At 47.8% G+C, this 243,793-nt stretch overlaps 2 protein-coding genes and 1 long non-coding RNA gene across 4 annotated transcripts; 1 reads left to right on the forward strand and 2 right to left on the reverse strand.

Annotated features, from left to right (window-relative positions):
- Positions 1 to 39,724: 39,724 nt before the first annotated feature.
- Positions 39,725 to 52,556, reverse strand: KLHL35 (kelch like family member 35). The gene is made up of 7 exons (XM_064441541.1): positions 52,391 to 52,556; positions 48,992 to 49,882; positions 47,004 to 47,188; positions 46,312 to 46,430; positions 45,630 to 45,818; positions 44,774 to 44,962; positions 39,725 to 43,380 (listed from the first exon to the last, which is right to left on the reverse strand). Exons 2-7 carry the CDS (start codon positions 49,879 to 49,881, stop codon positions 43,192 to 43,194), a joined length of 1,761 nt encoding a protein of 586 aa, XP_064297611.1. The 5' UTR covers position 49,882; positions 52,391 to 52,556; the 3' UTR covers positions 39,725 to 43,191.
- Positions 52,557 to 57,596: 5,040 nt separating this feature from the next.
- GDPD5 (glycerophosphodiester phosphodiesterase domain containing 5) lies at positions 57,597 to 234,889 on the reverse strand. 2 transcript variants are annotated; one of them, XM_064441542.1, is made up of 16 exons: positions 234,735 to 234,889; positions 169,371 to 169,545; positions 108,396 to 108,499; positions 103,132 to 103,225; positions 102,407 to 102,466; positions 99,068 to 99,166; positions 96,765 to 96,858; positions 92,992 to 93,137; positions 82,541 to 82,623; positions 79,141 to 79,291; positions 77,219 to 77,437; positions 74,265 to 74,422; positions 72,124 to 72,271; positions 68,355 to 68,437; positions 61,658 to 61,770; positions 57,597 to 60,340 (listed from the first exon to the last, which is right to left on the reverse strand). In XM_064441542.1, exons 2-16 carry the CDS (start codon positions 169,485 to 169,487, stop codon positions 60,225 to 60,227), a joined length of 1,785 nt encoding a protein of 594 aa, XP_064297612.1. In that variant the 5' UTR covers positions 169,488 to 169,545; positions 234,735 to 234,889; the 3' UTR covers positions 57,597 to 60,224. The 2 variants fall into 2 exon arrangements, with proteins under 2 accessions (XP_064297612.1, XP_064297613.1); XM_064441543.1 differs by lacking the exon at positions 234,735 to 234,889 and adding an exon at positions 209,149 to 209,245.
- Positions 234,890 to 235,173: 284 nt separating this feature from the next.
- On the forward strand, positions 235,174 to 238,724 carry LOC135311591 (uncharacterized). The gene is made up of 2 exons (XR_010371251.1): positions 235,174 to 237,960; positions 238,060 to 238,724. It is a non-coding gene; the product is annotated as an uncharacterized LOC135311591 (long non-coding RNA).
- Positions 238,725 to 243,793: the final 5,069 nt, after the last annotated feature.

The following is a 243,793-nucleotide window of genomic DNA, read 5'->3' on the forward strand; positions in this document are numbered from 1 at the left end:
TAGAAAAGCCACTTCCCCTCATGATAGGCTATGCCTGAAATGTTCCTTCTAGACTGTTTTCCTTCAGTTTTCTCTGAAACAGCAGACATCAACCATTAAGGGTGTTATAATGGGCAGTAGGGGCAATACCTTCTCTTCCAGCATAAAAAAAATCCAGTTCTATACTTCTGGATTTGCAACCACCTGAAATGTCTCATAGCCTTTATTTTAAAAACAAAAGAAAAATAGGGCGCTAGATTTCCAGTGGGGGGAAATAACCAACCCATCTCGTGATTATTTGCATATGAATTTCCTTATATTTGGTGTAGCTACTGGAATTTGGATTGAAACGGTGTGAGAAGAAGATTCTTGTCCATACTCCCTGAATTTCAGCAGAGCCCTGCTCATCTACAACATTTGAGCATCCCACTTGCATGCTTCAGATGTTGAAGTCACTTCATGTAATGCATGGTAGAAAGAGTCTCCCAAGCTTTCTCCTGCAGTGAAATAATCTCAGATATACACGTAAAGTGAGCAACATCATTGGAGAAAAATCTGTCTCCTTATAAAGCCTGCACCGGTGCAAACATCCAACCTTGTGCGTTCGTCAATCACTTCTGTGAGGGGGTGCTCGTTACCGGCCTGGCCACAGTTTACTTGCCAATATCTACATTGAGTTGGTGTCTCCATTAGTGAATTTGAACCCTGAGGTTCTGACCTTCTCCAGCTCATTAAAATTACTCTGCATGGAAACTTAACTCCCAGATGAGACTTAAATACACTAAAACATACCGCTTTCTTTCTATCCCCTCCATGACCTACAGTCCTGTCACCTTCTGATCAGATTTCTGCTGCAGGGCACGCTGGCTGGCAGCGCAGGAAAGTGGTCATACATTCCTTCTTAAGGACAGACTGAATCTGTCCATAGGAGGACACAAAATGAAGAAGGGTCCAACATGGTTATTCTCTGAAGAAGACTCTAGACCTTCTGTGAGCCTATGTTGTCCTTGTTATTCTTTCAGTCGTTTTCCTGCCTCTCCTCTGATTCCTCTAGAGCTGGCCCTGTAAGCACTAGGGCACTAGAGAGATGACCAGTTTTATCCAATACACCAACTCCGTAACTTCCACTGTCCTTAATGGGACATCGAGGCAGTGGTGCTCCCTCGCTCAAGATGACAGCCCGTAGATGCAAGTGCAACGGCCACAATGGCAAAGCCTCGGTGCTAGAATTTTCTCCCAAGAGGGGATCCACCCTCCAAGAAGACTTGGAGCATTTCTTGTCAGTCTGGTCACCCAGAAGACCCCCAGTTCTGCAAGTCCTTATGCCCATCTGGGGTCTCTGTAGTCCATACTTCTGTGCAAATGGGTGCCACCACCAGCTGATGGGACTGAGTGGTGTCCCAGACTAACCATTAAACACAGAGCAAAAAAACAGGTCTTAGTTCCTTCATCAGATATGAATTAACACCAGTTTAGTTCCTCATCTCACCTTTCTGGGCTAGTAGCAACAAAGCTCCTCCATCCTGCCCAATATGTAGTACGAGGTGTATCTGGCAGGAGAAGATGAGTCTGTCTTTGCTTTGTGCGACAGGGCTTTATTTTTTGGAACAGTTGCATAAGGAGGAAATGCAATGTGTGGGCAACCATGCTTGTGGTTCAGCTCTCCAGTCATGCAGAAACAAAAATAGGTTAGTGGGTTTGCAGAATACAAAGATCTTGCCGTTCCCACCATGGCAATGTGTGATCAGATGATTCCTCTGTGGACAGGGTCTGTGGCCTAGGCTTTTCCACCCTTCCCAGTTATCCTCTGAACAGAGTTTAGACTTAATCCTTCTCATCCAGAAGGGCATCTCGTCTTGATCTCATGCCCCAGGAGATGGGGAAGCAACCACTTACCTCACTAAGGTCTTCTCCATTGACACTAAATATGCATAGCTTTATTATATCTTATAATAAATAGTCCCACTGAATCTCCAGGAGATTCTCTTGAGGCCAGTGCTTTCCTTTTTTGAAGAATGGCACTAGCCATTTCCCCCAGATGATCACACTAACTGCCTGCTCTTGGTGACCCAAAAAGTCTACTCAGAGCCTTTCTTCCCAAGAAATCATCTCCAGGTCTCAGGCCACAACCTTCTGCATTTTATTAGATTCTGGCTTAGCTTTTGGCTTTATTAACATACATTTTGGCTGTACAAACCCAAGTGATCCAGATTGCTCTGTGTGACTCATGATATTTTTTTGTGGTGGTTGTCTTTGTGTTGTCATAGAATCACAGAATCATTCAGGTGGAAAAGACCTCTCGGATCAAGTCCAACCCCCAACCCAACACCCCCAGGCCTCCTAAACCATGGCCCCAAGTCCCACGGCTACACGGTGGTTGAACCCCCCCAGGGACGGTGACTCCCCCACCTCCCTGGGCAGCCTGTGCCAGGGCCTGACCGCTCTGGCAGGGAAGGCATTTTCCCTCACACCCAACCTAAACCTCCCCTGACGCAGCTTGAGGCCGTTCCCTCTCGCCCTGTCACTGGTGACTTGGGAGCAGAGACCAGCCCCCCCCTCACTCCAGCCCCTCTCAGGCAGCTGCAGAGAGCAACTGGGTTGTTTGTGAGTTCAGTCAGTGATAATTTTATATCTATTTCCAGGTCACTGAGAAAAATGTTGAAGAGCATCAAGCCTTGTAGCAGTCTCTGTGGTTCTCTGCTCAGAAACTCCACAGGCAATCACAGATTTCAAACGAGCCAGGTCATCTGGCTGGTATCTACTGACTGAAACCTGTTGATTGCTTGTATCATTGATTAAGGTCTCCTGTTGTTGTTGATGACATAGAAATATCTGTTCGTTTTCATGCTGGGGAAATATAGCATCCAACATGTTTTTCTAAGAGTTTGACTCTCTCTATTTAGTGACAGCTCCAACCCACTGCTAGGATCCCTCCGTTCCCATTGCAGCACCTCTTTGTGTTCCCTTCCCCAGTCATCATGTATTTTTCTTTGCATCCTCCAGCTTCTCTTACTCATTTCCTCTCCTACATTGCCACAATGCATAACAGAAGATACACACTTTCCTTTTGCCATCGTTTTTCAGCGTTTTGAGTTATGGACATTGAGCGGAGAAGGTTTTGATCCTGGGCAGTCCTCTTCTGTGTTACAAACGAAAATTATTGAGATATCTTTTTGGGACTTGCTGAAAAGCTCCTGGATATTGTCCATGTATTCTCAGGCTGAATTTTTCCTCTTAGTTCGTCTCATCTACCTTATTCCTCTGTGCAAGGAAGAAGACCTCTCAAACAATTCACTCTTAAGCCAAAGAGGAAAAAAGGCAAATTGTTTGACATTGGAAGGATGAATGTAGTGTTCTTAATGTGCTTCAAAATATATGACTCTGAGTTTGTCAATCTCAAGATGTGGCTTGAATTTCGTTTTAGCGCTAACGTGAAGCAAGCCAAGAGTGTATCTGTACAGACAGGACTTCATTTTTGGAACACCTGATCATCTCCTGAGCTGTTTTCAGTGGACGGACCTGGGGAGAACATGGGGCCACGGGCACTACTGAAACATCAGGCAACTGAGTGGAGGCCGATCTCTTTGGAAAAACCATCCTGCCACATTTAATCATGACAAGCAAACACAGGACAAGGGGGTACCAGCTGGTGCCGTCCCCAGTGCTTTCAAGGAGCTCTGTAAAAAGTGCACAGAGAAATGCGCCTTTGCCTCAGGCAGCATTTTAAATAGGCAATGGCCCTACTCGTGCCACAAGTGCTGTTTCCATTTGGAACCATGAAACTGTTATAATAATGCTTTAAATCACAAAAAATGTTCCCTCTAGGGTCTCCCTGTCTATTCCTTAGCTATTGGGAAAGGCAATTTTGCAGCAAAAATTTATCTTCTGCAAAGGTGTGGCTTACGAATGGAAAGGCTAGCAAAAAAATAATGAAAATGGAGAAGGGCTTGAGGGTGCTGTTAGACAGAAACTGAACGTGAGCCGGCAACGTGCACTCGCAGCCCAGACCCCCACCCGTGCCCGGGGCTGCATCCCCAGCAGCGCGGGCAGCAGGGCGAGGGAGGGGGTGCTGCCCCCCTGCCCCGCTCTGTGAGACCCCCCTGCAGCGCCGCCTCCAGCTCGGGGCTCCTCAGCACGGGACAGACACGGGGCTGTTGGAGCGGGGCCAGAGGGGGCACAGAAATGCTCCGGGGGCTGGAGCCCCTCTGCTGCGAGGCCGGGCTGGGAGAGCTGGGGTTGTTCAGCCTGGGGAAGAGAAGCTGCGGGGAGACCTTATTGCGGCCCCCCAGGGCCTAAAGGGGGGCTGTAGGAAGGGTGGGGGCGACCTCTTTAGCAAGGCCTGCTGTGACAGGCCAAGGGGGGATGGCTTTAAACTAAAGGAGGGGAGATTTAGACTGGATAGAAGGGAAAAAAAATTTCTCAATGAGGGTGGTGAGACACTGGCCCAGGCTGCCCAGAGAGGTGGTCGATGCCCCATCCCTGGACACATCCCAGGTGAGGCTGGACGGGGCTCTGAGCAACCTGTTCGAGTTGAAGATGTCCCTGCTCATGGCAGGGGGTTGGACTAGATGGTCTTGAAAGTCCCCTTCCAACCCAAACCATTTTATCTCTGATTCAGTGAAAACAAGCTTTCTGCCAGGGGTCCTGGGCTGGGGGGGAAGGAATGAGGCGTTATCGGAATCGCTGCCAAGGAGCGGCACTGAGCCTGTCCCCGGTGGGTCTTTGTCAGGACACAAGGGACAGGGACATCCTCACAGTGTTTGGCTCCTGACAGCCTGTGGATCCCACCTGCCCCTGGCTTGTCCCGATGAGATGAGGCATCCCCGAGTCCCTGTGCTGGAGCAGGTCTTGATCCTTCCCTCCTCTCTACCCTGGACTCGCTGCCCTCCTCCCCAAAAACTTACCATGAACTAAAACTTTGCCCTTTTGTCCCCTCCAGTGCAGGAGACTGTCTTTAAAAGCTAGTGTTTTGGAGGCCTTATTGCTCATGAAAGTGTGGGTTGCTGATTCAGGGGCCTCCCATGTAATTCTTAAGACTGTCTCAAAAAACCAAAAGTGGGCAGGGTGAGAGGACAAATGGGAGCTGGGCACCTCATGTGACTGTAGAACTATGGGATTTAAAAAAATACTGGTTTTGCCTATAACTGGCAACAGCCTTTCTCCCTCCATTTGCCACCTCCTTATCGATCAGGCACTCTGTTTTTTCCCCTCTAAATTAGATTTGTCTCCTTCAAGGAACAAAAAATTGTGTGCTTCTGACATCTTTGGCTAAAATGTCAGCTGTCTTGCTTGATAATAATTTGCGTTCTTTTCCAAAATCTTCTGTGATCCCAGTCCCTGAGGTGGCAGCAGATTTCTGGAAATGCTGGCACAGTCTGAGCCCACCTGTGATACTTTCTGCACTTCCAGCCTTGAATCAAACCAGAAATGCAGAAGCTGGTCCCTTCCTCTGGCTTTTCTACATTTTCCACTTCCTTCCAGAATAACATTCATTTCTGCAATTCTGTTTTTCCCATATTTTTTTCTAGCTCTGAAGAAACACCAATGCCATAAATATGATTCAAAGGATGACATGGAAGCCAGAAACCCCATAACTCCATTCCTTACTCTGCCATTCATTTTGTGCCTTGTCTTGGATGTATTATTTGCTCTTTCTGCGTCGGCAGTGATATATATACAGCGGAGATAATTAATTTCTTCTCTCTATTGTGAGATGTTGTTATGAGGATTAGCCAATGTTTAAGACTGATAATTATTCTGAGTTATTCATGAGAAAAACCACAGCATCAGGCTGTGTGGAGTCTGTGACAAGATTTCATTTAAAATGGTGACAAAAAATATTGCATGCAGCTGCAGCAATTAGCCAGCGGCACCGGTCCCCACCAGGCAGCTGAGAAACAGCCCCGTTTACCCTGTTTTCTGCTCTGTGGGTGTATTTTATCCCCTCTCCCAAAGAGATACAGGCTCCCACAGGAGAAACTGAGTTTGAATTTACTTTAAGACTTGGTCCCACAACACAAAGTCTTTGGTGGTAATATTGTCCCTGTCCCTCAATGCTGCCAGTTCACAGGCCAGTCCCTGTCAACTTAAATGGATGGCCTCCATAGTCTTCTTCTCAGCTGAGAGAGGAAGGAGGGGTGACCTTCAGCCAATATTGCTGCTGGAAATTGCGCCACGTGAAACCACAGCCATGGGAGACCCAAATTTTCGCTTGGAGGCGCCTATAATTCTCCAAAGAGCTTATGAAGTGTAGGCCGTTGCATGCATGAGTCTGAGGTGCCTGAAAAACAGAACAGCTTTTTCTCATCCAGCACAGCTGGCCAATATTTTTAGCACCAGATTGTAAAGAGGTCGGTTTTCAGAAAATCACAGAATCACCAAATGGCTGAGGTGGGCAGGGACCTTTGGAGACGATCTAGTCCAAACCCACTGCTCAAAGCAGAGTCAGCTAGAGAAGGCTGATCAGGTCATTGTCCATCTGGGTGTCAAATATCTCTGCGGGTGGACACTCCAGAGCCCCTCTGAGCGACCTATTCCAGCATTCAATGCACTGGAAATGTTTTTTCTTACATTTAAATAGAATTCTGAGTATTTCAGTTGATGCCCGCTGCCTCTTGCCACCACAACCAAGAGACATGGCTAGACAAATACCTGCCCACCCTGGCCTAGGGTTGGGGCTAATCCCACCCTGAGCAGGTGCTGGGCTAAAGATGTTCAGAGGTCCTTTGTCCCCTGAGCCTGTCCTGGAGTTTGGCAGCTCCCATCCAGCCTCTCTTTAGGAAACAAGGTCTCCAAATGACACCTCAGTAAAGAGACAGGAATGAGACAGAGACGGACTGGGCAATTATTGATCAAAATTAAAGCGTAGAGCAAGCACTAGAGGCAGCCCAACCTGTCTGTGGAGCAGAACGAGCTGCTCAGCCTTTCAGCTATTGCTGCCAGAGCCAGCCAGCCAGGAGCTTTTCTGGCTGTGATGAATGGAGATGAAGATTTCACTGATTCGCAGCAGGCAGGTGATTTACTGCAGAAAGTGCCCAGCTCTTAACTCTTTCCTCCCCTCCGCTTCCCATCTGGAAGCAAGAGGTGGGCAAGGGGCTGCAGGGCTGGACTGTGGCTGGTGGGCATGTCCTCCAGAGGTGTTTTGGGGGGACAGTTTAGCCCAACTAGAGCCTGCTTTGTCCCATTTTCACCATGCCCATGATCTGCAGGCACAATTGGGCGCTGACACAAAGATGAGAAGCTACTTCTGGTCCGTGAGGTCATGGTGATGTCACACTGAGAAAAGGCAGCTTAAGGTGCAATGGAGTGAACTCCACGTTGTGTGGGAGATGAGACAGGACTGGGTAGGTTGAAAATGGCACCTTCGCACTTTCTGTCGCAACGGCTAGGGCAGGCTTTGGGGTCACACCAACTCCCACGATTCAGGAAAGGGAGCCACCCCTCATCTAAATTCCCAACTTTTCTACCCAAAACAGTTCAGAGGAAGGCCCCCAAAATTACTTCCAAAGCCAAAGCACCTTTACAGAGTCCAGAAGCCTGTGCCCATGGCCACAGAGCCTTGAAGCCTCCCAGACCTGTACTGATGGGTGCGATCAGTTCCTGGTTCGGGTTACTGAGTCCAGCAGAAATTTGAACCCAGCATTTTGGGGATGCTCCCTGTCTAGCAAAAAGTGGCTGTTCCTGGGGAGGAAAAACGTAAGATGAGCTGATCTCTTTCTCCTCTCTTGTTCCCTCAATGAAAAATTTCAGTGGGTTACATTTCTATTTTGCATAAGAATTCTTTCCATTTGGAGAGCTGCTGTTTATTATCCAAAGTCATTAAATATCGTCTGATATCACAGTATTTACAAAATGAAAAAGGAGCTATTAGATTATCCAGTCTATTCATTTATGAGTTTTATTAACCTCCAATAGAGGCATCTACTGCTCATTCCTTCAGGACAAATCTTGAGCTTGACTTTCCAAATGAGTGCATTCATCCCTGTGGCTCTAATTTTCAGGAGTCTTCGGCGCAGCAGCATTTACAAACCTCCTCTGTGCTCAAAACATGGGCGTTTGCAATAGGGTTTCTTGCAACTGATTGTGCATAGTTATTGTTGAAAGCTGGGGGCTGTTGAGGTGGGGCTGAAGCAGACGTGTCCAGGCAGTAGCTGAAGGTTGTCTACATTTGAAAAGCCCCTCTACCCATTCATCCCTCCCAGCCACTCAGGTGATACTGGAGAACAGTTAAACTCCCTAAAGGAGATGTTTCCCGTGCACAGACCCCACTGTTGCCATCTGCCAGCCCTGGTGCCTTTCTCCTTCCAGTTCACTGAACCATGTTGTTCTAATTACGGCAGAGCCGCTCTTGTATTTCAGAGCTCAGTATGGCAGAGGAGATGGAAGCTTTAGGTAGGGTGGGAGCGAAGAGACTTAAGGACCCCAGGGAGCTGCAGGAGCGTGCAGTGGGGTTTGCTCTGGGTATATTGCAACTGATCATCCATCCATCCATCCATCCATCCATCCATCCATCCATCCATCCATCCATCCATCCATCCATCCATCCATCCATCCCATCCCTCTCACGTTGTCACTGAGCTCTCTGAACGGGCCTTGTCTAGCAAGTTTAGTGCCCAATAAAGGAGATTTTCAACATCATAACTTCTCCTTCCCCAAAAGCATCTTCTCATACATGCAATAACTGTGCGAGGTTTTTGGATGAGGGAGGGACAAGGTGAGCTGATCTGGAGCAGTCTGCTAGCAGACACATGAGCTCAGCTCCACCAGGGCATAGTGCAGGTGCTTTCGTCCATGCTGTGGGCAGCAAGAGGGGTGGGAAGCGTCCAGAGCTCACAGTCATGGGGGCCAGCGGTTCAGCAAGGGCGAGCATAGAGTTACCATCACAAATAGGCACACTGACTGCAACCTAATGAGGCAATTCTCCATTACACACCCTGAAGTAGGACTACACTTCTGTCCCTGCTCTGTTGTATAATATACTAGACCAACTTCTCCCATTTGTGGCTGGATGCCGTCAAGAGTACTTCTGCTGCACTGGATTGCCTTTGTGTGCTGATGCGGCAGGCTGACATGATTGAAAAAAATAAGAATGACATTCTTCTCAACATTTCTGGGGCAGGAGATGATCCAGGTATCCCATGTACCCCAGCTATCAAGCCTACACCTTCCTGAGGCTCTGCAGACACCTCTCATGACACTTTGAGATCACAGAATCATAGACTCATAGAATCATTAGGGTTGGAAAAGACCTCAGTTTAAAGCCCTCCTCACCAAGTTTGCCAGCCTTCTGCCAAAGGTTCCCTTGCTCCTTCCAGACAGGTGGAGCCCATCCCTCCCTAGCAGCCTATGGTTGTTGAAGAACATCACGTTGTCATAAAAGCCAAAACCCTCACGTTGACACCAGCCACGTAACCAGGAGTTGATTTGTATTATATGCCTATATCTAGTGGCCCATTTTTCTCCAACAGGTAGTACAGAGGAGGAGATAACTTGGGCACCAATATTTTTCACTTGCTTTCCTGGGGCTTTATAGTCTGGCTTAGTTCTGCCCAGACTCTGGCTTGCAGCGTCATTTGTGTCCCCGTGGAAGAGTAGCAGAGGGTAGTAATCAGTGTTTTTGATGAGTTGGGGCACCCTCTCAGTGAAATCTCGGATCTTAGCTCCCAGAAGGGAGCAAACCTCTCCTGACTCCCTGTCGGGTCAGCAGATGGGCGCCTCAGTGCCTTTTAACAGAGTCACCCACTACGAGCACTCATCTCTTCTTTTTGCGGTATCTACTCTGTGCTGCTGGTACAGTTGCACCTTGTGGACCTTGCTTGTGGGTGTCTGCAGCTGCTAAAGCTTCAAATCTGTTGGTGGTGGTGATACTGGGAGGTGGGGGCTGAGGCAGAGCCCTGCCTTTGCGGGTCAGCAGGGTCCAAGGTGCCTCCAACTTCTCAGCGGTGTCTGCTACAGGAGTGTGGTTCTGAGACCACCTATCTACCTCTGCCTCAGTTCTACTAATATTACTCAGCCTTCTAACAACCTCCAGCGACTCAGCCACCCGGCGCAGATCATCGACCTGTGCACACCTTGTGCAGGTACTTACCTTCTCACCAGGCGAGGGGTTGGGGCGCACATGGCAACCTACCGCCTGTACTGAATCTGGGTGGGTGCATCAGACCTCTCTGGGGCTTTCGCACTGATAACACTGGTATTAATACTAATAATAAAAGAATCACTGGTCCTACCTCATGTCCCTAAAAAAATACCTTATAAAGGGTATATGAAAGGGCTCGGTAACAGTTAATTTTTGAGTAACATCTGGCCATCTGGTTGTTCACTTTCCCCACTGATTTCTGCAGGGCAAAACTGGCCACCCTTGTGCGAGCACCTCTGACTCCAGTTTCCAGCTTGTGGAAATGTTATTTCTCCATGACTTTTCCCGAAAAGCCTCCTGATTTCTGCATCCATACATTTTGGTTGATGGACCTTACTAAAATGGCCCAAAATATGATGTGTTTCTGCTCGACCGGTTAGCCTGGAGGTTCACTGCACATGCTCGTTTGCCACATGGATCATTACCTCTCTCGCTGGTTTCTGTGATTGTTTTTTTAATACTAATTAGCCTTTGTAAAAGCCATTTCCAGAGCAGCGTGCAGAGGTGGTCAGTAAGACTGTGTCTGTGAAGTGCAGTTTCCCTGTGGCTGGCTTGGGGCTGCAGCACAGGCACCAGCTAAAGGGATTTAAGATTAAGCAATAAACCTTCCCCTGTGCCAACATGCCACAGTTACTGCCCATGCCTCAGTTTCCCCATCAGTACAATGATGGCCCTGACACTCATTAGCAACACAGCCATGCTGTGGAAAGCAGATAATGATGGCAGAGAGTCAGGTAAATTCAAAATAATTCTAATATCTTCTGTTTAAAACAAAACAAAGCAAACCAATTTAGCCCCTTCCTGTTCATTTTAAAAAACATCTTTTAAATGGAAATGCAGCAACACCGAGTTGTTCAGGAAGAGGCAGCAGCAGGGAGAAAAGCAGACTCTGGGAAGAATCATCCATTCCCATTTTCTCAGTCTCTCTCTCCACCAATGGAGCTGACACCATCACGTCTCACCCAGCACAAGCTGCTGCCCAGAAACCCTCAGCCTTAACCTTACAGGGCTGAACCGCTCGACCTGCAGCCAGCGCCTCTCCAGACCAATGTACCCTCCCCTGGGATGTCGATGGGATGGGGAGGGAAGATGCTGAGGCCAAACCCCAGCTATAGCAGTGTCCCAGCTCCATGGAGATGCCCAGCACGCCTTATATTTAGGGTTTTGCTGTGGGTAGGTGGTGCAGGGAAGAACCATCCCAAGGGGCACACCATGGCTGGGGTGTGAGTAGGATGGACAGCTTCATCCCATTAAATACCCCCATGCTCTGGGGAGGGGATGGAGGAGAAGAAGATAGAGGAAAACCTTCTGCAAACCCGCAGACCCAGCCTTTGGGCACAGCAGGTGTCCTGCATCCTGGGCTAAAATCTCCTCCAACAGCCTATATGTCCTATGTTTAAAGATTAAGAAATGGTTTAAAGACCAATGGATTAAAGAGGCTTCCTTTCTTTACGTCTGCGGCAGGAAGATGTGAGCACCGAGCAAGGAAGGGGTGGTTGTAGGGTCAAGGTTTGTCTCACAGCCTGCTTCAAGCCCAAGTTCATCAGGGACCACGTTGCAGCCTCCTCCCTGCTGCTGCGTGTCTGTGCCGAGGTGGAGCCTCCCGCTGCAGACGGACACAGCCCCACGCTGTGATGCCAAGTGTGGGAAATAAGAATGACCATGGGCTTTGGGAAGGCACAAAGACTTTTGTACAAAGACATTTAGGGTGTTCAGCACAAGCTGCCACAGATTTGCTGGCTGCTGGAAGCTCAGCTTTGACCAGATCTTTATGGCTTCCATTGAGGGAAAAGGGCCACTTTCTACTCCAGGGGCTGCTAATGAGGATACTCAGCAAATGCAGAGGCAACCAGCACGGTTTAACTGCAGTTTTATATGTCTGTGAAATAGCCGACTTCTTTTGTAAATTTGGGAAAGTCACCTTACCCTCTGCCTCAGCTTCCCCATGTATGAAATGGGAATTTGAAGAGCTCTCACTCTCAAAAATAATACCCAGTGCTTCAGCCTCTGTGCAGACATTCAGTATTATGTCTGTGGTGAGAAGGTCTTATGGGGTGAAGTTATGCTATTAGAAAGCTAAGAGAGCAGTAAGATCCCAACATCCTGAATAATTATGGTTTGTCAGCTCTGGGATGACCAGCCCAGGGGAGAACTGTGCTTTCTCGGTGTTTGAGGCCGGGTGAGAAGAATCACAGCTAAAGTCTGCTCTTAGGACAAGATCACGTCTATGCCCAGAGATGTACAGGCAGGTCCTTTGCTCTAGGAAATGTCTTTTTACTGACAGTAGTCTTTTTACTCACAGAAATGTCTTTTTACTCCCAGTAGTAGTGTCTTTTCACTCACTTGGTTTTAAAGTTTGCTCAGGGTGAAGGGTCTGGGGCCATCATGGAGAGCCTCCACACGTCCCCAGGGCCTCTGTGAGCCAGCTGCAAGCAGAACATCTGGAATAGTTAGGAAAAACCCTTTCCCAGGACACTCAAGAGGTGCTTAGGGCCAGCACTAAGGGACGGAATGGATGTTGTGTGACCACGTGCCTGGCTCCTGTACATTTCTCAACCAATTTATAATAACAAGCTCAGAGTTAGTCATATTTGATGCATTTATTAAAATTGACCCCTTTTGGAAAAAAAAAGGTGCCTATAAATCAAAGATTCAGTCCTTGAAGATTCTGAATAAGCTGTGTTCAGGGTAGGCTGCTTCTTAGGGTATTACGGTTGTGACTCATTTTCTTTTTATTGCCATGATTCACTAGTGAATATTTGTGGTCTAATATCTGCCTGGTTTTGTGTTCAGGTTTTCTTTTTGTTTCCCTGTATCACTGATTTCAATCCGACTCCTGCTCAAAAGAAAAATCAAATCTGAAATGCTGGCAAATGTCTTCAACTCAATTAAACCCTTATTTTATATGGTGCTTCTGCTACCTCAAGAAAGGCCATATATTTTCCTGATATTAATGGGGAAATTACTCTGAGAAAGCCAAGTTCAGGTTATGTTGCATATTTCCATTAGCAAGGCTCTCTGCAGCCATGAGATTTTTCTTCTCCTTTGCTTAAAGAGAAGCTTAGGTGAAAACATTGGGATGTTCAGACCTTGACACATGCAAAATTTGGTCCTCCCTCACCCGACAATGTTTTCATTCACCCACCTAGATTCTGTGCCCCAAGAACTGTCTGTCGATCCCCTCCAAAGACGCTATGTATTTATTGCCTTTAAACCCTTAGGTGAGATTTCCAGGGCATTTAATTGTCTTTATTTTTGCTGTCAGAGTGCCAGCCTGAGCGGTTTGCCCATTTCTGAGGAAGAGGCAAGGAGAAAGTTGCAGTCTTACCATCTAACAGCTCCAATCACTGTCTCCTGAGCTGCTCTCCTCTCCCTTTCTCACATGCCAAGATTTGCAGCTAAAACCTTGCAACTAAAATCTCTGGTCTTCACAGGGAAAAGTGACCTGAATTAGCATGAAACTGGCTAAGTTTGGGGCAAAACTACAAGATTTACTTCAGACATTTTGCTCAGTGGGAAAATCTGGCCGATAAATTCTTCCAATATGTCATCTTCGAAGGATATATCCTGCTCCCCTTGCCATCCCACGTGCATGGCTCATTCCCCTCCCGACATGACAACCAAACCCCTTGGGCATTTAATTGCACTTAGAATCATCAAGGTTGGAAAAAGACCTCTCGGATCATCAAGTCCAGCCCCCAGCCCAACAATATTATGTCTCCTAAACCATGTCCTCAAGTGCCACGGCTACACGGTGGTTGAACCCCTCCCAGGGACGGTGACTCCCCCACCTCTCTGGGCAGCCTGTGCCAGGGCCTGACCCCTCTGGCAGGGAAGGCATTTTCCCTCACATCCAACCTAAACCTCCCCTGACGCAGCCTGAGGCCGTTCCCTCTCGCCCTGTCACTGGTGACTTGGGAGCAGAGACCAGCCCCCCCCTCACTCCAGCCCCTCTCAGGCAGCTGCAGAGAGCGAGAAGGGCTCCCCTCAGCCCCCCCTTCTCCAGGCTAAACCCCCCCCAGCTCCCCCAGCCGCCCCCCAGCACACTTGTGCTCCAGACCCTGCCCCAGCCCCGCTGCCCTTCTCTGGACACGCTCCAGCCCCTCCAGGCCCTTCTTGTCCCGAGGGGCCCAAACCTGAGCCCAGCATTCGAGGTGGGGCCTCCCCAGGGCCGAGCACAGGGGCCCCATCCCTGCCCGGCCCCTGCTGGCCACACCAGTGCTGACACAAGCCCGGGGGCTGGTGGCCTCCTTGGCCACCTGGGCACACTGATGACTTACTCCATCTCTCCCCTGTTGACCCTTCTCTCAGCTCCTGCCCATGACACTCAGGCTGGGTGGAAGAAGGTGCTTCATTCAAAAGGTCTTCTTGTACGAGCAGGGCATTAGAGATTTCCCAGACACTTTTCAATCTAAAGACCGTCCAAGCAATTTGAAAATACTCTGCATTTTGTATCTGCTCTTTGGCAATCAAGGAAGGAGTGTGTAGGAATGAGGGGGGAATAAGCAGAGTATTCTCCCTTGCCAGAAATAAGTCTATTGCTCTAGAAAAGCACAGTTTTACAGTGATGACTATAAAAAAATAATTAAGAAATCGATCTTAAAGATAATTGGTGCAGTTCCACATCAGCTTTGGCTACTGATGGTAGTCAGGACCAGTCCTTGATGTCTCTAGACCTCCAGCAGTGGGTTGTATTAGTGCACAATACACTTGGTTTCTGCTCTGTAAAACACCTGCTCATGGCTTTATAGCCCATTAGTAGTCCATGAACCACAGGTCAACGCTGGATCAGTGTAGCAGAGCTTGTGCTTTACCACATGAGCCACTTCTGGTCAGATCTGCTTATTTCTGGGCATAATTTCTGGGTTAATTTCTTTGCTGATGTCTCAGAACAGAGCCATAAATCACATCCCAATGCTATTAAACACAACTGACACCTTCATGAGGCCTTTTGCAAGCTGATAACTTGCAGCTCTAGTGACTGAGACGGTCATTGCTTTTATAGCCAGGATTTTTCCCTCCCTTTGAAGGCAAGTAATATTCAGCCTATGAGCTGCTTCTCCTGACACCGCAACAGAAAGCAGAGGGGAAGCCTTGACCCAGCAGAGGCTTAGTGAACACCAAGAATCTAATACCCAAACCTTTTCGGAGGAAACACATTTATTATACAACAAAGCACTGCAGGATTTGCCCACAGCAGCGGAGCACGGGTACCCAAATGTAAGCTTGACCCTCGGGCAACCCCAAGTTGGTGGGAGCTGAAGGTGACCAGCTTGTGCATCCAGCATCTTGCATGCCTCAGGCCACGGGGCAAATGAAAGGGAATGCCAACACATGCCCTGCAAATACCCAACAGCTAGAAAAGTAGGGTAAAACTGGATCATGCTGTCTGAGCTCTTCCCCAAAGAGCCTATATTTACAAGATTTTACTCTTTACAGACAGTCATGAGTGTCCGTGCCCATTCAGAGTGGAAGTTCATATAACGAGGCCTCTGTTTTGATTGTGGACCATATGGCCTTTCCATCTCCAGTCCCTAATACAAATCTGCTCAGATTGTCTCAGCTGCTCAAGTATTGGGTCATATGTGCTGGCATAACTGCCTAATTGTCCTTCTTTGTCACGGCTCTTCTGGACGGGATTGGGTCTTGTCAGCAGCAGTGAGTGAATTTATAAATCAGAGCATCTGTCAGAGGCTGGAGGGAGACGAGTGTCAGATGGGGAATGGACAGATGTTTTCTCATCCCTAAACCCACAATTGGCTGCAAAATCAAGTCACAGTTCATTCCCATTACAACATCCCAGCTCCATCTGAGCCGGGAGTATAGGGAGGCAAATAGAAAGATCTGGCCTCTAATAAATCCTGCCATTCCTCATCAGACAATTTACCTTGGTGGCTTTAGCAATTTAAGCTGCAGCTATTTTATATGTTGGGGTTTTTTTAACAAGGGATGATCCTATTTCTTGACTGTGCAGTGTTTTCTTTTTATCATCTGCACAGCTTCTCTCAAAGAGCCACTTCTTTCCTACAATTTTCCATACAGTTAATTTAAATCATAATATTTCCCTGGGAATCAGCCCTGCAGAAACACTGACTGCAGGTACAGGCATGTGCAGGTGAACCCCACACACAGTCTGACAATGGCTATAACTACCCTCTATTTACCCAAATTAAAAGGAAGCAAGTTAACAGCCCTCATCCCTAGACAGCCATCAGCTTCCAACCAGTAATTCATCTTCACCGCCTGCTCCAGAGAGAACAAAAGGGAAATAATATTAACTCTAACTCCAAAAACTCTACTGATGGTTTCTTACGAGATCTGTGAGCTTGCATGGGTATGTCTTTCTCTAAGCTTCACACAGCTGGTGATTTGCACCCCTTACTTATTGATTTTTCTCTTCTTTTACACATAGGACCACAAGAATTTAAGAAATTGTTTGGACCTCGGCATTCATAAGCTCTCTTCCAATGGATATCATTGCCAGGTGAGAGCTCTTCACTTTTATGTAGTGCAGTTTTGCTTTTAAAAAAAAATATCTCACAACATCCCATCCTTGTCTACAAGACATCTAGACATACATCATACATCTGTGTCAACATGGATGTTGAACTCCCTGCCCAGCCTTGCAGGTATGATTTTTTGCCTTCCTAGGATCACAAGTCTCTGTGGATCCTTTGCTTTATACTACAAAGACATCCCCCACTGAGGCATAATTTTTGACACAACAATTTTTAATGCACGTCAGGGCTGGTGTGCAATGGGGCAAAAAACCAGCATGCATAGAAGTGAAGCTTAGCCAAGCACATGGGGGTAATCAAGTGCTTTGGAGGGTGACGTACCTTGCTATTCATTTCTAAAGGCAGCAGGCCCAGATGAACTTCTCCTTCAGCCACCCATCGCTGTCATCCTCCCACAAAACTATTTCAGGCACCGTAATGACACTGCACAGAATCACAGAATCACAGAATCAATAACGTTCAAAAAGACCTCTAGGATCATCAAGTCCAACCATCAACCCAACTGTACCATGTCTCCTAAACCATGTCTCCAAGTGCCACATCTACATGGTTTTTGAGCACCCCAAGGGATGGTGACTCCCCCACCTCTCTGGGCAGCCTGAGAGATGGATGCAAAACCATACAGCTGCCCACAGCGACCACTCTCCCAGGAGGAGGTGGCTGGATGTTCTCCTGAGCTCCCTTCCAGCATGGGTTCCCCTCTGATCCCATGAGGGTGCTGGTCTGATGGTCACAGTAGCTCCCTGCCCAGGAGGAGCCAGCCAGCCAGCAGCAGACTCATTCAGTGCATTTAGTCCCCCCTCATCCACCCCTCCTCTCTCCAAGCCCACCATCCCTAGCAAATCACTCTTCAGCTTGCTCTTAGCAGCATCTTCAGCTCTACTGCAGCAAGATCAGCTATTGGCATGGGAAGCCAAAGCCTCTCTCACTTTTAACTCCAGTTTACTAGTAAAGAATGCACCCATACCTGAGGAGAGGTCCTTTGCTTCTCCAGAATAAATTACATAGCAACAAAAAGTATAACAGACAAATTAAAAGCAAGCAGCTTTGAAAACATGCTGTCAGCAGCCTGTTTTCCCATCTGTCAATCCATCTGTCATTCCCCAACATACCCCTGGTATCAAACAGCTGCTCACAAACATCTCTTCCTCAGCAGGATTCCCCCCATAGATGCTTCAGGATTCCTGCATGTATTTGAGGCCAATGCACTGGTCCAGCCATTTATCTGTCCCATCTCAGTAAAACTCAGCAATTTGTACCTGGAATGTGGCTTAAACATTTATGAACTTGTGGGTTAAATCAGTGTTGGAGGCCATGGCCTGTTCCCTATTTGCTCTCTAAACTCATTTCACAGATGAGATGCCTCTGCTTGTGCCCTGGTAGAATTCAAAGAGCCTGTGCAAGCTTCAAGTTAGGTTAAAAAAATGTAATGCAGGGATTCAGTGGCTGAAAAAAACCTCTGCTGGCCTCCATGTAGAGATAGTCCCGATATTGGAGACATGCCCACCATGCAAGGAGGAGGCAAAATGTTCTCCCATGAACCCTTGGAGATCCCAGCAACCAGATAGCTCTGTTCTTCCCTCCTGTAGAAAAAACAGCAGAGAGGTGGCTTGTTTTCTGCCCAGTGCTCTTGATTTGGGCAGGTGCTGGCACAAGAAAGGTCTGAGAGCTGAACTGGAAAGCCTACAGCTCTGCAGACCCTTGGTGGAGCTGAGCCACTAATAAGCCATGAGGGATGGGAACGTCATCCCTGCTGCCCCAGCGCTGGGAAACACCTTCCCCAGCCTCCCCTTTGGACTCTTCCCTCTCCTTTCATGTCCCTCTGGTTTGGTAGCCACAGGGAAGAAGCCTTTTAATCCCTTTGTCTCACCCTGCTTTTTCCCTAAACATGCCTCCAGTTTCTCTAGGCCATGTTGATGTTCTCAACCATAGCCCTGAACATGTAGCTCACCTCCTAACTACACCCCTTGCCATAATCTTCTCCCTCATTCTATATTTAACACTCCACAAAAATACATAGACAGGAGAAGGTAGGGAGCTGGAAGGAGACAGAGAGGGAGAACCACCATATAAATGAAGGGATAAAAATCATATGCACTGTGAAGTAGGTGATAATCTGGACAGCAGAAGAGGCAATGCCCTAGGAAGAGACTGATTAAAGGAAAAATAAAATAAGAGCCATCCAAGGTTAGGAGAAGGACTGTGGTAGAGACATCTGAGCTAGCTACGTGTGAGATGAAGTCACTGCACAGCCTCATGCAATGCTCACCTCACATGTGCAGCGCAGGATGGTGGCGTGTGGGGTTGCACCATCCCAGCGCCAGCCCAACGCTGCCTGGACCGCGTTAACCCACTGGCTACCAGTGGTCTTCCGAAGTGGAACAAGAAAAAACAAGCTTTTTGCATCGCAAGAGCAGGCCTGGTTTTGATGGGGTACCCGGAGTCCTAAAGCTGGGCATCCCGTATCACCATTTCTGGCCAGATAGGTACTATGGCATAAATTATCCATGAAATTATGGCTTTAGCTCGAGGGTTGGATGTGCTGCGATGCCTCAGTAGTGGGCACGCAATCAACTAGCACTATTTAGAAGATAACAAGCATTTTCTAGAAGGAATATAATCCCACCTAATTCAGAAATTGTTAAAAGGTTCTGTTGCTCAAGGAATTGAGTTCCCTACACAGTTCTCAAAAGGAAAACTAAAAAAAAAAGGGGGGGTGGGGAAGGAGGAAAAAAAATACTGTTGTCTAGGTTTCTTCCCTTTGGAGTAACCGAGGCCCAAAAGAAAGACTAGCACCAGGGTTACAGATTGCAGATAGTTTCTTCTTCAAGTTCAAAGCAATCCCTTGAAATGAGAGAAGCAGATAAGCAACCACTGCATGCCCGTACGCAAACCCCCCGTATGCACTCGGTCCTCTCTTACTGCTCACCTCAGAAGGCTGCAGCTCATGTTACCCCCCACTTCGGCCAGTGCAGGTGCAAACACTAATTTGAGTGCTACGTTTGCACCAGGAATCACCTGCTGGGTGTAAGGGCCCAATGTAAACAAATCCTCTCCCAAAAAGCTCAAAACTCAGAGAGGTGAAACAAAAAAAGCCCCAAACACTTTTCTTCTGGTTCCCAGTCTGCTCCGTACCATCCCTGACTGGTACAAACAGGTATTTGAGGAGAAGGTATCATCCCACTCCCTACCTTCCAGCCCTTTATCCCTGTTTTTATCATGGCTAGGAAATCAGCATGCACAGGGCTAATTAGAGAGCAGAGATCTTATTATGCGGCGCGCTCAGCACGGCTAGCAATGCTGATGGAGATGGATGGGTGTTGGTGGATAGGAGGAGAGCCGAGAGCACTTGTCATGAGCAGATGGCAAGGGGAGGGGAGGAAGGGGGAGAGGGGTCTCTCGGGGGAGCAAATCTAGCTCAGGAAAACATTCGTTTTACTCTCTGGCCCAGCCAACTGAATTAACGTGAAGTGCAAGCGGCCTCTCACCCATTAATGACGTGCTTTTGGAAGGAAAGAAAAGAGAGGAGTCAATCAGTCAAGGTGTAATTGAGGGATGACTGATGGAAAGGCCTAATGCAGGCGCCTTTCTGCATCGGGGTGAAATAATGCATGGACGGAGCAACTCCCTCCCTTCCTGATGGGTTGAGGAGGACACCAAAAACCCCCACTGCATCTCCAGTGAGGGTGGCAGCTCTAGGGGTTGGGGAGAGCCAGGTTGGCACATCACTGAGCAGGGAGGGCTGAGAGAGCACAGCCTCTCCCCCTCAGCATCCTCATGACAAAAAGTCACTGGTCAAACATGCTGCTGCAAATCTGGGTCCTGTATTTGCTCCAGGAATCACCTCTTGCCTGCAAGGAACCAATACGTGTTTTCTTTCGTTGCCAGCTCCATCACATCCTGCAACGGCATCTTAGTTACTGGAGGAGGGACTTGGGCATCCCCCTTGCAGTACCACAGGGGCCACAGAAATGCTCCGAGGGCTGGAGCCCCTCTGCTGCGAGGCCGGGCTGGGAGAGCTGGGGTTGTTCAGCCTGGGGAAGAGAAGGCTGCGGGGAGACCTTATTGCGGCCTCCCAGGGCTTAAAGGGGGGCTGTGGGAAGGGTGGGGGCGACCTCTTTAGCAAGGCCTGCTGTGACAGGCCAAGGGGGGATGGTTTGAAACTAAAGGAGGGGAGATTTAGACTGGATCGAAGGGAGAAATGTTTTACACTGCGGGTGGTGAGACACTGGCCCAGGTTGCCCTGAGAGGTGGTCGATGCCCCATCCCTGGACACATCCCAGGTGAGGCTGGGCGGGCTCTGAGTGACCTGGTCAAGTTGGGGATGTCCCTGCTCACTGCAGGGGGTTGGGCTGGATGAGCTTTAGAGGTCACTTCTAACTCAAACTATTCTATGATTCTATGATTCTACCAGTGGGTTTGGTGGCTGCTGAGCTTTTATATGGTTGGGGAGGTCAATCAGTGCCCAAGATTTCCAGCTTCATGCCTTTGTGAGCCAGAGCTCTGCCAGACTTGACCCATAGATGTTCAAACATGGTCTTCTGAGCTGGAGCCTGAGCCAACACACAAGGGAAAAACCATGGTAGAGCTTTGTCCCCCATCCAGAACGGATTCTTATTGCATTTTCCCCTCTGCAAGAACAAGCACCCGCTCTTCACCCAACCCAGTCACATGGTTTACTGCTTGCCCAGAGCATGCTCTGTCATCGCCATGGCTGGAAAAGAGGCCGAGGCAAAAAGCATCCCATTGTGGGAGTGGATGGGTACTCAGACACAACAGGCACAGGGACAAAGCACTCAGCCTTGCCACGGTGCAAACATGCCTGTAAATCATCATTACAAAATCCAGGAGGTTTTGGCTACCATTTAATGTTACAGAAGAAGAGAAGGAAGGGGGAGGAAAAGAGCAAAGCAAGGAGATTCATTGGACTAAGGCTCTGGACACCCTTGGGCTGGCCTAATGCTTTGCTAGTACTACCTGAAGAGATGGAGGTGATCCATGAGTTCATCTTCCTGAAGTACCTTATTTCTTACCACTGTTTCTAGAAGATGTGCTCAGACCATCTTCTCTGTTTAAGGGGTAGTGCCAGAGGATAGGATCCAGTCTGCTGTGGGTCAGAGCCCCATGGGCACTTCTGACCTCTCCTTGAACGCCAGAGGGTCAGAGAAGTATTCAAAACAAAGTGCTCATCACAGATTGCTTGATTGCCAGAGGAACAGGAAAGCACTGAGGCTGCTTTCAAGAGTGATCATGGTCTATTCAGGGCTGACCTTGTGAGCATCTATAGTGGTGCTGAGGGCTTTGGCCAAGGTGAGGTGGATGCTTTGTAGTGGAACTGGATGCTAAGCCTCAGTGCTTCTCCCAGGAGCCTATAAGCCACCCTTCTTATACCATGTACCTTTAGATAGTTGTGACCAGAAGTAAACCTGAGCTGGTTTCAGGAAGGAATCTGGACCCTTGTCAATGTTTGACCCATAACCAAACTCCAGCTCCGACTCCTTTTTTCTGTAGCACATCGATGCTGTCATTGCAGCCATGTCTGCTGCAAAGCAGGGACATGTGTCTGCTTCAAACTGTCTGCTTGAGGTCTTGAGGTCCCTGCTTGGATGCGTTCCTGTGCCCCTGCTCTGGGTGTGCCTGCTCAAGCAGGGGGTGGGACGGGGTGAGCTCCAGAGGGCCCTTCCAACCCCCACCAGTCTGGGATTCTGTGACTCTGTGAAATGCTGTACAGAGCCCAGAGCTCAGCCTGGGCAGCACAGGGCACCCACGAAGGGAAATATTCACATGCAGACCTGTTTCCAGCACCCAGTAATCTGGGTTAAAACAGCCTCCAGTATCTTGGCCCCCTCCAAAGGATCTACTCCAGGCAAGCTACCTCTGACCTAGGTTTGTTTAAAACAGGCCTCATCTGGAACAAAAATGACCCAAACACACTCTTCTCCCCAGCAGCCTCTCCCAGACTTTTGCTGCCATTACTGAGAGTACAATGGTTTGGGTTGGAAGGTACCTCTAAGGTCACCTAGTCCAACCCCCTGCCATGAGCAGGGACGTCTTCAGCTCAATCTGGTTGCTCAGAGCCCCATCGAGCCTGACCTGGAATGTGTCCAGGGATGGGGCATCGACCACCTCTCGGGGCAACCTGGGCCAGGCTTTCACCACGCTCATTGTCAAAAATGTCTTCCTTAGATCTAGTCTGAACCTACCCTCCATTAGCTTAAAACCAGTAACCCTTGTCCCAGCACAGCTGGCCCTACTAAAAAGTCTGTCCCCATCTTTCTTAAAATTAAGATAAAATGCGGCCCCCTTTAATACTGAAGGGCCACAATAGGGTCTCCCTGGAGCCTTCTTTTCTCCATGTCTCATCTGTCTCCTCGCTACATTTAAATATGTTGGACCTAAAGAATCAACCCTTCTCTTCCTTGTGTACCCAAACCCCACCGGTTGGTGTCTGCAAAGCCATATGGTCCCTGCTCCTTCCCTCTGAAAGCAGCACCCAGGTCCAGCAGGACCCAGAGCTGCAGGGCAGGGGATTGAAGAGGGGGCTGCAAAGAGAAGATGGGTAAAAACTGGTGCGTGCATGGGTCGTGCTGTGTTGTTACTGACAGCTGCTGATCCAGCCCCAGACAGCGACAGCTAAGCCAGGACTTGCCCCCGTCCCCCGTGCTGTGCAAATCCCAGCTGCAAGCGCTCTACCTGCAGATGCAATTTTAAGGACGGACAGAGCAGCAGGGAGAAGATGACAACACCCTTTCCAGGTTGAAGAAAACCTACTGGGAAGCACAGCAAGGGTGGCATGAAATACAGCCTGGCTAGAGCGACGAAGTCCAGGGACTGGTGGGTTTGAGGTGACACCCACTGGTGAGGAGCAAGACTGCAAGCAGGCTGAGGTGTCTTAGCCAGACTGCCTGGAAACAAGCGTGGGGTGGGTCTTCAGTTTGGCAAACTGTCCCTAAGAGAAAGAGAGACCAGATTTAACTAGCACGCCAAGAGAAATACCCCAAGAAGTGGATGGACATTTAGCTGCAGCCCATGGCTGCTCCAGGACTGCCTGTCCCTCCCAGCTTCAGAAATGTCCCTGCTGGTTTTGTCGTGGTTATTTTATGTACCATCAGATTGTTTAAAAGACCTAGGCATGGACAAGGGTCCTGCTACTGTCCCGTTGTGATAGGTGGTCGTATAACACCCTCCCACAGATGATGCAGAGCAGGGGTTCCTGCCCGAGAAAAGCAACGAGTAACTGATTACACACGATTTAGAAAAAAAGGTAGGGAGGGGAAGATAATGTTCCATTAAAAAAACATCAACAATATTTCCAGCAGGAACAGCTGTAATATGTGAGCCCATGGGAGATTTTACATGCATGGGAACCTCAGCATCCAAAGGTGGTTTCCCAGCTTAGGGAACAAGCTGGAATGAGGCTCCAGGGAACCCAAGCAGAGGTTAAACCCATAAGGTTACACCCTGAGGCCTGTCTGGGCTTTGCATGGTGTGTTCATAGCAGTGAGTGCGATCCTGCAGCCACCCTGCCCTGTGCCCACACATCTCTCAGAGTAAGCAGGGGTAACAGCAGCCGGGATCGGCAGAGAAAAGGGGTGTTGCTGCTCTTGGTGGGTTTGGCAAGTTAGGTAAAATTTTCTCATGCATCCCTTCATGCCTCAGGTTCCCTTCTAAGCGATAGCATGACCTGAGCAGCTGGTATCTCAGGCTGAATCACAACTTGTCCCCCACTTTTTCTTTCTCACAGAGAAGCTCCTGACCTCCTCCAAGCCAAAGATGGGCCCAACCTTTGAGTCACACAGCCAGATTTCACCTGCATCCTTGGGAAGCCATTAGTGTGCTCCCACCCAAGCCAGGCAGCAACTGCCAGTGACATAGTTTTTTTACTTGAAAAAAAAAAACCAATTTATTTGACAAAAGTGAAAGGTTAGCATTCATGGCCACTTTGACAAACCGTTCTCTTGGGCATCCTAAAGTAAAGCAGGTATCACAGCCACCTCTCCACGGTGGCCCGGGTATTATTTGTTAGGCCAGGTTTAAGCTGCAGGACATGGACCCCAAGAAGGTGAGAACAGGCTCAGCCAGTGCACGTCAGACGGGTGCATCATGCTTCGATGATGCTAAAAGTCAGCGAGCTTGGCTTAACTTATGATCCTGTGAGCCTTGGCCGGGACCTCCCCAGCTCCACTGTAGTAGTTGTAGAAGTGTAGAAAGAGACCCACCTTCCCCTTTCCAGAGCTCATTTCAACCATCCTCTCCTCTGATCCCTTCATTGTGGAAAAACAGGGAGCAACCTAAATGCCAGCCATACAGGTTGAGCTGGCAGCCCCGCACTGGAAAGGGGGTCTGAGCACCCTTGGCCCAAGGGGACACCCCAAGATGGAGAGGGGCACAGTGCTCCCTGGAAGCAAAAGTTATTTTCAGAGGTGCCTCACAACCAGAATCTATTGGCCAAGGCATGCGGAGCCTTGCATGTTACTGAGTCCCCATTTCACCCAGGAGATAGAAACCACCTTCTCCTTTCCCAGTTTATCCAAACTGGATGGATTTTGAGAAACTCTTAAGAGTTTTTGGATGGAGAAGTGTTGATCCTGCAGCAGATGGCGCTTCTGCCTAGGAAATAGGGCCGGGAATAGAGTTCTTGGTTGGCTGAGCAGGGAGTGGAGCAAGGCAGCGGCTCCCAAGCAGTCATCATCAGGAAGGGCAAGTGTACCTTGCAAATACCTCAAATTTGTGCTTGCTGGCCTCGCTTCACTACATCTTTCAAGAATCATCTTCCCAATCCTCTTTCATATCCCCTTGTTGAATTGTAAATACACCATTCACCCCCAGTACAGAATATTTGCAGCCACCACCGCAAGCAAACCAATCCACTGGTTTGGGTTGGCCCTTACACATACTTATTACAGCTGTTTATTTGGAAAAAAAAAATCCACTGAGTTATACATCTTTAGACACTTTCCTCGTGTTAAAGCTTTGTTAAAGGAGAAGGAGAGAGGAGGGGAGGGGAAGAAAGGGGAGAGAGGAAAGAGGAGAAGGAAGGAAAGCTTTCAATATAATCAGAATTCCACATTTCACTACTGTAGCTGGAAGCAGTATTTTCAGAATTTTAACCAAAATTACTTTGGATTGAATTTTCATATTGTTGTTTGTTGTTGTGGCTTCATGAACAATACAGCAAAATATGTCCACCTGCCTGAAAAACTAAACACTCCTTCATGGAGAGTTTGCACTTTTTAAGCTCTTTTATTGGTCTTGTTCAATAAAAACACAGGTCAAAATATCAAGCAACAGCAAAATCTACACGTGTTTATAAGCTTGCACACATATGCCCTCCATTTATTCCAAAGTGCACTGTGAAATATTGTACTAAGAAGCCATCAGATGGCAAGCCTATTACTTCATTTATCACAGAATCATACAATTTGGGTGGGAAGGGACCTTTAGAGGTCACCTAGTCCAACCCCCTGCCACAAGCAGGGGCACCTTCACAGAGCCCCATCCAGCCTCACCTGGGATGTGTCCAGGGATGGGGCATCGGCCACCTCTCGGGGCAACCTGGGCCAGTGTCTCACCACCCGCAGCGTAAAACATTTCTCCCTTTGATCCCGTCTGAAGCTCCCCTCCTTTAGTTTCAAACCATCCCCCCTTGGCCTGTCACAGCAGGCCTTGCTAAAGAGGTCGCCCCCACCCTTCCTACAGCCCCCCTTTAAGCCCTGGGAGGCCGCAATAAGGTCTCCCCGCAGCCTTCTCTTCCCCAGGCTGAACCACCCCAGCTCTCCCAGCCCGGCCTCGCAGCAGAGGGGCTCCAGCCCCCGGAGCATTTCTGTGCCCCCTCTGGCCCCGCTCCAACAGCCCCGTGTCTGTCCCGTGCTGAGGAGCCCCGAGCTGGAGGCGGCGCTGCAGGGGGGTCTCCCAGAGCGGGGCAGGGGGGCAGCACCCCCTCCCTCGCCCTGCTGCCCGCGCTGCTGGGGATGCAGCCCCGGGCACGGGTGGGGGTCTGGGCTGCGAGCGCACGTTGCCGGCTCGTGTCCAGCTTTTCACCCCCAGCACCCCCAGGCCCTTCTCGGCAGGGCTGCCCTCCATCCCCCATCCCCCAGCCTGTGTGGGTACCGGGGGTGGCCCCGGCCCAGGGGCAGGACCTTGCACTTGGCCTTGTTGACTGTGAACCTGACACAGGCCCACTTCTCGAGCTTTTCCACGTCCCTCTGGATGATGTCCCATCCCTCACGTGTGCCAACTGCACCGCTCAGCTGGGTGTCATCAGCAAACTTGCTGAGGGTGCACTCGATCGCACTGTCCCTATCATTGATGAAGATATTAAACAGCACTGGTCCCAGTAGGGAACCCTGAGGAACACAATTTGTCACTCATCTCCATCTGGGTGTTCAGCCATTTTCCACTACCCTCTGAATACAACCATCTGACCAAATCCTCATCCACCGAACAGACCGCCCATCAAATCCGTCTCGCTCCAGTTTAGAAAGAAGGATGGTGCAGGTGACGATGTCAAAGACCTTACAGAAGTCCACATAGATGACATCTGCAGCTCTTCCCTTGTCCTCTGAGGTAGTCCCTCCACCACAGAGGGCCACTAGGTTGGTCAGGCAGGGCTTGCCTCGGTGGACTTATCTGACTGCTAATCATTGCTTAGAAGGAGGAGAAAAAAAAAACCCAGTGGTCTCTGATGGGTGGATGTGAGTACTTCTAGGGTTTCTCCCAGGATGATTTGTACATAATAAGGATTATTTCATTATGGAAGGAGAAGAGAACAAGGTCAGTCACATAACGGCGTTAGCCACCAATGACATAAACATCTGTCTTTTCAGCAAAGGCTGAAACTGGGCTAACGCCCAGCCCTGATGGCAGATCAGGCTGGCTATGAACAGATACAGCTGGCAAATAAACTCCACCTGCCCCCCAGGTGACCCACCAAAAAAACCATTACAGTTTTCTGGCATTTTTTGCTCTTCCTTGAACACTTTTATATTATAATAGGGTTGGGTTTTTTCCTCCCTTGATTGTTGTTCTTTATGGAGTGTGAGCTTGAGAGGAGCAAGATTTATATTAAAAGAAAGGCTGTTCTCTTTTCCTGCTTGAACAGAGGTTACTGAATTTCTCTACGTGCCTTTGATCAGAAACCCAATCAAATATTTATACAGTGGGAGATCCATCTGTTCAGATGAATTCCCAGCAGGGTAGCTCCATTCCCGTCTTATTACTCACTTCGTTTTCCTCGCTCACTCCATTTTTCCTGGAATAAATTAGTTAAAGACTGACAGTGGAGGGAGTAAATATTTCTTATTCCTTCTCATCTGCACAAGTAGGAAATACACTTGTTTACTTGCATGTGCTTTTATTCAGCAGTGGTTTTGGGGACTGGTCTGCACACAAAGAGCTGTTCCCGGGCTGGGTTGGCTGTCACCTCTGACTGTACATGGCTGGGCAATGCTTAGTCCATCAATCACCTATTCTGACACTTTCCATGTGTATCAGCTGGAGGACAAATAAATTTCATGCTGAGATTCCTGTATTTCCATTTTCACCCCACTGACCTTCCTGGAAGCAGCATTTCTCTGTAATATCTATGTAATTATAGGGGTAGATACAGGATGGGCACCAAGCGTAGAGGCAGGGGGAGGATTAAACTTCCTATAGAAGACAACCCTTTCAAAGGAGAAAACAAAATGCATCTGCATTGGTGTGGAGCATGTTGAGCCAGTGTGACTAATAAGGCTAGAACAAAGGCTGAAAAATGAGAATACCACCATGGGGATCCATATGTATTTGGGGGGCATTTCAGCCCCAACTTATGCCTGCAGGTCACCCCTTGGTCCCCAGTGGATGGATGGTCTCTGTTGGGAGATTTACCCCACCTGGGTCAGGAGGGATGCTCTTCCCCTGTTTAGCAGCCTCTCCTGACAAACTCAAACAGCTGTCCCATAGGATCACAGTCAATGCAGGATGGCAGGCACCTCAGGAGGTCTCTAGTGCAACTGCCTGCTCACAGCAGGGTCAGTTCTGGGGTTTGGACTCAGCGATTTATCCTGTTGTGGCCTGAAAACATTCAAGGATGGAGTTTGCACAACCTCTCTGGGGAAACTTTTCCACCATTTCTCTTCCAAATCCACCTCCACTGAGGCAGAAACATCCTCTGGCCTCTGCCAGTGTCACAGCAGATGGGCTGAGGCCTCTTGAAAGAGCTGGTCATCCCTGGACAGACCAGTTCCTATCATAGACTCATAGAATCACAGAATGCCCTGAGCTGGGAGGGAACCACAAGGACCATCGAGCCCAGCTCCCGTCCTTGCACAGGACACCCCAAATTCACACCGTGGCTCTGAGGGCCTTGGCCAAGCGCTTCTGGAATATCGCCAGGCTGGTGCCGTGATGCCTCCCTGGGGAGCCTGTTCCAGGGCTCCACCACCCTCTGGGGGAAGAACCTTCTCCTAATGCCCAGCCTAACCCTCCCCTGGCACATCTCCCTGCCGTTCCCTCGGGCCCTGGCGTTGGGCACCAGAGAGCAGAGACCAGCCCTGCCCCTCCTCCTGCCCTCGGGAGGGAGCTGCAGAGGCCATGAGGCTGCCCTCGGCCTCCTCTGCTCCAGCTGAACAAACCCAGGGACTCCAGCCGCTCCTCGTACGGTTTCCCCTCTAAACCCTTCCCCGGCTCCGTGGCCTCCTCGGGACACTCTCCAGTAGCTTTATACCCTCCATGTCCTGCGGCGCCCAACGCTGCCCACAGCACTCGGGGTGAGGCCGCCCCAGCGCGGGGCAGGGCGGGACAATCCCCCCCTCGCCCAGCTGCGATGCAGGGCTCGGTGCCCCCCAGGGCACGGCTGGCCCTCTGGGCCGCCAGGGCACGCTGGGGGCTCGTGTTCAACCTGCCGTCGGCCAGAGCCCCCAGGCCCCTCTGGGGAGCTGCTCCCCAGCCCCTCGTGCCCCCGTCTGTCTGGGCAGCCAGGGCTGCCGCGCCCCAGGGGCAAAACCCGGCACTTGCTCTCTTAAACTTCATATGGCTGGTGATTGCCCAGCTCTCCTGCCTGTCCAGATCCCTCTGCAGGGTCTTTCTGCCCTTGAGAGTGACAACAGCTAAGGTGCTATGCTGTTCTTACAACCAGTGATAACAAAGTCAGGTTTAAGCAAGCCCGTGTGCCAGCACCTAAATAAAAGACAACCCAGGACCTGTTGTCTCTCACCAGGAGGGAGTGGGCTGAGAGCAAAACAGCCCAGCAACCAGGAAAGCAGTGAGATTGTAAGAAAACCCTATAGAAATGTCTTTCATACAATACGTTGCGTGCTGATCACATTCCCACCTGTGTCTGAGAAGGATGGCTGGGTGCTGACCAAGGCACCATCAGTGCTTCTCTAGGAGGTCACCACCACCCCAGGTTGGTGGAGGGGACATTCCTGGTGGATACAGAAATACTGCATCACCAGCTGGTATCGGAGAGTGAACAGGGACAGAGAACGAGAGGAAGAAGGCACTGAGCCTTTATCATCTGTTTTATTTCTTGCTGGCTTTGCAGCCAAAGCCGGCATCTCTCCTCTCTGATCCCCATTTAGGAAGCAAATTTGTCACCAGCCAAGGAAGCATAGTCAGAAAGGAGGGGACAAAGTCTCCCCAGTTTAGAGCTGGAAGAGCTTCTGCCCCACTGTCAAAAATCTCATCTGCAGCCAAAGCAAATTCAGCCCTGTCTTAAGCCCAGGCAAGTCCTGACACTTGGATTTATGGACATAGTTACCATTACATTAATAAGCTCTGGAGAGCATCTGCTGCCAGCTTCATTACAGATGGGTGGAAAAATGTCATTCTGAGGAATCCCCCAGCTGGACATAAATATTTAGCATGTGATCAGCTGCTCAGTATGCCCCTGACCTGAATAAATCTGTGTTGTTTCCTCTTGCCTTCAGATAAAAGACCCATAATCAGGATCACTCCCCTCACGTAATCTTTTTAAGGGGTGCAGTGGAGACGGCTGGTTTATATCTCTGTGTAGCCCCCAAATCCCTCCACCTCTGGCAGAAAAGCTGTTTAAGGCCAGATCATCTAGCCGAGGCAAATTCAGCTCATCCCTACAGGACATTACCGTAATTTATATTGCATGTAGTATAAAGGCTGGGGCTGCTCAGCCGCTCACAAGGACTAAAACAGAGCCTGCTCTTGGGGTCTTCCAGTTTGGGGCAAGCATTACATGGACCCTTGGTAAACCCAACTTTTTAGGCCTCAGGAAGAGCTATTCAGGCTCAGGTTAAACATCTTTCTAATCCAGTATTTCAAGACCAATAGAAGGTACAAGTAGATATTGGTGCTTTCACTGTATATTCCCCCAGCAGTTTGCAGCTCACGGTTTTCTTGAGCTAGAAATGATATCTTTGTGGTAATAAAACCTATTGGATTTTTCTTTCATGAACTGTCCATTTGCTTTCCTGAGCCCATGTAAATTTTTGACATCTACAAAGTCTTGTGGAAATGACTCCACAAGAATCATGACTTGAAGGGCAGTATGTACTTCAGTAATTTTTTTTAGCTTCCCACCTGGTAATTTAAATGACCTCTAGTTTGTGCATTGTGAGCATGACCAAATATTCCTTATTTACTGTCTTTCAACCACTTCTAGCATCTGTCATATTTCTCTTTAGAAGGCTAAAATGTCTTTGCCTGTCTAGCAGTGTCTTTCCCAGCTCCCCCAGCCAGCCTGTGCATGGGAGTCATGCAAAGCCTGCTTCAATTCTCTTTGGCCAAGGCATTGCAGACAACGCGCAGGATTGTAACCAGGCAAGCTTGTGTTTGCATGCAAGTAGCAGACTACAAGAGCTGAAAGAATTGAGACTGCAAAAGCCGTGGCACAGACTGTGGGAGATGTACATTGAAATCCGTGTTCTGCCACTGACTTGCTGGGCAACCCTGAGCAAACAAAGCAGAACAACAGCCCCCTGGGGCACTGGGTACCCATATCCCATCAGGTTCTGTGGGAGGCAACTATTTCCTACTCTGGAGGCATCATACTGCTCTCGTTGCATGGAAGCTGAGCAAATGCCTCTGAAAGAGGGGCATTGAGAAGTTAAAGGTGATACACATGTGGGGAAGTGCGTGTCTATTTTAGCATGTTAAATGATTGATGGGCCTGGTAGAGAGGGGTGAAGGCAACCCCAAGGGCTCACCATACTGTCCCCATCATGTACTTTCCCATGGCCTAAACATGCATCTCTATATGTGCATAAAGACAGTTTTTCCTTTCTTTCTTTTTTTTCATTTCTTTTTTTTTTTTCCTTTCTTTGTTTTTTTCTTCCTTTGTGCCACCATGAAAATAAGACCTGATTCAGAGCCATCATGCAGTTTTTCATGACAGCTTGTGCATGCCTTTCACGTCAGGGGCTAGAAGAAGGCTCAGCCCTGAGGCTGCTGTAGTCAGTGAGAGGCTTTCTTATTATCATAGAATCAGAGAATAGTTTGGGTTGGAAGGGACCTCTAAAGGTCATCCAGCCCAACCCCCTGCAGTGAGCAGGGACATCTTCAGCTCAATCAGGTCGCTCAGAGCCCCGTCCAGCCTCACCTGGGATGTGTCCAGGGATGGGGCATCGACCACCTCTCAGGGCAACCTGGGCCAGTGTCTCACCACCCGCAGCATAAAACACTTCTTCCTTCGATCCAGTCTGAATCTCCCCTCCTTTAGTTTCAAACCATCCCCCCTTGGCCTGTCACAACAGGCCTTGCTAAAGAGGTCGCCCCCACCCTTCCTACAGCCCCCCTTTACGCCCTGGGAGGCCGCAATAAGGTCTCCCCGCAGCCTTCTCTTCCCCGGGCTGAACAACCCCAGCTCTCCCAGCCCGGCCTCGCAGCAGAGGGGCTCCAGCCCCCGGAGCATTTCTGTGCCCCCTCTGGCCCCGCTCCCACAGCCCCGTGTCTGTCCCGTGCTGAGGAGCCCCGAGCTGGAGGCGGCGCTGCAGGGGGGTCTCACAGAGCGGGGCAGGGGGGCAGCACCCCCTCCCTCACCCTGCTGCCCGCGCTGCTGGGGATGCAGCCCCGGGCACGGGTGGGGGTCTGGGCTGCGAGCGCACGTTGCCGGCTCGTGTCCAGCTTTTCACCCCCAGCACCCCCAAGCCCTTCTTGGCAGGGCTGCTCTCCATCCCCCCCATCCCCCAGCTCTCCTATGTTCTGCATCAGGCCCTAACAGTTAAAAAATGGAGGGGCTTGAGTTATTCAGTATGGAGAGCTTTGATACCATCGCTAACACCTCCTGTAATAACTCCTGGAATGACTTAATTAGAGGAAAAGAGGAGGAGTGAGCATGCGTCTCCCAAAAGCATAAATCTCCTCTATTATTTGTAATTTGTTTTTGAGACAAGGTCTCTGGGAGTGTACTGCTTTGAGTGAAGGGGGAAATCTCTTGATCCTGAGAAAATTGGCTTTGTTGTGCTTATTTTTATGATTTCTTAACAGGTTCTTGGTTCAATTCAGGCTTCGTAGTTAAGAGGGTCTTAGTCACAGTCTTCCTAAAAGGAAAGAAGGGGGCGTGAAATAGTCTAGGGAAGATGTGGACTTGCTGGAAGAAATGTCTTTAGGTTGCTGGTTTTTTAACTAGATCTGAAGATGATGGCAGCCTAGTTCGCGTCAACCCAAGCCATACACTTTATGGTACACCCAGCTCATGTATTGCAGATTTCTGTTCTTCCAGGGCCAAAAGACTAGGCCCAAAGCGTACGGGCTCTGATTTTCATAGCAGCTCTAATCCACCTGAGTAACAATGTACTGAAATGATCCCGCTGATAAAGAGAAATGGTGACTAGGAGTAGGATAGGTGGCCAAATGCAGTTACACTAAACGTCAGACTTGGCGTCATCAAAGTGATCAAAATTTTACTTCCCACCCCCCCTTTACAGTTTTCCAAAGTTTCACCTCTCCAGAGCCCACTCCTTTCCTCCACCACTAGCACGGACATCCCCAGCAGGTGTAATTTCAGGATCTGACCTCTTTCAATGGCATATTATGAAACCAAATCTGGGACATCAGAGATTTGGTCACCAGCCTCAGCATGAGAAAATATGAGCTGAAAGAAGAAATCAAAAACGTGCAAATTCTGCACCATGGCTTGCAAGCCAAGATGGGCTCTTACGAGACGGTGGTGGAAGAGTTGCAGAAGTAAAGGAAGAACATCAAAGACACAGTGCAACAAAGGGAAGGAAGGCTCCAACTACTAGAGTCCAAAAATAAAACCATGAAGAGCGCCAATAAACAACTCGTCTTGCAAATCAGTGGCTGATCAGCTGGCTGCATGTGAAGACTATCAAACTGTAACAGACATGCTGAGAAACAGGAGTGAAGCTCAAAAAATCAAAAATTTTGCTCAGTGCCTCGAGGACAAATTGGAAGGTATCCAGCACCAAAACGAGGAAGGAAAGCAACAGACCTCCCAGTTACAGGAGGCATCGAGAGAGCTCGCCCCAATACGTGACAGTCAGAGGAACGATTGCCAAATTAGATTTGCTTTAGTCCCCTTTTGGGGGACTTTTCTTCGTAGTTTAAGCGTTCAGCTTAGTGCTATGTCATACATTTGTTATATAGCTACTTATTTAAAATCTGTATAATTTAGATAAAGCAATCAAAATATATTTTCAAGTAGTTGTGCTTTCAGTTACTTGTTCACCGAATTGAACAAATTCAAGCTCAGAGAATTTTTGTAGACATCAGAGAGATGATTCTTTCATTTAAAGTCTTACTTCACTCTTTTGCACTTTACCCACCTATTCCCGAAACAAAGGCTGTTGTGCTGTGCTTCTTCAGATCTCTTATAGCACAGTGAATAATTCAGTTTGATCCAACTGCAGCTTTTTCTTCAGAAACTGGTGCTATAGAGTGGAGGAAGACGACATGTTGGACTCACTGATGGAGGAACAGAGATTTGGTAGGTTAAATGACTTCGCTGAGGTCAGACAGGGAGGAGTTGGCAAAGACAAATACTGCGTCAACCTCAAGACTTCACGCAGAGTCACTCTGCTCTCCAGAAAGAAGGCAGATACGGAGTAAAATGAGCCAGTATCTATCTCCAGGGCTTAATCAAAGTGCAGCTGAAGGTATGTGATACATGTAATCTATCAAGGCTGCTAAGAGCACATGCATCTGTGGGGAGTGGCCTGAACACGACCAACTATTTTTATTCCAAGAGGATGAACCGCATCCCAGTGGGACCTTTCCAGGCTTCCTCAAAGCAAAGAGGGAAAGATGAGCTGCACAATGTGAACAAAAACCCAGCTTTTTCATTTTTTTCCAAAGATATATTATTGGACATCCTAGAGCTCTTCAGATGCCCAGATCTGCTACCCAATTTGCATTTCTCTCGTTTGACTGGCTGGGTCGATGCAGGAGCAGGTTTTGTACCACGTGCTGTTGAGGTGCTGAGCCGTGGGTTGGAATGAGAAAGAACCAAGGTGCATCAAAATATACAGCTTGTAATTTCCAAAGCAAAATGGCCATAAGCCACCTCAATCAAGTTCAGCTGTTAAGGGGACAAACGTAACTATGGCAGTTTAAAAACAGTGCAGAGATTTGAGAAATACTCGTTAAAAATATATGTACATTTTTTTTTTATTCTCATTAAGGATAAGGGCCAAGGGAAAACAGAATTTCTGCTGTCGCTTTTGGTTACACTTCATGGTAAAAGTACATTTTTAATGGATAAGTAAGACACCAAGAGGAGGTTAAACTAGGCAGATTTAAGCAGTGCAGCTTCAGAGGTGGCAAAAAGTTCATCAGGAGAAGGGATTTTTGAAATGCTGCCACCAGAGATCAAAACTAAAGGCAGTTGTGTACTTACACCAGCCCGTGCCCAGGCTCTGGTGACTGTCCCCCAGTTTTAGGTAAACAACTGGTGAATCTGAATTATCCCCCTGTCTGATATTCGCTCCTTTTATCGTCAGTAAGAAAGAAAAATGCCACCAGAAGATGATCCAGATCTCTTTATTGACTGTAGGGTTTTAACACTAGTACCTCTATTAAGTAGTTTAAGTCAGGTGGGGACACTCTTATCCTCAGCCCCCAACTCTGCTTCTTACCCGAGTTCTTGGAGAACTCACTATGGCCTTTATCTATTCCTTAGGCTGGAGAAATGCTTCAGGACACCCAACAGCTTTGCAGAGCTGGGTCTCTGTGTATCTGTTGTGCTTCCAACACCCCTCTCACTAGGGTATTTCCTTACTCCACAAGGAGAAAAACGTATTTCAACAGTGAGAGCCACATGTGGTGAGCTAGGCAGACCTAGTGAATTACTGAAGCAACCACAGTTTAGTCCTTATATACCTTTATTGGACTTTAGCACAAAGAATCACCTCCATTTTGCTCCACATTCTGGATTTTCCCCTCCTCTTCAGCCTTTGCATCCAGCTTTCGCCGCTCCTTCGAGCATCCCTGCCCTGCACAGAGGACAGAGCTGCCCGAGCAGCTTACGTGGGTGGAATAGCCTCCTCGAGTGGCTGCGGCTCCTCCATGCAGAGCAGCCTGTTTCCTGCTGCCGGTGGGGCTTGTTGCACACAGAGGCTTTCAGTATCCTTTTGGTGTCTCGGCGGTTCATTGAAAACAGGCTCTGTCACCAAAGCGGCGAGCACAAAGGCTGCTGGCCACAGCCCAGGCATGCCTCTGAATCCCCTTTCTGCAGAAATTAATGGGAACCGAAAAGGGAGACCCCGCACAGACTGTCAATGACCAGAATTCGCCAAGCCCAGGCTGGATGGGGGCCGCGCCAGCCTTCCCATGCAGAGCAGCGGGGTACCCTTGGCCAGCTTTGTGGGACAAGTACCACCTTCCTCAGGGATGTTACGCGTGGTAACCCCTGCCCACCTGTGCGGTGCAGTCCTTGGGGACAACCCCAGCTCCAACCACCCCTCCTGCAGCTAGCGGTGTTTTGAGGTAAGTTGCTCATGTCAAGGTTGCTCAGGTGCAGATTTCCAACTCTCTGGGGCTGGGTGAGTGTTGGTGCCTCGGTCTGGTGTCATCAAACTGGCTGATACAAAATGAACTTTATATCTCATTATGTCTGCAAAGGTGTGGTGGGACAATTCTTGCTCCAAGCCCAGTATCTGCTTAAGCAAGGTGTCGCCTTCATGTCATCTTCTATCATCTACGCTCCAGCTCATGTGGATTCAGTTTTGGGTGACCTCTTGGCAATACTTACACTTCATGCATCAACTGATTGCTCTGCAACAAACTACCAAGTCCCTCACCCTCCTTTCAGGGGAAGCTCCCTCTTTTCTGTTTCATTTTTCAGGTATAGTCTTAAGAATATGATCACTTCCTAGACTGCTGACACTGTTAAATCAGCACTTTTCATTCTTGTTAATCCAAGACACATGTAACCCAGGGAAAGAATACCTAGAGACCACCAAAGTTTCGGGAGGATCCAGGCTCTCAGTGTAACTCTCTGCCTTTCAATCAAATAAATATTTAGCTCAACTTGAAACGTTTAGGACTTTGAGGTCACTCGGGTTTGTCTGCTGTTTGCATGCCTAGGAATATTTTTTTTTTCTTTACTTTGCAATAGTTCTTAGTCTACCCCCCTGATATTTTATGGCCACAGGGTGAAAAACAGTATACAGACCATGAAATATCAGCTGCTGCTCAGTACTGAGTCCCACGACTTGGTAATCCTCTTCTTGCATTCAGGAACAAGCTGTCTCAGGTGAGCCATTGCACCACGTGAGATGAAGCAGCTGAGAACCAACACATGAAGCTGGGCAACCCCTGTTGTGTCTATACACAGAACCCAGCACTTGCACCCATGAAGAGCTGCCATGCATGTATGAGTCCTAAAAGCGAGGTTCAATCCTTATCACTACAAACTGGTAAACATCTCATCCACATGAAGTGGGAATTTGAAGCCAGGCACTGGGTCTGAATGACCCTGCTGGTCCTACCATTATTTGCATTTAATAGGAAATAAATCTAGTCACATCAACCTTGCAATAAATCTGACACTGTTCCCATCCGCCCCCTTCCTTCTTACAGGAATATTTAAAGCTAAAGAGACAGCCACTGAAACTGCTATTATCTCTGCCCACCAGTTCCCAGCTGGCTATTGTGACCCTTAATCTGAGTTAATCAGCACTACCTCATCCTTTCAGATGGGACTTGCATCCCTGCGCACCGCTCGCCTGCCCCACGATGCTATCATCCTCTGCCAGCTGGACAGCTAAATGCAAAGACAGCTCCAACATCTCCAGGGGCTGGAGCGGAGAGATGATGATGACGGGCAAGTGAAAGCCACATTCATGCTGAGGAGGTGTTTTTCCAGCTCTGTGTATTAAAAACAACAATTACCATATGAACAAATAAGCAGGAGTCATTAGAGACAGCACATGCACCAGGCCTGAAGTGGTGGAGCAAGAAGGAACAGGAGTAGGGAAAACAGCCCAGGCCAGGGGAATGTCATGGGGCAAGTGATATATCTCTGCAGGACAAGCCTGTATGTGACAAGGCAAAGCTAGGGAAGGAAGGTCTGGGCTCGAGGGAGGTGAAAGGACAGCATGGGGAGTGAGAGGATGAAAGAGTTTTATCACCAGTGATAGTGGCACAGGTAGATGGCAAGTCAATGGCAGCCTTAAGGGTGGGCTCTCTGGGTCTGTGGAAGTCAGCGGTGGGCTTACCCCAACCCCAGCCCATGGCAAAACAGTGGGGAGCTCTTGTCATCGCTCACGAGACAGCTTTGCCTGAATGCAGCTATCTCAGCCTTACATTACGTAGAGAGCATTGGGTGGTGAAAAGTGGGCACTCCCCAGGGTGCCCACTGCAAAGCACTGATGGCTCTCACCTCCTGCCAAAGCACAGGCTAGTGACCTCTCCATGATGCCGCAGTAGGCCAGAGCTGGAGGCAGATGGTTTCGCTCCATGCAACAGCAGGCTCAAACTTTCTGAGACAAGTGCTGTAATTACTCCTCCATTTATCACAGTTCCTGAGAGCACGATGATTTGGGTAGAACTAAAATATATCTTTCAAAAATACATCTAGTCTTGGTGTAAAGAACTTGCAGGGTAGGAGAGAAGCTTCCTCCTAAAGGAAGCCTTTTCCACCTAAAAGTTAGGTAGCTACTTCAAAGTAGTCATGAATGTCTCTCTCAAGTCCACCAAGAGTGAGAGGCAGCTCCAGCAGGCTACTCATCTTGCTCCAAGAGACACATCTAAGGTGAGGGGTTTGACTCACTCTTTAGAGGGGCCCCTTTTCCCTAGTGACCTTGGAGGAGGCTCCAGTTTCTGTCTTTGACGAGTACAACTGATGCACTTATGGGTGAAAGCTGAAGCTTATGAACCTCAGCTCAGGTATATAAATCTTCATTTAGATTTACATGGCTTGATCTTGCCACCGGTGGGTTTTGCTTGCTGGGGAACCGACGGACCCAGCAGTGTCCCTGCAGGCACTTTGGTCATCAAGACTTTGTATCAAAAGCGTCTGTGCTTTCTTTCTGCTAAATATCACCAACTGAGCACTCTGTAATCCTTATCCCACCCCTGAATAATTTTGATGGCTCTGCTCTGCTCCTTAGGATTTTCACATGCTCAGCCAAGGGGATCTGCTCCCACAGTCCCTTCTCCACTGCTACAATAGCAAGGACCCAGTGCATCCCCGCGTCATCCCTCTGCTCACACAGCCCGGAGTCACGTCGCTGCTAACAGTGTCACACTGGAAACCGTTCCAGCTGCTTCTCCACTACAGACACCGAATCTCTCTCAATGCTGCTCCACAGGACCCTTCTCTAGCTCTGGGCAGCATTTGTTTCTCGCCCAGTTGCATCACATCTCATTTGCCTTCATGAAAAAGGCATTTTACTTTTTTTTTACTAGGAAGGAAAGGCTACCGAGGAGTCCAGCTTGCTTTCCACAGCAGCCCTGTCTTCCAGGTTATTTCTAATAATTCTACTTTGTGTGTCATGGACAAACGTTATGAGTCCCTGAAGGCCTTGCTGTCTACACCATCCATGCGATTTTTTCACAAAAAGCTTTTTCTTCCCTCTGGCTCCCATCCAAAATACAAGCATACCCAAAATAACACAACTGCTGAGACAGGCAGCAGGAAAACCAAAAGGATGGGGTGGGGGTGGGGGGAAGGGATGGTTTAAGTACTGCTTGGATGTGATTAACAGTCACTGTTTTGGAGTGGAAAAAAAAAAAAAAGTGATTTATTTTGTTTTTAAAAGCTTAAATACATAAAGCTGAAACTACCACACATGCTTTGCAGGTGATCGCTACTTTCTTCTACATCTTTTGCTATACAAAGCCCCACAGCAAGTCTCTGTATTACTGTAAACACAGCAAGGAGGTGCTTTACTTGTGGTCTGAGAAAAGCCTTCTCAGAAACTGAAGAAGTTTGTAGTCGCAGCCAATTTCATGTTTTCTGTTCTTCTGCCACAGCAAAGAGGAGCAAGAATCAGCCAAGCAAATACTTTTTCATTTTCTCTGGAAATATTCTTTCCATCGTGCCAAAATATGAGTAGGTTTCTCCATCCTTCAGCTGAGCTTGAATGATCCAGGCACCTTCTCTACACTGACTTGGCCATGACCCCATATAACAGTTAAAGATATAATTCCCTGCAGGCAAAAAGCAATACCTTTGACTTCCTGCTTGCTTAGACTCAGGATTCCGGTATCCCAGAGAGAGGCTGGGACACCCCAAGGATGGTGCACCCGAAGCTCCTCTGAAGCTCCACCAACAATGTATTTTTGGAATGCCGTGAAGGAACATGCACAAATGAAATTCCTGCAGCAAAAGCACTTCGGAGTCAGGGTGAATATTTATATCTAAAAAACCCCAAGTTAAATTCTTTCTCCAACCCTCCCCTGCGTGCCCATGGCCGTTACGAAATATAAACACATTTCAGTGGAACAATGAATGTCAGGACCAAGAGGCAAATGTTTTAGTACCTATGCCATAACTTCCACCACCTATTGCAACATACCACACGTGTCAAAAGCACATGGGAAACCTGATGAGAACACCTTCTGCCCTTTTGAGTGTGCTTATTTCTACAGGAATAAGGTGTGCAGTACCGCAAGAGACTCCCAGGAAGCATTAGGAAAATCAGGAAAGACTGTGGTAAGAGTTGTAAGTGCAACTGGAAAACTTCCTCTTTATTGTCAAGGCTGTTGCTGTGTCCAAATCACTGCTCTGCCCTTTTCAAGAAGAGCAGCACAAAGGTCTGCCAGCAGCCAAGCAAGCTACGTCTGTGCTTACAGCCCTATTCTATTAGCCCTATTAGCCAAGGCAGAAATATAGCACAAGGACCACGCCTTTCATAAGGCCTGATTCCTCGTGATGCTCACCATCCTCGGTTGCCCAAAGCATGCCCTTGCAAGCTCTGGGTGCCCTTGTTCTCTCGGAACACCAGCAGTGTTTTCCAAAGAGCAGACCATATTGGACATATGGATCATGGGGTGAGGTGGAGGTACTGGGTTCACTTTGAAGGGGTGCGCATACCAAAGCGGTGAATTGCTTAAGGCACAGAAGAATAGTAAGAGAAGCAAAACTGGGGAGGAAAGATGGGCCATGATTTGTGGTCCTCAGGAAATCAGGCTATAAGAGGATAAAGGTCTCTCTGGCCCTGACGGCTATCACGGCATGGGTTGATGCGCTTAGGCTTTCTTTTGTGCCACTTGAAGTGAAGGAAAGGTGCCAGTTTCTCCTGAAATCTTCATTCCTGAGAGACCCAACTGTGAATGCAATTTGATTGTGAATAAAATTGCCTTTTACCAGCATGACTTTCCTTTTCTATCCTCATGGGAATAACCTATACCAGCATTGCATCTCCTTTATGCTTAAAAGACACACTGTACCACTTATGATCAGATTAAAACGGCCAACCCACATGCACGGGGTTTAAGATGACTTTTGAGGCTGAGAACATCTGAATAGCACACCTTGATGAACAAAATGGCTGTGATAAGCCCTGAGACCTTCCAGACGTGACTACGAGGAGCATCGGGTATGATTCATGCAATGAAACATCTTGCTCACCGCTTGGGCGATGGAAGAGCACGCATTTCCTAAAGAGAAGAGATCAGAGTGCCCCAGTTACAGCCAATCTTGGCTCTTCAGCAGGGCTTTGGGTTTTTTTGCCATGTTTTACAGGTAAGCCTGATGTCATCACAAAGAGGTGAACTCAGAGTTCACAGACGTACTAAAGAGAACTGGATAAAAACCAGCTGTGTGGGGGAAGCAGGCAACCACAAGAGGTTTAAGATGATGAAAAAGCCCTAAAAAGGGGAGTATCTGGGGTGGTGGATGAGTAATTTCCTCTACTTCAGGAAGAAGCCATCATTGAGGTGAGGAAAGGAAGGTGCAGAGAAAACAGCAGCCAGCCAGCAGCCTGCTGTAGAGGGGTGCACTCTGCAATGTACAAGTAAGGGGAGTTTTTAGGAGACCCCACTCTACATTTGGCAGCATCTAAGTCCCTAACTGAACGACATGAAACTAGAGACACTGGCACCAAAAGCTGTGGCAACGCTACCAAATCAAACGTGCTCAGGATCATTCCTAGACCTGAGACCAACCGGCTTGGAGGAACACAGTCAGCGTAATCAAACACTTGCCCTCCAAATGAGCTGCGCATTCAGGCTCCCAGGGACTCCGTATAAAATCTGTTAAATATTGAGTTTATTTTAATACTTGCTAGCATAATCCAGAGCCAAGATGTGCTAGATGTGATTCTGTGGCTACCATGCTTCGGGTCTTCATGCTTAATTCCTACACGTTACTATTCCCCTACCTCCGCTCTCTGAAGGAGGAACTCTTGGCTGCACAATCCACTTGTCCTCTGAACGACAAAGACACAGTGAGACAGCAGTCCAACCACAAAACGTGCACGAAAAGAGCCAGGACTCTGCGCTTTAGGGGAACAGACTCTCATAACGGTATATGCAGAATGGAGTCAGAGCTTGGAGTATTTAATCAGGCTTTGGGGGATTTAGTGGAGAAATTTTCCTGGGATATCAGCTTTGAAGTCTCAGTCTCAGCTCTGCACTGTAATGAGACTAGCTGTTCATGGGCATTAATGGCCATTTAGGTCACCACCGTGGTTTGACACAGGATTCTACAGAGCTAAATGCACAAATATGGGACAGCTTTAGCTAAAGATTTGGATCCTGTAACTGTAATTGTTACTGCAACAGTCTTGGGCACCAGAAAGCAGCAAATACATGTCCTTTTAGGACAGCAAGCCTCTGTTGCCGACATAACAGAAAACATTAATCTACAGCCAGGAAAACCTAAGTAAATGTCAAATTCAATAGCTCCAGAGGCTGTAAGGATACTTGAATCCTACTGTGGCGATGTCTGAGATGCAGCTTTGCACAGCCCAGCACCCTTTCATCCTCTGACCTACATCAGCGTCAAAGCCATTGGCATCATGAGGCCAGGAAAAACAACACAGAGGCTGCTCAGGGGCTGGCTGGGGCACGTCTTCATCAGTGGCTTTTATCGCCCTTCCCCACACAAAGGTGAGATGTCTGTTCACATGCTGGGTATCCACTGTCTCAAGGGGAGGCTCTGGGTGGGAGGTGGACGCAGTTGGAGCCCTGTGGTCATCTGTTCATGCGCTGCAGGATGGTCACGCAGCCGTGATAACTGGTACAGCGCTGCAGCGGCGGCTGCTGCTCCACGCTCCCTGTCACTGGGTCGAAAGTGAACGCTTTGTCCGTGCCTTCTCCATTCTCATCTCGGCCACCCAGAATGTAAATCTTCCCTCCACAAACCGTCAGGCCACAACTCTCCTGGAAAGCAGAAGGAAAGCCCAAGAGCTAAGGAACAAGCCCCCAGCTTTAGGTTCGGGGCTGAGCAAGGGGGGTGAGTCATTGCAATGGCTCAGCTCTCACCTGCCCAGCAGAAGGGAGTGAAAGTAGGGAAGATAAGTGATGTCTGGCTCTTGGGGTGCTGCAGCCTTGCTGTTTCAGTAAGAGTTTAGGCACTAAGAATCACAGAATGTCCTGAGCTGGGAGGGACCCACAAGGACCATCGAGCCCAGCTCCCGTCCTTGCACAGGACACCCCAAATTCACACCGTGGCTCTGAGGGCCTTGTCCAAGTGCTTCTGGAATATCGCCAGGCTGGTGCCGTGATGCCTCCCTGGGGAGCCTGTTCCAGGGCTCCACCACCCTCTGGGGGAAGGACCTTCTCCTAATGCCCAGCCTCACCCTCCCCTGGCACATCTCCCTGCCATTCCCTCGGGCCCTGGCGTTGGTCACCAGAGAGCAGAGACCAGCCCTGCCCCTCCTCCTGCCCTCGGGAGGGAGCTGCAGAGCGCCATGAGGCTGCCCTCGGCCTCCTCTGCTCCAGCTGAACAAACCCAGGGACTCCAGCCGCTCCTCGTACGGTTTCCCCTCTAAACCCTTCCCCAGCTCCGTGGCCTCCTCTGGACACTCTCCAGTAGCTTTATACCCTCCATGTCCTGCGGCGCCCAACGCTGCCCACAGCACTCGGGGTGAGGCTGCCCCAGCGCGGGGCAGAGCGGGACAATCTCCCCCCTCGCCCGGCTGCAATGCAGGGCTTGAAACACCTCAACCCAGTAACGGGACCGTTGCTGTTTCTGGCAGTCCCCCAGACTCACAAGCACACCAAGAGACTTGAGACCCAGACAGAACCTCCCTGTGAAAGACACTTATAAAGATGCACTGATGCGAGCATTTTAATTCGCATCGGGACGAGATGTGTCCCATCATCCCACCTTTCCTCTTCACTGTGCCACAGCTCATGTTGCAGCATGGCTTTGGAGTGCAAAAGCATGATGACTCTAAACTAAGATACAGAACAACCACCGGTCTATGTCCACAGACCAGACTAGAGCCAGTATAACCCTCACATAGTGTGGAGGACAGGTCCTCAACACCAAGAGTTTCGCTCTACAGATCCACTCCTCTGTCATTAATAGCTAGTGTAGACCCAGCCTCAGCAAAAATCTTGGGTTTGCTGTGGGAGAGGCATCCTCTAAGCAGTATGGACACTGATGGCGAGTATATATGGTTGAGTTGCTCTGCAGAGGTCATGTTCATAATGCTTAGAGCCAAACCCACGACGTATTTTGATTGCCTTCAATCTCGGCAAAGCAGAGTTGGCTCCTATTCTAGAGATAGGGCAGGATCAGAGCTTCTTTCCTAAACTTCTTCCTTACCAGAGGCCCAGGGAGGGTGGCCACTTCTTGCCAGCTGTCTTTTTTTGGATCGTAGCTGAAGATTTTACTGAGAAGCCCACCTACAACGTAAATGATGTTGTCCAAGCAGACGGCACTGATGCATCTCTGGTAAAAAGGGGTGGGAGACAACAGGGTCCACTTGTTGTCCTCTGGATCATAACACTGGACCTGGGAGGAGAAATGCAGCTATGGGAACAAGAGTTTACCACATCTCTCTGCTTGGATGAAGCTGCTATTCACTAGCAATTATAAGCGCCTGGGGACAGAAACATGGACAGGAGCTTCAACACCCAGAGCAGTGCAGTGAACAAAGAGATGAGGGGTTCTAGCATTCCCTTTTACATTCAAGTCTCCCAGACAAACTACAAGCCCCCAGGGTGGCTATCTATCCAGACAGTGCATGCTTAAGTGTTCAGAGATGGAGCTGAGAAGCCCTGATGACTCTTCCTGCAGCTCAGGAGACCAGAAGCATCATCTCTGGCTTGCAGCCGTCTCCTCCGGGCAGTTACGACCGGGCAGCTACTTATCTGAAGCGGATGCCCACAGTGCCAGAGGTTTATTCCTGTGCTCAGGGCTGACCAGGCTCCAGAGCAGAACAGGCTCTACTGAAACCATGCCTAATATGCTGCCAACTCCTGACACCTTCCCTCTCTGGTCCCTAAATCTCATTGGCTTCCATTTAAATGTATGACTTACTATAAGGGAGCCTTCACTACTCTTCAAAAAAAAAAAAAAAAAGGCACCCTCGTAGCATAAGGACAACCTCATTTCCTTTCACATTCCATGGAAACCTTCTTTTTTAGGTCTCTGCCCATTCTTGATGCCCCAGCGATACCTTGTCAGTGTTAGCGGTGTCATCCACAGCACCACCCAGCACGTAGAGCTTGTTCAGGCAGGAGACCACAGCTGCCGAGCTCACGGCTTGAGGCAGCGGGGCCAAAGTTGACCAGCTGTTGGAGAAGGTGTCGTAGCACTCCACACTGGAGAGGCGGTAAAAACCATCAAAGCCACCCACAGCGTAGATCTGCCACAAAAGGATCAAAGCGAACAGATTAGAAACTCCTGGACTCACCTTACAGGCTATGCTGTCACGTCATACATGAGGGGAGGCTAGGACTTGGCCAGAAAGACAGACATTAAGCCACAGTAAAACACTGGGGTTGGACTAGATGACCTTTAAAAGTCCCTTCCAACCCAAACCATTCTATGATTCTATGAAACACCCCACACTGTATAGCTTTCACCCCAAGACTTATCACAGCTACCTGCAGAAGTCTTGCACCATCCCATGGTAGACCTTATTGCTACAACTTCATTTGTGGCTGCTTCAGGTCACAACACACACCCAACAGAAACAATGACATCTTGGTTATGTCATAGTTTTTCACCCAGCAAAACCATCTCTAAATGACCCAGAAGACAAACACACACTGACAGTTTCTCATTGCACTGGGCAGCAGGAGAAGTGGGGGGCAGTTCTTCACGTGGCTTCTTCCAAAATCTGGGCCATTGCTTACCTTGCCCTGAAGTGTTGCCATTTTGTGCCTCCATCGGCCTTTCTGCAGACAAGCAACCTTGATCCAGACGTTCAGCTGGGAGCTCAGCACCCAAACATCATTGCTGCTGATGTGTCCTCCTGAAAAACAGAGGGATGGAGGGCTGGTGTGATCCCAAGGACAGCCCCATCACCTCACTACACCACAATATTGCGTAGTTCCTCCATGTAATGGAACGACTTACGCCAGCACACGGTTATTGGGTTATGGCCATGTAGACTCAGCTTCCCAAGGGAGATACCCTCTGCAATTCAAGGCACTTGTTACACTGCTCCATCCGTTATATAGAACTAATCTGATAAGCATTATATTTTAAGTGAGGGACAGGCAGGAGGCTCCGATGTTTTAGGAAACCCTGTCTGACAGCAGGCAACAAAACCACCTCATTCCACAGCTGAACACTTTGGACAGATGCCCAACAGGAGGGAAAAGTTTGTTAATGCTGCCATCCTCCCCCTCAAATGTGAAATTGTTCCTTGGGACAGCAAAATCCAGACTACCTAAGGATAAACTTCACCAAGAAGTGACTTTGCTCCAAAGCTGGAATGCATGTGGATGAGCCCTCGTGATTAGACCCAAGGAGTGGCTGTCCAAGCACAGATCATGCTGTTCTTTGCAACGAGGAAGGGACCATCTGGTCCAGGGTATCTCACCTGATATGTACACATCATTCTTCAGTGTGCAGGCAGCAAACTCTGACTTGGTGTAGCCAGGCACGCTGGAGAGGGCTGTCCACTGCCTGCTCTTCGGGTGGTAGAGGTCTGTGAAGGGCAGCTTCAGAAGGCCTTTCTTATCACAGCCCCCAATGACGATGATGACTTCTGCCAGTTCCATGAACCTGGACCATGAAAGGCATGGGTAAGTCCCCAGGCCAGGCTACTCCTTTCCGTCATCCCTCCCATCCTATCTAGGGCATTGGCAGCACAGTCCAATGGATAGAGCAGGTCCCCTCCTGCATCAGCTACTGATTTTTCTGGGCAAATCATTTCACCCCTGCACCTTCCCTTTTGTCTGCGCATTCAAATCAAAGGTACCTCCCAGACTGGGTGGGAAGGGGTCCAAACTGCATAGGGAAAAAAATGGGAATGACCTTTAAAAGTCCTTCGTGAGATTGCCTCCTGCCACTCACCCTCCCCCTTCCAGCCCAATCAAGGCTAATCCTCAAGGCACAGCCACGAGCGTGGAAAGCTGTTCCTGGCAGCCCGCCTGAAACAAGCTCTCTGCCTGGAGAGAGAGGTGTTTCCAGGAAATCTCTTTCTCTCTCCAGCCCTAACAGCAGCAAGCAGACGAGGCAGGCAGCAGGGGAAGGAAAATCCTGCCAGCTAGTAGGTGGCAAGAGAGGAACAGCTCTGCGTGAGGGGAGAAAAAGGTGAAAGAGGATTTGAAAGACTTTGTCCAAGCCCCAGATCTGCCATGGTTTCTGCAGGCTGAGACAACTCAAGTCCAAAGCTGTAAAAGGAGGGAGGTAAAATGTAGATGCTGGGGGGTGGGATTTACCCCCAGTGAATTTTAGCAGTTTGCATCCTTGAGGAGGTCACCACGGACCCTGTTGTTGAGCAGTTCTGGATATAACAGCCTGTTGTGGTACTCAGCACAGAGAAGATGTGCCAAACCCCCTCTTCCACCTGACAGAAACATGCCCTAAATGCCAGGCAGGGACTTCTGAGATGCACTTGGGCAACCTCTGTCCTTCTGCCCAGGATGCCCCACTGAGCGGCAAAGAAACCTGCACCTCTTGGGCTGAAGAGCAGGAGAGCGCAAGGACCTGGCCCTGCAGCCCCATGGTCATGGGTGTCCCCTGGAAAAGGATAGGGAGCCTTGCAAACCAACTCTATCTCATATGGCAACCCACCCTGGAGCAGAGGTGTCCATCAGCACTCTTACCAAGCACACCTTAAGGGACCTGTGGCACCACAAAGAAACAGCAGAGCCTGAAATCGTGGCTGGCCAAATCCAAATTTCACAGTGACAAAAAGGTGCAGATTTCCACACACACCCAACCCTAGAAATCACTTTTTCTTTGCCTCCTCCACTTTACACTGGCAGCTGCCTGGGCCAGCATATCTTTATCTTCTTGCTGTTCATCAATAAATCAACGGAAAGAAAAGAAAGAAAAGAAAAAGGGGGATGCTGAGGTAGCCGCCTGGACAGTAGCTGCTTTCTTTCACTGGACATTAATTCCTGACCCTGCGGCAATGCCCTTGAGCTAGGCACCACGCTGATGGCCAGGAGGACCGAGGCTGGTCCAGGCCTTCCTGCTAACAGACAGCTTGGAGGAGGCGAGAGAGAGACCAAAAGAGGTGAAATGAGAGGAGACCAGTGGCAGAGCTGGGAATGGAAAACAGGTCTCAGCCCAGTGCTGTATCCATTGGCAAAAGCAGATAGAAATAAAGAGCTACAAACACCCACTCCTGCCCGTAGTCTTCTTCCCCCCCCCAAAACAGTGGTACATGCATTAGTATAAATCTCACAGGAATCCTTTAAGCCAGGCAAATATTTCCAACATCTCCATTTTGGAAACAGGGATGCCAAAAGTGGAGCAATTGTGGGGGGAAGAGAAAAAACTACCCAAGAACACCAAAACTTTAAGATCCATCAACTTAGGCCATGTAGGTCTAGGGAAGAAGGTGCTGGGTTTTACCTTCTGGGCCTTGATCGCAAAGAGCTGACCTCGTTCCCGAGGATGTAGTACTTGCGGGCCTCATGCAGTAGAGGAATGCACTCCTTTGAGTCCTGGATGAGTTCATCCATTTCCACCTTCTCCAGGAAGTAGGTGGGGTCGAGCAGGGGCAGCCGCACGTGCTCAAGGAGCTCCTTCAAGGCTCCCTTCCTGGCAGGTACGTCATGCCGTACCCAGCGCATGACTGCTTCAAAGACCACTTCCTCCTTGGGGACCACCAGCTGCTCATCGGACAGATATTCAACCAGCTCCTTCACACCCATCTCTAGGAACTCTTCATGACACGACACCTCCACAAAACACTCCAGCATGAACCTCTTGCTCTTTTCTGTCAGGGACGCGATGGAGAACGAATCTGCAAACTTCATGATGCCCAAACAATTGCATGGGTGAAGCTGGTCTTCAAGGAAGGTGACGCAAGCATCTCTGAGCTTGGAGATCTGCAGCAAGTCAGACAGTTCCAAGATGCCTTCAACATTGTCCTCCTGAATGATGATGTTCCCCCCATACATATAGTCAAGAAGGAGAGACATGGTGGAAGCAGAAATCTTCTGGATATTAATGATATCCTGGTGACCTTCCTTAAGATTGCCACCAAACATGGCCCGGAAATACGTGCTGTTGGCTGACAAAGTGGCACGGTGACAGGGGAACTCTTGTCCATCAATTAATAGCACCACGTCTGTGAAGATGCCGCTCTGCCGGTAGGAGTTCAGTGTCTGAAGGATTTGCTCAGCGTGGCAGGACCCACTGCAGAGCTTCATGTGCAGCTTTTCTTTGCTTGGGTCCCGTGCCACGTTTTCCAGGCTGCTTGCCCTGAAGCTGGATTCTTCCTTCATCATCCGATGCATCCTGATAGGGAAGCAGTGAAGGAGACAAGAGAACAGTACACTATTCAGACACCTGACTGTAGCGTCCCACACCATCACGGTTTCTGCATCTTCCTCAGTGCCATGAGGAAGTGCAGCTTCCAGCCAGGCTCTGCCCCTTCCCCCGCGCACACGGCTCCTCCTCAGTAACCCACACTTCCTCCAAACCACAGCGCACTGGGATATTTCCAGTCCAACCCCCTCTCAGTAGATAAACTTCTGCCTTTAGGCGGTGTTTCTTCTAAGGCAGGTGCCTGGCCCAGCCTATGCTGTGCTAACACCTCGACACCCTTTCCTTTCTTTCTGACATCTTGCAGCTCTTACGAACTGCTTTCCTCATCCTGCCAAATGTAAGCGCTCCACGGTACAGCCCAGCCTGGAGCAATGCAGCGTTGTGACTTTTTCTATCCACCTTGTTTCCCCAGATGTCTGATTCCAGGGAAAAAAAAAAAGCAGAGATAAGGATGTGAGTCTGAGATTTGCCAAAGGTAGCTATGACACAACCTGCCCCAAAGCAGGGGAGATGTCTATATCTGACATACCTTTCTGCTAGATTTGTTCTCCAGATGATTTTAGAAACATAGAATCATAGAAAAGGTTGGAAAAGACCCTTAAGATCATCGAGTCCAACCGCTAACCCATCACTGCCAAGTCCACCACTAAACCCTATCCTCAAGCACCACGTCTACCCTTCTTTTAAATACCTCCAGCCTTTCATAAAGGACTTCATAGAGTGATTGCAATGAAGCACAGCAGTCTTCTCTCCTTCGCACTCTAACAGTTCACCATTCACACTGACAGCGTGAGCAGCAGGACCCATCCCAAGCACCCTCGTGCTCAGCCAGGAGGCTGCAAATAACTGCAGATCCAAAGGGGTGATCCCTGCTCAAGTAGAGGGGAGGCAGCCAGATCACCTATAAAGAGTAAACCCGCTCTGCCTGCAGAGGAGGGGTCTGAAAAGCACGGGAGCATCGTGGCATTGGAATAGCAACAAGAATCAACTATCTCTGACAACAGTGAGAGAATCAGAGATCCCTCACCCTCTGCCTCCACCGTCCTAGACCCACTGACAGATTTGCCATTTCCCCCGCTTCTCCCCAAAAAACCTGCCCTGGCCTGTCACTGTTGCACAGACCCAGATGCTGGGGGGAAGAGTGAGCACAGGACTGAACCTCCCAGCACTTTACCGACTGCTCTCACCAGCTGGACGTTAAATAAAAGGGGCACAGCAATGCCACCCCTGTGTTTTAGAAGCATGGCAGAGTCAGTACCGCTCCTTGAGTGGGGCTGCCAGTAAGGGCCATCAGCAGAGCACCCCTGATCACAGCTTCTACCATGGCCATGCAGGTTTTAGATTGCTTTTCTGAGGCTCTGTAACAGCAAAGAGCCCATTTAGGGGTGGCTCAGGTTCTTCTCTTAGGGGCACCCTAAGAGCAGATCTGGAACGTCTCACCGTGAGCCTCTGGCAGGAGCACAAGTCCCCACTGGGGTGGCAAGTTACCAGCCATCGGTGGCTTTATGGTGTCCACACAATCCCCTGCAGGAAGGCAGGTAGCACACACCTTGAGGACAATTGTATTGAATTTCTCATGTGTCAAAATTCCTGTCTTAGGACTAGAAAGTCCTTCGTCTCTTTTCCTACACCTGCACCTCCCGGACAGGCATCGTGTCTGACCACAGACCCCAGAGATGCTCAGATTCTCCTGCGCTCCAGAGGATGCCTCCTGGCTGCACCTGCACCAGGGTAGCTGTGTGTAGGACAACCAGATCCAGTCCTGAGGATCCTCGCCCCACCACCCCAAGAAATTGTCACCGGATCCTTTGTGCCTCCAGAATCGCCCAGCAATGGGGAAAACACCTCTGTCTGTGCCACGAGGGGAGCTGCAGAGACCTAAAGAACATGACAGCAGCATGACAAGCCCTAACTAAATATCTCAGAAATCCCGTGGGAGTGGGTGAAGGCTCTGAACACTCCGAATGCCACTGAGAGGTGCTCAGGGCTGCGTACAGGAAGGAACCGCTGTTATTCAGTTTGAAGTGATTTAAAGAAGCTACAACAAAGGCAGCTCCCTAGAGAAGCCTTTGCAAAGAGCACGGCGGACTCCACGTTTTGCTGACACACGCGGCTCCAGCCAAGGCAAACACATCTATATCCCCACATCTCTCCGGATCTGCACAGGTTTCCGAGCCATCAGGGTCACACACAGCTCTGCATGGCTCAGTGCTGGGAAGAAACAGCTCGGGCTGACCTCCTTACAAAGAGACACACACCCCCAGTTAATCCAAATGCCTTCCCCCAGCTCACATCCCTCCTGTCTACCCATTAAACAAATGATGCCGACGCCAAAGGGAGTGGGTTTGCCCTGTTGCCCTCACCCATGCACGCTCCTGCCCAGGTCACCCTCTCCATCCAAGTACCACACAGCAGAAAATGCTAGGTTTTTTTTAAATCAAGCCTCCCCAGCTACTAATTCAAGAAGTCCAATGTTACCTGGCCCACAGGTTGTGTTCTCCAGGTGGGACCTAGTGAAGACTCAACTTCCCTCTCAGAGAGCTCCCATCCACGTCAGGGCTCTGCACGGAGACAGGTCCCCTCTGCGAAGCACGCTCAGCCCTTCTCCAGCAATGCTTGGGGAAGCACAAAAGCATCCCCTTTATCCTCACTGCCAGAGAGGGGGGGGAGAGAAATCTGCTTTTGTTTCTCCTGAATGACATGCAGGAGAGCTACAGGGCATTAGCCATGCAGCTGTCAATAACAGCCAGCCAGGGAGGAGCCAGGGCCCAGGGAAAACCCATCACAGCTCAGGGAAAATATATCACGCCAGGGCAGCTTAAGAGGGCCAAGCCATCTGGAGAGCAAATTGGGGTCCAGGTGGAACGATTCATTTGATAGTCTCTGGCTCACTGGAAACCACACTAAAGCTGATAAATAAAATACGGCTCTGTGAGCAAAAAAGGTGCCTGGAGCAGGAATGGAGTGGGTCAGGGAGGAGCTGCAGTCGCCCTCATTAATGTGTGATAATTAGGTAATTAGGTCCTTGAGGATAATGAGGACAGAAGGGGAGGTTTGCCCCGTGTGGCTTTCTGCACCCTCCCCTCCAACTTGATCCCAGTTGCTGGCTGAATTTTTAAGTGCTCATAGCAGGGATCAAAGCAGCCCTGGGGAAGCGCCACGAAGTAACCCCTGCGCTGAAGATTATCAAACTCCCTAATTTGATGCAGCCAGCCCTCTCTCCATTGCCCGGCATCGCCATGAACAACTTGTACTATTTCACACTAGGCAGAAGAGAAATATTAATAATAACCAGCCCTTGCACGTTGTCATCTCAGTGAAACCGCCTTTCTGTGGGGCACCACTGCCACATTTGCTGGCTGGCTCCTTTCTGCGCCTCTCCCATCGCTGGGATGCAGGGCGCAAGCTGGCATCCTGCTTGCTCCCAGCATTTGCATATGAATCACTGGCAACCTGGAAGGGACTGTGGTTTCCCAGCCTGTGCAGTGGGCTGGGAGGGTTGGGGGATTTGCTTTTAGGACCTTCCACCCTGATAGAGTTGATGCTGCCAGGCTGCAACCGTGTCTGCACACGAATGGAGCTAGAGATGACCAGGAGCGGGTCGACAGGACAAATGGCAGCACAGCCTGATCCTGCCCTGTGGGGCACAGCAAAAAGGTCTCCAGAGTGTTGGAAACTCTCCAGCAAGGTTGCAAAGCTGTCGTCTCCTTGCAGCCATAAAGCATGGGGCTACCAACTTGTTCAAAACCAAACCCCAGCTTCAAGCAGTGTGCGCAGCCCCAGGGGTGGGGGGAACCAGCCACTAAGAGTTGTGAACACACAGAGTGACCACAGTGAGAAGGCTTTGCAGGGTGCAGCTGCCCCTGTGTCCATGCGAAGCCACCTATTGAGCAGAATTTTACAGCCAGACTGCCCTTGGCCCTGGATCTTCCTGTGTCATGTCGCTGTGCCCCCAAAGCAGCTGTCACGGTGCAAAGGCTGTGCCACAGCCCATGCTTGGGGCCTTTTTGCAAGAAACAGAAGTCATTAAATACCCCACAGAGCTGCAGGACATGGGGGTGCTTGAAAGGTTGTGTCTGCTGGAGAGCACGGGAGGAAGGATGCCTTATGCACGGGCAAGAGCTCAACCTCTCCTTTGCTCCCAGTGCCCTGGGTCTTCTCCCAGGGTAGATATAAACACTAGAAGCAGTGTTCTTATAGTGGATTAGGGCTCTAAAATCCCTTCACAGAATCCCAGACTGGTAGGGGTTGGAAGGGACCCCTGGAGCTCACCCCGTCCCACCCCCTGCTGGAGCAGGCACCCCCAGAGCAGGGGCACAGGGCCGCGTCCAGGCGGGGGGTGAATGTCTCCAGGGAAGGGACCCCACAGCCTCTCTGGGCAGCCTGTGCCCCTGCTCTGGCACCCGCACAGCAAAGGGGTTTCTCCTCATGTTCAGGGGGAACTTCCCGTGTTCCAGCTTGTGCCCGTGGCCCCTTGGCCTGGCGTTGGGCACCACTGAAAAGAGCCCGGCCCCATCCCCCTGACACCCACCCTTCAGATATTTATAAGCATTGATGAGACCCCCCTCAGCCTTCTCTTCTCCAGGCTGAACAAGCCCAGGTCTCTCAGCCTTTCCTCACAAGGGAGATGCTCCAGCCCCTGATCACCTTGGTAGCCCTTCTTCACATTAAAAACACTCAGCCCCTGGCACATGGCCCGTAGAAGCCATTAGGCACAAAGCCACAAACATTAAGAAGATGCAAAAGGAAAATACAAGTATATGGGACCAGGAACTCCAGGCATCTGCTGGGGAAAGTTCTCTGTGAACGTAGGACCAAAGCTTACTGAAGGAACAGCAGAGTACGCATGTCAGGAGGAGAAAAGAATAGAAAGCAGAATGTTGCAGCTAAGCTGAAGAGAAAGTAAGGAAAAAAGAATGGAAATACAAGAGTAAAGGTAGAAGAGACTTCTGGATAAATCAGGTAACGGAGGCCATGGTGAGACATCTTGAGGGAGATGGTCACTAGGTCTGTACCTCCCCACCACATGCCCGAGAGAAGGAAATGCAGCTGGTCCAGGACAGCTCTCTGTGCACTCCTGGCACCACCACCCATGGCTCCACCTTGCTATGGAGAGAGTCAGGACACCCCCTTTTCACCCTCAGCCACCAGCCTCCAGGAGAAGAGGCCGAAGCAGGAGATCCAGGTAGATCAGTAAGGGCTGAGAAGTAACTAGAACAGAAACAGGGTCCAGAAGGAAGAGAAGGAGAACACGAAGAGGCTTAAGAGGGGAAAAAAACCAGCCCCTAACTTGGTTTCCTATTTCACATATGGTCCATACTCACATTGAGCTTGAAACCTAGTCAGGCGCTTCAGCCAAGAGGAGGCTCCTTCCACCAGAGGTCCAGAAGAAGGGGAACCAGCCTTCAGCCTCACACCACTGCTGCTGCTCACATCATGGGTAGACTTCTCACACTGAGTTTGAACTTTGAAAGGTTCTAGCCACTGCATTAAGGAGTTAGACTTGATGATCCTTGTGGCTCCCTTCCAGCTCAGGGCATTCTATGATTCTGTAAGGCTTTAGCAGAGATAAAACAGACTCTTCTTACAGCAGGTAACTGTGTAGGCCTAGGGCATGGTCACATCAGCATCACCTCCCACACCCCAGGACTACAACTTTACCGGCAAATTTAAAGGGCTGGGGTGGTTCCCAGATACCACAAGAACCATCCCAGCTGTGCCACTAAGCTCTTATAAATACGGACAACTTTAGAGAGGAAGAAAAAGAGTTAAACAGCACAATGTTGGCTGCCCCAAGCCATTTGGGCTTAGAGCCAGCAACCAATCCTCAGCTCTTTTATTCAAATAAACAGGCACAGCCTACATGACTCTCACTTCTCTCCTTTCAACTTTTCAATATCTTTCCCTAGGGTACAGCAACGATAGCCCCCAGTTAGGGATTATTCAATATTGTAGGTATCAGGAGCTCTACTCCTTCCCCTAGGGCAATTTTGTATTGAATACTTAAATGGTATTCCCAGAGCCAGTCAGATTCATGACACAGTACTGACTACCCATCACCAACCAGAGAGATAGTGTTATATTTGCTTTAATCCCTTTCAACTATCAGTTAAATGCAGCCATTCAGGGGCTGGAGGTTACAGCTGCTTAACAAAGAACAATCCCACACTGACCCACACAAGATCCCCTTCTCACCCAAAGCACCCTCTGTCTGCAACTGGGAGCAGCTCCTGGGGTAAAGAATAAAAATTGGAGCAAGCACCAAGCAAGGCTTTCCCTTAATACACACATTTATCAAAGAACTGCTCAGTGGCTTCCCAAGCTGGATCTTGCATCCAGGCTTCTGTGTTTAATACGTGCTAATGGGCATATGAGACATTTATTCCTCTTTGAGCTTACAGTTTTTGGCCTTCACAGAACCCTGGGGCAATGACATGCATAATGCGTGTTAAAAATAAATTACTTCCCGTTTGTTTGGTTTATAACTGCTGCCTGATCAGTTCTACAGGTGCATCATTGTCCCCATGTGGCCACAAACGCTGAAAAATTATTCTACAATTACTGTTCAAGACTCAGGTCTGCAAAGTCACCTCCCTCTCCACATGACTGTTTTTCAGCTACTGTCTTCTAAAACCTGCATGGGAGAGAAACACAAAATCACAGAACAGTTTGGGACCTTTGAGAACACCTTGTCCCACTCCCTGCCTCAAATGGGGATCTTCAGCTCCATCAGGTTGCTCAGAGCCCGTCCAGCCTCACCTGGGATGTGTCCAGGGATGGGGCATCGACCACCTCTCGGGGCAGCCTGGGCCAGTGTCTCACCACCCGCAGCGTAAAACATTTCTTCCTTCTATTTAGTCTAAATCTCCCCTCCTTTAGTTTAAAACCATCCCCCCTTGGCCTGTCACAGCAGGCCTTGCTAAAGAGGTCGCCCCCACCCTTCCTACAGCCCCCCTTTAAGCCCTGGGGGGCCGCAATAAGGTCTCCCCGCAGCCTTCTCTTCCCCAGGCTGAACAACCCCAGCTCTCCCAGCCCAGCCTCGCAGCAGAGGGGCTCCAGCCCTCGGAGCATTTCTGTGCCCCCTCTGGCCCCGCTCCCACAGCCCCGTGTCTGTCCCGTGCTGAGGAGCCCCGAGCTGGAGGCGGCGCTGCAGGGGGGTCTCACAGAGCGGGGCAGGGGGGCAGCACCCCCTCCCTCGCCCCGCTGCCCGCGCTGCTGGGGATGCAGCCCCGGGCACGGGTGGGGGTCTGGGCTGCGAGCGCACGTTGCCGGCTCGTGTCCAGCTTTTCACCCCCAGCACCCCCAAGCCCTTCTCGGCAGGGCTGCCCTCCATCCCCCATCCCCCAGCCTGTGTGGGTACCGGGGTGGCCCCGGCCCAGGGGCAGGACCTTGCACTTGACCTTGTTGACTGTGAGCCTGACACGGGCCCGCTTCTTGAGCTTGTCCACGTCCCTCTGGATGGCATCTCGTCCCTCAGGTGTGCCAGCTGCACCACTCAGCTGGGTGTCATCAAGAGGAGAAGCCCCACAACTGTACCGACCTCAAGGAGGACAGATCTCCAAAACTCCTCCTGGTCAGACCTTTAGTTCCCTCATGAAGCACAAAAAAGCGGAAACACAGGGAGAAGATCAAGGCATCTCCCTTTGGCAAGTGATCCCAGAACACAAAACAACGTTACAGGATGGCAGGGGTATACCGACAGTTTATTTCACAGAGCATTGCAGAGTTTATTTTGGTCTAGCTCTATTCTCATCAAAAAAGTATCAATTCTTAAAAAAAAAAAAGGACGGTAGCAAGTATTCAGGACAATAATGGTAACAGTCAGTGCATTATGCATAAAGTTTGGGTCTTGTCATAAAAAAAAAAAGAAAAAAGTGAATTTTGAAAACAACTCTTCATTAGATTGCTTTTAACACTTCCAAGCTTTTAAGCACTTGACCTTTCAGTAAAGTCATCTCCGAGGATAAAAACAGAACATGCAGGTGATTATCAACAGATGCTGAGATTTAACACCATCTCTCACTTGGCAATGACAATCCACCAGGAATGTTTCAATACAGCACCACATTAAAAGGAGAAGCAACTTTGTTCTCAAAAGCCTTGAAATCCACCAAAATCTTGCAGTTCTGAAGAAAAAACACACCGTGTTTCACAGACTTGAGAAAGTACCGTATAGAAGGACAGTATGCGGGGAAGGTAAGAGGGAGCATGGACCAGGGTCTTATTCCACTTACATTCATAAAAAAACCCGGGTTTATGCAAAGGAATTAAAGTCTTGATTTGCACTGCTTATGAGGTACTTCTTAAAGCATCACAATTCGTATTTTCATTATCAATAGGGTTATTTTTCTTTTACATAGGTAAGTTGGCCGCTTCTGTCCTCAATTCTTACACACCAAGACCAACACTCTGGGGTTTCAAAACGCTACTGGAGTACAGCTTAAAAGTGATAGAGCCGTCCAGTGCTGCCCAAACAAGAACAAACTGCTCGAGGCTGGTTTTATCGTGGCTTATTTCTGTCCTTTTCAAGCCTGCTTTGGGTGTCGAATATGATGCACATCACCATCCCCCAGACCACCTTCTCCTCTGCAAGACGACTTCTCCCAGCCAACTCACGGGCTGGACAGCCCAGCTTGGCCATTGCCCAAAGGCTCAGCCTCAGCTCCCATTCCCTCCACGGTAAACAACTTTGATGGCCCCATCGCTTTCAAGGCAGCGCACACCAAGCTTCAAAAGAAGCCTGCACTCAATGGGGTTTCTCACGTTGCGTCGACCAAGATCCAGCAAGGAAGGGAGCAACCCAACATCAGAAGGCCACGGGGACTGAGCCAAGACCCATTCACAGCTCCGGCAGCCTTCCGGCTGGCTTCAGCTGCCTTGGGAACTGGCTCCGTGTGAACAGCAAAGTGACCCAAAAACAGGCTCCTCTCCATGAGGCCTTGAAGGTCCAGAGCAGAGGGCTGAGACCGCCCTTGGGCTGGCTGTGAGCCATTTCAGGGAGGGGGTAAAATTCTACTATCACCTACTTGGTTTCTGAGCTTTTTTTTTTTTTATTATTTCTTTTAATCTCTGGTCTAGGATTTTGGTTTAAAGCCTTTTGCATTGGAAACACGCTGATGAGAGCTCTTGCCTTCACGAGCCTGTCAGCATCTGCTGCAAGACCGTCACTCCTTTGGAGGACATGAACATGCAGCTTTAAACATTCTGCTTTTAAAGCAAGGAGGGAAGGTCTCCTTGCAGGAATAAGTTATACTCCAGGGCTACTTCACCTTCCAAACTATTTACAACTCCTTCAACCCTCCATGGGCATCTGGGGGAAGCTCACACTGCACCACCACTTCTTCCTATGTGGGTGCAAGGACAGGGAAGCAAGGAGCATCTGCAAATGCCACTTAGAGCGGCAGGCACTTTAGCCAAATCTGAGCAGTGACGGTGCCCACAGCATTGCTTTTTGCAAGCCATCCAGGCTCCCGACAGAGCCCAACTCAGGGAGAAGATAGAAAGAAAGAAAAGAGGGAAGGGGAAATAAAAAAAGAAAGCATTGCTGCTGGCAGAGGCGAATCTACAGCCAACGCTCACGATTTGCCTTCAAGACTGAGTCAGGACATTTCAAGAAGGCCATTCCCCTGTGAGCATCCAGGCTTTGGGGAAGGAGGACGGGACAGGGAGAAGGTACCCAAGTGACTGAGCCAGTGCAACCCCTTCCCTGGCTCTGACCTTCAGCAGGGAAGAGCAGTGCCACCTCCTCTCCTAGCAAAGCTTCTCTCCAAAGATCCTCCTGTTGCATTAGAACTAAAACTTCATTGCCCAGGAAAGGGGGAAAAGGGGGGACAACAGAAAAAAAACCCACAACAAACCATAACAAAAACAACACTTCACGAGAGCATCACAACATTCAGCTACGCAGTCGCTGCACCAAGAGGAAGAGGGGAGCAGGGCAAGGGGGAGAAAGGGGAGACATGTCCAATGTGTTTTTCCCAGAACACCCCAAGGGGACTCTAGGCTGTCACATCAACATTCAAATAATTTCAGCCATAATGTCAAGGATTTAATGAACACGGTATTTCCACTCATGCCCTGGAAAAAGTTACACTAAAAAAAAAATATTCAGATTTTCTACATATTTACAAAAATAAGTCGCCCAACCTCACAACCAGGGAGGTGGAGCAGCTAGCGATGGGGTATGGGAAGGGGTCTCTGCCCGACCAGCAGTTCCTCAAAGGTTCCCATCCCGCAGCAAGCAGGAGAGCACGGCTCTCGCTGCCGGAGCAAACGTGGGGGTGGCCACGTGCCGGGGTTGGGTTGGAGCCCCTCAGTTCATCCGCAGCTTGGTGTCCCGATGATCCGTGGGGGTGACCATCTCGTTGGCGTAGCCGTTCTCAGAGCAGAGAGAGAGCTCGTCCGTGGTCTCCACACCATTGTTGATCTCTGGGGAGGATAGAGAAGGGGTGGGGGGGGGGGGGATCGTCACAGGGGTGCAAGTCCCAGGAGGCCCCCATAGATGGGGAAACTGAGGCAGTGAACAGCTGTACAATTCCACCCCGTGGGAGCCATCTGATCTGGTCCTACAGGGATTTCACCCCAGGTTTAGTAACACCGCATCCATTTAAAACCAGTTCTGAACAGGATCTGCCTCCAAATAGGAGCTCACCTCTAAATTTCAGACCCTGTCAATCCTACCACCAGAGGCAAAACTGGACCCCCCTCCATCCCCCCCCATACACATGATGCTGTCACAGGCTGATTAGTCACCTGTGGGAAAAGGGTGCAAAATACCTGAATTTAATCTCTACCCAAATGGCCAATCTGGAAAAGGGGAGACCCCTATAGTCACCGGTTTCTCTGGGAAAAATGTGCAACCACCAGTGTTTTAACTGTAAACACCCACTCTAAGCAAGAATGTTTCAGAGGCACAAAACTATAATACATATCCTCTACCTCTAAGGATATTTTATGTCTAGAGCATGTTGGGGAGGCTTAATTCTGCTGTGTCCAAATCCCTCTCTGGGTTCCCTGGATTTACACCTGATTTTCACCGTCTCTTGGGGGGCAGAGTCAGGCCTGCATTTCATACAATAAGCTTTTTGAAGCAAGAGTTGTCGTTTTGCCCAGTACAATAAACCCTGATTCCCTGCTGGAGGTCTCTAGCGCCTAAATACAAAGAAAGAAAAACCATAACAAAGCTCAAGGGGAGATTATATTCACATTCAATTGTGAGTTTTCCAGCATCACGCACCAACTTTAATCTTTTAAAGCTAAATGTTTCCCTCTTTGTATGCATTTTTGAGATCTTTCTTAGAGGTGGGGTGAGATGGACACATCGCCAGCACGTTCCACCACAAATAAGGGCTGGGAGGAGCACAAGGACTGAATTCCAAGTCTACCCCAAACTCGTCACTGCTATTTGTGTTGACCTATGCCATTATTTTAATTATAGCTTTTGACACGCTATTGACAATTGAGAGCGGAGATGATGTGGGACAGTAAAAGAGAGCTGCGTGGTGTCCCTTGGGAAGTTAAATGCAGGATTTTTGAGCAAATCAGTGCTCAGACCTGCACCAGTTTGGGATGGATGAGCCATAACCATATCCCACAAGTGGTTCAGTGCAGCAAGGTCCCTCCATTCACTGTGTCCCACCAGCAGGAGAGGACATCCGTACCAAGACTACCTCCTCCATCAGCAGAGAGCAGGGTGACAGCTGAGGGGTGGAGCAAAGGGCTCTGACTGACCAGCCCCACCCATACCTGAGAAGATGAGCTTCTCCTTCATGATCTTGACGTCCCGGCTGGACCGGCGGACAGCAGCGCTGAGCATGATCTGCTCTGGGTTGTAGGTCCTGATGCTTCCTAGGCGCCACCTGCAAGACAAGAGGAGAATATCAGGGGCTGGTCTACCCGACCACGGGAGCATCCTCAATGCAAGTGGCCACCAACAATGTGGAGACCAAGTCCCAGAGACCCTCATGCCTTTACTCCCTTGCACCTACGCAACCCCACATGGTAGGGAGGATGTTCAGAGATGAGCATGTTATCTCAGAGGGGTAGAGACACACAAGCAGGTCATCTTCAACCACCTTGAGCATTCTAATTCCACTAATGTCACCAAGGACTGCAGATGCCCCAAACACACCTCTCACATTGGGTATCCGGCTGTCCAAAGGAGGTAGGGCTATTTTGACTCTTAAAGAGAGATTCTTTCCAACGGAACAAGAGACCAAGCCAAGTAGAGAAACCATAACCTTTTCCTCACTGAGTGACGTGCTCGTGCTCATGGAAGAAAAGAGCTCAAAGCCAATTTAAGGCCTCAAACCTGACACACAAAGACACCGACATGAGCTGCTCTCCAGTACTGTACAAGCAGACCCAAATGCAGGTAGCTGTCACATACGATGCCCTTAAATTTCATTTCTCCCAGTGCACTTCCCTCCACAAATGCCAGGTGTTTACTTAAATGTTTCTAATCAAACCCTCCACTTTTTAAGCCTTGATGAAACTCAGTGTTCACCAAGTTTCCACCACATGAACAATATGAGGCTGATGAGAACTTGGCTCAACTTAAAATTAGCCAGACTTTTATTCGCCTTACTGAATGCATGTAAAGAAAAATACTGATCCTAGTAATAAGCAATGGCAGCAATTTCAAGGGGGATTTTGCTTTTAAAGCTCTTTTTCCTGGAGGTATTTAAAAGACATGTAGACATAGCACTTCAGGGCATGGTTTAGGAAGCCTGGGGGTGTTGGGCTGACAGTTGGGCTTGATGATCATAGAGGTCTTTTCCAACCTTAATGATTCAGCCTAAGAGCACCCCTGTAGCAGACCCTCAGCTGAGCTGTTGGCGTTAGGAGTGAAGAGTGGACTTCTGTTGCAATAGGGGAAAACAGGCCTTGGTGGGCTCAGAGAAAGCAGCTGTACCCAAGGACTCATTGCAAAGGGATGCTGTTTAGGCCAGGCTTTCATGGCCCACACCCCACCGATTCAACCTGCCTCCTGACCACAGAGGAAGTAAATCCCATTCTCCCTGCTGGAGCCAGGGATGATATACAGCTATTTGATGGAGAAACAGCTGGGATATAGGGTGGCTTATAGGGTTTCTGATCTTCTGGCACCATCTAGTGGCTCACCCACACAAGAGAAGGTGAATTGTTTTGGGTTTTTTTTTGAACAGGTGACAACCGCCCTCTCAAATTTCTAACCCCCTACCCAACCCCAGGAGCAGAGGATTTGAGGAGCCCCACACATATCCAGCCTGGGTCCACAGCATCAGCCTGACAAAGCAACAGCCACAAAAGAAGTTCTGCAAATTTTCCAGGAAAGTCTAGCTGGTGTCGACTTAACGGTGTTTCCAACCCCTTCCCAACTCCCAGTGGGTGACACTGCACCATCAGGCTTTGACTGGGGTATGGATGGAGGTGGATTCTCTGCCACAGAGAAAAGATGGGGCGGGAGGGCAACAACACAACTCACAGACCCATGGACAAAAGCAACACAAAGGAAGCATTAAAGTATACAAGGCATTAAAGTATATTAAAAAATTAAAATTAAAAAATACTTTTCTTCTATCATCATCTAAGCTGAGCCACTCTGACCTGGAAGACCACCATTTTGCCCTCAGTGTCCCATGCAGGCAGACTCCGCCAAGGTCAATGTGGTTGCAAGCGGATCTCACAGGATAAGACCCTCCTTAAACTATAACCAGGACCAAAACATATTGCTACAACAACAAGTCTTTTCTTTGCCCACAGCATCAGGTTTTTCAGCATCGAGGCTGGGTTGCATGGCCAAAAGTCATGATGATCTCTTGCCCATAGGTCCCAGACGTCCCCATGGAGGCACGGGCTATTCTGAGGCACAGACAGACCAGCCTCAAAGGGGTGCAGGAACCAAGGGCTTTTCTCCTCCCGCCAAGAGGAATGACCACTGCTCTCTGCTCCCCATCTCGCATGGTGGCTGCAGTCAGACCCAGGGTGGTTAAATATGCACGAGGGGCCAATGACTCCTCTCACAGGGGTGCATTGCTCTGATTGAACAAGCTAGGAGAGGGCAGCCCCATTTTTCAGGGGTGCTTTGAAATACCCTCTTAGAAGAGCCACCAACATTTAATCACAACGCAACTCCAACACCCTACAAAAATACTCTCTGCTGTGATCAGTAGCCTTTGGGTCTCCAGAAACCTTGTTTAATAGAAAATAGCACCTCTCCTACCCCCTTGGACTCTGTTGTGATCAGCCACGTTTAGGACAGCAGCGTGCAAAAAGGCCAGAGAGAGAGCAGGTAGGTCTTGTTCTGGGAGGCTGGCATCAAAGCAGACCAGACGGACACGGGGTGGGAACAGACTAAAAAATACTGGGACAACAACACAGAGACAGCATACATCATGTTAGGGCCACAACCAGACCCTCGGTTTGCAGGGGAGATGCTAAATGGCAGGGAAAGGGGATGGGAGAGTGGCAGGTTGGGGAGAAGACAGGGTTGATTGGTATCGAGGTGATAAAATGGAGCGAGCAAAGAGCCAAGCCAGCCGCAACCAGAGTCCCCATCCAGCGATCGCTCTTGCCTAAAGCCTGCCCAACTCCTCCATGCCTGTCTTCTTCTTATCCACAAGCCAGGGAGCAAGGGGGAGGCAAGAAGGGGAAAAACACCCAACCCCCCAGCATGGCCCCATAGCCAGGCCCTGTTTTGGGGAGATGCTGCAAGGACATAACGCCGCAAGTCCAAGGTACGTCGTGGAGCAGGCAATACTCGCAGGTGGCCAACCCCAACCCCCAAGGCGGTGGGTGGGCAGAGTGAGGGGTAGGTAAGCACAGATAGGGAGTAGCCAAGTCCTCAGAAATACAACCCCATGTCACACAGCGGAAGGAATGGAGAAGGTAACACGTGAAGAGTTCGGTCCGAGTACGGACGCGGTGAAGGCTTTACTGCAGAAAAGCGACAGCGCTTCCCTCCAACGGGATGAGAACGACTGGTGAGAAAACAGCCAATACAAGGAGAAATCTGGGTTTCCATCTGATGGCACTTCAAATCCAGCAGGCTAATTCCCTTCCTGAGTGCAATGCAATTTATTTTTACACTGCATTTGCAGTTTCACTGTGGTGTAACTGCGGAGAGACTCCTGAAAGATACCAAGCTCCAAGTGCAGCAATTTATGAGCCAAACCTTTCCAGCTATTAGCCTTATTAATTCATTCCCAGGGCTAGAGAAGTGCCACTTCATATAATTGAACAGGTTACATGATTTTCTTTAGAACTGGCCAATTTAGAAGAGGTTGGTGTCAAAAACCTCTGGTAAATGCAGGAAGGAAGGGGGTGTTTTGCACGGGATTATTTCCATGGAGAAAGCATTACATCCACTGGGAATTTCTCAATTACACCACACCACAGGACCTCTGAATAAGGCTGTTTTAAAAGGCAGCGACTTGGGTCATTGTAACAGAAGGTCAGATTGCCTTCAAAACATCCGCAGGCTTCAGCATCAGGCTCCCGCGGTTCTCATGGCTATGGACTATGCAATGTTCAGGCCCTCATTGCTCCCCTGTGAAGCCAGATGTTTGAAAGCATCGTGAAAAACTGCGTCCTGCCCTGTCCATCTGCAGTGAAGCCGTAGCAAAGAGGGAGAAAGAAAGAGAGAAAGGAAGGTTGAATGAAAAAGAAAGAAGAGGAAAGCACCAGAATTACCTGATCATGTGATAGCTGTGAGATGCCAGAATGCAGCAGAGAGAGAAAGAGGAGGAACATGCACAACAGTCAGAGCAGTAAGAAAATAAACAAGGCAAAGAGGCAAAAAAAAAAGATCAGTTAGAAGTCATCACAGTTGGTATTTCCCCTCTGGAGAAGCTGCCACGATCCTTTCACCAGGGCTGAAACAGAACAGCAGGAGCAATCCCTACCCACGGCTACGGAGGAGAGACAAGCCATGCGTAGGAGAGAGGAAGAGCACATCGAAGCAGTGGCTCTGTTCCCACCCACCCCCTCATCCTTGCATGAAGGAAGCAGCTCTGTTTTACCCCATAAAGGACTTGGGGGGAGAAACAACCACCAAACCCAAAACAAAAAAACCAACCAGAACACTGAAGGCCAAATGCCAAGCCCCATTTCCCAGAGATGAATCACATCAGCAGGTAGTTAGTTGGGCAATTCTGCTGCGATTTATTTTTAATATATCCTCAACGCTGCTACCAATTCTTTCATGTGGTGGAGAAACTGGAATGGGAGGGAAATGGGTCTCTCCTGCACAAGGCTCTTGGAAGAGCAAGCCCTTTGCTGCAGAAAGTCCAACTTCTGGTGCCAGAGTTTCTCTCTCTTCCTTCTACTGACTTGGGGTTGAGTTGCTCCAAGGGAGAGATCCAAAAGACAACGCTTGGCCCTGCTACGATGCGCCCCACATGGCCAGACATCTCTGAGCAACTGCCTTTCTCCATCAGGTCCCGAGGCTGGGCAGGGAGGCTCAGTGCTCCACGTAGGTGGACCCTGGGGAGGGCTGATAGCAGTTTCCAGCTCTTCTCACCTGTATCATACTTACATTGAGGGTGCAAGAGAAATCCTGCAACAGTGCTTTCCTTCCTTACCCTGCTTCCTCTTGCCCTACTCCATCAAACCTCTTCCAAGCTGGAAGAAATTCACTCTGTGTAGAGAGGAAGAGTCCAGCAAAGTCCATGTAGCTGCGACTTCTCCCTCTCCAAGCATGCATCATTTCACTCTGCTCCAGCACCTATACTTCCCATTCAGCAGGTTGAATCAGTTTAATTTCTTCAGCTGTGGCCCCTCCCGGATCTGACTCAGGAAAGCCTTTTGCAACTGACTTCGGGAGATGATGCAAAAGGCTGCAAATGTGTCATGAACTTGGCCATCAAATTCTGCTCTTCAGAGAGGTCAGTGCCTGTCTCCAGACTCCTCTGTGCACTTCTGTATCTGACAGAGACGTACCGGGTCTAAAAAGCAGGGTCATCTCTTATTAAACCAACTTAATAAGTTGGTTTGAGGGAATTTGAGGGAGTGAAGGAAGCTTTCAGACAACACAGCCTCCGTGCCCTTCTGGAGGAAAGGTTTAATCGTCCACAATTCAGATCACAAGACTTCTTAGAAAAAAAATGTAGTCTCATCTTAGTCAGTGGTTTCATTAACTGTTGGGAAATCTAATCCAAGAGGAGAGTTTTGAATCGGCTGCTCGCTCCATTATCCCATGCTGGAACTGGGGACCCGCTGGGCACAGGCCTACCAGCGTGGGACCGCGCAAGCCATGAATTTGGACACAATTACAAACAGACCCAACGTGTGGCCTGAAGTCAAATCCACCGCGGGTGCTGGCAGAAGCGATAGCCTACAGTAAAGTGGCAAAAATACCCAGGTAATTACGCACCCAGGGGAAGGAAAGAGATTGCCGCAAGCAGATGATCTGGGACAACGCGACAGCAAAATCACTAGCTCATGAGGCTGAAGCAAATGGAATTGCTGCTTTTAACACAAAGGCATTTCAGATATCAAGAAGGAAGGAAAGCATAGGTCCCTTGATGTCTCAGGGACAGTTGTTCATGCATGCCAAAGCAGATGAGATTATAGAGCTGGGGAAGAGGCAATGCAACTTCAGAATGACACGTTTTCCCAGGAGAAGGCTGCTGCTTCTCGCTGGAGGGAGCTCACCTCTCTCTGAGCTCACGCTTTTTCCCAGAGAGGGTTATTACGCTGTCATCACTGACAGCTAAAATGCCTCTGGGACAAAAGGCACATCACCGGGAGGACACCATGGTTTCCTCCAGTATAATAAAGAGGAGGGTAGTTTGGCCAACTCTGTAATTAGGAAGTTGATTTACCTCCTCCTGATTTATCAGTGCCTTAACTTGCTCTGCTCCTAGGTTTTACACTCCATACTTGTTTCCAGGGCCCCTGGCTAACAGGCTTCTGCTGTGCCTTCATCAAATTCCCGCTCTCCCTTTTCTTTGGAAAATGGAGAGAGCTTCCCTATGCATCAAACTAAGCAACTAATTTTATTTGCTAAATCACAGTATTTCTATTTCTTCATCCAAACGGGAACTGATTGAAGAACACTACAACATGTTCTTTTTGAAGACTATAATGGTGGCATTTCAAAACATCTCTTCTTCCTTTAAAGCATTTTAATCTTGTTTGCAATGTCCATTTCCCTGAAGCATTTACAGTTTCTCTCCCACACGCATTTATGAGCGGAGCAAGGCGTTTATCGCTACTATTTTGAGATGTCTCATTCTACTTAAGAAGTGGCGACTACATCCAATTCATTGTCACATCTCAGAAGTGCAATTATTGTTTGCAGTCTTTGTAGGGATTTTTAATAAACAGCTTCCCTGCTATTGCAATCCGAGCGCCCGAGGAGCACGGTGCTCCTCTCGCCCATCTCCACCCCACGCTCTGAACAAAAAAAAAAACCCCACACGCCGCAAATACAAAGTCATGCTGTAACAATGCTACTTACTTCTGGAATATAAAAACTCCTACAATTACGATAAATGAAATGAGATCAGACGTGATCCAGATTAGGTGGTACTCGTCTGGAGGCTGGAAGACAAAAAACAGAAGCAGACCTTAAACCTTCTGGTTTGTACAATCACAGAGAGAGACTACACAAAGAAAAGCACAGAGCTGCAGGGGTCACGTATAAATCACAGTGTTTATGACATTTCTAATGTTAGCCTGTCATCCAAAATGACGTTATCAGGGAAAACTGCAAACAGGAAAAATTTAAGCTCGCCCTCCTTTTGCGTGCTGACTTTTTTCTCAGAGCTTTGTGCTGGAAGTTTCCCATCTCAGCTGTGCCTCGAGGTGAGGGTGAGATGCTGTTTGGAAACCCGAGTCTGTGGGAGAACACAGAAGGATATACACATCGCACATGGGACATACTGAGTGCTGGTGTTAGTTGTTTTGCACAGTCCCCACGCTATAAGCATATACTTCTCTATTTCCGACCTTTAAGGCACTGGAAGCTCTGGCTTCATTGGCCAGTCTAAGTGACTGGTCATCACACCAGCTAAACCCATCACCGGAACCTAGCGCAGTCACACACGACTTCACATTGATTTTTGTGCTGCCCAGGCAAGAGCAGCGCAAGTAAAGCCAAGAAAGTAAAGCGGTGATAACTCCTGGTGGTGCTCAGAAGGCACCTACCCAGCACAGCCACCACGACGCTAACGAGTTTCTCCTATCCCAAACATAGACCAGTCCCAACCAGGAAAAAGTTCCTGATTTCATACCAGATAGATCCACCCCAACCACCATCATTAATGCGCGCAAGTAATATTTCGTTAGAGAAACAGAATATGTCATGCATAAAGTTGAGGCCACGCAATGGTAGTGTGACGTGGATAAAAGCAGTTGGGAGGCAGCAACTCTGCTACCTCTGTCTCCCCGAGAACAGCCTGTTTTTCTGCTCAGTGAATCTTTGTGTCTCAATTTATCCTGTGAAAATGTGCTATATAATTAGCAGGGCAACGCTTTAATTAGCCAATGCTTCTGATGGAGATTTAATCCTTGTATTTTTCAGCTTAATTACAGAAGGGTGACATTTAATGTTACATTTGCTGCATCTATTAAGAACAAAATTGATGTTTCCCATTTTCTTGGCAGGACAGTGCCATCATAACTACTTTGAATGGAAACTCAAGGGTCTTCTAAGTTAGAACAAAATCTACACATCTACGTTTTTCATTCATGCAACTGATGGTATTTCACACAACTGAAAAACCCAAATAGCAGGTTTTCCTGCAGGGTAAAAGTTGCATTTCCAATGATATACCCCAACTGATAGGTAGACAAACAGAGCTTTCTGGGGAAACTCCAGCACCCGATTACAGGTATTACATATTTTTTTATAAAGTCATGCAAAAAGCTCAAAGCTAGAAGGTTTTTGTACAAAATCAAGGTTTTATAAGTGACAAAAATGGAATTTCAAGGTGATCAAAAGGGGGAAATTGGAATTTTTCAAAGACATCCGTCCCACACAGGTTGGAAGGGACCTTTAAAGCTCATCCAGTCCAACCCCCTGCCATGGGCAGGGACACTGTCAGCTCCATCAGGTTGCTCAGAGCCCCATCCAGCCTCACCTGGGATGTGTCCAGGGATGGGGCATCGACCACCTCTCGGGGCAACCTGGGACAGTGTCTCGCCACCCTCTGCGTATAACATTTTTTCATCCCCCAGCCAGTGTGGGTACCGGGGATGGCCCCAACCCAGGGGCAGGACCTTGCACTTGGCCTTGTTGAACCTCATGAGGTTCTCCCAGGCCCACCTCTCCAGCTTGTCCAGGTCCCTCTGGATGACACCCAGGCGAACCAACTGCACCACTCAGCTTGATGTCATGTGCAGACCTGCTGAGGGCACACTCGATCCCACTGTCTGTGTCATTGATGAAGGTATTAAACTGTACCGGTCCCAGTACGGACCCCTGAGGGACACCACTCATCACCAGTCTCCAGCTGGACACTGAGCCATTGGCCACTACCCTTTGGATGCAACCATCCAGCCACTTCCTTACCCTCCCAACAGTCCACCCATCAAATCTGTATCTCCCCAGTTACATGGAGAAGGGTCTCACACTGGGCACCTACTTTAAGGACATCAAGTTAGGAGCTGAACCCCAGCTCAAGCCTTTCAAACCCCTTCTCTTTGCCACATCTGATGGCCTTTGTTCTTACCAGCAGCTTTCTATTAGGAGTAGAGGGGAGAGAAACTGTCACTTTTTCTTCTTTGTTTTTCCTTTTCTTTAACTGAAACAGAAGCTAAATATATTGTTGCAATTGCAAATGGCCCGTGGGTGAATGGAGCAGAACAGATTTGCACTGTTCAGCCGGCGATAAAGCCCAACGAAGCCCCCAAGGGCAGTGGGAAGCCAAAGCCTGGCAGAAACAACTGACTCACTCCAGGTCCTGAGCCATGTTCCACGTGGTGGAGGAGGCTCAGATGGCAAAGCTCGTTACATTACATCAACCAGGCACTTCAATATGCATGAAATCAAGGTATTTTTATGCTGCTGGTGATATGAGTGCGCACTAACAGCAGAGTTGATAATCCGGCAGATGGGAGAGCCCTTGGAGGAGGGCTCCAAGTACCAGCTGATTTTCAATGCCAGCTAAGGGGCTTTTGGAGTAGAAATCTGCCAGTGATGTGCACACAACTCCTGCCAGCTATAGTGGAGGACGGATGTTTGCAGCAGCACAGTTCAGATGATGATAATCTCTTCTGCCAACAGATTCAGCCTTTACAAAACCGTTTTCAATTCTCCAGCTTCAGCACGCTCCAGTGTGAATTTGCGCAGCCAGACACAAGCAGTAGGTTAAGCTATGGCTAAGGACATCATGCATAGATGTTCACCCATCTAGGCCATAGTCTTGAGGTCCTACCTCCAGCTAAAGATGCAGATAACTCACTCACATCAAATTCTCCTTGTGCTCATCTCATTCTCCCCTTTCCCAAGCAGATCTGCCAGAGCAGCAGGTGAAGCAGCTGCCTCCTGTCCTACTCCTGACAGGATCTGTCATCAGAAATCAGCCCCTCCATCACATACATACACACCTCCACAGCTGAGCTTTTGTTCTGCATACTTTGATGCAACTATTCCGTCATTTTCCTTCCACTCCAACATGAATATTTCTGTTTTGTTCAGAGATCCAACGTGCTAGTGGACTTTTCAGACAGTTTACTGGCTAACATGGCGGGTAAGGGGGCTACCTTTGGTCTCTGGTTGTTCCTTGACTGGCAATGGGGTAACCAGAGGTAACAATTGCCTTCATTTGGTATTAAAAATAGGCAAGAAGCCTATTTTCAGCCTTCTGCCTGAAACACAGAAGCCAGATTTGCTGGTTCACCTGTGTGCCTGATTCTCCTACAACTCTAACAGCAGCTCAGCAGGGTGGAAAGGTGTTTTTCCATTGGAGGAAAATGGAAAAGTCCTATAGGTCAAATGGGCACGCCACACAATCTCCAAGGGTCCCAAACCCTGTACGGGGGAGAGGTGAGGCCATCTGAAGGAAGGGACTGTGCAAGAGAAGCATTGATCCGCTACCACGTCAGGGATCAGACATATGGAGGGTGAAAACCCTCAAGCCCAATAGCACGTTGAACCCAACAAAACCTTCCTGGAGAAACCCACCAGGCATATGGCTGCAATGGTCGACGGCCACCTCTACACCCCCGCCACTGCATTCCCTTCTTCCAGGGGTTCACAGGAGCTTTCCAGGCACCCTGCTTACCATGAGCCAGATGGGAAAAGGCACCTTGCGAAGGACGTGGGAGCTGTCGGAGGTGACCGACTGGACGCCCGCGCACCACAGGATGGAGTATAGCCAGGGCTCGTTCACAGTGTAGAGATTCACGCTCAGGTTCGCCATGGCGTAGTCTCTGCCAGGAGACAGACAGGGTGAGATGTGAGTCCCCCAGCAAATGTCAAACCCTCATCTCCAAGAGGAGAGCTCTTGTCATCAGCCACCGCTGTAATCGTGGCTAGATTTATTTGGTTTGAGTCACATGAAATAGGTTTAACAGGGCACAGACACTTCATAAGCAACCCAAGGGCATTGCAAACAAATGGTTTGAGCTTGAAAGCTTTCTTCACCTCTTGGATGCTACCCGACCCAGGCCACAGCCCGTCGCAGATACTTCCTCACTAATGATGGGCACGTCATGTTTTTCTAACAACTACCTCATCATGTTGATGTAAAATTATCATCTGGTTCAGACGCCTGTAACACTTCATAGCCAATTTACTTAATTAAAATCTGACAGACTGCGTTTCCAACATCAATTCCTATAACTCCCATGCCCTTGTTTTGGGGTCGATTGCAGAGTTACAGCTTCCAGTCTCCTGAGGTCATTTTCCAAGAAGCTAAAACCACAAGCTAGGGTAGAGGAGCTCTCAGCAGCAAACCAAGCACTGATAGTAGACTCCCTGTACCCATATGATTTGCATAAATTGCTCTGTTTCCTCATCTACGAAGCAGAAGCATCACTAATCTCCTTTGCATGGGCAGCAGAGAGATTAATCCTTGCAATTCAGTATCAGCAAAGCACTTTGAGGTGGAAGGCCACCATACAAGATGAGGACATCTCAAAGCTCACAACATGATCAAGCTGCTCCAAAGGCTACGGGATTCTCAAGGGCAGAGGTTGTCACAGCAGCGTTACCTCCAGATGCTGATTTTTGAGGGGGACTGAGGAAACTGTGAGAACAGGGCTTGTTGAGCTTGCTCTGGCCTGTGTCGCAGGACTGCAGCAACATTTGACTGGGCACCACCAGGCCTTCAGGGTTCAAGAAACACTCAGGTGGCCGATCTGATTTTGGAGACAGCTGAGGTGGGATTGATGAAAGATTGGAGCTGAGGAGCTGGGATAGATATGAGAGTTGGCACATGGTCCTCCCCATGAGATAGAGCAAATAGGTGAAACACAGGCAGGCATTACCCTGCAGGTAAAGCACAGACTTGGTTTTAAGGGAGAGCAACCAGACCAGTTGCTGGCAGCCACAGAAAGACACCACTGGATTATGCTAAACAAGACCATGCTCTCAAACAGCTGCAGGGCTCAGCTCTTCTCTACTTCTAGCCCAGAGAGACAGTAAGACAGCTCCTTTGAAGATATTTTTCCCTCTGCAAACCTGTCTCATTTTCAAGTATTTCTTTGGGAAAAAATTTAAACTCTAAAAAAAGAGAAAAGCTGTACTAGACACAATCTGCCCTTTCCAAGAAGAGGGCAAAGCTGGGAGCTATCACGCTGCGCAGTTCAAATACAGGCTCAAGGAGAAGGAGAGGAACCCCACACTGCCAATCTCATTAAAAAGAGGAGACCTCGCCAGTCTAAATAGCTGACAAAGGACAATAATGAGTCGAGTGAATTCTTTGTGAAGAGAAATTTCTAAGAGCATATCCAGACTTTGGACTAATCAAAATTCTGCGGTAGCCACTCTGGAGCAAACGGAAGCAAAGGGCAGCTGCTAATGAGGGTGAAACAGCACTTGGAGGTAATTGGTCTGTAAAGCCTTCACTTTTTCCAGAGCTGACAGGGTAATAAGAATCAGCTGATTCATATATTTGTATTTCAGAAAGTATAATCATATACTGAATTAGCATGTAGAGTTATTAGAGTCCGCTGTGTGCTCCCGGGAACAGCCTGGATTCTGGGTGATGTGTAGGGCCAAGCTTGCACAGCTCATGCTTTCAAGAGCAAACCCATCTGAAAAAGACAACTCTGTGCAAATACGACAGCCCAGGATGACAGAAAACATGCTGCTGAGCCAAGGATGCACACAGGACATGAGGTTAGCAAGGATGCACAGAGCTGTGGGCACCTGCCACGGAGCACACGGGCTATCACGCAGAGTCCAAACAGAAGGCTGTACCTGACATCCTCGTTCGTGACCTTGGTGTAACGCAGGTTGAGCTTCACAATGCCCTTCTCCCTCATGCGCTCTGCATCCAGCTTGAGGCCAGAAGTCTGCTGGAAACCTGGCGCAATCTGTCTGACCAGCTGCCTCTCCGCGTCCGGCAGCCACATCACCTGCAGAGGGAGCGAGACAGAGGACAGCTATGGCAAAGACTGTTCACAAAGCTGGTGGCACGAGACAGCCGGTTTACACCAAGCCAGAAGCAACAATCACATGAGAGACTGCCTCGTTTGTCATACAAATTGTCTAGGAGACAATTACAGCCTCCCACATCTCTATTCAACTGCATTTGAACAGACGCCTCTGGGCTGTAAAGCACAAAAACGTAGGGGTGAAAAGCGTTGAGATACAAAGGGATCAGGCCAAGGGCTCATGAGAAGGCACATGGTGTGTTGTTGAAAACCTGTCCTCCCTGCTCAGTTCAGGGCACCAAGAGAAACTCTGTGGATATATCCTTAGAGTTTTATAAAACTGACAGTGCAGACAGGATGCACAGGAGAAGCTTCCCATGATCCCATGGATGAGACTAGTTTTAATCACCTTCTTTTATCAGGGCTACATCTACTCCAACCCAGGGCAAGGATTTCCCTAAGTCCATGCCATGCTTTAAAAGCCTGTCAAATGGATTACTGTTAACATGCTCAGCTGCCAGGTGTAAAAGGGATGCAGGAACCAAGCTGGGCAGTTTTATGGCTTGTGCCACACAGAAGCTGGGCCCAACCAGATGATCTCAGCTGGGCATCGCAGCACTTCAACCCATGTTTAATAGCGACACTCAACTACCAGAGCATCAGAGCAGCACAGATGCAGCCATATACATCTTCAATAAGGAACCATAAAACCTGAGTGAAAAAAATATCCATTTACAACGCCCCATCTATGTTGTGTCTATTTTTCTCCCATTCTCCATTCCAATATCCAAGGAGAAGTCAGCATGGTCCTCCTTTGGGTCTCCCCAAGCTGGCAGAGGCTTGTGAATAACACTGTCACTGCAGCCACGTAGTTAATTGGAAATTGGGTGGCACTGTCAGTCACTAGAAAGACAGATGGAAGTTAAAAATAGCTCTGTTCCCTCCTGGGCCCATCACTGCACAAGTCAGTGCTGAACTTGTCTGTGCATGCAGATGCACCTAATTGGTACAGATGAAATGTCTGAGCTGCGAACGATGTAGTCATTCCACTTGCCAGCCTCACTATGCTATTTTCAACCAGCCCATATTCAGGGGAAAGCACAGGACAAATGAACGGACCAGATTTCCTTCCCTAGACAGGTCAAGAAGCGGAGTTTTCCAAGGGACACCCAGAGTCCCCAGGTCTGGGTGCCCTTCTGACACATGGGAAGTGGTGCCCTCCCTCCAGAAGAGATCAGAGGTAGGTCCTGGTGGGCTGGGTGTAGCTCTGTACCTTGTGGTCAGAAATCAAAGTCTGGAAGAGGTCTCTGCACAGGCTCCTGGCAGGAGCTGTGGCCCATGGAGAGAGGAGCCCACGCTGGGGCAGGTTTGCTGGCAGGACTGGTGACCCCGTGGGGGACCCACGCTGGAGCAGCCTGTTCCTGAAGGCTGAACCCCACGGACAGGACCCACGCTGGAGCAGTTCATGAAGAACCGCAGCCCATGGGAGGGACCCACGTTGGAACAGTTCATGGAGGACTGTCTGCTGTGGGAGGGACCCCACGCTGGAGCAGGGGAAGAGTGTGAGGAGTCCTGCCCCTGAGGAGGAAGGAGCGGCAGAGACAATGTGTGATGGACTGACCCCAACCCCCATTCCCCGTCCCCCTGCGCTGCTCAGGGGGAGGATGTGGAGAGATCGGGAGTGAAGTTGAGCCTGGGAAGAAGGGAGGGGTGGGGGGAAGGTGTTTTTAAGATTGGGTTTTTATTTCTCATTATCCCATTCTGATTTGATTAGAAATAAATTAAGCAAATTTCACTGAGTCAGCTCTGTTTTGCCCATGATTGTAACTGGTAAGTGATTTCTACCAGCCCTTAGCTCAACTCACAAGCCCTTTGTTATATTTTCTCTCCCCGTCCAGTTGAGGAGAGGAGTGATAGAGCAGCTTTGGTGGGCACCTGACGTCCAGTCAGGGTCAGCCCACCAGTTATTTAAAATGAAGGAGTCAGAGGAAGAGGAAGGGTTCCCTGCTGCTCACAACTGGCCTCCAAGTCTCAGACACTTCTCTTGTGTCCAAGGCTTTTATCAAATCTGAGGTCTCTTCCCACCAAGAGAAGATCTCTACTCCAATACAAACCAGGGTCAGCACTGATTTCGGACCAGGTTGCTCAGGGGTTAGCCTAGTTGGGTCTTGAAAAGCTCTGTGGATGGAGATCCCTCAGTCTTTCCAGGCCAGTCTGAACACTTGCATGGCCTCTCAAGGAAAACTAGTTTCCTTATACCCAGCAGGAATCAATCCTGTTTCAATGCATGACCATCGTCTCCTATCCTCCTCACCTGCAGCTCAGTGAAGAGCTTCAGCCAGCTCCCCAACAACCTCCTTGCCGGTACTGGAGAGGCCTAACAGCAGCTCTCAAACGTCTTTCCTTTTCCAGAATGAAGAGACTCAATTTCCTCAGCCCCTCCTCATGTGTTCGGCTCCCTGACGAGTACGGTGGCCTTTGCAGGACTTGCCCCAGTTTATCAACATCTGTCTTGTACTGGTGAGCACCACCACCACATGATTGCTGAGTCAGGGGAATAATTTATTTCCTCCATCTACTAGCTATACTACCACAAGTACAGCCCAAGGTGGTGTCAAGCCTCTGGGACCACCAGCCTGGAGGCACAGTCCTCTGCAGCATGACTTTGTGGCATGAAGCGACATTTCAAATCAAATGTTCAAAGGGATGAAATGACACACATTCTGGGTTCCATAAGGAGGGCAATTTTAAAAACATCACCAACCCCACAGAACTCACAGCCTGTTGCCGAATTCCTGATGCCAGGATGGTTTCCAGGGTGATGTTGATGTAAGTGCTGTAGTAAGGATGAGCTGGTGGCAGGTCCTGGAAGTTCAGGATGAGCGATGTGTTGTCCTTGATCACCTCTAGCATATCTGCCAGCTTGCAGACTGACTGGTTGGCAGCTTCCACGTAGTCAGACCTTGAAAGAGACCCGGCCGTCCAGAAAGGGTCGTTCTGAAAGCAAAGCACATCCCGGCATTAGTGCCACAAAGCCCAGACTCCTCAAAATCGGATGAAGACCCTTTTTTATCCCACCTTGGCAACAGCTGACAGCCACACTTCATGACCATCTTGCAGCTTGCTGAAGCTCCGTGCCTCAGTTTCCTTACCCAAGGGGAGGTCACTGAAAGCAAGGTGCGCTGGGCAGGTCACCCCATTTTCAGGGGGACAGCAGAGCTACAAGGCAGTACTGTAATTTTCCAAGGTAGTAAGCTGAAAATGTACTTTCTCACAGTATGTACATGGTCACCAAGGCTTCTTCAGAATCCAAAAATAAAAAAAAGACCAGCTATTATATAACCAAAAGTGATCAGGCAGGAGACATGGGCAGTTGGAAGAGATGGGCTCCTGACTTAAGGACATTCAGGAATGGCTCTGCTTCAAAGAACATCCCAAAAAGCAGCCTTCCCGTTGCTGTCTTTGCCCTTCTCATCTGGCAAGCAGCAGTTTTCCCTGCATTCCCACTCCCACAACCACATGTGCAGGCCAGCCAAGTTTCTGTGCAGCAACACATGCAGCTGTAATTCATCGACATCCCCATCACACCTCTAGAGCAGCTCAGATCAGAACAGCAGTGAAGCTACAGTGGTTTCAAGGCTTCCTCCAAGAAAGCACCCGCAGAGCTCCGAGCAGGCATGTGAAAAGCAGTATGTGAGCTTGCATGACTGCAGCAATGCCTCAGCAAGCCACGTTCAAGCTTGCACGAGTGTGCCAGAGTGCTGCAGCCCTTCTCCTAGACTGCAGCTAACACTCTCCAAGAAGGTTATGGCCGCTGGCCAGAGAGCAGCTTGGCAAAAAGAAACCCCACCTGCAATCTGGTTGCACGCTGAAGGATGGGTCAAGCCCATGCCAGAGCAATTCTTCCTCCCTGGGACTTCAAAGGCTGAATTAGCCTGACCCTATTCATGAAGAACTTGGCCAAGGCCCTCAGAGACACGGTGTGAATTTGGGGTGTCCTGTGCAGGGACAGGAGTTGGGCTCGATGGTCCTTGTGGGTCCCTCCCAGCTCAGGATGTTCTATGATTCTTAGTGCCTAAACTCTTACTGAAACAGCAAGGCTGCAGCACCCCAAGAGCCAGACATCACTTATCTTCCCTACTTTCACTCCCTTCTGCTGGGCAGGTGAGAGCTGAGCCATTGCAATGACTCACCCCCCATACCTAAAGCTGGAGGCTTTAAGTGTAAATATGGAGTTGTCCTGTGCAGGGACAGGAGTTGGGCTCAGTGATCCTTGTGGGTCCTTTCCAACTCAGGACATTCAATGATTCTATGATTTTCTTGCTTTTTCTTTGTAAAGGCAATTGTCTCCAAAAACAAGTTACAGAAAAAGGAACAGCCTATAACACACTGTCTTTCCTGTTCTCTTTGTAACCACATTCCTCCTCCTGGGGGTCTTGAAGTTCTCTGTGGTATCAACCAGGCATTAAGGCCACTTCTTCCAGGTGGTGGAAGAGGCACAGAAAGCCAATGTGTCTTTTAGACCAAGTCTAAGTTTAGTAGAGGAAAGAACTAAATGTGATTTAGCTCTTGGTCCAGCTGCACTTCAGACCATTCCACTGAGGAGATGGATCTATACCTCTCCACCTCAAAGAGGGTTTAGGATGAGCTTTTATCCCATGGCCATGGCTCCAGGACATCCTCTCCACGGCTGTACGCACCTGTAGGAACCACTCTCCAGCATTGAGCTTTTCCAGGTCGGTCCAGTTGAACATGGAGGAGTGCTCATAGGCCCGCTCTGGAAACACTTCCTCCACATTTGTTGTTCTCCTGAGTGTCTTGTCATGCATCAGAAATGGCACTCCATCATAGCTGCAAAGACAGTGAGAGGCCCTGTTACAGGTGGATGTGCACAACCACGCACACAGTACTAGAGAAATGCCATTCCCACTCCAGCCTCTCTCATGGCTTCACATCAAGATAAGTGTGAAGATCTCAAAAAGCTTAACACATCCCCCAAAACAGTTGAAATGAGATGCACCCAGGGGGAAAAGTCTCTTAGACACCTGCTAGATGTTTGCAGTCATTCAAATGCTGACGTAACCCTGTCCATCCTACCCTCCCTCCCTCCTCACCACTCCACTACCCCCTCAAAAACTTCTAGAGTGCCAAACTCAGATAGCTTGGACAGGAACACCCAACCCTGAATGCTCAGGCTAACCAAAGCTTTCTGCAATGTCTGTAGCTCCACATAATGTCAGAGTTTTTCCATACCCTGTATGCACAGACACACAAAAACCGTTCTCAAATTGTTAATAGCAGATGATGAGTAAGATTTTCAAAGGCTCTCAAGCTATATGGGTACTTGATGTTCACAGGCTTTCAGCAAGATGCGAGGGCTCCAAAGCTACCAAAATTGCTCTGAAATGGCCTTTTTCAATTGAAAATTGGTTTCAGGAAACAGCTATGCTCACTGGAGTTAAGTTCACGCATCTTAAAGAAAAACCAGCTCTCAAATGAACCTAAGTAGCCAAATGCATGCCCTGTGGTTTTTAAGCCACCTAGATATTACAGAACAATGGTTCTGAGAAACCTAAAAAGCTCTTTAAACTTTATTCCAGCCCAATTTTCTGTGACTGGATCAGTGGTAACACCACACAGGGCAGTGAAAATTGCTACCAAGGGCAGAGCAACAGCCACCCATACTCAGAAACCAAGATAGATCCAGCACAGCCAGCCTGATTATAATGACATTTTCCAAATCGAGGAGCCCATCTTCATAACAGGAGACTCACAAAGTCTGGAAAGGAAATGGGGTTAAAATACAAACCCCATTTGAACTGGGAGACAAACCAGAGCGCTCGCCCCCAGAGCTAGAGTGAAAACAAAAAACAATTTTAGATGATGGAGCAAACCCTGCCTCAGCTTTACCATTGCCTGCAGGATTCCCCTATCACAACAGTCACTGGCATCTTTAGTTGCTATTTCTAGCACGCAATGTGCCAACCACTTCCCCCCACAACCCAAAGCAGCAATGCTGACGCAGCCATACCATGCTCAGCAGCACACTACGCTGCAGCACTCAGGAGGGTTTTTAATAAATATAGTTAAAAAAGAAAAAACAAAACAGAAGAAAAGATGCTAAGCAACTGCAGAATGAAGAGTGTGGAGTGTTTAAGGGCGATAGGAGCTCAAGCCTTAACATCTCATAGCAGAGCATCATCAGATACTGCTAAGCCTTAACCACAGTGCAGAAATCCTACGGGGCACTTAACTTTCGCTCCCTCCTGCCTAATCCTTCCCCTTACGGAGCCACTCAGCACTACCCAAGGATAACCACAATGTATTAGCAGGCACAGGTTTGAAAAAATAATTCAGAGGCAGAAAGCAGAGCTTTAGAAGAAGAGATGTGGGAAGAGGTAGAAAATGGGAGAGGAACGCACAGCAATACGACACTCCTGCTGCTCGAAGCAAAGCTGGCTTTATAACCAGTGCTGGCTTTATAATCAGGGCCACCCAGTCTGGGGTGTGTAATGGGTAGGGAGCAGGATGTGATAGGTCTGAGTGTATGTCCAAGCAGCCCACCCATGGCTGACGCGTGCCTAGAGGAACATGGAGGCATCCCACAAGTGGATGTGGAGTGGTGGAGGTGGAGTGGACCCATCAAGCCACAGGCACGAAGAACATCCTTCCAAGGGTGCAATGGGTGTTGTGCTGCAAACCCTTCCCAAAGTTGCTGCCACCTGCATTGATAGCTCACTTTTTGGGCTGAAGGTCAATGGAGTCCTCTTTTTATAAAGACACTTGGGTCTCCTAGAGAGGGCCTCAGATAAGCAATGCCCCTGATGGCCCAGTTAAGCTATGGATACCTGGAGTGCTCCTCTGGGATGGCTAACGAGTGGCAACATGGAAAGATTGTGGAGTCCATCTTTCCCCTCGGCCAGTGCTAATGGAAGCAACCAGTTCAGCCACAGCACGAGCTGATGATCAATTGTGAGTGTGGATATACAAGTTGTCCCTTCACAACAATTAATGAACAGATTTTTGAAAGATTTGTATTGCAAATATCCCAATTCATCTTTCATCCTTCCACTCCCTAGGTGGAAGACATTTCTTTAGTTTTTATATCATTTGCTCTCAACAATTACACAAAGAACAAAAAAGCACCCTAACAATTGAAGTTCAAAAGCCCATCTTCCACCAGACAAAAAAGTCATCTTTCCATCAACGCTAACCTCCAAAGCAGTCAGGGAAAAAGAAAATACCAGCTTTGAGTCTCTCTTGTATTTATAACTGGAAAAGAGACAAACTGAGCAATCGCCACAATAAGGCATTTCTATTCCCTTCACGCCACTTCTGCCCCCTCGCACGTCTATGTAATGCATGCAAAAAACACAATTCAGAAAAGGAACAAGAATATACAAGAATTCCCATACTCCTGGAACAAAGCACAGTTCTTGAACTAACTAACTCTAAATCCTCTCTGAATTGGCCTTGTCAATTCAGCTCAACATTTGCCTGCAAGGAATGACTTTTGGACAGTCCACACCATCACCGGGTTCCTCCTTCCCCAGCATTAGTGACACGCGAGGGAGGGGAGGAGGAGAAAGGGCTTACTCCTGGGCTGCTAAATCCTTGTGACAGTTTTGCAAGGCTGGTATAAACCCTCCTGACAACTTGGCAGTGCAATGAAGTCAGTTTGGGACCTCCGCCCTCTCTGCACCTAGGTCATCCCAGCCAAAGTCACATTTAAGCAGTTGTGTCATCCCAAGGCCAGCTGACTTCAAGCCAGGCCAGAAACCGGGTGTTGTGTTCCGCTGCAATAAAGCAAGCTCTAAGATAAGCTAAGTCTTCCTGAAAATGAGGATTAGTTTTATGACAAAGGTATCTAGGTTCACCTGCCTGGACAACCTCACCTTTAATCATCATCTCAGTGAAACCATTAATAGCATCTGTGCCTTACAAATGGAGACAGCTAGGAGTTACCGGATACATTCACCACAACAGCCCCTTTCAACAGGAAAAAGTGGTAACGGTCAGACACACACCAGACAGGAAAGACCCACCAGCATGGTCTGGGTCATCCACAGAGAGCCTCAGAGCAGCGGCACGCTGGCTTACCTCAGTACGACGTCAGCTTGGACTCCATACATCTTCTGCTCCACTGCCTTCTGGAAGGACATCAGAGTGTTTTCTGGTGCCAACTGGGGGGGGGGGGGAAGAGCAATAAAACATTAGTAGTAAGTGGAAAAGTTTATGAAGTTGTGTCAGCGAGAACGCTGGGAGGAAGGTGTAGAGATATTAGGGAACCAAAACAATCTTGTTTTGCAGATTTTGTAGTGGCCGGTTACACTGGAGCACCAACATCCCCCAGGCAGAATTGCATCTTCCCAAAGTCTGAAGGTGACCGATACGCTTGACTCCACTGATGGTCTTTCACATACAGGGCAGAGTTCAGTGCAGAGTTATCATGACCTATAATACCAGAAACCCGGATAGCTTGAGGTCTGGTGCAAAATTAGTGTATGAGAGCTTTGCTCACCAGTGTGGTCACCCCAACAGTGGCTTGCTGGAGATCCCCAGAAAGCGATGGCTAATGCGATGCTAATTCTCTATCTACAGCTTATACCTAGAGCTATCTAACACACCTTAACCATTCTTCATTCCCCTACTTTTCTATGCAAACAGTGACTACGATGCCATTATAGAAAGAAGAAAGCCCATAAACAAGGGTATTATCTGTACCATGGAGAACAACTAGACCACAGACTCTGTAGCAATGTTTTACTTCCACATCTACTCATTCAATGAAGTCATCTATTACTCAGTCTAAAAATCAGATGATTTCTCTGACAACAAATGTTCTAGTTAGTTTTAACAATTGAAAAAAATAACCTTAAGCCTAAAATATTTATCCTTATGGCTATCACAGATAAGGATTCAAATTTTATTTCAAATTCCTTCCAGCTGAATGGAGCAGATGGTAACAAAATTTGGGTTTGTTTAAAAACAATACTGTGAGAAGACAAATACTTTGTTTTTCTACAAAACCAGTACAGTATATCTAGCCCCAAGATGTCCGTAAACCAAAAAAATGCAGACCAGAAAAAAAACCATGGAGAGAAAATCTGGCAGGTTTTCTGCACTGGAACAGGAGCATATCAAAATAAATCTGTTTTTAAAAATAATTTCCTTTTTTTTCCATTTTTGCTTTCAGGTTTATAGCACCTGTAACATCCTGTTTTTCCACTCGTCTCTGCCACCACCAGGATCGGTGAGTTTCCATCAAGATACAACGAGCATTCACAACCCGTGATTTTCAAGAATTACTCAGGGTTTGAAAGAGAAATGATTTAGAACAAAGGCCTAAATGCACCATGCAAGAAACATGGACAATAAATACAAAAACTGATCAAGACTTCAAGGTGTCTCTGAGAATCATTTGTTTTCTTGTTAGCTGATGACCTTACACGCTCAGGTCAGTGAAGCTTTGGGGTAAAATAACCGGACCAAAAGTCAACAACCACCTTCACATAGCTCCGGTATCTCTCTACTGAATTCCTCTGGCTCAAGCCACGCATCAATACTAGTTAATTTTTCTTTTTATTCAACAAAGGCAACACAGAGGCACGTTATCTTCATAAAAAAAGCTCCCAGTCAGAGCCTGACTTGCCTAGGAGAAGACAGGGACAATGCCCCGTCACACCCCCTCGCACAGCCCAGCGCTGGGTCATGCAAGGTCAGGCTGAAAGAGCTTTTTGCAATATATTCACAATGCCCAGAGCTGTCAGCAGGGAGCAGCAGCCACATAAAGATCTAAAGATCCCATCCAGGCAGACCTGCTCTATCTGCTACGGTTGCTTTCAGCATCTCGGGTTTCTCCCCTAAGTAGCTCAGGTTTCTTCAGGATAACACTGCAAGGTGATCCTCTCTCTGTAGGGTAATGTTCAATATTTGCTTTCAGAGACTGCAGCAATCACAAGGGAATAAAGGGCGTAGTGTTCAAACTAGAGACAGCTGAACTAGAGAAACCAAAGGGTGATACAAGACCAGTGGTCTGAGCCAGGAAGGGTTGCTGGGTGGACTGTTGCTCAAGGTGCGACACCACGTCAAGCAGCAACCGAACCCAAGCCCCTATAACCAGTCTCGCCAGGGATGCTGACATACAAGGAATAGAAAAGCAAAGTGTGATGACCTGTAAATCATCTGCCAGGCTAAAGGAGACTGGAAAGGGCAGGTTGGACAACCTCCACTAAGCAATCAATGTAAAATCCTTTGACAAGGGTAGGATGATACTGCTGTTACCCACCTGCACAATGAAGACCTCATATCGCATGAGCCAGGGCTAACAAAGGCAAACAAGCATGGCTGCAACAGTGTTCCGCCTCTGTAGAGGTGGACCAGCATGACCAAGGTCTTCTCATGCCTTACTTGTACACCAAACTCCGGCACAGCAGAATCCTAACCCAGAGAGGGCGCAGGCTCTGCTGTTTGATAACAAGATTTAAAACACTTCTTGCCTCCTTCCAGTGTACCACAGTTTCTGCAGGGCCACGGTCAAGCCTTGCTTGGACAACAGCCCTCCTGAGATGCAGGGGAAGCTTTAACATAATGACAGGGGACCCCCAGCCTCCACTGCTGCAGGCACTCAAAGGAAACGCTGAGCCAAACAGATGTGAGGTGACAAGTCAATATGCAAGAGCATCCATCAGCTGGACTGGGGAAAAGTAAATTTAGACAGAGCTGAGACTGCTTGCAGAGGTGGTAGATCAAAGCCAAATAGGAAAACAGCCTTTTGGGGAATGGGATTTCTGTTTGCCAGACTAGACAAGTTTAGCCATGTAAAGGTAGCAGTGATGTTCATGCATCTTGGGGGCAGTGCTAAAATACAGGTTGTGGTGAGTTAAAACCTCAAAGAAAATCTCAGTTTTAAAAACTCAGCGCACTGGGACTGTTCCATCCCCAGCACTGAGACAGATACCACTGAGCTTAACCCCATGGAGAGACAATCTCAGCCTCAGGAGTGGAATATCCCACTCCTGCCTCATCTCTAGCCCCTATAGAGCCTGCAGACCACACTTCACCCCTCAAGGGCAAAACTTAACTGGACTCCACGAGGGCTGCATGCGGCTGCTCAGCTATGAAACACATCCATTCCTTTCCCAGGAATTTGATCCGAAGCACAAGTTAAATAAACTTACAAAGCTCTGGCCAGATCTGTGCTGAAAAATGCAGCTGTGCAGAAGAAGCAGCATTTTAAAACCGTTCTAAGGATAGGCTGTCACTTGAGGTCCAGCCATCCAAATACACACTTAGGAGCTATAACGTCACCTTCATCACACCACCACTAGAAGTGAAGAGCATTGCAGATGGATGAACATCTCTGGCTGCTCTGAAGCAGCAAACAGCACGGACGTCAGAAGTGCTCTCTGTAACACCGTGCCCCACGACGGCATGTGCTGGGTAGTCTCTATAACACCACAGTGCTATTACTCGACAGCTCAATTCCCTGTATGTTAGAAGCTTTTGAAAAGTAGATTATAAGCCTTCCAGGCAAAGATGTCATCTTCTTGTGAGCATGTGGTGGGTAAGCTCCTAACCTGGCCGGAGCCAGTCACCCTGATATAAATAATTGCATCTCCAAGTGAGTCCATCATCGATGCAGAAAGCTGCCCTCCCCAGTTTCTAAACCTCTCGGTCAATCCTAGCCTTGACAGGACTGAACAAGCCACTCACACCAATGACACAGCCCAATAAAGGTCAACCAGAAAGCCAGGAAAGCAAATTCAACCCCATCTCCTAAAATCAGATGCTTCCTATTCATAGAGGTTCCCCTGGCACCGCTTTGAGGCAGAGTGTCTCGGTACCAGGAGTTCATATCCCTTACAATGTGAGGTTTGTGAAAAGACAGGATCTGAGTAACAGATATTTCCATCATCCCAGCCTGTCTCTGCCTTCCTGCAAGCAAGAGGGAGCTGAAGCCCCAAATTCAGCATGTTTAGGGCAGAGATGCATCTACGCAGGACAGCTGCTGATACAGAAATTACATGATGAGATCTGTGCTTATATTTTTTAAAAAGATTTTGGAGCAAAACTGGAGGAACTAAATAAATGCATAATCATTCTGCTTGTATTTCTCTGTCTCCCTCCAGTTTGTATTGTACCAAGGAGGAAAAACCATAAATTCAGGCACGTTATGTCTAAAACCCAAATCTAGGTTAGCAGTGATCCAGTGCAAATGGACACAACCAACTACTTAAGAAACTGGTGCTAAAGTGAAGGAAGCCCTGAGGCACAAAGCAACGATTTCACTCCAAAAACTCTGCCCTATATAAACCATGCCAGCATCCACTGAAAGCCACAGACAGACACTGTGCAGGGTTCCTTCTCTTTGCACTTGGTTTGATAGGCTCATCCCTTGCAAAAATCAGGCTACTATTCATTTTTTTCCTACTACAGACACAGAGCAAGTAATTTCTAGAAAATTGCCCATGAATGAACTGATTTTGACTATATTTTTGCTTAGAAGTCAACTGCAAATGCTTTGCACCTTCCTTAATGAAGATTATGAAAGCTTGCTAGTTAGAGCAGTGTAGCCTTGCTACAGGTGGAAATCACTACACTGTATTTTCCCCCCCTAATTAGCCACCTTGCCAGGTCTTCAAAAAAAAAAAAAACAAACAACCCCAAAACTACCACACTATTTGCATGTTGGAGAGGTTAGTGAAGCAGCTTGCACAGAAGAATCGAATTTCTTCCAAACTAACTGCAGCCACTGCACACCTCTGGCGCTGTGCGCTGAGCTGCACTGAAGGATTTGATCTTTGCTTCATCGACAAGCTTTAAGGCTGTTTTCTCATCCTTTTAGAAACATGAGCATAAAAAAAAAATTATAATTAATTTTCCCTCATTCATCTCTCCTTTCCAGGGTCAATCTCTTTGTAAGCCAATAATTGGACTAAAAACACAAGGCATGATTAGGGTGAAAAATGGTATTTTCCTCTCTATAAAAATATGCCTTTTAGAAGTTCCATATATGGGACTTGGTGTAGGATCTGCCAGGACGTTGGACTTTGGCATGAGGGTCCCAGCATGCCAGGTCACTATGAAGCAATAACTATACTGTTTAAAACATAAAATAAATATATCTTTAATTCCTAGGAATCCAAGGTATTTTTGAGAGCATCCATATCTAGCATTTCTGGAAAGAGCTGAAATAGACTGAAAGGAAGTGAAAAAGTACAAACAAAGAGGAAAAAATGTATTGCCTTGAACAGGATAAACTCATAAGCAAAAATCCATTAAGGTTTTAATAACTAGATACAAGGTCTCATCTCCTCCTAGTGTACTGCACACAAAAGAGCTAAAGCTTGATTTAATGAAAGACTGCCTAACCTTGCGTAGATTTATTTCAGTGAACACAAGCTTTCCTCCAGGTCTGACAGAGGATGCTAATTGTGACTGTTACTATCGATCGGACCAGCAGACAGGTTAACTGGCTGTATTTTTAATAGGTGTGTGCATGCATGAGATGGTTGGTGATGGCCCAGCTCTCCAGTCTAGAGAGCATCTCTGTGAGAATGTCAACATATATTGGAGGCTTCACCTTCAGATCTCAACAACAAAACATGTGCAAGGTCACATTTGCTGGATTTATCCTGGGAACAGCATGACACACTCCCTGTCAAGGCAAAACATTCCCCTGCAGAAACCCTAAGTGCAAGTAAACGTTGGGTGCCCACCAAGACACTTTGACCCAGCAACGGGTACTTTTCCACTCTGGAGCTGTGCAAAGCCAATGATTCAGCACGGCCTAAGAACGCTCCTCCTGGCATGGTGCCTGTGCTCAGCAATGGACATCGTCTGCCATGCAGGAAGGAGCTTGATGGCAGGAGTGCCTCATGTTTCACGGCACGCAGACAGCTGTTTCGGCACAGCCTCTCTCAGTGCTGTTAAGGCATGCCAAAAACCAGCTGTACGGGCGGTTTGCCAAAAGTGTTTATTTCAATGCTATTTGTAGCCTCCAGCCCTGAAATCAAGAGCTCTTCTTGCTTCCGACATGCTTGGATGGTTTCCACAGGTCTAGCCTGGTTGTTTTTAGACCAACCGGTACCTTTTTGGTCCCAGTAACGGGAGGTGAGTTTCCAGGCTTCATGAAGGTTTCCAAGGAGTCAGATACAGCTCGTACTCAGATAAGTCCTTGCTATTATTAATCCTTTGGGTGATTTACCTACAATTTGAGATCAAAGATCATCATGACGAGCCTAATTATTTTTATAAGGAATGTATATTTAGGACTAACAACCTAAAAGCAAGTAGTATTCAACATTATGGACAGCACATTCCTCAGATCCCAAAAACAAAGACAACCGGCCTCAACTTGAAGCACCATCTGAGGAACGACATTTGGGAGAAGACTAAAGGTGCAAATGGCAGTAGAAGTTGGTGTCCTACTGGATAAAGCTCCTCGTTTCTATCTCAGGTTTGGTCCTGGCATTTACCTTCTACCCTTGTTTTGGCTTACGCTTAGCATAAGTGGAGAAGACAGCCAAGTCTATTGCCATTGAAGACAAAAATGCAACTAGATTTCTGTAAGAATAAAAAAGATGGAAGACCAAAGACAACAGACACCTGCTCATAAAACCATCTGAAAAGTTTAACATATGAACATGCAAAATTTACAGAGAACCCCATCTCATGTTTTGGGGTGTCAGACAATTCCTGCATCCATCAGGACAAGACCCTTTCAAACCAAAAGACATCAAGCGAGGGCTGGAGCTCTCAATTCCAAGCACATCGCTGCCACAACCCTGATGCTGTCCTGATGGGAGTCGAGAAGGACAGAAACAGATCCAGAGACTGAATAATTCATTTTAAGAGCCTTTGAAAAGAAACTGATTAACTAAACACCTGCTGAGAGAAAGGGGTTTCAGATAGCACCCTGCTGGGAACGGACATTCAGCATAGAAAGAAATGGGCATGACTGGATGGCATTTAGGCAAGGGAAGGTAGGAGGACTCGTGCAGAAGAGCCTCCCTAGCAGTGAATTAAAGCTCACAGGAGAACAGGATGATGCCAAAGGAACGTTCATTGGAGGAGCACTACCACTAGAGGCAAATGGTTGGCCAGTGTGGAACCAGTAGCTCTCCCGTACTGCAAAAATCCACACTTCACCTAGGTACAGATGCCAGGACGGTTTCTGATTCTCTCTCGCTACTGGAAATGCAAGGACATTTTCCCTCCTCCAGTGTTTCAAGGCAAATTATATGAGCCATATGGCCTCTATTCTTCACTTTTCCTCCACAGAACAAGGACAGCAGTTGAGGAACACTCACACAGATGCTATGTTTGCTGCTCTTAAAAATCCTAAAGAGACAAGAGAAGAGAGGCAGGGTGTGTGCATGCACAGAGGAAAGCAGGCTCTGGAGCGCAAAGGAGGATCATTGCCCCTGTTTGAGAAGCAGGCTGCATGCACTGATGGATCAGTTATCCCTCAGGAAGTGCCCACATCTACAGCTTTCCTGGGAAACTCTCCAATTTCACCAGCGTTTGCCCCATATACTATATGCCATGTCCCCAACAAACCTTTTATTTCAGGACAACAAGCGTCTTCAGCCATCCCATGGATCATCTTTGCTGACTTTGGTCAGAAAAGCACTCGGTTGTAATTTGTGTCTTTCTAGTATAAGTGCTGGACGTGGAAATGCAATATTACACAGTCCTGCCCGACGGGCGAAGCCACCAGCTATCAGGCTCTATCAGCGAGCATGTTTGCCTGCACAGCAAATCACATTTGTCTTGCTTCAGGAGATTTGAAGGCAAATATTGCATCACTTTTTATCATCTCCAGTCCCACTAGATTTAGTTTCACCTCAGGTCCCAAACTCCCAGGCCCCGCAGACTTTTGATCTTGGCATTGCCCAAGGGATGATGTCTGTGTCCTACAGTCCAGTCTCCAGACTCTTCTCTGGGCTATTTCCTCCTCCCCAGCTCCACTTGGCCAGTTCTCCAAACTAAATCTACCTACAGTTGGGCTCAACAGCAAAAGCCTAGCAAGCAGCTTTGTGAAACACGACCCCATTAGCAGAAATGCCTTCTGGCAAGGCTTTAAAATCAGTAGTTTCCAAGCAGATATGACTTCGTACAACCTGAGGACTTGCACTGTAGGTGGAGCTCTTCAAACTCAAGGTGACATTTGATACAGTGAAAAGCTGGGCATAGCTGGAAGGACTGAAGGAAGTTTTGACCACCTCTCTCTGGTCCTCATCTTTCTTATCCCATCTCAGCTTTATGATTCAAGGGCAAAGTCAGAGGACACTCACTACACAAAGGCAAAGCAGTTGGATAAACCTACTGCCAACTTATCATGGGATATGCAGACTGCTGCTTGGAGGTTGGAACAGGGCTCGCTAGTCTCTGGTCTTGCTTCTTGTGGGCTTCAGAGCAAACCATCTGCTGCTAACAACCAACCAGCTCTGTGCACCGGGGAATGGTGAAGGGGAGGGAAACACCCCCTAGAACAACACCTGGGCCACAGTCCCACACGCAGCACTGAGTGTTCTCCACCCCAGCTCTTGATCAGCCCTTGCAACCCTCTGCACCCTAACGTGCAAGCAACATCTTCCTACACAGGTTTATTCCGTACTGCAAGGAGCGCTCGCTGGCTCCAAGGAAGAATGTGAAAAAAAGCAAAGGGCCAAGTCTCTGCTAGGAGTCTTGCTCCAGATAAGGTTAATGTAAACTATCTGAAGATAGAAGGAATTTGTCTGCTGTGCAGTTTTAGAAGACTATGGGGGGCACACGGGCCTGGAAACCCCACAGGAAGAAAATCTCCTAAAAGGTTTTGTGATTTCCTGCCATGCAGGAAGCACGCAGAGCCCAGGTTCTCACTTGGCTACTTCTGGCCTTCATGGTTGGTAGAAACTCAGTGGGACAGGAAAAAGCATTTATCATGCCCAGAACTTCATTCCACCACCCACAGAGGCAATATAGAGTGATGCAAATTAAGCTGGTATTTCAAGGGATTGTTTAAAGAAAACATTAAAAAAAAAAAAGAGAGAACTAAAGTAAAATACTTCTGTGTCATGACGGGTGTTTATCTCACCTAGCAAACTCCTAGCATGCACTCTTGAACTTGGAGAGGAGTTCAAGCACGCTCTAGCTTGCCAAATATGTTCTGACAGCCCATATACAGATATTTTTTTTCTGCTCTGAATGTCAGCAAAAAAGTTAGTAGGATGCCTTAAAAAACAAACATTTGCAAGGCCAGTGCCTACACTACAGTATGCTATCTTGTCTGAAGTCAACCAACCAGCAGGGAGAGATGGAGGTGCAACCATTCAACAGACCTAGGTACAGAAGCACCCAAATTTTCTTTTAATTTTCTTCACTGTAGCTGGTGCAGCGCTGTGCTCTGGGCTTAGTACGAAAATAATGTTGATAACAGACTGATGTTTTGGTTGTTGCCGGGCAGGGCTTGTACTAGTCAAGGATAATTCCAGCTTCCCATGCTCTGCCGGGGGTACAAGCAGCCGGGAGGGGAGGGGGCACAGCCAAGAGAGCAGATTCAAACTAGCCAAAGGGATGTTCCATACCATGTAACGTCATGGCCAGTGTGTTAACTGGGGGGAGCTGGCTGGGGGAGGGAGGCAGCAATCACAGCTTGGGGACGGGCAGCGTCAGTTGGCAGGTGGTGAGCAGTTGTATTGTTTGTGTTTTAGTTTTTCCCTTTTTCCCTTTTCCTTTTTACTCTATTATCATTATTATTATCATAATCATTATTATCTTACTTTTATTATTAAACTGTTCTTATCTCAACCCACAAGTTTGGTTTTTTTTTTCCCTTTTGCTCTTCCAGCAAGCAACTGCGCGGTGTTTAGTTGCCGACTGGGCTGAACCACGACACCATATACCACAGGACAGCTTTATCCAAGCCCAGGGCTGTGCCCAAGCCAACGTGCTCCATCTTTAGCCTGGATATGCCCAGAAGCCTTGGAGAAGAAAGGACAATATGATTATGATTTCAAGGACTTCCCAGAGGCAGATGACAGGTACGTTTCATCACCTCACCCAGTCTCATGATGATCTGCAATTCAGGAGTACCGTGCAGTCATGTAGGGCCGGCACAGCTTGTTTGTTTGATTTTGCAGATTGCCACATACTCAGGGCATCATGCTCTGAGCTGGGTTTAACCACTGCTGGTGAGGTCCTGCAAAGGACATGAAGGCTGAGACTCACGCTCAAACAAATTCACAAATTTCTACTGCTGCAGCTCAAGGGCCAAGCCTGGAGAGCAAAAAACGGCAGAACTAGCAGCCGGAAAAATGCAATGGCACAAGCCACCCTGAGCAAGGCAAGGATTGCCCTCTTCTTTGTAAGGCATCTAGGACATCTGGGGCGTGACTTGACTGTGGCTTCAGGTACTGATTTACCACCACAGCAATTCTAGCCAGGAGGGGTGCCTCAAGGTTGTACTTGTCGTATATATTCTCTGGAAACCATCAGATCCAGTACCATCCTTTACACAGGCAGAAGAGTCAGACGCACAGTACTAATGAAGTGAGACTACTCACCATGGGTGCTCCGCGGTGACCTATAATGGCTGGCTTTGGTCCCAGAGCCTTCCTCTCCATTATGCAAGGAGACGAGATGGTGAGGGGGACGAGGTAAAGTGCAACTACAACTGCGAGGTATGCAGTGAACATCAGCATCTGAGAAGCTGAGATGGAGAGAGAGAGAAAGAGCTGGTGAAAATGTTGGTTCTACCTCCTCACACTACATGAGCAAAGTCAAGACACCTTTGCCTTCCTCTAGAGGAGAGACTGGTCTATAGTCATTGCCTGTAGTACAACAGCAGAGCTCTGTGTTTAGGGAAAGACATATTCTATTTAAAAAATTTTGAAACATTTCTTTGAGCTGATAGAGTCCTGAGGGAGGTTTTCACTTCATTTTGTATCAGGGAAACAAAGTTACGTGAATTGCTTAAAGTCTCAGTAATGCAGCCCAAAACACTGCTGGTTTCCAGCCCTTTGAGTGGGAAAGCACCAAATTTTGCCCTGCCTGACAGCAGAAACAGATCACCAGTGGCACATATCTACAAGTCAGGCATGGCACTCTGCTGGTGCATTTAATATCACTGGGGTTTATGTCACTTGTGTTTACATTGGTGGTTCACCAACACCACCCATTTCAGCCAGGGTAACGCCTCTTTTACTGCTTCTGCATTAGGATTTGTGCCAGCCAGAACTGATTTAATTTGTAATAATGTTTTACTGGTTAAGATGGACATGTTTAAATAAATCCTTGGGTTGTGATGGTGCTGCACTCCCCAGGGTCTCTGCAAGCAGCAATATTACAGGACCAGCAAATGCGGGGGAAAGGGTGCTGGCTGCATCACTTGGGGCCAGACGAGCAGTCCTGCCTCCCATGCCATGCCTCTGCCGCCTGCCTCTGACTACCGCTGACTTCTCAAAGTCCAGAGTATCTGGGAACCTTTCAAAAGGTGCTGACAGCACAAGAGAACCACCCCTTGTTCCCAGACACATATTCCTTATAAAGAACAACAGGCAGCTTTGAACTCCTGAGCTATTTGGAGTCACTTGAAACCACAGATATTAAGGCAGGCGGCCTTTTTTTTTCCCCTTTTAATTATTTTTTATTTTTCAAACTCATTAAGGCTTTGCAACTCAGGGGAGAAGCTCCAAAAAAAACCTTTAAAACAAATATTTGCCATGGATGCAAGATGGAGAAGGCAGGGGTTTTTTAGGGGAAGGACAGAACAGCCCAGCTCTGGTCCTGACCACAACCTATCTGGTTTCACACATAAACAAACTGCCTTTTGCTTCCAGCACGTAACAGCCTCATTCAAACATGCTCCTTAAACCAGAAAGTAACACTAGTAACTTTGCCAGCTAATCTTTCCGCCTCTTTGGAAGAGATGTCAATCACCCACAGAGCATTCAAGGAACTGAACGGCATCTTGCTAAGTGACTTCATGCTGCATCCTGCACCATAAAGATCTGGTGCCCTGCAGTTGTGCATTAACAGCAGCCAAACCTCCAGATGGACACAGGACATTATCCTGACCCAATTCTTGCTCACCCCAGGAACACCACACACCAACCAGGCTTTGAAAATCAGCCTAATTGTCAGCAAAGTCTCATGCTGTGCAAGAATCTGGTCCCTTCCTTCCTGGTACTGCACTTTAGGAATGAAACCACGCAGATTCAGACTAAAGGCAAGCACCATGTGAAATGCATGGGCTTCCAAATATTTTTATTGTGGGACTGCACGCACAAGGAAAGGATGCCCCAGCATGGGTCACAGACCCATGGAGCTGAAGGCCTCAGCCAGCCATTCATACGTGGGAAGAGAGACCACGCACAAAGACCCTGAAATCAAATACATGCACGAAACGCAAGCAAAGTACATATTGTTCAATTTGAGGTTGGATGGTCTGTATGGAGGAAGCTCTCCTGGTGACCACTGGAGCCAAGCAAGCAGGACAGATCTCCCACTTTCTATACCATGACAACACCAACGACAACTTTTAGATGCAAACCTCCTTTCTCCATTCCTCTTGCTCTATGTGACCACTCCAGCCTAGTCTGGGCTCCTGGAGGAGCATGTGTCTCACACTGCCATTTGTTACTCAAGGCTTCCAGAGCTGTTCCGAGTCCAACGTTTTCTATCTGACCTCAGAAGGAAGCTTTGAAAATAAGCTACTACCTTTTAAAACACCGTAGCTATTCAAGAAACTTCTGTTCTCCAGGTTTGGAAAAAGTAACACAGCGGGAATGAAAAAAAAGTGTAAAATTTGCTCAGTTAAAAAATCCAGTTGCTGAAGATTGTCACGTGCCTCAAAAGTGACGACAACAGATTGTCGCACCAACGACTGCAGCTGCACCAGTTATTTCCAAAACATTATTATTAGCGAGTGAAATCGTATTTTCCCATCATGAGCAACCGTAGGTTCTCACAGAGATTTCAATTCTTCTCTTCCTTTTAACACCACCGTGTCAAACATACCTGTACCAAAAAGTCCGTAAACCCCTCCAGGCAAGATACATTTCACAAGTGAAAGGACCCTAAAATAACTGAGATCCAATGGTACAGAAGGGATGAATGTTATTCCTTAAAAACAAACCCACAAAGCCCAACCCAGGAGCAGACAGAGAGAAGGAAAACAGCTTCCTGGCTTATTAAAAACAAGCAAACCAAAAAAGCGTTATTTTCAGGGAACTCAGCTGCACGAGAAAGAAGTATGAGGAATTCAGAAAGAGCACATGCAGTCTCTGCTCTAGGCGTAACCACAAATCCTCCCTCAACTGGCAGCCTAATTACATGCTAGGACATATTTAAGAACCACCAGGTACAGCTTTATTGGCATATTTATAAATTAAAGCAGAGCAATTCTTTCTTTGAAAGGCCTCTCTGGGTATCAAAATCTTTCCATCTTCAGACACCATTTCCTCATTCTTAACTCCCACTTCATGGAAGTCTTTTGCAGGTGCTGCCAAATCCTTCCAGAGCTTGTATTTTGCTGCAGGTTAAATACCAATTAAAATAATTTTTCTGGAGCTGGCACAAATGTCTGAGAACATCCATGGACGCCCTGAAGAAAAACACTTCTGAGGGCACAGAAGGATCAAATTATTTCACAAGAAAACCTGGAGGAACAGCTCAGGCTTGGGAGAGCCCCTGGCAACGAGGTGGGACAGAGGACATGCGCACTAGAACTTGTTTCAGTGGACAGGACCACCCACAAGAAGAGGTGGGTTCAACGTGTCCTTCACCACGCTGCTCCCTTAGACCATGTCTCAACATGCATTTAAGGAAGCACCTAACCGCCAGGGGATGAGACCTCTGAGCCATCTGGGTGCTACTGCATCACAAGCAACAAGTCTATGAAGGCTTACAAGAGCCAGATCCACCTAGAAATGCAGGTGAACAAGAGCCAACGAGATGGGGGAAGAGAGAGGTACTTACAAGATCCAGAGAAGAACACTGCACATTAGCTGTAGAGGGTGCATTTATATATTCTAAAGAAGATTGATGAAAATCTGGATGCTTTTATACATTACATCATTGTCAACAGGCCTTTTACCTCCCACCCTGGCGCACTTTTGGCCACAAAGCAGCAGCCGTGGGGTCTGGATGCATCCCCAGACCACTCACTCCAGTTTCAGCCAGGTGAGAGCATCCATCTCCCCAGTGTGGCTGAGGTGTAGGCTGCTGAGCCCAGGGAAGGAACCAGCACTGCCGCCTGCCAGCTGGTTCCCAATGGGAGGACCCGACACCCCACCAGCCCTCCCCATCACCATGCAAGGGCACAAGTGGTACTCACTGGCTTTCTCCATTCGTGCGAACTGCCCCGCTATCAACCACGACAGGGCTGTGACCGCCACAAGTGCTCCTATGTGCAAGAAAGGGGCTGTGGCCTGCAGGGCACAAGAACAGGAGAGAAAAAATTATGACAGATACCCCCAGCACCTTGAAAATTCATTAATCTTGCAGGCTCTGTAGTGCATCAAACAGCTGTTTCCAGTTGGATTTCACTCCATTCCCACATCAGGCTCCTGCATTGATTTGGCCATCTCTTCTTCCAAACCCTGCTATTGCCTTCGGCACTCAGACCACTATGAAGGCAAAACAGGAAAGCTCTAAACCCCTTCTTGGGGAAGAACTCACTCAATAACACAGATATTTGGAAAAGGCCTCTTTAGACACCCTGCAAATTCAAGTAAGGCTCTTGGTACCACCAAGTTTTACATTTTTTGTGGTCCAGTTGAAAACTGGTCAGCTGCTCAATGTCTGGGTGGAGATCAGTGATGAGTGACGACCCGCAGGGGTCCCTACTGGGACCAGTGCTGTTTAATATTCTCATCAATGACAGGGACAGTGGGATTGAGTGCACCCTCAGCAAGTTTGCTGATGACACCCAGCTGAGCGGTGCAGCTGGCACACCTGAGGGACGAGATGCCGTCCAGAGGGACGTGGACAAGCTCAAGAAGCGGGCCCGTGTCAGGCTCACAGTCAACAAGGTCAAGTGCAAGGTCCTGCCCCTGGGCTGGGACCACCCCGGTACCCACACAGGCTGGGGGATGGGGGATGGAGGGCAGCCCTGCCGAGAAGGGCCTGGGGGTGCTGGGGGTGAAAAGCTGGACACGAGCCGGCAACGTGCGCTCGCAGCCCAGACCCCCACCCGTGCCCGGGGCTGCATCCCCAGCAGCGCGGGCAGCAGGGCGAGGGAGGGGGTGCTGCCCCCCTGCCCCGCTCTGGGAGACCCCCCTGCAGCGCCGCCTCCAGCTCGGGGCTCCTCAGCACGGGACAGACACGGGGCTGTGGGAGCGGGGCCAGAGGGGGCACAGAAATGCTCCGGGGGCTGGAGCCCCTCTGCTGCGAGGCCGGGCTGGGAGAGCTGGGGTTGTTCAGCCTGGGGAAGAGAAGGCTGCGGGGAGACCTTATTGCGGCCTCCCAGGGCTTAAAGGGGGGCTGTGGGAAGGGTGGGGGCGACCTCTTTAGCAAGGCCTGCTGTGACAGGCCAAGGGGGGATGGTTTGAAACTAAAGGAGGGGAGATTTAGACTGGATCAAAGGGAGAAATGTTTTACGCTGAGGGTGGTGAGACACTGGCCCAGGTTGCCCCGAGAGGTGGTCGATGCCCCATCCCTGGACACATCCCAGGTGAGGCTGGATGGGGCTCTGAGCGACCTGATCAAGTTGGGGATGTCCCTCCCCATGGCAGGAGGTTGGACTGGATGGTCTGAAGGTCCCTTCTGACCCAAACCATTCTGTGATTCTGCACACACACTGGACTGTGTATCACCATGAGACAAAGTCTGACATGAGTCATGTTTTTGTTCTCTAATTGTTTGCTTAAATCTTAAAAAAAAAAACAGGAAAAGGGAAGCACTTCTGAGAAATGTTAGTCACTGTGTGAATGCTATTCCCTCCTCCCAATCCCCCCCCAGTATTTTTATATATTTGCATGCTCCCAAATATGCAGCAGTGATCACCAGTAAAACCTCTCAAGTCTTTCATGGGCAAAATATTTTTTTTGAGCCCTTTTTGAGAAAGAGGGGAAAAAAAAGGAAGAAAGAGCAGGTCTATCAAGAAATGTATGGTTTGTACCTATTTTCCTCTAACAATTATATAGCCCTGCAGGACACCACAAGTTTTTTTATGCTCTAGTCCTGTTTTAAGAAGTTGCATTCTCTTTTAGATATATATTTACATGCAATGTAAAAACAAACCCAGAGTACTCCTCCTATAGGGCTGGGAAGAGCATGGTGCTCCAGTCCTGGACACCAACGTCCACAGCATTGCTATCCAAACCAGTGGAGGAATTGCCCTCTCCCTCCAGCACCTCTGAGTCACGCCCAGCCTCAGTACTTTCCACCTCCAACTCTGCAGGCAGGCCCTGGTTTGAGTTCAAAGGAAAGAGCCCAGGAGATGGAGACAAAGTGATATAGTGGCCTCAAGGACTCCACGGGAGTTTAGCTGCAAATTTTCTCATTGCCAAGCTTTCACTTTTGGGAGCAATAAACATCAAGGCATGGCTTTATACAGTAGAAAGACACAAAGCCCATGACTTGTAGCTGCACCGGCCCCTTTCCCCACCGAGAGAAGCATCCTTGCAGACAACTTACTTGCAGTGAAATAAATACCATCTCCCATTCGTCATCCCAGAGCTGTGCAATTGATGACATGGTCACCACGGTAGTTATCAAGGTTGTCATCAGGCCAATCTGCAACAAATATGAGAGCATTTACATACTGGAGCCTCTCATTATCATAAAAGTTTTACAGATTTAGAAATGGAGAGAAAACTTTTGTATGTGATAAACAGCCTAAAACAATTACAGCCTTCGGACCCACAAGGAAAGAGGGTGGGCTTGCGTTCTGTCCCAGCATAACCTCCCCTTTCCACCACGGAAGATATGATGCTGGGCTAAATAGTCCCAGGAGGGCACATCTCACAGATGATCTCACCTTCTTCACACAGTGGCCAACAGTATTTGCCCTGCCAACAAACTGGATCAGAAACAGCTTAAATACAGATTGGGTTCTGCCAGGCAACTTCGGGAGATGATCCTACGTTCTCCTGGCCCTGCTGCAACAGCCTGTGATGCACCAGTGCTATGGGAGGTTGGTGGAATTCGGTCAAGTTGACTCTCCAACACTTCTCTTCAGGGATAAAACTTGAACACACCCAACAGACAACGAACATCACACTGCTCAATAAAGGGTGGCCATGTGTGCAAGCAAGGCTGTGCGTCCCCATCACTAAGTGATCTCTGAGATGGTTCAGCTCTACTTTGTGCATGCACGTGACTTCACCTGTGTCTGAAGCGGCAACTGTGCAGTCGGCACCCAAGCCATGTTGACAAAGCAGTTCTAGATATTGCAGCTTGAGAAGCAGCTCTGGGTGAGAGTGGCTGAACTGAGATGGCAGAACAACACCCGGTCCATCAGCCACATCCCCCAGCCTCCCTCTTCCTCCATGTGGAAGCACTCAGAAGTCTGAGCAAAGCAGTCAAAAAGAAAATATCACCTCCATTTTAAAGGTAAAAAGTTCAAACCATCAAGAATTGCCATAGAAATAACTCCAGCTGTAAAGACCTAAAATCTGGGCTGTCTGTCAAAAACTAGTTCACCATCCTCCGCCTCTCCATCTGGCATCTCAGTCTCTGCTGTACCGCACGCCTGCCGGATTAAAAGGATGCCGCTGCTCTGTGTCTCAATCTCATGTACTGTCTAGATCTGAAATCTGTGTGGGAGACTTGGACAGAAAAGGCCAACTGATACATAGCAGTGAACGAATCATCTAGGGACGCACAGGGTGTCTCTAGACCGATTTCAGATTTACTTAATAGCTTGGACAAGCAAATAAAAAAGCCATATACCCAAAGTTTACGGAAATCACTTTTGTACATCAGGACAGGATTTCTCTTTCTAGTTCAGCCCACGGTTCCCACCTGCTGTTCCTCTCCTGGCTGTCCACAGACAGACCTGCCAACGACAAGAGATGCCTCCGTAGGACAGCAGTGGCTTACCCTGAGCCTCCAATTTTAGGGGAACATGAACAAAGCACATGGGGCAGCAGAAGGGGCCAAGAGATCCAGCTGCTCAGGTTGAAGAGGGTCCCCGAGACAAGAGGCTGCACTTAAACCACCTGCTAACCAACCAATTTCTGCACGTCCAAGGAAGGATGGGATTCACTTGCCTGTTTAAGATACCTCCTAGCTACCCACAATTGCAAGCCACACTATTTCAAGATATTTCCTCATTAAGGACTCTGAGTTAAAGCACAAAGCAATGTACGTGGACACTCGCACTATACCCTGGGGCCTTGCATGCGGTAGTCATTCTGCTCCCCCATCCTGTGGTCAGACCTCTGGTCACCTGCCAGACTGTAACACCAGCACACAACCCGAATCGGATCTACTTTTCATCCATTTTATATCCCCCAAAGGCCAAACTCCAAACTCAGCAGCAACAGAAGACTGTCAACTACGTTTCTTCAGCACAGCCCTAATTCCCCTTGATGTCACTGCCCTGTCAGCACAGAGGTGTCAGGACAAGCATATCTCCATTTCATCATCTCCTTCTCCCGTCAGCTCCGATTTATTGCTTCTTACCCTCCCCCACGCACCTCCAACTTGGCTTACAATCCTCAGCTCTTTTTGCAGGATTATAGGAGAAAATGGGAAAGAATCGTGCTATTTGCACATACCAGCCTTGCCCACGTGCTTTAATCTATATTTGAAGGTAATTCAGCACAGTTGCAGAGAAGAATATTAATTTAATCCAGTCTCTTATCTAAACCTCCTTAGAAAGCTGAGGGAGGTATGGGGAAGGGAAGAGATGAGACAGAGCAACACATCTGAGGTGTGATGAAAGGTGGACTTTTTTGGAAGAAGGAAAGGAAGGATGGGTTTCCGTAGGCAAGAACTAACTGATTTCCACCAACACATTCCTCTTCTGAACTTGCTCATCCAAACCCACCAGCCACCTGGAGCACGTCTGAAAAATACCATTTCACCCAATGAAGAAACATATGTTACACCCAAGAATTGACAACTTATTTTCCAGCCACAGCCAGACAGCCCCCACCCGCCCTTTGCATTGCATCCCCTCCTCCCAAGGGAGCACAGTTTCTATAGTGTCTAGGAAACAAAAGAGAGGGTGGGGAGGTCTGTGCTCTCCCTGTCCTCAGGGTGGTACATCTGTTCAGGCCGAGCCTTCGAGGCCTTGTCATGTGCAGAACCACCAATTTCAGGAGGAGCTGTGTATTGGCAGATTCAGGACTGGTCCCGTAATTATCTATTAGCAGATTGCCAATTACAATTTAAATCCTGCCAAGCCATTTTCTTTGGCACTGTCTCTCCCTGCAGCTTGCTACATACCTCTTCCTCTCCCCTTCTGTGCTCCGAACACCAGATCTGCATCTTCTCTTACATTTCACAGCACTTATTTTCTCAAACTGCTTTACATACCAATCACGACCTCCTTGGGTTCCGGCAAACCACAACCTTCACAGTGCACACCCCCAGTTTTAACACCTACTTCTTCTCCCAAGGCTTTTCCACAGTCAGTTCCTCCAAGCATATCCTGAAAAAGCTTCACATCTGCTCAGCCCCTCCTCCAGGGCTGGGTTCAGCACAGAAAGGAGCACCAGAGAGGTTCATAATGGACTACCACACTAAGCCAAGAACAAAGCTAAGACCAAAGCCAGGCTGCTCCAAAGACAGTATTTCTCAATCTCAAAAAACAGCCATGGAGCAAAGGTATTGTCCCAGGCTTTGACTGCCCCTACTGTGCAATTTGCTCAGTCCTCTGGGGGGACAACACATGCACCACAGACATCTAAAGTTTACGCGCTTCCCAAAAACACCATGAAAGCAAGTGCCACATACACCACCCGCTCCTTCGATTCCTGTTTTATTGAGATCCTGCTCCTTTCCAAGCTGAGAAGAACCACTTACCTTGTGAAGCCAGTGCAGGTTCATTTGCTGTCCCACAGCTATGTGACATAGTGCTAGTATCTGGGAGGAAGAAATCAAGAGTCAGACAATGGCACATCACCACCATCCAGCATTTGCACATGCAGGAACGCATCACCACCCCAAAAGATAAGCCAACAGGCCAGGGCAGAAAGCGGGGCTGGGATGGGGATGGGTCCAGCAGACACCACCTAGCTCTCATCTGTGCAGACGGATCCTCTCCAAAGCCAAGGATGTGGAGGAAAAGACTGATCTCCAAGAGGCCGGGAGTTGGAGAGTCTGGTCTATGGCACACAGCTCCTGGCACCTCAGGAAGCACTGACTACATGGGGCCAGGTACTGGCATACTACCCCAACGGGCACCACCATGAAGGTCCCAGCACCCTGGGATGAGGGGAAACAACTTGTACTGGTGATTGGCAGATACAGAGTGGGGCCATACTAAGGGAAACCAAAGCTGTATTTCTCCTCAGGCCAGATGCACCACCAGAGTCAAGGTCTCTGTCTTTGCTCTTGATCATCTGAGGCCAAAGACCACGCATTTCTCTCTTTCCATTTATTTTAGGTAGCTTAAGGCTAAACGAGAGGGGGAAAGAGAAATCACGTCTGAAAGGGAAATTGCTCAAGTCATAGATGGACTGAGAAGTTCATACCCTTTTAAAAACAAACACACAAACCTTTAGGAAGTGGCATTTTATCCTACTCACCAGTAACACTGTAATGTACGTAAAGCCAGCAGCAGTTGTTACAAGTATTGGAATGGACCAGTCACTCCAATATCCCATTCGGTTATATAGAAACCTGAAAGATGAGCGTGAAGGACAGATTAAGAAGAGATTCAACGCCGTAGCAACTTCACTAGGATTAGGCAAAACTTTAGAAAATGGACCTTTCCATTTCCACCGTACAGATGGGAGAGAGGCAGAAAAAAAGAACAAGTCGCTCAAATAAAACCCAGTGTTTGTGCTTTGATCCCTCACGGGAAATTAACTCTGCAAAGAGGAATCAGGCACTTATGTCAAACACAGCAACAACATCACTTTAGAGAAAAAAAAAAAAAAACACCGAATCACACAGGACCAGAACTTGAGTTTTCAGAAAGATATTCCCTACAAACAAGGGAAAAGTATCCCCACACGTGGTGGTGTTTGCCAAAACAATAGATCCAGTGCTGTCCCATGTTCTCATAGACCAATACAAGATAGAGATAGTATCAAGGACAGGGGAAGGAGATGTATGTTGCTGTGCATAGCTGTGCTGTATGCCCAAGGCACAAACTCTTCGCAGAGGGATGAGCTGATGGAAGAAATTGGCTCTCTTGTACCTGCTGGAGACAGTCTCTTATTCCAATGGGCTGTAGAGAAGGTCCAATCCTGCAAGAGTGGAGACTGTCAGGAGTTGAGCTCAGGACTTCCCAAAACAGGGCTGGCTAGAATAAGTGCAATCCTGTCCTCCTCGTCTTAAACTGACTGAAGGCCTGCTCTGCCCAGCCTGAAGGATGCCTGTGGGTTTTTTTTTTTTGCTCAGTGGGTTCCCCTGTCTCGGTTCTTCCATTTTCCTTAAAGCTCTAAGTAAGAGGTGGGCCATTCAATGGCTCTGTGATCCAACCTTGGCAAGAGGCAGCAGCAATGTCCTGATGCGCTGGAGGATCAGAGCAGGGAATGAAGCAAGTTTAGAGCAATACTGAGGCACAGATGACAGCCTGCAGGTATATCTCCAGAGCGCATATATCCAAAGAGCTTTGGTCCCTCTACGCCATCACTCACCAGTGAATCCCCCACAGTTTCACTGCGCATATGCAGAACAGCTCTCATCTCATCAAGGCTTAGCAACTCAAAAACATAGAAGCCACATGTTTTTCCGATAGTCTCGTGGCCACAGCACTTCTCTAAAAACAGAAAAACCCACGTTCACACCCTGCTGTAGCTGATGGGATTGCTGTGTTCTTCCCCCACCTTTCCAGCCAACAGGCAAAGAGGTAGGCTCCACCTTCCTGCTGAAGCTGGTTTTTCTTCCTTCCTCTCCTTTATTTACCCAGGTATCCTCCTCACTCTCAGTTATCAGGTTTTCCAACCCTGTATTTCAGAGAGCAGATTCAGCTCAGCATCCTGCCTCTCCTCATTGCTTTCATGAAGCCAATGGGCATCAAAAGCTTTATGAAGAAGAGCACCAGGTGAAGCAGACCATCATTCGCACCAGCAGCACAACAAAAGGCACTGTCCCTTACACCCAGCTGTGGGTCTCAAATGTCACACTGGCATTTAAATAGCAATCTGTTTCCCAGGAAAACTGTCCTAGAGTTGGATTTGAGATTCATTAAAGCACATTACGGCAAAGCCACAGCAAGACACAAGATAGACTCAGTCAACTACCTTTCCTGGCCAGAAATGCCAGGGAAAGGATGGGAGGGCTCCTCTGAAGTCTTTGCTTATGTCACCACTAAAAGCTTCAGTACAGTTAAGTTTTTGCTCTGATATCCCCTCAAGTGTCCCTCTGAAAGCGTCAGGTCTTCACTTGATGTACAAACGACTGTTTTAAAATGCTGTTTCCATGGTTGTTATGAACCAGATGAGCCTTCTCCAGAACTAAGGAGGAAAAAACTTGCTACACAGACTTGCATTTGTAGTCCTGCTCCAGAGGGAACACAGCCAGGTTCACATATTACAACATCTCCCACATCCTTCATTAACCAACGCTGAGCTTTCTTGTTGCAGTATATAGCTTGCTCCCTGGAGATCTGAAGTATAATGCAATTAAGCGTAGACACCAAAGAGGGAAATGCCCAAAGCAATAAATTAAAAAAAGAAGAAATTACTTAAATTTAAGAGGCACAAAGCCCTTTCACTGGCAAGAACCTCACTGCATATCCAGCCTCACAATAAAAAGTTAAAAGCCTGCAAGCGATACATGCTGAGCTATAATTTTTTTCTTAAGTCTTTACAAGTTTAAAGGCCAAATACCCACATTTATGTAGGTAAACCCTATCACTGCCAGAATTTAATTAGGTCCGCTTGGTTTTACAGAGATAAGTTCATCCAGTGCTGGACCCAAAACATGCTGTCTGAACCACAGGCAGGGTTTGCCATGTTCATCTGTAGGTTTCTGCTACCTCTTAAGTCACCCCTGGCAGCTGCTCAGCAGCATTTAGCAATGTCCCGCACATCTGGGTTAAGAAACGAAGAATATCCTAATGAATTCAAGTTTCAAGTACCATTTTAACCAAAAGAACACAGAGAATCCGTATTGCAACGCATTGTGGTTTCAACTAGAATAATGAGGCTTTACATGAGCATGCTAATAACCCTGCCAAGAAGGACCTGGGGTTATGGAGGACATGAGGCTGAATGAGCCAACTCGATGAGGGTACCTCCACCGAGAATAAGTCACTTACTGGGTGGCATTAAGAGAAGCGTCACCAGCAGACCAAGGGAAGTTGCTTTCCCTTCTGCTCAGCACTGGCGGGGTGGTACCAGCACCACCATGCCCTGGTTTGGGCCTCCCAGCTCAAGGAGGATGTGTAGGGGGTCCAATGCAGAACTACCAAACCAGGATGGTGAAGCACCTGGGGAACACAGCTTACTAGGAAAGCTTGAGGTAGCTGGGCTCGTTTAGTCTCACAGAGAATAAGCTATGAGATGATCTAATTGCTGCCTATGCTGTCTGACAGTTATGAAGGTGACAAAATCAAACTCTACAGAAGTGACAGACACTGTCACAAGGGGAAACAGCCCTTCAAGGTTTGGCTTGGAAAATATTCTCACAGAGGGTGGTACAGTGCTGGAACAAGTCCCAGAGGGAGGAAGTCTTCAGCCTTGGGGCTTGAAGACTTCAGTCAACCTGGTCATGTGCTAGACATAGTCTTCCTTTGACAGATGCCTGCAGTCTTTCTTCACCTGCTGTGGTGGGACAGGTCAAAGAAGTTCAGTGTAGTTGCCTGCACATGAAGTGAGGAAGGAGAGCTCACAAGGATGAGCTTTGGAGGGCAGGAACAAGCTTAGCAGCTCATCACACCAATGGAACAGCAATTCTTTATCCCAGTGCCTCCAGGGAGCCCATGCCACTAGCTTGGTGTGCTAGGTCCTGTACAGAGATGGTGTTTGCCCCAAAAAGACCTTCCTCTAGGCTGAGAGGGGCCATGGCTTGCAGACAAATCAGTGGAGCAGAGAGGAGGGCAACAGGAACAAGTATCGAAGAAACATTGTCCACAAAAATACAACCCGAAAGCAATAGCTATTGAGGAACAGCAAAGGTGGGGTATCTAAGAGCCAGGACCCCACTGAAACTCATCAGCAACAGGTTCACAGCTCTGTCAGGTCCAAAATGGTGCTTCTATCTCCTTTACACCCCATATAGCTGAAAACTATTCTGTTTTAATGGAGCCCATGCATCTGCGCTGGGAGGGAAGAGGGTCAGGCTCAGCCTGAACAGACCCAGTGGAAGTTGTTTCCTCTCTACCTGGACCCGGTATGGCTGTAATTAAAACTTTGCCCCACATTATCATCCTCTTTCCCAGCCTTTATACAGCATTTCAGGCTGTTTTTCAGAAACCCTGCTGTTGTCCTCAACCTTTGGTGCCAGTGCGTGGAGCAGGGATCTAATTGGGGTTACAGCACATACAAAGCGCTGACCCATTTTCAGCGCTGAATGGCAACGCTCAAACAGATGTAGCCTTGCTGTTTTGCATCCAGAGAGCCTCTCCCATGACTGATGTGCACAAGAGGGTTTGCTTTTCCAGTGCTGTCAATCCAGAAGTACTTCTAGCACCCTGTGCACACCCGGTTGCATGGCAGGGGAAGGGTCTTTGGGCTGCAGGTGACACGTGTGGGCATTTTAAAGCCCAAATACCTTTTGGAGCCACAGCAGACATGCATATCTCCTCCCATTCCTGCACAAATATTTGGGAACCCAAAACTTTGCAGTGCCGTGGCTGCAATGCCCATTCACAGCGTTCCCAAGGCTTTGCTTCATCTCTGCCTGATTTTTTTTAGCCCTTTCTCAACTTTGAGCTAAGACAGATCTGGCTTAGCACTGGAGCAGACTAGGAGCATTCACATCCTTTACTGAAGGTATAAACTGAAAGAAAGAGTTCCAAAATACCTTTTAGAAAAAAAAAGGCATTTTTTTTTTCTCATGTTATTATAAATAATCAAGAGCAATAGTGATTGTTTCAGTTCTCAGAGTGTGGGTTTGAGCAAAGAGACAAACCACACTCCTGGGAGGAAGCAGCTCACGTCGTTAAGTTAGTAAACACTCTCCATCACACAACTTCAGCATCTAAAGCAGGTGATTTATTTAAGGGATCAACTACCTACTGCATTGTAAGATACAGTTTACATATTATCTTTGACAAGAAGATGATGTCAAAGCAGTTTGGTTAGAAGAGAGCCCAAGGTACTGTCAAAATCTTTTAAGATGCTGCTGAGTTAGTAAAAGGGAGAATAATTTCCAGCACTGGGGGGAGCTGGCAGCACCCTACACTCCCCAGCACATCCTACTGGAATGCTTGTTTTCAGCCCCTTCCAACTTTGCAAAATTTTCCATGCCCATAGTCTGCTTCAGGCTGAATTTGTCATTTGTGTTTTGTGGAAAGTTGCAGCCAAATTGCTCAGCAACTTCCAAAACCAGCCAACCATAGAAACAAACAAACAAGAAACCACCAAAAAAAAAAAGCTTCTAAATTATTTCAGCACCATCCTTGTTTTCACATGCTGTTCACCAGGGAGCACACCTACCCCAAGCTCCGTTACAGCTACACAACGGAGTTGTGAGGATACATTACATCTATCGGTGAAGACAAGCAGAAGCTCTCCTCCAGTCTCACTTCCCACCTCTCTTTCCCTTTCCTGTCACTAACAAGTCCATCTGAAGGACCCAAAAGCATCCAACCCAGTGTCAAATAGCTTAGAGGTGTAATGAGGGCAGCCAAATTCTTTAAGGGTTTGCCCCTCCACGACAGGGAAACTCTACTCACCAGTTGATTTCATTGTAGTCATTGTGAACTTCCCACCAGAAGTAAAACCAGACCAGGGTCAGGAAGAAGGATGAGGTGAGGATGAGGAACCAGAGGCGCTCCCACTGTGGATGGAAAGAGGTCAGTGTTAATACTATCCCCTTTCAGGGCCAGTGCCCCATCCTGTCCCACATCTCATCCAGAAGCTGTAGAGACTGGATGGAGTAATTAGACATCTCCAAGGGGAGATTCCAGACCTTTCTCCCCTGGGGAAGGTGGGAGATGCAACGCTGGTCCCCAGCTCTGGGCAGAGGGGACACTTATGTAGATCCATCTTATGTAGGGCTGGGACAGCATTTCTCCAGCCCTCAGGGCATGTGGGACGAGGGAGCATTTCTGGATACAGAGCTGGGTATTTTTTGTTTTGTTGGGTTCTTTTTTGGGGGAGCGGGTTGTTTGTGTTGTTTTCAGGCAATTGTTTAATTAACTTTTCCATTCACATGTGAGAGATGGAACTTGGCATCTTACCCTCTCATGGGTTCAGCCTAAATGACTGAGTAGTTATCACATGGCAAAGACTACACAGCAGCCTAGGGATGTTACTACTACACAGACGTATGAACCCTTACTCGTTCCCCCAGGGCGTTCAGATCCTGCAGAGCCAAACCACGCACCCACAACATTTAGTCCCACCACCACCACTTATGTATGTGTTTTGCAAATAATATGGCAGGAAGAGACACCACACCAGCATCGGATGAAAGATATTTGCACCAATATTCAGTTTTGGTGAATGTTTCAATTAATATTTCACTCCATCCTCCTCCCCCCCCAAAATAAGCCATAAAACAGCTGTTCAGTGCCCAATCCAATAGCATGGGTAAAATCCTAAACCGCAAGGACATCCATGAAGGGAAGAGCGTTGCAAGAAAACGGTCCCTAACCAGCACCATTCCTATGTGCTCCTTGTTGGTTTTACTCTGCAGGCATTAAAGAGTCCACATATGTTTCCATTTCAACTGACATCCAGTCTGCTTGGAACAAAACACCAAAATAAATTCATTATGGAAAATATTCAAATCAATCCTCTTTTCCCAGAATGAGCAAGAAGGGATGAAAATTACAACGTGTACGAGCAACTCTACTACTATAATTTCCTCCTGGACCCTGAGTGCACCATTAATCTCTCTTGAAAATGCCCTTTCTCTAGTGAACTCTCTCAGGGCTTTTTAATTATGCAAAACAACGTAACCAATATAAACACTGGTTTGGTGATATAAGAATCACTACTATTCTTTGCCTTCCCTTTCCATCTTAAGAGCCAAAGCTATTTACTTAACTGTGTACTGACTATGTTTCATCATGCATCACCCTGGATACCAGTCTTGTGATACAGCTCTTCCTTGCACACTCCGTCTCATAAAAAAATGCCAAAAGAAAAACAAAGCAATAAAAAGGGTTGGAATGATTTTAATTTTTGCTGTGCCAAACAATGATGTTTTCTGCTAGAAATTCCCAATTCTTGGCCAGGGGTTATGGTTAAAAACTTTTCTTCAACCTAGCCCAAGTTTGTTATCCAGCTTCAATCAAACCTTAGTAGCACCAGGTGCCTAATTCCCATGCGGGGCTTTGTGTTCCGGATAAATGAGGCAAAAGGAACCAGAAGGTGATACAAAGGGACTTCTACAGCACACCTATGGAGTGCATTCAAAGCCACACGGCCAAACTGCTCTGCCATGAGCTTAAAGACTATCATCTCCCCACCTCGTGCACAGGTCTGCACCTGTAGGCACAGGTGAGCTCAGGGATGGAAAGCACTGAGGCCGGAACGGGGGTTTCCCCCCACAAAACACCCCACCTTTGGCAGCAGGGTGCCAGCCATAGCTTCTACATCAGCTCTGGTGCCCACAGACATCAGCCGCCTTACCCAGTCCCAAAAGCAGCAGCAAGGCCGCAACATCTCTCCGTGATGAACCTGCTCCACACCAACCACCGCTGCAGAGCCGAGCCAACCCCTTCCAACCAAGAAGTTTCAGATTAAAATCCACCCATGGAACACCTGGATTATATAAACACCCAAACCAAAACCTACTCACACCTTCACTCCCCCTCCCACCAAAATTCCCCAGGAGGAAGCGATTGCTAACCCCTTCAGCAGGCTACGACTGTTTTCTCCCACATGACTGTCTGCGATCTCCAAGGTTTCAAATCTCACTTTCCCCACTGTTTGCTGGTATTTTTTCTCTCCGTTTGGGTCTAACACCTCCTCACACCTATCAGTAATGCTGCCGAATTCGTTAACTGGACACCTTGTTTTTGCAAGGCAAGCGGGGTTTTAAGTATTTCAAGTGCTGAGGACCAACATTGCTACAAAAAGATAAAAACCTCCAGCTCTTTAAAGGTCATTGTGGGATAAGCTTGGCCAGTATTTATGCACTGGGTGACACTGATTTGATAAACAAGCCAAGGAAAACATTTCAGAACATATTTAGGTTTTTTTTATATATAACATATGGGTTTTTTTCCCCCCACCTCATTTACATGCAAAGTAGCATAGTTTGTGTCAAGCTCTCCAAAAGCTATTTTTGGTCTGTCCTTGATCATGCACTTGCCAGCTACACTTGCCTGGCTGACTTTCTGAAAAACCAGTCAAATTCTTCAAGATTTGACATATTTCAGCAAGTTAAGCACAGTTCTGGTGGGCTTTCAGAAGAACAGGGAACATTTCAGTACCATTGATGTTATTCCGCACAAACTGAACCAGAATCTGAACCTACACGAATCTGACCTACATGTACAATATACTGAATTTAGCCTGGGTCCTGTACAACCTCCCTCCAACAGCTCCTCACCAGAAAAGCTTTAGAGGCCCCTACTTTGCAAGTTCCCACATGCTTTAAAGCAAGGTGAAATCCACAACGTGCAACAGCTTCAAGCCTCTACTACTAAAAATAAAGACTTCAGGTGACGTCATCCCAATCACTCACAGCCACAAGTTAGTGGAGGAAATGGTGCCATTTCACCTACAGAAACTCAGGGAGAACCACTGGAAAATCTGAAGGTGCTTGAAAGAACATCCATGTTTTCAGTCCATAAGATTTTATACGAATGTCAGCACTGACATTTTTGGCAGTTGTTCTAGAAAGCCTTCCCTTCGCCACCCTTCCCTTTCGGTTTCTCCCTCTTCCCCCAGGAGTAAGATGCACATGCTCACTAGTTACCAATCGCTCACACTAAGCTTAAACGCTAGCAGCTCACACAGCACTCAGTGCTGTCTTGCAAACGAGCTCGACCAAGCACATCTGTATTAGCACCTTCATTCCTATCAGGATGCATTTCAGAAGGAGCTCACCCTTTGTGTCCTGATTTAGTGACTGAACCAGAACCCAGAAAGGGCTTTGCGTGAAGCTAAACCAGCAGATATGCTGCAGGAGCGAACCCAATGCACCTCAACCAAAGGGCACTCAGTCTATAGGACCGGATTAGAGCTAGTCCTAAGTGACCACACCACCACCTCAAAATGCTTGGACCATGATTGTTAGGATCTCAGCACCATCTCTTTCCACAAACAGCTTCTCTTGGGCCACAGTACTTGCTAATGCAAATGTTGCCATGGTGTCTAGCAGGACAGTGCAAAGCAGTATTAATCTCATAACAACATTTAATTTTAAAGGAAAGCAATAAATGAAGAGTCGTCTTTTTTCCTCCAGCACACATACCATGTGCTTGTTTAAGCTCAAAAAAGCCAACTGGTACACAGAATCATAGAATCACTAAGGTTGGAAAAGACCTCTCGGAGCATCAAGGCCAACCCCCAACCCAACACCCCCAGGCCTCCTAAACCATGGCCCCAAGTCCCACGGCTACACGGTGGTTGAACCCCCCCAGGGACGGTGACTCCCCCACCTCTCTGGGCAGCCTGTGCCAGGGCCTGACCCCTCTGGCAGGGAAGGCATTTTCCCTCACATCCAACCTAAACCTCCCCTGATGTGGCTTGAGGCCCTTTACTCCCATTCTATCACTAGTAACATGGACTAGGTCTTTGCAGAGCACACCCACCGAGATGGCCACAGCCCAAAGATGGGTAGAGAGACTCTCACTGAAAGTAAAAGAAGTGACTTTGAAGGGAAGGGAGAATATTTAAAAGGATCAGGCACAGGTTGAAGATTTGGCACTGCAGAAGCCCTTTCGAAAAGGGGCATCTTAGACATACCACTGCGCTTGTGGTCTCAGGTCTATTGTGGGGCCACTTCTAGCAATGGGAGTAAGATTTCTCACTCCAAGAGTATCTACAGACGTAATCAGAAGATACCCAAAAGAACACAAATGAAGACTGAGACATGTTACTAAGCTGCAGTTTGCCAGTGATATTCTTTTAAATCAGAATCCTTAAAAAAGCACAAAAAAACCACCCCACCACCACTTCATCCACATTCTCCAGCATTTTGTATGTCCCCAATCCCCACCCTATGTCAGCTGGAAGCATAACCAGCTCCAAAGTAAGGGATGATGGGGGGAAAAATCCCCACCCACCCAGATTAAATGAAATTGCCACAGAAAGAGCCAGTTTGAGATCCAACTGCAAAGTTGGCTCATGCATTTTACCTGCCCTTGTGCTGTAAGTTTTAATCTAACTTGATAAAAACAGCCCTGAACTTCATATCACAGAGCACAAAGAGATTTTTTTTCCAATTTGGGGATTAGTTTTGGTTAACTGAAGTCTGCGCCAGCCTCTTCTGCTGCCAAATCCCCAACACAGATGAAGGTCACAGCATTATTTACCACCTGGCACCAGTGATACAGGAAAGCAGAGAGGCTCAGGAAGATTATTTTATTTCCTGTAAGATCTTTAGGAGATATTATGAGTTCATCTACATACACACTCCCACCTACCCCTCCTACAGGGACTGTTTCAATTTAGTTAAACCTGCTATATTAGAAGCAATGAGATTTCTCACTCATTTCTACATTCTAGCAGATCACACATATGCTGGAAGACATCTCTTAGTGTGGTACCATTTGTAAACCAAAGAAATCCAACCAACAAATCCGTGCTTTTTTAAAAAAAAGTTTCTTTAGGGGAGGTACCCTGGCTGCCACGAGAAAGTGATCCTCTGCCAAAACTAGCCACGCACAGAGCTAACGCACATTTGTCTGCCACAGCTATTCCCTGCTGAATTATGGGGTGAACACAACTCAATGCTGTGCTGTTCTAGAGAGGGCAGAACCATGTCCATTTGAATAATTTACTTGATGAAGCCTTATCAAGCCTTTAGATCATCAAATTGCCAATTATCTTCCCAAGAAGCAGATCAGCACAGCATCGGGATGTAAAGAGTGCGATTTGGACTCAGAACAGAGAAGGAACACTTAAGATCTTAATATCTAGATTGCCCAGGGTGAAAGTCCATTGAACAGAAGCGGCTACAACTGCATTTACACTTGCCCCTCTTCCTAAGGTTTAAATATTTTTATAACTAAGCCAAGTCTATCAGAAAGTATGTCCCAAGCCCTGTCTAGGGTAATGCAGCCAAAACAAAGGGGTATAACTTGTGAGACCACATTCAGTTGCATATTTACCACCAAGTGTATTCCCAAAGGTCCCCAAAATCCTGTGCAATGAGCTAAGCTGCCCCCCCCCCCCGCCCCTCCTTTGCACCCAGCTGGAGAAGGAGGCTGCATTGGCTTGAGGTCTGCTCTATTAAAGCCAAGACAAGCCAAGGCTAGAGCCAGCTCATTTGCTGGCAGCCTGCGGATGAAGCAAAGCATAAACTTTTTGCTTCACTGAAGTTGCTAGAGTCACCCCAGCCAACACCAGTCCTGAAATGCCCTCCTCCACCTGCAGTGGTTGCTGGAGACCCCCGTCAGCTCATCCCAAGTGAGCAGCAGGACTTGCACCCTTGAGATGCACCTATATCTCCTGGCCTTTGGCCTCGGGGTAAAACTGCAAGAGCCCCTCTAAAGCAAACCACCGCCTCCGGCATCCTCTCTGGCACCCAGAAGCAATGTAGAGTTTCAAAATGAACTGGAAAAGAGAGAAGCCTGCTTTGAACTGTGAATGGGTAAGAGGAAATACCAGTGCTGGATGGATTAGGGCTCCATTCCTACATGCATTAGCTCACAGCAACCAACAGTCCAGCAATCAGTCAGCATGGGTGAAGTTGGGTCGCTTCCAACTTGTGCATCCCTAGAAGCTTTCCGGTGATGGAAGTCAAATACCACTGCTGTAACACTTGCCCCAGTTTATACCTCTATAGATAATCATGGCAGCTCACAGATGGAAACAGACGGTTTCTTCACTATCCCCCCCTTTTGATTCACATCCAACTGTGAGGACTGCACAGATCCTCACAGCAAACCCTCTGGGGCAGTAGGTCCCCAAAGCAGCTGAAACCACAGCGAACAAGATGTCACCTAAATGGTCTTAAAAACAGAGGTGAGGCTGTGGTTTCTTGGAAGTGAGGAGATGCACAGAAAAGCAGATTTCTTTCCCTTATTAGAAGGTACTTTCTTTAAAAGACTAAAATCCAGCAAACATTGACAACTTCACAGTAAGCCCCCACCCAGATAAGAGGAAACAACATACTGTTTTGTGGAAGAAGTTGAAGTCAGACGAGTGCAGCAAGTTGGGTACCATAATTTTCTTCTTCACAACGCCCTATGAAAACCCTTCACAAAGAGCCTAAGGGAGCTTAAAAGAAGGGAAGAATAAACCTGCATTCACAATTGTGAGTCCATTCTACAAGTGTCTCGGTCTTTTTAACAGAATTCAATAAAAGAGAAGACAGTTCTTCGGAAGAAGGGCTCAGATGGCAAAATATAAGAGAAAAAATAAAGAAAAAAACTCCAACTATTGATTCCCTTCACATCTAAAGCTCTCTTAGCCTGGAGGGCCTCAAATCAAGAAAGATCACTAACATTTACAAAGAGAAGCCAAAAACACTAAACCGCAGAGCAGGGGGTGGGTAGGAAAGCCCTTCACCACAGACCACTATGTAAAGACCCAACCTTCATCTGAAGAGCGAAGACAGGAAAGATGGGCAGCGTTTGCTACCGACTGGCAAGACAGCGTGACAGCGGGAGGCTGAAGGGCAGCAAAAAGCATCAGACGAGCCCACTAAAAATCAATAGAATAACTCCAGCTCGCTTCCCTGCGCTCTGGCTTGGAACCAAAAATCTTTTATTGCTAGATTCTTTATTTCAGGAAAGGGGATAAACTGAGTTCCCTTTCAATTCTGCATTCCTCTTGGCTGTTAGTTTATATTTCATGTTGCACCAGGAAATCACTTGTCATTAAATGCTACTGGCAGAGCGGATTCCCTCCTTGTCTCATTGCTACTTCGAGCAGAACTGAGGTTTATTCTGCCAAAACTGTTCAGAGATCCCCTTCCTCCTTTAAAACACTTATTTTTCAACCTTCCTCTCAAAACAGTTGGCTCTCCAAATCCAAAACCCGAGTCCTCTATGGTCCCATGTCTGGAAAAAGTCAGTGCAAGCCAGAGCTATAAAAACAACTGTCTCATTTCTCCACATTAATGTTGAGTTATACTAAACATCGTACGGAGTAATCCAACCTAACAAGTTCGTTAAAATTACTTTTACATTTCACCTGCTGATAAGATCTTGTTCTGGTCAGAGGTTTCTGCGATCAAAGACATTAAGCCTGTTTCTAATAAATATAACCAGCTACCGAAAAACTGTGGAAGGAATTCACTCCACACTAAAAATAGCAAGTTTATTTATCTATAGCTACCCTGGACAAGAATTATTACCTACGCATATGTGAGGCTATAGTGGTCTCCATGTAGAGTCAGAGCCTTGCTCCAAGCAAGGGTTTCAATTAAACACTAAATTTGCTGTAGAGGAAGTTGGCCCTCTTTGTTGGCTATATAAAAAGCCTCTGAAACCACCTTCTCAGTTTCAACACCTACAACAAATAGTGTTAAAACCTCCCCGCCATCCAACCCACGGGTCTCTTTCCATCAACATTAATAGAAACACGGTCCACCTCCAGTCCCCATGACTGGAGAGGATTTTCACAATAACTTTGTTTACAAGAGGTGCTAAACAGTCTCAACTTTCACTCTGCTCCCTCCAGCACCTCTGCAAATACCACCATTTGAGCCAGGACCATGGTGTAACCGTGCGAGGTGGGAGATGAGCCTCTCCCAGCTAGAAACGAGGGAGCAATCGGAGAGACAGACTGGTTTCTGGAATTGCCGGTCATCCCACATGAAGAGGGCTTTTGTTCAAGTCAAAGTGCCTCTGGGAATTTGTGGCTTTCAGCCTTCATAGAGGACAGTACCCATTCTCTGTCTCCTGAACACAGTAAACCTCCTGTTCATTCATTAAAAATAATTCAATAAGTAAATAAAAATCAAACTAGAGCAGGAAGAAGCTTTTTGACAATGTCTTCCTCCTACCCCCTGCCTTTTTTTTTTTTGGTCAGAAAAATTCCAGTTGTGAAAAATGGAAGCCTTTTATAGGAAATATACAATTTTAAAGCAATTTCTTGCTGAAGGGCATCTCAGCTACAGGCTGGAATTTCTGACCAGAGGAAACCAGAGAGACAGTGAGCCCTCCCAAAATCTGGCAGAATATAGCAGTCAGGACATGCACCAGCAAATGGAGACCACCACCACGTGGATCTGAGCAAAAAAGAAAATATCAAATGTGGGCATCTTTCTCCAGTTCCACCAATTCAAGCACGCTGCTGGAACTGCAGCTGCAAACTGGGCAGCACGGAAAAGTCAAAGGGGAAAACCCAGAGGTCTGGGGTGGCGATGTGACATGCTGAGGACAGAGGCAAGTGACAGGGACAGGCCTCAGCCTCTTGAATGCCAGCCTGGTGTGTAACCCTAGCCACCAATCTCATTTGCACCCAACTCAGCCTTGGGTCCATTGGCTCTGTTGGCTTCAGTCTTCTCCCCATCACAGGTTACACCCACGGTTGATGAAAACCATCCTACACCAGTTCTGCCCTGGAAGCACTAGGATCTCTAGACAACAGCTATGTTAGACTGGTTGATTTAATGCGCTCTGATCAGATCTACTTACAATTCTAAAGACATCATCCAGGAGCAACTAGGACTACCCAATTGATCAAAGTACAAAGTTGTTCAAAGTACATTTTTATTGTAACTTCAAAAAAGTTGCATTAGTACCTCCATAGCTCCACACAGATCAGATATCCACACACCCAATGACTTCCCTTGGGCTATGGAGAAGTCTTCGTGAATCCCTCCTCTGTGCTTGGCTCCATAACTATACATCTAAACGCTCCTCCTCCCCCATCACTCCTTTTAAATTCAAGCCTTCACCCCAGAAGAAAGCACCTACCAGATTAAATGCGGAGCTTTCAGAAGAGCTAAGCTATATTAACCAGAGCAGCCAAGCAACATGCAGGTGAATCTCATCTCCATCTCCCTGCCATGAGATATTTATCATTTTCCTACAAGGCACCATAAATCTCCATGCTGAGACAGCATTCACAGAGACATCCAAGACAAACAGGCCCTCAAACCTGCAAATGCAGCAAGACAGAGGCGCATTTTTATCTTCCTGCAGCACACACCATCCTTGTGTCCCTAAATATCCACCGGGTCCAGACCTGCACCTGCCTTTAGCAGATGAATGGATTCTGTTGAAGGATCAAGGCCACATAGTCCTAAATAATTCCGCTGTACCTCAAGAGCAAATACAAGAGCTGGACTCAAATTGGAACACCACCGTTACTCAAGCGTGTTTTCAGGTCGTTTAAATTCACTCCCAGATACAATGCAGAGTTTACTAATGAGTCTTCATTACACTATTTTCTGACATTTTCAAGAATCAATTTCCTGCAGGCATTTATCAGTATTAGCTTAGAGAGGAAAGGAGGCAAGCTAACATTTATCCAGTGAATACAAAAGAAAAATTGAAGGCATGATTCTTCGTTTCCGGATTACCCAATTGGACCTCATTCGAACAAACAAAAAATCTTCTTCAAGCAAGTTATTAAATCATCTCTGAAGATGAAAGATGACTCCATCTCTCAGCTGCACCCATTAGAACCAGGAACTGAGGATAAAAAAGAACAAATACCAGCTGGAGCATTTTGTCAATGTGTAAAACACTTCAGTTCCTACAGTGAAGTTACAAAATTTCATTAATAACTCATGGTATGTGAACACATAGTCCTTAAAACAGTGATTTGCATGCTAGAAATGTGAACAATTTTCCACCCCAGTCGATTCTGAGCTTGTTAGCTCTGATCACAGTGTCAAAGATCAAATGTAGACCCCAATAAGCATTCAAAGATAAAATAACTGACGCAGCAAGGTGTCTCTGGGCAGGCTCTACTCTAAACTCCTGCTCAAAGCAGAGCCAGCTCAGGACAGGTTGCTCAGGGCAATGTCCCAGCAAGAGGTTTGAATGCCTCCAAGGGTGGAAATTCCCACCTTCTTCTGGGTCCTGCTCCAGGGTTTGACCACCCTCATGGGGAAAAGCTTTCCTGCTATCTGACTGGAATTTCCCTTGATACAGCTTGTGTCCATTGCCTCTTGCCCAGCTCCTCCTTCTCCTCTGCAGCCGCTCCTTAGACAGCAGCAGAGAACAGTAAGATCCCCCTCCTCCTGCTGCACAACCTCGTCTTTCAGCTTCTCCAGGTACGTCCCAAGCTCCAGGTCCAACCATTCTGGAGTCTGTTATTGCCTGCCTGATTCTGGGGAGCCCCAAACCAGACCCACTGTGCAGACGTGGTCTCTCAAGTGTCAGCAGAGGGGAAAACTCACATCCCTCAAGCTGCTGGCTGCGCTGGCGCTGTTACAGCCCAGGATGCAATCAACCTTCACTGCCAGAAGTACATCCAAGAGTTGAGTCTCATATTGCAGAGGGATATAATAAAGGGAAAGTACCTTGCATGGCAAGGATTTGAAGCCTTTAAGTGAGAAAATCAATATACTTGACTAGCAGATGTCGACCTACCAGACCTTACGTACACTGGGAACAGAATCAAGGCGCCTGGGCTTCAATTCCCCCACCTTAAAGAGGCTGCAGAGGGATCAGGCTTTCATCCTTCTGCTGGATTTAAGACTCGTGAATCCAAGAGAGAGCTGGCAGCAGTCCGCAGGACTCCACAGTGCAGTCAGCTCTCATAGTACTTTGTAACCTGTCCAAAGGCTTCATTATCTCCCCATCTAACAACCAAGACTATAAACACCTGGTGCAAAACTCCACTCAAACACATTCTCCAGCTCTTGCTTTTTAGTCTTCATACCCAACTTTCTCTCTCCTCCCTGTCTTTGCTTAGTACTTCAAATCTCACAAGGTATGAGACCTTTTCCCTTTTGCTACAGCCCTCTCCAGGCAGGAGATGGACTGATTGGAAGGATGCATCTGTCAACACAAGCAATTTGAGCCGGTCCAGGCACTCCATAAACACTGCAAAGGTTTTGGCTGATGCACTCGTAGGTAACACGCTGTGGTCTTGCATAAGCGACATCTGCCAATAAATAAATTGGAAGAAAAAGGATGAAATTGGGTCTAACAGACAATGGGTCTGAAGTAAGGAGGAAAACACCATTCCTACCATTCTGGCCGCTGCGGCTTCAATAGCTAACCAGATGCTTCCTAAAGTAAGTCATTTCAAATCTCAGACATATCTTATGTGATTATTGCGGAGAATAGGCTAATAGTCCTGCACACCTTGTTAGAGAAGGCCATGAATGAGATTTCTGAGCTGTGACACGCTCCATTTACAATTCAATTTAGCAGGTCAAAGAAAATGGCAGAGAACATATTATTGAAATATGTGTTCCTGCTGGGGCTGCCATAATTGAACTGTAGATCAACAGATGCAACAAAAAAAAAAAAAGAGAGCCAAATCTCTAAAAATAACATTGTTACACTTTGTAAAACACCTCGGCTCCCAGACTTCAAAAACAGAGCCAGAAAGGGTAGTCAGGCAGGACCGCTGACTCCCTTCAGGCGTCAGGGCTTGCAGCCTTGCAAATCTGAGGAGCAATTGGGCAGTTCTGCTTGCCCAGGTAGCGAGCAAAGGGATAAAGCTACCCAAGCTAAGGGATAACCCATACTCCCCTGCCCCTCCTTCCCCCCACACTCTGCCATTAGAGGACCAGTTTCTCTCTAGGTATAGGTCACTGAACAGAGCCAACATCTAACTGTATCCCAGCAGCTATAATCATCACAGAAAATGCTGGGAACTCTCGATGGCATTGCGACGGGAATTCCTGTGCTGTTCCAGAGATGGTGCACTGCTGGAGCCAGGGCTCTTTCTGGCCATTAGTGGCCCCAGGGGACTCTGTGCAGCAATAGTAATGTCCTGGGCCAGCTCTGCCTCCTGCAGTTACATCCTCCCTCTTTCATTCAGCGCAGAGGTAAACAAAAATCCCTTAGGGAGCCTCTGATTCTTGAGAAAACAGGACAGCGCGATAGGGGCTCCCCAATCTACCCCGCCAACAGCATGATTTACTCTACTTTCACCTTGTGGTTTTAATCTACTTTATCTTTCCCAAACAACATAAGCAGCGATACCCAGCGCTTCTGACCACACTAATGGAAGGATTCAAGTGTTGCACCACAGTCCTCCCAGTGCATTATAAACCTATTACTGATGCTGATGATGCACTATTCCCTTACTCTTTACCAAACACTTCGCATATCTGGAGGCTGACGGGAGGCAGCTATCTTTTCTAGTCTAAATAGGTCCAGATCTTCCAGTCTCTACTGATGAGGCTCATCTAGAAGACAAAAATACAGCCCATCGCTCTTGCACAGACCGACTGGATTAGGTCCAAGCCTTGCCTGAAGCGGAGCACCTTGCTGGGCACAGCATGCCTGCTGAGCTCTCATCAGCATCAAGCAGCAGGAGGACTGCATCCTTGATGCCTGCTGAGGATCTTATTCCTGCTAACACATCCCAGGCTCATGATAGGCCTTCTCACAGGCACATGATGTCGTTGACTTGCCTTCAGCTTATGGTTCACTTTAATTAAAACACCAACATCCTGGGGCAATGGGTTTTAATATTAAAAATAGGTTTAATAAAAGAAAGGCTATGTAAGTTAACTAAGAATAGAGCCGATGAAAGCTATTAAATGTGATGGCCTCAGTACCACATCTTACTCAAGAAACCTCAAAAAACCTGATTAACAGAAAGAAGATAATTTTGTGCATATTCTGGGGGGTTTGGAAGGTCCTTTCCTAGCTGTCTGCTTCTGGCTCTTGTTAGAAATACGGTATGGGCCTCAGCCAGGCCTAGAAAAGACTGTAGTCATTGAAACCCCCAGACACCTTCAGCAAAGCTGTGGCCCAACCACCCTGCCTCTCAACAGATCGCTCAACACCAGAGGAAATAGCTCCGCATTTGCCTTTGCTGATCCTATTTCTGTCCTAGCCCCAGACTGCTTTTGCAGTTTGTCCAGCTTAGTCTAATCCCAGGCTGACGTGCCTCCAGCTCTTTCCTGTTTGGTGTTTACAAGTTTAATAAGCATGGCATTCATTAGGAAGAATGGTGGATAGCATAAATACTGAATATTTATCCCTATTTAAATAGAACTACTGTATTTCAGAAGCATTTACAAGAACTCTATTGCAAAATGCTCTGGTTCAGAGCAAACAGTCCTATCCCAAATAGCCTGATACAGATGTCAAATATATCCAAGGGCAAAAGACTGGACTGGGAAAAGAAACAGCCAGTAAGCTTATTCCTTGGACAATTCCTTTCCCTTGCATCTTACTCTTAGCAGCAAGTGTCTGCAAACCAGACTCTAAAAATGCTGCTTAGTCACCATGTTCGTACAAAAAAACCCGACACAAAAAAACCCCACCAGAAACCCCAATGAAAAAGGTTCTTTTTGCTGGTTGAAAGGGTGAGAGCATCATCAGCCAAGTGCTGGAAGACAAAAACCTGACAGTAAAAGAAGCAACAGATGCCATTTTTTTATATCAATACGAGGTCTTCGACCCTCCCTCAAAAGGAAAGACAAACAGCCTTCAGCTTGAAAGGAATTGTCATCAAAGGAGATGCACAGAGAGCAGGGCCAGATGTTCACAGAATGAAGAGGAAGCTCACCCTGAAAGGGCTCCTGTATTACAGCCCAGATTAGACTCAGTTTGGGTCTAGGAAAATCTTCCTTGGCTCCCCGCTTTATATGAACAGCGGATACCAACGCATTGTACCCCCACACAAGGTAACAAAGCCGCGCAGGTGAAATCTGCCATCCCAAAGCCAAGCTCGTCTCACAGTGGTCATTTTGGTCCACCTGCAGAGAAGACCATGCCCACACCAGCACGTGCAGAAGGAGAAAGCTAAAACCAGGACCATCAACAAAAGTGGTGCCAAAATGCCATCCAGAACATTTCCCCATGTGGAATTCCACACAGGCTCTTTCTTCTCCTTCCATCACTGTCACGAGTGACTGGCAGCGACAGCTTAAAAAGGCATTTGCAAGGGCTGACTCTCCAGCTATCCTGCCTGACGGGTCAGCTGGACTCCAGCAGCAAGGAAAGCTATGAAGCAGTAGATAACTAAATGCTTGTGGTATTCAGAAATCACTGTCCAGGAGGCACAAAAATTACAATAAGCAAAAAATATTGGCTAATAAAAGCTGCAGCAAAGAAGCTGAAGATCAAACTTACGCAAGATCCCCTTTCCACCTTCCGGCAGCGCTGATAAATCGCACATCACTGTTGTTGCAACTGGGCATTTTCTGTGATGTGTATAATTCTGGCGGAGCAAAGTCGCATCGTATAACAACTCTGCCACGCTTGTCTAGAGGGAAGCCATGAGATTCCCCTGCAGCTATTTCCTTTCAGTACCCATCACCATGACTAAAACGCAAGGAGCCGACTTGCAGACAAGAGAAGTTGTTCCCGTCCTGTTTTAAGCAGGAGAGAGAGCCCAATTGCTCTATGCATGTGTTGAAAAAGACACTGCAACTGCTTCGTCTCCTGGTGCTTTGCAACGGCAAGCTGGCATGTGAACGGTTCAAATCCAAAATAATGGCACTGTTCACATAAATCTATTTTTCTTCCCTTCATTTATTACCATATGATCACCTGCAGCAAAAGCATAAAGACAGGCAATGAGAAGGGGACGTCAGGAGTGAGATGAGGTAGTGGGCCCCCCAAGGGAGGGACGTTCCTGATTCACCTTTCCAGAATCAGAGCAAAGTTAACATATCTGCTGGGATGCCCGGCGGGTGCCCCTGGAGACAACCAAAGCATGCTGGGACGATGCTCTTTAGAGGGAAAGCTCAGCTCATTTCCTTGCAATAAAATCATTGGCAATTCCAGAAAAGACATTTTAATCTCTTTCATATTCTCTCTCTGTAAAAAAAGGCAATAATTATCCCTCTCTTCAGGAGCTGCACATTGATTAAAGCACTTCAATTCCTCCAATGGAAGGTGTTCCAGAAATAGCAAGTCTGCCATAACGCTGTTTCTCTACCTTGCCGTACACAGGAGTTTTTTCAAAGCAGCACCACAGCCAGCCTGACTTTCCCCTCTCCTTTAAGAAGCTAACCTGAAGAGGACATTTCCTGGAAGTTGAAAAGAGCTCACACTAAAAATAACCCAGATGGTCAAAGTCCAAGGTTTTTCCTGGTTCACCACTCACAGATTGTAAAACACGAGAGGCAAAAGTGCTCGTCTTGCAGCTCTCCTACGTAACTGTATTGGGTCTGTGTGGCAAGGGTTTGGTAGCGGGGGGGCTGCAGGGGTGAATTCTGTGAGAAGCTGCTAGAAGCTTCCCCCGTGGCCGATGGAGCCAACGCCAGCCGGCTCCAAGACGGACCTGCTGCTGGCCAAGGCCGAGCCCATCAGCGATGGTGGCAGCACCTCTGGGATAGTGAAGGAGGAGGAGATGCTCTAGGCGCCAGAGCAGAGATTCCCTTGCAGCCTGTGATGAAGACCATGGTGAGGCAGGCTGTGCCCCTGCAGCCCACGGAGGTTAGCGGTGGAGCAGATACCCACCTGCAGCCCGTGGGGACCCCACGCCAGAGCAGGTGGGTGCCCGAAGGAGGCTGTGGCCCCATGGGAAGCCCACGGTGGAGCAGGCTCCTGGCAGGACCTGTGGCCCATGGAGAGAGGAGCCCACGCTGGGGCAGGTTTGCTGGCAGGACTGGTGACCCCGTGGGGGACCCACGCTGGAGCAGCCTGTTCCCGAAGGCTGAACCCCACGGACAGGACCCACGCTGGAGCAGTTCATGAAGAACCGCAGCCCGTGGGAAGGACCCGTGTTGGAGCAGTTCATGGAGGGCTGTCTGCTGTGGGAGGGACCCCACGCTGGAGCAGGGGAAGAGTGTGAGGAGTCCTGCCCCTGAGGAGGAAGGAGCGGCAGAGACAATGTGTGATGGACTGGCCCCAGCCCCCATTCCCCGTCCCCCTGCACTGCTCAGGGGGAGGATGTGGAGAGATCGGGAGTGAAGTTGAGCCTGGGAAGAAGGGAGGGGTGGGGGGAAGGGGTTTTTAAGATTGGGTTTTTATTTCTCATTATCCCATTCTGATTTGATTAGTAATAAATTAAATTAATTTTCCCCAAGTCTTTTTTGCCCATGATTGTAACTGGTAAGTGATCTCTACCAGCCCATCTGTATCTCTACCCATAAGCCTTTTGTTTTATTTCCTCTCCTCTGTCCAGCTGAGGAGAGGAGTGACAGAGTGACAGAGCAGCTTTGGTGGGCACCTGGCAGCCCTCAGGGACAACCCACCGCAATTATATTGGACACCTTGCATGAGCAACCTGCTTTCACACAGCCTCCTTGTTCTACCCAATGTAGGTATTTCATGAGTTGGAGATAAAGCCGCTGTTCTGGCCTGGAGATGGACGGACCGCACAGATACCATGCATGGAAAACAGCTAGGGGACGCATGCAGGGAAAGAATTCCCAAAGCATCAGTTTTGCAGCCTGGGATTTTACAGACAACATGGCTTTTGGCTTCACATCTAGGATACACGCTAACAAAAAATATTTCCAAGCACAGGCACTGCCCACAGCATCAACAATAGCATCCTAAAAGATACCCTTATCAAAACTACACACAACCTCTCTCCTGCTGTGAAAGGGACTAAGACAGTCATTTGCTTCAGCCCAAGATTAGGCACAACGTGCATTGTACCAAGGTGTAAAACCTGCATTCAGTGATCCTTCAACCACCTCCCCATGGAGCAAAGGAATGTCTTTCCTTGACATAGGTTAAGTCAAAACCCACCCTCCGTGATAAGTAACAGCAGAGTTTGAGCTCTCCCACACACCACCCCCGATTTAACATGTCCAGAGGACTAACATTTATATTCATTACTCACTTCCTCAACTGTCCACAAGTTTTAAAAAAATTAACTGCTCACGAAGTTGCTTTTGTTGGCATAAAAACAAGCTCCTTCACAGAGGAGCCAAAACTGCCATGAGCACCAGAGCGTGGCAAGAGCAGGACTGGCCTCCTTGGTGTAAATGTTGATTTTTTTCAGCTAAGGGAGAAGGGGTGCGATTGCAGAGGCAGACAGCTACAGGGCTCTGCGTGCACCAGAATTTCATGGATGTGCTGCTGCCTCCTCCCTGCACAGAGCAGGGTGGGAAGGGAGATCAATTATTCCCACTTTATGCTGGGTTTCATCTAGTAGGCACTGTGCCACAACCCATAAAACCCATCTCCAGTTCAGAGATGATCCAGAGAGGTGAGCAACGGCGCTTTCCTGACAGTTTAGCCCCTTGCTGTGAATCAGAGATGCAGGAGAACCCAACCCATGAAGCTATGCAAACAACAGGGGGGAAGGGGAAGAGATCACAGCAACATCCCACCCCTGCAGCTCAGATCCTGGTATACCACCATCTTTCTTACTTTTTAAAACTGCTGTACCAGATAATTTCTCTGGCTGGTGTTTCTTTAGTGCTCCCCATGATGATGAATGGGAATACAGTGGTTTCCCCATGGGCTAACAAGATACAGTCTCTGTTTCTCATACGGTATTAATTTGTTCTCATATCTACTGGACATCAAGACAGACAGGGCTGTGATCTGAATGGTGCGGGGAGCAGTCCAGCTGCCCCAGCACAGCCTCGTGTAACGGCCACGGGCTGCCACATCCGCTAGGGGAGGGTACTGCTCCCTTTCCATCCCAATTAATCCACAGTAAATTATGGTCTGTATGAAGCTCCTTAAGGCACAAGGTCGCCTGGCAGATAGGCCAATATCATCCTCGACATACAAGCAGAGAAGCTGAAGTACCAGGGCAAGGGATAGTAGGACTTGGTAACTAGAGTTTCCAGGTATCATCTCAAGCCTTTGCATCCAGCAACCCTTCCCAGGAAGGCACTAAAACAGTCAGAAGAAGCCCTCATTGGGTATCTTGTTCTTAACAGAAACTTCAGTGGAAGTGGCAGGAGAATAGCAGGGAGGTGAAGCATGTCCAGGCATTAACAGCTCAATACACTGACACCCTTCAAGGTACTTTCCTCAAGTGAAAGAGCCTTGCAGAGAGGCTGAGCACCCACCTTGGGCATGCAGGTTACCACAGGCGCTTTTTTTTCCCCCCACTTCAGAAGTTTAAGAGAGGCTCTTCAATCTTTATTTCCTTGTTACACGATGGAAAGGACCCTTGGCAGACAGTCAAGCTGCTCTAAGCGCTGCTGACCACATTGCTATCACAAACGATTTCGTCTCCTTCTGTTCAGTTCAGACCATGATAAATATCTTGGACTTGAAGGCATAACAAGGGAAGACAAATGCATGGTAGAGGTAGGGGCTGGAAATGGATTTTACATTATTTTAATTTTTACCTCCCTGAAAAAAGCTTTCCAAACCATTTCTCTCCCTGTCCCTGCAAGAGTGTAACTGTTCATGCAATAAAATAAAAAAAATAAAACCTCAGGAAAGTTATCTGCAGTCACTGAAAAGGCATGTGCCAACTCATTGAAGCACATGATTGGGAAAAGCCAACATGGCTTCACTAAAGGCAGATCATGCTTGACAAACCTGGTGGCCTTCTATGACAAAGTGACTTGCCCGGTTGACATGGGGCGGGCGGTGGACATTGTCTACCTGGACTTCTCCAAGGCCTTGGTATACGGTGCCCAACAGCTTCCTCCTGGAGAAATTAATGCGTTATTGCCTAGACAAGTGGTCTGTGCAGTGGGTGGGGAACTGGCTGACAGGCCGCACCCAAAGGGTGGTGGTAAATAGCTCTTTCTCAAACTGGCAACCTGTCACTAGTGGAGTCCCCCAGGGATCGATATTGGGCCCAATGTTATTCAACATCTTCATAAGGGATCTGGATAACGGCATCAAGTGTAGCCTGATGAATTTTGCTGATGACACCAAGTTGAGTGGGGGAGTAGACACTCCAGAAGGGAGAGCTGCTCTGCAGGGAGATCTGGATTGGCTGGAGGGGTGGGCCAGCAAGAACCTTATGAAGTTCAACAAGGACAAGTGTAAGATCATGCACCTGGGAAAACATAATCCAGGAGTGCAGCACAGACTGGGACCCACCTGGCTGGGGAACAGCTCTGTGGGAAGGGACCTGGGGGTCCTGGTGGGGGGAAGCTCAGCATGAGCCAACAGTGGCTGCTGCGGCCAAGAAGGCCAACAGGGTGCTGGGTTGCATCAAAAAGGGCATCACCAGCAGAGAGAAAGAAGTCACCATCCCGCTCTACTCAGTGCTTGTCAGGCCACCCCTGGAGCGCTGTGTGCAGTTCTGGTCCCCGCTGTACAAAAAGGATGTGGCCAGGCTGGAAGGGGCCCAGAGAAGGGCCACCAGGATGATCAGAGGACTGGGCAGCTGCCTTACGAGGATAGGCTGGGAGAGCTGCGTTTGTTCAGCCTTGAGAAAAGGAGGCTCAGAGGGGATCTCATCCCCATGTACCAGTACTTAAGGGGCAGCTACAGAGAAGATGGAGACTCCTTATTTACACGGAGTCCCATGGACAGGGCAAGGGGGATGGACACAAGTTGCTCTTGGGGAGATTCCGATTGGACACCAGAGGGAAATTTTTCACAGTGAGGCCAGTCACCACTGGAATAATCTCCCCAGGGAAGGGGTTGACTCGGCCTCATTGGACACCTTCAAGAGTCATCTGGACAGGGTGCTGGGCCATCTTGTCTAGACTGTGCTCTTCCTAGAAAGGTTGGACTAGATAATCTCTGAGGTCCATTCCAACCTGGCATTCTGTGATCTCAGTGGGCTTTGACATCAAAATCCTTAAGCAGAAGATTGTATTGTTAAGGTAGATGTTTTGGAGGGCGAATGGTCTGGAATGGGCTCATAGTTCCCGTTTTACTTGTTAGCTGGGATTTTTTGGGCCCCGAGCTCTTCAGTGCATCTCAGAGCCTCAGCCAGAAACAGCTGGTGAGGAAAGGACGCCTAATATTTCAATTAATAGCTACAGCAGTCACGGCTTGTAATTACAACTAATTATATCAAGGCAGGTAAGGTATAAGACACCTGCTTATGGCTTGCTTATTGTTCATACTGACAACACAGTAAATGTTGCCTTGGGGCAATGGAAAAGTTAAGCCTGATTTACAAACCCACAGCCAAACACGAGGCTGCCAGCGGTCCACCTGCAGGACGCCCGTCCAAACTATCCAGGTTTCTTTGTCACAGGAAATATCCAAATTATCTACGGCACCTTGGCTTCTGTGTCAGTGAGACTGATGGGACCGCTAAATATAGGACGTGCAAAGCCATGTTTCTGATTTTTTATAGGCATGATAAAAAATATCACTCTTTAGCAGTCAGGTTATTAATGCTTGAAATCCACTAAGAGAATATCACGGGTATTTTGCAGAGGTGCATTAGGACTCTTTATCTCTTCCCATCCAAAACCAGGCAAGGAAGCTCAGAGGTAGGTGGTGCATCTGCTGTTTAAGCCTACAAGCTCAAGGAGAGACTGGCCTTGGACTTACTCCACTACCAAACACGCTGCAGCTATCAGAAGAGGCAAATAACAAGAACAGCAACAGCTCTAAAACAATCCAGGCACTGAGTGCTAAGTACGAGCAGTAGATCCTGCCTCCCTAACGGGTGCAATCTTTTGAATTTTCTTGTCGTGTTTAATACCAAACTGGTTACGTTTTATTAGGAGAATCATGACAAAGAAAAGACAAAGACAGATTGAACTGTGAGCTTTGGTCACTGAAGCGAAGAGGCCCCGAGCCCCATCTCTTTGACAGGCACAGCTGTCACACACACGGGCTGTGATTTCCAGTAACACACTCCCCACCAGTCTTCATTCAGACTCCACATGAATTATTCAAGCAAAGGCTCTTCCATCATCTCCCTCGACATTCTAGCTCCAAATGATCTCCATTAGATACTGAAAGTTTAACAACAGCTAGCACCATCAACCTGGCCATGAAAGACAGCTGAATTTTCAATTACCTGCCTCACGTCACAGGGGGCATTTCCCAAAGCATTTGCTGGCTGTGACCAGTAGCCCTGGGAGTAACACAAAAGACTGGGAGGATTAAAAGATCGAGCCTGTTCCTGCCTGGCATTAGAAACATTTTTTGCACAGCAAAAAGGACATGAATGTTTGATGAGCAAAGCTTTTCTGCCGATTGTTAATCCATTAAGGAAACAACATTAAAACTGATTTCTCAAGCCCAGGACTCCCACAGAAAGCCTAACGCAACGATTGCGCTATGCCAGACTGAAAAAAAAAAATAGCGTTAATAAATCGCATGGCGGCAGCATGGAAGCAGGCGGCGACCACTGCCCAACCCAACTTACGGTTGAGCTTGCAGGAGACGAGAGACAGGAAAAAGGTGGAAAAAGGTGGAACGTGACCCCCCACAACCTCAGATTAGGAAGCCACAGGGACAACTCCACATGGATATTGGTATTTCCAGCAAAAGAACTGTTGCCAGAGATGGGTGCTAAAACATCCAGCTTAGCCAAGTCTCCAATATAACAGATGCCAGACCAAACAAAAGCAGAGCAAGCCTGCTGGTCCCTTACCCTTATTCACATCATGTCCTTGGGTACAACTTGGAGTAAAACACCTCCCTCTGTCTTGATATATCCATGCCTGAAAAATGCAACATGGGAATGGAAAGGTCTCTCTCCACTTGGAAATACCCAAAGGCGCAGGTTGCATGAAAGGGAAACTATGAGCCAAATTCACTCGCCTCTCAGCCAAAACCCGTGGGTTAATTCAGTTTTAAGACTAGAACCAGCCTAGACCAATATCAGTTCTGCTCAGCACCAACTGATTATTCCCTGAAAGCATTTATTGAGTAGTTGCCTGCACGGCTGGCAAGACGGTGCTTTCTTCTCACTGGTGGTGGTCCTCCAACTCTCGGAGCCCAGAGGTTTGAATTGTGCTCAACAGACTGAAGCTCTCTCCTCACACATCACCTGCATTAGAAGGTCTCCAGTGAACAATATGGACTTCAGAAGAACTGGTAGATTTATTCCTGTGGCCAAATCTCTTTTTGATATGCTTAAAGCTGTCTGCAAAGCTGAGTTATTAGCAAGCAGTGCTCCCCAGCGATACTCATTTCACACAGCCAATGTGTACGTAGGAAACCACAAGACAGACGCAGTAGCTGCCTGGGGTCGTGCAAGAAAGTATAAAATAAATGTGTCAGAATCACACAATAGCTTCAAGAAGAAGGTTGAACTCTGAGTTTTTTTGAGGGCAGGTATTTAAAAAAAAAACAAACTCCACCTTATCGAAACTAAATTCTGTGGTACAGAAAAAAATGCTTTATGAATATGCTTGGGTAATAAACAGAGTACACAAGTCAGTACTGCATGAAATCACATGTCCTCTTTGTCACAGGGCTTGATATAGCAAAAATAAATAGATTTCTTCTTTAACCCATTGCTTGCACTGGTGGAGTATAGAGTTGAGCACCCCACTATTCCACTGTCACATGCAAGGTGGTCAAGGCACACAGATGTGAAATCTTCCTCACCTGAGAATGAGACGGAGTGTCCCTTAGATTAAGAACAGCTCAATCTGATAAACCCATCTTTCTTCCAAGTATTTCAGCAGACACTACCATGCACATATACCTTGAACAACCTAGGAGATTTCCCAGGTTAGGGTCACTAAACACTTGCTAAAAAAGGAGAGCTAGATCTTCTATTTGGTGCAAAGCAGGCTCTAAAAAAACCACCATCCCTGCACCAGCTATGGGCTTGGGATTAGTAGGACTCAGATGCTCTGCACAAAACTTGTCTGCAAGGGCTAAACACCCTCAAACAACCTTGAAAGCAACAAGTCATGATTTTAGAGCAAGGCTCAGCAAAACCAGTTCTATCCGCATCATACTGGATGTGAATGACACAAGCATCTTGACAATGTCCAGGCTTTCAGCTGATATTAGAGTTCTGCAGCCTGGATGACTAAAAGCTTTGGCCGTGCTCCCTGTGAAGCACAACTCCTGTCCTACTTTTCTCTCACTTCAACAGAAAAAATCCCAGGAGTTTCTTCCACCAAGCTGCTTCCCAGAAAGCATTCAAGAGCAATGAAGGAAGTTCTGCTCTGTCAGCCAACAAGCTTACAGAGCAAAAGGATCTACAAAAACGATACACCACGGCAGAACTAAACCCACTCTGAAGACTACATGAGCATCCCTTTCATCACTGTCATCTCACATCTATTCCTAAGGGTCTCCCTCTCAGGGACAGTCACCTCTCTCCAGCACAGAGATGTTGGAAAGCAAGTCACATCACTACCTGGACATAGAATCATAGAATCATTAGGGTTGGAAAAGACCTCTCGGATCAAGTCCAACCCCCAACCCAACACCCCCAGGCCTCCTAAACCATGGCCCCAAGTCCCACGGCTACACGGTGGTTGAACCCCCCCAGGGACGGGGACTCCCCCACCTCTGTGGGCAGCCTGTGCCAGGGCCTGACCCCTCTGGCAGGGAAGGCATTTTCCCTCACATCCAACCTAAACCTCCCCTGACGCAGCTGGAGGCCGTTCCCTCTCGCCCTGTCACTGGTGACTTGGGAGCAGAGACCGGCCCCCCCCTCACTCCAGCCCCTCTCAGGCAGCTGCAGAGAGCGAGAAGGGCTCCCCTCAGCCCCCTCTTCTCCAGGCTAAACCCCCCCAGCCCCCCCAGCCACCCCCCAGCACACTTGTGCTCCAGACCCTGCCCCAGCCCCGCTGCCCTTCTCTGGACACGCTCCAGCCCCTCCAGGCCCTTCTTGTCCCGAGGGGCCCAAACCTGAGCCCAGCATTCGAGGTGGGGCCTCCCCAGGGCCCAGCACAGGGGCCCCATCCCTGCCCGGCTCCTGCTGGCCACACCAGGGCTGACACAAGCCTGGGGGCTGGTGGCCTCCTTGGCCACCCGGGCACTGCTGGCTCATGCCCAGCCGGCTGTCAGCCAGCACCCCCAGGGCCTTCTCCGCCGGGCACTTCCCAGCCCCTCTGCCCCAGGCCTGGGGCGCTGCCTGGGGTGGGTGTGACCCAAGGGCAGGACCCGGCCCTTGGCCTTGTTAAACCTCACACAACTGGCCTCGGCCCATGGATCCAGCCTGTCCAGGTCCCTCTGCAGAGCCTTCCTGCCCTCCAGCAGATCAACACTCCCGCCCAATTTGGTGTCATCTGCAAACTTGCTGAGGGTGCACTCGATCCCCCCATCAAGAAAAGTTAGACAAACTATTCTTGGGTTGCAGCAGCAAATTCAGAACACAGCAGCACACTAAAAACAAACAAGGTAGTGCCAAATGGGATAAACCAGCCCATAAAAGCAATTGCACTGTAGATGCAACTGAGCTTACTAAACTGCTTCTAAATTATTAGGTTTGGCCTCCTGCAACATGCTTGCCTGCCTTGAACAATGATCGATGGTTTCATTGGATTATAAATTAAAGTCAACAACTCTAGCAGGGTACAAAGTAAAAATCTGCTTTAGAAGCATAATTATCATAAATGCCATAAATATGATACATGGCACCTCACTCCTTTTATTCTTTATTACCTTTAGGATTTACTTGAATTTTATGATTAAAATTCTGTAGCGTGAGCATCCCTCTCCAACAGGATGTTTTTTTAACCAAAGCATCCTTTCGTACTGCCTAAGAAAACACCCCACAAACGAGAACATTTACTCATCTATACAGGGGGATATACAGAAGCAGGAGGCAAAAGATCCACTCTGCATGATGATGAATAAGGAAGCAATGACAGCTCAGACTGAGATCCAAGGGATATATCTCCACCAACCCATTTGCCTGGTTGATGGAGAAGACAGGAGAGAAAGAAGAGAAACTTCTCCAAGCAGTAATTCAGGAGCATGGCCAAATTTCACTGAAAACACACCCATTTTCCTTGCTAAAACACAGCCCAAGCTGATCTAGTTAAATAGAAAAAAAAAATATTTTGCCCTAGCAAATCTTGCTTTTATTGGGCTCTTTGAAGGAGCAAACCTGTCTCAGTGGGTTAGGCCAGCACAAACAGGCGCTGGAAGTTGCATAGACTATTTGTTTGATTTAAGTGAGTACCTCAGAAATGTCTAATGAGTGCAAAAAAGTTATATGGAAGGAAAAGACAAGCAAGGAGAGGCAAACCTACTGTAGTTTCTACCCTCTTCTTCCCCAGGGTTGGACCACCGTCTGCCAAGATTCAGGTGTTCATGCAGGATGTAGGGTTTCCATGTCCCCTTCCCACATCTCTTGTGAACCCGATGTGGTGTCTATAGCTTCCAACAATCCTGACTGTGGTTCACATTACGCAAACACTGGGACTATTGGACCAGCCAGAGCACACTGTGAGCCTTTGCAGCTTCCAAACTTCAGAAAGTTGCACTAGCCTCGCTCCTCAGCTGAGGTCTGTCCAGCCACCGCTGCCAGGGACAGACAGATGGGAAAAACCACAGGCCTGAAGATTGTGTTTGGAGGCTTCTCATTATGGTCCTACTTTGCTGACCAGAACATGACAAATGTATACACAAAGCCGATTTGTAGCCTTGACAGTATCCATGGTAGAAAATTAAAAAAATAATTTAAAAAGCAGCTGTAACACCTAGAGGGACTCTCCCCTGAATCTAGAAATTCCCCCTAGAAGTTGTCCTTTGGGACAGACACACAGCTTTATTTGTCTTCTGAGGACACATGGCAGCATTTGAACACATGGCAGACACTAGAAGGAGATTTACTGCTTGCTTAGTCCATAACCTGGCCAGCTCTCCACATTTCACAAGCACCCCCGCGAACTCAGTTCATCTAATTTCCCACCACCCTGGGTACCTGCTCTAGATCAGTTTCGTACTCTTCAACCATAGGAGGTTTTTTTAGTGTAATGTACTCAAAGAAAACAATTCACTCTTTTCCAAAGCTAAATTATCATGAGATGCTCCAGAGGGAAAGTCACAGAAAGGCCAAAGGAATCGATAGATCTGTACCAAGGTTCAAATAGCAGCCAATAAGCAATATGAGCATCTTGAAAATAATAGTATTGAACATCCCTGTATACCAAGCAAGTCAAGGGAAAAACAGCATGCCGGTAAAACACCAAACTGATCTTCTCCAGCAGGGCAGACTGGCCTGGGGCAATACCTTGACGATGTTCTGCTTGGACCACATGCAAGTCCTAGTCTTGTGAACTCTCCCGACTTTCTGCAGATCCTACCCTTTTTTCTTTCCCTGTCTGATGGGTGTGTGAAAGGAGATCACACACGCCTTCAGCCACAAAGAAGAAATGCTGCTCAATAACCAAGAAAAAGGTGGTGCCTATAGCAAAAAAAGTCCAGCAAGCCTCTCAAAAATGCAATCTGGCCCCTTTGCACTTCGTTTCTAACATATGGGAAGAACTGTGTATTGCAAGGATTCATTATTCCCAGCCAGAAAAATTAATTTTTTCTTCAACGAGTGCAGTAAGCAGAACACACCCAGCTTTGGGGCCAAGTAAAAAGGAAGAACTACATGAGATGGAGGGAGCAGAGATAAAATAGCACAACTGATTCAGAAAAATACAGCCCATTTTCCCTAACAATACCAGGAAAGCTTTTCCAGATGGATCGTAACAATCAACAACTTCACGCAACAGCCAAGCAGATCCCTGCTGCTGCCGTGTTTTATTTTTTCCCCTACCTGCAGTTCAGAAACAGAGGAACAAGAGGTTAAATCTTGAGTTTCAGGAGTCCACAGCTCAGACATCTTTTCACTTATGAATGGCACAATGCTGTTTGTGAGCCCTGAAAACAATTTAAAATATTTTCTTCTCACACCAAGCCCATCACAGGATGCCTGCACTCGTTTGGCTGGGATAACTACTGAAAAGCGGCTCTGTTGAGAAGGACCTGGGAGTGCTGGTGGACAACAAGTTGACCATGAGCCAACAATGTGCCCTTGGGGCCAAGGGGGCCAGCGGTGCCCTGTGGGGCATGAAAAGGAGCGTGGCCAGCAGGGAGAGGGAGGTTCTCCTCCCCCTCTGCTCTGCCCCAGTGAGGCCACACCTGCAGGGCTGCGGCCAGTTCTGGGCCCCCCAGTTCAAGAAGGGCAGGGAACTGCTGGAGCAAGGCCAGCGCAGAGCTGCCAAGGGGATCAGGGGCTGGAGCATCTCCCTGGTGAGGAAAGGCTGAGAGACCTGGGCTTGTTCAGCCTGGAGAAGAGAAGCCTGAGGGGGGTCTCATCAGTGCTTATCAATATCTGAAGGGTGGGTGTCAGGAGGATGGGGCCGGGCTCTTTTCAGTGGTGCCCAACGCCAGGCCAAGGGGCCACGGGCACAAGCTGGAACACGGGAAGCTCCCCCTGAACATGAGGAGAAACCCCTTTGCTGTGCGGGTGCCAGAGCAGGGGCACAGGCTGCCCAGAGAGGCTGTGGGGTCCCTTCCCTGGAGACATTCACCCCCCGCCTGGATGCGGCCCTGTGCCCCCTGCTCTGGGTGTGCCTGCTCCAGCAGGGGGTGGGACGGGGTGAGCTCCAGGGGCCCTTCCAACCCCCACCACTCTGGGATTCTGTGATAACAGCAGTGGATATGTTTTGTAGACACAAGCAGTTGCATCAAGATCATCCAGCCTATTACATTTTCCCCACAGGCCTTCTCAATGTCTCTACAGGAGAAGTAACATTTTCAAGAAGAGACTGATCTGGATAATTTGGTTTTCAATATTTGCAAATCCTATGAGAAGATACACAGCGGCCTTGAAGTTGTCTTTCAAGCTTAGAGCCCACAAAAGCAAAGTCTCTATTCACAGGCAGCAAATCAATCCTGACACCTTCTCTAGACCCCTGAGAAAATTAAAATCATTTTTAAAATCCAGCAAACTCTGACATCTGCTGTTTGACTGCAACAGGACCCCGAGGAGGATAAATAGCTGCAATTTTGTGGACAGGAATGACAGAGCACGCAGCTATGGAGGACTCCTTCCCTACTATTTAAAATAATTAGATTCATATGTATATAACCTTCCTCCCATGAAATTACATGGAAGCAAATCTATTGTAGGAAGCTATAACAAATATAAAGCAGTAGGCAAACACACAAGAAGCACATGAATTATTTGACAAGCTTTCATCATTAGTGTTAGTGTCCTTACATAGTCAATATGGATTAATAGACCTAAAATCTTCCTTAAGCAAAATTTCAGGAAGCCAAGAAAAACAAACCACAACCCTATTTCGAGCCAGCACGATGATCATAGACAAAAGTGTTTAAACAAAGCTCAAGATGTTGATACATGAATTACTAAGCTCCAAGCCTCTTTTTCACCAGTTCCGAAGACGTGCAAAAAGCATTTCATTGCAACCCCATAAGCGAGACAACAGTCCAAAAATTTGCCAGCACTTTTGTTCAATGATCTTTTCCCTTCAGCCTGTCCAAATATTTGTTTTCTCTCCACTTACTAATTCCTTCCTGTTCATCTTTTGTCTCTGACCACCCAGGTAAGGGAGTGTAAGCTCTCAATTTTGGGATGGGTTGACCTCTTCTCTATACACAGTGCTCTCCAGGAGGATGGGCATCGACTCATCCTCTCAACACTATGCAAAGCCATTCAATAAGGCAAGTTCTGGTTTTAGGAATAAAAATTCTTTAAAAAAAGGGCAATAAATTCAGAGGTAGGGTTGGAAAACAAAACTCCAAGTTCCCAATATCTTTTCAAAGCAGATATTTCCTAGACCCTGACAGTAAAAGTATCTTTAGCACTTCGGCGCTTTTTTTCCTCGCTGAACTTCAGATGTACTTATTTTATTTTTCCAGAGCTGCCAGAATAACCACTATTGCACAAAATATTCAAAAAGCAAGCAGAATAGCTGGCTACTTCGTCACAATGAACTCTTGTCTAAACATCCACCGTTTCTCTCCACCAACTCTCAAAATCAAAAGTTTTTTTGGTATTTAGCTCTGTTTTCCCACTGTAACCAAGACCTGGTGGGAAGGTGGGCACAATGGAGGATGCTACACAAGAATTCATTTCCAATTTGGAGGTACCAGCACTTTGCATTTTGAACAGCTACAAAGTTAAGAGGCTTGCGAGCCATTTCTGGACTTTACCTAATGCACTCGGTTTTGACCCGTCATAGCATAAAGCAGCACTATCTGAGGGCAACAGCAGCACAGCAATTTGCAGTTACAGGTACATTTACCACAGTTGCCTTCATGCATTTGTTAAACTGCCATGATCCCTACTTCAAAATGGAAAGGTTTTGGTCTTCATCAGATAGGAAGTGATTAAATTATTCTCTACAACTCTTTACTACCCTGACTCTAAAGGCTGCCTCATTATTTTAAGTGCACCAGCAGGCTACACCCAGCTGGTCGCATGCCAATCCAACCCACCAGCTGCAGCACTGGGTGCATGATGGCAAGTTCAAGGACACTCCTTTTATTCAGGGTCACCTCTGGTTTTGCAGGTATCTTCGCAACTTTCCGCATTTTTGACCCAGCATCCACAGAATCCCAGACTGGTGGGGGCTGGCAGGGCCCTCTGGAGCTCATCCCGTCCCACCCCCTGCTTGAGCAGGCACACCCAGAGCAGGGAACCAGGCAACCAGGCTGCTGGTTCTCCGCCGGGCAGGTTTCCAGCCACTCTGCCCCAAGTCTGTAGCATTGCCTGGGGTGGTTGTGACCAACGACCCCATGCTATACGAGGTGAAATAAACCAAATCCATAAGCAGCAAACTACATTTCAGAAGTAAGCTAGCATCCTAGCACCCTCTTAGCATCCTCCCGAAGCCAACAGGAGCTGTGGGTTACCTTAAATTAGGAGGTAATCTGTGACTTTTGGGAACATCCCAATGTCCTTGCCATATGAGGATTTCATTTTAGCACCAGTCCTTGAAAACAGTGTAATCCTCCGCCACGCTAGGGTGAGAAACTTATGGTCCCCAGTCTCCAGTGTGATATCCAGATATCACGTGTCATAGCAGCTGCTGGCACCGACAGCCAAGCCTACACCCAGACAACCCAGAAGCATAACTTACCATGGTTCCTCCTAGACATGCTACTTCTCATCAGCCAACTGGTCTTAGAGTTAAAATTTGAAGGGTTGAGTCATTGATCACTGCTCGACTCATCTGAAAAAATAATTTATTACTGTCTTGTCTTGAGAGGTTAATAGAGAAGACAGCCCATGCATGATCAAAAACTTGCTCCCATAACCTTTCTAGCACACATCAGCGATATCCAGCAAAGGAAAGCAAGGCAAGGTCTGTACGGAGCAATAAACTATATAGTAGTGCTGCTCAGCTGAGACAGCCTAGCAGTCTACGACATCAAGAAAGGGAGAAGTATCTGTAGAGAAAAGCCAAAAAGCACCAGGACCCTTTGCACCATGCCTTCTTCACACACAACACCCAGGCCAGTGTTCACATGGCTAGAGACTGCTTCTTACTAACCCCAAGCCACCCTGTTACGTTAAAGCACTACAAAACCAATCAATTCAGCAGAGCACAGAAGTCCTTTTGCATAATGAGACAGTACACAAGAGTAATCAAATTCAGTAAATTCTTTTAAATTTTTGCTTTCATTAAGCCATAAGGGTAAGAATTGTTGATTGAGAACCTTTTATCTTGAATATTTTTACTTCAAGGGTTTCTCACAGACATGGCAGATCAGTTTCTGTGCACTTAAAAGGTAACATTGGATACGTCAACCTTGGAGTCATTGGAAAAAACAAGAATCCTCAGAAATAACACTAAAGGATGTGAAAGCTGCACTTACAACAAGCCCTGGGCACCCATCAGATAGAAACTCTGGAGAAGCTGGTCCATAAAGGCTTTAGGGCTTCTCAACTCATTCATGCTTTGCTCCAGAGCATACAGACTACAGAAAAGAAGTTTGGTAAAGAAAGAAGGAAGGAGTAGGGGGGGAAAAAAGACACAGATTTTAGACCCATCCCCTTACAACTACAATGGGGACAGGCTGGATGTAAAGATGTAACTACGCACGGAGGCCCACCACCAAGATGCTGCAGAAAAGCAGCAGATCCGTCCCCTTTGCAGACAAGAGTGGTGGCAAAGCAGGAGCTAAGGACAGGACCCCGCCTGCCAGCACGGTGCAGATAACAGCAGCGTTTTCCTGATGCTCACGGGCCCTTTTCCAGAAAAGCCAGAGCTTTAAGCTACCAAAACCTACGTCAGTCAACACGTTGCTGAGCATAAGCCTATTTGGCAGAAGACATGGGATAGGCAGGACCAGGATGTAGGGAACAGCACAGAATAGAGCTTATATAAGCCTGGGATTTTGAATTTAGCCATCATGGGCTGGGACAACACTCAATCCCTGTTCACATAAAGGATGGAAGAGAGCACAGCTTTTACCCAGATGTTACCGTGCACCGGTTCAGATGTTTTTCATACAGTTGCATGGCAAGACCACGTTATCCTAAGAACAGAATGGCACCAAAGCCCTGATATTGCCCATCCAGCCCCGTGTCTGATGTGAACGCCACTGTATTTGACAGGCAAACGAAGAAATTCAGTTTTCCTCTTGCACACATTGTTGCAGAGTTATCATCACAGCAAGGAGCAGCAGCTTTAGGTTAAATAAACAAACCAGTCCATTTTCAGAGCTGGTTTTGCAACACCATCCGTCCATGAAGACTGCATTCCCTGGTGCCTCAAAGCTCTCCAAAAAAGCCTTCTTTTATAAAGGAGATGAACGATTCCCAGGTAGCTCCAGGGGGTAGGGTAAGGGGGGGACAGTGTGCAACATTCCCATTTTCTCATGCTTAGCCAGACCCTGGGGCTCTCCAACCTCCTCCCTGGACAGGGACACACACCTCAGACACCCAAGAAACAGGCAATGCACTACAGTTCCTCTATATGTGTTCGTGAGAAGCCATAGGGTACAAGAGACCACATACATACTGCAGGCAGCCTCAAACCAGACATAAATCTTGTAACTCTCCAAACAGCCCTAGCAGCCTGTAAACCAGCCCAAACCAGGAGATATCAGAGGAGCCTGCCAAGATCAGGGCCTCTATTACAAAAGCATCATCATTCCCATCCTTCAAAGGACACAAATTTCTCACCTAGGAATTAACAGTTAATGCATCTGCTGATCTTACATCTCAAAGGCCTTCTCCATCCACAGGAGACATCAATTTGAAGACCATCACTTGTAAAGTTTTCCTTTCAGCTCCACGGCTAGAGTCCTCTCCTGATCCCAAATCCCTCTCCTTTCCAGAGCTTTCTTTAAATGTACTGTTTTGTCACCGCTCTCTATAGTCTCACCTCTTCTCCATGCTGGAATGGATGATTTTTAAGAGGTCCAACTGACATCTGTAAAATTAACTTGATACTCCGCTCCGCCGGGTGGTCAGCCTTGTTTTCACAAGGTTTTATTCCCCGTACGAGCGTTTCAGCGCACAGACCTCACTCCCCCATCCCCTTCAAAACCTCCGAGGCTCTTTTGGCATGTGCAGCCACCCACATGTACCACATCCGATCGCAGGTGACGTGGGACACCGCGTGCCCTTCACCCCTCAGCACGGAGCGATGGATCGGTTCACATTCACAGGTCGCCTGTGTGGGAAGCTGTCCTGGTTTCAGCTGGGATAGAGTTAATTTTCTTCTTAGTAACTAGTATGGGGCTACTCAGAGCACTTCGAGTGACAGTCACATGCTTGGCAGGAGGAATAAGGGGAATTTCCTCTGTGGGCACTGGTTTGGGGGTGGTATCACAAGGGAGGGACCTGCACCTCTTTAGATATCACTGTTTTAATCAAATCTGGGCACAAACAGCATCTGCACAGACAAGCCTGGAGGTGATGTGGGTGGCAATAGTCACACTATAATACAACAGCTGGACTTGTCGCTACCCACAGGTCACAGAACAGCCCCAGTTTGGCACGGCTACCTCTGACCCTAACTCCTTGCCCAACGTACAGCTGGCCAAAGCCAGCCCCGCTGTTTTCTGTGACAGAGCAGCCCTGACCAGGAAAACCCCAACCTCTGTGCCCTGCAGCTTCATTTGTGCAAGAACTATGCATGTCTAATGACTATAGAAGTCTAATGCCATCTTAATCACTTCAATTCACTTGTACCCCTCAAGCTGTATTTGCTAAATCTTGTCTTTCCCCTGGTCTGACACAGGTTTTTATGCTGTTATAATAATGTCCCTTCACCATGGAGAAAGAGACGCATGGGGCAACAAAGATCAGTAGTGAGGAGAAAGTGGAGCTGCAGAGCTCAGGTGGGTTTTAACTTACTCCAAGGAGGACACAAACATACTCAGAAGAAACAATGACAGCCTGTAATTCTATTATTTTTTACCCCAACCAGGGTTTTCCACACCATTTTAATACCTACTGCCCAGCAGCATCTGAGCAAGCTGGTCCTGAAAGAGTTGCTCACACTCATTTAAAAAGGAAAAGTAGAAAATACACGAATAACACTGCCCAGCAGTAGGAACACATTCTGCCTGGCTCTGAGAAGTGCCATGAATGCCACCTAGCTCTTTTCTTTATAGATCTCAAAGCAGGGGGGAAAAAAAAAAATCTCTTTCTCAGTCTGGTGTTGTCTTAAAAATCAGCATCGTCAGGAACAGGAGTACAAGAACTCGTTGTCCTCAGCAAGCTCTAGCGCAAATGAGATATCCGAGTTAAAAGGAGTTCGCATTTGAAGCCTGATGTTACTCGCTTTGTGGCTCTCAAAAAGAGAGATCACAGAAAGAGGGAGAAAAAAAATGGAACAGTGAAGAAGGGAGGGGAAGAAGTGTGCACTAATTAAATAAAAAAAAACCCAAAGTGTGTAATTTTACTGCCAAAGAAGGAAAAAGTTCATTCAGGGCCACATTAGATGTTGAACAAGTCCGTGTTGCTGGAAGCACTTCAGAAATGGAGAAGTTGGAGCCTTTCTTTTCCCCCTGTTGCTTTCTCTGACCTCAAATCCTCTGGGATTCAACCCTTCGGCAGGATTGTTCCCAGCAGGGACACTGTCCCCTCATCCATGGCCATCCCTACAGAGGTTACCACCAAGTGGCCAGGGCTGGGAGACCTTTTTTCCTGGACCACATTCCCCCTCACAGCTTCCCTGCAGACTTCTGAAGTCCAGAAGTTGCTTCAAAAACCATTACAGCATATCATTGCTTTTTGTTTGCTTTATTAAGCACTTATAGTCAGCATTTCAAGGCACCTCTGAAAAACACTTCAATCAGCAGTAACAATTATAATAGGGACTTTATCAGTCATTTCAGCCTCTTCTAACTCTCTAATAGCTTTAAACATCAGTTGCAAGTGTTGAAAATCTCAAATTTAATTTGTTTTCAAGCCACAGAGGCACTGGACTAATAAGAAGTTGAGCGCTGGCCTCTCATAAAGCAGCTTTAACGCTAACCGCTCATAAACCAGTTAATGTGCAAGCACCAGCAGAGGTTCCCAAAATTCCCCCAGCGGTACGATATCCAGTGTAGCTGATGGGAGTCATTAACAAAGCAACAATAGATTAAGAAAGAGCAGCATCTTAAGGGTAAGACGACTACTCTCATTTGCAGACAAGTCAGAGGAAGCGAAGGGAGGAGAGGAAGACTGGTCTTCATCTCCAAAGATGTGTCCTGTAGTGCTTGACAAGATAGCCCTCAATAAGCAGAAGGGGTGCAAGTCAGGTAACCCTGAGAGCAAAATGGGCCCAGGAATATCTTACAGATGGCAGAGAAGTGAGCCCTAAAAGGCCACAGGAAAGCAACCAGCAATTTGCTCCAGCAGCCGTCGTGGGTTGCTGCAAGCCACATCACCCCGACACCTGTAGTGACAGATTGCCACCATCCATCAGGTTTTATATGCTTGTCCGGCATCATTTTGAAGGAAGTGGCAGGAGCATTTCTAGGCTGCACCCAACTCACGGTGAACCCATCCATCACCTCTGACAGCCTCGGAGTCAAATGCATTCCCCCAGGGAAGCTGGTGTGCCCAGCTCACATCACCCATGCTGACAGCAGCGCTTCCAACCGCATGTAATGACAGGCTGGAGAACAAGTGATAATTGATAAGGAAAACAATTCGGGAGCACAGGGAGTGAATTATCTCATGAATCACACCTAGACAGGTTGGGCGGAGAACTCTGCTAAACCTTAACTCTGCTGCAAAATATAATTGTTTAGCTCCAGTTGTCAGTTGACTTAATACCTTAGAATATCCTGACAGGTCAGTGCAGCTAGGGAGCAAAACGTGTCTAGCATCAGCATAGACGAGTGTTCCCTCTTGCCACGATCACACAGATCCCTCCAACGTATTTGACACTGAAATTGCTGAAACACAAGGAGGATGCAACAGTGGGAGCAAAACTGAAAAAGAAACCTGCCGACTGGACACAGAACTGGTTAAAAACACTCTGCAGAAGGAAGATTTGAAGCAAGACAACTGCAGGGAGCCTCAGCCAGAGCTTCCCTCCCAGACCCTACTCTAGCAGGCAGACAACCGCCACAGATTTGCAATTGAAATGTTAATGAGGACAGGCTCTCGCAATCAGGGACTCTGTAATTTAGACGGGGAGTGCTTTCGTTTTGCCAAAGAGACAAGAAATGTAATTAGAGCATCCAGTTCTCCAAGGCTGGTGCAGTTTTGCAAGCGAGTCACAAGATGCGTTTGCCTCCGGGGAGCATCTGCCCGCAAACCAAGCTGTGAGCGCCAGACACCTTGCCCCCAGAGTTTCCAATCCAACTCCTTACCTGGTAAAGCCAGGATAAAAATAAAAGCCACTTATGCTTTGCCCGATGTGAAAGATGGAGAGAAAAGGGAGAGAAACGTCACTCTCCATCACTCTTCCCCAGCCGTAACTGCTGAGACACTCTCACGTAGGTCTGCTTTTGAGGAACAAGTTCAGCATGGGAAAGTGTTGTTTCCTAGAGCAGGAATTCTCGAATTTTGCAAAAGTTTCTAGGAAAGGGAGAAAGGAATAACTTTAAATAATTTAGCCTGCTGCTCAGAGAAGTTTATCCACAGATCCCTACGTCTGAGCATAGAAACAGGGGTTCAAGGACAGCATCTCCCCAGGGGACATTTGGTCTCAGGGTGAAGGCATCAGGCCTGGAGAACTGCTCCAGGACATATCACAGCCCTTTAGGGCACCGTATCCCATACGTCACACAAGCGCCTGTACACACAGCACCCTCCTGCAGCCACTCCACTCCCCAGCAGCCTTGGAAGAGCCTTTGCAGCATCACTGCATTGCTGTCGTATGTTCAGAGACAAAAAAAAGCCCCACCTCTTCCTGCCACACATACCCTCCACTCGCTTTATATATACCAGGAAGGTGTCAAACACTTCCATTACAAGATCTGACGAGGAAAAAATTTATACCAGTTATTTGGCCACATACTAGAGGAGGCAGAGAGCGCCCTAATAAACTCATATGTACGCAAATATCCAATGAGACAGATTCTACTTAAAATGCTAGAAAAGCAGAGAGAAATCAATACGCATTGCCTACCAAGGGTTAGGCTTCTTGCATGCATTCCTAACTTTATTTTCCAACCTCACCGTGGGTGGCCCAGCCCCCAGCCAGCTACAACTTCAATTCACATCCCCTCGATATGGGCAAAACCACATCTTTTTGGCCACTGCAACATTTGGTCCCCAAGCAATGGTATACTCATGGGTTAACCAGCTCACCGACGCTTCTACACTTTCTCAAGTATATTTTCAGAGCACTGAAAGTGTTAAATGCCACTTCACTGGTACCAGGCCAGCGCTCCCCATCAGCGGATGAAGAAGAAAGGTTAAATTGATACCTTGAAAGACAAAGACTAGGAAGATTTAGGCCAGACCCCAGGCCTATGTTTAATTCACCAGCCTCCATCATATCCATCGTTCAGAGCTTTTATTACAATAAAACAACCCAAGGGAAAGACAGAATATTAAGACAAGAAGCATAAACATAGTCCAGGTTGCTTAGAAAGACAAGATTACAAAATATACCCCCCAACCTTAGAACCAAGCACAATTTTTATTGTTCAGTGAATTCTAGTCCTCTCGCACAACGAAACACGGTTTGTTAGCACAATGCACAGCTCCACCATCGACACTCCACATCTCAGCTAGGAAAACTCCTGCACAAAACAAGCAGCCCCCTGAGGAGTTAGTTAATGGAAGAGGCTGAAGTTTTAGCAATAGCACCTAAGGAAACACCTTGCAGTCTGGGACGGGGACCTTCTTGGCAAACAGGAAGAAAAGTTGGTAAGTTTTGGAAACATCAAAGCAAACACACCATTATCTTATTTGATTCAAAAAGAGAGATCACAAGCAGCGATAAAGAGCAGCAGCTCCTGATAGTGCTCTGGCTTCCCCAAGCAGGAGTAAGCTCGTTAGCTACAACTCCTAAGTGGTTTCATTTCACAACAATCCGTTGACTTTTTGAAATATACCCGCTTCAGTTAGACACATCCAGGCAGAGCAGAGATGCTCCCGAGACGAACGGCACCTCTCCAGCCCAATAATCAGCCCAACATCACCACTGCTCTGTCGGTGTAAATAGCCTGATGCAACCTTGAAGGACACATTGATTTTGGAAAACTGATGAGACAGATGTGTTCATATATCACATTAATAAACCCACTGTAAAGTCAACTAGTTCCTCACCTCAGGCTCCATCAGACAAACCAAGCTACGGAAGGCAAATTACTTTGGTGATAATTATTTTTCTGCCCATCTGTAACGCACGGGGGAGAGGAGGGAGTGCTGGAGTTGTTACTCAAGTGGTACTGAGGTACCACCAAACTCCCCCACAGAAATGAGCTCCCCATCATGCAATGGCCTGGATAATAAATAGTACAAAAAGCAGGGCACAAAGTCAGATCCCAGACCCAACCAGAAAGTCACAAAAGGGTTGAAAGGAACCACCAAACGCAAGTGCTTGGCTTAACATTATCCAACAAGTGGCGACAGTCCAGCGTGTGGGCTGTTGATTATATGAGCATCATCCTACCCCCAGATCAGACCTTGGTGAGTTGAAATCAGAATAAGTGCATTGCATCACCTCTACCCACAGCCTAGAAGAGGGGAAAGTAGGGGCAAAGCACTCATGCATGCACGCACAGTGGTTGGCATCCCTTTCACGTCCACAATCCTACTTGCACGGGAGGCTTGGAGAGTCTCAGAGATGATGGGTTAAGCTTCATGTCCTTACAATATGATCCAGGCTGTATCTCCTCCAACAGCCCCTGCATGACCTCCTGCACAGCCACCATCTACCTCCCACGAGGGAGGGTGCATCTGCCTGGGATGTGCCCCTGTACGGCACCGCAACTCACACGGACATGCTTTGGGCTGGAAAATCGGGTAGTAAAACAGTAAGTGTCTGAATTATACCGCTATCAATAGGCTTCCAGATTGACTTGTCACACAGTGCTGAATTACAAACCCTTTTCTTCAGCACACATTTATCTCCGAGGGTGGAGTGCTTGTACAGAGTCCTAAGGGAAATAACCCCCTCTCGAGTTTCTCTGACCCCAAATGAACCAGCTTTGTTAAATCACGTAACGAGACACAGCCCCACCATTGCTCATCCCCCGTTGAGGAAAGGACTTTTGCAAAGATGCACGAGAGCTGGGGCCAGAACCCACCTCCCAGTTCTTTCTTCCACCAGTTCCCCCCAGTTCAGGCCAGTTTTGTGTTCCTCTGCTGCACAACACCTCTCAGCAGGTCTGAGGTTGGAGCAGGACCCTACACCAAACCAGGAAGAAAGGAGATGAGGGGAAGAAAATCAAGATGGGAGAAAAAAAATCCAAATAAAGAAGAAAACCACCACCTTGAGATTACCATTTTTTTAATTAATAACTGTTGCAAACCTAAAACTTGTGAAAGCAAGTTCCAGGCCTACACAACAATCTACTCACCAGCTATTCTCACTAAACACAATTAAAGCCCTGAAGCATAAGAGGCCCACTGCCTCTGCACTGAGTGACCATTTAAAAGACAACTCGGAGCAGAGTTTGTCATCAGTCCCGAAGAATTTCACTTTCCAGCTCTCCCTTTGTTCTGCCCTCCGGGTTCATCCCACTGAACCTCGCACTAGGATGCTGACATAAAAACCACAGGTTGCTCTAACAGTATTTGCTGTCACTTCAGCCCAGGGTGGGCAGAAGGACTGTTTTTATTTGGTTTTCCTCCGTTGCCTTTTATAGGAAACACCAGGTCACCTCCCATTTGCTTTAGTATATTTGCAGAGGGCAGGCTGGCCCTGTCACTACGTTCTCCCATCACAAGACCAGTAATAGTTTGAAGTACTGGCAACCCCAGTTTTCAACAACTGCTGGTGAAAACTAACTGTAATTTCAGAAATACTTTCTTCCAAATGAATTTCCCTATTCCGCAGTCATAAGCAGTCCAGCTCAAAACAGGGAAAGCAATTTTTTACTTTTATTGAAATAACAATAAAAAATAACCACTATGAAATGGATAATTTTTTCCTCCGGCTCTATCTTTAACAACTGAATATATAAAAATCCTCCCAGACCTTTGCTTGAAGGCTCATACATACACAAAGAAAACGTTTCAGATTTATCTGCTGCCCATAAATATTGCGGTTTATTATGGAAACAGTGAGGAACTGGTGTTAGAGCTGATGAAATTAAACCCAGCGAGAATATCCACTGAATTATAAAGCAGGGAGTTGCTCAAAACCCTGTTCCAGCCAGCCAGGGAAGAAGGGGAAGGAAAAAATAATGACTATTTCCCAGGTTGGCTGGAAGTTTTAAAGGGATATTGATGAGCCTTAGAGCTGTCTTCCAGAATCAGCTACAGAAATTAAAAAGAATAACCAAATCTGTTACTTTTTGGGGAATTTTTACTGCAAGGAAGAAATCAGCCGGCTGCTCTCAGAGGAGCCAAGCTCCCCACATCACACGTTTGATGGTGGATAAATGGTGCCCTGTGATGTTTTTCATGCCAAGCATTACAAAGATGACCCAGGCTGGCAGACACCGCTCACCTCTCTCCTTTTAAATGCATTTACACCATCAGCCTTTTGGGAACTATTCAGCTACTAAATTCTCCAGCGTGATCCAGGCTGTGGCTGTTATTAACCAGCATTTCCATTGAAAACACACCTGTAAATACTCAGAACCTCTTGGTGCCCCTGTGCTGGTCATGCCTTGGCATCAACCTCTCCCACTGTAGCAAAAAATGTCATGATGCTTTCGAGACAATTGCCTCACACCAGACCTGCCGTGGCATCCCTAAGGAACAGGGATCAATGCAACAGCGGCTTTCATCTACGCTTGTACAACCTGGGGAAAAGGTCTATGTATAGCCCCCAGGACATCAGAGCACTGTGTCCTCTGGGTACCGACAGGTGTGGGTTTACTACTGTAAAGCACAGGTCAAAAGGAGAACTGGCCAAGACCTAAAATCTCAATCAGCTGGGCAAATTCATCACAAAATAATCATTTTGGGTTTATTTCACATAACAGCACCCACAGCCATACCCTCCGTACCTACTCCATCTCTCAGAACATGAAGTCAAATCATTGCTGAGCAGCTCACAACTTGGGTCTAGGTCAGATGTGAACAAGCTGCACTGATTCAGACGAGGTCACCTGCATTTCAGGTGCTCAGTTTGTGCTTCTGAGCAACAAGGATGCAAAGCCCAGGCCGAGCCATACATGACTAAGAAGCTGGAAGAAAAAGCACTTTATTCACAATTTCAGACTCAATAAGACTCCCTAGAAGAACTATTGAGGATGATATTTTAGCATGGCACCTTTGAGCAGAGTTAAAAGCTACCTGTTTGCACAAGGTCACTCCAGATGAGCACAGGCAGCTTCACAGAGCAACGCTATGTTTTGAATTCAGCTGTTGTTTGCCAGAAGCCAGGAGAGAGAAGAGAGCACAGAGCACAAACGAGCACCCATTGCTGGACCCTCAGAGACAGGATGCTGGGCAAGACCACTTTTTGTCTGACCCAGCTGGCAAGTCCTATGTGCTTGCACTTTGCTCCACGAGACATCGCCCCGTCAACACACAGACTTATTTATCCCACGTGATGAGATCCAGAGGGCAAAGACACATCTGTTAACAAAAGCCATTGAACGGGCTAATACGCAAAATGCTTTCTCCCTTATCTTTGGGGGCAACCCAGTGACCTGAAGGACTATAACAAGAAAGATTTAGAGCAGGGAAGACTGAAGTCTCTCTTTTAAGGGGAAAATCGATAAGATCAGGGTCCTCCCCAGCTTCCACATGCCAAGTTAATGTGAACAGAGACTATCTGAAACAGTGGACAGTGACATGTCAGATTTACCAGCATGAGGTTAGAGCTCGGCTTCCCAGGAACAAGGGTGCGCTTGTTTCCGCATGGGCCAAACAACGGGACGCTTTGTGTAAGTCAAGGAAATAATGTATTTTTGTAATACTTGACATATGGAAGGGATTTACTTATTTTCCCCTGTAAGAGATTTAAATGGGTTCAGTGCACTGCCAGAGGGAAACCAAATGAAGTCACAAGCTTCAGCAGCAGCTGAGTATCCAAAGCCAGCATCCGTCTGGAGAGAAGGCAGAGGTTTTGCTCGTGGAATTTTATTTATTTTTTAACACTCTCAAGGGCTAAATGTTTGGGGGGGGGGGGGGGGGGGGGATATAAATCAGCCATCACGGGAATAATTTAAGTGCTGGAGTTTGCTCATCACACAACAACATATTCAAGGCCTTATATCCACGGCTACACTTACGCAGAACGGATAAAAATGCTCTGGAGCATAATACAGCAGCATCGAGGCAGGTTTCACTTTGCGCTGTGCCATTTATCATTCACTTCTTGCTGAAGAAGCAGAAACCCCTGATGGCTGCAGACAATTGCAGTAAAATAGCTTGTTCAGACTCAGTCGCATTGCTAATAACTCTTGCAAACACATGCATGCACTAGTTCACATCGACTTCAAGAAGAAAAGCAACGAAGTGAGATCCCCTTTCCAGATATCGCTCAGCTAAAAGCTACACCCGATTCAACTTCAGACTCCTGACCTTACTGGGGAAGGAAAACCCCAAGACATTAAGGCACAGCTCACAGCGGTGTGGTTTGTCAAGATCTGTGGCGGTTTGGGTGGTTAGAAACTAGGCTTGTTAAGCAAACCCTAAAGTAAGGCATCGCAGCGCGTTCTGAACTAGAGGAACCAGGAGGTGGTTTGTTTTTCCAGAAAGGCCAGCATAGGTGCGTCAAAAAAAACAACAAACCCAAAATGTAAAACATGAAGAGACAGCAGCTAGCAAGAATGAAAGAGCAGTCTTGCACCGAAACCAACAGTCTAGGGGAGCGGAAAAGCCAACCCATGCTCTTCCTCCAACATCAACCTGCGGTCCTCAGCCTGGCAACAGGGCTGACGTCAGAGTCTTGCACAACACCGATACCAAAAAAAGCATCACCCCAAGCATCACAATCAAGAGAAGAGTTAGTTTCTCCTGGAAGGGGTAAGAAGAGGAGCTGGGTCTCTCTGCTCCCTCTTTGCTAAGCATCCAACTGACTTGATCCCATTGAGATGGTGGAGCTCTTAATCACTGGGAATTCAGAAATTGGCACAACATGAGGTTAAAAGCACCAGGCATCTGCTAGTCAAGTCACTCTCAAGTCCAGAGCTGTCTATTGCAGCACAATCCCTGCTGAGCAGCCTCAGATACCCAATGGATGAGGTAGAGAGGTAGGAGCTGCTCTCAGAGCACACAAAGTGATTTGAACAACCAGACAAGCTTTATTTGATGATAATTGGTCCTGCTTTTTGCCACCCAAGAGTAAACTTCAACTCTGCAACTTGCCAGCGAGGCTTCAGGAAACACAAGGAAGTTAACTCAATTTTTAAGAGTCAGAATGCTCCAAGTTTAGGAGACTTCAAACAAAGCCTTAGTTGTTTCACTTTTTTCCCCATAATTGTCCCTGAAAAAGGGCCTCTTTTGACTGCACTGAAGTAAATTGATTCTCAAGCACTGTCTGACGTCATCTGCAAATAAGCGTGCTGCCAAATAAAGGCTCAAAACCACATGTCAAGGAGAACATGACAAATGATGGGTCCAGACCAGTTCATCAGCTCTTCTGCTTTAACAGCTCGTTGTAGAGATGGCACAAAGGGAAAGAATAATTTTCAAGGTTGAGATGAGCTACAAATACTAGTCACCAAAAAAACCATTAAAACCTCCAGCTACAGACAAGCATAACTTCTTCTTTGTACATCTCTAGCTGCCACTTATACCCCTGAAATCACTCTTTGGAACTCAGCAGTTCTCCTGGAAACAACCTGGAGGGAAAAAAGGTTGAGTCTGCAATCAAACACCCCTAAATGCAAAGCCCCTTTTCAAGAGGGACTGACAAGACATTGAAGACAGTCAAAAAATCATAAATCAACTTCACAGCCAACACTGAAGAACAGTCATATTTTTAAGCTTTGCTAATCTATGCTGTTAGTAAGCCAACATATTCGCACAGAGGTTCCCAATTCATAAAAAAACACAAGTATTTCTGGCATCCAAGTTGAGCACCTCAGTGTTGAGGCAGTCTGGATCCCCACCCAGGTCCCACGGGCAGCCAAGTCATCTCTAAAACAACAAACTGGCAGATTACTGAAATGTCTTGTGAGAGATGCCAGGAAAGCCACGTCTCCACATATCTTCAACAACTTCTCCACTAACCACACAATGCTGTAGGGCCGCCTACGAGAAACCAAACCACCCGTGTGCCCGTGGTCGCAGTGCGTTGCCTCGTTTTACCCACAACCCAACAACGCTTTTGAAAGCATCGGAAGCCTGCACGTAGCACAGGACACCCGAGCACCCAAACAAGGAGCAACTCAGACATCCGTGGGCTCTCAGCCCTTTCCACTACATTGGCAGACCGAGGCTACTACCATAACGTAGCCAGCTCAACTCCTGCCTGCAGGATTATGCAAAGGACCTTATTACGGGCCAGGGATTTAACGTCATTTACCAGTTTAGACCCATTCGCATAGCAGTGTTTCCCCTGCTCACCCCACAAACGCATTTATTGGGCTGAGAATTGAATTGCACATGGCACCTCAGGGAATGGGCAGGCAACAGCACCGCTGTGGCACGGTTTGCCAGCAGAGTCCAGCAGGAATGAAGCTGCAGCAGCTACAGCCAAGCTCTGATGTTAACATCTAGTATCAAGATTTCACACGTGCACACACACCCCCAGGTGCCCAGGCCTTTGGGTCGGGAGGCAGAGCTGGTCTGGCAGCCACTCTGGCTCTTTGCTCAACAGCCATCAAGAGCAGCTTGAAAGAACAACCCCCAAAACATCATCATAACCCACCTGTGCTCCCCTAGTCTTTGCTATGAGCTTTCCAGTTTCAACCAGTCTTTGCTCAAAGAGGAGGAGTCTGGCCTTCACTGCAGGTCAGGGTCTGGCCACCTGCACGCACGTTCTGGAAGGCTTTTGCCTTGGCTCCACCACACGACCAGCACAAGGGAAAGCACTGCGAGGAGCCGGGTGGGGCTACGACTGCACCGCTGCCGAGACCTGAAGGGGGTTCAGGGCAGGCATTACGAGCAAACGTTCAGGAGAATTAAACGTGCACTGTTTGGCCTAGCTGCTTGTTCACATGTGCTAAGAGCATAGGAGAGATTTTGCTGCCAGCTCCTCCTATTTATTGCATGTCTCACAATCTTTGGTGAGGCTCTTGAGCTTCAGCTGCTGAAGAGCCAGACTTTACAGGAGACACCCAGCTCCCGCTGCAGGGGTGTTCATCTTGGACGTGCCTTTGGGTGCACGGCAGGGTGGGAGAGAAGTCAGGAACACAATTCTGATGATGCATGCTGGAGGTTTAGAAAAATACCATGGTAAGCATCACTGAACTCCCAGAGTAAGGAAATTTTTGCAGCCTTCTGCTGTTTCACTGGACCCAAACTGCAGCTTCCTGAAAGCCTGGGCCAGAATAAACACCCTGGCAGAGGAGAAGGTGTCTGCTCTGGTCCTAAACAACACAGCCATGATCAAAACAAAATGCATCAATCGCAACACCTTTCTAGATGCCAAAATTCTGTGCTAGAACAGGAAGCTATGTAGGGAATGGAGTCTTCTGATGCACAGATTTGCTTCCCAGAAATGCTTGCAATAAGCATGCATACAAAAAAACCACCCTGCTGAACTGCTACAGCCTTTTCCTGGTAAAAGGGGGAGGAAGGCACAGCCACAACCATCAGATTCAATCCCCTGAACGAGCATCACTGCAGTAACCCACACGCTGCAAAAAGATGCAGAGTTTCAGTTTGTGGTGGCTTTTTTTAATTTAATAGGACTAGCTTGCAAACTACAAAGAGCAATTGCCCCGTAGGGAAATATGCTCTACCTACCCTTTTACTGCAAAAACCAACCATGTGTCTGAAACAGCACATTGTTTGATTTATTAATAAATGGATTGGAAACTCCAGCACGGAAATTAATCTCAGGCTGTACCTGTTCTGGGATGATGTTGAGGTGAAGGACAGGACCAGGAACTGTGTGCAGTTCCTCTATGCAGAAACTTGGCCAGGCTCCCAGAATAGGAGGCATGAATGTGAACATCTGTATTAAAAGGCAGAAAGATATTATTATGCAAAAGCATTTCAGCTCCCAAGTCTTTCTGTTCCAGGACTTCTAGCAGCCTCTCCTTCCAAATTAGGCTGAACAGCTGCGATGTATTTGGCAAACTAACCTCTGCCCTCAATTTAGAAGCTTTTTACATCACGAAATAAAACACATGCATTTTAAAAACCAAAGGGAACATTAAATCATCTAGCTTGACTTCTGTACGAGTAAGGCCAATGAATGTCACCCACTTACTCGAACACTGGGCTACAGCTAAACACAGTTTCTAGGCACACTTTCCAAAAAGGCATCTGATGGTCTTCAGCAACTGAAAATCCTAAACATTGCCTGCAGTAAAACAGGGAGAAATGGATCCGAGTAATCCACTGCTGTGAAAAATTGTTAGAGCCTGTTCAAGCAAAACTTTGTCCATTGATGCAAATGAAGATGGTTGCTGCGGACTTTAAACCATCCCTGCAGTATTTCCTGAGGCCGCAAAGGACACGTGACAATTCAAAATAGTGCAACCCTTTCTCCAAAACAGCAGGTCACACACAGTGTAAGACAATGCCGTTTTGCAAAACGGTATCAAAATCATTGAAAAGAACATAGCACCAGAACCTGCACATTAATCCTTAACACGTCCACGTCTGTAGCTTGATGCAATTAACACTCATCTTATTTAGACACGACAAGAAACACACGTGGTGGTCAGGGGTATGGCTTACTGGTAGACTTGGCAGTGCTGGGTTAACAGTTGGACTCTATGATCTTCAAGGCCCTTGCCAACCTAAATGATTCTATGAATCTGTGTGCCTCATCTAGAGCTACGACCCCCAAACATCTCGTGAGCAGAGCTTGCATGTTCAACTGCCAAGAAATTTGGTTTAACAGAAAATAAGAGTCAGCTTAAAAGAAAGCAGCACATCAGGATTTTTCAGTGTAGCCTTTAAAAAAGTGCCAGTTATGGAAGTTTTTCTGGAAACCACAAGATCTTTCATCAGGGCATTTCTTAAATCCGGGATACAACCTCTGGTCTAAGCCAGAGACCACTGAGATAGACCAGTCCTTATGCTGGACACGAGAAGAAGAAGCCAATGGCGATTTGGGTATAGCATTTGGATGGCTGAGTGTGGATCCACCCCATGCTAGCTGGGTTTATGCTCCCGGGCCAGGTGACAAACCAGACAGAAGGGAATTCTTAGCTACAGGCTTTCCCATGTGGGTACAATACATTGCCCTCTTCCCAGATGCTCATTTTCAGCATCTGTAGGAACTTAAGAGCTCCGAAACCCGCTGCCTCTGCCAAGATTTCTGAGCAGGGTTTTATTGCATGGCTCTATTAATCACAAACTTCACAGTCCTGCAGAAAGACTTGGTTTTTCCCTACCAATTTTGGCCAAAGGAACGTCCCACATGCAGTCTTCTGCAAAAGAGCATGAAGCTGTCACACTACAGCGGTATGCAGTCGTGCCAGGGGAACCACAGCGTGACACAAACACTTGCTCTTTCACACAGTCTCTCTGTGGCTTTCACCAAAGCAGTAGGATGTGTCAACCCAAGGAAGACAAAAGCAGATGATACACAGACACTGAAAGTTACACATCAGTAGTGGAAAAAAGTGCACAAGAGCATCCCACTCCCTGGCCTACCTTGCCCTCCTCCTGACCTCCAAATCAGTTACCAGCAGCAGAGGGGTAGGACTTACGAAAGAGGTGGGAGAGAAGAGGGTTTGGTGTAGGCCTTCTGTTTCCCATTATATGAACATTTCTCCCCTTTCCTAAACACATAGAAAGGCAGCAGCTGTTAAAAGCAACCCTATTTAACTGTACTTCATTGAAAATTTACTCTTCAAGTCTTTTATTCTCAATTCTGCATTAACCCAAAAACAAAGGGATGAGGTTGAAAGACAGTATGTGCCTCTGGGCAGAGGAATCAGAGAAATAAACACTGGGCAGCCTCAGCTCTGTGCCTGGCTGAAGCCTACAGCAAATATTTCAATCCTTCACTCAAGCATCCCTGTACTGAGTTGTACAGAGCTTCCAAAAAGCTCTTTAGCACAGCAGACACCTAGACAGGTTTCTCCCAGAAGGTGCAGGACATGGGAGCACCTCTCCCTGGTCAAGCCTCACCTTCTCCTTCCAATTGTCCTTTTTCACCCCATCCCCCCACCCCACAAGCCTGCTCTCCTCCTCAACATTTGGCAGCCCGTCCCTATTTTGAAGCCTTCCCAGGCTAAGCTCGCTCCATCTCCCCACAGCAGCAACCTATACATCAGCTTGCACCCCACCATCTGCACAGCAGCACCTCCCACCCATCACATCTGGCATGAACTGGGCTCACCATCACCGCATCCTTCCTCCTGCTGGCAAAGTACCAGCACCCTCACGGAGTGCTTAAACCCACTCAACACGTGTCCCCTGGACACTGATATACGTCTCTGAGAAGGGCTATAGCTGCCGGACACCAGCGCCTTGGACCACCCGTGCTCCACCCATGGCTTCGCAGGAAGTTCAACCTTTTCAGCACAGAGATCTCTACTTTCTTTTATCCCTTCCCTGAAGGCTGCTATTCACAGCCATTTAAAATTAATGCTAAAGTGGTGCCGAGTTTAAATTGTTCTTGTAAATATCTCATCCGCTGCTGAAAATAAAAGAGAGGACACCAACAGGAGGCTGTTAGCAAAGCACAGCTCATCAGCAGTCCCCCAGCAGGGCCCTGGGGAATCGCAGCCTCTTAGTTTCCATCAACATCTTGCATGATTATTTTCAGCCATTCAATTTTGGTGGGAACAGCTGGCTGTGAGCTGGGAATGGGGCCAGGCAGTGGTGACAAGGAGAAGGAGGCTGTGTCCCAGGTGACAGGACACGTGCTGGGGAAGGCAGTAGGCCCCCAACTACTCTGTTGCTTGCATCATTTCCAGCTCTGACCCATCGCCTCTGCCCCTCTGCACAATTTTATCAAGGAAACATCACGAGTTCATTCTGCTCCTTTTTATTTCCTCCACTTCACTCATTTACTCACCCTGGTGCCAGGTTTCCTTCTCACCTAGATAAATTTTGTGGTCATTTTGGACCCACAAGAATCCTTGATCAACTTCCAAAGTCTACTTTTATAAAAGGCAGGAAGAGTTCTTCTCTTCAGGGGACAGACAAGCCTTCTCTGTTGGCCAATACACCCTCCCAGGGCATCCAGCCACCCGGCAAGGACATGCTGCAAAGTTGTTCTCCAATATTTTATGCTCTGTCACAGCATGACTGTCCTTGAATCTCTTCCAGGACACCTGGAAATCAGGGAAAGGTGCTGGGAGAGCAGGCTTAGTGGATTGGGAGACTGGCAAACTCAAACCCAAAAGCAAAGGAAATCACTAAAGTCCAACTGATGGGCAGCAAGGTCACACTCGCTTCCCTCTGGGTGAGAAAAGTAGAGCGTCCTCTGGAAAAGGACCCCAATTTTTCACTATCCTTGTTGAGATTAGAGAGAGGGCTTCAGACACCAGAAGAGACCAAGAAGTCAAGTTTCCATTATTTTAATATCAGTTCACTTCTATTTGCTCCCTTCAAACTTCATACACTTATGGCTGTAGATGTGGGAAAGGACTAGATATCTAGGGAAAGAGCAACACATCAAGTTAACCTGTGTTAGCGCAGCTACCAACAATGAAGTTGGCACTGTCAGAAGTACAGATTCCCATTGCCTCTTTTTCAAAAGAATTTACCCAATTCAATTTAAAAAGTCTAAATTTACCGCTAAGAGCAACTACACAGCCTAGAGGGAAGACATAGTCGTTTTGGAAAGCAAGCAGAAAAACTGGTTCATTTTTCCCCCTTTTCAGAAGGAATTCAGTAAATAATCTACCTTGATGCTGTGTAAGCATTCTTCAGCAATAGCTACAACATCCCTGTGTTATCAACACTTTTTTGGTCACAAACCCAAAACACAGCACCATACCAGCCACCATGCAGAAAGTTAACTCTATCTCAGGCAAAATCAGTACAAGGCACTCAGAGGGACAGCCTGGAAAGGTGACAGATTAAACCATGAGTCGGTTGAGCAGCCAAGTCTTATCTCTCACCCAGCATCTTTCAAACTGATTAAGATTTTACAAGTGTAGTTGCACACCACCGTCTGTAGACTGGAAGGACATCGCCATACCCAAGCGCTCAGGGAAAAACCCTGGCAACACCCGACTGACAGAGCTTCCAGACCTTGTTAGCAAAGTACAGGGTTGGCTCCAAGGGACCATGGCCCCAAAATCCCCCCTTTTCCCATGTCTCCCCCCTTTCTCCAGATGCAGCTCCAGTTCAGTGCTGGCTGTTTATAGCCTGAAACACATTTTGCAGATACTCTGCAGTAAAAACCTTTGACACCTATAAGGCATTATAAATCATAGGGCACGTTAATCACCCAGTCTGAGCCCATAATCCTAACTCAGGCACAACAGTCAATGGGTTTTGCAGACTCCCTCCCACAGGCATTTTGCCTACATCAGGACTAAGCCAGAGATTTAGCATTAGTCAAACATCCTCACCCTGACAGTGTTAGGCTGCACCAGGCAGCAAATTATCAAACACTGCAGCTTTCCTGGGGTTTCAGGGACCTGGGATTTCCCATCCTTCAAAGAAGCAGTACTGAAGTAGGAAGCATCTTTCACATAAAGCAAGCAGCAATTTACAGAGGCCACAGTATCTGCAGTCAATGGCTGATTATTTATATTGAAGAGTGGCTTTGGAGGAAAAACACAACCCAAACCCATTAAGGCTGGAGCTGTATTTATTCAATAGACTGTAATTTATAATGCTGCCCGGCAGCCTGGCCTTTTGGCTAAGCAGTCATGAATACACCAGCTTTCTGAGCTTGTACCTCCCCATGGTAGGATCTAAAGATGACCAGTAATGGTCTTCTGCAGGTTCACCTGTCCAAGGAAACAATGGCTTCAGCATTACCCTTGCCCTGTGCCAAGTTCATCCTAGCCTTTCTAGGAGCTGACTAAGGGTGTGGGTCTCAACGATAAGCAAGCTCCTGGCAGGTGAAGCCCCATTTCTGAGGCTAGCACACCTCTCTGCTCCTTGCCAGTCTACCATGGGACCCCTGCCCAGCCTAAGAGAGGTCTTGCTTCTTCATGAAGGCCAAAACATGTCATTCCCAGATAGACCCAGGAACATCCCTTGTGAGGTCTGGTCTGATGGCAGCAAATGCAATTCCTGCCTGGCTCAGCTGACCACAGACCTGCTTTAGGAAATACGGAATCAAGAGACAATGAGATAGAGGAGGAAAAAAAACACGTTATGATGGCATAACGCCCTGTGTAAATTTGGTTCAGCCTTGAAGGCTGCCTGCAGTCACGCCTCAGGTGAGATCTTTGCCAGATGGCCTTAGGAAAAATTGGAAGAAAACCTGCATTTTCATCTTCCCCACTGCGGAAGGAAGCTTCCACCTCCGCTCAAGCTTTGAATATAGTTCAGCATTCAAACATCACTGAGCATGACAACACTTGAATGGTGCCCGTGCTCCCAGGAGAGCCACCTGCAACCCCCGACTCAAGGAGGTGGTCTGCACTTTTCCCCGACTCCCAGGCATCTCCCAGAGCCAAGAGAAACAGATGTCACGAGGGAAGCGGGACTGCAGACACAGACAGCACGATTCCTGCAAGGCAGCGCAACCACAATGACGACAAACCTGAGGGAGTTCGGCAAAACCTGAGGCAGGAACCAGAGGCTGGGCAGGGTGAGGTGTCCACACGCAGCTATGAGCATCTCAAACCCCTTCCCTGCACAATCATCCACGCTGTGTCATCTCCCAGCCTCCCTGAAAAATGAAGGGCTCAAAGGTCTATTTAAAGGTTGTTTAAGTACTGAGTAAGGCCCTGAAAACAGTAGTTTTGCTTTCATTGCCAGACACTGGGGAAAATTAAAAAAAGGGAAAAAAAAAATCAATATTTAATCCAATGATTGGCCTAAATGCAGGAAAACCCATCACTCCAACATAATCAGATGCATCCATTCATGGGGATTCAACTCTAAATCACTGGTCATGTCCAACATGCAGCATCCAATGCCTCAGTGCCCAACCTCAAATCAAGCTTGAAAGAGCTTCTTTTCATCAAAACCTCCCATGTCTTCAGGCCTACAGTCATTAACAAATTCAAACTGCATTTAAAAAAAAAAAGGCAAATTCACTCATCCTCTAATAGTGGTTTTCAGCAAAGCAAGCAATTTCTGTGACCAGCGACCTTTGGCCGTCTGGGGATTAGCACTGAAGACTCAGCAAAGTCCAAAGCCTATAGTCACACAGATATATCGCACCAACGTGGCTTAGATCATCTGTTCAGGTCATTTAACAGCTCTTGCCAAGCAGGAATTACAGAAGTATTTCATTCTGAAGTGAATTAATACACGTATCACAGACACAACACAGCAATCCATTATGTCGATGGATCACAGCTCCTCGTTTGTCTTTTCACAGAAGGCCCCCAAAAAGAGCCATCAGAAGTCTCGGTTCAAGGCCACATGATGTTTTTAACCAAGTGGACCACCTTGAATCATTCGCATTCCACTTTAAGGGAATAAATTTTAACAGCGAACGCCCAGTTTGTTAGGAAGAGTTTGATACCTCATTTACTGGCTTGCAGCTACACGAGCAGCAATAGATACTTTAAGGCAGGGAAAGGCTTTACAAGTATTAGATATTCCTCCCCATCTCTCCTCCTGTATCTACATGGTTCAGACACCTCGCATTTATTTAAACAGTGGATTAGGAGATGCGCGATGTAAAAACACCGTCTCCGGAAGAAAAGCGTCGGTGCAGCTCCTCCGACGCTGCTGCTGCTTTCTTGCGAGCGTGATCGGCTGCCCCACAGGCCATAACAAACCCGCTGCCTTCACCTCTTGTACCACATGCCAACCAGGGCATCTGCACGAAGCATTTGTTTAAATCATAAAGGGCAATTTGGTTTCTAATCTCCATCAGAGCATCTCACCAATCGTTCCTGCTAAGTGAGCACTGCTGATGCCTAAATGATGCTGCTTGCCGAAAGGAGAGGGAGACACAAAAATGCCCAGAGCCAGATGCATTTCTCCACCGCTCTTACACATGCCCCAGCAGTCCCCATCTCTTTGCTGCGACCACGACACGCCCATACAAGAGCACGTTTCGATAGCTCAGCGGCGGCCGACGCGTGCCGCAACTCACAGCATTTAACACGTGCCGATCACGCTGGCGTTGTCACCCCCTATAACGCAGCAGCGGTACTGTGAGCAGAAATCGGGGGTACCTGTGCTCCCTGCTGGGGTGCTTTAACTGCTCTGTGCAACCGCTTGTCGGGTGGTAGGCGGGGGTAGAGGGATGCACCGGCTAAAGCATCTTCTGCCTTAAACATGGCTGTAGCTGGTCAACGTACTCAGAGCACCTTTGTATTTTCCGGATTTTAAATAAAATTAAGCTACAAAGCAAACAGGTATTCAGTAAGTCTCGCACTCCGGTATCCCAGGCGGGACACGCTGCATCAGGAGGCAACAGATCCATCAAGCCTTTTCTTCCCCCAGTACCAAAATCTGGATGATTTTCATGGAAACACTGGCAGAGTCAAACATCCAAGGAGGAATTCAGAAAGAGAAACCTCAAGGAAAATGTGTGAGCATCTCTCAATCTAAAGCAGGGCACCAGAGGTCATTTTTGATTGCTGCTTTGGCAGCAGCCACAATTGCCAGTCTCAGATCAGCGCTCCCAGCACAGGGTACAACGTGATGGGCTGCAGCTTCCTCCGGTCTCTTCCACCAGCCACCCCTGCCATCCCCCAAACTCTGGGCCTGCCTCTCCCTCAAGAAGCTCACTCCAGTAAGTGGTCAGAAATCAGCGCCCTCACAGCCAAGTATCCGAGCTTTTAAAGTTTCCTCCTTCAGCAGCGCTTATCTTCAAGAGCTTCAAGGCATCAACTAGACCTGCGCTCAGCCTTTCTTCTTCCCCAAGCCGGGCACGGCAGGTTTGAAGTCATTGCTTTCCGAATGCTTTCTAGGAAAGGCTTGGCTAAACCCCATGATAAAATATAATGGATTTCCTGGGAAGCACAGACAGCCTAGACTTCTGTCTGGAAACCAAAGATAAAGGGGGGGCAATGGGAAATACACAAAGCCATCTCTTCAGGCCACTGCTGCTGGAGTAAGGACAAAACAAACACGGAACATTCTGGAATATCGAAAACAGGACAAGTCCAGTTTTGTCCTGGCTTGTCTTGGGGGATCTTTAAGGGGTTGAAGGTCCCTTTTATCCCTAAATCCTTCCTGAACTTTAAGGTGTTGTTCCCATCTTTGTTCTCCCACCCCCTCCTCAACAGCCCAAACCCTCTTTTTCCTGCACGGACAGCACGTGGCCACCACTCCTCAGATCTACTTGCCTACACAGTCTACAGAGTCATTCAGCCCTGTTTTAAGCTGTTAATTCAAGGCTGGATTTCACTGCAACCCAGGATGAAAACTGGGGGTGATAAAGTTCCACCCCTACAATCGTTTGGTTTGCTATTCTATGGTTTTGGAGCTCCACCGACCACTTAGGGACTTTCTGGTGCATCTTACATGGATTTCTTTATACAAACAACCTACTGACACTCAGTAGTACTGAGTTCACCTGCCCCAATTACACTTTAAGGCAAGACGATGCAAACAGTGGCTTCAAGGATAGGAGAAGCAGCATCTGCTGTATCTGAAAAGGTCCAAGAGCAAAGAGAAGGAAGGAGGGACAATGGGCTCCAGCAACGTAATTTTTTACCCAGCTAATTACTACAATGCATAGAGAAAAAACAGTTGGAGGGAGCACATCTGGCAGCTATAACAAGGAAATGCCACAAGCTGAATAAAACCCCGGAGGCCCATAACGTTGGAAAAGTCACAAGGCACCTTTGTGTATCCGAGGGGGGCTGGCCTGGCCATTTATCACAGGGAGCTTGCGCCCTGATCGCTTCAAAGTTTCTAAACAAAGTAGTAATCACAAAGTGGTAGAAATCCTGTGAGCCATTGCTATATGAGCTAATCAATCACTTATAAAAAGGTCAGCCCGGCTCAGGGGCCACTCATAATACTACCCAGAACCTGAATCTGCAGGCAGACAATTTAAAGCTGCAGAGAATGTAACCACGACCCACCAAGTTCACTGTGATTCCTGGGGGCATCGGCCAGTGTCACACAAGATACTGTCCCCAGCTCCTCACCTCCAAACCAACGGGCAACAGCCGGCGCCATCAGGAGCCCTTAAGTGCATTCACAGGTACCAGGGAGAGGGGTCCACGTTCGGATGATTCCTGGGATTCAAAATTCATCAACAGCAGCCACCACCGAGTCATCTCACAACAGCTTAAGTTCTGTGCCTCGGTTTACCCAGTTACAGAGGAAGAAAAACCCAAACAAGCTGGCAGAGGGATTTATTTATAGGAAGTTGTGTTGATTATGGGCTTTGGTATTTTGCCTGAATATTAGCAATTCCAGTTATTAACACGAACAATTACACAGGGGAGGGAAGGGAGGCACCTGGAGAGCGCTGAGCAAGAACTGGTTGGCTTTGGAAACTCCCAGTTCCCTCCCACTTCGTCATGCCCATCTGCTGCAGAGGCCTCAGGTCAGGAAGGTTGAGGCACTCTGCCAAGCCTTATTAAGTTTTTATTGCACTAAATCAGAGCAGCCCCAGGAAGGTGTTCATAACACTTCTCAATATTTTCCCCAGCAAAGGTATAAAAGCCTGTTTGTCAAGAGGGGCAGTGAATGAAGCCACACTCCCGCCCCAAGGTGATTCCAAGGAGCCTGTAATATCTAGCTAGTGCTGCCCTTTTATTGATCAGGTACCAAAGACCCTCAAACTGGGATCCATCAGTGCATAACACAGCAGCTCCTGAACCCCATGGACTGTGGAGCATCTGCTGCTGGGTTCAGAAGAGCTGATGCACTACAAGGTATTGCTCCGGGCTTGACAGCTCTTCGCTGATGGGAGCAAGCAAGCCTACAAACCAACAGCAAACATCTCTGCTACAATTACTGCATATTCCAGGATGAAGGCAGAAAGGGACAGGTTGCAGCAGGTACTGATAGGACCAGAGGAGCCACGTACCAGGTGGGGAAAAGGCGACCTGCAAGGACATATATTCAGGGAGGGGACAATAAAAAAAAAGCAAGGACACTTGCTGGCACATAGGAATGGAGTCTCAGTACAGCAGCAGGGAAATGCCACCCAACAGCAGTGCTGGGAGCAAGGGCTGCAGGAGTAGCTCTGCCAACACCAGAAGTTGGTGGGGAAAAGCAACCAGCATTTCCAGCTCTTGGACCAGGTCCCTGCATTGCTCCCATCAGCGATTAACGGGGATCTCTGAGAAGGGAAGGGGGGCAGCACATCCAACGCACATCCAATTGTAGATCCAATGCCTTGGGTGTACAACAGAGCTTTAAACCTGAGGTTTCTGGGAGGCACAGGGGCTTTAAACAGGTGATGTTCTTATACACATCAGCCCTACAAAACCACACTGGAAGATAAGAGGGATGTTTTTAAGCTGGATTCTGAACAAACTGTGTTTTTAAGGACAAAAAAACCCATTAATGTTATACCCAAAATCCAAGCCTGCAAAGCCATATTTCATTGACCATCAGTCCTGCCCACCCCGAAAGCTTTCAAAGAAATCCACTCCTGAGCTTGGATGTGCATCTCATTAGCTCTAGTTTCATCATCTTTCCAGGTTCTTAGCATGGGCTTGGCTTATTAGATGCTCAGGTTTAACGCGTGTGGGATTAGAGCATTCAGAAAGCAGTGGGATTTCTGCATGTACAAGACTTCATCGCTCATACTGCTCCTTCGACTCACAGCATTCTCAGGGGTGTTCACAAGAGTAATGGGAGGAAGAAAAAAGATTGTACAAGTAACATGAAGTACACTGTTCACAGACAGCTCACGAAGAGACCTCCATTTACATGTCACGGATGACACTGAAGAGTAGAAAATCTCAGGGATCTTGTAATTTTAGTCTCCTGGGATCCAAGGCTGCCAATTTTGGGTTCATTCCCAGGTGGTGATGGCCCTTCCTACCGTATGTAACCAAACCAGGCACCTATTCTTGGCAATTTTCTGGAGGAAAAGATAGTTTTGTAAACATGGGAAGCTTCTGAGGGAAATGGGGGAGACAAGAAGAGTTCCCAGTTACATTTTGCCTTCCTCTACTTTATCTCAGAAGGGTTTGTGGTTGGGAAGTACAGTATCAGCGTGCCTGCTGTAAGCGGAGAAGCCAAAGCCCTTTGTAAATGGTGTTAGTATTTTATCCTATTTGACAGGGAATGAAATAAGAGAAGTAAAATAAAGATCCCAAGATTTTTCAGTACACGGTAACTGCAAAAAAAAGACCCCACAGCCAGCCAATAAATACGGCTTCTTCTGTTTGTTGGATAGATAAAAATTATCATTGCAATTTTCTTCTGCAGCATCTCTTTTTCCCCACTCCCACCTAGCATGATTTCCCAGGTGTGAGATTTGCTGTGTACAGACAACAGTTTTGGAAGCAATAAAAAAAAAGCCCTGAACAAAACCAGTTGATAGATTTAACTTCATGTTTATACAACGCAACACTTCAACACCTCCCGTGTGGATACCGATCCTGCAATACCTCTGGATGGATTTTAAAGAGATGCTGCAGCCAGCCCTGGACTTTACCCGGGGAGCAAGAGCTATTCTGGTGCTGTAACAGCCAGGAGCAGTTCATTTCAGGTGAAGCACACAAGCTGCATGCAGAACGCTGTGTTTATACACGGCAATTAGCAGCGCCGCGCTCTCCGTGTTTAACTGCTGGCAACCCACCAACAGGATCGTGCTATGCGGGAGCTACCTTGGAAGCTGCCATCTGAACTTCAGACCTTTAAAAGCACATATGACAACAAGGCAAAGCTTATTTACCCGCAGTTTCTCTGTTCGGGGCAATAAAGCCCTGTTAAGATGATGCACTGACTTCATAAGAATTTCCTTGGTTGAATACCTGATGAACAAGCTGTGGTTAGATCAGAAATTGCTTCCTCACACCAGCTACAGAGCTTATAATGGTCTGAATCTCAGCAGGACCAGTTCTTCTCTTATATGCCTTTCATTTTAAAAAAACATTAAAAGTTTTTAAAAAGTGAAAGAGGATCTTGCCATTAAAGCTGAAGGTGCTCAATAAAGGAATTTTGCAGCTGCTCAAAATTTAAAAGGAGACCAAGCGCCTTCAGCCCCCCTCCTCTGCTCTCAAAGGTCAGAGGAACACAAGAGAATTACAATTCTAGCAAGCAGTCTCCCAAAAAACTTAGAACTCAAGCTTAAAATTGTTCTTTTCATGTAAATTTTGAGTGTGGTAGAAAGCCGGTTCTGCATACATTTGGGGGGAAAGGAAAGCAATCATTAAAACTCTGGCTGTTGAGCCGCAGCAGTTAAGAAAACAGTCATCAGCAGAAGATTTCAAGGAGGCAAGGTTGGGTTGTAGCCCAAATTTAGGTCAAGGCCTTTTATTCTAGAAAGTTTGATCTTTTACAAAGAAAGCAGATAACCATACTGTAGCCTACACTAAAAAAGTTGCTTTTTGAATACATGCCTCGCTTTCTGATAATTACGGAGTCTAAACAAAACGTGTACATACCCCTATTCCTTATTTCCCAGGTAGCTCTAGAGTTTTTGCAAGACTTAAGGCCTCTCGAGTATACCATACCCCTTTCTATAGAAGCCACGCTCAGGAAAACATACATTATACTACAATTGCCTCTACTTTCCGCTTGCAGTGGCCGAGCTACTCTCAGGTCAGATACAGGTCAATGCAATAGGTATCATCATCAACATGCCACTGCCTTTGTGTAACACAAACACGCACCCAAGTCACAGAATGGTATTTCCCTGGCTAATCCCCGAGATACACCTGAATATTCTGCCTGGAATACATCAGCTGGAGACAATCAGCATATGTAAAACTTCCTATCTCCATCCAATACCTTAGGATCTTGGAAAGTTTTCCCACACATCCCAAAAGTCCTCTCCTGCAGACCAGAGATCGCTAAACCCCAATGCTGGGAGTACCCTGGATGCTGGGGTAGGTCCGTCCCTGCTTCAGAGCTCCACTCAACTGCAGAGATAGGAGTTTGCAGTACAAGCGGTCCCGAATTTGAGCGACACCACGAAATGCTCTCCCACCCGATCCAGAGAGGTGGGGGGACGATAATACCGGTTCGCAGCCCACCGAAGTTACCTGCTTGCTCAAATAGCCAAGGACCGATTTGCAGCTGAAGAGGCTTCTCACTCATCTCTTAACGAACATCCCAGAGTTCACACCCATCCTCTGCAATACTCAAGCACAAGCAACTAGACCAGTCCAACAGAGCACAATTACCCTTCGTTGGCATTTTTCCCTCCACACACAGTGCTACAATCACTCATTCCAGCACTAACACCTGCAAGGCACTCTACCGACAGCAAGACGGGAACAGATTCTTCATACCTTGGTTTTGCATAGCCTATAGCTAATTTTAGACTTCCTTCTTTGGCTCCCACAAGAGCCAAGTTATCTCCATTTCTCTGTTCAACAAAGTGGAAGTTGAGGGCTCATGTAGCCCTTAATCAGACCGACTCAGAGACTGGACATATTTTAAGCCCTACTCAGGTACTTTAAACACAAGAAAGTCCTTTCTAGCACTAGAAAAACAATTGAAATTCCAAGTAGAATTAATTGGAAAGCTGCCACTGATATTTTTTTGGTAAAATAAATCAGTGCAAGCAGAGCCAGCTTTCACTGAAAAAAATTAAGTCAATGGCAGTTTTTCTATGGCTTTGTAGTTTTTAGGTATACAGAATAGGGCATTTTGGTTATTTACATTAGTACACGCCCACATGCCAAGACATTACGTCCCACTGTTTTCCTGACAAAGTCTTAGAAACCCAACTACACCCTCTGCGTATGTGTCCGGGGATTTGCTCAAAGGAAACTTCTGCTGGCTCAGAAGCGGTCACTGAGATGAAGCTGCCCAGACTGAAAGGGGAGGAAAAACAGCACAAATGTTTCTACTTTGCAAAAGGAAATTTGTTTTACGCTGCACAAATGGAACCCATGACTTTTCAATTCACGTGGGAGCTCCAGCCAAGCTGCACAACCGACAATCGATGCAATTCAGAACCAGGAGCGTTCCTGGCACAGGACCTGCCGCCTAGAAGTGTTTTTCTCCTTAACAGCCTCTTTTCCAGAGGAAAAGCGCTCTACAGCCAGGAAGATCCCTGGTTATAGACTTCAAAACAAAACAGAGCAGCTGACTGCCACCAGAGCAAAACTAAGCCCTCAAAAAGCAGTGAAAGAATCTCCTGGGATCATCGCCAGGAGAAACGAGATTTAAGTTTTATTTTGTGGGTTTTTGTTATTTAAGTAGTAAGCATACTAAAAAAACCCCTCCAGACACCCTGAGCGCCGAGAAGAACAGTAATACACAACCACCGTTACCCGGAAGATGCAATAGGGCAGCTTTGACAACAGCTTTTTCACATTTCTTCCCATAAACACATCAGGTCTCACGAGACCTCATCTCACTGCCCCAAATGACAGGGAAGGCGCGAGTCCAGCCCCGCTGCCTGGATTCCCTCTGCCAGAGCTCTTAAAAATTGCGTTTATCCAGGAGAGGGATAAGTCACCTCTATCAGCAGCCCTGTTTATCCCCAGCTAGTTCCCACCTCCTGCTACCTTTCCCTACCTACAAACTTATTTTCACGTGCACAGAAGCTAGAGACTAAACAGAAACACAGTTCCTACATATTCAGCCACCAATAAGACACAGAGCAAGGAGCAAAACAGAAGTCTCCCCCAGAACCAAACGGACAATACGGACAGATTTGGCCAAACCTGTCCCACTCAATCCCTTTGAGCATCGTGACCAGCTAACCATGCCCACCTGCTGCATCAAGGGCACGGTGAGGGCTTCTCGCAGACCTCCAAGCCATGGGGCCAGTGGTTTTCATGGTCTATCCAAGCCAACAAAAAAACTCAAATATCCAGCACTTTCAACCAAGACCCACACCCCCATCCACAATCTGAAGTCACCGGGAAGAGGCGACGCCATCAACTACCCACCTTGGTGGTGTCGTCATGTGACCGCTGGTACCGTTTCCAGCGGCAGCCGTAGATCCCCGTCAGACAGGACAAACATAGCTGCGGCTCGTAGTACTGCAGCGGTTGGTGTTTAACCATGCTCCTTCCAGCCCCTCAGGAGCGAGGTATCAGAAATCCATCAGGTCTTGGGAGCGCCCTTCAGCAAGAGAAAAGAAAAGGGGGGGGAGGGGAAATTGCTTGTTAATGTATTGAAATATTGCTTGGCATTTTTTCAATTTAATAATTAACCATGCCCTCTGGCTATTAAAAGAGTAGGAATGATAATCAGATCTACTCTCAGCCCTGCCAACATCTCCAGCTCGTTACTCAACGAGACCAAGAAGTTTAATTAGTTTGCAAGTTTTATTTCCTCGCGCAGTTTCTCCCACACCACTGAAAGCAAATGTATTCATAGGAGTTATCAGTAAGAAAAGCCACACAAGGACAAGAGCAGTAGGTAGATTATTTGGAGCCCAGATGATTAGATTTTTATGCATTATTGAAATGTAAAGAACCATACCCTCCACAAGCACAACCTTAAAATTGATTCAGAGACCTCTGCAAAGTTGAAACCCAGCCAAGCTAAATCAGTTTATCTTGAGCATCCTGTGGAGGCTGCGAAACAGTCCCAGATAAGGAGCTAACACTTCTGTGCATGCTGGGAGAGGCAGGTATTATCCTTTCCCTTCACAGGCATCTCTGACGAGCGCTCACAGGGACGCAGAGCTGGTTGCAGCCTTCACCCAGGAGAAAGATCCCTTCTCCACCAAACAGCATTCACTCCCAAAGGACCAGACTGACTCAGATGCAACTGCTCTATTTGCCTTGCGTGGGAACATCACTGTTTCGAGGGGAAGTACTCCGCTCCATCGATTGCGTGCTTTGTGCGTCACAGGGCTTCTTTTTTTTCTTTTTTTTTAAAATATATTTAAATGCTCGCTTTTGTCTCTGGTAAGATTTGTATCAAGAACAGACCAAGTTCTTACTAATTCATAGAATCAGCATTCAGGGATGGGAACCTCAAAGCAAATATTTGCCAGTCTGGTGGCGTCATGCTGCTCTCAGGTGTACTTAACTCCCACCAGGGGTTTTCCACAGGTTCCTGGTGCACAAGCGTACACCCACAGCCCCACACATTGCTGTTGCGTGGATAGTCAGTGCACCTTGAGCGGTGTGCAACAGCAGCTGAGCTTGCAAAGTGCTTGGCTACCTTTCCAGAGCACGCAGGGTACGTGGGCAGTAGGAAATCGCACCCTCTCTGGGGGAAACGCTTCATTTCCTTATACACAGGATCCCCCGTGCTCAGATCTTGCAAAAGGCTATGACAGCTACGTGTAGCAACATCCTCACTGGCATCGAAGTGTGACAGGGCTTAAGGAGATAACCAAGCCACCTGAAAGCCTTTCATTGCCACGTCCCACGGAAAGAAGCCTCCAAGGATGGGGCTGGGTATTACTGGGCACATATCCATTAGAGCTGATGCATAAGGGGACGCTGCAGGTGTTGCAAACACCGTGGCAGAGTCTAGAAATGTCAACAAGGACACAGACAGCTCAATCCTTCCAGCTTCTGTCCTTCTTTGTGTCCATCTACACTCTGTGCTTTGTGCTGGCAGCCTAGGACAGCCCTGTCCTGGCTTTCTCTAAGAGAGCTCAGCATCCAGGAGGCAGGCACATCTTCCTAGTTGGCTGCTGTGGTTTCAAAGCCCACCAGACCATTACTACCCTGTCTCCGGAGCTCACAAGCCATAGTTCCTCTGCCTTCCTCTTATACAGGTACATGAAATGTAGCTTTATAGAGAGGTTTGCTGAAAGGATAACTAACACTCTGGGCGCCACTCAAGGTGTTGACCCAGGCAGAGGACACGAGATGTGCAGGGCTTGCGTATCAGTTTGTAGCTGGCCCAGATCCCCACGTGGGTTTGCTCATCCCCCCAGGGAGGACACGCAGAACAGAGGCAAACACCCATCCAGTCTGAAACAAGAGCTATTTGCTGACCATGTCACTGCCCCCAGGCACTGCTGTACCACCTCTGTGGCCTCATGCTTGAGGTCACCTCCCTGCCTGCATTTCATCCTTTCTCATGCTATTTATAAAGCTCAGCATTAGTCACTGCACAAGTTGCCTCCTATCTTCAGCTTCTGTCTGCTCCAAGACTGTCCCTACAAAATTAGTTTCCCAGCCTGCCTTCCCCATGCGCCGGCAGCGCACTGAGGGCAGAAACAGCTGTCAGAACAGGACAGAAACACCGAGGACATGCGAAGTTAGATGCTATTTAAGGGTCTTGGACAAAGCCATAATCTCTGCCCTGAAGATCGTAAGCAGCAAGTGACATACAAGATGCTGCGGGACACGAGCAGGACATAAAAATTGTGCACAATCTATTAACGACTCCACTGCCAGGCTACAATCATGACACGAAATTCTTCATGAATTAATCTCCAAAGGACAGCATCTCTCCTGATTTCTACCTCCTCCTGCTTTAGTCATGCAAGGCAAGAGTGCACCTCTATCTCTAAAAGCTTTGACCACGTATTTTATTTGCTAGCTGGCAAGAATTGCATTGCAAGCCCAAACACAAGCACTACGCTTGAGTATGTTATCCCTCCACTCTTCTGGGAAGACACGAGCTGTTCTCCAGCCCAGACACCTGGAGAAGGGGTGCTGTTCACCAGCCACACGCACGCAGAGCATCAAAGCTGGCAAACCCTGATTTTTCAAATAGAAATCCAATTCATCTGAAGTGGAGGAGCCTGGGAGCAGAGGCTGTCCTTCAAGATTATAACTTGTGGTGTGGATCCATCGTTCTGTTAACAAAAGTTGAAGCTCTCACACTTATGCCCCCAGCTGAAACTTCACAGCACAGCTCAAGAGGCACCGGATAAGGCCGGGAAGGGAATAGGGTGAGGTGGGCAAGCACCACAAGTTAGCAGGTACATGAAGAGTTCTTATCTCAGGGCTATTGCCAGGATCCCTGATTCAACCTGTTTAGGATACAAACATCCCTCTCATGACCACGTATCCGCAGCTATCAGTTAAAGGCATGAACTTTGTGGCAACCAGAGATAGTGGAGGCACCAAAGACTTTCCAAACAGCATTGCTTTAATAAGGTACGAATGCACTTCAGAGATGGAGAGGGATCAGCAATCGACCTGGATAAAAAAGTCATACCAGGAACGACAACAGCCAGGGTAGATGAAAAAGGCTTTGAGTTTATTGTCCAGTTCTGCAGAGCACATACCAGCCTCCTGCAGCAGAATCTAATCCAGCATCTCCCAAAGTCCTGGCAGAGATCGGGAGGGACACAAGCATTTTAAGTGCAAAAGGGCAACCCAAAAGCACACTTGTCCACCAACACCATCACCAGAAGGCACTGCTGGAAGGTTTTAAGAGCGGCAGAATCCACTAAATACAACCACGAGGATGAAAATTACAAGCAAGGGAAAGTACAGCTGATCAGGCTCCACAAGTCACCAAATGAAGCTCCCACCCTGGTTCCTCTCGCTGAACCCCAGCACAGATAGATGCGATGAGAGCCCACAGATTCAGGCTACTCTCCATACAAGCCATCAGGAGAAACACGAGGAGAAGATATCCAACATGAGTTTCAAAAAAGCGCTTCCTAAATGCAGTTGCATCGCATGAGGCACAACCTACAAGCCTAAAATCATTCCTTCCTCTCCATGGAGATCACTAGCAGACGCACAAAAGCCCACAACAGAAGGGAAAATACAAAAGACAGCACCCATCCTCCCCACCACACGCAGACACTCTAGTAGTAACAAGACACGCAGGAAGAGACTGAAGCACAGCAAGCAAGATGCTGCTCGAGAGAAACCACACCGATACCATCTGTTGGGAGATCCTTGCTTGGCCAAGATCATGGGCTGAATACTTCTGCTTCCAGAAACAGATTTGATGGAGAGAAGCAGAAAGTCCGTACCTTACAATCACTGTTCCCATGACATCTACATCTTTGAGGTGAAGAAAGCAGGCTATGAATGATTCAAACCTCTGCTGGTTAGCATTACATACAGAAATGAAAACAGGAAGCAAGACAACATACATTAATTATTCAAATTCAGCAACGTGTACCAGCAGGGGGAAATAAAATAGCATAGAAAACACAAACCCACATGAGCTATCAACCTTGACTTTAAAGGTGCGTCATACGCACTTCTTCGAGCTGAATAACCGAGTTTGCCAGCCAGCTTGCCCAGAAAGGGGGAGCAGGGTAGAGTCCATCTGCAAATACAGCGGGAGCATTTTCTGAAGGTTCCAGGATGCCTAATTAGCACACATTGCATCCCTGAAATACTGGACAGTAGGTATCCGTTACAGCCTGTAACACTTGATTCCTTTCCAAACAGCTTCAGAGGAAGAAGGGGGGGAAAAAGCGAGAGAGAATTCAAGTTGCAGATTTAAAAAGGAGGCTCTCTGGGGAGATCTGGCCTAAAAAATTTGGATTTTTTTTGTCTCTATGAGTTAACTCCTCCATCCCTGTAGCCTTAGAGCAATACTCAGAAACCTGGGGTGGAGAAGGATCAGAGCAATCAGGACCAATTGTTAAACCATCTCATTGCTATCATTTTAGCTAAGGGAGAGCAACAGCACAAGTCCTGAAATGCTCTGAGTAAATAATGCGAATGCAGCCGCGGAAGAGCAGGTTTAATAGCATCCAACCCTTTCACAAGGCTTGGTACAGTCCAAGCCCTCCCCTGTAATCCCCCCTCATGGTTTTTTTTTTTTGGCTGGGTTTTGTGTCATCCATGTGTCGTCCCACCCCCCCCATCAACCTAGTTTCGCACAGGTCACACTGATCTCATTCAGCACCTTGGGACAAATCTTTTAATAGCCCAGAGACAAGCAGCTTACCACACATCCAGCACCACCACCGACAGCACTACTCTGAATACCTGCATGGTTTGGTCAGGGTGGTTTGGGGGAGCTGGGGGGGAGAGATGGAGAGCTATAGGTTCCTGCCTGCCTTACCTTGACCTGCCACCCCCAGCCTTCTTCCAAATACCCTAGGCTGATTCAGTATGACAAGCACATGACTTCTTGCTTAAGCCTGCCAAGGCCTCCTAAATTGGATCAGCACATCCAAGAAAGAACCAAAACATAGCCAAGGATGCTTTGATGCATGCTTACGAATCCTGAAGTCTAAGGAGATGGCTGGAGCGTGCAAACCCAAGCACTTGGGGAGAAGAGGACACCCATGGTCTACAGCATGTCCATCCATCAAGATACAGCTGGAAAGACCCAAATGGAAAACGTAGGCTTTCCATGAGGAGGCTCCCATAGTTTCAGAGAGGCAGGTTCATTTGGAGAGTCGGGGGACAGCAGAGAAACGCCACCACTGTCGCATCCATACCCCCAGGTACTCCCTCCATAGCTGGAGAGGCCAAAAGGCCATTGCAGCAGCGGGACACCCAAAAGCCGAGCAGGCCCCTAGTACACAAGATACAATCTCTCAACAATCAGGCCCAAGGAAACTTGCCCCACTTGCAATGCAAATAAATGCAGAAAATGGACTCCAAGGCTGTTTGAGATTTTTTTCTTTAGCTAACCCATTTTCAATGAGCTTTGACAGATTCTACTAATTTTGGCATTAAAAGAAGTGTTTTTCATCTCTATGGTGACTCATGGGATCACTGTTTATCAAGAGTCTCTGTATAATTTCAACATCTCCATATCTCATTAAAATTGCTATCAAGCTAGTTACACTTAAAACCTTGTTAAGCAAATAATTACCTGTACCGATTAGGTAAGAATATCACTGATAACCAATTACCCCTATTGATATTCTTGTAAGCCTTCTGTCCATCGTTTCCCTAATTATACTGGAAAATCCTGATTTTACTAAAACACAGAAGTTAAGCAGAGCAAACGTGCCAGTTCTATGCACAAGAAAGAAATCCCTTCTGTTGCCCAGCGAGGACTGAAATGATTTAAAGCATTAGAAGGAACTGATCTAAATTCTTGTGACTTTCGCAGACTCTTCATGGTTTTCATAGCAATCTTTTCTTTAATATACTGAACTCATCCAAACCGAAGTAATGCAATTTCACTTTCCGCGACTTGGAAGATGGAAATGGAAGAGGGACAATATCCCCATCTGTTTAATAACAGAACAACCCTTACAGAGGGATGTTTGCTACAGCCGTTCCCACAGGAGGAAATCTATATGCGCACACACACACAGAGCAGTACTTTCCACATTTTGTTGGCACAGGCCCAGAACATCTCAACTTGCAAGATCAAGATTTCATTTCAAGGCAGGAATGGTAAGAGAACACCCCAAAGCCGTGAACAGCCTCAACTGCTGGGGCTGATGCATTTCGGTGGTGGAAGGTTGTGGTGACCCCCCGTCGCTGCAGACCTCTTGATGACCCGGTGGGGTTATTCTTTCCAGTACATTGTTTATGCCTCGCTGTGTAAATTGGGTGGGGTTAGAGGTCTCCCACCCACTTTTCCCCAGCTACAAACATTCCGTTTTATATAGATAACACTGAGGAGTCCCTGCTCAAACAAAAGCAGCAGATGCATTAAAATGCTGGTTTCCATCTAAAATTTTTCCCTGGCAAACAACAACAAGATAATCTGAAGCACAGCATTCCTTGCCACGTGCAGGTGTGTTTGTGCGTGTAAGTGGGGTCTTTTGGATGAGAACTGAGGCAGGAGAGCACATATTGGCAAAACGCCCTTGCCTTAAAAGCCAAATGTTGTTACCCCAATGACAGAAAATAAGGGGGGAAAATAAGTAATTTTTTTTAAAAAAGGAGAGGTCTACAGGCCTCGTCTTGATCTATCAGAGAAGTTTTACACCTCTGAAGGGGAACAACTATCTCCCTGATGCCTGGTGATGCCAAAACCCTATGACTACATCCAAATCCAGGGCGACAGCCCGTAGAATCCCTTTGATTCACAAAGTGGCAAGTGATGACACAAATAGTCAGGATCTGGCTGACGCGTAGCCCCAATGGGTCTGACCTGTTGTTTATTGTTCTTAATTTTTTTAAGAATTAACGCTTTGAAACTAGGGCAGCATGTAGTTTGGGGGTTGTACACTTCCAGTTAATGAGAATTCAGACTTCAAAAGATAAACACTTCAAAGGGATTACAAAAGAAAGACTTAGACTTTAATCTCACTAAATAAATAAGCACGGTACATACTAACGCCCTCTGCAATCTAGCTTCTAAACGTTTTCCACAAACTAAGGGTATATTGGGAGCCTAGCATTTTAAAAAAGGGTTGAAGAAGCAGAACAGGACACCGGAAAAACCTGCACAAACTTCTTGCAGAGCAATAACCAAAGGCAATCTCCGCTTTCTGCACAAGCTTCAGCCTTTGCAAGAAAACCTTGCAAGCAAAGGCTTCAGCTCAGCTCTGCAAACCCGGTATCTGCTATAGTCAAAGCTGTTGACAAGAGCCAGGTTCTCTCCTCCCCGCAGGCTGGGAAGCAACCAACAGCAGTCACAGTTTCAAGTATTAGTAGGACTGTGCTGCATTTTCGTCTGTGATGGCAGTGGTGGTGGCCACACACTGCCTGGCTTCAGGTTGTACCTGCCCTGGCACATCTCAGCAGAGCCCTGCCCTACAAGCATGTCCTCAAGGAGATGGATCACAGCATGTGGCAAACAATCTCAGTAGGAGAATTCCTCGATTAGTTCAATTTCTACCTGAATAGCAGTTTGCATCTGTACATGCTCAAAAGACTGCAGGAATAAGGCTCTGCAATAGCCCCAGGTGCCAGCTATAATGTCCAAGACAAAGATCAAGCTACTTCCTTCGTCTTGGCAAAGGCCACTAGGGATGGACAAGGAACAAACAATCCAGCTCATGGTCAGTTCAGATTCTTCTCTGAGAGATACTCAGAAACAGAGTCCTAGGTCATAACAGATGAGAGTTGACAAAAAAGTGCAAGGAGCCCCACGAGTTGTGCCCATCTGATTTCTAAGTGACTTGTCACTAGAAACCAGTGCAACAAGTTCACGAGTTCTTCACACCTAAAAATTAGAAAGCCAACAGAAAGCTGGATGCAGACAGAAGAGTGGTGAGGACACTCGACACACATACCTGGGGTGCTGTCTTGCCTAGACATAGCTCCAGAATCAGAGAAACAAGAACTAATGTAGACCAAAGATTTCTGTGCAAAGGAGACCGAAGTCACTTCAGACTATGAAATAACAGGTGATAAATAAGATACGTCCAACATCTCCCAGGATCCCCTAGTTGGAAAAGTCCAAAAAGAGTACGTGTAGCTTGCTTTGAAGTTCAAGGGCTGATTTTCTAAAGCACAACGGCTCTGAGAGCAGGCTAATGCAGCAGAGACTATCTTCCCCAAGCTTCTGCTTCATGGTTAGATCTGAGTGGCCAAAACACAGACTCTGCTCAAAGCTTTTCCTGCCACTGGGGTAGTTCCTGTGCAATAAACCTCAGTGGTTCACCAAAAGAGATCTCAAAACACAGCTTTCCTTTTGCCTTGCTTGGCTCATTTTCTCTATGGTCCTCCTTATTTGTAACAAGCCCTATGACCCCTATCTCCCACACCTCCGCTATTCTTAAAAGTAAATAACTAAAGTAAAATTTAAAATAGACCTGATGAAGCCACAAACAGGGTCTAAAGTTACTGGAATAAGTAGGCAACACACAGACGGGTCATGAGGACTTTTCTAAGAGAAAACACAGGATGTTTTTAGTCCCCTCTGCCAAAGACTTCCTCGCAACCCAAGTATGAGGAGAGTTTGATCTTCTGGGGGCTGGTACAGAGATGGGCAACACCACATGAACTGCTCACATCTGCAAGTCTAATGAGACTCTTGGCTTTCAGAAGTAGCAAAGCAAAGCAGCCCAAGAGTGTAAACCCCCATTCTTCCTGACAGACAAAGTCCGCTATAGCTGCTGCAGAGATAGGTGGCTGGGGGGGGTCAAAAGTACCCAAGCAAGCTAGAAAAAAATGCAGTAAGTGACATGGATAGGCCTGATCCCACCCTCAGGGTGGATGGTGGATGCGTCTGCTCCCATCTTTCCAAGTCTGTCATAGGGCAGGCCCAAGCTGGGGTGCCTGTATGAGGATGTCTCCTGTGCTTGACCAGAAAGGCCAGCAAGTGTCAGTCAAGATAGGCAAGTGTTCACAGGCACAGAGATTTGCATTACGGCAATGGAATAGTGATTAATTCCACTGAAAGCAAAGCTGAAAGGCAGTAAACACCCCACCCCCCCCAAAAAAAAGAAAAAGAGCAGAAGAAAGATTGATAAAGGCAGTAACAGCAGCACCGAAGTCCAATGCCGATGAGTTAGTTAGACCTATAGCCACGTTTCCTTTACATAGTGTTTTCTAGCTGAGAAAAGCCAAGAGTCTCAATGTCACAACGGGGTCACTGATCATAATCAGAAATGCGGTTTTATGTGAAAAGCTACAGCAGCCCAACTGCTGCGCGATCTTTACGCTGTGAGAGCGCGTAGCCCAACCCTACTGAGCCGGCACTCAGCGAGCACGTGCTAACTTCCAAGCTAGAAACCGCCAGGAAACCAGTGGACTTTCACTATCCAAAAACAAGCCAACTAGACTTCCTGAGAGGGCCTTGCCGCTATTGCCTTGAAGGACCTGCTCAGTGGCATCCAGGAGGACCAAATAAAGAGAGGTCACAGCATGCTCTTCTGTCCTGGGCTTGGCACGCTGAAAAGTTCAGTCAGGCACCAGGAGGTTAAATCACAAGAGTGGTGAGAACATCCCAGCGCTGCTCAAAATGAGGGCTCTGAAACCCATCGCGAGATCAACCAGACGAGATGCCGGTCACTTTGCTGAAGTCTTCCTCCATTCAAGTAGTATTCCAGCTAGCAGGGACGGTGGTGTTTGGGAAGAGGGAGGGCAGCGTCCAAGAGGCAGTCGGGAGTTTCCATGTTACAACAGCCAACCGTTTATGCCGCTGCCGGTAAACAGCGGCAAGACCACAGGGAGGAAACCTCTGGGCTACAGCCAACTCCAACCACAGAAATAGGCTGGGCGCAGAAGGTTTTTTACGAGGCACAGTCCTAAATGCACACACGTGCTTCTGACTTCCCCAGACACATACAAGCACAGTGACTCCAGTATGTGTCTGGTCTTGGAGCATCCGCTCTGCCAGGGAGGAAGACACGCAGATGACACTAGAAGCCATCCCAGCACATCCCTTTGGAGCCTTGGCACCACGCCTGCTGGAGTCACCTTGGGTCAGCATACCAGAAACGTTCAGACCAGCACAAGAACACAGCAGTTACAGCTTTTAAAAAATAAAGCCAAACACCTCAACTGTTAAGCTGGGGTGAGACAACACAAAGACCCAGACAGCACCAGGAGTGGCTGTTGATCTTGGCAGAAGACATCGAAGAGGAGGTATCTGAGCCACAAAACCAAAGAGACATGCAGGAAAGCACTGAACAGGTCTGGGAGAAGTTGGAATGGGAGGTAGGCTACGTCTTGCCTAGGACAACCCATGTTCCACCTGAGCACAGAGACAGCCGAGGTGAGAGGAGGGAAAGCCATCAGTGGAACAAGACAACAAGACGTAGGAAAGCACAGCTGGATGTTGAAGAAAACTCTGAAGGGGCTCAAGCAGAGACAAGGAAATAAACCTATTTAAGAAATTAAAAAGATTGCATAATGTTTTTCCTCTCCACAGACTCCCAAGAGTTTTGCCGTCTTCACCAAACTGCAAAACAAAAGTTTACATCAGGCCTCACCCATTTTCAACATGTGTTTTTGCTGAGGAATTAAGTGGAAACAGAACTGGTTTCGAACACGCGTTCCCTGACAGCAGTTTCCTTTACAGACAAGCTTTTCTCCCCCCTCCCAGGTTACCCTTTCCTACGCACACCCCTGAAGAGTTTGCCATAATCACACGTGAATTGTATTAGCTGGCCCTCCGAGGGACAGTTTTAATCTTCTCTGGAAGGTGTTAGCAGCTGAAGCAGAAGCCTGTCCAACATATTTCTGTGGAGGACTTGTCAATCTGCGTTCCCTAAGACACATTCCCCGCTGCATTGCTGAAAATCTGGTTCACTCCAGCAGGGAAAGAGAACTGCATGAACCATGCCAACAGCACTCATCTGAGAATGAGCAAAATGCCTCCATACCCGCTGCATGCACTTTAATTGAAACGGTAAGAGGTCCAAAAAAAACCCAAACCAGCAAGATTCATGTTACAATCAATACTCTGCACATCTGCTGTGCAACTGCTATCCAGAGAATTAAGCATGAATGTGTCTGGCTTAATGAGAGGTGGAAAGTCCTAGTTAAATGGATTACAAGCTCTTTATTTCCTATGATTGATTCCTTCCATGTGGCTGCAAGAAACGTTCTTCAAAAAAATGTTCTCAAAATTAGCAAAGGAACACACTTTCTTTCACATACTTGCTGCTCCTCGCCTCCCATTCTGCACAAAGCCAACACGTGCGGCACAGCCCCGAAATACCCTCACCGATCACACCGGCGACAAGACCTTCACGCACAAGAACTATTCCCCCCGCCATCTTCCAAGATGTCATTTCTACTTCCATTTCCAAAGCTAATATTCACTGCTCCGTAGCGGTTGGCTGCTCCTCTGTAGCTCCCTTGTTCTACGAGCCGGATACTGTTTTGGCTTCCTACACCAAGAGTTCATACACTTGATAAGACTCTAATCACACAAACTCCTTCCCACTACAAACACATGGGACATGCTGTGGCCAAAGTAATCAAAGAAGAAGATAGGCAGCAGGATCTGGTGACGTGAAAGACTCGGGGAAGTCAACTCTGTCTCCCTGATTTTGAAGAGCTGCTGGCTCTAGCGCTTTGTTTTCTTCTTATTGCAACCAGACTGATTTAGAGCAATCAAGATGGACTATCTGACACTGGAAAGGCCTTATAGGTATTCACTTTTGGATAGAGGACTCTAAAAACCCACAAGCTACCTAGTGAAGCCCAGGAGAGTCCAACAAGCAGAGTCAGTCTAGATTGCGAGATGAATACAGGAGGCTTGTTGACTGATCTTTATAATATAGGCTTGGGGTGGGAAATACCAAAGCTCTCAGCAAAAACAAGAGTATGAATGTGTATGATATGAAGAAACAATGGGAGCTGCTGCCTCATGCCTGGGAATGCCAGATGGGACATGAGCTCTGAAAGCAGTTTGACAGGTTCATGGTAGACATGTGCCCCACATCTCGCAAACCTGAAGATACCACTTCTGACGCAGGAAGGCTCTCAGTGCTAGAAGCATCTCTGAAAGGTTGCACGAGGTCCGTCCTTGGAGATTTTCAAGACCTGTCTGGACAAAGCTCTGAGCAACCTGGCCCGAGCTCAGTGTTGACCCAGCTTTGAACAGGGTGAGATGGAGTAGAGCCCTCCTAAGACCCCCTCCCAGCCGAGTGAGACAGTGGGCCCCAGATTAAAAGAAATATCAAGTGCCAACCCACACAGGAGCCTAAACTTCCAGCATAACACACACACACAGCTTTTTCAAGCAAGCAGCTACAGCACATCCTGGAAGCCTTTCTCATAAAGTGATTCCAAATTTAATACATTGCCCCCCGCAGCTATTCCAGTCTGTGATAAGATAATCCCCTTCTGACAAGTTGTCAGGGCAGACTCACACAGTTGGCTGTTTCCATTTCATCAACTCCACTACAGCTTTCTGCTCACTTGAAAAACATGGAAACAAAAACTGTATCAGAAAAATGAGATATTCCCACACCCCAAACCCTCCTCCCACCCCTATTTTGATATTTTGACTCTGACAGAGCGAAGGCTAACATCCAGTTAATGCCTCTTCTGTTTCAAAGATGCTCAATAAAGCACAGGTTTGTCTCATGTTGCTAAAGCCTCTTTCCAGTTGTTACTGAATTCCTTCCAGTCCTGTATCAGTCTCTGCTCAATGCAAGGAGGCAGATGTGACAGTTTCCCTCCCAGAGGATTTACAAGCTCAATCTAGAACACCGCATGGTGAATGAAAATTGCATTTAAGGAAACAAGCAGGTAACGAAAGGTAGGTTACAACCACCCCTGTCACACAGTTACTCAATGCCAGCTAAATATTGTCTTGACTGCTGATGTGTGTATTCTTTCAAACCCTGGGAGCTGATCTTTAGGAAGACATGAATAAGGACAAAGTGATTTTACTGTTCGCAGCAGCATAAATCCTTCAGAAGGGAATTTTCTCAATTGACTTGGCAAGGTTCTCAAACACCCCTCGCTTTCCAAAGAACATCTTGAAATGCTGATCAAGGTCATTCCAACTCTGACGTTAGAAATGACACATCATGGGAAGAGGAGAGAGGGTGAAGTCAGGAAGGAAACAGCCTCTCCATCCACAGGGTGACTCCCAGAGTTAGCAGAAGAGATTCACAGTCATTTCCAACACATGCCTGAAGAGTCCTGTTCTAATAAAAACAAAACACAAAACTCCATCTGCCAGTTACATCAGCTACTATCTTGTTTTCCTTATGGAAAGGACCAGTCACAAGGGATTCAAACTCATTTCCTGATGCAAATCCAAGACCTATTAGTCAAAGTGCTTTCAATCATTTTTTAAGACCTTTAATACAATAAGTGTTAACCCAGTCCATTCCAGCGCTCACCCCAGCATCAGTGACAGCCTTCCAGACAATCACCAATGGCACCACCACTCAGCCCGTTATTAACGGTGATGAGCAAACTGGCACATCCAAGACAATCACCGCAAGGCAGCCGTCTTCCCTCCACCCCACCTCCAGTGAAACTCTACACCAAACTAAACAGGAGTTAGTTGGGTAGTCAATCGTAAAGGATAGGGGTAAGCTGTAACTTGTGGAATGCTGAGCGTTGCTGCCCACCCTTACAGCCACTTCTACACCTTTCCCTCTCCTCATTCACAACCGTCAAGTGATTGATGTCGGCGGTCAGGCAAAGATATCCAGAGCAAAACTATGGCCAGGTTGTAAGGAGCCGTGGGGTCTGGGGATGCTGGCACAACGCTCTCCATCTGGCATGCCTCAGAGCACTAACGCCCATTTAGGTCATTGCTTATGATCCTCAGCCTCATGCTACAGAGAACATGGTCTTGAGACAAGACCCCAAGGGGTCCATTAATATGTAGCTATGTCGTTTGGTGGGAGCTGCTTCCAGCCCAGAGCAGCTTATCCAAGCATCTGGAGCAGCTGAGCAGCAAGTCCCACAGGAGCCCAGAGGCCAGGATGCAACAGCACCAGTATTTTTTCCTCCCTTCTTTGTAAAACACTAAGCTTTCTAGGAAAAGGCCTCAGAAAAAGAAGAGGCTGAAAGTTCTTTTTTTTCTTAAGTTGCTCTGTGACATTGTGCTAGTGAAAAGAGAATAAAAAATACCCACCAGATTTTTATCAGAGCCCTCAGCATCACAGATTAAAGATCAGTAATGTAAACATTCAGTCAGCGCTAATCAGACTGACCACGGAGAACATGTTCTCATTCAACAAGATGACCTTTCCTTTCCTACCTGGAAAGACACAGATGTCACCACAAAGAAAACAAGGGCACTCCCCAAGGCAAACCTTTCAGCACCAGACAAAAAAAAATTATAATAAAAAAAGGCTTCCCACACATCTTTTGACAAGTTGTCCTTACACAAGCATCAAGGAAACAGGAGAAACGCACGCTCATCTTCAAGGCTACACTTGTTCTGAAGACAGAAGCACCTACTCTGGTGGGTCAGGCACCTCACGCATCTGGAACATAGCCCAAAAATCATCGACAGCTGAGGAAAGCCGAGGACTTTCTAGAGCACAGAACTCCCACAAAAAAAGCATTTATTTTCATTCTCACACACATACCACACACACACACACTCACCCCCCAGGGTTTATTTATTCAAAGGTTCCCAGGAAAATTAGCCTACGTAACTCGAAAGGGCAAGCCAGCTGCACACAAACACAGCATTTCCAGAATTAAATGGCTTTTGATTCAGCCTACTTCACTTCCAGTAAGCCACTTCAGGTTTTCACCTCCTGTTAATTCAGATTAAGAGCCTGCCTCGATAGGAACATTGAAGGAAGCTATGTTCTGCAGAAGAACAGGTAGATCTCCTTGCACTAGCAAAAAGCTTAACATTTCTTTCTTTTCAGTTTATTTTCCTAAGAAAACACAATGTGATTGCATAAGCGTGTCTGTTTCTGTTCTTCCCTACCCTTCCTTCCCTCCCATGCAACAATGCCCTGGAGCATCGGCCTCTTCCAACCCACAAATGGTTGCGTGCTGGCAAGCTCTCCAAGAGAAGTTGCTGCCGGGTGGGAATAGATCAGATAAACCTTCCCCCCAAGAGAAGAGCCATTCTAGTCCAGCCTGCTGTCAAAGACTAGTCAGCACATACAGCTGGAGACATGAAAGGATGGAAGTGGGAAGATTAAAGATTTGAAATAAGTCCCAAAGAAACTAGACTTCACTTGCTCTCGGGTATCTTTTTTGGGGGGTTAAAATTTAAAACACAGAGCACATCACATTAAATAACTTGCTGGATGGATGGCCAAGCCAGTTTCTGCAAAGTCTTGAACACACTGAAAAGGTCCTGAAGAAGATACCAGCATATTCATCAAAAAGAAAGGTCCAAGTACCCAAAACAGCATCTCTGCAAGTGTGAATTCAACAAGAAATTTCAGGATTAGGCTTTATAAGCCCTGGAAGCAAACAAACATGCCAAACAAAAAAGACTATCCACAAAAAAGACTATCAACCAGCAATTCCTTTCTTTCTATTGGAATGGTTCTTATATATTACTGAAACTCAAGGGCAAATTGACATAAAAGCTACCGTTCCCTGGATGAGCACACCCGAGTTCAAAGCCACCAGTATCCAGACTGGATAAACCAGAAGACACTTCATTCCAAAGGAAGAGAGCTGGCCAAGAAGCAAAGAAAGTGAAAACTACAGACCTAGAAGGGGGTTTTCCTGAAAAAAAATGGTAAGTTCCAGACTAGAGAAGTCTATTTGGAAAGTATATATGGGAGTAGAAAGGGGGTTGGGGGCAGTATTTATCTCTCCGCCATTATGAGAGACTGTAACAGAAGGCTGCAGAGAGTGTTTCTCAACTGGGAAACTGGTCAGACTGGAAAGCGGGAGAGAAAGACGGAATTAGGAAATACAAGTCAGAGGTATAAACACCAGGGAGGCTGTGCCTGATGGTGCAAGTACAGAGTAACAGGGAAAGCAGTATCTATTTGTGCAATGAGGAAGAAGAGGAGGGAGAATCCCAACTCACCACTCATGCTTCAGGTCACTAACGGGAAGATGTGCAGCAGGAAAACTCACGGACTGCATTTAACAGGAATTCTTTTCTACAGATTTGCACAAGGCTGTAACGTAAAATACCCTGCATTAACAGGGTGAAGAGCTACTTAAGAGACAGGAAAAAATAATTCAACAAGAACAATAATTTTTGGAGACCACCTTTTGTACCAAGTTCAGAAAATCCCTTTCAAGCACCCTCCAAGCCGAACAACCTTGCCCTCAGAGTATTCTGGGGGACGAAGGTCCTGAGGTCACTGTCCCAGTCCTTACTAGGTGTTTATAGGGCCTAACACAATCTCCCCATTTATAAAAATGGCCAGGATCCTGCTAGTCCTCAACGGCTCACTGGCAGCCCAAGGCAGAAGGGATCTGCTCTGGCGTAACAAGTTAGCAGGTTAATCTAGAAAAAGGCAGACAAATGGCAGGGAGGGAAGAAAAATCAAGTGTGCTTCATGCCTTTGTTCCCAAATCTGGCAATCTAGCTGTTTCTGCATGCCTTCAAAACTATTTTCAACTGAAACCAGGGAATCTGACGTGAATGTTCACTGCAGGAGCCTTAGAGCTCCAGTTTCCCCTGCATCCGTGAGACATGAGGATCATGGCCTAGGAAAGGCATGGGAGATACAAGAGCTTCCGCACTGCTTGCCAGAACTAGAAGCCTTTGCTTTCCCAGCTAGGACACAACTTATAAACCAAGAGAGGTATCTTCACGTCCAGCTGAGGTACATCAGCAGGTCTCTCTGGCTCATGGTTGGTTTGACAGTCGCTTGAATTTCTCTGTCCGTCACTAGCAGACCAGTACCTCCAACAGGCCCTTCCTTCGTTCCCAGTAGCATGATCCCATTTTTTGATTCTATGGGCTTACCAGCAATATGTTTGACTAGTAGTTTTTCCTCCCCATCTCGGCTGTCCCTTAAGCTGGTTTAAGAGCACTTATGTAAGAGTCCTTCTGGGTTACAATGGGAAGGAAGGGCTTTCTTCCCTGACCTGATTTCTAGAAGTATTAGCACATCTTCCAGATCTCTCTCAGCCTTACTAAAACTACGCATTCCAGAGATGTAAAACAAACCACTTAGCTCCCCCAAATTAAAGTATTTTAAGTATTAGACCACAGAGCACTTCCCTAACCAGACAGTGACAGTTTCTCCTGAAAAGGCACTGAATGAAATGGCTGAGAAACAACACCTGATGTAGTGTCTTACTTTTCCCAACATGGTCAAACCACAGCTCAGCTATCATGTAAACCTAGTTTCAGAAGCTCTGATGCCAAGTCAGCTGGGCAGAAACAAATACATTCACCTTCAAGTCAGCAAGAAGCTGATCACAAAGTCGCAAGGGTGGATGAGACAGAAGATACTCAATTCATGAAAAAAGTTATTCTAATCTCTGCACCTGCTAAAGTTGAGTTAAACTTGCTTCCTTCCTTGGCTTTTCTAAGACCATAGGTGCCAAGTGAGAGACATGAATTAAGCTTTGCATATTCTTCCTGCCCTCTCCAGGTGAACCACTAATTTTACTACTCTTATTTCAAAGCAGGCCAAGAAATCTAAGCAGCTGCTAGTAAACATCTCCTTTTCTAGCCAGAGAAGAACATTTGATTTTATTTTTTTAATTCTGTTGTGAATTGCGTATCAGTCAAAACACACAGCAGACTTAGACCCCTTGGTTCACACTTTTCTGTGTCATACAGGATGGGGTTGTGGTAGTTCCCGCTAGCGTCTAGCAATGCTTCTGGAGTCAGCCTATGCATCCTGCACCATCATACCAGGCTCTGGCAACCCACAAGTTTCAGCTGTCAGGGTTATTTGATTAACTTGCTCCTCAGATGATTTCATAGCTGACCTGAGCAGGTGGCTGGACTAGATGACATCCTGAGCTCCCTCCCAAACTGAACTATTTATTCTATGATTTTATATTTTGTACAGAAATCACTTTCTTCAAGGAACATAAGACACTGCTCCAAAACCCAGGCTTAGCATTCCAGTAAGTTCTCAGAAATTGCTTGACAAGTTAGAGGAAGATTTTCTCTTCTGCAAACTGCTTGATCAGAGCCAGGCTTACAAACCTGCTTGAGCTCAGAGGGACATCTAACTCTCAGCACCCAAAATCTGCCCTGACAAGGTAGCCAGAAACCATGTTCTAAGCTGAATTCACTTATAGGAAAAGCACTCACACAGAAGAGAAATGCTTTTGACTCAGCTTCTTAACTGCTTTAGAGCATGAGCTGGGAACACTGATGCCCTATAGCTCCGGATACATGCTTTTGAGCTTTCATTTCCTTATCTCACCAATCAAAGGCAAAACATGGTCCTGTTCTGCAGAAAACACAGCTGGACTCTGTTGCACTCCATTGCACCAGTAGGGCCAGTATGACCCATCCTAGGCTGCCTCCTGCCCAGAGTTGCCATTGACACACTGGTGTCAACCACACTGTGCAAGAACATTGATGAGCAAGGCATGTCCGTGTGCTGAGTGATGCCATCTCCAAGTATCTTAAGTATCTTGAGGGTGGTGAGACACTGGCCCAGGTTGCCCCGAGAGGTGGGCGATGCCCCATCCCTGGACACATTCCAGGTGAGGTTGGACGGGGCTCTGAGCGACCTGGTAGACTTGAAGATGCCCCTGCTCACTGCAGGGGGTTGGACTGGATGAGCTCTAAAGGTCCCTTCCAACCCAAACTATTCTGTGATTCTATGAGAACACAGGAAGCAAACAGAACAAACCATTTCTCACTAGCCAACGTGGAAAAAAAAGGCTTTTCAGGAACTTGAAAGCCCAGAGGTGTTGCATTTCCTTCACAGACCCATGCTGTTTTCTGTCCCATGAATCAAGGCACTGTAAAGAAGCAAGGAAGGCAGTGCTTAGGTAGTCTCCATATAGGAAAGAAGTTTTGGAGACGTGTCTGCCTCCTGGCCAGGGAGAGCATAACCCAGTGACCTGGGAAAAAGTGACCAGTCACACTGTGTTCAGAAGTGACTTGGAAAGAGGACTCAGGAGAAATTAGTATTTTCCCTTTTTCCTCCCTTTCTAAATGGATATTTCCATTAGAGAAACTAAGCATGTTACCAAGCTTTAAAACAGCCTGGGGTTTACGGGCAACTTACAAGCTCCAAAAGAGTGTGGCTGGTTAGGATGGAAACATCTTTTCCAGCATAAACCCCTCAAGCTAGCAATGTTGGCCAAACTGTGGTAAATCACCGTCTTCTCCCTCTTCAATCCTGGCTATTAACTTTTAGCTTTCTAAGCAATTTCACATATTCCAGCAAGTTGGGGTTTTGGATCATGCTGCTCTCCAAGAATGCCCGTTTCTCTCTGTAGCAGCACAGTGATTACAAGTTATTGAGTAGCCTCTATAACTTCTTTAGTCAAGAAAGTCCTCATCGCTTAAGCTTGGATCTTCCTCAACAGTATTTAAAAAAGAGCAATAACATTTTCACTGGGCTAGAAAATACACGGTCCCAATATTACTAACATCTCCTAAAATCAACTTGGATCCCAGGCATTTTCAAATGGAGTTTTTTGCTGTTGGATCTTCTGCAAAGCCCTCAAGAACTTCACATTTTCTCCTTTTTTTTGTTCCATTTAGCATTGACTGACTAAGCCTGTTAAAACCTTCCCTTTTTATGCAAACAGCTGATACCACCTGCTTCCAGCAGCGGGGACAAGAGCAAGAGCATCACATACCCATTTCTAATCTGGTGACATTACGCAAGTGCCTTCTTCACACACCACCTACGCTTCGGTCCTCAATCTGTTTGACTTCACAGCATCCCTCCACAGTGAAAACACGGAGGCAGCTCCATGTCTCGTCTAGCTCTGTCTTTCGACGGCCTGTTGTGTTTCTTTTTACAGCTTAATAAGGTTTGGTTCTCCAAGCTGGAGACGCGTCTTTGCCACCTAGCACTTGTTCAGCCCACAGGTCTGAACCCAGCATATGCAGCTTGCTCAGCACACCCAAGCTTAAGAGTCCTCTGTAATACGTGGCTCAGTTTTTATGAGGATATAAGCATGAGTTTTCTTAAATCTCTCCTTGAGCTCAAAGTAGGCATTTTAAACATAGGCTCCTGAAAACCCTTGGGTTTTCTCCTTAACTAAACTGACGTGTCAAAGCTGTCATTTTTCAAACCTGCACATGAAAACTCAGGGTATTTACTATAACAGATCTGCAGATTTGACAAGCCCAACTTTGGTGGTTGGCCACCAGGCACAAACAAAATAATCACAGATACAGACGCATGTTTTAGAAATGTTAGAGAGGAGCAGAGCCAGCCATTCTCTGGTAATGGGGTGCTCAGTAAGCAGCGCCTTTCCCTAGCATAGGATCCTTGCCAATAGGGTTCAAGGGAAGTTTTTTCTCAACTTCTTAAGCTTCATAAAACATGACAGCAGTCTTGCCCGAAACACTTCAGCCATATGGCAGGAGATAATCCTGCTGTCAGTTTGGTCATGGCTGCAAAGAGCTCCATGTGGTCCACAGCCAGCATATAGCTACATTACGCCCAGCTTCAAGATAATGAGCACAACTCAACACTACACTGTGCTCTGCAGACCAGACCTAGGGTAAACCCAGCCTTATGTCCAGCGAACACAAAAACAGGCTGCTTGAGGCCCCATTATAGTCCCTGCACAGACAGTTCCCTGCCGTGTGCTGGGTTAGTTGGACTGGTTGGCCTTTCTCCACCTTTGCAGCAGAAGCCAAAACTGGATGCCATAGGATGTGTTTAAAGCTCACAGCACTGGTTTAGTCTCTCCCTGCCATGAACCATTGCCTCTACATATATCTTGAAAAGTTTCCAAAATATAATGGCTGCTTGGCTTTCAGGTAGGAACAGACTGAGTGGTTGTGCCACTAAGGTCACACCACCTGTTAAGGAAAGTAGCATGGAGGGGAACATACCATATTTCAGACACCCTTGCATATGGGGAAGTGGTTTGGCCACCTTCAACTCTTAATCTCACTACAGAACACCCTCAGCTGGTAAACCCCAGCCCTATGCCACCAGCTTTCACATCAGCTTCCCCAGTTCCTGGTCCTTTGATCAGAGCCTTCAGGATCTAGACAAGGTGCAAAGTAATAGGATCTCCTAGGCTTGCTTGGAAAGGTCGCAAAGGCTTCACTTATGTTATCATCACAACTGAACCTCCTGCAGCTTGGTTTGCCTGTCCCAAGAGACCTCTTCTACAGAGCAAATGACATCAAGACACATCCACCCTGCAGCAGCATATTGAGGCTCTCAGAGAAAGCGTGGAGGGTTTTATGCACAGGTGGCAGCACCTTAATTCTTTGCTGTCAAGATAAGGAGACAATAATGGAGATTTGGGGATTTTATCGATAAGGGTTTTTATTATTACTTATTTTTTTAAAAGGGAGTGAGCTAAACAGCTATCTTGCAAGGGCCAAGATCCTTAATCTTCAAAGCTTCCTCCTGTTATAATTACTTTAGGAGGAGAAAAACACAGAAACAGTGGCATCCTCAGAGCATCAGCTCCAACCCCCTACCAGCATCCATGAGTATCACTGGAGGAAGGAGCAGAGCACACAGAGCCAATCAGAGAACAAATGAGACAGCAAGTTACCGAGACTTTCATTACAGCCAGAGTGTATTTAAGAGCAATCTCATCCTTGCCACTCTCTTTGCTCTTAACAGAAACAGCTTGAACTTACCAGTATACAGGATTTCCCCTTTTTTCCTCCCACTCAAACTATCAAGTGGAAGTGGTTGAAACAAAACCCTAGAAGGGAGGGAGTCCAACATGCTCACGAGCGCCTAAAATGTAGCAGGGGGACACAGGGGGGTTCACAACTTCTACAGCCCACCCAAAAGACATTATTACACTTACAAGTCACTTCTTTCCCCCAGCCATAAACGTTCAGGATCTGCCACATTCTGTGGTAGGTTTCAGAAGAAACATCTTGGTTGCTTGGTAGACCCAGCCTATCCCTACACATTCTAGAAACCAGCCCAACATGGCAAGATGACCTTTTTAGACATCAGAATAAGCCTGGGTTTTTTTCAGGCGAGTTTACCAAGTGGCATGCACTAATTTCACATCTGTCACGTATCACGTTGAAGGCTGCAGAGCCAACTGGATCATCTGTTTTGCCCCAAAATAAAACCTAAACAATCTGCTAGAGCTTCACCGGAGAGGAAAAAAAAGCAGGTATAGGATCAGCTGCAGCAGATCCAGTGCCAACATCCACCAGACAATTCCAGCTTCAGCAATGCCATTTAAACAAACACACTTACATTTAGTTTGAAGAGAAAAAAGTAACACCTCTCTCCCCTACCAGCTTTACTGCGTTAACCTTTGTCACGGCCACATCTCCTGCCACACCTCCAGCACAAGGCTCATCAGAAGTACAAGAAAATGAGTTTGTCAATAACAGTCAATATTCTTGGCAAGAAGTTTGAGATTTGCCTATTTTTAATTGCATATTTATGCTTTTTAAGAATCATCCTCTGCTACGGAGGCTGAAGCACTGGACTCGCAAAGACATAAAAGACATGAGCTGTCAGAAGCGTTTTATGTCCTTTATGGAGCAAATAATCTCCAGAATAGTTTCTCACTGCTGAGTTCTTTATTTTTAGCTTGGCGGCCATAAGTTGCATTCAAGATCATCTCCATCCTTGTATTATGGTTGTCGTGAATTTTTGCTTTAAGTTACAATGCAGATTATTAGCTGAATGGATTTCCAGCTGCAGTTATTGCCTAGTAGGAACTGAACTGATATCCATTCATCATCCCCCTACTTAAGACAAGATTACACAAGAGAGCCAAAGCTTATCATTGATTTTCTGCTAAAATCAGGTCCTAGAAGCAGAAGAAACTCATTATACATTTTAATCTTGTTGTGCTTCGAAATTCTCCTCATGTGATGGTTTAATACAATTTGGAAACATGCAGTAAGACTGGAAACAAGTGGTGGCCAAGCCTTCACCTGCACAACAGCTCAAACGTTTTCCCTGTTGTAATCTGTGCGACACAAGAGATTCCAGATCTAGGCAAAAGGATGGCAGATTTACACAGATTCAGCAGCCATTGAGCTATTCTTTGCAGGAATCCGTGTGCTATTGAGCGCACAAAGGACAGGCTATTCACTGAGACATTTGCCGATACACAAATATTATGTGGGCATCAGCAGCTGAACAGAGAGAAGTGAGAAGTTTAAGAGTTCAGGATAACACTGGTTTATTGGAACCACACCTGGAGGTGAAGGGGTGGTTCAGATGTAACAACACAGAAAACGGCCTCAAGCTGCGTCAGGGGAGGTTTAGGTTGGATGTGAGGGAAAATGCCTTCCCTGCCAGAGGGGTCAGGCCCTGGCACAGGCTGCCCAGAGAGGTGGGGGAGTCACCGTCCCTGGGGGGGTTCAACCACCGTGTAGCCGTGGGACTTGGGGCCATGGTTTAGGAGGCCTGGGGGTGTTGGGTTGTGGGTTGGCCTTGATGCTCCGAGAGGTCTTTTCCAACCTTAATGATTTTATGATTTATAGGCAGGGATGTTGAGCAAAGGGTAACGAGACCTTCGGAGCACTGTTTGACCACAGCATCACCCAGTGATTAGTACCATGTCCCACGGTTGCAAAACCAGCACGTGATTGTCCCCTTTGTTTGCTGGAAATGGGAATACGTGGTGGAGGAGGTGTATTACAGCCACAAACCCAAGTTACCTTAAAAGTCCGTATAAATCATGACAACTGAGTGCCCTGGGTAGGGCGAATTAGCCATGTTCGCGCACACACACGTGTAGGATGTGTTTCGTCTCCGAGGGTATTTCAAACAGAAAGACAATAGCCCCTTTTTGCAACACCTCTCCTCCCCATATGATCTTTTATACACCCACGTGCCACGTAACTCTGAAAAACAGTTCTCAGCATGTAGACACGCTGCTTTTAAAGCACAACAGCACAATTAAGAACCTAACACCCGAAAGGGAACAATAGGACATCCATATGAATTAATGCGAACAGCAGGCTGGATGGCAGGTATGAGAGGGAGCAAAAAGAAATCAAAGGTGCTTTCATTGCAATCATTGCACTTCCCAAACCTACCCATAAATGAAGTTCTTCCATCCCCTTAAAAAGGCTGAGAATATCTTACATTTACTTTTAAGCAGCCTTCCTACCATCAATGCTTGAACATGGAAAAGCCCCAAGGAGAGAAGGTCAAGCCACAGGGCAGGATGGCGAGAAGTTCAATTCCCAAAAGGTCATTCCTGTGCAGAGACATCTCAACTCTGCCAACACTTTTTGGCAGCTACACGTTAGCAGAGGAGGCACAGATGGGAACAGACATGACATCGCCTGCTATTTGCACAAGCCTTAGACAGATTCAGGTTGCAATTTCACTTGCGTAAAGATGATACACCAGGTAAGCCCCACTGAAATATCTGTGGAAAGATAAAGCAAGCTAGATTCAACTAAAAGCATGTATACGCTATGAAAAATACTAAGAAAAAGTCTCAGTGAAATATTATCCCTGCTTAAAAGAAATATGGTGAGAAACCCATTAAAATATTGAGCATTAGTATAGTTTCTATCACTTTTATTCATACACCTGTCTTCAGACCACACAATTTGCTTTATACTTCACACCAACAAAAGCTCAAGGCTCTACAGCATATAACCACGAAAAAAAACACCACAGAAAAGTCACCTACACAGATGCAGACAGACCAGAATCGTGCAGCAGGTCTTTCTTTCCATCATAGGTTGAAACCCTTCCCTATGAAAAAAAAATAAAATCACCCAATTTCAGGATGTTACATTCCCCTTTTTGCTAGATTACTGAAAAAAAATCTGCTAGAGATGCTGGATCACACAGGAAAACAAACCTTGTTTTCAGCTGGGGACAAGAAACAGCAATGGGAGCTAGAAAACCAAGAAGAGAGGCCCCCGCCCAATCCCAAAACCACAAGACAAATTGCCATCATACTACAAGGGGTTGCACAAACCAACCCAGGGTTCTGGAAATCTCTGGGGAAAAAAAGGAAAAGACTTGCCAATTAATGCTGCCCTTTTGCACCTTAAAACCTAGAGGAGCACCTAAGGATGCTCCCCACCACGCAGCCCATCAGCTAACCCCAATCTCCTGCCCCAGCCTTCGCACTAGACGCCCCTTCACACCACACCTCACCCGTCACGCCCGTTATTTCCGAGCGCTGTTGCCACAAAGCTTTTTCTCACAGTGCACAAAACCGAGACGAAACGATCCTTCAACTGCCCCGCAGCACTTCAGCAACACTCGGATGCTTCTCCGGTTGCCACGAGCCTGCTGTGCTCCATCCCACCAGGACATCGCAAACCAGCAACAACGCACAAAGAGGAGCGCTGAAAAGAAATCTCACCATCACGTTTGCTGCACGGATGATTTCATCCCAATTACTTGCTCTTGTCATGCAAAAAGAGCTACAGGAGAAAATTTAAATCCTGATCCAGACGATATAACAGCCAAAAATGAAGGCACTGCCCCAAGCGCTTATTTCAGATTTTTACAAGCTGGGATCAGCCCTTTGGAGTCTGAGGAGTCTCCCAGAAGCACTCTTGGAGGGGAGACAGACATTAAAACCCAATTATACATCTGAATTTGAGTCTTCACCCTCTGATTTAGGGAAGCCTGAGGAACACACGTATACAGGAATAGCTCGTTTAAAAAGAGGACCTGAAAAAAAAAAAATAGTGTGCAAGTTATGCAGAGAAGCTGGGCAAAGCATGCAAATCCTGACCTACTTCTCCCTCCTGGCTGGGAGAGGGCATGAGGCAGCTGTTATTGCTGCTCTGCAAGCACAAGAGATGAGAAGGAGCCCTGCCAAAATTTCTGCAGTGATGCCTCTTCCAGACGCAGGCTGCTCCGTGCAGCTGCTCTGCAAGGCAGGGGCCATCGTCCTTCTGCCCAGGTCACAAGATCACAACCACCCAGAGCAGCAGCAGATGAAGTCAGGATGAGCAGGGGGTCTCTGAAGGGTCTGGATTCAGCTCTCGTGCCTGCAGTATTACCCACTGGACTCCTCTGCCAGCACCTGCTTTAGTTCTGCTTCAGGTAGGGTGGGGAAGAGCAGTGTCTTCCAGGTAGGTGGGAGGTCTGGCACCTTCATAAAGCCTCTCTCAAAACCAGCCTCCAAAATTGGAAGGGGGACAGGGAAAAAGCCGTTGAAGTGAGAGACACATTGGCTTGACTACAATGCCATCTGGACACCCATGGGCAGCAGCGTCTTCTCTGACCAAGACCCACATGAAAGCCATCCACTCCCCCAGTGCAGCAGGCCAACGATGCAAGGAAAATCCCAGAGGAGAGGAACAGGGAGCCAGCACAGGAAGAGCTTCACTCAGCAGCTCCTCCACGGGAGGAAGTTTCTCACTGTTATTATGCAAGCTGAAACGCTCAAACCAGATCTTTGTGCTGGACTAACTGCCCAGGAGCCACCAACCTTCTGCAAGGTCAATCTGCAGGAAAGTCACCGGCCTTCAGCCACTTCTCACCCCAGCAGGATGGCGTCCAGTCAGCCCAGTTATTGCAACCGGAGGTGAAGTGGAACCAGTGGCATCTATGCAAGATTCACCCCACAGTACTTTCCATCTCAGAAGGTTCAAGTTTTCTATGCACTGGCAAAAACAGAGTGATCTTAAGGAATGATGAGAAGTCATCCTCCCAAGCTATTCCACATACCTTTCTATAGGAGAACACCTTTCAGATGAAAAAATTCACCTGATCTTACACAGACGTGAGTTGATTGGGTTAACCATCAGCTTAGGTTAGATGATTCCAAGATGTGTTATTTCAAAATATTTTCATTAAAACACCAAGCTGTGTCAGCACTAGGCGATATACAACAAATGCAACCAAGAAGCAAGAGCTAGCAGTCTTACATCAGAGATCCAGCTCATTTTACACAGTCACACCACTTCACCCAGGGCACACGATGCAGCCGGCTTTTGCCAATGAGCTCGCACCTGGTGCCAGTGCTGCTGGAGCCATGCTTGGGTGGAGGTTACTGGATGCTCCTGGCTTATTGCAGCCAGTGGAAAAGAAATTGGGACAAGCAGAGAATCACTGAGAGCAGCAGTTTTCAAACCACTCCGAGTCTCAGCACATTTCCAGCGCTAGCATAAAGGCACACAGAAGTTACCTGCCAGATTTCAAGCAATGGGAACACGAGCAGCACCAACAGACCCATGTCCCAGCAGGAAAACAAGCATCTAAAACTGCCTCCAGTGATGCATTTCCAGAAACGCACTGGTTTCTCATGACTTTTTTGACATGAAAATACTATTGTGTTACACACATTAATCTCTTAACGATACAGTCTAAGGTATATACACAGTCTAAGGTTAGGAAAGCTAAAGCCCTGATAGAAATAAAGCTGGCCAGGGGCATCAAGAGCAACAAGAAAAGTTTTACATAGGTACATCAGTGATAAAAGGAAGGTTAGGGAAAATACAGGTGCTCTCTGGAAAGAAACAGGACACCTGGTCACCTGGGAGATGGAGAATGCTGAGGTACTCAACTTCTTTGCCTCAGTCTTCACCAGCAAGTGCTCAAGCCACACCGCCCAGGTTGCAGAAGGCAAAGGCAGGGACTGGGAGAACGATGAACCAGGAGATCTGGTCTGAGACCAAGTCCAAGGGACCTGATGAGATGCATCCGTGGGTCCTGAGGGAACTGGGGGATGAAGTTGCTAAGCCACTGTTTATCATATTTGAGAAGCTGTGGCAGTCTGGTGAAGTTCCCACTGACTGAAAAAGGGGAACATAACCCTCATGTTTAAAAAGGGAGGGGGAAAGGAAGATTCCAGGGGACTACAGGCCAGTCAGCCTCACCTCTGTGCCTGGCAAGATCATGGAGCAGATCCTCCTGGAGACTATGCTAAGGCACATAGAAAATAAGGAGGTGACTGGCGACAGCCATCATGGCTTCGCTAAGGGCAAATCATGCCTGACAATTTTGGTGGCCTTCTACGGTGGGGTTGCAGCGTTGGTGGCTAAGGGAAGAGCAAACTGGCATCATCTACCTGGACTTGTGCAAAGCACTGGACACTGCCCCAGACAACAACCTTGTCTCTGAACTGGAGAGATATGGATTTGGCAGATGGACCACTCACTGGATGAGGAATTGGCTGGATGCTCATGCTCAAAGACTTTCAGTCAACAGCTCCATCTCCAAGTGGAGATCAGTGACCGGTGGCGTTCTTCAGGGGTCGGTGCTGGGACTGATGCTGTTTAACATCTTTGTTGGCAACATGGACAGCGCAATTGAGTGTGCCCTCAGCAAGTCTGCCCCTGACACCAAGCTGTGTGGTGCCCGTGACATGCTGGAGGGAAGGGATGCCATCCAGAGGGACCTTGACAGGCCAGAGAGGTGGGCCCGTGTGAGCCTCATGAACTTCAACAAGGCCAAGTGCAAGGTCCTGCACATGGGTCAGGGCAATCCCAAGCACAAATGCAGGCTGGGTGGAGAATGGATGGAGAGCAGCCCTGAGGAGAAGGACTTGGAGGTGTTGGTTGATGAGAAGCTCAACATAACCTGGCAATGTGCGCTCACAGCCCAGAAAGACAACAGTGTCCTGGGCCACATCAGAAGGCTTGTGGCCAGCAGGTTGAGGGAGGTGATTCTCCCCTTCTCCTCTGCTCTCATGAGACCCCACGTGCAGTGCTGCGTCCAGCTCTGGAGGTCCCAGCATAAGACAGACATAGAGCTGTTGGAGAAGGTCCAGAGGGGAGGATCACAAAGATGATCTGAGGTCTGGAGCACCTCTTTTATGAGAAGCTGGTCAGGGACTGTTTTTAAAGGCATGTAGTAATATGATAAGGGGTAATGGCTTTAAACTGAAAGAGGGTACGTTTACATTAGATATAAGGAAGAAATTCTTCACTTTTGAGGGTGGTGAGGCAGGCACTGGCACTGGTTGCCCCGAGAGGTTGTGGATGCCCCATCCCTGGAAATGTTTAATGCCAGGCTGGATGGGGCTTTGAGCAACCTGATCTAGGGGAAGGTGTCCCTGCCCGTGGCAAGGGGGTTGGAACTAGATGATCTTTAAGGTCCCTTCCAACCCAAACCATTCTGTGATTCAGCATGTCCCAAATCTCCTGGTTGACATAAACGCAGTTATAGATAGAGCCATAAAATCCTTGCTGTACTGGCCAGCAATTGCAATTTCTGTCCAAATCCTGCTGCAAACTGATTACAGAGAAGGCTTTGTTCAGCCAGTCCCTTTCCCTTGGGAAACCTATATGTCAAAAGAGCAATAAATGCTGGTAATTTATTATGTGGAAAGACAGTCATGCAGCTAAGAGTAAGAGAACTGAGAGCTAAGCCAAGTTTATGTTTGAAATGGTCAGAGGCCTGTGGTGGCGAGTCAAATTTGTCGCCCTTCTGTTTATATACGCATAAATATTTGGGGGTGAAGGGATGTAGAGAAGGATTATCAGCATCACAGGAGCACTGAGCAAAAAGATATAGTGCAGATTTAAAGACTGTTCAGGGATTGTGTTGCAAGAAAGCAGGAAAAAAAAGCAGTTTACAAGGGATCAGATAGCTCCAATATGAAAAGTCTGTTTATCAGCATTAAGGAAAGATCTGTTTCATCCTGAAGGACAGCGGGTTAAACAGCACAAGCCATTAGAGTTCTCATCCCTCATTAATACTTGCCACTACCCCGAGCTCTGGAGACCTCTCTAGTATAATTTTGACATTTAAATAAATAATAATCATATACATGGTATTTGGGGTTCCTCCAGCCTCCCAAGCATCCAGGTAACCCTCCAGCAGACACAGAATGTAATATCCCGCGCATCACCAGCTATGAAGACACCTTAAGCACAACCTGCCAGATGATCCCTCATTTCTCTCTGGCCTTTGCCCCAGGGATTGGAACATTGAAACACCACCTGGATAATTCACTTGCCCAAGCCTATTCTGTAGGGCTGCAGTCAGAGCAGACAGGGAAAGCTGGCTCCATTTCAGTTAAGCACCCCAAGCAGAACAACTTTCTCCAGCTTCATGGGATGCAGCTCACAAAAATTTCTCTCTCCCACCCTACAGAAGAGCTGGAATATTACATAAAATGCTTCATCTTTCCCCACCAAAACCGGTCTGTGAACAGCCCAAGGGTTTAGACAGGTACCTGGGATGTACAAGACTTTCAAACCTGTGCGGTCTTCCTCCCGTGTCCCAGGTGAGCTGCCTGCCTTGCCCATCAGCAGCATTTCTACTCAAACCAAGAGGAAGAGAGCTTTCAGCTCCAGGATAGAGTCACCAAGCACATTACGCCCCTGTTGCCTTGGGTTTAGATAGCAAGCAGAGGTTTACAAGAGCTCCCAAGGTCTTGTAAGCCCTCATCCGAACCACTGCTGTTGGAATAGTACAGGGACAGGGAGCTCAGGAATAGTTTACCACTCAAAAAATATCTGTCCTCAGCAGCCTTGCTGCTCTACCAGCTGCCTGGAAGACCCATTTGGCCATATAACTTAAGCAGCCAACTTCCATCAGATTTGTTGGCACCTGCTGGCTGCTTTTCCTAAGGGTACAAGGGTTTGGCAGGTCATTCAAGGTTGCTGGCACAACACTGCTGCTTCTGCTTCCACACACCTGTGCTGGTGCACCAGGGTCTCAAGCCAGCTCTGAGCAAGTCAATGCATTGCAGCTGATGACCTGCTGGTGAGATGCTCTACCCAGGGTCTAGGTAGTACTCCCTGCAAGGAATCAAGCACCAGAGGGGCACCTCTGAGGTGTTCAGCATGGTGCTCCCATGGAGATTCATTCCCACCAGGTGCTGGGAGAGACATTTAACTCCACATTGATATTCTTTGGTTTGGAGGAATTTGAGATACCCAACTCATGTATAAAGAAGAATGGGAGGGGGGAAAGTGTTACATAAACAGTTACGTGGGGCATAAGAGAGCACTGTAGCTTGACAAATGAAGCAGATGGCCTGAATCTTGGTGTGGCCGGTCACAAAGCAGACATTTAAAAGAAAAATATGCACTGCTGCCTCCACTTCCAAGGAGATGGTGGGAGATCCACTGAGAGAAGAGGAGACATTCATGATTTCATATCGACTGGAACTGGTCAAGGAACCCAATTCATGCCTCTGACACTGCATTGTGTTTGTGAAACATATGCCTAGCAGCATGAAAACTATTCGGGGCTCTGAGCAACCAGATCTAGCTGAAGATGTTCCTGCTCAGTGCAGGGGGTTGGACTAGATGGCCTCTAAAGGTCCCTCCCAACCCAACCCATTCTATGATTCTATGCATGACTTCTTCCTACACCACTTTCTACCTTTATCAGCCCTCAGCACGACTTCACCTCAGCTCCTGGACCCACCTGCGCACCCACTCCCAGTCTTCATCAGGTCATTCATAGGCTGTACCCTGTGAACAGGAATTGCCTTTCCCCCTGGGTTTGCTGAGGCCCCAGCAGAGAGGGACAATCAGTTCAGTTTTATTTGCTGCAGTGGTAGAAGTGTACCTCAATAACTTAAAGGGTTTTTTTTTTTACTCCTTGTAATAGTAATAGCTACTGCAGAAACATGACAGCATGTCAGGTTTGTCTGCCTCTCTGGTTTGACCAGAGTTCATGTTATCCTGCTCTCCATGCTTCATCCTTTGAAGAACATGGCAACTGTTCCTCTAGGAAAGGCACAGCAACTTTTGTGCAGGAAATCCAACAGAGGAGCTGTGTTGCCTGCTGAATAAGGCACTGCCAGTAGCCTGGGTCACTCTGCTCTGTTTGTGTCCTCAAGCTTTTCTCCTTAACTGAAGGCAAAGCTTTTACTGAAAGCAGAAATTCTCAAGCTGCTGTGGACTTCAAACTGGGGATTTCAGAAAATCCCAACAGCCACCCACCAGATTCAGAAGGGGGAGGGAAGGTGGAAATTAGAGCTATGACTATTACAATCTACCCCAAAAGGCTGGACACTCGTCCCTTCCATGTCACCTCTGGCCTCTCTTCCAGCACTCCTATGCTGGTAATGTAATTAGTTAGCTGGGAAATAACATTTCTCAGCCATTCCTTCTCTTCTCCCAGTTCACCATGGCTGAGCTTGGATCCTCTCCTGGCCTTTTCCAGCTAACTTTTATTAACGCATTGAATATATATATGGGCTCATGCATTAATGCACATGGGCTACCTTTGGGGCATCATTCCAAAAACACCCACCACGAGCTACCAACAACCAGTTCCAGAGATGTTCTGTACCATCTTCCATGGCAAAAGGCACATCCCCTCTTTCCCTGGAGCTCAATCTTCAAGCATGGCTCATGAGTGGTTTCAACACTGTCCTACCACACAACTTCTGGACCAGAACTTGCTTCTTCCTCACCGCTTTAGGAGACAAAGGCACATCAGCCCTTCCATGACATTTTTAGGGAGATAAGCATATAAAATAACCATTTTTAGGGAGATAAGGATGTAAACTAGCTCCCTAGCATATTTAGATAGAGATTAATTAACTGTGTCTCCCCTCTTATCAGACCTAGCTGCTTTAGGAGTCTGAACCGCCTCAGGTTTTAACAAGGTCACTTCTATTTTTGTTAGGAAAGCTGTATTTTGTTCCTCATCACCTCTAGCCTTTTTAGATTCAGAATTAAAGTCTCTATACAAAGCTTAGCACGAGTTGAAAGAGAGCATACAGATTTCTCTTCTCCAAGGCGAGTTAATGGCAATCAAAAGGAGAACACAAGTCACACAAAGTAGGGTTTAAACCTTCATAGCAGCAAAGTCATTTTCACAGCAGAAGAGGCAGACCAGCTGCTAAGAGAGTAGCCAGTTGCATTTAATAGCGGCTGAGATTCGCAAGGGATTGAAGGAGCCCATGGACATCTCAGGTCCACATTCTGCAGCGGACACAATGGAAGAGGAGAGCTCAAGTCATCATCCTTATTTCCCTTTCTCCATCCTTCTGTGAAAGACAGTAATAGCATCCTCTGAAGTCTGCACTAAACCAGGGAGGGCCAACAATCTATTTCTGCAGCCTTAATGAGAATGGCATTCACTAAACAAGAGAGATGGGGGACAGACACGCACCAATACATCAAACATTTCCTGCTTTGCAAGTTTAATCACTCCAGCAAGCTATTAACGTATTTCAGAACACAGTTATCTGCCAAACATCAGATTTTCAGTCGCACTGAACAGTAATTAAGATACTCGAGTCTCCAAGAGTCAAAGAAATGGTTGTGCAACCTACCAAGGTCTCAGCTTGGCTTCCTGTGAGCAGCTCTGATGTCCCACCGCGCACCAGCTTGCACAGAAATGCAGCGTTCAAGGGCCTGCCTTTGCTAAGTTTTCTTTAATCTGCCCCACAGGTTCATTTGTTAAGAAGAAAAACTGCACAGTTGCACAAACCTTGTTTTCCAAGAGGCCAAAAGGGCGGAAGAAATTAAAGTCAAAGCACTGATTTATAAAGATGTTGATTTATACACTGCAAACATATGCTGGAAGGGGGAGGAGGATAAATTAGCACAGACAGTCCAAGTCAACACATCTTTGTTATTAGCCTCCTGTCGTCTCTGGGACAGGGATCCAACCACAACGGAGAGCGCGACTCGGATCCAGCATCTCCAGGTCTGCCAGCCCCAGTGATTAACTGCACAGATGTTAATTGCAGGATGTAAACAGTGCCCTCGCCTGACCCGTAACTTGACGTAAGGCACTTAGAGCTCAGCCCATGCTCTGGGGAACCAGTCGGCCATGCGATGTGGTTGCATGCATTGCCGCCTCTTGTCAAGCCATTGCAGCCCCTTCCCACCATCCTCCCAGTCTGGAGCAGCAGATGGCATCAAGTGTGACACCACCTTTACTTTACACACTATTTCTACCTCCACTTTTTCCCCATTCACAGGATAAAAATAGCTCCTCAATGCTAAGAGCTCACAGAGCTTCTACCACAAACAACAGACCAGGATTAAGGCAACATGTCAGCCCAAGAAACACCTTGAGGAATGCACATCAATGCTTTCACAAGCATCCCTGGACCGACACCAGTCCACAGCATCCACAGAAGCTGGGGGTTCCCTCTCACGAGGGTACCAGAACAAGACCCTTAAACGCTTCCAAAACTTGCTCTGCCACAAAGGCACCGTTGCTGTCACAGCAGTATTTAGCAACAAAGGACTCCACAGACAACAACCAGAAGGACTGCCACTGTGTGACCAAGGCAGACAACACTGGCATCTTAATACATGTCACCGTGACCTTCTGCTGCTCCAGGAATAAACCGAGGCATAGCAAGATAACAGAAATGTGAGTACACCAAGGAATACAGCAGTTATTCCTGAGGAATACTGATTAGCACCTTCCCTTGCTGAAATCTTTCCAAACATTTATTTTTTTTAAATCTAAATGCCTGGTAAAGGAGAAGAGTAGATCCCACCAGCCCCAGAGACATCTGACTGTGCTAGTTAATAAAACCAACACACAGCTTTACAAACACACTCTGAGCCTTTCCACCAAAGGAAAGGCAGAAAAAACTCTCCCATCTCCCAGAAAGTCTACCTTCACGTTAGCTTTCCTTCCAGTATTTCTGTAGGCAGCTTGTGAAACATCTGAAAAGCATGGTTTCATGCTAAATTCACATCCAGAAGGCACAGACACTGAAGGAGCAGATGAAGCAGAGTCAGGATTTCTACACTGATTTTTCAACTGCAAATGCTTAGAAGAGCCGATGACCTTAGGTGTAGCGAGCGGGTCTTAATAAGACTTTATCACCAGCCTCTAGTTTTGGGTACTCACTTCGGATGCTGAGCATCAGCCCTTCCCCATAAAGGGGCCAAAGAACTGCCTATGCACAGCATTTCCGAACCACACAGAGGCTGAATCCCCTCACTCTGCACAAGAAACCAGTTTCTGCCCCTCCGTCCACCCACCTGTGCGACAGAGGGACCCCTGCTCATCTCACAGGGGTCGATGCAGAACACATACACAGGACCAGCAGCCATTCCTGCTTAAAGTGAACGGGGGCTCCCGCACCCTGCGGTGTGGTCCCTGAGGCAGGGCAGCCTAAAAGGCAACAGGTTTGCTCATCCTCCATTTTGGCCAACTCAGCCCCAAAACACAGAGATTCATTTCTTCCTTGAGGTCCCCAGAGATGGAGGGAATTGGGCCGGAGAAAGGCACACGCCATGCCACTGTCACCCATCCCAAAGGGGTCAGAAAGTCCCAGGGGACGGGACTTGTGCCAGCACAAGCCACCACATTTCAGGGGTGCTTCCAGCTACACCATGCACACCTATGGGTTTCTTTAAGCAGCCCTTCTCTTCCAAAGTCTCTTCTGGTAGTTTAAAAACTGTATTTTCCCCTCCTTATTTCCCACACACACGCATCACAGTAGGAAACACAAGCTAAATTAGCAAAACAGGCTCGACTCTACAAACAGTGCATTGTACAGATCGGTCACAGCAGAGGCAGCCAGGCCACCCCACAGCTGTCACCTCAAAGGCACCCGGCTTGCACCGGGAGATCAGAGAACTGGGATGGTTTTACTTACGGATGAAGGAGCCCTTGCATTAGGTATGCCTCTGCACTACGGCCCTTGAGGCAGCCCTTCAGTAACCGGTTCAGAACACAAAGCTAAAAAAAAACCCCAAAACAAATAAGAATTTTGGTGTGGTTTTTAGTTCTAGAAAAACTTCAATTTTCTCTCCACGCTCCTGCAGGCAGCCTCATTCATCCGCCGCTAATCTCTGCTCAGACGCTCTCTGTTGACACCAATTCTGGATAAGTACAGGGATTAAACCGGGTGATTCGGACGGCCAAGGTCAGGCTGAAGAGACGAAGCCACCCTCGCAGCAGCAGCACAGACCTGCCCCGTCCGTGCCGCTCGCTGTCCCTGTCCCAAGGGACAAAACACAAATGTTCTCCACGGCTTTCTGTAGCACCCAGCTAAGGCTGGTGCTTTTGCACATGGTCCGTCCGGGGACCAAAGCACAGAGACAAGGCAACGTACGGGAGCCCAAGGCTCACCGCAGGAGGGGAAGAGGTCCCTGGGCTCTTCGCGATGTGATTCCACCGAGCACGGCAGGTCCAACACTCAAAGTGATGATCACCAGGCAGCTCGCCTGCAAAACTCGTTGGCATAGATCTCAAGGGCCTTTTCCAACATAAAGAATTCTATGATAGACACTGGGGAGACCAAGTTTATAGACTTTCAAGGGGGATATGCTTCTAAGAGCAAATTCCACCAAGACCTGTTGTAAAAACAAACACACACAACTGTATTTAAACAGGGATATAAGTTTTACACAGCTAATGCAAGAGGTCTCCAAGCAACCAGCGTGGAAGTTGGAAGTGTATGTCTGATAACAGCGTATCTTTAAGCATCGACTCTGTCCCTCTGCTCTTTTCTATGCCTCTAGACCAGCTTTGCATTGAAGACTTTCCAGAAGTACCTTCCGTGGGGCCCAAATTTCAGGGTGATTCAGCTAAGAAAAAAAGGACACAAGGGAAGAGCAAACAACTTGTGCAGAGTCAGCAGTGTATTCTGGTGCCTAAATCAACTGACTTGTTTTCTTTTGAGGAACTGGAAAGGAAGGAAGCGGATCAGCACTTCAGTAAAACAACACTACTACAGCTGTATCCATGGAGCATTTTTGATTCAAAACAGGCTCCAGCAATCTAAGGCCTGCTGCAGATTACACAGGAGCTTGTCTTGGAGACTTATTTGACGTTTCTGGATGAGCCAGCGATGTTATTCCTTGCACAACAGCAGAGCTGTATGTGCAGCGCTTAGAAAAGCGCCCAAGTTGGTCTCTACAGGACTTCTCCCCAACCTTCTGCCCTCTTCCTGCAGTAAGGGATGCCCTGGAGAATGCATTGTCCTCTCCCAAGAGGAGGGAAGGGGGAGCCTCAGCCCACCTCCCAGAATAAGTCAACTAAGAGGTGTCTTGAGCCCCAGATCCTCCAGCCTGGCCAGCACCAGGTCAACATTTCAGTGTTTGGATCCCTCCCTAAAGAGACACTTACTATTTCCTTCATATCTCCTAATGGCTCCTCACTTTGTGATTATTTTTTTTAATTAAAAGCTGCAATAAGAGAGAGCAACCTAGCAGTTTTGCTCGGCAGCATCAGGGTTAGCATTTTAGGTGCTGCAGCCATCACAGTCCCAGTTCCCACTGCATCAGCATCCGCCTATGCTTCCCACAATGCCCAAAAGAGCTCTCAGTACAAGGGAAAAATCCTCTGATCAACCACTCTTGTCCCCATGAGACAGCATTAAACAGTTTTTACAGTGTCTATTTAAACATTGTCTAAAAATAAATCTGGCTTTCAACCACTGCAGATGCAGGTAAAGCCTTGCAGCGACTGTGATATGGCAAGGACAGATGCATCGGGACAGCTTAGACCGCACTCTTTCAGGGTCTTATCTGTCAAGTCAGCAAACAGCATCATTTCCAAGCAATTCTCAGTCAATAATCATTTCAGAGGATTACTTGCAATTCTCATCTCCACAGGCTTTGAGAAGGGCACAAAAAGGTTTTCTCTTTTGGTTTTGGTTGTTTTTTTTAATAAATAGAAACAAGTAATGGATGCCTAACTAACTGCTCACAGGGGAAGCCAGAGCGAGCATTTGCATTGGTTTCAATTCTTTAAGACACCAGACAGTCTCCATTCCTGCACATGTAGGAAGGTAGTCATCTGGCACCTCATGGTACCCATGGCTAGTTAGGCAAGAACCCCCCACAAAAAGTGGGGGGGAAGAGCCACTTTGGCTAGAGAAAATGGTAGATTTGCTCTGCAGTACTTCTACAATACAGATTTAGCCCAATATTTTTGTGGGCAAAACATCTGCTGGGAGGTAATTTCCATTCCATGGACCCAGAAGGACTTAGAGGCGCTCTCGCCTCCCCACAGCCTGGCCCGTGTAGCATCCATCCATCAACATGTCCTGCAAGCAAGATCTCCTCACCATTTCCAAAATCCAGGGTGCTTGGTACTGAGCTTGGCCACAAGGTGGGACGTGAGAAACGTGGTCAGAAGTGGGAAACCACTGCAGTTCATACAAGAGCCTCAACGCTCACCTCTGCAGCCTGAAGTACTCTGGTGTCCTGTCCTCCGCTCATACGGAAAGTCACGTTAAGGCCAGGCAAGATATTCACATCCCTGTAACCTTTCTATTTGCTTCTTTAAAGAAATTAAACTAGTCATGTTTGGTGCCACCTTACCTGGACTGCACAATGCCTTGGCATTTCTGGTCCCCCACCTAGTTATGTGTGGAAGGAGGAGGTTAAAGAGAATAATTTTAAATTAACCCTGAAATAATTCCTTTAGAAATATTAGAACTGATGGCTCCATAAATACAGAGTGAATGTATACACTAGACTACTGCTCTGCCACATATGTTTTTTGAAGGGTTCTTGCATTAACAATAGAAAAGTCACTCCCCTCCTCCCCATTTTTCGTTAGCTGCATGGGCTTTGTAAAGGCAACCAGGCGATCAAAGGGATCTAGGAACAATTCAGCCAAGCCATTAGTAACACCTCTGAAGACAGAAAACTCGAATTGCACATTCCTGGGCAAAGCTGGAGCCTTCCAGTTGCAACTGGATCCTAGACTCACCCTCTGGACTGTACTGGAAGCAGAAGGTGGTGTTGAATCCTCAAGTTTGGCTCATTATTTGTTACAGCTTTATCACAGTTCTCAACACATGCCCTAGAACTGACATCTACTGTAGGATCCAAGCCAGACGCTAACATAATTTCCAGAAAAACTGGCCTTATGTTCCAGTCCTCCACGTTACTGCCTGAGTTGTTTTCCTTAGATGTCTACGCTCCCACAGAGCATCCAGCTATATGCAAGCCTCCACCACAGAAAGCCCCCAGTTCAAGTCAACACATAAATCTGAGCTTTCCAAGAGAAGCTCCTATCCAAAATCATAACTATGGCAGTAACCGGTCCTGAAGATGAGTTTCTGCAACAGAGGTGGACTAAATCACCTACATACATCTTCCCTGCTCTGGGCAGTAGAACAGTCACCCACCCCACCAGATAGCTTCATCTCGAGCACTGCCAAGTGGAAAGTTTTCAGATGTCTCCCTGGAGTACAAAGCTGATGAGCAACACCCTCTCCTCCTCTACACTAGTAATTTTTAGCAGCAAAGTACAGATGTGCTCTCACTTTCAGTTTCTTCTTCCTCCTAAATTCCAACCCCAAGGCTCTCATTTGTTAGAAAATTGTTTATGCACCAACTTTCTTGAACGGGTCTTGTAGCTGCAGCATTTTTATTGCTGCTCTGCAAACTGAAGAATGAGAGAACAAAGCAAGCTCTGAAATGCACAAGGTCGGGGGATCCTGCACCAAAATCTACACACAAAAGGAAATCAACACCATCCCAATGACCCAGGACAGGCCCTGGACACCAGGACAGTCTTTGAAACCCAACTATATCATTGCATCACATTAAGTTGCAGCTGAAAGGATTTAGGTTCACTTCTCTCCATAAAATTATATGCCCTATGCAAGAAGGTAGTTTACCACTGCCCAAGGGAACAAGGTTTTAAATACTTACCATGGGCTTCTCTGAGCTTCTTACTTATTCTCAAGTTACAGCTTTCCATTAGAGCATCTCACACAAGCTCAGACTGTTAATAACTGTGTTTACAGTGGGCGTCGGCCTTATCAACAGGATGAATGTGTTCTGGCTGCATGCCCCGTTCTGCTGAAGCATGATATAATCCTTTAAAACATATTATCAAGAAGTGTTGTTGCTTAATTAGACCACGTGATTTCCACCTAACAGGAGAGGGCAAAACCCACCAGTTTGCTGCTGCCTTTCCTAGCTCACTCCATGAGCTAAACAATCCAAAGCCTATCATGAAACAGTCACACCAGCCACGTTTCCTCTTCCACCCCGGCATAAATCACCAACAGCTCCCTGCAGGAAGCTCTTCTGATAAATGCTGAAAGGACCTGGAAGTCCTTATCTACTCTGTCATGGAGTCTAGGGGATATTTTGAAAGAGAAGTAGGTCATAGCAAAGTAGCTGCATAATCAGGTCGTCACTTATGTCCTTAAGCCTGTAATATCCAAGGACTTGTTATTTCTGCATATGGCACACCATGAACGGCTCAGATCCATGTCAATCCATGTGCCCACAGTGAAGGCTTAATGAACAGATGAGCTGCTTTCTCATGCCGCTCTGTCAAGGCCTGATTTATGATAGCTTTTCCTTAGAAATGCTTTTGGAGAACAAATCCAATCTTATCACAGAATGGTTTGGGTCAGAAGGGACCTTCAGAGGCCATGTAGTCCAACTCCCCTGCCTTGACCACAGACATCTTCCACCAGCTCAGGTCGCTCAGAGCCCCGTCCAGCCTCACCTGGATGTGTCCAGGGATGGGGCATCGACCACCTCTCGGGGCAGCCTGGGCCAGTGTCTCACCACCCTCAGCATAAAACATTTCTCCCTTAGATCCAGCCTAAATCTCCCCTCCTTTAGTATAAAGCCATCCCCCCTTGGCCTGTCACAGCAGGCCTTGCTAAAGAGGTCGCCCCCACCCTTCCCACAGCCCCCCTTTAAGCCCTGGGGGGCCGCAATAAGGTCTCCCCGCAGCCTTCTCTTCCCCAGGCTGAACCACCCCAGCTCTCCCAGCCCGGCCCCGCAGCAGAGGGGCTCCAGCCCTCGAAGCATTTCTGTGCCCCCTCTGGCCCCGCTCCAACAGCCCCGTGCCTCTCTTAGCAGTAGTATTCAATGCAAGTCTACTGACTTTTGGCATAGAAGACAGTATATGGGATTGATGTACTTCAGAAATAGATATTTATAGAGCTTTAGCATTTCATCAAGTTATTTGCAAAATACTGGCTGGTCTGAGATGGACACTACCTCCACTATTTTGTTCTCTCCCTACCCCAAATGAAGAGGTGTGTGTCTGTCTCTGTTTAGCCATGTGGGTGATAGCTGTTAAGACCCACTGGCTTCACCTCTTCTCCTCTGAGTCTGGTCCAGGAAGAGAAGATGCAAAGCCTGACAGGAGGAAGCAAGGGATTAAGCATTGTAGATGTAACAGTTAAAAAATAATATTTTTTTTTAAATTAATTCTTGCCCCCCAAAATGGATGTGTTTGAAAAGCTTTGAGATTAGGTTGATCACAGAAAGAACAGGTTTTCCTTAAGGAAGAAAGCAGCCCTCCCAAGAGGCAGCTACATCACCTGGAGGGAAGAAATCTAGTGGTATTACGAAGCCCATTAGACACTGTAGTCCCATGTCTCTGGCAGGTAGAAGCTCCTTTGATAGTTAAGTCTCTCCATCAGCACTAAAACAGCTGGTTTTGTGGACCCTGTGACAAGGATCCTGGCAGAAGTTACACAAGAAAGACAGACCTGAACAAGACAAAGGAAAGTAAACCAGAGACTAAAGTTGAGCCTATACATCATCAGGAGCGCGCTTCCCACGATGGAGAGGAAGGGGAAGGAAGAGAGTCAGCTGCACAGGGAACAATAGCTCCAAGGAAGGGGAAGCAGCATTGTTTGAGAGATTTAACAATAAAGCATATGAACCAATCCCCCAACCCAAAAAAGATTTTTAAAAAAAGGGAAAAAAGAATCCCATATTCTTTGGGAAGGCTCAGGGCTACCGTGACATGACATACCCGCCCCAAGCCAGAAGGGAAGAGAGCTGTTTTGTTTGATTTTTCCCAGGCTGCATTACCAGCCCTTTTCCCCAGGAAGGAAGCTTTCTACGCTCCCCTTCCCCTCAAATTCTCAAAGGCTGAACCTGGCTCCTTATCCCACCTCCCCCAGCAAACAGGCCACAGGACAACAGGGCCATGCACAACTGCACCGCTCGACAGCTCCCAAGAGCCCTGACGGCATGAGGAAATAGGAACAAAATGCAGCAGCTCACCGCTGGGTCACAAATTCAAGTCCAACCCAGGGCAGCAGGACTTCTGCAAGCTTTTCAGAAGCTTTCATGGGAAAGCCTACAGACCCAACACATCCCTTGCCTTTCCCCCTTTTAAATGAAAGGTCTCTCTCTGTCCAACAGGGAAGATGCCAGGGACATCTGCACAGGCAGGAGAAACAGGGCTGTGCACATGCTATTTAGCAACGGTAAAACTCATTGCTCCAGCTCAGTTAACTCCAAGCCTCCCTGCTGCAACATGACCACAGCTGAATTTTATTCCACTTAAGCCTTTCCCAAAAGGCCAGTGGTCCTTTGAGGTACTTTTTCCTCACATCAGAAGCTTTGCAGAAATTAAATCCTATTAGCACATAACAATCATGCATTAACCATATTTTTGGGGATTTTATTTTTACTGACACCATCTCAAAGACCTTACCATACCTTCTCCTTCAAATAGATAAGTTCAAAGCATCTGAAGCCTCAAAACACCCTTCTGTGCCCAGCATTTAGTGCTAATCCCACCAAAGCTACTCTGCCCTTTGCTGCTAACAGCAGTAACAACCCTGCTGTTGGATCTCAGCTCTCTGCCCTGTCCTACCCCAGCATCCAGGAGTACAGCTTCACTACATCAGACCATTCCTGGCCCCTCAAAGGACAGGTTGGGGCAATCTTTAACTGATTGTTAAAGAAATTACCTCCCCTCTGGCTGGCAGAGGCAAAGCACTTGCACACTCAGACTTTAATTGATCTCAAGTGCTGCAAGAGCCTCAAAGCACTCTTCTCCACCTGCTTTTTTTAGTGCTAGAAACATCATGCCTTTGCACCTCTTCCCAAAGGAAACTGGACACATCTGCTTATCATTCACATACACCGTTATCTTTAAGCATTTTCCTACAAATATCTCTGTGTGCTTCAATGCTACAGCACCAATATGAGGTCAGACACCGCTCCTTAAGGATATTGTCTCACAAGTGCCTGTTGACACTCTGGAAGTGAGCTCTCCACAAAGCAGAGGAGAGGGCACCAGCAGGGAGCACCTGAGTGGTCTCATCTAGGCTGTCTTGGCAGCATCAAGGAGAGGGATGTGGCTGAAGCACCGTGCTGGGATATCCTTGAGATACCACACAAATTGATTCCTACCTCTGCATAGGGGGTTAATTTGTCAGTCATGCACAAGGCTTGCCTAGGTGGCTCTCACAGCCTGGAGTGTCCAGGCCCCACAGCCATGCCCCAGCACATCACTACCAATGGAAAGGTGTCCTGCTACTAAACCTAAGCCACCTTATCCTAGAATGGTTTGGGTCAGAAGGGACCTTTAGAGGCCATCCAGTCCAACCCCATGGGCAGGGACATCCCCAACTCGATCAGGTTGCTCAGAGACCCGTCCAGCCTCACCTGGGGTGTGTCCAGGGATGGGGCATCGACCACCTCTCGGGGCAACCTGGGCCAGTGTCTCACCACCCTCAGCGTAAAAAATGTCCTCCTTCTATCCAGCCTAAATCTCCCCTCCTTTAGTGTAAAACCATCCCCCCTTGGCCTGTCACAGCAGGCCTTGCTAAAGAGGTCGCCCCCACCCTTCCTACAGCCCCACTTTAAGCCCTGGGAGGCCGCAATAAGGTCTCCCCGCAGCCTTCTCTTCCCCAGGCTGAACAACCCCAGCTCTCCCAGCCCGGCCTCACAGCAGAGGGGCTCCAGCCCTCGGAGCATTTCTGTGCCCCCTCTGGACCTGCTCTGTCCTCCTTATGTTGGGGACCCCAGAGCTGGAGACAGTAGCCCAGGTGGGGTCTCACGAGAGCAGAGCAGAAGGGGAGAATCACCTCCCTCAACCTGCTGGCCACAAGTCTTCTGATGCGGCCCAGGACACTGTTGGCTTTCTGGGCTGTGAGCGCACATTGCCAGGTTATGTTGAGCTTCTCATCAAGTCCTTCTCCTCAGGGCTGCTCTCCATCCATTCTCCACCCAGCCCGTATGTGTGCTTGGGATTGCCCTGACCCATGTGCAGGACCTTGCACTTGGCCTTGTTGAAGTTCATGAGGCTCACATGGGCCTACCTCTCTGGCCTGTCAAGGTCCCTCTGGATGTCATCCCTTCCCTCCAGCGTGTCACGGGCACCACACAGCTTGGTGTCAGGGGCAGACTTGCTGAGGGCGCACTCAATTGCGCTGTCCATGTTGCCAACAAAGATGTTAAACAGCACCAGTCCCAGCACCGACCCCTGAGGAATGCCACTCATCACTGGTCTCCACTTGGAGATGGAGCCACTGACCGCAACTCTTCGAGCACGAGCATCCAGCCAATTCCTTAATCAGAGAGCAGTCCACCTGTCAAATCCATGTCTCCAATTTAGGGACAAGGATGTTGTTTGGGACAGTGTCCAATGCTTTGCACAAGTAACTGCAAAGGAAGATAAAATCCTTTCTCTTGTTTTCCATAGTTCTCCAAGATTTCAGCCAAAAACTGGAAGTGCAAAAGCCTGCTAGAAAACAATTATATCCCCTTTTAGTCAGCTAGTTCCTTCAGCCAGCTATCAACTATGTTACCACCTTCTCCTCCTAGGTCGTAGATAATCCCCTCTTTTACCCCATATCTTGTCAGAGCAAACAGAACATGGCATCCAGACAGAGCTGAGGACCAAGAGGACTGCTTCCACACGCCCATTGCTTAATTTCACTTCTATTTTCTCTTAAACCGGGCACATCCATCCAGCTGCCCATGGTGTGTCACAAGCCTCAAGGCACAAGGAGCTAGGCAAGAGGAGGTAAATGCTCTGGCAACCCTAGTTTTGACCCCCTGCATATAAAGGCAGCAACAAAACCACTCATCTTTAAAAAAAGATCTTGTCTGCTTACATTTGGCTTCACATTAAGTTGGTCTTTTAAGTCACAGGGTTCACAGCCACGAGACCTCCCTCCTCCACCCCCGGTTACCAACAGGTAGTTTTATTTATAAGCTATTCCTGCACCACCCACACAACCCAAACACGGAACCAACAGACCTGCCAGGGAAGCCGTTCTCCAAAATCCACCGTTCCAAGTTAAAGAGCTTTATGACAAGGGTGACTTCTAGAAGAGTTTAAGAATCTCACTATAGCAACCAGCTTCCCATGCACACACACTCCCCAGGTCTCAGGTTAGAGATGCTGACAACTGAAGTTGCAAAAGCAAAGTCAAATTTCTGAAATTCTCTCCACTACTTTGACCTGCAGCCTTTCATTGGCATCTCCCACAGAGCCAGAGACTGGCTTCTAGGGAACATTTTCGACCCAGATGTTATGGGAAGAAGCATGTAATTCAATTCTGACATCTGCTTTCCAAGGGCATTTTCTCCTCTGAAACCTCAAAGGATTAAAAAAACCTTTAAGTATAATAGGAAGTCTTGCAATAACTTTGGGAGGTAAGAGTTTTTAAGAGGCAGATATTTTCTGTCTGTCCATTATCTGAAACATCTTTCTTGGTTTCATTAAGCACATTATACATTTACTTTTGTCAGTGGAAGTACAGGTGCCATTTGGTCTAAAGGTTAGGATCACATTTTCCCTTCCTCTAAAGCAAAAGGCAAACATTAGCAAAGACTACTGGGGTTAAACTTTAATTACAGCTTACAAGAGACCCACAGTTGCTGAGGCAAGAGACCAGGGTTAATGAGTTGGTTGTGACATATGAAGGGACATTTAAGAGATGTGGTAGCAACATTCAAGTCATTCCTGTATCTCACCCCTTCCACCACTTTCAACCTGGCCAATAAGCCATCCACAGACTGCAGGGAGCTGAGCAGTGCTCAGCACCCCAAATACAGGCAGGCAGGCAGGAGCATCCATGTGCAGGGCTGTACAAAAGTTATCTGTTCAAGTAGCAGTAGCACAATATGTTCTCCACAAGACTTTCCAGCCCACAGCTTCAACAGGCCCTTCAGATATGTGCTCCCCACTCAAGGGAGAGGAGGGACCACTAAGGGTTGCAAAGTTTGGAGACACCCTGGAGCAGATCCAGCTGAGGCTGAATTTAATCCCATCCCCAGGTGGGTAAGACCAGTTGATAAATAAAGGCTTTGGCAACAGGCTTGCGGGAGGCAAGTTTTGAAGCCACGTTTTTGTTTGGTGTCTAAGTCACCCCAAAGTCTGCGGACCAGGGTAAGTGTTCAGTTCAATGCCTTCACTATCATCTTTGCTAGCCAAGAGGATGGCTTCAACATGCTGCCTCCTTCCCTCCCAAGGGTAGTTCCACAGTTTTGTTTTCCATTTTAGAGGATGGGAGGTCATTGCACAGGTATTAATTTAGCTAGCCATACAAATATAGCTCAGCAAGCCACTAACACAAAGTTGGTGAGCAGCTCTATCCCCCATGCTGGGGAGAAAGTGCTATGACGATATCCAGCCTTCCCACAGAGGCTTGTGGAACAGACACAGCAGCTCTTCTACAGTTTAGGGAGCAGCTTATGGACCCCAGAAGCTATAGAAACCTGGAACTACCAGTAGACCCCCAACACTCACAGGTTCCTGCATCTCACCCCGAAGAGGATGAAAGGCTAATGTAGAAGCTCCCTCTGAAGTGCTCTTTGACCTATAGCACCAGGCAGCTACAGTGGATGGATTGTCACTATCTAACCATGACCCAAAGCATTGTGTACCATCATCCAGTCACAAAGCTGAGACCTTTAAAGACTGCTAGAGTCCAGATAACTGCTGGAAGACCCTGGACATAATGGTGCTCTGCAAAGCCCAGTTCTAACCTTCCACAAAATCAACTTTTGTGCATGAAACACAGAGAATGGGAAAGATGGGAAGTGGTTCACAGGGGCTGAGTAGAGCCAGTAGTGACTGGCCAAGGACCTCAGCACCTCCTTGCCCAAAATGAGCGATGGTGAGCAGAACACCCAAACTCTGCAGGAAAAAAAAAAACAAAAAGCAAAGAAAACACATGAAATTTGTTTCACTTCCAGATTCGTTCCTAAATATACAAGTAGCCAAGTGTTGTGCGTGAATAATGAGCAAGTGACAGGGGAAGAGGGGACTTAAGCATCTTATCCCTTAGATCCTCACACCTACACTAGCTGTGACATCCCTTCCCCAAGGGAAGCCTTCAGCTATGGGATCTGTCACCAGGTTGCTGTTCAAAGATGCTTTATAATGCCCTGCTTAGCACCTTCCCAAGTGGAGGCCTATACAAAACATGACAAGTGCAGTTTCTTTCTGCTGGCCAAGCTTCTCAAGTGTGGAAATAATTAGCGTACGTGCCAGGCATGGTTCTTCTCCGAGCTCAATTCCTGCTTGTCAGCATCCAGGCTGTGGCAGAGTTGTACCTTTCCACTTCCTCTGCTGCAAAATTGAGTTATTCTAGGCTCATAATTGACACAAAGTCAAACTCCATCTGTTTCCACCAAGATAAAGATTCCTCTGAGGTCGCTCTGCTAAGTACCTGCGACTTTGCTGCCTGCCTCCCAAGCACAGCTCTCCCTCACTGGGAGCTGAGAGGTGCGTGATGCCAAAATTGGTGCCCAGATTTGCTCAGGGTTTATTCTGGGCTGGGTGCAAGGCAATATCTTTGTGTTAGTTAAGCACCCAGGCCAATGCAGCAAGTCCAATGCTACGCATAGCATCAGCAAGCAGGAGTCTTACAGTCTGGAGTAAAGAAGAAAATGCAATCATCCCAGGAGAAAAAAAAAACTCAGGAGGAGACAGCTATTTCCAAAGCCATTTTCTGCTACACTGAAGGTTTATATGTTACATCAGAGTAAGATAAGTATCCCACATATACATAGGTCAGTTCATTGCTTGTTTTAATTTTAACTACTACTAAAAAAATTAAAACCCTTCCAGAGGTGCACCAGTGCGCTGCCAATACCCAGGGTACAAAAGAAAAAGCCACAGGAGCATTGATCTTTGCACCCAAGAAGAAAAGGCATTAAAAAGACCCAAGCACAGTCTGTAGTCTTCAAAGCAGGGAGGCTGCATTAAAGTATTAGTGAGCTGGAGGAACAGAGAAAGCCAAACAGCAAGGAAGCAGGTATGCAGGCAGGAAATAAATGTGATTTTCTTCAATGGTATAATTATGAGCGATCAAGCTATTGGGTGACAAAACCATTTGCGCTGTATAAATACAGGCAAACCAAGTTATCCTATTGCCAAAACTAGCATCAGGAGGCCAATGACTTACTGCAGAGTCATAGCACTTAATGACAGTTTGGATGCAATTTGATGCTGTCTCCGTTACAGCCAGCGGGCAGGAACAGGGCCAGTGAGACCTGCACATCACCAGCATCTTCCTCAGCCCTGCTCGAACAGGTAAACACGGGGAGTTTTGTTGCACGCTCAGTTCTTTCGAGTCAGGATAACCACAGAAACTTCTAACCCTGTTTCCAGTCACCCTCCCAGGCAGGTAACCACCCTCCCATAAACTGGCTTTGGTCTGTGAGCTGTACAGCATCATACCCAGGGTACAGTTTGACATAGATAAGTGTCTCTGCAAGGTTTGGTTCCCTCTAACATAGCAGGGTACTCCTTCCCCAGTGCAGCATGTGCACGGTGGGCAAACTGTGCATTTGCCAGAGGGACAACATGGATAGGAAGCCTGTCCCTGTAAAACATGGCATAGAGCAGCAGCATGTAAAAAGATGAGGGGAAATACTGCAGTGCATCTGCACCCATGCAGCCAGTGGCTTGGACAGAAAAGGGTTTTAGAAGGAATTTAGCCCTTTCTCAGCATTCACAAAGAAATCAAAGGTGCAAGTCCACTGACAGAAAAACCACCACTGGGTTTGTGCTTTGAAAAGCATGAGCGTTTTCTGAAAAAAGCCAAAAGTCTTTGCAGACCAGAGTCCTTCCTCTAGCAAAGCACTGATTCTCTTTTCTAAGTGCAGTAGGATTGGGGGAAAACCGAGAAGGAACAGGGTCTGAACAAAACCCATGCCATATCAGAAGTGGTTTCAGACCCACAGCCCGCACACCTGAGCCATGCCATGTACCGACCTGGTTTCAGCCTCCAGGCTGGTCCCAGTTTGACCCAGAGGTCTCTGCTGGTGGCCAGAGGCATCACCCTTGGATCTAGCAACAAGTCCTTCCAGAGAGCAACCTGCCTTGCTCTCCCCTCCACACGTAAAGGCCACTGAGCTTCACAGGCATGTTTCACAAAGCAAACTGGAAGTTACTTTTCAGTTACTCATCAACATTAAATGTTTATAGGAACTCATTCCTAAGTACAGGTACCAAAAACACTTGTTCACCAGGAGCTACAAGAGGCATCAGAGCATCCTGCCTTACACTGCAAGGGACTATGAGTCTCAGTTAAGGTCAGGAGCTTGAGGTACCAGCAATGCAAGTTCCTATATTGTCAGAAAACCACAAGTTTGAGCAACATACAAACCTGCCCACATCTCATGGCACACAAACCCCACTCCTGTCCAACTTTGCCAGCAAATGAACTCACGTCACAAGGAAGATGTCTTGGAGCAGACTTCGTTTCCTCTCACTTTTTGCTGCAGATGGACTGAATGCTTAGGGACCCTATGAATATTCCCTCAGCATCCCCCCACCTCCATCTCAGCCCACCCATCAGTTCCACATTGTATTTCATGACAAAAGATGTTGTGCTGCTTCTGCTACGCCATGGGGAGACTTACCAGGTTAGCAGCCCATGCTCAGCAAAAATTGGACTTGATAGTGTTAGTCGGGATAAGGGTACAGAACAGCCTCAAACTCTCCCCTGGTTAAATCAGTTTTCACTTTATTCCGTATTTTACCCAGTAACAACTCAAAGTGTCCTCAAAAGACCCATTCTTAGCCTGAAAACCACGCTTTTGCCAACAATATTTGGAGAAACCAAGTCATGCCATTTGAAGCAACTCCCATGCTGCTCCCACCTCCAGTGGAAAGGTTATTTCATGTCAATAAGCACAACAAAAACAATGCTTTATATTTTAACATCAACTTTAAGATTAGCTGGAGGACACCAGTGGAAAGCTGAGCCTCCCAGCAGACTTCCCATGCTCATCACCTCAGTGACATCCCACCCCCACAGGGGAAAGTGCCATTGCCACGTTGAACGCAAGGAGCCAACACATCCCCCTACTGCTCCCCTCCCAGATTATTCACAGAGCAACCCAGAGTCTCTTCTAAACCAGGCTGGTGGGGGTGCAGCAGAGACAGGTTCAGCTGTCAGACACTTCTGCGCCATGTGCCAACGCCTCTCAGGGAAAAGCTGCTAAAAATAGCTCAGTCCTGTAATCAGACCCATAAGACTGGCATTTTATTCCCATCCCAGCTGATCCACAGTTACTGGATTTAGGCACCTCCTTTACACATCTAAATCATTATAAGCTGCTTTTACAGGGAGGTGCCTGGGTTTGAAGACATCCATTATGTTCTCAGGACAACCCCAGGGTACCAAAAAGTACTCAGCCATCGGAATGACATGAAGCAACGCTCAGGTAATGGTTTCTAGCTGCAAAACCCACCGCAGTGAGCATCGCACAAGGTGATGAGACAGTCCCTGTGTCACTGCTGCAGCAGCAGGAAGGTTTTCCCATTACCACCTTCACACCCCGCTAGCTCCAAAGATGCTCGGTGAAGTCAGGCTGTTGGCATGCTCGGGATAAAGTGAGCAGAGCCCTCCACCAAGTACCAGCCCCCACAGAGCTCCCAGCTATTTTTGGCAGGTTGTGTCCAAAGCCAAAGTATTTATGGTATCTAGTTACCATCCCTCACTGGGAGAAAAAAAAATGATCACACATTAAGAGTTCATCATTTGGCTATTGCACTGTTAGAAAGGAAAGGAGGAAAACTATTGCAGATTCCCTTTTCTTATCCCATCCCACATACTCCATTCCTAGTGGCTATGGTCCTCCACTGGACCTGTATCACTGCTCGTGTCAAACAGTGACATTACACCAAGGTTATTATTGTAACGGAGCAAAACCTATGTCCTAAAATGTTGGAGCCAGGCAAAGTCTCCTACACAGTATTTTCTAGACCCTCTCTTACATCTCAGCCTGCAGCACCTCCCCAAAAATCCCACCCCTCAAGCATGTCTCACCACCTTCATGCACACCCTACCCATTCCAGCCCAAAGACAAACCTCCACCAAGCCTCCCTCCCTAGAGAGGCCACCCAGCTCCTTCTGCAGCATTGCTCAATCACCACCTTCAAGCTCTCCACAGCAGCTCTTGGAGACTGTTTTTGCCCAACGCAAGAGGAAAGCGTACCTGCAGAGTGCACACGCAAAGCCTTTGGGGACAGGGACTGCAGGACAAGACTTTGAATCGCAGCTTCATCACAAGCTCAGTGATACAGCTACTCAGGTAGATTTTGTTTCAGCATCTCAGCCCCTGACTGAGAGAAAATGGGATGCTGCGTGGTTTAGGGTGGCATCTGCCTGCACCCAAAGTGCATTTGAAGCGCTGCCAACAGCGACCTGCAGCTCTGCTCTGCTGGAGTGGCTGCCACCCTCCCTCCAGTCAGCTTGCTAAAAACACTCTGAACATGTCATTGGAGTTGTGAGAACATCCCACTTGTGAGAACAAGGACCAGAAAAGTTGAGTTTACTGGCTCAGATTAGGTGGGCTGCTCAAGCCTTTTCCCACTGTGACACTTCAGGAGAGATGCTTTCCAGGAACAAGCCTCTCTTTCCTTGATGTATGACTCCTCGACAGCTTCTTTGCATCACTTCGCTGGGTGAACACAAGTAAGCGGTGCACAAATACTCCTGTGATAACACCAGTCCTGCAGATGGTTTATACAGGCTGCTAATGCGGATCTTCAACTGAGGACACACATCTTGACTTCCCAAATGGAAACCCTCAGAGGTGGCTTAGACCAGGTCCTCCTGGTTCCTCTTCCCACGTGTGTCAAGACTTGGTTGCAAGAGTACTAGAAAGCAGACTCTTGACTCCTCGCTTGAAACTATTCATTTTTGACCCTACCAGACATGTCTGCAGAGCATTTGCGTCAGAAGCACAATTAGCCAAAGATCAGCACCCAAGGAAGTTGGATTCACGGGAGTATACCTCAAGGAAGGACAAATCTACATATCTACAGGCCTTTCTACAATATCCAAATCTTCACATCCTCCTCCTGCCCCACTGAGGCAGCGCCACATCCTTCATTTTCTAGTCACAAAACTAGGAAAGACTCTTATCTCTCTGACCAAAACCACTGAGGATATCTGCCTAAGTCAGATGAGCCCCAGTCATCACCCAATACCTCAGACATCCTTCCTTCAGAGTCATCATCAGAGCATCAAGCCAAGACTTCACAGCTACCTCACAATATCTGAGGACAAATAACCTATAGCTCAAGTGTTTCTTAAATTAAAAGGCAGGATAAAAAGCTCTGTCCTTCAGTGTCACCAGGAAACAGGAGGTAGATGGCCCAAGCAAGAACTATGCCCTCTTCCCTTGAGAGGGTAATTTTCAGATGCCTTCATCTTTGTGGAAGGGAAGGACCCAGAGCTCACCAGTTCCTGCAAGCAAACATCTCTTGCATGGCCAAGGAAGGAGAAAGATTTCCACTTGAGATTTCAAGTTGCCCACAGCATCGCCGAGGTGAACCACTGTAGAACAGGCACCCACGTAGAAGCAAGACCTCAGACCCACCAGACAGTATCCCTGAAGCTGTAGCAGATGCACCCAGCTGTGGACAGACCAACCACCATTTCTGCTTTCTCCTTCACTGCTAACTGATGATGCACCGTGCAACCACTCAAGCTCTCCTGTTTCGACATGGAAGAGGCCCACCAGCCCCCAAGAGCCCAGGGACAACCAGTCACTCCCTGCTACCATTTACTCTGTGGGGTGCATGCGAGAGGAGGTGACCACATCAGTCAGAGACCATTCAACAGGGACACAGGCTGACATGGGACACCAGCCACCTGCTCTCGGGGGTGAAGTTCTGCTTCCTATGACCCCAAGAGGCTGCCCTAAAACCCAGCATGACTCAAGCTGCACAGGAGAAAGGTCTGGCTTTCAGGAGGGGAATAAAGGAAATCAAGGCCAAGCCATCTCTCTGGGGTCGTGCATTCAGGCAAGTCCTGCTCATCCTTCCAGTCAAACTCTCCCACTCTGCAAAGTAAATTCCAGGAGGGAAAACAATAAAACAAAAAAAACCAACAGGGTTTCTTAAACATAGGCACTTTCTGCCTGAGCTGAAGTGCGACAGGACACAGCTGAAGCACTCCAGGAGCAAAACACATCAGCTTGACCAGACCTCAAGCACCTGGGACTCCAGGATGGCCATGGCACACAGGTCTTTGCTAAGCCTATGCCACCATGACACCAAAGTCTTCCTGCATTTTACAGTTCTACAAAAGCAAGAGAAGCAGCAAACCCTGCTTTGTCCATCATTTACAACATGAAAAAAAGTTGGAAGATCAAATTCTGTGGCTGATCAGACCTGTAGCTGTAGAACAACTCTAGAACAAGAAAATTATTTAAATACAGCCCTCACATTTCATGGCAAGGAGAAGATTTATTACTACTGGGACACAAGACTTTCCCCACAGGCAGGTAGCTGTTGCCTTTCTAAATTCCCAAATCTCTCGCCTGGCAATGAGCCCTGGAGGGAATCCAGACCCCTCAGTAGTCCCCACACATCCACTCGCCAAACAGCCACAGCATAATTCATTTCAAAGCTCAGCCACTTGCAGCTATATTTATTTTTTTAATACCAGCTACATTGCCTCAGCCCGATGCTTTTTCTCAACAGCTCTGCCATTTAGCAAGCATTAAACCTGATGGTGCATGAGACGTAGCAGGGTTTTACTCACGCCCCTGTCCAAGAGCTGGCAACCACAAGTGTTTTAAGCAATATTTATCTCATACCTTTCCTTCCAAAAAAAGCCAGCCTTTTAGAATCAAACATATGAGATCCATCATGAAAAATGGCCAGTTTGGGAGCAGAACATCTCATCAGCTTCAGGCAATGCTGAAACACAGCAGTCAGTTTTAGGGCAGCCAGGCAAAAAGCAGCCAGTAGAAGACAAAAGTGGCCGAGCTGAGACGTGTGTGATGGAGATGTGAAGTCCTGCTTCTTGACCGAGCACAGGGGCACTCCCATGAAACAGCAGTGCTCACACAAGGGCTTTCCTCTCCACCAGATGCTCCTCCTGGGACTCCAGAAGCTTTTGCAAATAATCATCTTACAGAGCTTAATAAAGGGTTGGAAAAAAAGCACCACGTGAGCAAATAAGTTGGGCTGAGGTCCAGATTTTATTCCAGAGCCTGAAAGGTTAGAGGTGAGAGGGTACACATGTAACGATGTAAGCTGTGCTTGCTGCCTCCTCCTACCACCACTAGCTTATTTTCTCTTCTTCTTAGCTCTAAGCCTCAGGCTCCACCACGGTTGTATTTCACTTCCAACTTGAAGCAGAAAGCTTCTAAAGAGTATGAAATGGGCAGGGACCCACTTAGCAGCTCTTAAAGTAAAAAGAGGATCTGAAATCACTGCAACCACCTTCCCTCGATGCAAAAGGCTGGTTTGTGTATTCCGACTGCGGTATTTAAACAAGAGACACTGCACAGAAGACACTGTCCTAAGCATAAGGTGTTTGAGCTGTAGTAAGTACCAATAGATGCTCTTTCTCCCCAGCTTTACAACATTTTTGAGTCAATTCAGATCTAATGATTAGTGTGTCAATTCTGGTAGAAGTCAGATGGCTTTGCTACGTAAGGAACTGGAATTGGATAGCCCCAGGAATTCACATTTCCCCTTATTTTACCTGTCTTTTTTGGGTTAGGTTGCTATCACAAAGCCAAGTTAGAAACATTGGATGCTGTGTTAAATCTCATTAGCTGATTAGCTGACAGCCTAACACACACAAACAGGACTGGTTTTTCCTGTGGTCGCAAAAGAGGGGAGACTGCACGCAAGAGGACATCAACCTAGAAGGGCCAACAGCAGGTGAACCTCAGGTTTGACTCTCCTTTCCCATGACTTTCTGTACATTTGCGGCATTGCTGGGAGAGCCATGAAAAACAACAGGGAAGCAAACAAAGAGAGTACCTGCCCACCACGGCTCCACTTCCTAGTAGGAGCAGTCAGAGAAACAGGTTCTCTTTCCAGGTCCTCGACTTGTTCTTTGCTGTCTGGTTTCAACCTCCAGGCTCCATCCTTCCTGGGGAATGAGCTTTTGCAGAGGCTGAACAATTCCATTGCCTCATCCCAAAATGAAAAAGGAAATTCCTAAGCAGTTGTTCCGATCACGCCACTCTCCTGTAAAGAAAGTATCACCACGTCTCCCTCTTGGGGAGGTTAGTGCAAAAGAATAAACCCTATTCTTGTTTTTAGGGAGAAGCTGTAGGTTCCTACCCACTGGAGAAGGCTCTGGGTTGCAGATCCCAAGAGGATGGAGGTGTCTGCATAAGCATGGAGTCAGCTGCCCAAGTCTGAGAGGAACAGGACATGCCCATGCTCAGACTGCAGCAGCCTCTCAGCTCATCTAAGTGCATTCAGGCAACACATGGGAGCTCCTTGCAATTAAGCACTTCCAAATCAAGGTGGGAGCCAGGTGATTCCTGGCCCAGATCTACATCACAGTACCCTTTACCTGCTTCAACCCATGTCAGTGCCCTGAAAGAGCATCAAGCCAAGCTGGAGCAACTGTCCTCCCTGCACTAGTGTTCAATAGTTGCACAAAAGCACCAGGAGCTCTTTCTCCAAGCGAAGGGCAGCCTGGTTAGACACAAGAAGGTGGATCCCTCGGTTTAATTCAGGCCACACTGGGACCAGCTACCACCTTCATTAAGCATCAGCCAATTACATGCACAAACATACAGCACAGTAACCAGCTGACTCCATTTAAGACCCATGCTTGACCAGTTTACAAGCCTCATTCCCCAAATCATCCCCTTTATTAAAAAAATAGGACATTTGAGAGAGTAACAGCACTTCCAGCAAAATTCCTCGCTGCTAAAGGACCCAAAACACCCACATCTCTCAAGCCTCGCTGATTGTTAAAGTTTTAATAGTGCTGATAAGCCCTCAGCTGGAAGAGCTCTTGCGCACAGTAAGTTTTATCTGCCACAGAGCATGCTTGTTACAGAGCCCCTCTTATCACTATTGCAAATATCAGAGGTAGAGAAGCACGTAACAGCCGGGAAGGGAAGATGCAGAAATACAAGTGGACACGTTGCCTTTTGACTCCGTCTGCTCAAGTTCATGACCTCAGAGGCTCCTCACCCCACATACCCTGAAAAGCTCCACAGCCCCCAGCGAAGACAGCCCTATATCCAGCCCACCAATTGCTCAAGAAGAGCAGAGCAGACTCCAGACCTTAAGCCAGCGGTCCAGATATGTCCCTCCTGGGGACCGAGCTACAAAGTTCAGGGGAAAAAAAAAAAAAAGAAAAAGCCAATATCTTCCCTGAGCTGGGGGGAAGATGCCAAGAAAACACAAGTGATGGTCTCATGAGTCCAGTACAGCACTCAGTACAACCAGACTATTACCCCAGAAGCTTGGAGTTAAGGACTCTCATGACAGAAGGGTTTTAACATTATAAGCTGACATTTTCAGACCTATAGGTGACCCCGCTAGTTTAAGCTTATTCTGCTCTTAGAAGTCGATCTATAGCTGTTCACTACAGCACATCTCCAAGAAAGTCTGCACATCAGGTTACAGCTTCCCAGTAAACTCACCAGCTTTGCTCCTGCTAACTGATCACATTCCCACTGTAAACAGTGGTGTTTCGCACATCAAGACGACAAAAGCCACAAGAGATTTTTCAGCTCAGCGGGAACCTTTGCCTTCCGGTTACAGGCTCATATCCAGCCTTGCTCTTAACCAGCCAACCTCTCACCCCCTACCAGAAGGGCCCATCCACCAGCCGAGGCATTTATCACCCTTTTCCAGGTGACACTGGGAGAAGTCACCAGCATCCCTGAGGCTTCCCAGTATGTCAGTATTCAGCCAGGCATGGTTTGGAGATCGGCGTGCACCCAAGCCTTCCCGGCCTGGCAGATGGACTGCAGCAGGCACGCTGTTTGCAACACCTCCGTGGAGGTGACTCCTAATAAAGAGCATTTCCAACCTGCTGCAGCTTTTGGTGGAGCTGGAGTGGCATTACATACCCAGCGCAGGAGCAGCACAACAGAGCAGGTTTTGAAGGCTGGGAACCCCAAACTGGATTAATCAACCTTGAATTCAAGACCAACAGCTTGCACCCTGTGCCTTTCTCTTGGGGGAGGAATAGTTCAGATGTGATCTAGGTCAGCGTATTGCCCCAAGGGCTCTGACAGATCCTAGCTAGAGGCCATGTATTTTCACGTCCCCTGGAAAGACAAAAAAACACAGTAAAAAGCTCCCACTTCCAAACTGCTGGCTCTGCCCTTTGCTGGGATCCCCAGCCCACTTCATTAGTCCATGTGGGGTCAGTCACTGGTACCCATTGAGCCATGGCAGGTGGCCACATGAACTCCTGCCATGTTTTTCATGCTTTAATAATAGACTATTTAACAGCTTCTTTATGGTCTTCACCGCCCAGAGGAAGATATCGGCCAGTGCCATGCTCCAACAAGCACCAAGGACATCCCCAAGTGCCACAGGTGCCAGCAGGCACGATGGCTTCGCAGGACTCTGGGGTACAGCATTGCACCCAGGTTCCCCTCGCTGGTTACCTCCACCCTGGTGGCACTGCCCACCTTCTCCCCAGCACCCTCACCCTTCGACAAGGGGCACAGATTTCCAGGCTACATCATGTTAATGGATCTGCATCACCAGATACGTCCGTCCTGCTTCAGGCAATGCTGGCAGCTTCCAGCTCGCTGGAAGTTAAGGACTTCTGCCTTAAATGCAGTAGAAGAAAAAGGCTGGTAGATGCTAAATCCTAGTCACCATATGCAAGGTGCTCCAGGTGGACTATTTTATTTTTTTAAAGCTCCCAAGTTACATGTGTTTAAAACATCTAGGAAGCTGGTCAGGTTCCTGCCTCCACCATGGCTCCTGCGACAGCAGGAGACACCCACCCTCCTCAGAGGGGTTTGTCAGGAATGGTTTGCACCAAAAGGCACAAAGACCCTCTTGTATCCAGACTCCCTTCCAGCTCCAGAGGTCTGCAGAGCAAGTTTTGAGCTCCTTGTTATCTATGTCACTCCTCACATCCCACACAAGCTCAGGACCAGAGCCGAAACCACAGCACATCGCAGGGCTGATACGTGCCCGGGTACAAACACAAGGACGGACGCTTCCTCAGGCACTGGCCATCAGCTGCACCGCTCCCGCTCGTGTTTGCGGGGACAGCGGTTCTACCTCTATAATCATCCCGCAAGCCGCTTTATTTTTCTTTGGAAATCAAAACTGCAAGGAGAACCTGCAGAGTTTGTGTTTCGGGAACACGAGTCTACGCGGTGGCATGACCTTGCAAGGCAAAGGCTTGCCTAACAGCGTAAGAGACACCAGAGCACCCCCATCGCATTAACTTTAACATATACAGCTGTCTTACCCGCAAGTACACTGCATTCCTTTAATGTATAGCTCTTCAAGAGCAAGAGCCTAGAGATACAAACAAAAAACCATCCTTACGCAAAGGAACAGATTAAGAAACACTTGTGATAAGGGAAAGTACCTCCAGCCGAGCTGTCAACCTTGCACTTTAAATTAGGCTTTTAATGAGGACTGCAAGCACTCTGCATTTCAGTGATTAACTCGGAGCTAAATATGAGTTTAGCTGCCTCATTTTCAACAGATTCTGCCTCCAGGTTTCAGGCAGGAGCAGAACCAGAGAAGACGACAAGCACAACTGCAAGAAGCTTGCAGGCTGTCAGGCACCAGCAACTTTTGAAGCTAATGCCAAAGCCCAGGCAGCGGGGTAACCCACCCCTAAAATAAGAGCCATCCACCGCTATATATTTATGGAACGTCAAATGCAACACAGCAAGTGGTTCAGGAGCTTCTAGGACCCAGCTCGTGAGCACGGGGAAAACGAGACAGTAATATATATGTATTTTTTGGCAGGTGTTCTAATATCTGTGTAAAAGCTGGGAAACAGGGCTTACAAGTTCAGTGTACTTAAGCGCAGAGCAAACCTTTATGATAAACAGTTTGCATGTGAACAGGAACGCATCTAAAAATAGACGCTTTGAGAAGCCATAGGTCTCGCCTTACCTCTCGCCTTGACAAATTCCAGGACCCCTAACAACCCCCAAACCATCCACAGATTACAAGGACGATGCAGCCGTTATTACTGTGCAGATCTCCAAGCTCGAACAGCCAGCTCACGGCCACGGATGGAGAAATCACAGCCCGAAAAGCTTAGGAGAAACAGAGCAAATCACGCAGCTGGATTTCTGCCTGGACACGCAGACCAGGACACAAGCGTTGCCTCTTTGCTGGATTTCAAATTGCAATAGGTTTGACTGACAGTTTAAAGTCTCATCGACAAGAAACAGGAATAATTAGTAGGTAGATTGACACCAAAATTCCCACAATACCTGCAGACATAATCTCTGCAGTATCAGGCGACTGCCTACAAAACATCACCTACTTGACAGCCTCAAGAAACTTCTTGATGGAGCTTCTTCATACAAATAAAGTAGTTGGGTAAGAAAGAGGCACACTGGTTTTGAATATACACTTCCTACCTTCTCCAAACACCCTTTTTGTCTCCAAGAGAGGACAAAGGGTTGGGTGACTCCTTCTGACACCAACAGCTGAGACGCACAGGAAATACTTTAATCCCAACGAAAGCATTCGTTACCTCTTGGCAAAAATGAAAACAAACCCACAAAAAACCCAACTACACCCAAACCACGCACGTGCAACAAAATCCACCCCAAGTATCACAGAGCGACTTCACCGCCAGGTAAATCCCAGTAGACAACCCTAAGCTCTCTCTACCTCAAACTGGTTTTGGGCACCAGTAGCAACTCCAGTCAGCATGACCTGGGAAGCCCCCAGCCCCACCTTGCCCCTTGGCAGCGTGATGGAAAGGCACTGGATGCACCAAGGGGACCTGAGGCCTGGCCCTGAATATATCCCAGTTTTCCCACCATCGTCCAAGGTTTTGCTCAGATGAGAGCTCTGCTGTCAGCACCTGGGTTTGACACGGGGTCACACGCAAGGGACACCTTGGAAGAGCCAAACCTGCCCCTCAATGCCAGGTTTCTGCCCTTGTGGCAAGGTCCTAGGAAATCTAGCAACCCTAGACAGGAGCCTCAGATCCTCTCCGAGCTCTTAAGCTACCTGCTCCAGGATTAAACCTACTTCCCGACAACCTTCTGGAACACTGGGTGCAACAGCCCACCACCCCACGACCTGCGGGTGCCAGGTCCCAGCCGCTAGCCGCAAAGTTGTAGCCATCTCCACGTTGGCAAATTTAATCCATTTTATGTGTTTTGCTGCAATTCTGCAGTAGGCAACCGGACCGTTGACTTGATTTTCGACTCAGGCAATTTGATTTACGATTAGGTGGCTGTCAACTCAAGAGATTCATCAATACAAGATAAGTGGCCCAAGATCTAATCTATTAGAGTGGCTCAGAAGAGCACTTGGACATTGAAGGGTACAGCCAGTCCATTACATCTTTCTAAATGCTACACCCAAAATACCTATTAAAGGAAACTCTGGTTTTCACCTTGTGCTATTTAAGTCAGACACAAGGTGCTTTCCCTGAGCAACCTGGGCAAATGTGAGCCTTAAACTTGGTGCAGCTAAAAACAGCTGATAACCAGAATATTTCTGCTCTGTGTGTCTAACCTCAAGCTGGGGGAGGGAGAAGTTTCCTTTCAGCTTACCAAGGACAGGGGAAAGGAAGCAAAATGCAGGGACCAGGCATTTATAAAGCAATCATACAAGTTCCAGCAGAGTCATAAGAGAGTTTTAAGAGAAATGGCAGGAATTAAAAAAAATAAACATTAAAGGCAAACTTGCTTTAAAGAGGAAAGTGCAAGATAAAAGCTGCTTTAGCACAGTACCACATGGTAAATCTGAAAGCAAAACAGATCCTTCTGAACCTTCCCAGTCAAGAGTAGCATAAACTTACAGTCCATCACCTCCAAGTCCTCCATGATCCAGCGACCTGGACCCCAAGCACCAGGCAGAGCCTCGCCGAAAGCCCGGCTGCTGAGCGGAGGATGCAGTGGTTAGAGAGCAGGAGGATTCAATTTCGTCATGACTAAGGAATTACATTAAAACCAGTACGAGCTATTTCCAAGGAAGAGATTAGCCACCAGCGGGACTCTGCACAGATGTGGGAGCCCAGCGATGGAGCTGGTGTCCAGATTTGTGTATCACCCCAGGCGAGGTGCTGTTTGCCTCCTTCCTACCCCATATCCCACCCTTCCAGCCAGCAGGGGGGAAAAAAAAGAATATCAGCCCATTTCAGCATTACCTGGATCAAGAGCCACCAAAAAAAACCAAAAAAATCAGTGCAAAAAAATAATTCACAAAAGAAACATTTTTCGTAAAGCTGATCCTGCCCAAAGACCGGGTGGGCAAAAAAGACGGAGCTCAATCGCAACATGTAATGGTTTCAGTATGTGAAAACACGTGATGCATCGAGATAGGCACGAGCACAGAAAAATTTCCAGTTGCCACCCAAGAAGGTCCTTGTTTGAATACCCTTCAGGGGAACACTCTGTACCTTGAAACCACTCCTTGGCAGAAGCCTTATACAAATATTTAATTACATATAAAAATAAGGCGCTTTTTTTTCAGGTTATTGAGCAACGACAGGCTATTTAACTGACTAGTCAGGCAGTTGTCCTGCCAGTATCTGTGGGTATTTTTGGAGGAAGTGGGGAAAACACAGCGGTTAGCTAGAGAGGAAAAAAACAGCAAAGCCAAACACCAGTGTGCACTTTTGCTTTGTTTTTTTAAAATCAAGACATGCATTAAAGTAGCTGTACCTAATCACTGTTTATAGAGGGGCTGGCAGGCAAAAGCAACTGCTATAAACAGCCCTTTTAAATACCTTTTCCCTGCATCATGCTTAGATTATTCATACACAGGTCTGCGAAACACCAGCAGCACACTCAGGGTTAGGGAAAGCCAGCAGGGAGCAGAGCTGGAAGGGGAATATTCTGCCCGGGGAAGAAGCGAGGGGGAACGTGTTGCCTGGGTCCCACGCACACACTGGATATCGCACCCTTGCAAGACCCCCCCGGACCTCTGGGTGGGAAAAAGTTGTCATCTCCAAGCATATTTTAGCACAAGGAAGCAGCTCGTTGGTGTGACACTGCCCTCTCCTGAGCAAAGAAACTGCTCAGCTTCACACCCAGCTCAGTACAAAGATCTTGGGGAGCAACAACCCTGAACAAACACCCTGCTACAAGGGGAGAAGCCGAGACACCACTCACCCCACAACAGCCTCAGCCTCCTCACTTGCTATTTCTCTGCACAAGGGTGAATTACCACCGTTTGGTCTCCTTGAAGCATAATTATCAGCTACTGCAGCCTAACAAAGCCTCTTTATGGCCGCAGCCAAGTGGCTGCCAGGTGGATCCCATCACTTCACCTCAATATCAGCAGGAAGGTGCAATGCATCTTATTAAAGGGCTTTTGGACAGGAGAATGGCCTCTCTGGGTGCATCTTCTCAAGAAAAATGAGTTTCAAGCCAGAATCGCAGCTTCCAGGGAAACCACATCACACCCCACACTTGTAGGAAAGCTGCTCTCAGGAGGAACCCTGAGTGCCCATCCACATCCAGCCCCAACCCATCTCATGTTAGAGAGAGAGCCCCACCTTCACACAGAAGCCCACAGCTGTACGGCAGCAACGCTGTGAGTATTTCAAAGGTGCAACCCTGCCCTTTTATCCTCACCCGGGGGAAAGCTCACAAAGCCAGTTAAAGGACAATATTCCCCGCAGGTGTGTCTGTTAAAAGGGGAACCCAGATCTAACTTCCACCACCTGTGAGCATCAAAGTCCCTCTACGCAAGCAACAGGGTGAATGAGGCGTCTGCTACCAGCGTCTTAACCTCAACCTATGACAACGTTTGCAACCGTGAGTTACTGTAACCCAGCTGTTGAAAAAATGAGAACAAAACCCTAAATATACTGCTTTTGGTGTTGAGGCGTGTGAAGCACTACAGCAATTTTAATGCAGTTACTTGAGCTCAAATGTGCACGGCGGTTTATGGATAAAAGCGCAACAAATAGTCCCTGGCCCTTGCAGCTGGTTCAGTATCTCATTACAATCTTCCTGGTTCATAAAAGCAATTTGTTGCCTTGCGAAAACTAAATCCGTTATCATTAATTCCGAGCCAGCGGTTTCTGAATCTACAACCCGACACCAAATAAATTGATCGAACAAGAACTCATTTTCTTTGTGCTGCTCATTGTCAACGCACAAGACAAACATCAGTCATGCTTCGCCTTCAAGTACAGAATTCAACACAGGGAAGAGCGTAACGTGCAGAACTCGCTTATTTAATAGAAAAAGTACAGCCTGACAGAGACACCCACTCTAAAATTAACTCTCCCTCAAAGCAGAGCTCATATTTGCCACTGAAGAAGCACCTTCTACATCACAGAGAAATATTCTGCAGCTAAATATCGCTGGGATATCGGCGTGAGGATGCTTCAAGTCTTGCCGGAGGAAAACACATTAAAATAGCAGGCTTTAAGGATTCAGGATGCATCACTGGTTGGGTGGATAAAGGCTGTATAATGTATTAATGGACCACTTTCCATAGCAGTCTGATGACTGGTGAACATAGACATGCCAGACAAAGTGCAAGGCAGGAAATCCATTTACTTCAGCTTTTCCCCAGCCACACCTGCCAAGTGCAAGCTAGCAATTTCTAAGAAGGAAAAAAGGTAGAAGGCATTTACCCTGCATCACTGTGTGATCCAAACCCAAAGCAGCTCTTTAAAAATAAGCACCAGTCTAACTTTTGCTCGCTAAAAAGCAACAGCCTAAATTTCCTGGCAGCTGGGAGCACCCCGAGGAGAATGCAGCATCTGAACGGCACGGTCAGGTTTAACATTATCCACGCACGGCGTAACTTTCTAACGGAGAAAAACCTGTATGGGCTTATTGAGCGAGCGCTTGTTTTCCTTCCTACAGGGACAGAGAGCCAGCAAAGAGAACCATAATTCAAGTTTTTTTTAATTTCACATACAGTGTGGTCATGACTATTTTGATCATCTCTCCGTAATCCCTTTCCAACCCCAAAATAACCCTTAAGCCAACACGATTACAAGTAATAATAGTGGCTGTACAGACCCACCCCTGAAAACCCAAAGCGTGGCGGGTTTGACAAAGCCAGGTTTTTTCTGGCTGAAGAATCCCCATTTCCATCTTGCCAGGGGTGAAATTTCACAGCTTCGACATCAGGAATTGCTACAACAGAACTTTTCCAGAGGAAAGCTCACATTTCGACTGCAACTCCTCAACGCCCAGTTTTCTAGGCAGTGAATATACAGGACTTGGGAGAGAGCTTCAATAAAACAGCAGTGAAATTATTTTTTCCCCTCTTCTTCCTGAATTACTCCTTTTTCCGAGCAATTTTTATTTTGCCAAGCACCAAGACAAAGTAATACCCTCTACATTCACCCTTTTTCACCTTCACCTTTCACCTCAGTGCTGGCAAGAAATCTGGGGTCCTTAACATGGGGTTTTGCTCTGGGGGGATGTCCCCAAGAGCCATCCAGGGCATCCCCATCACACCTAGAGGATGCCAGGAAAGCTTGGGTGCTGCTCCAGCTGGGCAAAGCAGCAATAAATCCCTCTTGGGATTTTGCTGCCTCAGGATTTTACGGCGCCGGACGACCCCGGTGTGAAGCCCTGGGGCCGCGGGACACTGCAGATGTCATTATTTATAGTGGTGTATAGAAATGAAGCGTTACCTGTAAAACAAGTACGGCCTAAAGGAGAAAAGGGGGTGGCCAGATCCACGCTCTGGCAATTGGGGTGGGGGGATCTGGAGACCCGAGGGGGTACCCCGGCACCTCTCCCCAGGTGGGCGCCCACCCGTGACCCCCACCCCATGGTAGCACCCCCTCACCTCCCAACTTTGCTTGGGATGCTCCCGGCTAGGTAAGCCACCGTGATGGGGGCGGGGGGGGGATACACCGTTTTGGGGGGCACAGAAACACCTTTTGGGTAAGGAAACACCTTTGGGGGGAAGAAAACCACACCTTTTTGGACAACAGAGCATCTTTTGGGGGTCAAACCCGGCATATCACACAGCCAACAGCCCCCCACCCCCCCGGCTCAGCATCCTCCCCCCCTTGCCCGGGGAGCCTTGCACAACCCCGCCGCCAGGCAGGCGCGGGGGGGGATGCGAAAGGCCACCCCTTCCTCCCAGTCCAACCAGTCCAACCCTTTACCTGCCGCCGCTGGGAGCTCCTCCAGGTGACCAAGCCCCGAGGGAAGGGGGACCCCTGCCCCGCCGAGCGATGCTCCCCCCGGCAGCGAGGCCGTGCCCCGGCGGAGGGTGGGATGGGGACGGCGAAGGAGCGGGAGGGAGGGAGGGAGGTGGCACCACCGCGTCCCCGTCCCCGCAGCCCGGCTCGGCTCGGCTCGGCTCCGCCGCCCGCTCCCGGGAGCGGGGCGGGGGCTGGGGCGGGCGGCTCCGCCCCGGACAGCGGCAGGAGGAGGAAGAAGAGGAGGAGGAGGAGGTAGGCTGCACCCAAGGCTTGCAGCCTCTCTTTTTTATTTTTGCGGAGTGGATGCGCCCGACTGCGAGCAAACCCCTCCGCGGTGGGGTGCCCCAAGGGGGCAGGTTTGGGGGGGGCCCCCTGCCAAGGGAAAGGTTTGGGGCACCCCTGGCAAGAGAAAACCTTGTCCGTCCGTCCCCTTCCATGGTGCTGCCCCAAACCTCGACCCTGGGAATCCCAAGGGGTTGGGAAAACCGTGGGGTGCTTGGCACTGTACCATGGGGTTCGGAAACGCTGAGCCCTGAAAGGGCAGCTTCATCACGCATCACCACCGTCTTCCTCCCCTGAAACGGGATGTCTGGAAATCGTCCGCCCCGGGGAGCAACATGTACATATACACACGCACGGGGTGTAGCTAAAATAAAAAGCTAACCTGGAAAACCTCCGCAAGTTAGAGCAAATATATGGCCCTATACGTCCCGGGCGGCTGCTAACTGGCCACCAGCAAATCCCCGCTTGGCAGCGGGGAGTGGAGTGGTCACGAGGGAAAATACATCATTCATATTTCTATTTCTCGGGTATTTCTATCAAAGGGAATCATGTCTCAAAGCCAGCAGGGTTTGAGAAACCAAAAAACATTTTGAGAATTGGGCAATTTTTCTCAGTGGTTTGGTTGGTTTGTAGTTTGTGGTTTGTTTTTTTTTAAGATTCGCGATCTCAGATGTCAAACAAAAATATGAGAAATCAAAAAAAAAAAGGTTTGAAAAATCAAAAAAACATGGATGTTTAGCACAGCGGGGTGTTCCCACCTGGGTGGATGGAGGAGGATGAAAAGAGTCAGGTGGAGGTTTGGGCCTCGCAGCCTCCTGATTTCTCCTGCTCCTGTAAATGTGCCCTTTCCAACCCATTTATTTTTTCCATCCACTTTCATCACCTGCACTTGGTCTTAGATCCTCATCTCCCAAGCATGTTGGTGCACCATGGGCAGGTCCCCTGGACCTCATCTACACGCTACAGGCGTCCTGGCACAGGGTCGGCGAGTTGTAGCAGTCTGGGGAAAGGATGAGTGTTTTGATGTGTCTACACCACGCTCAGGGCTTGTTTTCTACACGCTGCAGCAGCTCGGGCGAATCGGGGCGAGGAGGATGTCCAGGGCTGCCCAGCACTGTTGCCTCCAAAACCGAACTCTATCCTTGGCGTGAATTTTTTGCCCTTCTTGATGGAAGGTGGCAAAACACTCGCCAGAGAGCAACGGATCCCTTTCTCTCTGCAATTGGCCATTTTCCACCCTTTCGGCCCATGCTCGGAGCCAGCCCTGGAGGAGCGCACGGCCCAAACAGCGCAAAAGGAGGGGATGTCCTGCCAAAATAACAAGTTAAGTGCGAGGCAGATGCCAGGCTCATCTTTACCGAGGCAGACGAAGCCGACAGCTCACTAGCAACTGCCTCTCTTCTCCTAAGAGGTGTAGAAATAACCCAAGAAGCTGCACCCACCAGCAGGAAAACCTCGCCTGCAGGGAAAGACTGGAAGCGAAAAATCAGAATATAAAGTCTGATCCAAAGCGACAACCTCCAGCCCCAGCGGAAGAGACGCGGGGTTGCGTTACAAGCGTCGTTGCAGGCAGCGGCCCTGGTAGCTGTTTGCCAAACGCTTTTCCTTACAGTACTGCTGACGGCAGGCGTTTCAAAATCAGAAGTCCCTCAGAGCTGTGATTATCTTAAATCCTGATGAAAATATATCCTGTGGGAGCATTTTATTCACCGCCTGGTTGCTGGGTCCATTGGAGAGCTTTAGGATATGTTTTCCCACGGGCTCGTGGGTGGATGTGCAGGGGGGTACGGGGCAGATGCAGGTATTTTGAGGCACATAACAAAGTTGTGACTGTAGGTCCTTGTGACTTTGCCAGACGTTAAACATGGGGGATGAAATTTTACATGCTTGTGTGTCTGCCTAAGGATGGTCTCCTTTTAATTTCAGCAGAAATAGTTCAGCCATTTGTAAGATCAAGGGAGAAATATTTTCTTCTGGCACCAGGAGAAAATATTCTTCTAACTCGTGAGGTTCCAGAAACACTGCAGCTGCTCCTAACGTCAGCCAGTGATTTGCTTTTTAGCGTCCACTTGCTGAGCAAAATACCTCCGAAAAGAATCGGAGTTTGCACATTTTCAGAATATTTCTCCAACTTGGCTGGTCGAATCCGACACAGGCTCCCGCCGGCGAGGCAGGGCTGGGGAAGGTTTCCTTTTCAAACCACCTCCAAGCTGCTGTGAAGAGAGGAATGAAGAGCAGAAAGACCGTCTTTCCCCATGCTAACAGCACTTTGGTTGCTGAAGGCTGTGCCATGTCAAACAAAAAGTCACGGAGCAGCCAATGGAAGGAAATTTCATATGAACTTCGAGACAGCTTCTAGGAAAATAGATGCAATTTTGGCCTGGGAAAGTTGCTTTCAGATTTAAAAGTTCCTTATCCCACGCTTAGAGCCTTGAATGCTCAAAGCTATTTTAGATATCTCCCTTCGGCATGGCTAGGATTTCTGCCATGCTCATTCCTCACCGTATATCCCCAGGCACATTCATTTCAAACCGATGCACCTATCAAACCCTCATTAAAACCCTTCTTACTCCAGTGACACTTCATAGCGTGTGATCACTTTTTAAGATGCTCCATTAGGACCCGGCTCAGCGCCGATGCTTTAAACCAGGGGCAAGTTTCAGGCGTAGGCAGATTTCACACCACATCCTGAAAGCGTTTCATTATCTGCTTATTGAAGGGAAAAATTGGTCCAGAAGGGAAATTTTTGTTTTCTGGCAGGGAAATATGAGACTGGAGATCTGGCGAGACGCAGAAGAGCATCATGTGCAAGGTCTTCGAGGAGGCGGCGCTTCGGTATTTCAGGTGGGGGGACGGTGAAGGAGCTGCTACAGTTTCCTGCAGGAGTGGGAACAGAGGGAAGGAGGTGAAAAGTCCTTAACCACAGCATCACCCTCCTCCAGGCAAAACTGTGTTTTCATCCTCTCTGTAGGTAGAGAAAAAAATCCTCTTTTCCTCCTTCCAGGCTCACGGGAGGGAAGTCTTTGCTGGAGGAGCCTTTGCCTGAGCCCTTCCGATGACCCAGCCGAGGCTCTTTTTTGGTGTCTTGTTCCTCCCCAATGTCAGAGCGTCTTTGGATGTTCTTTTTTTTGCATTTGCCGCTGAGGTCAGGGCTGGGAAGGTTATCGTAGGAAGGTCTGGGAAACAAGACAGGGTATGGTGAAAGCACAGGCGATTTCTCCATGGCTAGCTTTTTGGGGAAGAGCAAGGAGCATCTCATTAATTGACAACGTCAGCAACGCCACATCTGGATGGAGGGCACTGAGCGAGGCTTGGCGACTTGCGATACTATCTCCATTCTGTAGAGGAAGAAAACGAAGCATAAAAAATGCAAGGCCAAATTTATCTCGAAGACGTCTGGCGGGAAGCGAGCCAAGACATGTAAGCCTGTCTGTCTGCCTGCCGGTGCGTGGCAGCGAAGCCAGCGGGAGGTAAATCCCTCTTGTGGCTGCCCCGTAGCCCCACAGCATCCGACCAGCCCTGGGCGAGGGGAAGGAAGCGTGGTAAGGGACACGCCATTGTTTTGCCCAGGCAAATACTCAGGGAATGCAGGGCAAGCAGGAGGGAGATCTGAGCTTTCCTGTGTTTGTGTTGCAAATATTTTCATAAAGGTGCTTTTTTTGAACTCTTTCGCTGAGGTCTTTGTGACTCTAATAACTGTAAGGAGGGTGTTGATTGCAAGAGTCCCCTCAGGCACAATTATTTTACCATAAAAACATTTACAGGGAGAACTTGCAGAGCCATTTTGCTATTACAGCCTCTGTATTTCAACCTCTCCTTCACCCTTTATTTCTCATTGATCTGCCACAACAAGCCTGGGCAAGGTATCCATCCCTGCAGCGGGAGCGGTGGTGGCCTTGTGAGCCCTGAAGAGATCACTGAGGGCGAATATGTGAATGTTTGATGTTACCCAGCAACTAGAGATGAGGATATCATTTGTCCGCTAAGTCAGGAAGCACTTTGCCTGTTTGCACAATAGCTGTGTTTGCCTGCTCTGTGGTAGGTTAACCAGCAGCCCCGCAACCCTTTCAGGAGATAAGATGAATGTACTTAAATAGGAGGAAAGTCACTGGCATGGACTATCGCTGTAGGTAAATCAGGTCCCAGACACCCTCAGCCTCCCCTAATCACTGCGCTGAAGTCTTCCAGTGTGGGGAAAAAAACTGTGACCATATTCATGGTCTAAACAGTTGTGCAAAAAAGAAATAATTAAAAAAAAAAAAGGACTCATTTTGTCCTGGCAGAGCCGGGAAGAGAGAATTACAGTCAGTGCCCTGCATCCCTTCCCCACTGTCAGAATAAAATGTTTTGTGGCGTGTCATCAGTACAAAATTAGCCCTGAGCACAGCTTTACACAGACCAAGCAGCTGGAAGTCAACAACAAAGTCAATTGAGAAGACGAACGAGGGGGTTTTTTTCAGCTGTTAGGAGAAATGACTGGGGAAAGCGATGAACAGAAGCAGAAGTCTCCCCATTTGATGCCTTTATTGCAAACAAGGTGCTCCCCTGCTGCAGGGATGGTATTTATATATAGGTTGGTTTATATAAATAAATGCAAAATGTGACATAAGGTGTATTATCAGGTCAGTCACACGAGGTGTTTCCCCTTCTCTCATATCTGAAATGTGCAGTCAAGCCCTTAAACAGGCAAGTGGGGTACACCTCGGCAAAGGTTAACCAGCGTTTGATCACGCCGTTGGCTGTCACAGCCCCATCTTCCCATGTGGACAGCCTCTCCACAGCTGTTCCCGAAATCAGTTCCTCAGGAGCAAAGTATGAACTTCCCCAGTGAGTGACTCTGTAAACTCAGAAGCAGCAGCTTTCCCTTCCAAAGTGAGGATAAAGCTGGCAAAGCCCAAATAGTGAGTTGCAGGAAGCATCCTTCAGGGAACATAAGGATGGAGAGGGAGAGGGTGGTTGTTAAAAGATAAGAAGATCTGGAAGAGCCAGGAGGAATCTTGTGGTGATGGTGGTCCAATGGCAAGATCGGGGATGTCTGTCTCCATCGAGGTTTCTGAAGAGGAAGAGCACCCTGTGCCCTTCTTTACCCAGAAGCCCTAAGGGACGTTGCCCTGTAGCAATGCCTTGTGCAAACAGCTCCTGGACTGGCACCACAGCCCTTCAAAGGGCCTGCTTGAAGAAGTGGGTCTGATCAGTCTATCCACAGCCTCCTGGATGGAGGCGACGTGGGAAGTGGTGCATGATCTTGTGCAGACCTCTTAACTGACAAGGACAGCCATGGCCACGAAGGGTATCCACAACTGAGTTGATAAAAAGTCTCAGTCTTGTACCCAAGCTTTTGAACTTTTATTTGTTGGCATTTTTCCCACATTAAGTACACACAACAGCATGTATTTAAGCCAGCAGGGCCCAGGTGGCCAATGAGGCCACCAGCCCCCGGGCTTGTGTCAGCCCTGGTGTGGCCAGCAGGAGCCGGGCAGGGATGGGGCTCCTGTGCTCGGCCCTGGGGAGGCCCCACCTCGAGTGCTGGGCTCAGGTTTGGGCCCCTCGGGACAAGAAGGCCCTGGAGGGGCTGGAGCGTGTCCAGAGAAGGGCAGCGGGGCTGGGGCAGGGTCTGGAGCACAAGTGTGCTGGGGGGCGGCTGGGGGAGCTGGGGGGGTTTAGCCTGGAGAAGAGGGGGCTGAGGGGAGCCCTTCTCGCTCTCTGCAGCTGCCTGAGAGGGGCTGGAGTGAGGGGGGGCTGGTCTCTGCTCCCAAGTCACCAGTGACAGGGCGAGAGGGAACGGCCTCAAGCTACGTCAGGGGAGGTTTAGGTTGGATGTGAGGGAAAATGCCTTCCCTGCCAGAGCGGTCAGGCCCTGGCACAGGCTGCTCAGAGAGGTGGGGCAGTCACCGTCCCTGGGGGGGTTCAACCACCGTGTAGCCGTGGGACTTGGGGCCATGGTTTAGGAGGCCTGGGGGTGTTGGGTTGGGGGTTGGACTTTTTGATCTTAGAGGTCTTCTCCAACCCTAATGATTCTATGATTCTGCAATTGGAAGTAATGAACCCATCTATAACCCTTAGCTCCCGCTTTCAGTCTGAGGCTCAGGATAAATCCAGGTCTGTTACAGGGGAAAAAAATAGGCACGAATTAGTACAAAATCCCATACTGATTTGCCCATCGGCCTTTCTCACCAAAGATCTATAAGTGCCAGAGACATTCATGGCTCTGTTCAATTAGTGGAGCAGTAAAATAGTTATCTGGATGTAGGTCTGGACTAGCGGCTCCCCTTCCAGCTCATCTGAGGGGCAGGGACTTAGACCAGAAATCTCACTCCCCATCTACCTATGGTCTGCAGCTGGCCTCGCTCATGAAACACGTGCCACTTGACTACAGCCACATGTTTGTTAGCAGAAAGAGTACATCTGGTGTCCGCATGAAGATGTTTGGAGAGGGAATGCATCTTCTCTAGTGGACAGAAAAGCAAAGTGACTGAGCGTGCTGACCCAGCCAGCAGCACTCATCGCTGGGATGGGATGCACGGCAGTCCCAGGACCGGTCTGTTCATCCTCCTGGTACCAAGGAGCAGTTTCCATCTCTTTTCCTCCCCTCTAGCCACACAATCCTGCATCATGCAGATAATAAGTGTATGGATGGGACAGCTCTTTGGTCCTGCTACTCCACTCTAGGTGCTCAAAGGTCAGGAGGATGCAGTCAGACCACTCCGAGATGGTTACATGCAAAGTGGAAGGGGCCCTGGCGACTCAGGATGCAGAGAAGGGGGAGTTACTGAATGTCTTCTTTGCCTCGGTCTTTACTGCTAAGGCTGGCCCTCAGGCATCTCAGCCCCCAGAGGAGAGAGGAAAAATTGGGAGAAAGGAAGACAAACATCAGTTGAGGAGGATTGGGCCAGAGACCCCCTGTGCAAACTGGATCCTCGCAAATCCACGGGCCCCGATGGGATGCACCCGCGGGTGCTGAGGGAGCTGGTGGATGTTCTTGCTGAGCCACTCTCCATCATCTTTGAAAGGTCGTGGAGGACAGGAGAGGTGCCCAAGGACTGGAGGAAAGCAAATGTCACTCCAATCTTCAAAAACCGCAAGAAGGAGGACCTGGGGAACTCTAGGCCAGTCAGCCTCACCTCCATCCCCGGAAAGGTGATGGAGCAGTTCATCCTGGAGGTCATCTCCAGGCATGTGGAGGCAAAGAAGGTTATCAGAAACAGTCAACATGGATTCACCAAGGGAAGCTCATGCTTGACCAACCTGATATGGTGGTGTGACTGGCTGGGTCAACAAAGGGAGAGCAGTGGATGTTGTCTATCTTGACTTCAGTAAGGCATTCGACACTGTCTCCCATAGCCTCCTCACAGGCAAGCTAAGGAAGTGTGGGTTGGGTGAGAGGACAGTGAGGTGGACACAGAAATGGCTCAACAACAGAACTCCGAGGGTTGTGATCAACAGGGCAGAGCCTGGCTGGAGGCCTGTCACTGGTGGTGTTCCCCAGGGGTCTGTGCTGGGTCCAGTCCTGGTCAACATATTCATCAGTGACCTGGATGATGGGACAGAGCGTAACCTCGGCAAGTTCGCTGATGGTCCCAAGCTGGGAGGAGCCGCTGATGCACCCGAAGGCTGTGCTGGCATCCAGCGAGTCCTGGCCAGGCTGGAGAGCTGGGCCCAGGGGAACCTCAGGGAATTCAGCAAGAGCCAGTGCAGGGTCCTGCCCCTGGGGAGGAACAGCCCCCCGCACCAGCACAGGCTGGGGGGGACCTGCTGGAGAGCGGCTCTGCTGAGAAGGCCCTGGGGGTGCTGGGGGGCAGCGAGGTGACCCTGAGCCAGCACCGGGCCCTTGGGGCCAAGGGGGCCAGCGGTGCCCTGGGGTGCATGGAAAGGCGTGTGGCCAGCAGGGCGAGGGAGGTTCTCCTCCCCCTCTGCTCTGCCCCAGTGAGGCCACACCTGCAGGGCTGCGGCCAGTTCTGGGCCCCCCAGTTCAAGAAGGGCAGGGAACTGCTGGAGCAAGGCCAGCGCAGAGCTGCCAAGGGGATCAGGGGCTGGAGCATCTCCCTGGTGAGGAAAGGCTGAGAGACCTGGGTTGGTTCAGCCTGGAGAAGAGAAGGCTGAGGGGGGTCTCATCAGTGCTTATAAATACCTGAAGGGTGGGTGTCAGGGGGATGGGGCCGGACTTTTTTCAGGGGTGCCCAACGCCAGGCCAAGGGGCCACGGGCACAAGCTGGAACACGGGAAGTTCCAGCTGAACATGAGAAGAAACCCCTTTGCTGTGCGGGTGCCAGAGCAGGGGCACAGGCTGCCCAGAGAGGCTGTGGGGTCCCTTCCCTGGAGACATTCACCCCCCGCCTGGACGCGGCCCTGTGCCCCTGCTCTGGGGGTGCCTGCTCCAGCAGGGGTGGGACGGGATGAGCTCCAGAGGGCCCTTCCAACCCCTGCCAGTCTGGGATTCTGTGAAAATCATACATGAAAAAGAATGAATTAAGTTCATATTGAACCTCCTGGAAGGGAACATCTAGGCGCCACCAAGGGTCCTTTTACCCCCTTTTTTAAAGGCATTAAACTAGCATCCTCCTCACTATCTGACGATCTGCTGAATGAAGGTAGTTTAAGGGAGGAAAATCCAGTCTTGAATATATAATTGGTGGCAAACGAGATAATTTTAAGCCTGCAACTCCTTTTTAGAAATGTGCATTTAGCTGTAGGTGGTGGGAATAGCTATCCACCCACTGCCAGACTGTGTTTAGATATAT

Source organism: Phalacrocorax carbo, chromosome 1, assembly GCF_963921805.1.
Source record: "Phalacrocorax carbo chromosome 1, bPhaCar2.1, whole genome shotgun sequence".
Taxonomy (NCBI): domain Eukaryota; kingdom Metazoa; phylum Chordata; class Aves; order Suliformes; family Phalacrocoracidae; genus Phalacrocorax; species Phalacrocorax carbo.

What these genes read in the sequence shown, in the direction of transcription:
- GDPD5 (XM_064441542.1), bottom strand. Translation starts at nt 169,487, where the DNA reads ATGGTTAAACACCAACCGCTGCAGTACTACGAGCCGCAGCTATGTTTG. An exon ending in ACCTGCACTGGCTTCACAAG is followed by an intron (nt 99,167 to 102,406) that starts GTAAGTGGTTCT and finishes TATTTGTTGCAG; the next exon opens with ATTGGCCTGATGACAACCTT. An exon ending in CAAGCTGACGTCGTACTGAG is followed by an intron (nt 79,292 to 82,540) that starts GTAAGCCAGCGT and finishes CTGTCTTTGCAG; the next exon opens with CTATGATGGAGTGCCATTTC.
- KLHL35 (XM_064441541.1), bottom strand. Translation starts at nt 49,881, where the DNA reads ATGCATCGGATGATGAAGGAAGAATCCAGCTTCAGGGCAAGCAGCCTG. An exon ending in TGGCAACACTTCAGGGCAAG is followed by an intron (nt 45,819 to 46,311) that starts GTAAGCAATGGC and finishes CTTTTGTGGCAG; the next exon opens with ATCTACGCTGTGGGTGGCTT. An exon ending in CCACCCTCCCTGGGCCTCTG is followed by an intron (nt 43,381 to 44,773) that starts GTAAGGAAGAAG and finishes TCTGCTTTCCAG; the next exon opens with GAGAGTTGTGGCCTGACGGT.